This window comes from Panthera leo, chromosome A1, assembly GCF_018350215.1.
Source record: "Panthera leo isolate Ple1 chromosome A1, P.leo_Ple1_pat1.1, whole genome shotgun sequence".
NCBI lineage: Eukaryota > Metazoa > Chordata > Mammalia > Carnivora > Felidae > Panthera > Panthera leo.
In genome coordinates, this window is record NC_056679.1 from 217,172,922 (window position 1) to 217,461,279 (window position 288,358).

Here is a 288,358-nt window from a genome sequence, read left to right on the forward strand (position 1 = left end):
TAGGGGGAGAAACAACAAGTTCAGCAGAACTGTCAAAGGTTTAGAATATTTCTACTCTTTATAGGATTAATCTCTCTGGAAGCACGAGATCTGAAGCAAAGTATGAAAGAAGCAATCACATTTTAAGTGCTAATGTGACTGAAGACATTGTCATTTTACGGATAACCAGAGCATCTTTAAATATTAGATACTCAAAAAAGTTAGGGTTTTCAATTTAGTCCTCCATCAAATTCTTTCAAAACACACTTACATATTTTTAATCAAATAGGTTAAATATTAATATCTCATTTAAAAACAAACCTTATTTCACAAAATTTGCATATTTGAATACTGTAAATAAATAATGCCCAGTACAGTATATTTTTTTAGAAATTTTTGATATCCAAATTTATTTAACTTTATGATACTTTTTGTTGAATCTGACATACTTTATTTCTAAAATTCAGAATATATATAGTTCATGTTAAGGATACATAATTCAAGTTTACTGTGTAAACACTGTCCCAACAATGAACCATTTATGAAGGCTGGATCTTCCAATTTTCTAACAGACTTCCAAAAAAGGTTTTAATAGCCATAGACTTTATGTGGAACTAAAGAATCCCAATCAGTACAATTTGAAAACCCTAAATAAATGAGCATAGTGCTAGCGAAATGATACAACATACAGAGAGTAGAAGAACAAACTAAAAACCTTGGTTTTCAATTATTTAGCCATATGACTTTTAGGAAGTTAATTACTATATTTGAGTTGTAATTTCCTCATTTAATTTGTTATGAGAATTTAATGTTGTAACTGTATTAGGGATGCGATGTATTTATATGATCTAAAATAACATGTAGGAATCCTATACAAGGCTTATATCATTCTGAGTTCTTAAATATTTCCATATTTGATGTACTCATGGGAAATCTGAAGGCTCTTTGGAAAAAAAATCAATAATGTGGTTGCACTGGGAAATATACGGAAGAAATTATTTGGTAACTTGTTGCCTAAATCTATATGAACAGGTTATGATGGAGCTTTCCTATAGCACCTCTTGACCAACCAAGTTTTCAAACTTCCAGTTACAAAATCACACTACTTTATGCAAGTGAAGTTATATTTATGGATTGCACCATTACAAAGTCATTAGTGATATACCCTTGCATAACTGTTGGATGCACATATTCAAAGCAAAATAAATGAATACTCCTGATATTGATGAAGCAACTCAATCTCTCATTCTGCTCATATTAATAAGAAATAATGTAACATTCTCTCCACAGTTACCATAATGGAGAGGAAAAACTTTACTGTAGATAGGTCCACATTGGAGGTATATCATGAACAATATGTGTCATAAATCCTGGGACTTTCCCAGTAGGGACATTGGTCCTCATATTCATAGATTCTGTATTTGTGAATTTACTAACATACTAAAATGAGTTTGTAACCCAAAATCAATACCATAGCACTTTTGTGCCCATTTGCAAACATCCATAGGCAGTGAAAAACTTGAGTCATTGAATGCTCACCTTTCCAGCTGAGACTGAACAAGATGTCTCTCTGCCTTCTTGTTTCAGCCCTCATACTGTACACAAGTGTCCTTTTTGGTCTGTCTAGTACCACAGTGTAGCATTTTTGTGGTTTTTTTAATGGTGATTTCACTGTTTACAATGGTCCCAAGCTAGTCCTGAGCTACTATCTAGAGCCTAAGCTCAAGTAGACTGCAATTTGCCTTATGGAGAAAATATGTGCATCAGGCAAGGCCTCATTTAGACATGAGTTATAATACTGTTGAATGTGAGTTCAATGTTGACGAATCAACCGTGTGTGTGTGTGTATGTAGTATCTATACACAGAAACACACATAATAAAAGGTTATATATTGATTGGTTGGCACAAGTGTTATGACCAGAAGACCTAACTCTATATTTCCCCTAAGACCATTGATTCAGTATTCACTAATTCTGTGTTCTCTTAAACTTTATAGAAAACAACTGCTATGAATAATTACACTCGCCATATTTCCCTACCTTGATATTTTTTATTTATAGAAATATATTAATTTATTGCCTGGTATAAAAATTTTTCAGTTCTATCAATCATACTTGGTATTTATTTAAATGAGTTGAAAATTTACATCTGCACGAAAACCTGCACATGGAAGCTTTAGCTGTAATTGTCAAAGCTTGAAAGCAACTGAGATGTCCCTTAATACTAAATGAATAAACAAACGGTACATCCAGACAATGGAATATTATTCAACGAAATAAAGAAAGGAGCTATCAAGCCATGAAAAGACACAGAGTGACCTTAAATACATAATGGTAAATGAAAAATCTCAATCTGAAAGTGCTACATATTATATGATTCCAACTATATCTGGAAAAGATAAGACTATGAAGACAGTAAGAAATTCAGCAGTCAATTGGTTCAAAAGAAGGGAGAGAGGAATGAATAAGCAGAGCGGAGAGGACTTTTTAGAGAAGGGAAACTACTCTGCATGACACTATAATGTTGGATACATGTCATACATTTGTCAAAACTCATTGAATGTACAATACAAAGACTTAAACCTTGATGTAACCTATGAACTTGAGTTAGTGACAATGTATCAATATTGGTCTCTCAATTGTAACAAATGAACCATGCTAATTTAACATGTTAATGACCAGGCTGACTCTGGTGAGGATGGTGGGGATCAGGAGGATATGAGAACTCTATACTTTCTGCTCAAATTTTCTATAAACTTACAATTGCCCAAACAGTAGTCTATTCATTTGAAATAGAAAAAAATGGATGTTAAGTCTCTTAGATTCAAGTGAGATAAGCCCAGTTTAGCTAATTTAGCAGAAATAAAATGGGGATTTAAGAGAATTGCGAGTTCAGGAGAAATAGGCATTGAGGCACCTTAAAAATACTGGAAATTATAATACAGAATTATTGCAGCATCTGCAAGTAAAAATACTATTCATTCTGCCGCCACCGTAGCCGCTATTGGACATTGACTGCTATAAAAAACATCAGCCTTAGTGCAATCCCAGCAAACTTGAATGTGTTGCCATAGATACTCCCCACACATTGGTTTTTCTGCTGTGACTTCTTTTTGTGTCACTATCTCCTGACGGAAAGTCTGTCGCCATTTAGGCAATGCACTGAGTCTTGGTCTAGTGTTTCTATCCTAGTCGTTAAGGGAACTCTGCCTTCATCTAAGATGTTCAAGTTAAGAATTCTCCATGCATAGGAAGAAGGCTCAGATTCTGAGAAGCCATAAGGAATATTAACTGTTCACTGTAGTAACACAATGCATTAATAGAAGAGGTAATGTAAAGATATTGTCAACACAGCACGTTTATTCATTGTAAAAATTTACTTAATGAACTAGCAAGAAAGTTATGCTATTGAAAACTCAGACATCAAATCAGGATTTGATATACATTTAATTTTTTTTTTAGATGACAACCTAAGGTCTAACTGATGCTTTTGAAGCAATGCTTCCATTCTCTTTTTTATTTCTCTAATACCAATCTGGGTAATTTCTTGTTTTACTCTGTTTACAAGTTACTTCAAAGAACATTTTACCTATGCTAGACTCCATCCACTGCATTCAGTTTTCTCTTCCTATAACTTCACTGCAATTGCTCTTATGAAGTTACCAATGCCTTCTAAAAATTTTTCTATTTTAAATTTCATTTAAAATAAAATTATAGGGGTGCCTGGGTGGCTCAGTCTGTTAAGCGTCCGACTTCGGTTCAGGTCATGATCTCAGTTTGTGAGTTTGAGCCCCACGTCAGGCTCTGTGCTGACAGCTCAGGGCCTGGAGCCTACTTTGGATTCTGTGTCTCTGTCCGTCTCAGCCCCTCTCCTGCTCACATTTTGTCTATCTCTGTCTCTCCAAAATAAATAAACATTAAAAAAATTGTAATAAAATTGTAATTACATACACTGTTGAGGACTCCCACCTTGCAACACTCTACTTCTGTTCCATGAAATCACTTCTCTGTTTCTGCCTATTTCTTTGACTGTTTCTTAGCAATTTATTTAAGAACCCGTAAAACCTAGAGGGTCATGAGGCTTCCTTATAGACTCTCCCCTGGATGAACTCACCCAAGACTACTGCTTTAAGCATCACTTATATACTCTTAATTCTTCCATCTAATCTCTGTATTTCCATTTTTCTTTAATGTAGACCCAAATTTCCCCAGTGTATCTAGAAATGTCCTCTTATATCTCATGATCCTCTCCAAATTAACACATCTTATAAGACTAAAATCTATTCCTCCACCTCTAGTCCTTTCCTAAATTAAACATTACTGCCACATTGTATCTAGTATACCTAACTGTATCTAGTATATTTAATTAAACATTGCCACACAGATAGGTTAAATCTTGTACATTGTTCTAAAATTTGCATTCTGACTTGGTCATCACAGGCAACCTGTCCCATAGTCCTATACTTTCTCCCACCTAAATAGAATGACCCTTTTTCTCTTTATTTCTATTTCCAATGTGTTGGTTAAACCTTTACTTTTTCTCCCCAAAGCTATTACATTTTGTATGTTGCTAACATTTTTACATTCTCAATCTCTTCCCTCACTAGAACCTTTCATACAATGTGAATAGTGAGATTTAACATAAATAAACCTCTTTCAAATTCTTCAATGTTGTGACACAGCCTATAAAACAACATCCGTGCCTTAACTTTGCAGTCAGCCTTCACAACGTGGCTCCTACTACCTGTTCTTAACCCTGGGCTTTGTTCGTAATGTAAGCAGTGACTCGATTGTTTACATTTGCCTCTGTATGTCATCTTTGACAATTCTGTGTCAAGTTGGGAGGTAGAATGGTGTATATAAGGAGATGTGGCTAGGATTTAGATATATCTGAGGATGAATCCAGGCTCTTCACCGTACCTATGACTTGAGAAATATCATTTCCCTGGGCTTCAGTGTCCTGATTTGTAAAACGGAAATACATACCTGACAAAGTAGTGATGAGTTGTAGACAATTTAATATAGCCCAAGAGTATGGAACCCTGTACAGACCTTTTGTAATCCACCATTTTATCCGTTCAAAAAATCAATTATTGAGTAGTTACTATATGCCAGACAATACTCTGGAATGAGAGGTGTGCATATTTCTATGAACAAAACAACCATATTTCCATTGATTTCCTTTGTCCCTTTCTCTTTTTGCTTTTGACACTTCTGATCCATATATTTTTCTGATCTTACTCGTCTGATAAACGACATTTGCAGACACTGCAAAATTTCAAATGCATTTCTCCCCTCCCAACCTTGTGAAGTTTAGTGGAGCTTGTATGCACATCCATTATGGTATTTGTTACTTGATTTCAGTTTATTATTTGTTCTTACTGTCAGACAAAAACGTTTTGTACAGCAGAACTCGTATCTTATTATTTAAGTAGCTATCCATGGTAAATAGCATACAATGAATAAAAAGTCTTATTCTCAGATGTTTTAACCTAGGTGTTTACATTTCCGCAATTATATCTTTAAAGCTATAGGTCAAGCATAGTGGTAAAAAGATTGGAGATACAAAAGTATAGGAATTATTGCTAAAAGGTAATTTGAGCAGAAAACACACATCCGTGAAAAAAAAAAAAAGTTGAATTGAAACATAGTGCTCATGGTTTTTTTTGGTTTTTTTTTGTTTTTTTTTTTTTTTTGGCTAATTAGTAGTTCAGGTAATAAATTCCTTAAGAGTTCAGGGTAGAGAAACATCACTGTGGATTACTCCAGTTAAGTGAAATTTCCATGGAGAATTCAACTTTAATGAGAGGAGAGAAAAGGCAAAGACATTCCAGGTGGTAGGAATGAAGTAAGCAATGGAACAGAGCCAGGGATTTGCGGCATATTTTATGGGGAAAATATTAAATCAATTTTCTAAAGTAAAGAATTCACTTAGGGAGGTAGTGAGTGATGAATCTGGAGACACACAGACTGGCTATGAGAGATCTGAAGACCAGAGCTTTAGTGGGGCTGTATGATTTAGGTAGAGAAGAGTTACGACAGTCGATTCAGAGATGGAAGCAGAAAGCATTGTCTCAGAACATTTGGTCTGGCTGTGAGATGCTCGATGGTTGGCCTTCAGGGTGCCTTTAGATCTGGAGAGATAGTTAAAAGCCAATGCTGATTATTTTTATGTGAATTAATTACGACCACGGCTAGCATTTTTGTATACTCTTTAGTCTTCTAGTAAATTTAATTCATTCTTGATGTCAAAGTGATGGCAACACTTCTAAATTAAATATGACAAGTTCTTCTGAAATACATAGTTTCCATAATTGTTTTCAACTTTACTTATTTCCAAAAGATACCTAAAATAGGTTGTATTAAAATCATATGGATTCTGGAGTCATATATTATTTTAATAATAATTGAGATGACTAATATGTGTATTTCCTTTTTATTCATTGAAAATTTGAGTTATTATACTGTAGAGGAGAGAAAATAAGTGGAATAATTTCTGCTTTCACAATGTTTACAATCTATTATGGAGACAGTTGAATTCATCAGCATGATATAAAAAATCAGTGGTAGATATTGTAAGGGTTTATAAAAAACAAAAAGTCTCATGGAAGCACAATTCTGGCAGGCATAATTAGAGCAAATGCCACTGAAAGGCTTGCACATAAGCTCTGTTTTAAAGTATATGTGGAATTTTGAAACACAGAGATGGATGAATAAAGGCATGACTGTAAGAGTGTCAAACAAATAGACAGAGAAGAACACGTGTATGACATATTTGGAAATTGACATATTGACAGGAAATCACTGTGGTGTGAACAAAGGATAAAAAGAATAGTATCCTGAGAAATAAAGAAGGTATAATTAATTGTGGCCATGCCACTGGAGTGTGTGTGTGTGTACGTGTGTGTGCATGCATGTTCATGAATGTGTGTGTGTTGGGGAAGCAGGGCTTTAAATATAATTATATTAATTTTTAATGTTATTTTTTGATAAAGTAGAGAGCCATGGGAGAAGTAGAAGGAGGACAGAGCAAGAGACTTCAACGGATGTGTTGGGGCCATAACACAGGCATAGGAAGGAGTGTGGACTCATGTTGGCCTCAGTGAATCATTGGAGATTTGTGAGCAGAATAACAACATGGTTCCTAAGGTATCTGGTTTAGGGAAGTAGCTGTGTCAGTAATATATAAGAGTTGAGAAACGAGAGCTTGTGATAAACAAAGAGAACATTTAAAAGATTTCTGCAAAAGTTCATGTAAGATGTAAATGTGCCCTGAAATGCTGCTTTCTATCCAACACAAGCAAGTACACGTAGGGAAAAATAAACTGTATTCTAACAAGTAAAATTTAGTTATACAATCCATAACCAAATACTGTAATATATATTGAGGTAAAACTAAATTTTATAATAATAATTTTTCAGGTATAGAAAAAAACTAATTATATACACAACCAACATATTAAAAAAAGAGGTTTTCTTTATTTTGCCAAAATCATAAAAACTTCTAGAAGCCGTTATAGCAAAATGTTTCTTTTCTTTTAAAGTTATTTATTTTGAGAGGGAGAGAGAGAGAACATGCACATGTGTGCAAGACAGCACATGAGTGTGGGAGGGGCAGAGAGAGAGAAAGAGAGAGAGAGAGAGCGTGAGAATCCCAAGGAGGATCCATGGAGTCAGCACAGAGCCCAACATGGGGTTCAATCCCAGGAACCGTGAGATCAGGACCGAAGTGAAAATCAAGACTAGGGCACTTAACTGACTGAGCCACCCAGGTGCCCCTATAGCAAGGTATTTCTATTAAAAAGCTATATTCACTAATAAATCAATGCAAATGTTTGATATTTAGTATTTATAAAACATAACCTTAGAGATATTGGATATTTCAAAACCCTGAGAAGATTAAGACTTACTATCGTCAACTACACATATGGTCATTATTCTTTATAAAGATATATTCCTCTTGTCTAAATATAATCTCTTACTGGCCATGTATTGTTTCCAGTTCAACAAGAGAATATATTATAAGGAGTATATTTTGTTTTATTATACACATATAATACTTTGGAATTCTGAGCAAATTCAAAAAGCTCGAATCATCCACAAAGAACCAGCAGTTTATATATTAAAAGTGGTGATACTTTTATAAAAAATACATTCTACAAAGTGTAGGAGTGGGCTATAAAAGGCAGGGGTTACAACATACCTTACCTATCTGCTATCGTTCCTGATGACGGGATGGTCATTGTCAAATACCATGCCCTTGTCACTTAACTGATGGTAGACCAGGACCAGATCCGAGGACTTAACTGTTAGTCTAGGTTACCTTTCACCTTCCATGGAGTTCTTCTGTTGGAGAGTGCCATGATGTCACCAATATTAATATACTATAACTTTGCTTTAATTTGAAGCATTATTAACCTTAAAACAATATTTTATCCAGGCTTCCTCATTAGAAATAGTGTATGTTTTATAACTGAGTACATATTTTTAATTTATTATTAGTATGATGACATTTTAATTGGAAAGCTTTATTTTACCAGCACTTAAGAGTTTAAAAGTTTACAAAAATCATATAGCTTTCAACTTATTTTATTTGTCATAAAGTCAAATGTTGTGAAATGTTCTCTATAATCTTGATATTGTCTTCATTTAGCAAGTTAGCAAGTTACCTAATTTTAACTGACTTGTAAGATATTCCAGAGATTTCACCCTTCCATGTATTTATTTTTCTTATAATTAAGGAAGAGTTTTATTTCATAATATAGTTCACAAAATATTTTGCGTGTATGTATGTCTTTACTATACTTACAATATTTATTATGTAAAAATTAACTCCCATAGATTTCATTGCTATTCAAGAAAACTCCAACAATATTTTACATATTCCCTCCCCACCCCTGTGCAGAATATATGCAGAGACCTTTAAGCCTAGAAGTTTCCATGAATACTATAAGGACAACTATCATTTTTTTTAATTTAAATTTAGCTCTTTGATTATTTTCTAAAATGTACATTGTCTTAATAACATTAAGTTACTAGGTAACCACTGGTTTTTCACAGAAATATATGTACAATTTGATTAATAAGATAACTGGAAGAAAACTTCTTCAATCTCCTCTCTGATTTCCAAAGACTATAAATACCTTATGAATTTCAAGGTTCTAAAGGAATATGGTAGAGGTTAGAATCTCAAAAGTTGCATGAAAACTACTAATATCTTTATTTGGAGTAATGGATGTTTAAAATTGTATTTTGGTTTTCATCACCTTTTAACTGATTTTAGTGTTCTTAACTCATTTTGTGTACTTTCTCTTTTGGGAAACACAAAACTGCATTATCTCAGAGCTGACTGGAGATGAATCCAACAACTGACTTCTTTCAGAAAGGCTGTCTGTGTTATGTTTTATGTATGTATGTGTGTGTGTGTATGTTTGTGTGTGCGTATGTATGTATGTATGTATGTATGTATGTATGTATGTATTTAAATAAGCAGAGTCAGATGATTCCTTTCCTGGCTTTATTGTTGAGTTTATTCCATTTCATCTGTGTTATCCTTCCACTTTTTCTACTAGGAGCTTTTAGTTTTTAAAGAAAGTTTTGTCATAGTTGTTGTGGTTTCTCTCCCCTTCCCTTCTATACCTGTGCGATTTCAAAATTCATTTTCTTTTCTCTCTGCCATGACCCTGACACTGAAAATGAAAATTATCTAAATATAGTAAGGTATAATATTTAAGAATGTTTTATCTGCTTTCCAAATCAGAACATGTATTAGTTTGCTAAGGCTGCCCTAACAAAATATCAAAGACTGTAGGGCTTGAACAACAGAAATTTGTTTTCTCTTAGTTCTAGAAGTTGCAAATCCAAAATCAAGGGGTCAGCAGGTTGTTTTTCACCTTCTGTGACCTCTCTCCTTGGTTTGAAGATAGACCCTTTCCACGGTGTCCTCATGTGATCTTTCCTCACTGTGTGAACATCTCCAGTGTCTGTGAGTATAAATTTATGCTTCTTATTAGGATACCAATCATGTTGGATTAGGATCCACCCTAAAAGTGTCATTTTAACTTAATTACCTCTTTACAGGCCATATCTGAAAACAGGGTCACATTCTGAGGTACAAGGACTGAGGGCTTCAACATACGAATTTGGTGGGGGCAAAATTCATCCCATAACTCAACCCATTCAGAAAGTAATTTAAGGGTTAAGTCAGAGAGCATTAACCTTGAAGTCAGAAAATCTGTATTAAAGAAAGTTTCATGCCATTTAATAAGCAATTCAACATCTCTGAAACCCAGTTTGTCATTGTTTGAGAATAATAATGCCCATTTCGAGGTAATTGTTCTATGCTTGCACATATAGAAAGCCTGCCATATTGCCGTATTCATATTCATAATACATTTACTGAATATGTATATTATATCAATGTCACCACACATTTTTGTACATCCTAAGACTAAGGAGGTAATATGATAGAAATGCTGAAATTTAAATAGTGTTTTCATTTTGCCTTTGTAAGCAACACATTTTTTGTGAAGAATAAATTTGACCATAATATATTAAATGTGTCCTAAAATTATGAGAGCATTTTTGAGAAGCCAAATTGAAAGACTTTATTTCTATTTAGTCCTTCGTAATACTCTGGTTCATGCATCATTGATTTATAGACATTTGTCACAAACAAGATAGGCCCATATGTTAAAAGCACTTGCCATTTTTTTTTGTGACTGCCTTCAATCAGATTGAACAGATTAATGATTGTAATAATCAGTCATCCTGATTTTCAACTACATGGTCTTAACTATTCTACGATTTCAGGTTGTCCCTTTATCTAAATCATTAAACTCTTTAGGATTTATTAAAGCCTCTTTTTAGGCATATTGATCTGCATTCAATTTGTACCTCTTTGGAATGCCCTTTTCCAGCATGAATTTTCATAGCAAAGTATTATTGTTGATTGATGTGTTCATGTGTTGTTATATTGCTTCACCTTAAGTACCTTTTTTCCCCCCACCAAATCTCCTTGAGTCTACTATTTTAAATGCTTTAACCTCTTGTATGTCTTTGTAATGTCCTTCCATGTAAGATCAGGTACAGTGGGCTGACTGTATTTTCTAGTGCAAATTAAAAACCCATTTGTTCAGCTTGACTTCTGCTTAGTGACAGCTCTGTGTATTTTTATGCTTAGTGACAGCTCTGTGTATTCACATGCGATGTGAATACATGAAGGACACAGCACAAAATCTAACTGCATTATACTCCATCTGCATTGTGAGGTAAATGTGGAATAATTACTACTGTCTAAGTTTTTATTCATTTTTTCATTAAAGCTGTTATCATGTCAGGGACAAGGATAAATAATACCCAATACCTGGCTTTTATTAGTTTCTGTCTTTGTTAAATGTGAATGACGTGAAAGGCAATAAGTAAGGCTGTAAAAAATCATAAATAAAACATTAGCACATTTTTTTAATAGTGCAGGTGTAAATGTCACTAATGAAGTAAGAATAAATATGTTATGTTAATTACACTGGTTTGCCTTAGTGTAAAATGTGAAAGGAAATGTAGTGCTTGACAAGAATGAAAACAGGAAAACCAAATTTTTTTTACCATAGGAAATACTCATTTATTTTAATATTTGCCATACAAGAGTAGGTTATATTACAGATTTGGCCATGTGCTAGACCTGTTTTACAGAGTGATATTCCAAGCACAATAAGTCACTTATGGCTATAATAGTTTCACCGGGTGGCCTCAAACAGATACCTACTTATACAGACTGTGTCCTACAGTGTGTTTTTCTCTGTTTCTTCAGGGTCAAATAGCACATAGTACTTGCTTCTTTAATGCTTCGTATCCTTTTCTTCTGTAAATCCTCTCTTGCTATATAACAATTACTCTTTAATATGCAAAAATACAGGAAAGTCAAGTGTATTAGAATGTCATTTAACCAAGTCTAAGTAGATTAGGAATTGACACTTTAAAAGCCAACTAATAAAAGAAGTTCATGAACTATAAACAGTAATTAAAAAATTATTTGTTTTGTTTATTTTGTGTGTTCCTCTGTTTAATCTAGAAAGAGCAAGAAATGTGTTGTCAAAGTTCATGGCTCACTTTTGAAGCTCTCATTGTATCTATTAGTGTGCGTTGGGAAGATAGACTATTACTTCATCCTTAGAGTAGAGAGCCACACAAAGATCAAATTTGACTAATTCTGCTAAAGTGTCAACTCCAAATTTCATTCATTCTTTGCTTATCAAATATCATTGTATCCAGCAAATCAAAAACAAAAAACCCTAAGGGTCATTCTGCTCTATTTTACAGGCAATGATGGTAAAATTGATCAGGCTTAGCACATATATAAATAAAAGTCCCCCTTTTAGAGATGAGTTATCTTTGGATCAGAAGGGATATTAAACTCTTACAACTGCACATAGCCACCAAGTCTCAAAATCAGAATTCATATTAGAATCAACACAACATTTGCAACCAACCTGCAATGCTCATGTGTCCTAAAGGATTATCTCTAGCCCAGACCTATGTCCTGAGGATCACGTCCACTTACAAATCATAACATGGCTTCTCAACATATTCTTTTGGATGGTGCAAACACATCTTAATCCTAAATTACTAAAAGTCTGTCTTCTTCAATTTTTACTTATTTCAATGAATGATGCCACCTTGAAACCAATTTCTTAAGCCTGGAACCTAGCTTTCACTTTTCACAACTTCTCCCCTGAGAAGTTGTCACTTCTACATCCAGTATATCACTTGGCCCTGTCATCTTTGCCTGACAGATATGTCTTACATCCATTGACATTCACTCATCACCAGTGACATCACTGATTACTGCAGAACACTTTCTTCCTCTCTTACACACCTGCCCGGATACTGCAGTGGGCTCCTAACAACTATCCAGAGACATCATCTTGTCTCTCTTCAATCATTTCTTCACACTGCTGTTAAATGATTTAAAGCCCACTATACCACTGTTCCTTCATGTTATAACATTTTTATCCTTGCTGTAGTTCAACCACTCTAGATTTCTTGAAGTTTCTCAAATATACCTTACCAATGCCTGCCACAGTGCCTTTGCATATGTTGTCCTACCTGGAAAGGTGTTTGCCACCAAAAACTTACTTAGCCCTTGTCTACATCTATTCATCTTTCTTTTTTTTAATATTTATTTATTTTGGGGGAGAGAGAGAGAGAGAGAGAGCACGTTTGAGCAGGGGAGGGACAGAGAGAGAGGGAGAAAGAATCCTAAGCAGGCTCCACACTTAACAAGGAGCCTGATGTGGGGCTTGATCCCACAACTGCGAAATCATGATCTGAGCTGAAATCAAGAGTCAGAGGCTTGATTGGCTGAGCTACCCAGGTGCCCCCATCCTTCTTATTTAAGGTCAAATACAATTTGCCCAAAATATAATTAACTGAGCTTCATATTAATATGACCTCCATTTTGCATTGTTAACAATATTTTATGGCCTTTTTGTTTATAATTGAATATTTACTTGTGTGATTATTTAATGTCTTACCTACTATGTGTACTGATACACTTTCTGAAGGAAATGTACACGTCTTATTTTTCACGTTTTTATATTCTATAGGTTTAGCACAGTGCCCAGGACAAATTATACAATAATTAGAAATATGTTGAAGTACTAAAATCATGTTTCATGCTAAAGTTAATGTTATCTAATGATGTAAAAACATCACGCTAGAAATAGCATCTATTTTTCAACAGCTTATTGTGAAAGAGATCTCCTTGAATAAATTTTGAAGGCTTACGGTGGACATCAGTATAATCTTCACTACATTTCATTATTTTTTAACATTTTGCCATCCTTGCTTCATCTAGCTTTCTGTCTTTCTCCTTCTTTTCATTTTGCTTTTCTAATCACTTGAAAGAAAATTGTACACAGCATGACATGGAAACCTATTCCTAATTACGTGAACATTGTAGTTCTTAAGAACAACATTCTTATCCATATTGTACAGTACACACCATTTTCACATTCAAGATATACAAAAATGGAAGATTATAATGTCTTGAAGGTTATAATAAAATAATTCACATATATGTATATTTTATTATAAACCTGTTATATAAGATATATAATAGGCCTATCATTATATGTGTTACAATATGCTCAAAAATGAATTTGATAGGTTAGCTTTCTATAATTATTTTAAGTGTCAAAAAGAGGATTTAAACTGAGGTCTACAAAACTCCAAAGCTCATTACTATTCCACCATATTATCAAAAATCATGATCATGTTATTGACATTGTTTCCAGAATTAACTAGAAATTAGACAATATTTTGAGAGCTTAAATAGAAATGTCACATAGGAAGGCATACTATGTACATTTGAATGCCAACTGAAGAATAGGAGATATTCTCAGTTTTTAAAATATTTTCTTCTCTCGGGGCGCCTGGGTGGCTCAGTAGGTTAAGTGTCCGACACTAGCTCAGGTCACGATCTCGCGGTCCGTGAGTTCGAGTCCCGCGTCCGGCTCTGTGCTGACAGCTCAGAGCCTGGAGCCTGTTTCAGATTCTGTGTCTCCCTCTCTCTCTGACCCTCCCCCATTCATGCTCTGTCTCTCTCTGTCTCAAAAATAAATAAACGTTAAAAAAATAAAAATAAAATAAAAATTTTCTTCTTTGAAACTGGCTTTATTACTGTATGTGAATATATGATATTGTTCTGAGCCCATTATGGTATAAGAATCACTGATAGGTTCTAGAGTTGTGACTGAATTATTAAAATTTGTGAGAGTAACACTTCATTCAAGAAAAGAAGAAAGAAAGAAGAGTTAAATAAAATAGACTTTTAAAAAATAGAAAAGATCAATGAAACTAAGAGCTGATACTTTGAAAAGATAAACAAATTTGTAAACCTTTAGCCAGACTCATCAAGAAAAAAAGACAGAGGACTTTAATAAATAAAATTAGAAAATAAAGAGAAGTAACAACTGACAAAACACAAATACAAAGGATTATAAAAGACTACTATGAAAAATTAAATGTCAACAAATTGGACAACCTAGAAGAAATAGGTACATTCCTGGAAGCATACAGTCTTCCAAAACGGAATCAGGAAGAAATAGAATATCTGAACAGATGGATTACCAACAATGTTATTGAGTTGATAATCAAAAAGACACTCAACAAACAAAAGTTCAGGATCTGGTGGATTCTAGTGAATTCTACCAAACATTTAAAGAAGAGTTATTTTTCTCAAACTATTCCAAAAAAATAGAAGAGGAAGGGAAGCTTCCAAATTCATTCTATGGGCCTCGCATTATCTCTATACCAAAAGTAGACAAAGACACTACCAAAAAAGAAAACTAAAGGCCAATATCCCTGCTGAACATAGATGCAAAAATCCTGAACAAAATATTGGCAAACCAAATTCAACAATACATTAAAAAGATTAGTCACCATAATCAAGTAAGGGGGATGTATTCTAGGAATGCAAGATTGGTTCTATATCCACAATTTGAAACATCATATTAAAATTTTTTTTAAAAACCACATGATCATCTCAATACATGTAGGAAAAGCATTTGATAAAAATTCAACATCTGTTCATGATTAAAAACTCTCAACAAAGTGAGTTTAGAGGGAACATACTTCAGAATAATAAGGGTCATATATAACAAACCCTCAGATAACATCAAACAGACCAGAAACAAGACAAGAATGTCCACTTTCACCACTTTTATTCAAAATACTGGAAGTCCTAGACATAGCAATCAAACAGGAAAAAAAAAAAGACTTCCAAATTAGTAAAGATAAAGGAAAACTGTCATTATTTGCAGATGACTAGACATAGAAAACCCGACTCCACCAAGAAAAACTATTAGAACTGAGAAATTAATTCAGTAAATTTGTAAGATATAAACAATTAATATACAGAGATCTATTGCATTTCTATACACTAATAATGAAACAGAAAGAGATATTAAGAAAAAAATCCTATTTAAACTTGCAACAAAAATAATAAAATACCCATGAATCAATTTAGGCAAAGAGTTGAAAGATCTATACTCAGAATAATAAAACACGGATGAAAGAAACTGAAGACAACACGAAAACATGGAAAGATATAACATGCCTATGAATTGGAAGAATTAATATATTTTTAAAATTTATTTAAATTCAAGTTAATTAACATATGGGGAATATGGTATTAGGACTACAATTTAGTGATTCATCACTTACATATAACACCCAGTGCTCATTTCAACAAGTGCCCTCTTTAATGTCCAGTATCCATTTAACCCATCCCCCACCCAACACCTCTCCAGGAACCCTCAGTTTATTCTGTATTTAAGTCTCTTATGATTGATTCCCTCTCTGTTTTTATCTTATTTTTCCTTCCCTTCTCTCTATGTTCATCTGTTTCATTTCTTAAATCACACATATGAGTGAAATCATATGATATTTATCTTTCTCTGATTGACTCATTTCACTTAGCATTTACTGTCTAGTTCCATTCACGTTGTTGCAAATGGCAAGATTTCCATATTATCCAAAGCAATCCACAAATTCAATGTAATCTCTATAAAAATACCAATAGCATGTTTTCACAGAACTAGAAGAAATAATTCTAGAATTTTTATGAAACCACAAAATACCTCAAATAGCCAATGGAATTTTGAAAAAGAAGGAAAAAACAGGAGTCATAACAATTCCAGACTTCCAGATATAATTAAAAGCTATAATAATCAAAACAGTATGGTACTAGCACAAAAAATAGACACACTGATCAGAGGAACAAGTTAGAGAGCTGAGAACATTACCCATAGTTATGTAGTTAGTTAATCTATGTCAAAAGTGGCAGGAATATACAATAGAGAAAAGACAGTCATTTCAATAAATGGTATTGATGAAAGTGGACAGCTACATGCAAAAGAATGAAATTGGGCCACTTTCTTACACCACACACAATAAATAAACTAGAAATTGATTGAAGACCTAAATGTGAGATCTGAAATCATAAAATTCCTACAAGAAAACATAGGCAGTAAATTTTTTGACATTAGTCTTAGCAATAAGTTTATGGATATGTCTCCTCAAGCAAGGGAAACAAAAGCAAAAAATAAACTATTGGGGCTACATTGAAATAAAAAGCTTTTGCACAGAGAAGAAATCCATGAACAAAATGAAAAAGCAGCCTACTGAATGGGAGAAGATATTTGCAAATGATACCTGATAAGGAGTTAGTATCCAAAATATATTAACAACTTATACACTTCAACACTAAAAAACACAACTAATCTTTTTAAAAAATGGGCAGAGGACCTGAATAGACATTTTTTCCAAAGAACATATACAGATGGCCAGTAAACACATGAAAAGATGCTCAACATTACTAGCCATCAGGGAAATACAAATCAAAATTACAATGAGATATCACCTTACAACTGTCAGAATGGCTACTATCAAAAGACAAGAAATGACAAGTACTGGTGAGAATGGGGTAAAAAGGAAATGCTCATGCACAGTTGATGGAAATATAAATTGATTCAACCACTCTCAATAATTGTACTGAAGTATCACAAAAAAATTAAAATAGAAATACCATAGGATCCAGTAATTCTACTGCTGGGTATTTACCTCGAAAAAATAAAAATATTACTTCACAGTAATATGTGCAGTGTTATATCTATTCAAACATTATTTACAATAGCCATGATATAGAAGCAACATAAGTGTCCTCTGATAGATAAATGGGTAAAGAAAATGTGGTATCAGAGTACAATGGAATATTACTCAGTCATAAAAAAAACCCAATGAGATCCTGTCATTTGTGACAACATGGATAGCCTTAGAGGGTATTATGCTAAGTGAAAAAATGCATACAGAGAAAGACAAATACCATATGATTTCACTTGTATGTGGAATCTAAAAAACAAAACAAACAAACAAACAAACAGAGATCATAAATACAGAGAACTGATGGTTGCTGGAGGGAATGGCGGTGGGAGAGGGGCAAAATCGATGAAGAGGATTAAGAGGTACAGACTACTAGTTATAAAATAAGTAAATCATAAGGATAAAAAGTACCGCATAGGGAATACAGCCAATGATATTTTCATAATATTGTATGATGACAGATGGTGACTGTACTTATCGTGATGAGCATAGCATAATGTATAGAATTGTTCAATCACTATATTGTATGCCTGAAACAAATGGAATGTTATGTGTCTACTATACATCAATAAAAAACATGTACTTAAAACACTATTCCTTGACCACATCTGGAAGAATATTGAGCAGAGTTGACCAGAAGACTCATTCTAGCAAAAAAAGAGTACTGCCTTTCAAGTCATAGCACTTGAAAGAATTGTTGTTCCTGCCATGGGAAACTGTCAGTTCCTAAACACCTTCATAAAAGGTATGGATCTCCACCAGAAAAAATCTCTCTCCAAACCCACATGTCCCTCACAGTGAATCTCTGACTGAGGAAGAAGTTGAAAATGTAAGGGTAATTTTTACCACACCATTTTTAGCAACCAGAGAATGGTCTCTAGTCATGAAAACAAACAAACAAAAAGCAGATAAACTGAAAAAGCAGAATGGAAAGGCTACTATGGAGGAACATCATAGAATTAGACCAAGAACTCATAAAGATATATGAATACAGAACTAAAGGGTGTTTCTGGCCAAACATATGATTTTCCAAGTGTGCCAGAAATTTTGTTTTCATAAATTTGTATTATGCTTCTTGAAGAAGGGTCCCTAAATTATATAAACCTCAGGCCCAACAAAAGTTCGTATTTCTATATGAGACTTTAAGAATATTAAGAGAGGAATTGAAAGAGTTATCATTACTGAACTTTGAATCAGTACTTTGAGACACAGCTCATAAAACAGCACATTTTAAAAAATAATGGAAACCACAGGTAAAAAGCAAAAGAGAGATACAGAGTACATATTCAGGATAACTAATATAAAAACATTAAGTTTTATGAAATGTCAGTTAAAAAAACAACAGAATTAAAAGAATTATCACACTTACAATATAAGAAAGCTTTTTAACTTGTTGAAAATTTTTTCCCTATAGACAGAAAGTAGATAATGAGCACCAGCAATATTTAATTCACTAATTGAATGAAACCATATTGGGCATCTTCAATTAGTCAAGCAGAATTCTAAGCACTGGGGATTCAGCAGTAGGGAAAAGATGCCAGGCTTTTTCCTTTCACAGAGTTTAATGTAGTCAGGGGAGGCATCCATAAATGAATAAGACTATATCATCACAGAAGATCATGTCAGGGCAGTATACATCCTGAAATATGAGAACATGGTATGAAATGGTAGTGAGTTGTTGGGTGTACAACTAATTATAACATTGAAATATATAATCACTAAGTATACAGAAAATATCTCAATATTTTCCAGTAAAAAATATTTTTGTATTAAGAATTTCAATACAGAAACAGTGGGACATTAAACTATGCACAGAGTCTTTCTAAGGCAGTCTTGTGCCACTGCCCCATCCACAGGCCCATGAAGCTGGCCCCACCACTGCCTCCTAATGGCAGCGAGTTGGAAGGGAGCCTTGAAAAACGCTTTCCAGGAGTTAGCTTTACCGAAACAGAGAGGAGCAAAGTGAGGAAGGCTGCTGAGTGTGTCTGTAAGCAAACAGGCCAATGGCCAGCAAAACATTCAATGAGTAAGCAAAACTTGCGATATTGACATTGGTGTGAAATATTAAATGGGATAAAAAGTATATGAAATGTACAGTTTACTGAAAATCTGTCTTTCAAAATTAGCAGAAAAAATTGTTTTACTCACTGAGCTATACTTTAGAGAAACTTCAAATGATACATAATTTTTATTTCATTAAAATTATTTTGGATTCAATAAATTAAAAAATTAGTTTAAACACAGCATAAATTTATTAATGACATCTTACTGAGAATAGCTTAGAGTAAAAACATAACTCATTTGTATTTATGAAGCTTTCAGTAAAAGGTTGGGTTTCTCTTCATTTCTTGAGCTATTGATGCTATTTCAAAAGATCTACCATAATATATTTCAACTATATTTCATTTGAATCATGTATTTGTATGAAGACTTAATTTTTTCTTCCTCCCTGGAATGGTTCAGAATTTCTTTTATCTCTAATTCTATATCTTGTACATAAAAGCCCTTATTCTTTCTTCAAAGGCATTCTAGGATAGTATCTTAGATCACTTTAATCTAGTTGCAATATTTACTTTTTAGAGTTTTTTAATGTGCATCTGTCACATTTTAATTAAAAACAAATCTTACTTTATAACATTAATTTTTACCATAGTTGAATTAAGAACAAATCATGTTTTAGAAAGTAAGCATTTAAGGCAATACGTGCATTTACTAAGTGTTCACTAAAGTTTTAATTCATATTTATGTTAGAGAATTTGATGAACTTCCTGAAAATAAGATATAAAATTGTTACTCCACTGGCCATAATGAGCCAAGAATGGAATTGGTTTAAAAACCCTATTTGCAATAGTAACAGAAATCCATAAAATTACTTAGGTATAAAATTCACAAAAATAGATGAGTTATATATTAATAAAACTACTAAAATACTTAAAATATAATAAAATCCAGAATATAGGGAACAATTAATATTCCTGGAGATTATAATGTTGAAAGGAAATTTACTGCAAATTGCAATTTATTAATATATATTAACAAAATATAAAATGTTAGGATATGAAAATAATATTTATTTGTTAGGCTAGAATAAATTCTCAGAACTGAAGATATTCTTTGGAAATAGTAACTGAACTTGAGAAATATTTTGAATTGTGCAGTAGAATGGATTTTTATAGCGTACAGCCCAGCAATTCCATTTTGGTATAAAATGCAAATAAATTTTCACTGAAGGAACTATGAAAGAACACTTAAAACATAAGAATATATTTTTCTATAAGCAATATGTTAGAAACAAACTATGTTCATCAGCAACAAAATGAATAAATTGTGAGTATAACCATACAGTTAAATACTATGTATTGATAGATATATATATAAATTAGATTACATTGATGAACATCATAAACCTGGTATTGAATGATGAAAAGTTTCCAAAAGAATACAATCAGTATATTATTTCCATAAAGTTTAAAAACTTGATAATCAATGCCATAAAATATTTATGTATATATTTAAACATGTATAATATAAAATAAACAAAAATGTATAATAATAAGAAACACCAAATTCAAGATAAACAATGAGTGCACAGGTGTCTGAAGCTGACTTGGTAATATTTTATATATATATATATATATATATATATATAACTGGATGGTGGGTACATATAGGTTTTTGGAAATAGTTTCACAAAGTTCTAAAAGTCTTTAATGTTTTATAACATATTTTTATTTTTATTTTTTTTATTTATTATTTAAATTTTTTTTGTTTTTGAGAGAGAGAGACAGAGCATGAATGTGGGAGGGGCAGAGAGAGAGGGAGACACAGAATCTGAAACAGGCTCTAGGCTCTCTACTGTCAACACAGAGTCAGATGCACGGCTTGAACTCACTGACGATGAGATCATGACCTGAGCCGAAGTCAGTACCTTAACTGACTAAGCCACCCAGGTGCCCTTATAACATATTTTTAAAGAGCAGATATCTTACTATACATTATTACCTTACATATCTTAAATCAAAATTTAATTTTCAAGAGATTGGTAAAACATTAAAACATTTCATTTATATCCATGCTTATTACTATTGTTGTTACTGTTATTGACAAGCAATTTGTATCATGAGTGTTTTGGGTTTCTTTTTTATGTATATCTGTTTCACATTCTATAATCACATGTGTGATCAGAACACTTAATATTAGAAAGTATCAGATATAAAAATGTGCCTTCTTGAACTAGAAATATTAGCTATTACAGAACTATGGTACCAGTAGTATTACAAAATTTAATTTGTACTATGCATATCAAATAACAAACACAAAAGAGGACTAGGGTATGAGAAAGGCATTTTCCATCAGATGATAAATCTTTCTATAAACATCCAGTAATCAAAAGAGAATGGATTTGTACATAACCAAACAGATAGCTGAAAGAGAAAAGGTTGATTCCAAAAGATGAAAGTACATATGAAGCCTTAAGCAACACAAATAATACAATTAGTAGTGTTGGTATTAATGGTATTAGTATATATGGAAAGTTTACCATGCCCAGACATTAATTGTTGAATGCAAATTAAAACATCAGGGAGTTATTTGGTGCTCACCAGGAATGGTGATCTTTTGGGCAACAGGTAACCTCATGCATTCTACTGTTAATGATCATTGTTAAAACTCATTTGGAAAAAATATAGGAGAATCTATTAATATTCAAAATATACATTTTTAAAAAGTGAAGTACAATATTTTGGACTCTACTTACATAGAAATAAAAAAACCAAAGAATTTTCCTAAATGAAAAGATGCAGGTTAATTGCTACCCAGAAAAGAAGTTTGTAATTGTCAAATGTGTATAACAAATTGAATGCTCATGATAGGAGAATTAAAGAGAATAGAGAACATAAAAACATTAAAGAAAATACAGAGAGGGTATAAGATATATCTATTTTAAAAATTTATGTTGCTCACTTTTGGCAAGGATATAGGTCAAAGATAGTTAACAGAGTAAATAAGTAAACATTTAAGTATACTTCTTAAAATAAAATAAACTGTGAGTATGCACGTGACTTTATATGTGTTTATGATCACAGAGAGAAGTGTAAAGGGTACGCATAAATCTATGTTCAACGGAAATCTGAAGAGTTTGCACCGTAAGGAGAAATGAATACATAAGTGTTTCTATATATTATTACTTCCTTTGTTACTATTAGCATTTGTTATTTGTAGGAGAATATTTTAAAAAGTCAAACAGTATACAATGAAGACCCATGTTGTAATATACTTTTGTAGAAATCCTAAGTCAAGTACTTTAAAGGAAATCCATATGCTTTAGAACCAGAAGGATATAAAGTCAAATTTCTCTCCTAGTGTATTAGTATGCAATTTTTATCTCTGTAGAATATGCATATATTCCCTTTCAGAGTTATTTCTATAGGGCATACATATATTCCCAGTAGAATTTACATATATTCCTTTTTCTCTCATTTTTTATTTTGATGTTATGTGATGGTGATTAATATCTGAGAGTGGAGACTACTGAACCAGTAACTGGAAAACCAAAAGAAGCTTCCATTCCTTTGTCCAAATTAAGTCTTTTGATAATGATTGCAGACATGATGTGAAATGCTTATTGTTCATGAATTATAGTTAGCCTGAGAATATTTTGCTGCAAAAACCCTTCCTGATTCTCTTTTAATAAGCAATAGCTGTAAGAGAGTTCTGCTTGGCAAATCAGAAATCTGGAGTAGAGCAATATAACACTGGCTCTCCTGAGGCTGAACCCACTTGGTAATGTATTTAGTAAAACGAAGCCTAATGCAAAAAGTGCACAGGCTTGAATAAACAAAAAAATCTCCTTCATTTTATAAGCCTTTTAACAAAGTTGTGGATGAAAAGATAAATAATACAAGGATAGGAAATTATCCAGGTCTACAAAGGAGTAGGTTCATTGTTTGAGAACTAAAAAGGCTCTCAGTGGAAAGGCTCTCACATACTTGACACTTCCATATCACCTCATCCCATCAGTTTCCTCTTCTTGTGTCCACAATTGAAGTACATTTCCATTTCCATTTTAAGCAAAATCCTTGAAAGGGTATTTGAAGTTGTTGAGAAAGAGGGCTATGGAGGAGGTGGCAGAACCATTAAAGTTTCAAGGAATGAAAAGATGAAAATAGCTTCACAAACATAACAGGAATGATTTTAAACATCAGCATGTTTAGAAAATTGAAGAACCTGAACGAGTAATCTAAAAATAAAAACAGAGAATGAAAGCCATGAGCACTGCTTTTCTATCTCAACTAGGTGTATCTTTACATCTTCCTAGGTGATGAAATTCCTTGCTGTAGCTCAAATCTAAGGGAGAAAAATGAAAAAAATAAAATAAATATTAGAGTTTATAGATTCCTTCAGTTATTGAGATAGAATCATTGGAAAGGAGCTTACATATGATTTAGTCAAATCCCTCAGGGAAACTGGGGCACAGAGAAGTGATTTATGCACATTTATGAGAGAAAAGTCAGTCATGATTGGAACAGGGATTAACATGTAGGATTGTTAGCCCTTTTTTGGTGATTTTTTGGTATATTAAAAAAAAAAGAAATAATAAAGCACTTTATTTATCCAGTTGATAAACAAGTATTTATTGGGCACATCTTACTCATCAGGTATCTTCCCAGGACTGCGTATGGAGTTGAGAATAAGATATGTTCTTTTTTGGGACATAGTTTAAATTCTAATATGAGAGACATGTAATTAAAAAATGAAAACAAAAGATTCAACATGATAAATTCAAATGATTGTAGCATAACAAACAGAGAAAATGTGTGAATATAATTCAGGATTATTGCAAGGCACTGTTAGCCTTGAAAAGAGCAGTTTAATAGTAAAGGATGGAAGAAATGTTATATGAGATTATATATGATGCTTGTACAAATAGGAAAGAATTGAAACACCTGAAGGAAAGACATTTGAGATGGATTGTTAATAGGTTTCATCTGGTTTGTACTAACTTCATGATTTGAGAAATTTCAATGGCATTTTCAATGAGGAAAAGCTAATATAATTAACCTGAAAAATTCATCTAGGCAAAAAAGTTAACACTGGCAGAAATGAAAGTTAAATCATAACTGTTCAAGTGAAATAAATAGTCCTGCTTCACTGTATAAAATAATTGCCCCCAAAAGTGATGTACAAAGTTAGTCTGCTGGTTAGAGACAACATCACATGGTTGATTACATGATATGTAAAATTACCCAGTACTGTAGAATAATAGGTAACAGTCCTGCTTGATGTCGATTTTATTTTTCAATCCATTTTAAAAAGATATTGCTTTTCAATTTATTTTATTTTTTTGAAAGCTATCACTAGATGTTGGGACAAGCACATTTCTAAGACTTAATTCACTCCAGAAATAAAATAGACTGCAGGGTAATATTTTTTAGCCATTCCAGGTTATCCTTTAAATAAGTTACTTTCCCTGCACTAGAAGCTCCCATGGTCAGTTCTGTAGCTGATTGCATAGTTCTTTCCTGATTAAAGATAGCTTTATAATGGGTGCCTGGGCGACTCAGTTGGAGTTGGAGTTGGACTCAGTTAAGCGTCCAACTTAGGCTCAGGTCAGGATCTCACGGTCGGTGAGTCTGAGCCCCGCATCAGGCTCTATGCTGACAGCTCAGAATCTGGAGCCTGCTTCGGATTCTGTGCCTCCCTCTCTCTCTCTCTGCCCCTCTCTCACTTGCTCTCTTTTAAAAATAAATAAACATTAAAAAAAAGTTAGCTTTATTTCATTTGTTTAAGCCATCATCCTGATTTGAGAATACAAATTGCTTCATTGTATTCAGAGAGTCTAAAAGGTACCCTCAAATAGGAATAAATAGGAATTGAAATTTATTCTGCAACTAAATATTACTGTTGGCTGGGGTAGGTGAAATTGAACGACTACAAACAAATAGAAAGGGGCTATTCGTAATGATTCGAGCTTACCTTGTAATAGAACTCCAACTTATTGTAGGAGATAGTTTTAATGAATAATTTGAATTTTTGATGCAATAACACCCCCACCCCCCGCCCATGACAGACATTCAGTTTTTGCATGTTAAGGAAATAAGGTCTTGAAGGGATGCTTATTCACGGACAACATACATCCCACCCCAAAATCCCCAGCATTACATAGTGTGATGCAAACGATTCTTAGAGATATCAAATTAATTAATTTGAATTTCTGCTCTTTTTGTTCCTGTTGGGTCTGGGGAGACAATTGTGGGATAGCTCTCAAAAAATGGGAGTAAGTATCATTCTGATTTATACCCTTGCTTTGTGGTCTTGAGAAAGACACACAATGAATATACTCACTTTATCTTTAATAACGGTAGTTTGACTTCAAAACAATTGAGGGATTTTTTTCCCCTTAAAAGAAAGGCATATTTTCTAACATCCACTTTTACTGGAAGATACCCATTTTAAGATCTTCAAATGGGTTTGTTATCTGTAACAAATGCATGAGTTAGGGCGTATGATTTTAGAATAGAAACCCATAAAGTTAAAAGCAGAGAACTGAAATACTACCCACTGAAAGGTAGAATCCAACTGTTCATAATTGCTTGTGAATGCAGAAAGTGAGAAAAAGAAAAAAAAAGAGCCCTAATATTTCTGATTCATTTTCATGATCCATTGGCCAGCTGCTATGAGGAGAATCACTAATGAAGCATGGGGTTTCATGCTGTTTGGCCCCACAGCATGAGCCATGCTTCACCTTATGGTCACATTCTTTACTCGTTCCTAACACCAAAAAGGTCCATGTGTTCTGAACACATTAAAATAAGATATGTACATATTATTCAGCTTTCTTTGAAAACCACTGACAGCTACCATACCATTGGTGAGAGTGACAGTGTTCAGCAGAGCATTGTTCTGTGAAATAGAGTACAGAATCACATAGTGTGAAAGGAAAAATGTAAAATCAAAAGTTTTCCAGAAGCTATTATTTAGTATGGCTTTTGTTAAGGAGTTAATACTGTCATAGCTCACCTGTAATTTTTGTTTCTTCTTCAGAGAAAAATTGGGTTTCACAACGAATGAGATTGTAGTGTTTATTACATGTTTTTGATGTTCCCATCACTTATTAGTTTTGCGTTGCATTTCCTAGCACTGTAAAAATCTATGTGGTCTTTGACATTACAGTTTACAATTGAGTGCTGACAGCATAACGATGAGATTTTCTCATTTATTCTTACAAGTATTAAAAATAAAATTCTTAAATGGACTTTAAGTTCTGGCATGTCAAAAGTAAGCAGCATTGTTTTTTCTTAAGCCACCTTCTGTTTATAAGAGATTGTTCAATTGATTTGGTAAGTAAGTGGATATATGGAACTCTTTTTTTTTTCCCTCTGCATCTTGTCCTGGTTTTGAAATTGAGATTGATTTTCAAATGTAAACAATTTGTAGAAATCCATCTGTGAATACTAGCTGTCATTGGAAGATAAGCATGTATCTTACATTAATCTACTGAAATATGCCCTAACTCAAAATGTTTAATCTAAGTTAGAAAAGCCATTAAGTGTGCTTTCTTACATTATTTAGTTCATTATATCATGAATTTGTCCTATGAATAATACATTATGTACATAAGGAAATTAGAGAAATTATAGTAACACAGAAGGCCCCTCTATGGCACTAGCTGAGTTAAAATTACAGCCAAAGCATTCTCCTAGATATTGTGGATAAAACAGAAATTTGCTGTAGTTACGACTGTTATATAAAGCATAATGTGGGTTTTTTTAATCCTTAGAAATGTCATATTTTTGTTTTCTCTAAGAATGCCTCCTCCTGGGTTCCCCAGAAAACAGGATCTGAAGACCTGAAATCAACAGGAAGGCAACCTGTGTAGACACATTCTCAGAAAGGTCACCTGTTGACGGGAGGCAAGGATTGGACAGGGCTGGGGAACAGGATTTGGATATTGTGGCAACAGAAGACTCAACCTGGACGAAGTTCAGCTTAGGATCTAGGATGGACTTTGAGACAAAGAGACCAGGACCCTAAACTCCCGCAGAATTAGTCACTGGATATGGGCTCTGGGGAGAACAATACGTAGCCTTGGGCAAAGTGGTTCTCTTCCCCATAAGAACAACTCCCAGGGAGGGTCTCAGCTTTCACCATACTGTCAATTTGTATCTACCAACACTATTTTGCATGAACTTAGGCATGTTCAAAACTTCACCATATTATTTAAAGTTTAGCATTGTTTTCATAATTAATAATATATAATAGTGCCTCAAGGATTGGGAAGTATCAGAAAATTTTCATCCCTTTTAAATCATGAAAATGCTATTTGTTAATTTTTCTATGCTGCTGCTGATGTTGATGGCTCATAAATATGTATGTTGTTAAATCTGTGTATGATATTTGCCAAAAAAGCATCACCAAAGATATGAGTATGCCCTCATAATTTCTTGAGAAAACTTCCATATAAAATCGGTGAAATCGATTTTATCCTATCCTGTAACACGTATATGATAATGTTAGAGGAACACATAAATATCTGGTGACCTGAAGCTCCCCCCGCCCCCATATGTTGAGCTGTATAGTTACTTAAGAAATTCTACAAAAATAAACACCTAATATGTACTAAGGACAGATAAACTGTTGACCCTTACACAATGCAGGGGTTAGGAGTGCTGACTCCCCTGCAGTTGAAAATCTGTGAATAACTTTTAACTCCCCAAACACTAAACTACTAATAGCTGGAATCCTTACCAATAACATAAACAGTCGATTAACACCTGTTCTGTATGTTATAGGTATTATATACTATATTTTTACAATAAAGGAAGCTAGAGCAAAAAATATATAATTAATAAGATCATAAGAAAGAGAAAATACATTTATAATACTGCATTGTGAAAAGTCTGTGTATACGTGGATGCATGCAGTTCAAACCCATGTTGTTCAAGGGCCACTTGTATAAAGTATCTTGCACTCATGGGAGCCAACTTCTGGAAATTAGGGATTCCTTTCTTTAATTAGATTCTCTTTATCTTTAAAAAACGCACTGGTGTAAAATAACATGTTTTTTTTTTTTTGAAAGGGAGCTTTTTTCTTTTTTAAAAATCTCATAATAATTGCTAAGTTTTTATATATGCACTGTAACTTTAGGGATATCATTCAGTAAGCTGTAAAAAGTAACTATGAGTTTATAATTTAAAACATCTATTTGTGAGTGAATGCATAGTGACATTTTGTCTTTGCCTTATTGAAATCATTTTATTTCTTGGAGTCAGCTAACAATTGGCAGTGGTTATGTAGATAGTACTGTACCTCTTTCCAAAAGATACATTGTACATTCCTAGAGTGAAGTTCTTGTCTCTTAATACAAACTTAATTCTAGTGTAACTTCCAGTAGGACTTTATACAAGGCTTTCCCTCTGGCTTCTCCAAGTTTTTGAATTGAACAAGAAAAGTTACATAAAATGTTAATGTTTAGATATAAATTTCTGAATACAAAGTCATGTGAGAAAACTAGACATGATTTCTGGAACTTAATCATTGTCAAAATAGTAGAACACAGAATAAAGTTTAAATAATTTTTCAGATGTAATTTTTAGAGGGATAGGCCTAAAGTGTGAGGAAGTAAAAAAAGAAGAAATGTGTAGAATAGTATATATGTGTACAGAGAAAATTCTGTGTTTTCTAACATTTTATTTAAAATGTTCGAACATTGTGCAAAGGAGAAACGATTTACTGTGAATACCCATCACTTACCATTAATATTTTACTATAATATTTTACATTAATCTAGCTCTCTTCCACCCATGTTTCTTTTTTTGTTTTTAATGTTAGTCATGTTATGATTTTAAATTATTAATCAAGATTCTCACAATAGTTATGCAGATTACTGCAAAAATACTTTCTCATTCAATCCTGCCCTAAACTATTCTATTTAAAACTGGAATCCTCCCAACAAAAACAAACACACATGCACATATGCACGCGGGTGTATGCACACACACACACACACAAACACACACACACACGCACACACTTGGGGTCCAAATTCCCATTGCACCCATCTACATTTTTACAAAACCTTAACACTTCCCAACTTGCTATGAGAATGTAAACACCATAAAGATGCTTATTTGGTGGCAGTTTCTGTCTTTTGCTTGATAATTTATTTCAAAATTTCAGAAAAGAGCATGGTTCATAATAGGAACTCAATATATATTGTTTCTCTTTCATTGTACGTATAGGTGATGAAAAAAGATGTCTCACTGCACAGTATCCTTACATTTACACAATACTACTACAAGTTTCTATATGCAATTGTATAATTTATTTATTTATTTATTTATCTATCTATTTATTTATTTTTTATTTAAAGAAATTTATTTTAATGTTTATTTATTTTATTTTTTTCCACTTCTTTCTTTCTTTCTTTCTTTCTTTCTTTCTTTCTTTCTTTCTTTCTTTCTTTCTTTCTTTCTTTCTTTCTTTTTAATATATGAAATTTATTGTCAAATTGGTTTCCATACAACACCCAGTGCTCATCCCAAAAGGTGCCCTCCTCAATACCCATCACCCACCCTCCCCTCCCTCCCACCCCCCATCAACCCTCAGTTTGTTCTCAGTTTTTAACAGTCTCTTATGCTTTGGCTCTGCAATTGTATAATTTAAAGATACCCATATAATTACAAATTGATCCAAAAGCCCCTTCCCTATAATGTCCTCTATTAATTTATCATTTTTTTTTCATTTTTTCCCTAAAGCTCTGTTTTTATGTAGATCTGGAGATCTAACTTCCATGGCATCATTTTAATTAAGAATAACTGCAAATAACCCAATTTTATCTTTAGTGTGCCTTACCATCACCATTGTCATTTTCTATTTGCTTATTCTGCCATTACGTATGGTTAAGTTTCTACCACTTGCTTCTACTTCATTTAGTTGTTTCTAGTACTTCTATATTAGCACAGATATCAAAATTAATAAGGGAACTGAAAGCCAGGGACACATAAACGGTCTCTCTTTCCTTCCTTTCTCTGTGTCTCTCTCTCTCTCTGTGTCTCTAAAATTATGTATGGAAGACCAATAAACTTTCAAGATCAAAAGAGTAACCTTAGAATGACAAAGCAGTAGGTTGGGCTTTTAAGCGCCGCCCCCCCCCCCCCCAACCCGTCATACCCTGAAACTGACACAAAGCCAGCCTCCTAAGCTACTGGTTCTAAGCTGTGGAGCACTTTGCTGTTTTGACAATCTGTTTATTATGATGAGGTTTCAGCTTTGACTTAATCTTGACATCAGTTGGCTTTTTAGCTGAAAATCTGCAATTGAGATGGTGAAGCTGTCACTCTTGTTGACCTTTTAACAGCCTGGTGACAGAGAGTCACCTCCTTTTACTAGACTTTAGTTAACCAGAGATTCTGTGGGCCAGTTTAAACCAGAGATTTGGAAACACAAGCTAACAAACTGACAAATAGGATTAAAACATTCAATGTGTGAAAACATGGTTGTTATTCTAGCAGATGATAGAAGAATTTGGGGTTGGCTTGCATAAGCTGCTTTTCAAAGCACATGAGCCAAATTCAGCAGATAATTTTTCATTTCTCCCTTTGACTTTGCTTGCGTAGATTCCTCCTGAAAGTAAAACTATTCAATTCTAGAGAACTGAATATTTTAGACTGAAGTCTTTCCTCATAAAATTCAAGTGCAGTGTGGAAATTGGATATCACAAGTAAAAAAGAAAACTATAAAAGAGAGTGTTTACTATCTTCAATATAAAATATTTTTTATATATTGCAATGATAAATGTTTTAAAATTGTTAAAGCATAAAAAATCCATAACAGCCAATAATATTTTCAAACATATATAATAGATTGTTTATATAGTAATTTTCTAGTTACCTTAGTATAATCTAATCTTGAAATTCTGAAAATATTAAACTATTAATTAGTATTTATTCCTTAAGTTGAGGGACACAATTTTAAGAAAGAGTGTTTATGGGGGACACCTGGGTGACTCAGTCAGTTGAACGTTCAACTCTTGATTTCAGCTCAGGTCATGATCTTGGGGTTTGTGGGATGGAGCCCCGTGTGGTCAGTGTGGAGCCTGATTGGCATTTTCTCTCCCTCTCTCCCTGCCCCTCCCTCACTTGCACTCTCTGTCTTTCTCTCAAAATGAGTAAAAAAACATTAAAAACAAACAAAAAAAAAACTTAAAAAAAAAGAGTGCTTATGGTATACATTTTATTTTTGTTAAAAATCTCACTCTTAAAATTTGTATGATTATCCTATGGTATTTTTAGAAAAAGCATTTTCATGATCCATATTTGGGATCATATTTCCTCTTCTTTCCTTACAATTTCCCCTTGCAATCCTTTTCCATTACATGCCTAATTCATATTAATCCTTTAATAGTAATTCTACTTCATCATTATAATAAATCATTTTAATGAGCATTTTTAAAAACACTTCTGACATTCTTATCAAGCATTTAATAGCGCAAATTAAGTAAATGGCAAATTATGATTTCATTTGTGTTCACTGTAATGTTATTCATCAGACATTATTTTGGCATTTGTATGAATGCAGCCCTCTATTTCCATGGAAATTTATTTTTATTTTGTTCTTAATTGAGTCAACTTGACTCATTGTTCTAGATGGTTTAGTTAGTAGGCTCAGAGTACCTAAGAAATAATTCAGGTACAAATGGAAGAAAAGAATCTCTACCCTTTTAACAAGTGTTTGTTTGGCCTATAATAATTAAACTTTTGGAAAATTTACATAGCTTATAGAATTTCTGCCTTATCCTCATAAAAATGGTTTGGGGGTTGCAGGGATAAATTTTGCTTTTACAGTGTGTTCTACAGTTTAAGGGCCATTTAACTTTCATATTGTGCTTGTTGCGCTAATTTTTAGTAGCTTCTTATCTCTTGCAGATCAATGAGACTGCATTGTCTACAACACAGACTTTCTTGAAGAGTACTGGGGACATCTTATCACTTTGTCACCTGTTTAGACTGTTTTGCCACGCATCAAAATTGGTTCTAATCTCAGTCTAGGTATAGGACCTTACATAACCAATACTGTTATCGGTAGACAAGTGATTAGGTAAAGTACAATTCATTAGGGTTTTAGTAAGCCAAGAAGGAAATACTTGTAATTGAATCAACCATTTGCCTGGACTAAGCTCTTGGTCTTGATTACAGGAAGGATACTCTCCCACCAGATGGATGTTGTGGAAAGTGGATTAGCTACTTGTGATTCCCTGTGTTCATGATAATTGCTAGATCTCAGAAAAATGTTTGAATTGGGAAAATGTTATGTGTCCAGTTTGGTCACAGAAAACAAAAGTACTCTGTTTAGAAACGACTGTGTATCATGATAAAAATAATATAATAATGATGGTAAAAGTAAATTACAGTTATTGAATTGGTTTTGAAGGCATAGTCAGAAGAAAAAAATTTAAATATTCCAACTATTATAGTCATTGATGGTGACTGTTTTGTTTTGTTTTTCTTCCTTTCCACATTTCCTGACATTTTAAGAATCCAATGTGATGACATCTACATTGTGAATTATGCTTCACATTAGGAGGTAAAGTGATTACTCCTTTACGTTAGCTGTCATTGTACATTCTCTTTAGTCTTTTCAGATATGAGCGTGGGAGAGCCGGAATAGAATTAGCAGCCAGTACTGAAGCTGAAAGGAGAGAGAAGAGACTCTATTCTGGGGTAAATGGGAGGTGTCTGAACAGCCTCCATTGGAAACTGAACATGTACTGTTTTTGTGTCTATCTGAAATTCTTCTGAGAGATGGAGGACAGAATGGGCTTCCAAACTACAAATCTTGAACTGAGATTGATATGAGAGACAGTGACATAAATTTGAAGGGGCCACGTCAGAAAAGAATCCAGACATTATTGTTACTAAATCAGAGCAGAAAGAAGAACTCAAGTGATTCCTTAAAATGAAATGTAATGGATAATGGTTGTAGAGATGGATCTTTTGTTCCTTGTCTGTTTGTAGCAGGATATTTTCAGACTCATTCATAGAGAAGGCACAAGCTGTTAAGGAAACCAAGCCAGTTCAGAAAAAAGAAAGAAAAAAAGACCTGGGACAGGCCAGGGTCTAAATAGTGAACTTTTGGTCTAATTAATTATGAGGAGTCTGCTTTGGCTCTGTTGCACGAGTATAATAATATTCTTTAAATCTGTTTTCCTAGGATTTGATAAAAGAAGTATATTTTTAGATAATGACTCTTAAAGCAAAAGTACTCTTTTTGGAAATGACTGTGTATCATGATAAAAATAATATAATAATGATAGTAAAAGTAAATTGCGATTATTAAATAACTATTACGTTCAAGGCATTGTACTAAGCAGTATATGAACATATTTTCATTTACCCTCTTAAAATTTTTGTAATCACCGTATCCTAAAAACCAAATGTAATATTGGAAGCATTATGTCATTTGATCAAGGTCCCTGAGTACTACAGAAAGCTAGAATATAGGCTGAGTGTGTCTGTCTCTCATCTTTTGAGCATTGATGTCTTCTACCACTATCTACCTCACCTCTATATGTTTACTTTGAAGGTAGCTTTACTCCGTGGGTAACTTTTTGCAAGCCTTCATAGAGAAACCGGTTTATTTTTCTATAAAAAAATCATTATAAGGTCTTTTTATTTTAAGTATTCTCACTAAAATACCTTCACATGTATCAACTTAATGATTAAATTTTACATGCAGCAACTCAAGTCAAAATCAAAGACAAATAGTAATAGAAGGCTTTCAAGCATTCACAATGGAGTATTAAGAGGAATTCAATACAAGGAAAATGAGTTTTCCTTTTCATTTTAAATAATTACTTGCTGACTACCTAACTTTTGGGGGGAGGCAGATTCAGAAATTTCAGGCTCTGGATTTGGTATTTGTTCTAATTTACATAATTTAAAGCAAAGTAAGTTTTATTGTTGAAGCTTCCTATACAACAAAGGAACATTTTTAGGTTAGATGAAAATGCATGTATTCTGCTAGTCATGAAACTAGAATTATTTTCCTTCATGCTTAGTAAAATGCTTCTTAGAATATAAAATATTCTACCTTTAAGTAATAAATACTCAAATTTTTTCTTCATTCCTTTTTAAACCTTTTGTATTACTTCTAGGTATTTCTAAATAGGCTTCTATTTGGAAGTAGACATCAGTATTTCTGTATTGTGGAAAGAAAGGTGTTTTATTTAACTTTGATTCCTTTCTTATTCTCTAGCTTATATTTGACTTTGGATATGAAGATAAGAAGCATGACTATTTCAGGCCAGTAACTGCTAACACAGTTTTAACCACAAAGGAACTTAGTAGTTGGTGTCAAAGTGCCCAGGTATTTGTTAATTTGACTCTGGTAATATGACTGCATATCATGTCCTTACACTTTGGAGCAGAGATTTATAAGAAATCACATATTTGAAAAAAATGTAAAAAAGGTGATGTTTATGCAATTAAAAAAAATAGTCCTCATCCTAAAGTTGGCTCATATCATTCATTCAAATTAACCTCCTGTCAACTCAGAAAGTCCTGTGAGAATCAAATAGCCCCAGGGACACCATAGTCCAGTCAATAACATGCCAATAAAGCCAGCGGTTCTTATACACAGTAAGGGCATGACCATTAATATCTGTACTTTTTCTGGACTTCTTTTTTTTAATTTTTTTTTAACGTTTATTTATTTTTGAGACAGAGAGAGGCAGAGCATGAACAGGGGAGGGGCAGAGAGAGAGGGAGACACAGAATCTGAAACAGGCTCCAGGCTCTGAGCTGCCAGCACAGAGCCCGACGCGGGGCTCGAACTCACGGACCATGAGATCGTGACCTGAGCCGAAGTCAGCCGCTTAACCGACTGAGCCACCCAGGCGCCCCACTTTTTCTGGACTTCTAATCAGGATAGACTTAGGAACATCTCGTGTTAATTCTGCAATGCCTGGGGGGAATTTACAGTTTTGTTTTCTCAATAGACCAAACTGTTAGTACTTATCCAAGCTTATACCTCAAACTCTTAACCATGAATTTATCACCACTATTTTTTTTTTCATAAGTTGAAGTTTTTTGAGACATTATTTAAGTAGACTGGGGGCAAAACTAATATATCTGATCCTAAGAGGGTGCCTGGATAGCTCAGTTGGTACAGCATTGGGCTCTTGATTTCGCCTCAGGTCATGATCCAAGGGTCCTGGGATCGAACCCTTTGTCAGTCTCTGCACTGAGTGTGGAGCCTGCTTAAGATTCTCTCTCTGTCTCTCTCTCTGTCCCTCTCCCTTGCTTGCGTACATGTGCACACTCTCTGTCTCTCTCTGTATCTCGTAAGCAAAATAGAACTAATCTTAATATACAGTTATTCAAATGCTAAAATAGATCTAAAAGAAAAGTCAGCCCCAATATGGGGAAAATGATCTAGGTTATTCTAAATTCTCAAATTTATGCCATCATCTCTAGCTCTGAAAAATAAATCTAGTTTTCTTATCAGAATGGTGGCTGATTAGTTTTTAGCTAAATATGTCATTAAAATTAAAATATCAAAGTAAAGATTACTGCAAATAAAAATCACCAAAGAATCACTTATCTATTGTGTTAAATTTGTTAGATTAATTTCAATGAAAAAAACTAAATAAAGAACTTTCCACATAAGAATAGCAAGTATGTTTATAAGGATGGAGGAATAAAGCCATTCATATAGCTAAAATTCTACCTCAAATTAAAAATAAAATGGAAAGCTTTACAAAATGAGGCTACATTGTGAGGATGAAAGCCTTACAGTTAGAATGAAAATATGGATTTCCTTATTACATATAGGAAGTGTTGGATGTCTACATACTGAAAGTGCATAAAAAGTCTCCAAGTATAAATATTTTTGCTCAAATAAACTATTTTATCAAGTCCCATTTGCTAGTATTCCCTAAGCACTACTGAGCATTGTACATTATCATTACACACATTAAGACCTTTTATATGCTTCAGTTATTTATGAATCATTGGTAGATTTTGTAAGTCAGAAAACAATGGCGATTGTGAAAATTAATATTCAATAATCATATTAGTTTACACAAATTATTAAAGGCAGTATTACTAATCTCTCCTTAAATGTAATTGGATTCAAAATACTATACTAAAAAGTAATTTTTGATACTTTTTCTGTAACTAAGAAAAATTGTATTTTCATTAATGTTTCTACTTATAATTTTCAAATATTTAATTTAGAACAACTGAAAACAATATTTTCTAATAGGTAATAAATTATAAACTATTACACTGTATAGCCAAAACTGTATTTATGATTTAGGGATGAGTTTTAGACTTTAAGTAAATAGTGAGAGCATTTATGTAAGGAAGTAAGAAATGTTGAGTTTGTATAGCTGAATTATTAGGGGTTGACATTTTTAATACTTCCAGATTATTCTACAGGTTAAATCTTTACAAAAAATGAGAAACAGAAATCTGAACTAGAAAATTTTTTTAATTGATATTGTACTTCTATTATTTATGCACTACGAAATTGGTACTTTTCTTGGACATTTGCACATTAAATATTAAATTTAGCACTTGGTTGAGAATAAGAGGCCACACAGTTCATCTTAAATATACAACTATGAAAAAGGGCAGGGAATTTTGCATGTTTAACAGAAATGGCTTCCCTTCACATCCATTTCTACCCAAAGCACGTCTATATCTGATACTCAAATCTACAATTAAAAGGAAGCAGTCATTGTACTTGGGGGAAAAAAAAGATAATACCACATGATGTGCTGCATATAAATAAAGGTAGATTGAACATAAAATAATGAGAAAGTAAAGACATACCATACAAGTATTAATTATAAGGAACACTGTAGTAACTCTAACAATATCAGGAAAAAAAAAGTAGACTACAAGAAACAGAATATTTTCATGGATAAAGATAACACTTCATCATGATGAAAGACTTAATCAAAAGAGATTGAAGCACTCTATCTCTTCATCATTAATGAAAAAGTAAAAATCAATGAAATATATAATGGACAAGCAATATAGAAAATCAATGAAATTAAAGATGGTTGTTTGAAAACCTCAGTAAAATCAATAAATCTCTAAGAAAATATAAATGGTACAAACTACTAATACCAATAATGAAAGAAGAGAAAGAAACTCTAATTTTATAAAGCCAGAATTACTGTTACACAAATCTAACCAAACTATCATGAGAGGAAAAACTGTGATCTTTTCAAGGAATGTAGAAAACTATTTCACCAAATTCAACACCCAGAAAACTAGTAATAAAGGAAAATTTCTTCTACCCGATGAAGGACAGTATGAAAAATCAGCAGCAGTCACCATGGTTAATAGTGAGCATTCGGTGTTGTACGTAAGCGATGAGCCACGGGGATCTACCCCAAAAACCAAGAGCACACTTTACACACTGTATGTTAGCCAGTTTGACAATAAATTATATTAAAAAATAAATAAAATAAAATAAAATAAAATAAAATAAAATAAAATAAAATAAAACAGAAGCAAATCATACAGTCAAAAAACCCAAAAACAAAAACAAAAAAAAATAGTGAAAACTATAATATTTTCTCCTGATGAAACAATGATTTCCACTCATGCTCTCATTTAGTTTTTCATTGCAGGTTCCACCCAGTACATTAAGGCAAGCAAAAGGAAGAAAATGCATACAGATTATAAAATGTAAAACTCTCTTGAATCATAATAATCATATGTATTTAATATAAGTGAATATCCTAAATCTATAAAAACCTATTAGAAATAAGTAAATTAGCAAGGCCATAGGACATAAAATCAATATACAATAATTAAAAAAATTTTTAACATTTATTTATTATTAAGAGACAGAGAGAGACTGAGCATGAGCATGGGAGAGGCCAAGAGATGGGGAAACACAGAATCTGAAGCAGGCTCCAGGCTCTGAGCTGTCAGCATAGAGCCCAATGCCCGTCTCGAACACCCAGACCGAGAGATCAGGACCTGAGCCGAAGTCGGACGCTTAACCCAGACGCCACTCAATATACAACAATTAAATAAAAGACAAATATTTAGGGTTAAGTCTAAGAACCTAGAATTAAAAAAAGAAAGAAAGAAAGAAAGAAAGAAAGAAAGAAAGAAAGAAAGAAAGAAAGAAAGAAAGAACAAAGGTGGAGGGCCTAACTTAACCTGATTTCAAGATACACTATAAAGCCATAGCAATCAAGAGAACGTGACATCAATATAGACATAAACATCAACTGAACAGAACAGAAGGCCCACAAAGACATTCACACACACAATCATCTGAAACTCTATAAAGGTGCCAATATAATTCAATTGGGGAAAGATTCTTTCCCAAGAAAATAAAAAGGGTGCTGAACTTTGATATACTCGTAAGATAAAAACAGGAATCTTTATAGAATTATACACATCTTTCATATCCTGAGATACTCTTAAGCCATAAAAAAGAACAGACTACTGATCCACACAAAGCATTATGTGGAAGAGGTCAGATCCAAACATAGAACATTCTGGATTATCACATCTATGTAAAGTTCTAGAACAGTGAAAAAAAACTTTACATCAAACTGTATTCATCTGCAGGAAGAAATAAGTTTTGTTTAGGTAAATATCTCACTTTGGGTCTTTGATTTCCTGATTTTAATAAATCTTTATAAATCAATTCCTAAAAGAGAAAATCTAAGACAGAATTCTTTGACCTGTGGTTAAATTAATTACATTACTTTTGTTCACTTTATTTAACTACTGGAGTCTCAAAAATGTCTGTATGTTGTGGTAGGTGACACTTCTTATAATATTCATTTGGCTAAAAATTTTAGAACAAAAATAATGAAAAAATTGGTTGTGCTTTCAATTTGGTCAAAAACAAGCACCTCCAATTAGGAGTTTTTATCTGGGGTGACATTAAAAATATTAAAAGTATAAGTGTATAAATATTGCCAAAATGTTTCTTTCCATTCCTCTCTTCTTTTTTGGTATTGCTTCAGATTTCAGTCTGGTGTTGCACTGGACAGGGAGTTACAGATTTGAAGAAATTAAAAAACAAAATTAAGAAACAAAAAGGGTAGTAAGCTTTGTATAGCTAGTGCTTGGAGAGAAAAAAAGATAAAGGAAGAGAAAGAATTAGGACATAGTAAGTGACTGGGAAAGGGTTTGGGAAATTATGGAAAAATGAGATATGAATAACAGAACTAACCTGAATGGAACATCAATCAGGAGGAAGATTTTAAAGAGATTTTGCTATATTTCCAATGTTATTATTTGGCTTTTTTTTTTCATTCTCAAGAGAAACTTAATATAAAGCTACATTAATTTATACTTTAAAAATCAGATTTAAGATTGCTTTTATCATTCTTATGCAGAGCTTTTCTTCAAATGGCTCAATTTCATTTGTATCCTTCATATATTCAGTTAGGATATGACATTACAAAAGTTAGACATTTTGATGTCTTTAATGTTTATTCATCAGAATTCGTCCCTGTAATTCTTAGTTGTAACATTTTTTAAGTTTTGAAAATTGGGTATAGTTTCCAGTTAAATAGTTCTGTCAAAAAACACACTCATAATAGTAAATAATTAGAAACGAATCTCTTACAATAGGAAAATTGTTGATGGAATAAAGTTGGTTAAAAAAAAAAGGCCTATACACTGAACGCAAAGATTATAAAAATCGATAGCTATGATAATGTGGTTTTTACTATTTTGCAAGAAATCATTGCCCAAACCTTAAATTAAAATTCCATCAAACATGCTACAATACAAAAACTTACATTCTGTTTTATTCTTTCCCCCCTAAATTTGCAACTTTTTTTAATTCGGAAAGTAGAACAAACTCATCATAAGAAAATCAGAAAATATGGATATGACAAAAGAATATACAGAACAATCATGATCCCAATCATCCTATGTTGGGTTTGGTGTTTATCCTTCTATATTCCTTTACTTGTATATTATGATTAATAGTATTATTGCATAAGATATATTGTGCCTGCTATGCATAAATTTGCCATAATTGGTTGAACAAGTCCTCTGCATTGGGGCTGTAAGGTTTTGTGTGGTTGGTGTGAGATGAGTTAGTGACTAAGACTGAAAACAGTATTCACCAACTGGCCCTACATTCCTTTGGCCAGATTTTAGTCTCATGACTGTCGCCAGAGACATGGGCATGAAAAATGTGATCCATCAGCACTAGTGGGCTTCTAGATCTTCCCAATGGTGAGTAGAGAGCAAGATATAGAAATAATTACCTAAAATTTAACATCTGTGAGGTATATCAATCAAATTGAAACAGAATAAACTTATTTAAAATACAGATCAGTACAAATGTCTCAAACTAGTATGTTAAAAGTGAAATGAGTGAGGGTAATCATTTTGACCAATCCTAATTATAAAAGACCTATTTGGATAAAGTATAATTTAATATATTCCTTAGATTTTTTATTTATCCTATGCAGTTAAAAAAAATCAAATGTACCCACTGAATTGCTTGTCTATATAAAGAATCGGGTTTTAAGAACTTAAAAATTAAACAAAAATATCATAAAAGATTTTTTTTAACTTCCAAAGAGCTCAGAAGTGAGGGGGAAAGATCCTTCAGTTTAAGCAGTGTCATATTCTGTCTGAAAATCAGTTTCTCCTTGATATGTTTTTCCTGCAGCAAAGTATTCTGACAGAGTCAAGTGTAATTGAACAAAAAGTGAAATTATTTCCTTTTATACAAAGGATGCCACACAATATTTGAATTTATATGTAACCTTGAATTGTCATTTCCTTTTATATTCAAGGTATGCCTATTGATTAGCTTACAAATTTTGTCACAAGTGTGACCCTGTCTTCATAGTTACTGTTAAAAATACTATTGTGAAAAAAAAATAAATAAAAATACCATTGTGTCACACTTTCTATCTTGTCCTGATGGCAAATAAAATTAGAATTGGAATAGTTCAATCAGGATTGTGGCTTGGGTCAACATTAAAGTTAAAGATATGTTCACAAACCTAAGATCTATGAGGAGAAGCATTGTCATGTTCAAGGCCATATCCTTGGCACTTCTATATCCTATCACATAGTAAGCATTCAACAAATATTTGATAAGTGAGATAGTAAGGTTTTTTGTCCTCCTAGCTCTGAGATGTGTAAGCTTTTATTTGGGAAATAAATGACATATCTTTTTCTCTGGTTTTGCCATGTATAGAAGGAGGCAATGCTTATACGATGGTGATTATGGTTTATTATGAAGTTAGACTACCTGAGTTCAAATCTCTGTTCTGCCATTTATCAGTTGTGTGATCTTGGGAAGGATGTTAACTTCTGTACAATAATTTCTCAGCTAGAAAAAGGGGAGATAATAATAACTCATATCTAATATGGCTGATGTGATAATCTAATGTGTTTACATCAGCTCTTGAGAGACCAAGCACTAAAAGGACACTGCTTAGCTCACTTAATGAAATTTGTAGCTAAATTGTGTGCCTACTTATGTCCACATTACAGTATAACTTGTTTTGTTTGATGCCAAATATGTAATACAAAATTGTTAGTGTCTTGTAAATTAAGCAGTAGTTGATCTTTTAAAATGCTTTTTAAAAAATGTCTTAATAATGGTTTACATTTATAAAACATTTTGAAAATAATCAGTTACTCATGTTTTCCTCTTAGTACAAGAATTCTTCTAGGTAGCTTTCTTATGTCAATCAAATAACAGCCATAAAAATACAGATAGATAAATAGATTTTAATGTCTCAGAAACTAGTGATATCAGTTATAAAACTTTTGCCCAAACACAAGGGTAAGGATATAATTTTCAGGGGGCTACATAATGAAAATATGAAGGATATAGATTACTTTCAATATAGTAGTATATTTTTAAACTCCACTTTCTTTAGAAATTATGAATAGATTCTATTTGGGCTTGTGTCAAAGTAATTTTCCGTGGTAGGAATCTTTCTGCTAGTCATTTTCATTCATTTTATTTGTTTGGATTCACTTTTTCAGTGAAAAATTACACATTGGTTTCAGGATTTTCTCTGTTGAATGAACATAGTAGACCCAATCCCCAAGCTGCTGAAGTGAAAAGGTAACTTAATGTCATCAGAACTAGGAATGTGAAGCTGAAATTGGTGACATATAAACAGTGCTAGTAATCATTTTCCATATAGAAATATTATTCAAGGGTCTCTAAAGAGTTTCTTTAGAAAGTAATAAAATGGTTTTCCATTATATAAACTAGCCATTTGTTAAAAAGAAAATGTAGCTAGCTGGTCATTTAGAAAGTTGGAAAATTGAATTTACTCTATAGTTGAGTGAGGAGGGTAAACAGTAGAGTGTGGGGTTCGTAATAACCCTCTTGAGGTCACATTATTATCATTCTCATTCTGGTGCTCTTAGACAAAGTTGATACAAAGATTTGGGGACTTTACATGGTGCTTCAAAAGACTCCAAGAAAAGAAATCTGTCATATCTAAACTAAGAAGGCTCTTTCAATGAACGCATTCTATATAAATACATTCTTGCTGAACTGTTAGCCTTTTAGATAGAGTCTTATAAAATTAGCTCTTAATCTTTGTATTCCAAGATATCAATACAAAAATCAAACAGATTTGAGGAGATCTGCAATTCACTTTATTCCTTCTAGAATATTTACATCACACTTCATTGTGTCCACTTGAAAACACATAATTATTTGAGATCTCTAATGGATATTGTAATACTCAAACAATAACCAAATAAGCACAAGATAATAGTATATACTTAGAAATGTGTTATATGGATTACAAAAACAATCTTAAAGCAAAGAAAAAAACTGTCCAATGATTGGATAGTTAAAATAATTTCTGATAGAAAAGACTATGAATAGTGTAGTAAAGAACACAGATTTTTGAGCTACATAGATTTGGATTCCTATCTTCAGTTTTGCCTATCAACCACCAGCAAACAGGTTTTTCCAAGTAATTTAGTCCCGCTATTTGTTTCTTGATCACTAAAATTAGAATAATGATATTGGAATGATATCAAGAAATTATGAGATTTATATGAGATAATCATCTGGATTTAATGAGATTATAACTGACTAGTCCAGAGAAATCACTTTCTAATTCATAATCATGAAGATTTATCATAGAGGTATTTGCCTTTCACCTGCTTATTCTCATTTCCTGAAGTGGAGAAGATATTCTTACTTCCAGCATTGAGTTAGCTTTTAATGATAATCTAATAATTACTGAATCATCATGAAATGGGGTGATACTAAAACTTTTGTCACTGGTAAGATATTAGGCATAATCAAATAAAAACAGATGCCAGGTATGAACTGCCAGTAAGTAAGGACTAATACAAACCAAGAGAGTATCAGCCTAACAGAAAGCTAAATACAAAGAAAAAAAATACATCATATTTACAAAATGGAGATAAACATGTTAGTAGTTAATATTGACAATGTGTCCTGTGACACCATGGTTTTTTTTGTTTGTTTTTGTTAGGGGTTATACTTGGGTTTTTCTGCAAACCTAATATACTTTGTGATAGGTGATCTTGCTCAAGATGATAGCAAACAGTTTGTCAAATGAATGCACAGAAAACCATAATTTATTTTCATTTTTTACAAATATATTGGTGTTATGTTACTAATAATTCAACCAAATTTACAGAAATTTATTCTTTCCTATAGTGAAGTCATTGTTATATGGGATTTCATACAAATTCTACTACCTTTCTCCAATTAAAAAATTTTAATTATTTAAAATCCATAATTTACATTAGGGTTCACTCTGGGCATTGTACACTTTATGAGTTTTGACAAATGTGTAATGACATGTATCCTCTGTTGTAGTATCATACAGTCCTCTGTGCTCTATTTATCCCTCTCGCCCCCAGAGCCCTTGGCAACCACTGCTCTTTTCACTGTCTCCATTGTTTTTGCTTCTTCCAAACTGTCATATAGTTGGAATCATACAGTATGTATCCTTTTCAGATAGACATCTTTCACTTGGTAATAAGCATTTAAAATTCCGCCATGTCTTTTAATGTCTTGGTAACACATTTATTTTTAGCACTGAATAATATTCCACTGTCTGTACATACCAACGTTTATCCACTTTTCTATTAAAGGACATCATGTTTGCTTCCAAGTTTTGGCAATTATGGATAAGGCTGCAATAAACATACATGTGCACATTTTTTTTTATGGATATAGGTTTTCAACTCCTATGGGTAAAAATACCAAGGAGCAGAATTGCTGGATCATATGGTAACAATATGTTTAGTTTAGTAATAAAATGCCAACTGTCTACCAAAGTAGCCACACAACTTTGCATTTCCACCAACAATGAAGGAGAGTTTCTGTTGCTCCTCACCCTTGCCAGCATTGCTCATTTTTTTTTTGGATTTTCACTATCCTAATAGGTGTGCACTTATCTCATTGTTTTAATGCACAATTCCCTAATGACATATGATCTTGAGTATCTTTTCATATGCTTGTCTTCTTTCTATATAGCTCTTTGGTGAGGTGTCTGCTTGAGACTTCTGAACATTTTTAATTTTTTTTGCTTAATGTTTATTTATATCTGAGAGAAAGAGCAAGCACAAGTCAGGAAGTGGCAGAGAGAGACCAATAGAGAATCTGAAGCAGGCTCTAAGCTCTGAGCTGTCAGCACAGAGCCTGATGCGGGGCTTGAATTCACAAGCTGTGTGATCATGACCTGAGCCGAAGTCAACGCTTAACTGACTGAGCCACCCAGGAGCACAGGAGACCCATTTTTGCTCATTTTTAAATTGTTCATTTTCTTATTTCTGAGTTTTAAGAGTTAGTTATATATTTTGGTTAACAGTCTTTAATCAAGTATATTTTTTTCTGCGAATATTTTGTCTTGGTATGTGGCTTGTCTTCATTTTCTCTTAACATAATCTTTCACGTAGTAAAAGGTTTTTTTTATTATTTTAATAAAGTCCAGCTTATTATTTTTTTCTTTCATGGATTATACCTTTGGTATAGTGTCTAAAAAAGTCATCACCATAACCAAGGTCACCTAGATTTTCTCCTATGGTATTTCCTAGGAGTTTGATAGTTTTCCATTTCATCTTTAGGTCTATGATCCACTTTGAGTTAATTTTTGTGAAGGGTAGTAAGGTCTGTGTCTAGATTTATGTTTGTGCTTGTGGATGACCTGTTGTTCCAATACCTTTTGTTGAAAAGACCATCTTTTCTCCATTGTATTGTACTTTCTCCTTTGTCAAAGATAAGTTGAATGTATTTATGTGAGTCTATTTCTGATCTCTATACTGCTCCCTTGATCTACTTGTCTATTTTTTTGCCAATACCACACTGTCTGGAATACTGTAGTTTTATGTAAGTCTTGAATTTGAGCAGTTTCAGGTCTTTGATTTTGTTCCTCTTCTTTGTGTTGGAAAAAATAATTTAATAAAATCTAGACTGAGGATTATCTTGCAAGTATATCTCATATTCTAAAGAAATAATTGAGAAAATATTTTATAAAAGAGGCACTGTGTGTTATACACTTGCACACAACATCGTCTCAACTATTCAACTCTGCTGTTTCAAGTAAAACAGTCTTAAATAAAATATAAATGAATTAGAGTGGCTATGCTACAATACATCTTGATTTGCAAAAACAGATGCTGGGTCACAGGTGCTAAACCTGTTTTGTCTACTACCTTATAACTGGTATCAAACAAAGTCTCGGCAAATATCATGGATTTAGTAAGTGTATGGTGAAGAGACAAATAAAGAATATTTTTCCATTGGAAATATCTATTGATATTTTATTTTTAAGGTATTTATTTAAATTTCAGTTAGTTAACATACAGTATAATATTAGTTTTAGGTGTACAATATAGTGATTCAACACCACCCCGTGCTCCTCACAAGTGCACTTCTTAATCCCATCATCTACCCATTCCCCCCTCCCACCTCTCCTCTGGTGACCATCAGTTTGTTCTCTATAGTTAAGTGTCTGTTTCTTGGTTTGCTTCCTTCTCTCTCTCTCTTTTTTTTTTGCTCCTCTGTTTTCTTTCTTAAATTCCACATATGAGTGAAATCATATGGTATCTGTCTTTCTCTGACTGGCTTATTTCACTCAGCATAATGCTCTCTAGCTCCATTCATGTCCTTGCAAATAGCAAGATTTCATTCTTTTTTTTTTATGGCTAAGTAATATTCCGGTGTGTGTGTCTGTGTGTGTGTGTAAGTGTGTGTATGATATACATATATGACATATATGAATATATATCATATATAGATATATATATGATATCTGATATCATATATATGATATATTACATATATATAAGTGGTATACCACATCTTCTTTATCCATTCATCAGTTGATGGACATTTGGGCTCTTTTCATAATTTGGCTATATGCTGCTATAAACATTGAGTTGCTATAAACATTGAGGTGCATGTATCCCTTTGAATCAGTATTTTTGTATCCTTTAAGTAAATACCTACTTGTGCAAGTGCTGTATCATAGGGTAGTTCTATTTTCAGCTTTTTAAGGAACGACCATACTGTTTTCCACAGGGGCTGAATTTGTGTACCAGTTCTAGCAATCTTTTGGTGGAGTCTTTCAGGTTTTCTATATAGAGTATCAAGCCATCTGCAAATAGTAGAAGTTTGACATCTTTCTTGCCGATTTGGATGCCTTTTATTTCTTTTTGTTGTCTGATTGCTGAGGCTATTTACTTTGTAAATAACAGTGGTGAGAGTGGACATCTCTGTCTTGTTCCTGACCATAGAGGAAAAACGCTCAGTTTTTTACCTATAATTCAGAAGTGTATATCCTATTTTCAGCAAAGCTTAAACTCCATTAAAGGGATTCTGGTTATAAGAAGCTAATAGTTCATGTATATTCCTCACTGAGAGGAGTATTATTGCTTATTACTCTATGCATAATGTATACAATATAGTCATCCACATCTGATAATAGTTTGTACAAGTCAATAAGGAGTCTATAACACAAGAAGAAAAAATAAATAATATTCCCATTAGGTAAACTTAATGTCTGCATTTTTAATACCGAAGGCTCTGTGTATTGTAATGGAAAAAATATATTTAGCTAAAATACGTATTTATAATGCAAAAAATATATTAGCTAAAATACATATTGTAGATGCAAATTTCTCATGACTCTGAAGTAGATACTCTCATTCAAACACAAGATATAATAATAACATTTTTTTAGTAAAGTTCACTGTAGAAGTGAGACATTATTTCTGAAAACTCAGTTTATTTCATGTTTTAATTTAGCATTTCAAAATGTCTGTAAAAAGTTATTTAGAAGCATATTTATTTCTGTAAATTACAGTCTATTTTAGTAGTCAATTGTAGTATTAATATTCATATTAATTCTAGCCTGCTAATATTCCTTATTCTAATCAGAATATGCAAACCTTTGTTATTATTCACTGTTGCCATCCATTAACAAATCACATGGGAAAAATGTTCTTTAATACATTTTGCACTGAGAGTGCAATCTGAAATAAGGATTTTTTTCTTGTGGGATCCAAGAGGCATATTGGTATAGGTAATCTGAAATAGGAAATGATGTAAAATTGGAGAATCTGCTTAGCCATTTGTTGGGGTTATTACTGAGGATGATGAGATTATACACAATGCTTGGCTAACTGAAGTGTAGCTCAGAGATTTCAGGTGGGCTGCAGTTAAGCCTGGGAGGGCCTTGGGTCTCTTGGGATGCCTGTCTAACCAGCCTGATTGTGGAATGCTTGGGGGCCGGCCCTCTTAGGTGTTTCTGCAGTCCTTGGAGAACTCCGTTCTGTACCTTGTATACAAAGTTTAGCAAAACAATAGGACACAAAGACCCTTGCCATATATCTCTGATTTGATGAGTTTCTTTTGATTGTTCCCCTTGAAGTCAACCACCCTTTGCTTTTGTACCTGAAATGTTGTCCGCCCTCTGTACACAAGCCATCTGAGATTTGTGACCGGCCTGACACTGCAAGAAAAGAGAATAGGAGTGAGGTGAACGGGGTCTTCGTCTTTGAACGTTGACCTCCAAGCCTTCTCCTCTCCTTCTTGGCAAAGTGTAGAGTAATCTTTCATGCCTCGGGGCAGGGTTTGTTGGTCATTCCTGGCAGACATTGAATATCCAAGCAAGGATCTTAGTGGGTTTCATTAGTGTCAAAAGGGATCCACTATTTTAAGTAAATTCTTCAAGCACAGTGAACTAATTGGTCTAATAACAGCCATTATGTTTATTGAATTTGTTTCCATAGTAGCATATTTAGACCTATAATAAATAAAGGCTTTATTAAAAACTTATATTACTAATGAACAAAGGCAAGAGATGATAAAAGTAAAAACAAAGATTTAATATAGTCTATTAAACTATAATGTCCCTATGTTTTAACAAAAAGTTCTCATGATGCACAATCACCAGTTACAATATTCACTGCAGTGGCCCCGCTGTCCAGCTCTCTGATACTGACCTTACATATGAGTCCTAATTTCATCTCTTGAGCAATTTATAGGGCGTTTCCATTTGCATGTGCTGCCCTTGCCTCAAAGTGCATGGTTTAATACTGACATCATATTTTTCTTTATGTCTCAACATTCCTATCTCTTAATAAATAGGTCTAGAAAGGTTAAGTTTTCCTTCAGGGCAAGTCCAAACAACAATTATCAATGCTTCAAAAACTTAACCTTTCCTGTGGTCTGCACTGAAATATTGTCTGTGGGTCTAGACTCTAGCTCTTTGTAAAGAAGGCATCCAGTGAAAAGTAATAAGACTTTAACTATAATCTTCAAATTATCACTTGATTGATGTAAGAACTGAGGCTTAGAGAGCTTTGCCAGCTTGCTCAAAATTGCATTGCTGATGAGACTGCAAGAGGCTTTAAGAGAAAAAAAGCAGATATTTGGGGAGAAAAGGTAGAAGGGACTGTCTGTGAAAGAGACATGAGTACACAATTGAGAGAGTAAGGAAATGTGCCAATTGAACAATATTATCAAATACTGATGTGATTAGATATTAATACTATTAATGCTGAAGAATATAGGGTAATTTTCTTGTCATTTATTTTTTGTTTCAAAATTGACCAGTTTGAATTCACCTGATTTTCTTTGATTTAGGTAATGTAATTACTTATCTATTACATAAGAATTTGTATAATTTTTAGGATTTTGAGTGTTCTCCCTAATGTTCTCCCTAAATTGGTTTCTCATCCAGAATACAAAGAACCTTCTAAGCATGTTAAGTCTTTTTTGGTGAAAAAAAAAAAAATGCCAGTTGCAGAAGGTTCTTACTATTGTAGGGGAAATCTCAACCTACCCTGGTCCACTGGAAACATAAAAATGTTACTGAACTAATAGGCTTCTGATTTTGTAGGTTATGTTTCTCACTCTTTTTCATAAGTGCTTCCAAACAAGGTACATAAGGTATTCACTAATCCTTGGTTACCAGTGCTAATCAACATTCTTATCTAATCTTCACATTTAACCAAGTTTCTACTGCTAGCCTGAATGCTTTCTCTGAGAACAATTTGCTACATATTCAACAGACTGAAAACCCTTCTGGAATTGGCATCATTCCTTAGGAGCAGAGCTTAACCAAAGACTGAAGGAAGACAGAATATGCATACTTCAGCTCACTTGCCTTTTCGACATATGTGTTGTATTCTGTTTCCTGGAATTCGCATGTGTCATTAGGCTTCAAGTAAAACTAGTGGTAACTTGATGGATAACAACACATTTTCAATATAATATGATGAAAAGTAAATACCTATGGATTTCTTGGTTTTATAAGTCAAAACCTAAGAAAAAAAGATTTTCTTTTTAACTGAATTGGCTTAATATCTTGATAACACATATCATAGGAAAATTCATTAGTTTACTAATTATAACAGCAAACCAAGGAGATAAATAAATAAATCAAAAGTTGTTTTTTTTTAACGAAATGGCATCTACTTTTTTTCTGTTAAAATACTATGGGTGATTATAATGCATAGTCATATTTATTTCCTCCTATTAATGCTAATAAAAGCAGCCTTTTTTTAAAAATATGAAATTTATTGCCAAATTGGTTTCCATACAACACCCAGTGCTCATCCCAACAGGTGCCTCCTCAAAGCCCACCACCCACTTTCCCCTCCCTCCCACCCCCATCAACCCTCAGTTTATTCTCAGTTTTTAAGAGTCTCTTATGGTTTGTCTCCCTCCCTCTCTAACTTTTTTTTTCTTCCCCTCCCCCATGGTCTTCTGTTAAGTTTCTCAGGATCCACATAAGAGTGAAAACATATGGTATCTGTCTTTCTCTGTATGACTTATTTCACTTAGCATAACACTCTCCAGTTCCATCCACATTGCTACAAAAGGCCATATTGCATTCTTTCTCATTGCCACGTAGTATTCCATTGTGTATATAAACCACAATTTCTTTATCCATTCATCAGTTGATGGACATTTAGGCTCTTTCCATAATTTGGCTATTGTTGAAAGTGCTGCTATAAACATTGGGGTACAAGTGCCCCTATGCATCAGTACTCCTGTATCCCTTGGGTAAATTCCTAGCAGTGTTATTGCTTGGCCATAGGGTAGATCTATTTTTAATTTTTTGAGGAACCTCCACACTGTTTTCCAGAGTGGCTGCACCAGTTTGCATTCCCACCAACAGTGCAAGAGGGTTCCCATTTCTCCACATCCTTGCCAGCATCTATAGTGTCCTGATTTGTTCATTTTAGCCACTCTGGCTGGTGTGAGGTGGTATCTGGGTGTGGTTTTGATTTGTATTTCCCTGATGAGGAGTGATGTTGAGCATCTTTCCACATGCCTGTTGGCCATCTGGATGTCTTCTTTAGAGAAGTGTCTATTCATGTTGTCTGTCCATTTCTTCACTGGGTTGTTTGTCTTTCGGGTGTGGAGTTTGGTGAGCTATTTATAGATTTTGGATACTAGCCATTTGTCCAATATGTCATTTGCAAATATCTTTTCCCATTCCATTGGTTGCCTTTTTTGTTGATTGTTTCCTTTGCTGTGCAGAAGCTTTTTATCTTCATAAGGTCCCAGTAATTCACTTTTGCTTTTAATTCCCTTGCTTTGGGGATGTCAAGTAAGAAATTGTTATGTCTGAGGTCAGAGAGGTCTTTCCCTGCTTTCTCCTCTAGGGTTTTGATGGTTTCCTGTCTCACATTCAGGTCCTTTATCTATTTTGAGTTTGTTTTTGTGAATGGTGTGAGAAAGTGGTCTAGTTTCATTCTTCTGCATGTTGCTGTCCAGTTCTCCCAGCGCCATTTGTTAAATAGAATGTCTTTTTTTCCATTGGATATTCTTTCTTGCTTTGTCAAAGATTAGTTGGCCATACTTTTGTGGGTCTAATTCTGGGGTTTCTATTCTATTCCATTGGTCTATGTGTCTGTTTTTGTGCCAATGCCATGCTGTCTTGATGATTACAGCTTTGTAGTAGAGGCTAAAGTCTGGGATTGTGATGCCTCCTGCTTTGGTCTTCTTCAAAATTACTTTGGCTATCTGGGGTCTTTTGTGAGAAGCAGCCTTTTGAATCTAGTAACTACATCCTAAAATTATGGCAAGTGAGAAGTATCAAATTTTAAGACCTATCCTTCTAGCCTTTACATTATTTTAAAAATGTTTACTTTTGAGAGAGAGAGAGAGCTCCTGTGCATGAGTGGGGGGGCAGAAGGAGAGGGGGATGCAGGATCCAAAGTAGGCTCTGTACTTACAGCAGAGAGCCTGATGCAGGACTTGAAATCACGAACTGTGAAATCATGACCTGAGTCAAAGTCAGATGTTTAACCGACTGAGCCACCCAGGCAGCCCTAGCCTTTCCACTTTAAATTGCTTATAAAGATATACATGGAGTTTGGATCCTACTTTTAGGAAGCAGATCACAATTGCTCATAGATATGCACACACACACACACACACACACACACACACACACTCAAACACACACACATATGATAACTTCTAGTACCAGCAATAGTGTTGGAAAGCAATTCAGTCATGGACAGTGTGAATATAAATTGTGACAAACTTTGGAGAAAATATGTGGCAGTGCAAATTAATATCAAACATGTATATTACCTTTGACACATCAAATCAAATTTTAGAATTCTAATAGAAATGATAACACCATGCATATACCTTGTAAAACTATAGTGAGAGAACATGAGAAAAAAAATTAAATGTCCATCAGTGGGGAATGGTTGACCTTTTCTATATCCACCCAGTAAAATTGAAATATCATATATCCATGTCAAGCCATCATAATTAAGTATGAAATCTTGTTGCAAGATTAAATATATAAGAGGGGGAAGAGAAGAAAAGAGAGGAGACAGCTGAAAAAAATATCAAAGAAAAAAAAAAAAGATAGCTACCAAAGCTACCAAAGGGGCTAAGAGACTGACAGAGACTCTTTTAAAAAAATTAATACCATAATCATACTTAAAGCAAAATCTAAAAAAAAAACAAAAAAAAAAAAAACAAAAAAAAAAAAAACCAAGCAAAAAACAGGATTGTAAATAAAATACACACATGAATTTCTTAATGCAAGTATTAAGAACCTTCATTTAAATATAGAATTTGATTGGGACACCTGGGTGGCTCAGTAAGTTAAGTATCAGACTGTTGATGTCAGCTCAAGTCATGATCTCACTGTTCTTGAGTTCGAGCACCACTCAGGACTCTGTTCTGATGGCATGGAGCCTGCTTCAGATTCGCTCTCTCATCTTTCTCTGCCTCTCCCACTCTCCCTCACTTTCAGAATAAACTAAATAAATATATAATTTGATGAAGAGAAGCAAAGAAACTTCTTCCTTCCCCCCTTAACACACAATTATGTACATAGTCAACATTTAGCATGTTCAGCCTCTGAAAGTTCATCAACCATGTTTTTTGGGGGCCTTTTTATTGTCCACAGGGATTTATTATTCACCTTAATAAATTAATAAAGAATTTTAGTGATGTTTTCCTCCTGAATATCTTAGATAGACAACAATGACTTGTGCTCAAAAAAAAAGTCTTTATGAACTCAAAACATTGTGAAACCTTTTTTATAAAATATGTCTTAGCCATGAAATACAAAATCAAAACTTTCCTTTAACACTTAAATTGTTACCAAATCATTCAATACCATTGTTTAGGAAGATCATGGGGAAATTAGTGATTTCAAGAAACACAGAAGTTTATATGCAAAAGTAACCTCACATTTAAATTTCACTTTGAAAATTTACTTGATCAAAAAACATTTCTTAGATTCTTTTATTCATTTCTAATTTACAGCATTATAAAGTCAAATTTTGACTGTTGAAAACAGTTGCCACAGATGAAAATGTTTTCCAACTGAATTTTCATAGTCATTACAAAGTTAGGTTTATAATGCAATTGCTGACAGGCTTTTAGCATCTTGATGTTCAATATTCATTTCTGCTACAAGAAAACTCAAACTAAAAACTTTTTTTTTGGTAGCTGACACTGTTCAATGCTTGACTGGAAGACTATTTTAGGACAATCAAAAGGAATAATAGCATACAAAAATTGATCTGATTTAATAGACACAATTTTGGAAAGGAATAATTTAACATAATGTGGAAGAAAAATCTTGTCTGTTTACTTAAAGACCAGAAAGCCCACAGATAAGCAGATGTTCAGTACTTCCCTTTGGTATTTTGATATTTAAGGGACTAAGCAGAGTTAATACAACCTCGTCTTTTCAATTCTACTAACTTTCATTGGATTTTCATCCTTTCCCTGTACCTTTTTATTTTTATTTTTCCTATTTTTTGTAGTTTCAAGTTTTTATTTAAATTCCAGTCAGCTAAAATACAGTGTAACATTAGTTTCAGGAGTAGAATTGAGTGATTCATCACTTGCATATCATACTCTGTGTTAATCACAAGTGCCTTCCTTTTATAAAAAAAATTTTTATTAAGTGTACTTATATTTGAGATACGGGGGCAGAGAGAGAAGGGTACAGAGGATCCAAAGTGGGCTCTGTGCTAAGAGCAGACAGTCTGATGTGGGGCTCAAACTCACGAACTGGGAGATCATGACCTGAGTTGAAGTTGGACACTTAACCAACTGAGCCCCACAAGTGCCCTCCTTAATACCCATCACCCATTTAATCCATTTCCCCACCCACCTCCCCTTCAGCATCTCTCAGTTTGCTCTCTATAGTTAAGAGTCTGTATGTTGGTTTGCCTCCTTCTCTTTTTTTTCTTTACTTCTCTGTTTTGTTTCTCAAATTCCTCATATGAGTGAAATCATATGGTATTTGTCTTTCTCTGACTTAATTCACTTATCCTAATACTCTCTAGCTCCATCCATATTGTTGCGAATGACAGGATTTCATTCTTCTTCATGGCTGAGTAATATTCCACCACATACATATGTGTGTGTGTGTGTGTGTGTATATATACACACACACACACACACACACACACACACACACACATATGTATACCACTTCCTCATTATCCATTCATCAGTCAATGGACATCTGGGCTCTTTCCATAATTTGGCTCATGTTGATAATACTGGTATAAATATCAGGTTTCATGTATCCCTTTGAATGAATATTTTTGTATCCTTTGTGTAAATACCTAGTAGTGCAATTGCTGTGTCATAGGGTAGTTCTATTTTTAACTTTTGGAGGAAACTCCATACTGTTTTCCAGAGTGGCTGCACAAGTTTACATTCTCATCAACAGTATAAGAAGATTCCCCTTTCTCCATATCCTCACAAACATCTGTTGTTTCCTGCATTGTTAATTTTAGCCATTCTGACAGGTGTGAGGTGATATCTCATTGTAGTTTTGATTTGTATTTCCCTGATGATTAGTGATGTTGAGCATCTTTTCATGTGTCTCTTAGCCACCTGCATGTCTTTGAAAAATGTCTATTCATGTCTTCTGCCCATTTTTTACCTAGATTATTTGTTTTTGGGGTGCTGAGCTTGATAAGTTTTTTACACATTTTGGAAACTAACCCTTCATCAGATATGTCATTTGCAAATACCTTCTCCCACTGCTTATAGTTTTGTTTATTGTTTCTTTCACTATAGAGACAATTTTTATCTTGATGAAATCCCAATTATTTATGCTTTTGTTTCTCTTGCTTCTGGAGACATCTAAAGAGAAGTTGCTATGACCAATGTCAAAAATGTTACTGCCTGTATTCTCTGACATTTTGATGGTCTCCTGTCTCACATTTAGGTCTTTCATCCATTTGGAATTTATTTTTGTGTGTAGTGTAAGAAAGTGGTCCAGTTTCATTCTTTTGCATGTGCCTGTCAAATTTTCCCAACACCATTTGTTGAAGAGACAACAGACTCATTTGTTGAAGAATCTTTTTTCCATTGGATATTTTTTCCTCTTTGTTGAAGATTAGTTGACTATAGGTGTGGGTCCATTTCTGGATTTTCTATTCTGTTCCATTAATCTATCAGTCTGTTTTTTTTTTTTTTATGTCAATACCATACTGTATTAATCACTATAGCTTTTTAATATAACATGGATCCCAGAATTGTGATGCCTTGAAATTGCTTTTCTTTTTCAAGGTTTCCTTGGTTATTCAGGATGTTTGGGATTCCATACAAATTTTAGGATTATTTGTTTGTTCTAGCTATCTCTGTGAAGAATGCTGGTGGTATGATAGGGATTGAATTAAACGTGTAGACTGCTTTGGGTACTATCAACATTTTCACAATACTTGTTTTCCAACCCATGGACATAGAATGTTTTTCCTTTCTTTGTGTTATCTCCAGGGCCAGATGGCTTCACAGGAGAATTCTACCAAACATTTAAGGAGTTATTACCTGTTCTTCCCAAACTATTCCAAAACATACAAAGGGAAGGAAAACTTCCAAAACTCATTCTGTGAGGTGAGCATTACCTTGATTCCAAAACCAAAGATTCCACTAAAAAAGAGAATTACAAGCCAATATCCATGATGGACACGATGCAAAAACTCTCAACAAAATACTCGTAAAGTGAATCCAATAGTAGATTAAAAGAATCATTCACCACAATCAAGTGGGATTTATTCCTGGGATGCAAACGTGGTTCAATATTCACAAATCAATCATAATGATACATCACATTAATAAAAGAAAGGATAAGAACCATATGATCCTCTCAACAGATGCAGAAAAAGCATTTGATGAAGTAAAGAATTTTTCTTGATAAAAACCCTCAACAAGTAGGGATAAAGGGAACATACCTCAGCATCATAAAGGCCATATATGAAAGACCCACAGCTAACATCATCCTCAATGGGGAAAAACAGAGTTTTTCCTCTACAGACAGGAACAAGACAGGGATGCCCACTCTGTCTACTGTTATTTAACATAGTACTGGAATTCCTAGCCTCAGCAATTAGACAACAAAAAGAAATAAAAACCACCTAAATTGGCAAGGAAAAAAAATCAAACTGTCACTATTTGGAGATGACATGATACTCTATATAGAAAGACTCCACCAAAAAATTGCTAGATCTGATACACAAATACAGTAATGTCGCAGGATATAAATTAATCTGTTACAAAAAATCTGTTACATTTCTATACACTAATAATGAAGAGCAGAAAGAGAAATCAAGTAATCAATCCCATTTACAGTTGCACCCAAAACATAAGATACGTAAGAATAAAGCTAACCAAAGAGGTAAAAGATAGGTACTCTGAAAACAGTACAAACACTTATCTCTGCATCTTTTTAGAAGCTGCTTCTGTGGGATCTTATGTATACTATAGCCTCTTAGTAAGATATATAAAAAGCAAAAAAACATAAATTTTATTTATCCAGTTATACCAGCAGTTAATTATATAATCCAATTTTGTTTCATTTGTACTTTAGTATGAATATTTGTATGTCTAAAGAATTGGGAAAACCCATTTTATTTGCACATCAGAATTAAACTGTCAATATAGATGGAATGATTTCATGGTTAGTTGCTATTTGCCAATATTGTGTCCCAAACTAGAAATCACTTCCAATGAAGAAGAGAGGAAAAAAAAAGACAAAGAAAAAAGAGACAGAGAAAGGCAATGACATTTCTGCACAAAGAAGTTTGAAACTGTGTCAATTACTTGAAAAATCAATTTAATGTAAGCCCAGTCTCAGTGTGTTTGGTAGCTTGAGTTTAGATAACTATTTATAAAGTTCATTTCTGCAACTTCGGTTTAATCAGTAACATTATGTAATGGTAGGAGACAAGTCTCAGGGTGCTGAAATCTGAAACAGTTTTGGCTTCCTATGTGATTGATAAAACCTGTTTGAAACAAAAAACTTAATTCCATTGTCAAATGCAGTATCAGTGAGGAGCCTTATTTCACTTTCACGGTAGAACAATAGGAGATATATAATTCTACCTAAATTTGTCTCACTGTTCAGCTTATAATTAAACACACTGTCACATGTGCATTTTCTACTTTTATATTAGTGATTAAGAAAAGAATGGTTTCACCTAAATAGTATAAATTGCTATTTCAAATGGAATGATTCCTTTATGTGTTTATATAAATCATCCACACTTAATTTTTCTCTAAAAATTTTATTAGAATTATGTATACACATTTATAAAGATTTGTAAGACATTTGCTTGCTTATGTAGTTTATAGTTTTCTAAATGTTTAGTGGTAACAGTTAAATTAGTAACATACTTATTTCTTTAAATTATACAAACATAGTTTGCATGTGTGTCTTCAAATTCTAGGAAATTCTGAATATACCATTTACTTTTTCAGAATGACACCTTTTCCTTGAGTTTTATGATTTATATTGTAAGAAATTAATATATGGGGCAGGTGGGTGGCTCAGTCAGTTAAGCATCCAACTTCAGCTCAGGTCATGATCTCGCAGTTCATAAGTTCAAGCCCCGCATCAGGCTCTGTGCTGACAGCTCAGAGCCTGGAGCCTGCTTTGGATTCTGTCTCCCTCTCTCTCTGCTCCTCCCCTGCTCACATTCTGTCTCTGTCTCTGTCTCTGTCTCTGTCTCTCAAAAATAAATCAACATTAAAAAAAAATTAAAAAAAGAAATTAACATAGAAGTATATATTTTCTAAAAAAAATGTATATCTATCTATCTATCTATCCAAATATGATTTTATATTCAAATTTACTCACTATGATGATTCTATGCTATTCCTCTGGATTATAACATAGAGTTAAAAGCTTTCCACTTATGTTGTATTCTTAGTACATCATGTGCATAATTTGAAATAATAATTTTGCTAAAATTTCCATCCAAATGGAGAATTATATGTCAGTTGGGGTTACTGGAAAGAATATGGATTCTGGAGTCTTAGAAAAACAGTTTCCAAGTACTGGATTCAAGACTGCCTATTACAGGAACTTTCTCTCCTTCAGTTGTTTTTTTTCTTTCTTTTTCTTTTTTTGTTTTTAATCTTGCATTGAAAGGTGGTTAGGATAATTAGAGAAATTTTATTTAAGGCACTAAATATATCATACCAATATTGCTTAAGAAATCTAATGTGTTACACTCTTTATTCACATGGTCATTTATTTATTTATTTTTTACCTAACAAATATTAATTATTACCCTCTTCTATGTACCTATTATAGTGGGAGAGAAAGGAACATAAATAATAGCAGAACAAGGAGGTTTTGCTTAAAAAGCATATAGTTTAGTGTGCCACATGTTAAACAGAAACATGCCAATGTAGAATTATGCTCAATATTTTTCGGAGCATAAAGCAGGGGTCTCCTAATTCTGCTTGTGCAGTGGAGGATAGAGAGTTAAAGAGAAAGTGATATTTGATCTATGACTTGAGGGTTGCGTATAAGTTTGTTCTTCAGGTAAATTGAGTTTATGGGTAGAATAGTCAGGGAGGGAGAGATTAAAATGAACTGGAAACTTTCTAGACAGCGGGATAAGCATATGGAGGTAAAAAATAAACCGACATATACAGCTACCTGAAAATAAGAGCACATGGCTGAGATTCAGCCATGTGTGCAAGAGATGAGATTTTATACCATAAGGAGTCACATAAGCCATCTGTAAAGCAAAGAGATAACACTAGCAGATCTGAGTCACCCCTTCCCTACTTGAGGTTAATTTAATTGAGACACCAATTTTTCTCTAGGACAATAACCAATTCAGTGCTATGATAACTTGAGATAAGGAAAGCATAAAAAGTGAACTCCACATTTATCTTAGCTTTTTTTCTGGGTGTGTTTTCCAAAGGTGCACAGGAAAATGGAATACAAGCAGAAATGCCTATATTGCTGCACGAATGAAATGGAGATTGGAAACCAAGACAGCCAGCGCAACTAAATTTTGGAGACAGGATATGAGAAAGGTAGAAATTGCATATAAGGATTCTCCGAAAGCTATATAAAAAATTTCCCTGGTGTCCTTGGCTATACATATTCAAGGCAAAACTTTGGGATGCCTAAGACAGAACAGATGCTGGGAATCTAAAGAGCCAAATGGAAATGTCAGTGTTTTCACAGTGCTGAAATATTTTGGTGTATGAACCCAGCCAGAGAGAACACTGAAGATTCTGACTATTCAGCTGAGATTGTGAAAGGCACTAGGAGAAAGATCAAATAGAAAAAAATCTGCCTTAATGGGCCTATAATCCAGTTTCAATACGATCAAGGTGATCCATGAGAATTAGACTGCACAATAGAGCAAATATCAATACTCTTCAGAAGACACCATAATCCACATTCTCAGGGCATATTATCCACAATGTTCAGTATAAACGAAAAATCTCTAGACATGTTAGGAGATAAAATAGTCTAGTGATATTCAGGTGGCGACACTGTCAATATAGCATAAAGGAACGCTTGAAAATAATCCAGATATTACAGCAAGCACAGCATCAAAACAATGAGGACTAACCTGTGAAACAGGGAAAACAGTTGACAAAATCATGTCAATAAGATGAGCTAAGACCAGGCTGGTATTAGCAAACAGAAAATGGGATTAGAACAATTGGAAACCACTTATTAGAAAATATCCTATCTGAAGCATAGAGAGGAAAAAATAATGGAAAAGAGAGACAGCATAAGAGAAATGCATATGATAAACAAAAATGAACCATCATGCAACCAAGGTTATAGAAGTAGAAGAGAGTGGGAGAATGGAACAGAAGTAATTTTTTTAAAAAAATATGTTTATTTATTTTTGAGAGAGACAGAGAGACAGAGCACAAGTGGGGAAGGGGCAGAGAGAGGGAGACAGAATCTGAAGCTGGCTCCAGGCTCTGATCTGTCAGCACAAAGCCTGAGGCAGGGCTCGAACTCACGAACTGTGAGATTATGACCTGAGCCGAAATCAATGCTTAACCAACTGAGCCACCCAGGTGCCCCCAGAAGTCATTTTTAGAAGAAATATTGGGCATTAATTTTCCAAATACAAAAAGATACATCAAACCACACATTCAAAAATGTGAATAAATAAACCAGAAGAAGAAACACAGAGAAAACTACAACTTGGAAAGTCATAAGCAAATTTAGAGAATGAAATGTAAAGAGTAAATTATAAAATCAGGCAGAGAAAAAAATATTATCTTTCATAATCAATAAGAAATATATAGAAACTTTGTCTCAGCAGAAGACAAAGAAATGCTATCTATAAAGTGATGAAAGAAAATAGAACAGTTAACAAGTAATTCTATATCCAGCAAAAGTATCCTTCAAAATGAAGATGATATAAAAATAGTCTCAGCAGGGGTACCTGAATGGCTCAGTCGGTTGTATCTGAATTTGTCTCAGGTCATGATCTCACGGCTGGTGAGTTCAATCCCCAAGTTAGGGTCTGTGCTAACAGCTCGGAGCCTGGACCCTGCTTCAGATTCTGTACAATGTCTTAATGCTTTGTAAACATGTAAAATTAAAATACATAACTATGACTGCACAAAAAGTGGGCACAGGAAATAAAGTTATTCCACTATCATTATTTTTGTATTGTTTCATATGCTATAGAAATACTAATTTGTTGTCTCTCATAATAAAACATGTATTGTCGTCTCCAATACATTTTCAACTTCTAAGATAACCAGCAGAGGATAGTGATAATGACACAGCAAAAAACTAGTAGAAGACAGAAAAATGAAATAATTGACATTTACAAAATATCTAATATAAAGAATGACAAGAAAAGAAGAATAAAGGAGAAAGTAACAGGGATGTCTGGGTGGCTATGTGGGTTTAGCGTCTGACTCTTGGTTCGGCTCAGGTGGTGATCTCACAGTTGGTGAGTTCGAGGGCCACTCAGGCCCTGCACTGACAGTGCGAAGCCTGCTTGGGATTCTCTCTCTCTCCCTCTCTCTCTGCCCCGCTTCTGCTCGCTCATGATCTATCTCTCTCAACATACATAAATAAACTTAAAAAAGGGAGAAAGTAACAAAACAAAGAGCCATATGATAGATGTAAACCCAACTATGTGAGCAATCATATTATAAGTGAATTATCTAAACATGCCAATTAAAACACAAATATTATGGGGCACCTGGGTGGCTCAGTCGGTTAAGCGTCTGACTTCGGCTAAGGTCATGATCTCACAGTTCGTGAGTTCGAGCCCCACGTTGGGCTCTGTGCTGACAGCTCAGAGCCTGGAGCCTGCTTCACATTCTGTGTCTCCCTCTCTCTCTGCCTCTCCCCTACTTGTGCGCGCGCTCTCTCTCTCTCTCTCAAAAATAAATAAAATGTAAAAAAGAATAAAACACAAAACACAAATATTATGAGACAGGATTTGAAAACAGATAACTCAAAATGTTTTAAAGACATACACACATTTAATGTATTTAATTATATATGAAGCTGACAGATCCAGAGTCATTCCCTATTCTAAGCATGTGTAATATACAAAGCAGGAATCTAACACTGATGACATTACTAATGCAATTGTTTTACCACGCTTTTCTCAGCCATAAGTCAGGAGATGTGCTCTCCTGTGGCACATTGCATAGGTTCAGGACATACAATTTATATTTCCTCCTTTGTCTTTCTCTATAAACACGTTGGTAGATTCTCTTTTCTCTACATGCAAGAAAGTGATTTTTCTCCATTATCTTGTCCTTGCCACGTTTTCACATGTTAATATTCCATGACCAGGTTTTGTCAACATTAGCTGTCAGTGTTAGTCTAGTATCTCAAAGTGAAAAAAACCAAACAGACATCTGAGACTTCAGCTGTGAGTGAACAGATACAAACCAATGCTAATGTGGGCCTGGAAGTCAAACAGACACCATCAAATAAGATGATACCTGTAGGCCACTGGAACCAGAATTCCTAAAATGACCAGAGCCTTCTCCCCAGTGATGCACTTCCATGTGTTTTAAAAGCAAAAATTCCAAATTTGACACCAGCGACATAAACCTAGTTCTCTATAGCAATGTCATTGTCTCCTTTGGTCCTCACAGAGCTCCTATGACTATTGCCTCGTTTGTTGGGCGAAAACAGGCTGTGAGACATGAGTAGCTTGCTCAAATTCACACCTTTAGTACACAGAAAACTTGGAATTATTATCGAAATTATTAAAGCCATTTCTCTGAAAGATGGAAGACACAGCAAAAATCAGACAAATGTGCTCAGAACGTGTAATCTGATGTTTTCGTGTATGGCACACTAGAAATAACAAGTATCAGAAAAAAACAAATTTGGGTTCAATCACAACTGTGCCACCTGCTGGTTATGTGATTTGGCCATTATACTTGACCATTTCTGAGCCTACATGTAAGATGAGAAAACTCAGGCATGCTTTTTTATATTACTGTGGACTTGCAATGAGGTAAATTTAAGAAGTCCCTAATGGAATAACCATCATAGTTGGTCTTCAAGCTATGGCAGTTTCACTGTTAAAAAACAAGACCAATTATACTTAAAACACAAGTACAGTCTAGTACTTCTGTGTATATTTTTCATTTTAAGACCTAAAATTAATACATAGGTATTAAAATATTAATCTCAACAACACAGAATTGTTGACTAATGTTACATTTCCTTTTGTGGTGTGTTTATAATAGTTGTTAATCTACTTTTGCTTGTTAAATTATTTTGCTGTATAAAGTTAATCATACTTTACAGATAATGAAGTGATTGCAGAGGGCTCTTTCTTTTAGTAAAAAAAACAAAAAAAAAAAAAACAAAAAAAACTGAGGTCTTATATATTAACTGATTGGCTAAATTAAAAATCTGACAGCACCCTTCATGAGCCAAACCATATGCCAGGCAGGTAATGATATATGTGTTGGTGATGTCACAGTGTGTAAATAAGGAAAGTTTTTAGCCTCTAAGGAACTTACAGTCTGATGGCTGAAGGTGGACCTGTCAACAGCAAATACAAAACACAGAAATAAATATATGCCCACTAGTGATATCTGAAGAGGGGCGTACAAGAAGGAGGCCTTCACTGAAGGAAGGACACTTTCACAGAGGTGAAATTGAAAAAAAAAAAAACAAAAAAAACAGAGAACAGAAAGATTTTCTCGCAGAAGGAATAATGTATGAGAAATATGAAAAACAGGCAAACAAAACATGATATACTCAAGAAAGTATGGAAAATTCCATTTACCTTGAGTACTGCATATTGGGGTGGGAAGGACCGGAATCTAAAGTCTTATGAGATCTCTAGACGTCACGCACTTAAACCTCCTGAACATAACCAGGGGCTGAATTTGTAAGCCCATTCTCAAATCAGCTCCTGAGTCCGTGATTATTATCTGACCATTCTGCTTATTGGAATCACAAGGGGAGCTACTGAAATTGCCAGGGTTTGGGCTTTACCCTAGAACAACTGAATCAGAATCTCAGGAAGAGAAGTCTACACTCACCTGATTCTCATGCGTGACCAGGTCCAGGAACCACTGAGCTAGTTACTCCAACCAGGGTAAGATGCTAATAGATAGTACATTAGAGTCAAAAAGTCTTTCCTGTTTATTGGTTTAAGAAGAAACCGTCTCAAGGTCATTTTCAGTCTTCAGGGTTCTAAGGTATTCTTTTGGTTTCTTAGGAGAAAAAACTCAGACATTCTACTTTGGTATTTCGGTGTTTCTAGCAAAGTACTGTGTGTGTGAAGGTATTCTTTAAGTCTGCTTATTTATGAAGATGATGTTAAAGTCACTGTTTAACTCAGAGCTTTCGATCTTTTATTGGGTCTTGGCTGTGCACTTAAGATATATATATATGTCTTTTTTAAGTATATTAATTATAATTTTTGTGCAATTTGTTCAACTCATGTGTATTACAATCACATTATAATACAATGTGTTGATCTATTGTACATTATAAAACATACAATGTAACAATTTGCCGTGATGAAATAGAGAACAATTTAACAATATTTTAAAATTAAAACCTCCAAATGAAAAATAAAAGGACTGTATAAATTAGACTTTTAGATTTTAATATAAATTAGATTTTTATCTTCAAAAGACTTGGTAAAAAACAAAAGGACTATCATTAGCTGGAAGCTTTGCAAGGCATTTACATTAAGGCATGGATGGAAGTACCTTTACAAACCACCTACCAGAGGTGCCTAGGTGGCTCAGTCGGTTAAGTGTCCAACTTTGGCTCAGGTCATGATCTCACAGCTTGTGAGTTTGGGCCCCGAAGCAGGCTCTATGTTGACAGCTCAGCGTCTGGAACCTGCTTCAGATTCTGTGTCTCCCTCTCCCCCCCCCCCCCCCCTTAAAACACCCGTCTGCTCACATTCTTTCTCCCTCTCTCTCTCAAAAAATTAAAATAAAGAGTTAAAAAAAATTTATAAACCACTTACTAGAAATTGCTGTTTACTAAATCGAAGCATGGCACACACTGAGAAGTAACCATTAGCTTACTTATTGGGAAACATTTTTCTTTCTTTAATATTCCATAATTTCTGCTATTTGCATGTGCAGATTATTACAAAGCTCTTTGATTTAAGGGTCGATATTTCTAGGATTTAAATTGTAAATACCAGGCTTTTCAATATCCAAGTCTCTCAATTCATATTTTTCTTGTGAAATTTTGTGATGCAAATGGCATTACTTTTTGTTCTTCCATTTGTTAATACACTAAACCTAAACAGAGAACCTATATTACTCAGAAAACTGAACACAGATATGTTATTTCACTCCTTCCCAACTACAACAACAAAAAACCAAAACAAGCAAATAAACAAACCAAAGATATTCCACGGGAGGGAATCGCAGACAAGGAGAAGATAGTAAATCAATTTCAGAAGCTTGAAAGCAGATGAAGAAGTGTTTTACCAAGAAAAACAAATCTAAAATTTTCAATTGTAAAAGCTTATATAAACTTTATAAAAAGAAAATGTCCATAAATATGAAATAGAAAAGTGTGTTTAGTAGCCTTTGAAACAATGTTTATCAATAGATTTGTAGAAATGCCCACAATATATTATTAAGTAGAAAAGCAAGATGAAGAAACGTGAATCAAATGTGCTGTTTATTTTTAATTATAACACTAAAGGTAACATATAAACAACATAGGTCATAGGGAGAGAGCGATAAATAGAGAAAAAGACATAGATACAGAGAGACGAAGACGGATACATAGGTACAGATAATAGATTTTTAAATATGATTACATAAGGTATGAAAAATTTTACAAGAATTTGTTAATGTCAGTACCTACACTGAGAGAAGGGGTAGTCAAAGCAGAAAGCAACATGAATGGGACAAAAAAAGAGGAAAAAAAGTATTAAAATGAAAATTTTAAGGTATCCGTAATAAAAATAATACACAAGATATGATCCCGTTAATTAAAAATTAATTGTGTGAGTGATTTCAGTTGCATGCTAAGTGATAACAATAGAAATTTTATTTGTGTGTATTCAAGAGATTTTATTCTCTGGCTTTTAAGATAAACATAGTGTTTATGTACAAGTTTATAACAAAACTATTTTAACTAAAAATAAAATAAGTGACAGTGTTTTTATTAAACTTTAATTTTGTTGGAAACTTACATAGAACACATAACATACCATTTACTGGCAAACTACTCTGTGCTTTCCCATGTGCTAAAAAGATGCAAAGATGAATAAAACCCTAGGGTTTTTAAAAATACATCTTCCTTTAATGTAGGTGTCAGTGTAATTTTTGTTATAACATGTTCTTTTTAGAATAGTTATCTGACTAACATCATCTGGAAAAGCGTTTGTAAGTATTTCCAAAGATTTACCCATGAGCCAGAAAAATAATCTTTAAAGTATGTTTAATACTTATAAATCATTTATAAATTGGAATGTTTTTCCTAACCTAGTTCCTTACTAGAACTTATGCTAAATCTAGATACGTGTTTCTTACATATTATATTAAAAAATCTCTTTGGCAAGGATAAACATCTTAGATAGAATTCTATACTGTGTAGAAACTTTGAGGATGAGAAATACATCTAGAGGATACACAATATTCCAGTTAGCTTTGCCCATTAGTGCCTGAGTTGTCATGCACTGTGTGGTCAGCAGGCAATTGAAGGAGGCTGTACAATAAGTATAGTGCTTAGAAGGATGCGCATGAAACTTAAAGAGAATTGGTCTCTACTCTAGGTTCTAACAACTGCCTAGGCAAATGGATTTTGAGGAATAACTTTCCTGGCCATCAGTTTTCTTGCACTATATCAAGAAAAACCAAAATCCATCTGGTAGAGTTGTTTAAAGACATTTATAAAAAGGGTGCAGTTAATGCAAGTATACAATAAATTATAGTGTTGTTATTCCTAAAATTAGTGGTATCATTATTACTAGTGATAGCAGTAGCAGATGTAATGTTGGTCACAATAGTATTAACATAATAAGTTTAACCATAATTGGGTTTTTGAAAAAAAATGGTGGAGGACTTGTATAAGCCACCTATGTTGTGCATGGCTTATAGATATCCAAGGACAGACTTCAAGGATACTGTGAAGTTCTTAAACTTTCATCTTCTGAGTCAGGTCTGGAATATGTCAAGATTCTCTGAACTATGAAGAAAGAACAAAGAGCAACTAAAACAGTAACTCTGACTCTCAAATTCTACTTCAGCTGCATTATTTGCTGTATATGGATCACTCCATGACCCCAGAGTCTGCCCCTGGTCCATATTTTGTTGCCACAGACATAATATAAATCTTTTTCTTTATCATTTTTTCAACATTCTCTAGCAGAAGTGTTACTTTCTAGAGGCAATGCATATATAGTCATCGAGTGAGAACTGAACCAGAGGGTAAGCAATGGAGTAGTTTTGATAATTGCCCTTAGGATCAAACATGAATGGGCAGAGAAGTAAGAATCTCAGAGGAGAGACAAACATTAAAAATGATGTGGGGCTGATGGATGAGAAGTCCTGAAAGGGAGGTAGAATTTCTGGCATCAAGGCAACAGAGAGAGTGACTTGGAAGTACAAGTTTGAATACCAAAATTGGGATTTTTGAAAAAAAATATACGCATATCATTTTTGATAGTAACAAGTCTAGGTATTAAGTTTTAAGTTAGGAGCAAACACCAGGTACAAGGTAAGGTTTACCCAGGAAAAAACAATCTTACAGTGAGAAAAATCAATATAATCTTGCTATGGTCTGACTATTTGTGTTTTCCCATAATTCATATGTTGATATCCTAATGCCCAAGATAATGCTGTCAGGACGTAGGGCCTTTAGGCAGTGATTATTAGGTCATGAAGGTGGAGCCCTAATCAAAAAGAAGAGTGCCTTTGTAAAAAGAACAGAGATTGATCCCTCACCCCTTCCACCACATGAAGATATAGCAAAAAGATGCAAAGCAAGCTCTCTCCAGACACCAAATCTACTGACACCTTAGTCTTGAACTTCCAGCCTCCAGAACTGTAAGAAACAAATTTATGTTGTTTATAAACCACCGAGACAATAGTATTTTGTTGCAACAATCCAAAGCGGCTGAGACAAATCTTTTTATTGCCTTGGCTTTCTCCATCTCACAGAGAGGGTTGTTTGATTTGGGAACCCTAGGTAATCATTCAAAAGAGAATCCATGTCCCAGGAGGGGCCTGTGGGGCACCAGGTCCTTTGATTTTTCTGGTTGAGATAGGCCACATGGATGAAAAGATCATTCTCTCTCCTCTGATTTTGTCCTCTACTGACATCCATTTACCAATCATAAAAGGCAAATAGAAATCTAATAGCCTTTCATCTGGATCCAGTTTTGTTTTACTGAGTCAACTCATTGCTATTCTACCCTGAGGCACAGAATGAGAAGAGCTATCAGGGTTCCACAGGTTTTTTCTCTTCTAGATAGGGTATGATGATAAGGCTACAGCTGAAAAGGAGAGGAGGAAATAATCATTGGAAATGGAAAAATCAAGAGGAGTCAAAGTGTTGTGTAAATCAGGTAAGTGGTTGCTTAATTTAAGAATGATGAGAGGGGTTCTCAGGCAGTTAAGCGTCTGACTCTTGATATTGGCTCAGTTCATGATCCCACAGTTCTTGAGATTGCACACCACATCAGATTGTATGCTGAAAGTGCTGAACCTACTTGGGATTCTCTCTCCTTTCTCTGCTCCTCCTCCACTTGTGCTCATTCTCTTTCTCTCTCTCTCTCTCTCCCAAATAAGTAACTAAACATTAAAAAAAAAAAAGAATGATGAGAGTAGTGGCTAAAAATCAAAACAACAGCAACAACAACATAATAACGGAGGAGGAGGAAGCAAAGGAATGGTAGAAGAAGGAGAGGAAGAGGAAGAAGAAAAAGTGAGACACCTGGGTGGCCCAGTCAGTTAAGCATCTGACCTCGGCTCAAGTCATGATCTCACCATTCCTGAGTTCAAGCCCCGTGTCGGGCTCTGTGCTGACAGCGCAGAGCCTGGAGCCTGTTTCAGATTCTGTGTCTCCCTCTCTGTCTCTTCTCTCCCCCACCCATGCTCTCTTTCTCTCTCTCTCTCTCAAAAATAAATACACATGAAAAAAATTCTAAAGAAAAAGGAGAGCAGGAGAAACTAAACCAAGTAGTATACTCAGCTTCAATGAATGAGTAATAATCATCTCACTTTTAACTGATTTCAACAAGGAGAGTTAGGCATGATAAAATCTATGGCATGTATGGGTAAAGAGGTGAGGAAGAATGGTCTAGCAGTGACAAGCAAGGAGACAATTCATCAATTCATTCTAACTCTAGGTCCTATGGTACATGGACTATGGGAGAAATATCTCTCATGTGAGAAATATGAAACAGAAAAGAATCTTCAGACAATAGCTATCTTTGAGTTAGAGCTGGGAATTGAAAGGAATGTCCAAAGCAAAGGCTCAGGACACAATTTTCTGATGTTAAAACAGATTCACCAGTGGGTATAACTGGTCTGAGGGAATTTTGATGAGATGTGGGGAGATCTCAAAGCACATTGTGATGAGAATCATGAGGAAATGGCAGGGAAACTTCAACTTAGAGAGGACATGATGTAAGGAGGAACGTGAGCAGTGACCAGACTAATATTGACAGCGTGTTAGGCTAAAAGAGGGAATAATTCATAAATTTTGCTCCATCCTGATTACAGTTTAATCTCTAGATTATAGAAGCAAATTCTTGGTTTCAAGGTCTTGTGGGGGTTAGTCTTAACAGTGGCAGGCAACAGATGTTCTACAAAGATTTGAGCTGGGAAGAGGTGAGCAGTTCTCAGCTGTTGGTTTTAAATTCCAGGGTGGTCTTAAGAATGGTGTCATAGCCCAGGACACTTCTCACAGTTGTCCCAGTTCAATACCATGTCTTCATGGTCCTCTCTGAACACTGAAGGGCTAATTGTGTGCTCAACAACTCACTTTAGCATAAAATTCATTTTATTCATTAATTCATCTTGTTATTTTCCATTTCAGTGCAAGATAAACTAGCATTATGACTACTTGACTTTTTCAATATTTCTTTCTCAACAGTCTAAAATTACTAAAATTGAAAAGGAAAATATTTGGAGTTGTCTACGTGCCAGGGTAAATAGGTTCCAGTACCAATTCTAATGTGGAGGCAGGGAGATTCACCACACCAACATGTAATTCTTGGGACACCAGTTGGTTGTCCTATAATTTAACTTAATTATGACACTATCTATCTGAAAGTTGCATCATATTCCACAGGTTAAGGGTTCAGTTCCACAAGATTGCCTCGTTCCTCCCCCATTCCTTTCAGATGCAAGTAACAAATTCAGGCTCTAACCTTTGCTTCTGACCAAGCCGCTTCCTCTTGTTCAGAAATAAGGCCCCACCTTAGGTTCAAGGGCTCAGGGAACTGAGACTAACATTTTATTTTCTAGATCACCAGTTTTTTATAAAAGGATATAACTCAAGAAGAGACAGATGGAAGAGATACAGAAGGCATGGAACCCATGACCCATCCCAATGTGCCACTCTCCCAAATCTCTAGGTGTTCCCTAACCCAGAAGCTCTCTGAACCCTGCCTGTGCTTTTGGGTTTTATGGAGACTTCTTTACATAGGCAGGACTGATAAAGTCATTGCTCATTGGCGATTGATTCAACCTCTACCCCCACCCCTCTCCCAAGAAATCAAGGGTGTAGGACTAAAAGTTCTAACCTTCTAATCACATGGTTGGTTCTCCTGGCAACCAGCCCCCATCCTTTGTGGTGTTAGAAAAGTCATCTAATTAACATAACAAAAGACAACTTTATGCTCTCATCACTTTGGAAATTTCAAAGGTTTTAGGAGCTCTGCGCCAGAAATATGGATGAAGACTAAATATTTATGTTTTATAATGAATCACAATATCACAAGGATAAAGAGTTGCTTTGAACAGCATTAAATAGGTGGAGCCCTTGAGTATGGAGATGCATTACATTCAAATAAAAAGAAAATAAAAAAAATTCAAAGACATGTTTTCTTTTTTGTTTTGTTTGTTTTGTTTTCATATGGGACATTTGTTGCTGGTTGAAATGGGGAGAACCTGGGCCCTGAGGCCTTAACCCAGCCATCCCTAGGATGTCACCAGAGACTCTTGCTCTTGTCAGGAGAAAGAATTCAAGGACAGACACAACATGGGGGAGACTGACAAGGGCGGGAAAGTTTATTAAAGCAAAAGTACACTTTCCAGATGTGAAAGCACGTGAGCTTGAGAGACAGAGAGACAGAGAGAGAGCTGCATCCCAGGGATTCAGGTTTGTATCTTTTATCCACAGTTATTAACAAAGGGTGGAATCTGCCTTACTTGAGGCCGGGATTCCTTGGAAGGAGGTTTCCATACTTTTTCTTCCTTATTTGGTTAGGGGTTTCCTGTTTCCTGTCATGGCCTCGTGGGCCTGTCTGGTTTCATCCAGCCTCTTGTGGTCCTGTTTTGGACTGATGCCAGGACAGGCCTTGGACTTTCCCTGATAGCTGGCCATGCCTTGCTCTTTGCTAGCCTCATTAATTGGCTCTTCTGACACATTTACAATACCAAACGATTAAGAAAAGTTAGCTTATGCTAAAATAATCTTGGAAAGAATAATTCAAATAATATTTTACATTTACTGTTAATGATTTTGATGTGTGAGTATATCAGAAGGGAAAATATACTCCTACTATAAATAATAAGAATAATATTTTTGTGCAAACCTGTTGCTAAATATTCATAAACATTATTTTAAGAATTAAAATGTTTTATTTAATACAGATTTCTACTTCTACATGAAAATTTACAAGTAGCTATACATACGATACAAAATAATTTTCCAAAATTCCATGGTTTATTTAGGCCCTCTGTTTTCAAATGCTTCATAATCATTATGAAAAAGAAGAAAAGAGCAGAAGATTCCTGATAGCACAACCATAACCATTTTTTTAATGTGGTAAAAATGCTCCCTCCCCACTTTCTCTAGAAGTAGTAAAAATAACTTCAAATCAGGTAACAATAGAATGCTTGTTGGATTGTAGTTTCAGACAAAACAGGTTTTTTCTTACAGTTGGGTTTGAAATGAAATCTATTCAACTTTAGGGATTTAAAGCTTGTATTTGTGAATATTTATGTTAAACTATGATAAAATATTTTGTTTGGTTCTTTTTCCCACTTTACATATACTACTTTATCTCAGAATTAACAAAGAGACTTCTATAATATACACTTTTATTTAAAGTAACAAGTAGAGCTGGAAGAAATGAGTATAAGAGTGTGTGAATTTTATATTAAATATCTTTGCCTCAAGAAAACACTCTTAGCCTCCATGAAGAATTCACTAAGCTGTTCTTAACCACTTGGATCCATCTAGCCCTGGATAATATGCATAAAGCTTTATTTCTGTTTTCTGTTCTTTCATTTGTAGATGAGCAAAATGAAGTCCGTTTTTTTTTTTTTTTTTTTTTGCCCATTTCCTACACTTGAAATTCACAATTATTTAAAAACCTTGTACTCCAAGTTCAATTACCATATATTAGTAGTGCCATGTTTTATTTTGGGATATGTAAAACTGTATTTTCTAAGTATTTGTTTCCCCTTTTAAGAAATGAACTTCCATAGTGCACATGCCACAAATAGGCGGCTCTATAATCTATACTTTATAGATAAATGTCACTGTTGGGGTGGGAGGTGGCAATTTTATTTTTATTTTCTATTGTCAGTTTTCCTTTGAAGCATCAAATAGGATATTGATATTTTTTGGCACTTAAGCTATTTACTTATTGTGACTTAACGAGCCGTTATAAAGTGAGCCATATTCCCACCGTGCATTTCATACAACTATTACTAGAACTTCTTTTCAGAAGGATTTATCTACTAATCAATATCCTTCTTATTGTGCCATTTCCAGAAGTACTAAAGAGACTTCTCTTCTGAAACAGGGTTTGACTCTCTCGTGTTTTACTCTCTCTAATAATGTACAGTGTATAACAGTGAATCTAACAGGTGGACCATGTAAGTTCTTGTGATGTGTCTATGGTCACAATTAATTTTGACCTTTCTGGACAAGGTGAACCTCCCCCCCCCCCCCAATTGCATTATCAAATAAAAAGCAGGGTTGCAGAAATTTGAAATTGTATTTGAAATCATTCCCTTGCTTAAAAAGAACACATTAGGACGTCAGTTATTAGATGTTTTTAAATCGCTGTTTTTGAAAGGTTATTTTAGTTTATAAACTCAGTGACAGATAACAATTCATGATCAATGATAAATGCGATCTGGATTCTTTCTCTTCATTTTCGTAAACTTGAAATTGTGGTACTGAACTGAAATAGGTAGTCGTGAATTCTGCAGGGACTGTAGCCAAAATTTCTTTTGAGCAGAAGCATTCTCCATGGGATACATGTTTTCCATAGATGATTTACAGGTTACAGACACGCTGTGACCTCTCTCCCAATTGCAAACAGATTAAGCAGGGCTGATTAACCGAGACTAAAAACACTGGGTTATTTTCTCCGGTGGGGGTCTTTGACAAAGCCCTCCTCTCTGAACCCTCCGACTTCATTCGCTTGCAAATCGCTGTGCCTGAACAGGTCTTCCTCCCCCAGCCCCAACCCTTGAGCCCTGCAGCGCCATCAGCGGCAATATCTTCCTACGTGAGGGACGTCTCTTATTAATCAGAAACGCTGAATGGAAACCAATCAGACAGAGAGTTTCTTTGGCTTCAGCTTCCTGCCTGTCTGAGTTAAAAGTGATGCTCGGAGAGGGAGGCACACTGAGATGCATGAAGCTTCAGCTGTGAAGATACTATAAAAAGAGAAGAGTAGGAACGAGACAGAAGCAACACCGGAATTGTCAGTGCCGAGCAGGGCTAAACTCAGTTCCGCTACTAACCAAGGTAAATGCTATTTACTTTACCTGACTATACAATCTATTCAGTTTTTGCTTTCTTATACTGAAGTAGTACAAATACTGCTTTTCTCCTAGTTGCTTTATTTTGCACTCTCTCTCTCTCTCCTTCCCTCAACATTTGTTGGGAAGCAGGTAAGAATTTATTTTGTAGTATTTGAATAAGATATTAAGATGCTCAGTGAAAAAAACTAGCAATGCTTGCTTCATATTTTACTTTTACAAAACAGATACCTATCTAAGCTCTTTTCATCGTGCTAAAATTTGCACATGGAGCATTATTATAAAAATAAAACTAAACTTCACATTGCGTTTGTTGATTTGGAGGGGTGTTGAATTACTCACATTAATGTGTTTATGTATGCTATTATTATATTAATTTGAAATGGTCTCCTGGCTTTCTCATAACTTTTGGTTCCAAAATGTGAGTCAGAACTGTCAAAAATAAAGGCATCTTTATTCATCATTGAATAAATAATTTCTTTAGTTTTAATATTAAAATAAAATAATATATAAACAGTACAAATAACACACGTAGAGATGGACAGACATAGGCTGTCAGGATTAAGGTGATCACTATACCTCGCAAAGAAGATTTCTCCACATATTTATGGCTCTCACTCAAGTCAACATTCTGAATGTGCACCTCTGTTGGCTATAATTGCTCTCCATTATCACAGGCAAATGTATCTTAATAGAGTAAAGATTGGATGAAAATCACAGAAGGGAGAGCATCAAAGGCAAAATTGGCATGTTTTTTTTGAAATGATATGGAAAATGCAATGATTTGATCAAGCATTGTTTTATTTTTCTTTGCATACTCAACATAACCATTCATATCAATTAAATTCTTAAGCACATTAATTTCAAAAAAAGCGTGATGAATTTCAACTACAAGGTTGTCAGCATTCTATAGTATTGACACTTAGATACTGGTAACAGTGTGTGTTCTCAGAATCTAATTTGAAAACCAAAGGTGCACTAAAAGAAAGGTGATCACCTGTAGTAAGTAGCTAAGTTCACATTTATTTGTATGATCAACTTTTGATGAGAATGTAGTGGACTATAGATCTGAGGAGAAATTGGAGGTCTTTTCTGAAGATCTGTTGTCATTTAATATTTTATGTTATAGACCTATGAGATTACTAATAATAAAGATATTTTTCCACAAGGTTTTCCAAATCTATGTAGCACAAAAAATTAATGATTTCATGACAGGAAAAAGTGGTAACTTTTGCATGGCAGGAAGAAATCTTCATTTGGCTCTTTATCTATGGAATAAGAAGAGTTACCCATCTTCAGCCATAGCTGACTAAAAAAGAATTTGATCATTCAGTGCTCTTAACTGGAAAAGAAATGTGTTTAAAATCTACTGCATTCAGTGGAGAATAAATCCTATTTTCATTGCCTGCTTCATTGCCTAGGCGATGCTATGTCACATGTAGAACACATTTGTGTAACCATGAATCTGGCTAATCCAAGTTTGAACAGTAGATCTTTTAAAAGATAAAGAAAATGAAATAGGACGTTGTTTCAGCACATAGTAGCAAAGAACTTAGACATAACAGGAGCAGCATGCATTTGTGGTCTTGGCATCAAACACAGGAATTCAACCGAAGTTTTCACAAAGAAAGAGTACGAAATAACTATATGCCCTTAATAGATGTATCCTGAGATGTTGAAATACTGTCAACTTTGTAGTTGCTTGTTTTGAAAAATGAGAAAATGTAAGGTAAAGTGCATGGTACGAGCAAATCTAATTCTGAGAATAATGAATAGAAAAATGCTTCAGGGGAAGCAGATAGTAGTATCAATTTGAAAGTAATTCTCTAACTTTAAGTCAGATAGATTTGGTAAGACTAACAAGACAAGTCATCTAAGATAACATTATTTTCTGGGATGAAAAAATATGCCTTTCCCTTTATTACATTAGCTGATAGCTTTTAAGATAATTTTGAAATGGTCTTGCATAATTACTCACCAATGTTGTATTCATTGCATATTTGAAGTAAAAATGTATTGTACCATTGCCTATGTGTAGCAAGATCACAATATCAAAGTTGGCTTTGAAATGATCTTTTTAAATGTTGTGTTGTTTGACTTGATACATTTCATGTTGGATCAGAAGCTCTTCTGAATGTCACCTTCCATGAAGAGATTTCATTTGGTATTTTCCTACAACCCCTGTATATACAAAGTTTAGTCTCTGAAGTGTCCCTTCTATGGTGCATTCACCAACTGGGATTTAAAAAACAATAACCGGAGAAATTTTTTCCACTGGCTTACCTCTCTTTAGACATAGTGATTTGAAGTACATACGCCTTTTCTATAATATTTGCACAATGTATAGGTGGAGTTAATCAGAATGCTTTGGACAATGCTTCAAATTGTTTAACATAAAATATATGAGTAATATGGCAATATATTGTATGCAGGAAAGTATAAATTTAGATGAAAGTTAATATAAAGAATACATGTGAATATGTCATGAATAAACATTGGCTGTAATTTGTTCTCTGTGAAAGTGAACAGTCTAAATGAATAATTACTTAGCATTAATACAGATGTTTCAATGTAATGGATCATTAGATTGCTATGTTCTTTAAGACTAATTTTGTTCTCTCAAATGAAAATTTAAATCTAAAGTATAAATAAATCTAACATTCGAAAAAACAGTGTGATAACTTACAAAACGTCCAATGTGATATTTTAAATATTTATATATTTAAAGTATATATTTATACTTATGACTTTGATATCAATACTTTTGATATTATATTTATAAAGTTATAAATATAATTTATATTACCATATTATAAGTATTAAATCAATAGTAATATTAACTGTAGAGTAAGTTTGTTCTATTGTCAAAACTAGACAAAAGTCTAGTTAAGTTCTTTGATATTTACTGCTTAAATTATCTACTTAATTAAAATTAAGTTTTCTCAAGAAAGACGACAGCATGTGAAATAGAACCAAAACCGCATTGGTTTTAACTAGCTTTGTCTTTACCTGATGCTAATTTGTAATAATTTTTCATTGTAGAACATCTTTCCTAAGGTAACATAATTTTGTTCATTGTATCTTGCATATTTGTTTTAAAAAATGAGTTGTGTCTTAAAATATATCCCCCCAAAGTCTCTTAATACCCATGATATTATCCTATTTAGGTGTTTAAATAAAACTAGAACTTTAGAAAAGGGATTTTAACCACCTTCAACTCTGATATTACATGAGAAAATGGAGGTTTAAAAAGATAAGATTATGTATCCAATGTTGTCAAATTGTATATTAAAATTGGCAACATTATGTGAAAATAAATAATGTTGACTCATGAAAATCATTTGGTATACACACACACATACACACAATGTTTAGTTGACAACAGTATCTCCTGGATTGCTTTAAACATTCTGAAAAAGTTTTTTTTTCTCTTATGAGTCACTTCAAATCCTCTGCCTGGAACCACCATTATCTTTATCATTAAAATATGGTAGGAAATGCACAGTGAGGTGAGTGTCTTTATAGCACTTTTATACATTTCCATAGCAGTCCTAATATGTTAATGCTCTTATCCCTAAATTTAGCACTAGTAAGAGATGGTCTTACAGCCACATTAAGAATGCAAAGTGCCTGAATAAAAGCATGATCTCTGGAGCCTAAGCAAGACATTTTATATTAGCACTACCAAGAAACATCTCCCCAAACATAAAAGTCATGATAATGGATCTTACTGCTTAGGAAGGGAAAATGGTAACCTCATAAGGTATTGTTTTTGTTGCTGTGAGGTGTGTGTGCATGCATGAGTGTGTAGGAGAGAAAGAGACTGGGAGAGAGAGACACACAGAGAGAGAGACAGAGACAGAGAGGGAGACACACACACACACACACACACACACACACACACACACACACAAAGAGGGAAAGAGATTTATTTTCAAGAGGAAAGGTGGGGAAAAGGAGAACACCTAAATATTTTCTGAAAGTGACAGAGTTTTTATTTTCTTTTTTTCCTTTTCTGTGCTTTTGCATTACTTTGCCAAATTATAAATCAATTGCAGGAGAAATGAGTGCTCTTGTATTATTTTTCTCTTCAAGAGCAAGATAAGTCCTGGTCTTTCTAATTAATCAATGAAATACCAGAGTGTATGATTATTTCATAAGTATGAATTAAAAAGCTTGCCTTTCATATCACTTTTTGAGATTAGCTTTATAGTTGTGAAGAGCATGGATGACTTCATTAAATTTTTTACTCTCAACACTTATTCATCTTCTAATGGAAATAGCAGTGGCTAATAGTTTTTATTTGATTTTTGAGTTTAAAGTTGAATGTGTTCCTATTTAACTTTTTTTTGTTAATGTATTTAAGAAATAGATATACCTGACAGAATTTATATTAGAATATGCTAAGCTTACTATACTTTATTATTAATTAAGTATCCAATGCATGAAGAACTTTTTCCCCATTTTACTGAAACCCAATTTCAGGAAAGTCATAGTAATCTAGAAATAATATTCACAGGAAGCCAGTATAACAAGGGAGATACAACACGTGTAACAATATGTAGTCTAACAAATAAACACCAATAACCACTTCCTGTGACAAAAGACATGTGAAATATTCTGCTTTTCTAAAACTGGGACATCGAACCTGAAAGTTTTCAAGGGGAGTTTTCCCCCAGATAATCAAGTAACTTTCTCACCCTCTATTTTTTTTCCACTAAAGTAGGTTACTGCAATAATTTAATGTAATTGCCGGAAATATTTTTTAAATATTCACTTCTATGTGTTATCAATGCTTTAAAATGCAAAGAATATACCATAAATTCAAGAAATTCAAATCTTTTTCACTGTAGTGGTAATTAAATCACAGATGAAACATCCGAGAAAACTCACAGGTCAAATTACAAAGTAACCTATATATCTGTACCTTTCTGTCTTAAATATACATACCTGCATCTATATCTGTGTTCCCATTCATAATTCTGTATACTTGTATCTGTAGGTATCTCTGTGTGTATGTATGTTTATGTGTGTGTAGACTCAAAAAATATATGGAAAACACAATTATATCGATGTATACATCAACTGTAGTTCTAAATTGTTAAAATGGTATAACATTCATTATACACTAAAAAGCTCTTTTGTCAGGTGATTATAGATGTTATATTATAAATAAATAATGACATAGCAATACTATATATTTTTTTAATTTTGGAAAAAATAAACTCATAGTCCATGTGTTATGGCTGATCTGGATAAGTTTTTGAATAGGGGGAATTAGACTTTCACTTTTTAAAATCCTAACCAAAATAATTTTTCTCCACTGAATGTCCGCAACTCTTGAAAACCTCATAAAAATATAATCTCTTTACCCATTCCTACCATGGGAGGTAAAGTATCATGTAAAGTAGGAATTATAATGCTATCTCAAATCATATTGGTAAAAATTAGATTATTATTACTATCAGAAAATAAAATCCTCATTATTTTTCATTTGCTATGTATAATACAAAGAAAGCACAGTTACATGGTGGAATTTTAAAGTTATTTACTTGGTCATTTTCCCTAGCTGAGGATTAGATCAAGGCATTTTATACTTATATTACTGGGTAAATTATTTGCTTAACTGAAAAATTGTTTTGTATTAAAAATGTAATACTAAGATTAAATATCATTTCCTTATATCTAATAGGATAAACACAATACTTAATACAACAAGGATAAATATTTGTATTATTACCACTCCTTCTAGATTAATGTTATAACCTATTAGTACATTATAAATCAACTATGTGTGCATGTACTGAGCAGGAATTAGATTAACTATTAAAAGAAAGATAATATTTTTCCTTCTCCCCCAGATCTTGCCAGTTTATCTAGATGATGTGATATTTTATAGGTAGATTTAATTCTGTTATATTTAACATAAAGTTTAGATTTGTATTTCCGACAGTACTTACTCTTCGAAAGATGAAACAATTGATGTACTATTACAATAATATGTATGATTATGTATGCAAATCATATTTGTCCGATTTTTATGCTTAGCTTAGAATTGAGACCTCTGGGGGCGCCTGGGTGGCTCAGTCGGTTAAGCGGCCGACTTCAGCTCAGGTCACGATCTCGCGGTCCCTGAGTTCGAGCCCCGCGTCGGGCTCTGTGCTGACAGCTCAGAGCCTGGAGCCTGTTTCCGATTCTGTGTCTCCCTCTCTCTGCCCCTCCCCCGTTCATGCTCTGTCCCTCTCTGTCTCAAAAATAAATAAACGTTAAAAAAAAAAATTAAAAAAAAAAAGAATTGAGACCTCTGATACAATCATTAACAACGAAGAATGTTATTGTCATACCTGCAATAAATATATTTTTCTTTATGATAAAATTAACTTTGGTCACTTTAAAATAGGTAGTTCTATTAAAATACAGTGAATATCAATAATAAACATCCTTTTTAATATTGCCATGTTATTTTACGCATTAAAATGAAGAGTTTTTATCAGCACTGTATCTATATGTTTATCTCTCTATACCGACATAGATATGAAGATATGTATGATGTGTCTCAACTTCACTACTTTGGACTTGAAACCCATGTAAAATATCATTTTCAATGGCTGAATATGGAATGCTACTTAAAATAAGAAATGTCCAACTTTGGAATTTTTTTGTGATTTTAGACAAATAAGACAATTGTTCTGATATTATTTAAAAAATAAGTATATATCAGGAAGCTACTTGATATAATTACTTATACCCAAAGATGAATATTGAAACTGATGGAGACCACATGATAGAAAGGAGACTAGGAAGAGGTGGGGTTTCATGCCATGCTCAGGAGAAGAGTCACACAATTTGAATTTTCTAATGAGGCCATCGCGGATGTCTGACATCTTCCCAGACCTATGCTGTTTTTAGGCTTGCTGCTAAACAAATGAAGCACTGCCTTTGGTATCACTGCAACCCTTTATTTAAACATGAGCATGGAAGGGTGCTGGGTACCTCAGCTGGTTAAACCTGCGACTTCAGCTCAGGTCACGATCTGACACTTCATGGGTTTGAGCCCCACGTCGGGCTCTGTGCTGACAGCTCAGAGCCTGGAGCCTGCTGCGGATTCTGTGTCTCCCTCTCTTTCTGCCCCTTCCCAGCTCATGCTTTCTCTCTCTCTCTCTCTCTCTCTCTCTCGAAAATAAATAAACATTTTTAAAAAAATTAAATGAAATAAATAAAATAAATAAAATAAACATGAGCATGGAGATTCTCCTCCATTATACCCAAGAGTAAATTGTGGTCATGGAAGTCTTATGTTGACATTGAGTAAATATATTCAGGGAGGAACAAAATGTTATTTCAGAATAAAACTGTCATTTGTATATGACTTGCATTCATTTCATTCAATATATTTATAAATTGTACTCTTCTAAAATTATAAGAAAATGTAAGTAAACAGCCCACAGGAAAAGAATATGAGGAAATTCTACCTGGAATGAAAATTTGATCCAGATTATGGGTTTGGACAAACATATCCCTAACTATTTATAAACAATATTTTGTTCTATAAAATATGGATTTGGAAGCAGATTTTAATAAATAAGTAACTTTAAATTATAAAATTCTATATGTATTCAATACAATACAATGGCTTTCTACCAATAAGAGATTTCTTATAAGCTATCAGTGATATATATTTTATTAAAAATTCAGTTTTAGATAAGTTTTCTAGATGTAATGATGTTTTTATTGTTTCTTATTCTTGGAATTTCGCTTCTCTAACCTAGAACTTGTATGGAAACTGCTCTTCAATTATCTCCATTATGAAAAAAATATTTTAAAGCATTAATTAATCAATCTACTACAAGAATATTTTCCACTAATTTAGTATATAGGAAAGTAAGCATATGTTAAGTTTACAGAAGGGGTTTTAGTATTTAGGATGTGATTAAAAAGTTTTAAACAACATATATACTAATAAAATGTATCACCTGATATACTAATAACTATACATATGCATATATGATACACTAATACGTTACTATTTCTAATATGTTTGGTGACACGTTTTATGTTTTCTCTTTAAAATATATTTATAATATGTAGGAAAAGATATTACATCCATCTTTTATCCTTTCTCTTATGCTTTAATTTTAAATCATTTGGTGGCTAACACAGACTTCACTTAAACTGTGCCTTATCCACTGCCTTCTATCAAATTGAGTACAAATTTATAATGATTAATAGAAAGCTGATTGGTCTGTTCCATGCAATGAACTGTGATGATTTCTTTCTCTTGCTGTTTTTCATGAACACGTGCTATCTTACCTTTATTGCAACTTTAGCTTTGCTGCTACTTCCGTTTCCAAGTTTTACTGCTTTGCTTCTATCCCCTTCTCATTATTCCCCACCCCCACCACACCTCCACTTCAAAGACAGACTATTTAACTACCAGGGCCTGTCTTCCTTAACTTGGCTTGCATTGTGGGGAGATGATTCAGCAAACTGTAACACAAAAGTAATTTTGCCAACATGAGAAATTCCTTAGATGTGGAGCTAATAAATATTGGTCCATATATTCATGGGCGATTTTAGAAACACTTCTCCATTCCACCTTTCCCCTACTTTCACTTTCTAACTGACTGCCAATGGGTCTTAAAAGGATTAAGTATTACCAAGGTCACAATTCATTAAGAAGAGAAGAGTAGAACAGGAGACTTACTGGTACTGAAAAGAGTACCATAAGTCCTGGACCATAAGTCCAGGAATGCAGTCCTCCATAAGGATTTTGGAGAATTGGTAAGAAAAATTGGGGCTCGAAAACCTAAGGCTATCCTTACATTCTGAAGTTTCATAAGGTATGTTGTATGTGGAGACAAATTGGAAAACTGTTTTGATATTGACTGGTTGGCGTCAGGAGACCCAAAATCGATGCATACAAACTTTTCACATTAAGAAGCTGGTCTTTGTCCCATGTCCACGTAGTAGAAATGTCATCTGTCTTACAGTTTGCAGGTATAGGCAGAAGCAATGCTTCTCATAACATTAGTACATTAATGTAGTATCCACATGTGTACAGCCTATTCAGAATCCTGTATGTACCCTTTGTTCTTTTCTTTTAAATTCACCATCAGGAAAAAGACCTTCAGATACTTGGCAATAATTAATTTATTCATCCACCGGATGATTATTTCAGTTTCTTATTTGTGAACTTACTTATTATTGAGTGCCTGCTCTCGGTCCCTACGCTCTGTGCTGTGGTGAAACATGTGCTAGGGAGAACTTCTCACGGTTGTTGTTTCCAAACAACTTCAGTTGTTAGAGAGTCTCTTCTTTCCATATGCGACAAAATTTATCTGCTTGTAACTACGCTTTTTATTTCGTCTTAGCCTTGCCCATATAGTTTGGAATCATTACTCCACTGCTATCTGATAGCATTAAATTCATTCAAAGAAAACTGCGTCGATCTTATACCTAGTCATCAATATAAATATCCCTCATTATTTCACTTTTAATATAAGTAACATTTTACAGACTGCCTTACCATTCTAGCTACCCTGTGTGAGGTGAACTTTTGCTTGATGCTGTCTCTAAAATTGAAATAAAAAAATCCTAATGTGAAATATGGGGCACACAATAACTGGGACTAAAAACTCCCTTTTAAAAGCTACTTTTCAAATTAAGCTAAGACCATGTTTTTATCCCTTCTCACTGCTTCCATATGACATACACAGAAAAAGAATTCTTTATACTTGATAATTATTTCTTATAAGATGTTTCCAAATTCTGACAGATATAACCCTTGTCACATCTTACATTGGTCTCTTCCTGTCTAGTCATTGGGGTGCTTCTCCTGTAAGAATCTTAATATCTCTTTGTTGTGTTATTATAATAACCTTTTAATTGCTCACCTCACTTACAATTTCTTTAACAACTGATACATTCCACAAAGCATAATTTTGTCAATTAAGAATTTGGTCAAGTAACCCTGTCTCCTGTTACGCTCAGCCCATAATCCCGTTACATCTAGAAGTAAATCAATACTCCTCAGCTTTGAATCCAAGTCTTCAGCAGTTGGTTTATTTTATGTTTTAAGTTTTTGAGCTAAATTGGTACTCTTAGAAATATGGCCACAGCCTTAAGGAGCTCAAAGTTTAGGCTTCAAATGATCAAAACTATTCTGAAATCTTTACAGAAATATTGTATTTATGATTTAGTGTGAGTTCCCTGGAAAAAGGCCAAAGCTTTCATGATATTCATGGAATTTTCATATCACCCCAAAATAAAATATGGGCTGCTTAACTTGAATCCATAGAATTAAAATATCAATATTTAATAATACTACTTTATTGGAATAAGAGTAAAAATGCAGTATGCTGGCAATGTCAACAGACTTAGTTTCTTCCCAGCTCCATTTACTTGTTCTGTTTTGTTGGTAGGTTATCTTCACTTCTGGGTCCAAATTGTCTTACATATAATATGCAATAAATAAAAAACTTAGAAAGAGTCCTGGGGTCAGACGTCCAAAGTACATGAGTTGGAGAAAGTCTTTAATACTTCGGAGTTCTAGGAGCTTAATGTGTTAAGATATTAGCAGTATCTATATTATAATGTATTATGAGGAAACATGATTGTCCTTGGAATAACTTCTGTTATTACTATTATATTATTAAGAATATTATTGCTCAGGCTCATTATATTCAGGTAAAAACTATGGGTACTCCATATAGAAAAGCACAAGGGACCTAACTTAATTCGATTAATTTCTTTGTTCTTGAAATTAGGTAAGATAAATCTAGAAGCATTACGAATATACATATATATATATATATATATATATATATATATATATATATATATCATATGGTTCCTTAAGTTGACCCAACATACAATGAAATATTTTGTGTTGTAAATTTATTATATTAAAATTAATTTAGAATATTTGCTATCATAAATAAATAGTATAAGTTTTATTGCTTGAATTGGAATAAGTATATTACACTTGGATCTTGGAGACAAGAATGAGTTATAAAAGCCTTTTAAATATAAGTAACATTGGATAAATTTTCAATGGTAATAAAATTTCATAGTATCTCATATTATCACATATTTTTTTTTCATCACATATTTTAATGCCAGGTATTTAATTTTCCTTTTCTAGCATTTTATGGTTTCTCCCTTTTATTCATTGATTTATATTAGTGAGTATAAAGTGAATGACATTCTTGACCTTAAAATGAATAGAGCTTATCAAGGTGGTTTATTTGTATAAGAATTTTACTGCAGTTTGGGAAAAAAAAAAAGTTCAAACAAAATTAGTGGTAATGATTGCTTGTGAATAACATTGATTAAAATTACCATGGAAGTGGGGGGGCCTTCATGGCTCAGTTAGTTAAGCATCTGACTGTTGATTTCAGCACAGATCATGATCCCAGAGTTATGGGATCAAGCCCTGCATCAGGCCTCGAGTCAGGCCCCATGTTGGACCCCGTGTCAGGCCCTGCATTGGGCTCTACCTCGCACTCTGTCAGGCTCTGTATTGACAGCAGGAGCCTGCTTGGGATTCTCTCTCTCCTCTTCCTGTCTCTCTCTCTCTCTGTCTGTCCATACCTTGCTCATGCACTCTCTCTCCCTCTCAAAATAAATAAACATAAAAAAATTAATTAATTTGAAAGTTGTATTTGTGGTCAATATTAACAATTTGATAGTTTATCCATAATATGCATAAAATGGAGTTAATGTTACTTATGAAACACAGAAACCATTTTAAGTTATATTACTTCATAAATTTGTTCTATAATCAGGTATGGATGCCAAATATTTATTCAACGTTTACTATGCATGTTGCATTTTTCTGGGTGCTGAGGTTATAGCAGTAAACATGATAGAAGAGATTCTAATCACAAGAAGGTATTCTCTAGAGGAGTGATACAAATAATAAACAAAGATAAATATGGTATTGATAAATGCTAAGAAAATAGGCAGTGTGGCGGAGAGTTACCGAAGGGGTAGATAGAACAGGTTGCATGAGGGAAGTTTTATTGAGAAGGTAATATTTGAATTGATTCTGAATGGAGAGAAGGAAATACTATGAGAAACATTATTTTAGGTGGAAGAAATGGCAGACTCAAAAGCCTGCAATGTTAACAAATTTTGCTCATTTTATAATCTACTCCTAATTACAGTTAATTGTAATATATAAACACTACATTGTCATATTATGCCTATTTAGATACTTATAAATTTAGTAATAAGAACATGAGCTGAACATTTTCCAGTTTTCATAGTAATGCTATATTAATAATAACCTGCATTCTTACTTTTCTTTTGCTTCATCAAATAAGTACTTCCAATATAATATATTTATTTTTCAGGTATACAAAGTTAAACTGTCATTAAATGTTACTATTCATTACAGTAGTGGGAATTTCAGCTGCTGTATAGTATTTAAATATTAACTATGAGTGTTCAAATTATTAAGTTGTCTAGTTTCTCCTTTTATAAGTAGAAGACTCAAGCTGAGGCAAGGAAGAATATCTCATTGTGACAAAAACTAATATGCCTGTGTATAGCTCTGTATATTTCTATATTATTAGCTATAATAATAGGACTGTTAGTCTTACAAGTCTTCCCTACCACAACAACCCCCAAAAGGAAATCCATAATAGGATTGATTCTCCTTTATCCTAAATGTTGAGGGAGGTTCTATCTTTTTGAAGGCACTAGAAAGAGCAGAATCTGTCCTAGAATTTTCTCAAATGCCTTGAAATGTGGATTCCTTTCTATCTATGTGATTTTACCTTGGATATGATTTTCATACTTCTAATACAGTTTCCAAAAGAATTTAATCATGTGACTGAAATTCTCTACTTTTAAGGGTATATTTTCTGCAAGTTCTGTTTTCGTCACTTTGTTCGGTCATGCCTACCTTTATTTTCTGACACTTTCCTGGTTTCTCTTTCTTTTTTACGGATCTCCTCTGTTCAAGGATCTCTAGTTAAATTTTCGGAGATAATTATATTAAAAGAACTCTTATTTCTTTGTACCAGAACTCTAGATAATCTTTTGGTTGGCATTCAATATTTCCCTAACCTTATCTAAATTAGATGACCCCAGTCATATTCTCTTGGGTCTTGGGTAAACAATGTATTTACTGAAAAGTGACCTTTATCCTCACAAAGACTTGTTGGACACCCCTCTTTAAAAGGACCTGTGGACATAGTACTCAATGGATATTGAGAGTTCTACACCATTTGTACAAAGTAGACAATTATAATGACAACATGCTGCTCCCCAAATAACATGTAGATGATATGCTTATCACCCTACTTAATAGTGTTTACTTGGCTAAAATGTATTTAATAGTTGTAAATAAAAATGGAAATGTGGCAATTTGGAGTTTTAAGATCATATCAAAAAGTTTATTGGTTGTTTTCAATGGGGAAATACAAAAGTAAAGGTGTTTTGGGTGAATTTTGTTTTGGATGAATTATGTTTGGTAATTTTTACATTGCTTAATAATAAAACTGGTTCATATACCACATTGGAAGGTATGGTATTTATAAGTTTTTGTCTGAGACTAATTCTGTATGTACTAATTCCCTGCTTCTCCCTTTTCTAGCCAAAATCTGCCTGCCCTTCCCTTGAGCTACAGAGCAGGAACAAATCTCTACAGAGTAGGGACAGGTATTTACTTAAAGATTAACTGTAATGGTTAAGATGTCAGATTCTTGAACCAGAAACACCAGCTCCACCTCTTGCCTACAGTGTGGTCTCATTAATTTATTTCATCTTCCTAAATTTCAGTTTCCTCCTGTGAAAATGATAATTGTATTCATTAGTATTGTTGACAATGATTACGATCATGCATACATCAAAGTGCTTATCATAGTAGCCACTTAGTATATATTAATTTTGCTTACTACTATTAGTAGTAGTAGTAATATTATATTCACAATATACTCAAACTCTCAGTTCCTAGTACTGTTTTTAGAGAATTTTACCACTGTATTTGGGAAAAGTAGTTACAATATTCTGTACATGTTTGTAGGACTTTCCTTGTCTAGACTGCAAAAAGAAGTTAAAAAATAAAAAAATAATTATACCCCCAATAGTTGACGAAAAGATACTTTTGGACCATGCTAAGACTTTACTTGATTAAACAACATATTTTCTCCAAGGAAATATACACTGGCTTTTAAAAGTACCATATGATCAATCATGAATGCAGAGAGTACCAGTAACAATAAGAACAGATTGGAAAAGTTAAAGAAACGTTGTTAAAAATTATTTAAGCAATCACACTTGTAAAAGACAAGGACCACTAAAAACAAAACAAACAGGGGCGCCTGGGTGGCTCAGTCGGTTCAGCATCCCACCGCGGCTCAGGTCATGATCTCGCAGTCTGTGAGTTCGAGCCCCGCGTTGGGCTCTGTGCTGACAGCTCAGAGCCGGGAGCCTGCTTCGGATTCTGTGTCTCCCTCTCTCTCTGCCCCTCCCCCGCTCATGCTCTGTCTCTCTCTCTCTCTCAAAAATAAATAAACATTTAAAAAAATTAAACAAACAAAAACCCTCCCAACTATAGGAGTATGAAAAATATGTTTGAAAATTTTGAAAAATATGATTCTTGGAAAATATTTCTTCAATTTTCATTATAAATAAAAATAGAGCCAAGTTATCATAATGGTTTCTAATGATATTACATGCTACTTTAAATTAAAAAAAAACCGTATATTCTATAAAATGTGATCTCTCTCTTGGAAGGGAGATTTTAAATGGAAAAAGCATGATTCAATATAATTAAGGATTATTATAACAAGAAGAAACCTGACATTTTGTTTGACTGATTTTACAGATTAAGGATAACAAGCAAGACCCTGAGATGTTTGTTCAAAGTGATCCTAGAGGAGAAAAACCAAGAGTAGAATCCAGGGCTCCAGGAATAGATTATGTGATTAAGATTATTTTATCAATGTAAATCCTTATATTTTTACAAAGTTGTTTTTGATTCATAACCTTTTACATGTAAAATGTGGCATGCTGGTGAGCATGTGTAGCTAAAGGTGAAAAATAACCACAGTTTGATTCACCACTGTGGTTGGGCCTGGTTGTCTCTACAAACCTTGCTGAACGGATAGATGAACCAACCAAACTCTGTATGTAGAGAAAGAAAAAGAGATTTATGCCAAATGATATGCTAAAAGAACTAAAGTATAGTTGATTAATTATTTACCAAATTTTACATGGTGGGATTCCACTCCAAGCTGGTGTGGTAAAGAGAGCAATGAATGGGAAATAAAAAGACCAGAGAATAAGGGATGTGTATTCATTTATCAAACTGGGATTTAATTTCTTCACTCTAAAAATTATCTACTAGGAAACATCTAAGGGCATTATTAGTTCCAAAGTCAATGGATCTTTGCTTAAAATAATCATATTAAACTTTCAATTGTTTCTCAAACCAGCTTCTATCTTGGGGTGGGGGGTGGGGGGAGAGCAAACAATAGAAATAATGGAAATGCTTGGTAGTATCCAAAGGCCTGGATAACATGTTCTCATGACTGGCCCTCTTGAAGACATTTTCTTTCTTTCTTTTTAAAGCTTATTTATTAATTTTGAGAGAGAGAGAGAGAGACAGAGAGACAGAGAGACAGAGAGACAGAGAGAGACAGAGAGCATGCACACAAGCAGGGGAAGGGCAGACAAGGGAGAGAGAGGGAGAGAATCCCAAGCAGGCTCCGTGCTGTCAGGATAGAGCCCAATGCTGGGCTGGAACCCACGAACTGTGAGATCATGACCTGAGTGGAAATCAAGAGCCAGAAGCTTAACCAACTGAGCCACACAGGTGCCCTGAAGACATTTTCTGAGATGTGGATTCCTCTGTGTTAGGTCTAATTGCATCTGTTCAATTGACCTTCTCCATATTGCCTAAATGTCCTCCACTGATACCAGCATTTCCATGTATAAAAAGAATATGATATGTAATTTCATCATTGTCCACAAATATTCAGAAATGTATCCCTTGGTCATGTCTATAGCACCAGTCTCTTTCAAACATTCTGTCTGTTCACAACTATAATAATGAATTCAAATTATCAGCTGCCTAAAAGAAATTAAAGTTTCAGTCACATATTTCAAACCATTTTTGTGTTCAGATAATTCAAATAGTGTAATCTGCTCATTTGATTGAACTTATGTATATATTTACAGTTATAAAACTGTGCTATTTTTGCATTATTTACATATGCAAATTATTTCTATATTATAGCAAAGATTGCACAATATGGAACAATTTGTTAATACAACTGTTCAGTCTTTGGGAAAAAAAGAAAGTATGTCAGTTTGCCAGTTCTAAAGACAAAATTGGATTCATTTGAAGAACAAACAATTCTAATGTCAAATGAATCCCTAAAAAACATTCAATTTGTAAAAGACCAGATTTTTTGAAAAAGAAATTAAAGGTCAGTTATTTCTTCGAGACATTATATATTGGAGTATTTTAATAAATCTGTCCTTGGATACCATATCATTGATTTATGTCAACAAATAATCTGTTGGTGACTTTAGGTTTTAGACCCCTCAGTAAAACTGACAAGAAATTACTATCCTTAGCCATGTTTTATCTATAGTGTTATGAGAGTAATAAGAAAAGCATGAATGTGTAAGATAACTTCTCCCAAATCACAAAAGAGCAACACCCTCTGTTTCAACGTATTGTCTTGAGAAAACATAACAATACCAATATCTGATAGTCAATTAAACATTTTGCCTTCACAATCTATTTACATGAAAATTAATTATTTATAGGTAAATTATCTCCTCTCCTTTTAATTTCCTACTGGAGTTAGATTTCTTTCTGATGTTCTGAAGAAGGAGATTAATCTATTCATTAATTAAATTAATATCATTGTAAAATAACATTTTGTAATAAGGAAGTACAGATTCTGTTTCTCTTTGGCCCTGAACCTTTATTTATAATGTTATCTTGCCCTAGTCTATGGGGAAAATTGATAGCAGCTGTGTTAGATAAACCACACTTACAATTAGCATACAGGATCTTGTTGCCAATGGTATTGCTGAGGTTATGTAAAATATTATATATTCCTGGCATAAGTTTTATAGATGCATCATATTTTATATTACTTTTAAGTGTTTTCATGTACATGGAAACAATGTCAGTATTATTAGTCCTATTTATATAAATGTAGAGGTAAATCATGTGATTCAAGTTACCTGAGGCTTATGTGATTCCTCCACTTTCTATACTCTCTATTAAGAGATCTTGCTTCATGTACATCCCATCTTCTGTAATTTACTTTTGTAATTATATTATGGTTGAAAAAATAATTTTCTTCTAGGGGAATGTACAATCTTAGGACCATAAGCTAAGTATAGTACATAATAAGTCAATGTTAATAAGCCAACATCAGACTAAATTGATATGCAGACACAGTGTGCAACTCATATGTGAATTGGATTCAAAATCTCATAGTCATAAAATCAAGCTATTCAGCACAATACTTTAGCTCCCCCTTTTGGATGGCCCAGACTGCAATACAAAAAATATGAGAAAATGCCCTCGTCTGTCCTCTTTCCTACTGTCATTTTATATTTGAGGTAACATGTATTCCATTATTTGACTGCATAAAATTAATCATTTAAATCAGTTTTCTATTGAAAATAAGTCAAATATACTTCTGTTTTTTTTTTCTGGTTGAATGTTATGTACACTTAATTTTAAAGATGTATTTTGACACGGTGTTTTAATATATATGATTTAAAATCAATTATTGTTTACTTACTTTTACAAGGATTTTCAGTACTATTTCTCCAAATAAAATATTTGAGCTTAGTTGTGTCATAAACTGTACTAGTTATGCTTAAAATATATAATAACCAAGAAAGACTTTTCAAAGTATTGAACACCAGATAGTATAAATTTGGGGAATTCTTATTTAAAAGATTCTAACTACTTTCATTAATGACATAAACAGTAACACATCAAGATATATAAAATAAGTAATTTGTGCAAACTCTTAGTTTGCAAACATATGCAAACATATTGTGTTATGCAACTATATACACATATGTATATACACATATGTATATACACATATACACATATGTATATACACATATGTATATACACATACACATATATATATGTGCACATATAAATATATATATGGACAGTTAATCCTTGAACACAGATTTGAACTGCATGGGTCCACTATATATGGAATTTTTTCAGTAAACACCGTATTGTACTGTAAATGTATTTTCTCTTATGAGTTTCTTAATAACATTTTTTTCTCTAGCTTACTTTAGTATAAGATTACAGTATATAATACATATAACATACAAAATATGTGTTAATCGACTGTTTATGTTATTGGTAAGGTTTCTGGTCAACAATAGTGATTAGTAGTTAAGTTTTTGAGATGTCAAAACTTATACATGGATTTTCAACTGGGTGGAGGTTGGTCGCCCTTAACCCTCACACTGCCCAAGGGTCAATTTTATATAATAAATACTTAAAATAGTTAGTATTTTAAGTATTACTCATTATTCAAGCTGACCATACAAAACTATGCGCATATATAGTACATATGTCAATTTCTCAAAATATCAATATGAGCCTCTCCAAAGCTATATTGTCATCTATCACAGCATCTGTCACGTCAGGTGTGTACCTAATTGTTCCAATGTTCAAAGCTGTTCTTTCCTTTCATACCCAAATACCTAATTCTAGTTGCATGATAAAAGCAAACCTAATCCACCCTACCAATTATTTCTTTAAAATTTCTAGGAGTGTTGTAAAAGTTCTGGATTTCACCTGTTACCATCTGCTTAGGAATGTTCTTCAAGTTTCTCTGCTGATCTCAAGGCCTAACCCTAACTAGGCTCCTTCTTGCTTCCCTTAGCCCTACTAATACTAGCACAGAACAGTAATTAATAATAATAATATAATTTGACACCATTTACAGAAAGATAAAAGGAGTGAAGATAATGTTAGGGAACCGGAAAGCATCTGGAAAGAAAAACTGACATGTAGCACATAGCTGCTGAATCTAAATTCCATAGTCCAGGTGGTTTTCCAGGACTTGACGACTGGCCATCTCCATGTGATGCCATGTGACTGCAGAACATTTCTCCAGCATGTATTACCTTGGTACTAACTGTTATTTGGGAGTTCAGAATCCTCTGTCCTTCTCAGACTCTGGGAAAGGATTAAAAGATGTAAAATATGTGTGCCTGGGTGGCTCATTTGGCTAAGTATCAGACTCTTGATTTCAGCTCAGGTCATGATCTCATGGTTGGCGAGACTGGTCCTTGCACAGGGCTCTGTGCTGACAGTGGGGATTCTATGTGGGGTTCTCTTTCTCTGCCCCTTCCCTGCTCACATGCATGCACACTTTCTCTCAAATAAACATTAAAAAAAATTGAAAATAATTGAATGATAACATTATCTCAGAGATGCCGACTTTTTTTGTTTTAAATGTTTTTATTTTTGAGAGCAAGAGAGACAGAGCAAGTGGGAGAGGGGCAGAGAGAGAGGGAGACACAGAATCAGAAGCAGGCTCCAGGCTCTGAGCGGTCAGCACACAGCCTGATGCAGGGCTTGAACTCATAAACCGGGAGATCATGACCTGGGCCAAAGTCGGACGCCCAACCAGTTGAGCCACCCAGGCGCCTCTCAGAGATGGCGAACTTTTAAACTAAATTTTACATTATTAAAGAGAAAGATTAATACCCCTGTATGACATATGAGCATTTGGATTTTTCCATCACTTAATCTATAACCTACATGATTTAAAGGACTCCCTGAGAACAGAAAGAGCTTTCACAAAGACAAATCATGCCGTCTTATAGTAGAATCCAAACTAAAAAAAAGGTATTGATTTTGTCAATATTTTATCAGTAATAACTACCCATGGGTTAGATCTATTTTGTACTATTTTTTCTCTCTTAATTTTAGGTAGATATAAAAAATACTTAATTTTCTATATATTTAATATGTGGTTAAGGAAAGACAATATATGTCTGAGAAATATTCTATATATAATATGTAAAAAGTAAATTTCTTTAGTTCTTTTTTTTATGTTTTTATTTGAATTCTAGTTAGTTAACTTATAGTGTAATTTAGTTTTAGGAGTAGAATTTAGCAATTCATTACTTACATATAACACCCAGTTTTAGCTCTTCTTTAAATAAATGGAAGCCTATATCAGTTTGAATGGCTTTCTATTTGGCGGATGCCCCCTATTTATAAAACATATCATTTGCAACATAGAAATTGATCCGAATAATTTTCTGAGAAAGATAATGGGTCTTAAACTTTATTTTTTAAAACATGGATAAAAATTAGAATTAATGTCTCTCAGCCTTACTAGAACTAATGCCAGCTGCTATTATGAAAATTAAAGATAATATAATCCCTCTCTCAAACACACACAGCCCATCTTGGAAAAGAGCATATGTGTTAGGAAGCAGTGGGGCCTGAAGCTGAAAGGGTAGCGTGGGTTCAAGAATGGATCTCTGAAAAAATGAGCAGAGGGATTGAACCTGATGTAGGCAGCAGCACCAGAGGCTCCTTTAACAATGTAGATCAGAGTTTACTATCATGTGCTCTGAAATGAGATCATCTGGTTTCCTATTCCAACACTGTCATATCCTAACTCTAATGCTAGGGAGGTAATTTGATTCTTCTGAGCCCAAATTTCTTTATTTGTATAAGCAACCCGTAATAGTTTTCCCAATATGTTCATTTGTAAGGCTCAATGAAATATACTTGAAAAGTATGTGTTTATGATGATAAAGGAGATACAATGTACAAAAAGTATTTTAAGAAAAGTATTTTTAGGTATATATGTCAGATACCAGAGAAAAGCCAGATTGAGGAGAAATAGAAGATATGAAAAGTTTTGGGGTGATAGATTCGTATATTTATTAAACTTGAAGCTTGTCGTGTTGGAAAAGATAAGACAAGAAAGGAAAAGAATGATAAAAGTTGATAACAGTCTGGCACTTGGAACTCCAAGTGATCTGAATACAACTCTTTAGAAAGACTATCAGGTTATTTTAAGTGAATAACAATATGTGTTTCCTCTCTATGGATTGAGAAATAAGGTGTTCTTTGAAACTTTCAATCTGCTTCCTTAATCTTTCTCTCAATCTCACCAAAATTCCATAAATAAAGAGTTATCATATCTTAAATTTTTGATTCTTCAAAGCACTTTTAATAGTTGGTGAAAGAAAACAGAATTTCACTTGCTGGACAATTTCCACATTGGATTTAAGCTACTCTTGAATTTAAAACTACTACTTAAGCAAAAATTATGTGGCCCATCATGCTAAATTTCATCCCAAAATGGATGTAACCAAATTCTCAGATTTTTAAATCCAGCCATTGAAAAATTCAAAGTTCACATATTACTAAACTTTAAGCATTCTTATAAGATGAATAGCATATAAGTTTTTAAGTATATTGGCCAAATGAGCCTTCCTTCTGAATCAGTGGCCAACTGTAAAATTCACAGTAGTTGAAATTTTTATATATAAATCTTATAATTGTGTTCACATTGAGGCATTTTGTGACGAGTGATGTATTTTTTCATCAAATGACAGTCTCTCTCAACTTTATCCCTCTCCTCAACCTTGTACGGTCTATTGATTCCAGCACCGTGTTGCAGAATTGACTTGTGAAGGTATGGCGCAAACCCACACTTGACAGTGCATCAAAGTTCTGGGGAAAAAAACAAGATAAATTTACTAATAGTAGGTACTCATATGCTGGTACTGTCTGTCAGAGATTTATTGAGATGCTACAATATCCATTTCTGAGGATGGATGCAATTAAGGGAAAAATAAATTGCTCAAAATCTGTAAAATGTAGAAATGTTAAAGGATAGATTAGCTGACTAATAAAAATTATATAAAATGTCAGTAGATGTTGTATCTGTCTTTATACATTTCCTCTGCCTATTTACCTACATTAGTTCTGATGATGTTGATGAAAATCATGATGATGATGATGGTCTCATTAGATTAGGATGACAAAATCATGAATTAAAAATGATTGTTCGCTGAGTTATTATCTATCAGGAAATTATGACATACTGAATATCCTGAGTCACAGTGTTGTTGACAAAGGTGACTCTTAGAGGCTTAGTAAACAGAATCCTATTAGAAAAGATAAGCTGTGTCAAGTATGTGGCAGAGTATATGGTCACAGTATTATGCAATAAAAACAATAATTAAATAATTCTGTGACTCACTATTAATGTCCAAGTAACCAAAGCATACATTCTAGAATTTATATTTAGTAACAGGCTCCTTCCTAAGAGGCCATATTTGAGAATCTGATTTTGGCTTTGATGAATATACTTCATATCTCTGATGCTTAATGATGTTATTTAAGCAGCAAACATATGTTCCTTTGGCAAATATATGATGAAAAAAATAAAAATAAACTGGTCTTCTCATGTGACAGATTTAAATGAGTTTCCTACAGAGAAGGATCCATAGCAAGAGGTGTAAGGAACTTCAGCTAGGCCTAATTTTAGATTAACTTGGATGCATTTTTGCTTCTTAGTTTTCCTTTTATAGCAAAGAAAAGATGTCCTAATGAAGATTAGTAGTAAGAGTATGATTAAGGTGAGAATAATATTCTCCCTTGGGAATGCAGTGGGTTATAGAGATATTTCAGTCCTTTATTAACCTCTTTGTGCAGGATTTCTAACTAAATTTTAAGCATTTGTAACTTTACAGTCCCTAAAAAAATAGATTCAATTATGTGCAATGTGTGTAATATGTGTAAAGTGAAAGATAACATGTTCAAATTGTTGAAATAGTACCTACAGTTAGGTATTCCATTACATCCCATCTTATAGGCATAAAATAAGCACATTGAGTCATTTGAACTCTTGATCCATTATTCCTCCATCAAATCAGATCATAATTCTACACAAACCCCTGGGTACATGATAAGGGTAATTAATTTTTAATGCAAGATACTTTTGATTCACAGGTTCTTATTTATTGGAAACTCTCAGGAAAACTGGGGTAGCTGAGAGTAGAGTATGGGAATAAAAATAAAAATAAATCAATGAAATAAGAGATCCTTGTATGAACAAACAATAATTATGGCTCATAAGATGGGAGTATAATTGATGCAAGCCTCTGCATGTGAGGTTCGGGCAGGGGGATGGGAAGTAAGCCTATTCCTTAACAAAATTTCCTTATAAATTCACACACACACAGACACACACCAATAAATCCTATCAGTGCTGATTTCACTACAATGTTCCTTGACATATTGTTTTAATTCAAATCCCTTGAGTAGTTCAGTAAAAGAAAGGAAATAACCTATGTTAATTACTTTATTAATTATCAATATTCATACTGTTTTATTCAGATTACAGCACAGTGGTGTGTTATGGATACTAGAGCCAGACTCCCCTAGTATAAGTCTCAATTACCATTGGAAAAGTCCAATGTCCAAAAAATCACGAATAATACAGTTGTGTCAAACTTAGGTGTATTAACTTCCTGCAACGAGGCACACTTCCCATCATGGGGAAGTTGGAAGTAATTTGGTCAGAGAGAGTTAGGATAGGCTTATTACAGAATTTGGGAATATGCTAGGATATTTGGGAAGTGCTTATGAAAGCAGAGATCAGCACTTGATTAGGTCATATCAGGAAATCAGGGCAATTTTATAGATGTATATTATCTTCTATATAGAAAGCTGGAAAAACAGTTTGAGATTGTCTTTGAAAAAGTAACCAAGAAAGAAAGATATTTGGTCATTTTGGGGCTACCTAGTGTCTCTGCTTTTGCCTTATCCATTCACAGCTATCGAGTGAGTTCATCTGATGATGATATTCTGTTCAATTGGTGTTCAGCAGGGGAAACTATAGCATAGCTCTTAGTCAGCAGGCCAGGTACCAGCTGTCAGCTCTCAGACGTGATTTTTATTTTCTCCCTCACCACCTAATAGATGTTTACCTTGGGCAATTTATTTAAACATTGTGAACTTTCATATTTTTCATGTATAAAATCTGAACAATAGCGCCTTCATCAAATAGATTTTTGACAGTGTGATTTCAGCAATTTCTGTGATTTAAGATATATGCATCAGTTATAAAGGCCTAGGGTGTGCAAGAAGTTTCAAACAAAAATTTTCTTTTTCTCTCCCATTATATATCCATCACAGGTTGGCTTGCAGGGGTGGGGGTAAGCTCCTGTTGTCTTTATTTGGGGTCCTAGGCTGGGAAATCTTGCCATACTTGGTATGGCAGAGGAGAAAAGATCCCGCAGCAGTTCATAAACGTTCTTCCCAGATAGAGCACACATCACACCCACCCAAATTTCACTGGCTAAATAGCCCCAGGAAACTTAACGATGGAGGTGGAAAAATTCCAGTGGACTAGAAAGAGAAAGACATAGGCTGTCTCAAAACAGAATGAATGATTACCAAAGCTGTGAGGAGTGTCTGGTCCATGACATGTACTTAATAAATGCTGGATAGATCCATAATGAATGAGTGTTATATTATTATCATCTCTATTTTCCTTCCCTCCATGAGATTTAATAGTAACTATTTATTATATGTAACTTTATTTTCAGATAGATTTTCCAGATGATATAAACCCTGGATTTTTTAATGAAAGTATCTTGACAATGACTCATTAAGTAAAATTTTTTGTAACTGTGTTGTGCTTATATAGCTGATTTGCAAACGTAAACATGCTAATGGATTTAAAATACTTTTAAACTTTAGTTAGAGAATATTTGAAATTTGAAACCTAGGAATAGACCATGGTTGTTGCTTGTTTCACCTTTCTTTCTTTCTTTCTTTCTTTCTTTCTTTCTTTCTTTCTTTCTTTCTTTCTTTCTTTCTTTCCTGTTTGGCTCTTATTTGACTGGTAAAATCAAATAATCTGTAGATCCATTTTGAAGTTACCAAATGATACACTAGATCCATGTTATGCTGTGACTGTGTATCACTAATTGAAAACATAACCATGGCGATTGCTATAGTAACATTTAAATTGGCATTGGTGCCAAGATCCTTACTATCGATCTGACAGAGTTCATTTCACAGTGCATTTCAAGAAAATAAATGGAATTTTGCTGGTGTTTTTATTCATATAGGCTGAGGAAAAAGAAAAAAAAAATATGTATAAGTGTTTTAAACATAAAAATATATATTTAAAAACCACACACATTTTAGAAGTAAATATATATGTTTAAAAATAGATTATTAGAGAAATGCTTAAATATAAATGGTCACGGGGTGCCTGGGTGGCTCAGTCGGTTAAGCGTCTGACTTCAGTTCTGTCATGATCTCACAGTTTGGGGGTTCGAGCCCCGTGTCGGGCCCTGTGCTGACAGCTCAGAGCCTGGAGCCTGCTTCAGATTCTGTGTCTCCCTCTCTCTCTGCCCCTCCCCTGTTCACACTCTGTCGCAAGAATAAACAAACATTAAAACAAATTAAAAAAAAAAATATATATATATAAATATATATAAATATATATAAATATATATATAAATATATATATTTATATAAATATAAAATATAATATATATAATAAAATAAATAAATATAATAAATAAATATAAAATAAATAAATAAATATAAATATATAAATATAAAAATATAAAAATAAAAATAAAATAAATAAATAAATATAAAATAAATAAATAAATAAATATAATAAAATAAATAAAATATATAAATATATAAATAAATAAATATATATATAAATATATATAAATGTTTATATATATATTTTTATATATATAAATATATATATAAATTTATATATAAATGTTTATATATATAAATATATATATAAATTTATATATATATAAATATATATATAAATTTATATATATATATAAAACTATATATATATATAAATGGTCATGATTTATATGTGATTTCATACTTTAATATTAGAGTACTTCATATAATTTTCTTCCACATTACATTACTTTTTAAGAAGGAATTCCAAAAATAATATATGTTGGGGCGCCTGGGTGGCTCAGTTTGTTGAGTATCCAACTTTGGCTCAGGTCATGATCTCGTGGTTCACGAGTTTGAGCCCCTCATTGAGCTCTGTGCTGACAGCTCAGTCTCTCTCTCTCTCTCAAAAATAAATAAAACATTAAAAAAATAAAATATATGTAATTCAGTATACTGAACATTAAGTATTTAACTTAAATTATTTAGTCAGTAAACATATTTTTTAATCTTGTGCTCTGCATTGAGCAAGATGATTTAATATATGGATGAAAAAAACCCCTATTCCAATTTCAAATTATAGTCAAAAATCAAAAATCATAGTCAAAATAGTCATAAGTAACTTAAAAATATCTAACCTTAACTGAAAATTTTTCTAACCTTTTAAGAGAATTAGTAGCAACCAATGAGTATTATTATTATTATAACTGTTTTACAAAGTAAGTAACTGAGACATAGAGAAGGTTAGTGTCTTACCAAAAGTTATATGACAGCCTTCCAAAACAATTCTAAGTTTATGGTCTTAAAAATCCTTCATGTTAACTCTCTGTCCTTAATGTTATGGATTTAATGATGTTGAAGAACAGAAAAAAGAATCTTTTAAATTTACCTGATAAATTCAAGGAAATATTACAAATTGATAATAAACATTTATATTTAATTAGCACTGTGTTAGTTTTGTAGGGCTGCTGTAACAAAACACAACCAACTGGGTAGGTTCAAACAATTGAGATGTATTATCTTATAGCAATGGAGGCCAGACATCTAAATAAAGGTGTTGGCAGGTCTATACTCTGTCCACTGACTCTAGTGGAGAATAATTCCTTATTTCTTCCAGCCTCTGATAGCTTGGTTTATGGCAGCACAACTCCAGTCTCTACCTCCTCCTTCACATGGCCCTCTTCACTCTATATTTGTGTCTCTTCTTATAAGGACCTATTGGATTAAAGTCCACTCTAATTCAGGATGACTTCATCTTAACTTGATTACATCTTCAAAGACTGTTTCCAAATAAGTTCACATTTTTAGGTACCGTGTGTGAGGAGTTGACTATACCTTTTTGGCAGAAACAATTCAACCCAGAACAAGCATTTTCATAGGCTGTTGAAGCAATCATCAGAACTCTTGTCCAAATATTTCTGGATTTCTCTCTTCCAAACACATCATAAGATTGTTTTACTCCCTTACCTCTGAATTTAGACATAACCATGGTTATGTTTTGCTTTGCCCACTGAAATGTGGGTGCAAATGTGTCTCTTCTGCATGGGAGGCCTAAGGGCCAACATGGGATTCTCCATGTTTCCTCTGTCTTCTCTTGGCAGTCATGGAGTACAGTGATAGAAGTTCTCCTGCCTTGGGTTCCTGGTGATAAGGTTTATTACAGTCTCCCAGGACAAGAACAGTGGTCATATACTCTGAGTATGCATTTGTTTCTAAAGCTACTGCAATTTTGTAAGTTTTAAATTACTATAGCATGACAGGTACATAAATATCTACTAGAGGTGATATGTTGTCCTAAAAACAATAAGAAATCCTAAAATTTGTAGCATTAACTTAATTCCTGGCTATCCAGCCATAAAGAAAGCCTAATCAGAGGATCAAGAGGTGGAAATTCACTTCATAGAAGAGCGTAATATTTGTCGTAACTTGGAACGCAGATCCTGGACCCAGTGAACTTGTAGCCCTAAGGGAAAATGTGGGAAATCAGAGTAATTGAAGGGCATATTTGACACCATGCCTGTATTGTCAAAATGCTATTAGAAAACAGATAAATTCAGAGCATTATTGTCAGTTTGATGGCAAAATATTTGAAGAAATGCAAATGGCATAAATGGACCAACAAGTTGAGTGAAAGAGCCAACTTTTTCAATGCTCCTTGTTTAAAAGAAATAATAGTTTGGTTTGAAAATGGATGATTGAAACTTTTGTAGCAGAAAGCAAAGCAAAAGAATGACCATCATGGCTATTTTCAAACTTCTGAACAGATTATGTCAGCAAAATTAAGGACCCAGTTAAGTGTTTGGTTCTCAATACATCCTTATACCAGATAAATTGTCTCATGTTAAAGACATTGAAACTATGTTTTGTCCAGTAAAACCTAATAAGACTAAGAAACCTATAATGAAGTAGACACAGCAAGACCTGTGGAGCAGTGGTAAGGAAATAAATAAATATAGAAAAATCTAAGAAGTACGTTTAAATGGAACATATTTCTATGGAGTGACACTTGACACATGAAACTAACTGGAGCCAAAAAGAAAAAGAGGAGTTAGTTTTTAAGAACTGTCTTGCCAGGCCAGATCCAAAACTCTGGGTCTGAGTGAGGTTAAGATGATTCTGGGGCCATCAACTTGCATGGCCAGTAAGTTCGCTAAGAAATTTGCTCATCTTGCAAAGAGTGATACTATTCACTCTGCCTTCTTCAGCAGTGGTCCATGAGGTCAACAAATATGAAAGAATTCCAGAAAATGAAGAGGCACAAAGACTACTAGATAAGGGAGATCCTCTCAAGAGACAAAACTGGAGAATAAGATCTAATTATGGCTTAATACTCTACTGTCAGAATAGTAGGACAAGCAAACAGGATTTCAAAACAGCCATCATTTTCTGGAGAAAACTTGTTGCACTTATGCTGCCCCTGTGTCACATGCTATCTTTTAATCTCTGGTCATGAGAAGCCTCATGTAGATTTGATATAGAAACTACTTCATGCTATGTTTCTTCTACACTCCCTCGATTTGAACTTGATGACAAGTCTGTATGGAACTTGTGAGTGGTATCTTTGCACATTTTTCTCCAGGAGGAAGAATCAGCCTCATATTTGGTTAATGAGGGCTTGAATTGTCATAATCATCTATGTTATTTACCAGATATTTCTAACTTCTGAGTGTTTGCTAGGAAGGTATTTCACCAGTACCTTTGAAGTTAGACAAATTCAGCTGATTTGGTCAAAAGGGAGTGTAATTGAAGTGTGTAAACTGATGTGTGTGGAGATGTTAAATGACTGAATGTCACTTGCAAAGTTACTTTTTCTTGCCTTGGTAAAGGTGGAAGTAGAGAGAGAAGCATGTCTGTCTCCCTTAGCCTGAAATTCTGATAAAGATGAAGTGGAACCATCAGCAAAACTAAAAGACAGCCTACTGAATGGGAGAAGATATTTGCAAATGACATATTTGTAAAAGGTTAGTATCCAAAATATAAAGAGCCTTTACAACTCAACCAACCCCCCCAAATAATCCAATTAAAATGGGCAGAAGACCTGAATAGCCATTTCTCCCAAGAAGACATATAGATGACCAGCAGTCACATGAAAAGATGCTCAACATTACTCATCATCAGGGAAATGCAAATCAAAACCACAATGAGATACTATCTCACACCTGTCAGATGGCTAAAATAAAAAAAAAAAAAAAAAAAAAAAAAAAAAGGAAACAAGTGCTGGCGAGGATGTAGAGAAAAAGGAACCCTCGTGCGCTGTTTGTGGGAATGCAAACTGGCACAATCACTGTGGAAAACAGTATGGAGATTTCTCAAAGAATTAAAAATAGAACTACCATATGATCCAGTAATCACACTAATGGGTATTTATCCAAAGAGTGTGAAAACACTAATTTGAAAGTACATGTGTACCATTATGTTTACTGCAGACTTATTTACATTAGCCAAATTATGGAAGCAGCCCAAATGTCCATTGACAGATGAATGGGCATATAATAGTAATAATTATATATATGTGTACATATATATACATGTATACATGAATAAATTATTATTCAGCTGTAAAAAAGAGTGAAATCTTGCCACTTGCAACAACCGGATGGATCTAGACAGTATAATGCTAAGCAAAATAAACCAGTCAGAGAAAGACAAATACCATATGATTTCACTCCTATGTGGATTTTTTTAAGTTTTTTTTTATTGTTTAGAGAGACAGAGAGAGAGAGAGACAGCATTTGAGCAGGGGAGGGGCAGAGAGAGAGGAAGACACATAATCTGAAGAAGGCTCCAGGCTCTGAGCTGTCAGCACAGAGCCCAACATGGGGTTTGAACTCACAAGCTGGGAGATCATGACCTGAGCCGAAGTCACGCACTTGACCTATTGAGCCACCCAGGCGCCCCACTCATTTGTGGAATTGAAGGAAAGAAACAAAGGGGGGGGGGGAAGAGAGAGAAACCAAAAAACAGACTCTTAACTATAGAGAACAAATATTTGGTTACCAGAGGAGAGGAGGGTGGGGGACAGGGTAAAATAGGTGAAGGGGATTAAGAGTACACGTCTCTTGATGAGCACTAAGTAATATACAGAATTGTTGAATCACTGTAACGTACACCTGAAACCAATTCAACACTGTATGTTAACTATACTGGAAATAAATTAAAAATAAAAGAACTTCTGGCCTAAGTGAATTGAAAATGAGATCCTGAGGGGGGGGGAAAAAAAGATAAGGTGGAACCATCTTCACTAACTGACCTATGATAAACATGCTGTGTGTGTGAGAAACATTATTTTAATATACTGTTATCATTGCATTAAATAGTCCATTCGAAATAGAATATCCAGAAAATATATCATTTATTTTATGGGTATCAGCTAATTTAACTCAAAGCATCCTAAAAACCCACAATAATACAACATGCACAGCAAGGTAAGTGGAGAACTCATAGTAAAATAAGAAGTTCAAAGGCATCTGGTAGGACTAGGACAGCTGTGATTTGAAACCAGGCATCCAAGTTCCAAAGTTAATGCTTTCAAACAATAAGCTGTAATAGTATGAGTCTTAAAATTTGAACAGTTTCCCAGGCCAACTTCACAGAAAAGTGAAATCAAGATAGATAGAAAGATATTTGCAAATTTATTTGTCACTAACAAAGACTGTAGCATGTCCTAGGAATTACATGTTAGACCATTTGAATATTTAGAGGCCATTTGAATAATCCAGGTAAAAGAAAATATATATTTATTCGAAAACCATTGCAATATATTAATTACATAGTGAAGGTTATAGTTTCAATCTAATGGTCAATTTCCAGTCCCCATAGTTTTGATCACTTGGCTTGATGCCACTACCTCTTAATATACTTTCCTTTCTGGCATAAAAAAACCTCCTACTCTCACTCTTTCCTCTCTTCCTATACTCTCCCCTTCACTTATCTTTCTCAGACACAACTAAAACAAGCCAGGCACTCCATTGCTATAGGCTTTTACTCTGGCTGAAAATATTTCCCTTGCATATCTACTTGTATAGTTCCCCTTACTTCAAAGTTTTATTCAAATAACACCTTCCCAATGAGGCCAACCTGGAATTTCACCTCTCTTCCCTTCCCCAGACCCTATATTCAGATTCCCCTATATTGCTCTACTATTTTTCAATAGCACTGAATACTTTCTCTCTACTGTTTTCATATTTATTACATTTATTGGATAGTGTTTATCTTTTCCGGCTTGAATGTAAGTTACACAAGGGCAGAAGTCTTTGTTTGCATCTCAAGCATCTAAAGTGTGCTATGCATCTGGCAAAAGTAGGCACCAAATAAATATTTGAAAAAAAAAACTGAATGGCTCACTTCTAACAGAGTAGAAGTTCATTCAGACTATATATGTACAATCTTACGGGCTTCCCTAGATCCAGTCTGAGACTTGGATTTGGATATAGGTGATTGATTGAAAATGTGCTTCTCAGGAGATAACTGTAATAAAAGGGAATAAAGCAGGAAAAAGAAAGATCATAGAGACATATTCTCAGATTGAGTATAGCCTTGCCTGATCCACAGAGAGAAGACTCTGGAATACAGTTGACCCACCTTGAGGCAAAGGATCTATTTGCCCCTCATTGTTACTGATGATAGTGGTGAGTGGAGTAAGTCCCTAGTTTGGTGGTTCTCATCAGTCCAGAAAATTTCTCAGAAGGAGTTAGCTATAAGCAGGTAGCAGCCATACCTAACAACAGCTGGCTAGTAAGTAGACTGGCTTGGTAAACAGTATCCGTGTGGAACACACAGTGTCTACCACAGACTCCAGATTAACACTTCTAATAAACCATGGATGTGCTTATGCCTTTAAAATGGTTACTGTAATAGTTTACAATGACCTTCTCAAGTCTCATTTATAGTTTCCCAGGCAAATGCATATTGCTTTATTGCACATTAATAGAATATAATTATTTAATGAACTAATCAATAGTTTCAGGTTGAAGGAAAGGAAGACTATAATTATATATTATTAATCTACTATATTTCAGATTCTTTTTATACACATGATTTTATTTAATCATTTTATCTCTGTATAAGATAAGCTTATGATTCCCATTCCAGATATAATGAAAATAAAACCTAGTTAATAAACTTGCCTAAGCTCATTAAGAGAGTGACAAACTCAGAATTTTAATCCATATGTCCTCCCCGTAGGTTTACTGTTCATTCCAGTCTTCTGCCTAATGTTATTATAAAATTACATATTCTTCAAAATTTAAGTCTTTTTTTAAAATTTTGTAAGTAGTTCTAAGAAATCTTAACATAGAGTTTATATATTTAAACTGAAAATATATTACATCAATATTTGTACTATTCTCGAACTGAAATTTAGCATCCCTCCCAATAATGATTTTTTTTTATTTTTTTTTAAACATTTATTTATTTTTGAGACAGAGAGAGACAGAGCATGAACGGGGGAGGGACAGAGAGAAAGGGAGACACAGAATCTGAAACAGGCTCCAGGCTCTGAGCAGTCAGCACAGAGCCCGACACGGGGCTCGAACTCACATACCGCGAGATTGTGACCTGAGCCGAAGTGGGACGCTTAACTGACTGAGCCACCCAGGCGCCCCCTCCCAATTATGTTTATGGGTATTACTACACAGAAGTATTAGAGGTATCTGTGATTTTATCCTCAGTAGGAATTAAATATCATACTAAGTGCTTCGTATGTTCATTTTTTTCTTTGACACCATGGTACTAATAGATCTGCTGATGGGTTTTGTAATTTATTGCATTAATCAAGAAGCATATATATTATTTAACCAAAATCAGTTTTTAAAATGTTTTGGTAGCTGTATTTTAATAGGATTGATTTTCTTTTCTTTTTTTTTTTTTTTTCTTTTCAACGTTTTTTATTTATTTTTGGGACAGAGAGAGACAGACCATGAACGGGGGAGGGGCAGAGAGAGAGGGAGACACAGAATCGGAAACAGGGTCCAGGCTCCAAGCCATCAGCCCAGAGCCCGACGCAGGGCTCGAACCCACGGACCGCGAGATCGTGACCTGGCTGAAGTCGGAGGCTTAACCGACTGAGCCACCCAGGCGCCCTGGGATTGATTTTCTTTTTAATACTTATGTCTCATATCTTAATTAATGATTTAAAAACATTATCCTGTAATCAGATTGACAAAAAGTTTCATGAAACAAAAAGACTGAAATTCCTTTTTAAAATCCAAAATATTCTCTCGTGCTCGCCTTGGCAGTACAGATAGTACAATTCGAACGATACAGAGAAGACTGGCTTGGTTCCTGTGCAGGGAGGACACACAAATTCATTAAGCATTCAACATTCAAAAATAATAAGAATAAATAAAATGAAATCCATAATACCCGTGAATATTTGAAATATTTAAAATATTTAATTAAAAATTTTAAAACATTGAATAGTTAAAATATTAACTTATCTATGTCTCCACTGTGAAAATTATTATAAATGTCTGGACATTTACGTTATAATTTGCTCTTCCACAGCTATTTAACTTCCCTTCTTCTCCTCCAGACTGCCAAGCACATCCTACCACTACACCCTCTTGTCCCCATTTTCACCCCTCCCACTCTAAGACATAGGCAGGCCAACAGTTTTGTCTGAACTACTGGTTTCTAGACCTAACTCAAGAAACAATCTCTGTCTAATCAAATACAGTGTTAAATATGGACAATTTTTAGCACTGTTCACTCTTTCTTAAATGAGAAATACTTAGTGTAGGCTGATGGCATGTGAAACACTCATTAATTTGCATTTGACAGACTCTGATGTTCATTTCTGTCACTGGAAGCTGACGTGAAACCACAGGCAGGAAATTCACTTATACCTTCTCCACTAATTAAAAATTTGAGATATAAAAATAAGTTTCTCTTTAATTTCCCTGATAGATGACATATTATTGAAGAAATTCAAGATGTGATATCACACACACACACACACACACACACAAACACACACGTATATTCATACATAATGGAACATTACTAAGCCATAAAAAATGGAAGCTTGCCATTTGTGATGGACACACAGGGATTTTTACTAAGTGACATAAGTCGGACAGAGAAATGAAAAATGCTGTGTGATTTCACACATATGTGGAATCTAGGAAACAAAACAAACAACAACCAAAGCCCAGTAGAAACAGATTCATAGATACAGGGAACAAAGAAAACATTACTTCTAATGTCAGCAATCTCTTCGGGGTGTTTCATAAATAAACATTTTTTTTTTATGTATGTAAGACTATATTTCTGGAATGCAAACTCCTCAAGGAGTCTGTTATTCTTTTCACCTATAAAAATGCCTAGAAAAAGAGTAAGCATTTTGTATATATTTGGTAGAAGAATTAATATGTAGATTGTTCTGATGACTTCATCATGTCATTATGTTGCATGTAAGTTGCATGACTTTCTTACCCTTCCCCTTTCATAGACATTTAGTTCATTTCCAAATTTCTCCAATGTTTCTGTCAGAATGTTTACAGGCAACAGATGACATACTCATTGACTGAGACTGGTTTAATAGACAGTGAGGGCAGTGTTAAAGGCACTAACTAGGGATGGTGGCATGGCAGAATTCACAGCAGCATAAACTTGTTACCCCTCCTGGATCTACAGGAGGAAGGCGCCTGAGTAGACATTACTTCCTAGAGAGTACCGGTTATTCTAACAGAGCACCAGCTATCTGAAAGAAGCTGTGGCTCATTGTAAAGAAAAGCAACTGGCCATTAAGGGTGTGGTGTGAAGACTACCTCCATCTCCTTCTACCCATCATCTGCTGCCTATGCTTCACACCGGCTAAATGCACCCAAGGACCAGTGAGCCCACTGACACAGTTCCTACAAATTTATCTCCTGCTGCACTGAGCAAAGTAAGAACTGAGAGTGCGTCTGGAGGTGCAAACATAAAAAGGTCCAGTACATCTAATACTAAACATTGCTTTGGTAAATATGGTTATACCCAAGCCTCTCTTTCAAATGCCTAATTTCTTAAGAAACTTTCTTAGAATTTTATTCATTAAACACTGTAAACCATTCTAAGGCTTTGATCCTTATTCACAAATTACTTTCAACAAAATTTTATGCATTTTACTCTCATCATTAATAATATTCTTCTTTTTGTATACCAAGGACTATGCCCACCCTGCTATGCCTTAACAGCACTCAGTACTATCCTTGCTTTTTTCAGATTTTGGCTTTCATTGTCAAATATTAAGCCAGGTAACCTTAAACCTTAATTATAAAATTTGCATTTCCTTACCTTCCGTTGAGACTGAAACTGTATTCTTATTTTTGTACTGCATGTGTAATTTCAACCACTCTCATGGATTTAATAACCCTGGAATGCACTGGTGAAACTCAATAGTCTCAGTCAGTCCTGACAATTCCTTAAATTCCAGACTTGAATGTCCAAATGCATGTGGATTATCTCCACTTGGATATTGAATAAAGCATGTTCTAAATCAAAACCTTGATTCCCTAATTCCTCATACAACCTGAACTTCTCTAGCGCCTCTAATGGGCAAATGGCAGCTCTAATCGGATGTTCAAGCCAAAGCCTTGGATTCATTCCTACCTACTCCACTTCTGTTAATTTCATCCCAATGAGAACATTCACTTATCAGGATTATTTGGATCACCTCACCATTTTCTCTGTCTCCTTTCTTTCCTTATAAAATCTATTTTCCCATACGCCAGTCAGAGTTACCATTTAACATTAAGTTATGTCAGGATCCTCCGCAGCCACAAACCCTCCTGTGATTTCAATATTATGAAGGTTAAGACTCCTTATCATGGCTTGTAAGACTCTAGAAGTCTGTTGCCTCTTGAATCTCATAGACTAGAATTATCCCCTTGTTCACTCAGCTGTAGGTACATTTATGTCCTTTCTATGACCTGAAGGCTTCTAACATGAACATGCTTTCTTCCCCTACCCCTTCCCTGCTAAGTGTTTGCATTTTGTTAGTTCCTTTCTCTGGAACACTGTTCCCATTGAAATCCTCATCACTATCTCCCTAAGTCCCTTCAGCTTTATGCTCAAATATCACCGTAATCTAGAATCCCCTTCTTTGATCATATTATCAAAAGTAACAGAACCTCCCCCAACACACATAATTTATCCCCTCTACCTGTTAAACTCACTTTATTTTTCTTAAACTTTATTTTTAGAATAGTTTCAGATTCACAGAAAAATAAAGAACACAGAACATAATGTTCCAATACATGCTTTACCTAGTTCCATTTACTATTAATATATGATGTTAGTATAATATATAATTTTTTATAATAAATGGATCTATTTTGATATATTGCTATTATTGAAGTCCATACTTTATTAAGGTTTCCTGTGTATCTAATAATTTTTCTGTTTCAGAATTCCATCTAGGATATTACATTTCATTAGTAGTCATGTGTTCTTAGGCTTCTCTTGGCAAAGACAGTTTCTCAGACTTCTCTTGCTTTTGATGACCTAGCTGGTTTTGGGGAGAACTGGCCAGGTATTGTGTTGGGAGGCCTTCTATTGGAATTTGTCTAATGTTCTTCTGTAATTAGCCTGAGTCTGGCTTGGAGGAGAAGGCCACGGAGGTAAAGTACCATTTTCCTGATATTGTGTCAAGGGTACTTAACATCAGCTTGATTTTATATTGTTGATATTGACCTTGATACCTGGCTGAGATAATGTTTCTCAGGTTTCTACACACAAAAAATACATAAATATAATAAATAATAAATAAAATAAAATAAAATAAAAGTACTTGTTTCTTCTGGGGCACTTGGGTGGCTTAGGCGGTTAAGTGTCCTACTCTTGATTTCAGCTCAGGTTATGATCTCAGGGTTCATGGGTTCGAGCCCTGTGTCAGGTTCTGTGCTGGCAGTGCAGAGCCTGCTTGGGATACTCTCTCTCCCCTTCTCTCTCTGCCCCTCTCCCCTCAAAATAAATTAATAAAGTTAAAAAGAATAATTGTTTCTTCCAATTTTCATACTATACTCTTTGGAAGGAAGTTACTATGTACATCACGCACTTACGTAGTGGGAATGTAGAATCTTCCTGCTTGAGGGCAGAGTTTCTATATAAATATTTGGAACTCATATTAAGGGAGATTTGTCTTCTCTTCCTCGCTCATGTATTGATTAAATCATTTATTTATATCAATCTGAATGCATGGATATTTATTTTACCCATGTAATTATAATGTAATATTTTAGTTTCTTGCTCAAATTAATCCAGTTTTGGCCATTGAGACTTTTTTTTTTTTTTTTTTTTTTGTTCTGTGAGCTTTTGAAATACCTCTGTCAATGGTATGTTTTTGGTGTTTGTGTGTTTGTTAAGCACCCCTTTACTTCCAGACCTTGCAAGATGCTCCCAGCTCATCTTATATGTTTCTTGGTCTAGTCCTAGAGTCAGCTATTTCCCCCAAGGAGCTCTGGTTCACTTAATTGGAAAACTGTATTAGAAACCAAGATCTGGGTGCTAGGTTTATTGGTACTGGGTGGCAATGCGCTAGGCCATCTTGGCTGACAGAAAAACAAACAAACAAACGAACAAATATTCTATACAAACTTGTACATATGCACACTTCTATAAATATTTCAATATGTAGCCATCTGTAACTATATCAAAGTATACAACTTTTTCTTAATGCCTCCAATTCTAATCCATCACCACATGAATTTCACTGTTCTCCTCCTTTTGCTTATCTGAGAATTCCCATAACAATAGTAAGAAGACGGACTCCCAATATCTGTCATCTATTTACTTAATTGTTCAGTGTCAGTATACATGTGTAGCAGCATGAGACTTGTTAACCTATATCCTCAGGAGAAGCAATTTTATTAACTAGAATGCAGTTTGTTGAGAAAGTTATCTTTTCTCCCCTGAATTGCCTTTGCCTTGTTATCAAATATTAGTTTACTGAATTTTTGTGGATCAAATTCTGTACTCTATTCAATTGTATGTGTCTATTCTTTTGGCAAAATCATGCTGCCTTGATCAGCGTAAATTTATAGTAAGTTTTGGAATTGTCTGCCACTTTATTTGTTTGTTGTTGTTGATGACTATTTGTCCTCTGCTAACATTTCTACAAGGTAAGGTACTTTAATTCATTACTGTATCATCAGTGTCTAGAACAGTGTTTGCATGATTTTTCTTAGACAGTGAATGAATACATGCCCACAATTCATTGGCGCTTCTTTTAAAATACTTACATAAGTCCACTACTTTGTTACGAGTTCTGAAGAATATTTTCATTTCTTTAAACTTTTTTATTTTTTTAAGTTTATTTTTGAGAAGAATATTTTATTTATCAATGATACTGCCTCATTTTCTATAAAGCTTGTTGCTGTCTTTTTCCCCCTCCTTTTCTCATGTATTTAAGAAGTTCACCAGATTGTGAGATGTGTTGAGACTTAAGTGCTCTTCTGTCTCCTACAGAAATTGAACTGCTCTTTCCCACATAAAGCCCTCGCTTCATCTGACTTGCTACATTGTTCACAGACTCTCTGTTGTGCTTGGTGAGGTGTTTTTTTGTTTTGTTTTGTTTTGTTTTGTTTTGTGTTTTTCCCTCAGCCGAAAGTGTTATTGCATGTGCTCATGTGATAGGATGCTGTGGATTCCCATAGGCTTTCGTATAGCCCAATTTCATGCTGTATATTATGTCATTTCCTCATACCAACGTGGAAATGTTTAATCTAGTTTCTAGTGTTTTAAGAACATATTGACTGAAAATGTCATTTGTTTATGACACTATCAAATTCTACCTGCCCCACACACCAATAATACCTCATTAGCCAACATTTTAAACAAGTCCTGAACATGGACCTCTCTCACTTAGCTGTTCCATCTCTCACACTAAGTTGCTTATAAGGCATATCTACAAATTAAAATATATACAAAATAATACCCCCTAAATTGTCTCCTTTCCCTCCCAGCCCTGTTATATATCGAATAGATGTAATAGTATCGGAACAAACTTCAAAGGGGGTATAAAAAGATTATACATAAGTTTTGATCCTTGTGATCCCCATTCAGGGGACCAACACTGGGGGAAAAGTGCCTATTCTTTTAATTGAAAGTCAATGCATTTTTCATATATAACAGGGAGTTATCAACCATTATTTATTTTCCTAACCTAGTCTCACTAACCTTATAGATTGTGATTATCTTTCTAAAATTCTGGAAATACGGTCTTTACATCTCTTTATATTACATATATATATATATATATATATATATATATATATAATTATTTATTTTTATATATGTCTTTATATTCTATTATGTACAATGTTATAATTGTTATTTTTTAAAATAATTTATTTAGTTAGCATATAGTGCAACAATGATTTCAGGAGTAGATTCCTTAATGCCCCTTACCCATTAGCCCATCCCACCCTCCCACAACCCCTCCAGCAAACCTTAGTTTGTTTTCCATATTTAAGAGTTTCTAATGTTTTGTCCCCCTCCCTGTTTTTATATCATTTTTGCTTCCCTTCCCTTATGTTCATCTGTTTTGTATATTAAAGTCCTCAAATGAGTGAAGCCATATGGTATTTGTCTTTCTCTGACTAATTTCGCTTAGCATAATACCCTCTAGTTCCATTCACGTAGTTGCAAATGGCAAGATTTCATTCTTTTTGAGTGCTGAGTAATACTCCATTGTATATATATACACCACATCTTCTTTATCCATTCATCCATCAATGGACATTTGGACTCTTTCCATACTTTGGCTATTGTTGATAGTGCTGCTATAAACATTGGGATGCGTGTGTCCCTTCGAAACAGCATACCTGTATCCTTTGGACAAATACCTAGTAGTGCAATTGCTGGGTCATAGGGTAGCTCTATTTCTAATTTTTTGAGGAACCTCCATACTGTTTACCAGAGTGGCTGCACCAGTTTGCATTGCCACCAACAGTGCAAAAGAGATCCTCTTTCTCTGCATCCTCGCCAACATCTGTTGTTGCCTGAGTTGTTAATGTTAGCCATTCTGACAGGTGTGAGGTGGTATCTCATTGTGGTTTTGATTTGTATTATCCTGATGATGAGTGATGTTGAGCATTTTTTCATGTGTTGGTTGGCCATCTGGATGTCTTGTTTGGAGAAGCGTCTATTCTTGTCTTTTGCTCATTTCTTCACTGGATTATTTGTTTTTTGGGTGTTGAGTTTGATATGTCCTTTATAGATTTTAGATACTAACCCTTTATCTGATATGTCATTTGCAAGTATCTTCTCCCATTCCGTCAGTTGCCTTTTAGTTTTGCTGATTGTTACCTTCGCTGTGCAGAAGCTTTTTATTTTGATGAGGTCCCAGTAGTTCATTTTTGCTTTTGTTTCCCTTGCCTCCAGAGACGTGTTGAGTAAGAAGTTGCTGCAGCCAAGGTCAAAGAGGTCTGGCCTGCTTTCTCCTCTAGGATTTTGATGGCTTCCTGTCTTACATTTAGGTCTTTCATCCATTTTGAGTTTATTTTTGTGTATGGTGTAAGAAAGTGGTCCAGGTTCATTCTTCTGCATGTCGCTGTCCAGTTTTCCCAGCACGACTTGCTGAAGAGACTGCCTTTATTCCACTGGATATTCTTTCCTGCTTTGTCAAAGATTAGTTGGCCATACATTTGTTATCATTGTTATTTTGATAGGACACTGGCAAAACCTGATTCAAGAGCTTCTCTTTGATATCAGTCTATACTGCCAGTTTTCTAAAGACCTAAAACTAAATATTTAAAGCTGAGAGTTTACTTATGTTAACTATTCAGAAATCCTTATACAAACCTGGCAGCTTTTATTTCTTCCAACAATTTCTGTTTTTATTGAAATCATGTACAACATCATTCAGGTAAGTGTAAAATCTCAAATTGTAATGTGACAATAATTGAATATGAGTTTGTTGAAAAAAATCAATAAATGATTTTAGAGATCTTAAATATGTATTGAATAAATATGATAACCCAATAATCAATTATATATATTCATATGTATGCCTACATACATTTAGATAATAAATGGAAGAATCATCAATTACTGTGAAAAATAGACATGTTAAAACATATAGCCCTAAATAGTTCCTTGATTATGTAAGACTAATTTTAATGTCTATTTAAATTCATAGAATTTGTTCTTTACATTTGTGTCACTTAAATGAGTTGTCAGACTTGTCTCTCCAACTGATATATACATCGATATCTATCTATCTATCTATCTATCTATCTATCTATCTATCTATGTAAAACAAAACACAATGCTATGTTGGAAAGATCACTGGCCAAGGAATCAGATAACATGTATATGACTTTTGCCCAAACCGTAAAATAATTGTGTAATCAGAAACAGCTTTCTTCATTTCTCTTATCCTCATATATCTTACTGAAAAAATTTTAAATTATATCACCAAATCCAAATTTTCTAAAAAGATAAATGGTTAATTTATGTGGAAGTACTTTGTTGATTACAAACAGTATAATAAGATATAAGTATACAATTGTGTTATAGTTACATTTCATTTGAGAAATTACCTGAAAGACATGATTGGAATTATTAAAATACTTTATCTGAGTTTACACTATAGGGATAAGAAATAATGATATAATTTAGTTTAGATGTGGATTTTATATACTGAACATCCTACTTAATTACAATAATGCACAGTTGTTGTTTTGTTTTGGTTTTTTTTTTTTTTTGGATTCACAAATAGCCAACAGCCTTTTTTCACAAATGCAATTGAAATATAATTATGGGAACAAGGGAATAATAATAAAACAATTTTCAGTTTTTAAAGTTAACAAGATTCAAGTGAATTCCCTGATTACAAAATCAAAGTTAAAGCAAATTTAAAATATTGTACTTTATAATGCATCTGATGGTATTTACTTATCAACAAAAAATATGATTAAAATGCAGAACATTTAAGGCTGATAGAGATAATTAAGCATAGAAAATTTAGTAATCAGCTTGTTGCTATTGAATGAATAAAGGATAGGAAGAATTTTTAATAAACCCCATGAGATAAGAGCTTGCTAACTTTAAAAGAAAGTGCAATAAAAAACGTTTTATAATGTGTACTTTTGTCTAAAAGCAGAGGAATGTGCGGGTGTTAAATTGGCCACAGGAGGCATACACTATTATTCCTAAATGTGAAAGAATTATGCTAAGAATTATGAGGAAAAGAATCTACTTAGTGAAAGGGATTCAAGTTCAAACAAACAGTCTATAATTTATATGAATCATGTTTAAAGTTCATATTTAATCCCACATTATGCAAATGTTTATGCATATTGCTCTTATTTTACTGAAAAAATGGACTGTAGTCCATTTGTTGGGAAGAAAACCAACAGAGTTCTTTTAAGGGCATATTTCCTCCCAGCTGAGCTCTTTCCTTATCTCTATTAGCTTGTTTAGGCAATGGAATATTAAGTCAATCTGATTTGTGATCCCAGACTCAAATTGAGGATTATCTATTTAGGCGTGAGTCAACTAATTTTATAAATACGTATTAAGCACCTACTATATATCAGTAACTATTTTATGCAGAATACAGTGACTTACAGAGTATCTCACCACCATACAAGTTACATCATAACTAGAAAAACCCGTCAATAAATACATAATCCACTAAAGCGAAAGAGATCATTAAAATCATGGTAAATACTATATAGGAAATAAATGGATGGTATGAAAGAAATCAATAAAGACTGAAGTGGGGTAGGGTGTTTTTGAAAAAGTTGTTATAGAAGACTCCTCAAGAAAGCAGAATGTGATAGAGAAACTGAAAATAATAAAACGGAGATGGCTATGGATGAACCAAGTAAGACTGTTGCAGGTCACACTGGGAGGAAAGAAAGACCCTGAACAGGGCAAAAGCAGGTGAAGGAGGCCCCAGGTGGGCGCACGTGGAGCATCATTATCCAGCAACAGTACAATTCATACCAGGAGCACTGACATCAGTCCAACAGAATTCAAATCCTGAATGCCTTCCACCTTTCCCACAGGTGTCTACCACCTTGTGATAACAGCAGGTTACTTAAACAAGCAAGGCCTCAGTTTGCCCCTTTGTCCAATGTGACATCCCTTCCTGGTAATATTTCTGTGATGGGAGTTAAAGAAACGATGCTTGAAAAAAGACTCAGAATAGTGTCTAGAACACAGAATGTATGTTAAGATAAATGTTGGTTGCCAGCCTCACAGATGTCAGGAGGCTATTTCTGGAGCAGTGCAGCCCAAGGCAAGGGGGTACCTGGATTTAATTCTCAGTTCTCCTGGGTCTGCTTATATAAACTTGGGCAAGCCAATTAACCTCTCTGTGCCTCAGTTTCCTCATCATAATATAAGGGATTATGGAAGAACTCATTTTAAAGAGTTGTCATAAATATATACATTGAATTAGTAGGACAGCGAATCATTTTGCTTCCTACGATTAATATGTTAGTAATAGTACCAGTATAAAAGTGGCCAAAAATAAGAAAAAAACTTGATTCTTCATTTTCCTAATAGATCATCTTTCATAAGAGGTGTCCCTGCTATAAGCGACACCACAAAAATGGCACAATAATTTACTCAACACACAAACTAATAATCTAAAAGCTATACTTTATGTATCTTTTTTCACCTTCGATATTTAGAACATAAGCAGGTAGCATCTACTCTTATTGACATGTCAATACTTGGATTGCATTCATGCCTTAGGTCCATTTCTCCAGAGCTGGATCCTGAAGCAAGGATTAGCATACAATTGATTGGTTAACAAATTGCTTCCAGGTCAGAAAGTGAGAAAGAGCATGGGAAAACAGAATCCAAACAGGGTGTGATTTCAAAGTTTCAGCCTAGCATGAGTCTGTAGGGGAACTCTGGGATGTAAATAAAGTGTGAATTTCCACATTTTTGCACCTGTTAGACAATGGCTCAGGGATTTCATGGGAGATGATTGTAAACTTGTAGGAACTTTAGGCACCCTGTGTGCGTGAGCAGAGTGGTTCCAGTAGCCAAAGGAAGTCCTCCAAAGAGAGTTGCAGGTGCAGGTCATTAGAGGCAAAAGCCTGAAAAAATTTTAGTGCATGTGGTGTGTATGCATGTGTGTGTGTGTGTCCATATTAAAGAATGAAGGGAACCTGAGCACAGTGTCAGTGTCCACTGGAAACCACTTCTCCATATGCCACTGCCATCTTTTTCTTAACTTGAGAGATAGACTCTAACTGATCTCCCCCTTAACCAAATTTCTTGCTTACCCTCTAACCTACTTTCCACTCTGCAGCCAGATTGATCTTTTCTAACCATTTCATGTTAAAAATCTTCCAACTGATTTCCATTGCACTGAAAATGAATGCATTTTTTTTTTACTCTAGCTTATAAAGACCTATGGGATCCTGGCCTCTGCCTAAGTCTCTGGCTCCACCAAATACAACTTAACTTTTCTGCTTAAACGCTTATTTCCATCTAAAGTGGGCATCACAGTTAGAACAGACCACAGGAAATGAAGAATGCTCTCTAATTTCTCTTGCAAGAGTGGTCAGTAAAAATGATGGTGAAAAGAGATTTCCCACTGGGGGGAAAACAGGTGGCCAGTGTGGTCAACTAAGGAATTTGTCGTATTTTGTCAAAGTGAGACACCAGCTGTTCTTGAGATCCTTCGGCTGCTCATTTCCTACTGCACCATCACTGTTCCAACCATGCAGGGCATGTTCTGAGCTAGTGGCCACCAGATGGTACTTTTCCATTGCACTTTTTCTAAGCACTTTTTGACACTGTAGTTTTCTGATATTTATTTCAGAGTTTTACATCTGTTGTGGTTAAATTTACCAATTTTCTGTAGTTTACAGGATTACGAATAGCCACATAAAGTACTAAGAAAGACAAGTACTTGAGATTTCAGAGTCAAAAAGTAATGGATTTTAATTTCTCTCATTTTGCAGTGTGAGGATTTGTGATTATATATGTGTATTTTGTTAAGTAAGAAGTTTTTTTAAATAATAGGTATGGAAATTAGAGTACATGTGTGCTGGACAGAGCCAATAGCTGTGGACCATAACAAGCATCCGTACCATTATCTGCCAATCACCATTCCTTATCTGATATATGACTATGACTATAGTGGAAGCAACCATGGATGATGATGATGATGATGATGATGATGATGATGGCATTAACATGTTGACAATTTGTATGCTAGCACTATGCTAACTTCTTTACATATATTATCTTTTGTAAAACATTGTTTAAGGCTGTGTATCTAGTTCCAATACTTACTACTTGTGCATTTGCCAGATTACTTAAATTCTTCACATGCAGTTTTCTCATGGGTATACATTGTTGTAGAAATAAAATAAATTTTTTTGATACAAATAAGTATTACTTTGTATTCCTAAAGGTTTAAAATAAAATTAATAACAATGTTTTGTGAGTCAGGTAATAATTATTCTACCTTTCTAGGAGTAAGTAGTTGAGACCAAGTAAATATCACCAAATCTCACAGATAATAATGGAAAAGCCAAGTTAGAGGCACATGTTTGACCTTTATGCCTTGATAACAACAACTGACTCCAGAGACTTATGGTCCAGTGTTGGGCATCTGGCCTAAGCCAGGTAAATTAGAGTCCATTCCCACAATTTTTCAAACTCAAATTAGAAAACACTGTCAGTTTCTTTCTGGATTGGAAGATGTTAAATCTGAACTTTATATATTCCTATATGCCATCAGGTCGAGGAGGCTTAGTTGAAAGCAAGAGAGGAGAGAGGAGTGATTAAGAGAGAATAGTATTAAAGTACCCACGCCCCTGATTCCTGTTTTCATGAGCAGGAAAGGCCCAATTGCTTCTTTGCTCCTTTCATTTCTTCCTTTCCCCATTTAGTTTGATTTTATATTCCAGTGAATTCTTCCTTTGCCTACGTTAGTTTGAGATGGGTTTCTATCGCTCACCAATATCATTACCATCAGCAGCAGCATTATTAGGATTTCACATCTTCTGAATGTTTCCAAATGAAACCAATTTGTTTTGCTAATAAACAAAATTAATTCTGAAATACCAAATGAACTAGTGTTTTTTTCGCTTCAAGAAAATTCAACTTACCATATCAACAGAGAGACAGTGTTGCAAAATTCTCGATCAAGTTATCTCATAGCTAATACCCCCATATCGAATTTTACCACATCAATTTTGTGCACTCATTTTTCCTATTATTTTAGGAAATAAATATGTGTTGTTGTTTTTAATTATCAGGTAAAGTGTGTCCATTTAGAGCATGCTCTTTTCAGCCTCAAGTAAATTTGAGTGAGTTATTCAACTGACTGTCAGGAAAAATACAGTTATCAATTATAAAGGATCAACATAGTATGGTGTTACGAAATGCAGGACACAATCCAAAGTGTATTTGGTACAAGTTAGTTTGCCTTGAGGAAATACCTTATCATGGTACAGAAGAACAAGGAGGAAGAAGATGAAGAGGTGGAAGAGGAGAGGGAAAAGGAAAAGGTGGAGGAGAAGAAACATTGTAAAAGTTGATAGCTTGTGCACTGAAAACAGTGTTACTAAAGGTATATAAGCTCATATATATGTATATATTAATAAATACACTAGTTTTTATTAGTCTTTAAGACTCAGAACATTCAGTATGATCTTTGGTATATGGTAGAGCTTAATTTTTTTTCAAATACTTGGTATTTTAAATTACAAATATGTTCTCATTTATATGCTGCAATATAGTGATATTAAAGTCACCTGTTAAATTTCTGTTTAGTTTATTTGTGCTACACGTCTCCTCACCTCGCTATATGATATGTGAGCTATATGATGTGATATGTTTAAGGATAAGTTCACTGATGTAACATGGAAAAATAATGTATATATATTATTTATAAAATCTTAATATTTAGAAAAGTTTTATAGCTTACAGGTTATGTGAAAATGAAACACAACCTAATAAGCCATTTTTCTCTCTCTACTCCTCAGGGGAATTGGACAGTACATTGAATTTGATATCCTACTGAAGCTGCTTATAATGAGGACATACTATTGCCTATCACTATTCATCTGGACCTATATGTTTCATACAGTTGATGCTATTCCATTAGAAGAAAAAGCTAGTAGGGATTTGCCAAGCAAAAGGGTTGTGGATCTGACAAAAGATGATAGTAAAATGTTACATCGTACCAAGCGTGGCTGGATGTGGAATCAGTTCTTCTTGTTGGAAGAGTACACAGGTACAGACACACAGTATGTTGGCAAGGTAAGAATTTTTATGTGATAAATCTAGAAGCTGAAAGTGATGGCAATTTATTTACTTTTTACAGCAACTTCCCATATTATTAATGATTATTTTACAATATTTGACTAATTATGATGTGCAGAAGGCATAATATTGCAAATGTTTTCAGTAGGGTAGTATGGGTAATGTGATTTACTCAGGTAGCTAAATGTGGGTCAGTGTCCATAGCATTATTAATCAGCAATATATGATTTATATTTATATGTTTATGGATGTGCATCTAAAATGTTTTAAAAACGTTCTTTGAAATTTAATTTAAAGCATCGGATAAAGAATAACTTAGTGTGCTATGTGAGGCAAAACAAAATGCAATTATAGTATACCAAAAATTACTAAAATATATTGGTGACTACTAATAAACAATTTATCATAATTAAGAATAGTCTGCTGTGTATGAGAAGTAAATAAGTATAAATACTTCTCTCTCAGTAGTCTGTTTCTTAATATCAGTCAAACTGAACGACTTCTCGCCTGTAATCCAGACCAAAGGGCTCAAGGAGAAGGAGAAAGAAAACAGAAGTAGAAAGAAGGCAGTACCTTCGGGAAGGTTAAAACCATCCTAACAGCAATAGCGGCTCATTAGCAGTCTGGAACAAACCGCGATAGAGAATACGTAACTCTCCTTCTTGTATTCAACTTTGAGAAAATAGACTCGTAAACTTTCTCTTCCTCTTTTCTGTCTTCCTCAAAATAGATGACATGATCGTTCCAACATCCAGAATTTTCTATTTATCTAGTATCTACCAGTCTCACTCATACCATTCTACATGCAAGACAAATCCTTTGTTTATTGGATTATTCCAGATATGTGCCTAATGCTGAGATACGCTCAAATTCTAAAAATAAAACAAAATAAACAATGATGAATACTAATATTGCTCATAAATCACATACTTTTTTTTCTCGATTCTTTGCACATGATACTAGAAATGACTGTGATGGTCACAGTATTTTTTGAGTTACTAGCAACACGAGGCAGATGAGATAGAATGGGCCAAAAATAAAAACATAAAAAGCATCTGATATCACAAAAGTCATGCCTATATTGCTTTTAAACTAGAAACACATTTATTCTGTGAAATTGCCAAAATCTTGATCTAATTTTTCAGTGTGTGTGTGTGTGTGTGTGTGTGTGTGTGCGTGTGGCAGTGTATTTTTTCAACTGCAGCTTCTTTTATCAGAAGCCTATTATTTCCTCTTCTTTTGATACCTCCTCCCCTGGTTCCACAGGTCACACTCATTTTGCCCCATATAGTTCACTTGCTGATTCTTTTTTTTTTTCCCTCTTATTTCTCCTCAGGTTAGTCATAGGGCATCCCCCAGCATCCCTCACTTAACATCACTTCTCACACCATAGTTAATAACTAACATCAGGATATTTCAAGTTCAACTGACAAATGTTTGTGTCTAAGGACTTGAAATTGCCTTATGATTCTTTTTCTAAGGCAGTGTATAAAGGGCACATTCAGTTCGCAAGGTCTTACATAGAGGGTTTCATCCTTGGAGATTCACAGATGCAGAAGAATAGCTACAGATAAAAAGAGCTGCTCAATCGTAAGGCAATCAAGGCTCCACTACAAGCATTTATTTTTAGCTGTAAACAAAGATGCTTCCTTCTAAAAATTATGTGTGCATTGATTAACAGACACCATTACTGCACCGACATTTTAAAATATGCACTATGGGTTAGAACTTTTTGTACCATCCTGCTTTTTTTTAATTAGTTCTGTAATCTGTCAAAAATAGTTACTAAAATGTGTGCATAGTTTTATTTAATTAGTTTTCATAAAATATTTGATCACTTGTCTTTGGACAATAACCTGTTTTTTTTAAGCCATACACAAGTTAAGGTGTTCAATTTTTTACTGGCTATTTATCCTTGACAACCAGATTATGAGCCAAAGGTAGAAAACCGATTATAATAGTAAGAATTTTTGTCAAATGAAGATAATCAAACCAAAAGGTTATGTCAACTATTTTTATATTATATTTGGAAAGCAATATATATACGAAAGAGAAGCTTCAACAAAATAAAACACTCATTACTTTTTCGAAAAAAAATGATTTCTCTGTTTTGAAATAGGGCCTTTTCTTAGATATGCCATGCACCATATATGGAGTTCACTATAAAAGTAGGCTTCCAACTACTGTTTACTTTCATTAACTTCTTAAGGGTCTGTGAACTCCTAACCTGTTCTCTTGGCTTTCAACATTATTATTCATTTGCATATGCACAGCCTAGCTAGGACTCTACTTGGTCAAACTTGAGTCCTTCATTTAGGACTCAACTTGGTCAAACACATGAACACCAAACAGATGGTCTTTTTGACCACATTGCTCTGTTTGCCTAGTCTTCTGGGATCCACTACCGTGGCAACCTCCATGTGATGTAAAGGCCTACCATATTTACCGTGTACCGTGATTCAAAAAGAATAATGTAGCCTCTAATGCAAAGAAATTTTCGTATTTTTTCCTAGTTTTGCAGAGGCTTGGCATTGCAGACAATATTAAGGCCTATTGTAATTTATAGGTGACATAAAATTGTATAAAGTTGGAAGGATATATAATCCTTGGATAAAAAATTTAGGGTTTGATCCTGAATTTAAATGAAGAAGTTTTAAAACAAGTAAGAAAATAGTAGCAGTAAAATGTAACAAAATGTACATGCACATAAACATGCAATTTACAAGGGTCAGTCCTGGTTTTGCAATTTAGTAATCGCATACAATTTAGAAATTAACTAAACTTTCCAAACCTCAAATTCTTGTTAGGTTAAATTGTTATTAAGATCTCTTTAACTTTAAAATTCTGATGTTTTCTAGGATTGTGGATGGGACTGCATTTGTGTACAAGAAGGGATAGTAAAAATTTAACAAAATTTGCATGTGGATAAATCCAAGGAGGTGGGATTGCACATGGCATGATATGCATGTGAAACACTTGTGTGCACATGCGCACACACACACACACACACACACACACACAGAGAATAGCTTAACAGGATGAAGTTAGACTACTACTGTCAAAGGCTCAGAATTCCATGCTGAGTTGTTTTATATACAGCATGGAAGCTGAACCCTGTTGAAAGCTTTTGTACTAGTTCATTATTGGTAGAGCACAAGTCTGGGATGCTTGGTTTGCTTTCATTGTTAGGATGGACTGGAGGAGCAAAAAAAAATGAATCACAATGATATTTTTAAAAGGAAAAATAAGGGGATATTTCTGTATGTCATTTCGTATTTTTTGCAAGACAGGACAGAAAAGTGAGGAATGTTAAAATTAAGAGTAGTTTTTGTATGTTAACTATACTGGATTTAAAATTTTTAAAGAAATGAAAAATAAAAATAAAATTAAGAGTAATTTTCGTTTTCCACAATAATTCAGTCTGAAGTTTGGTTGCTCATTTTTGATGGATGCTATCAGAGATATATTAATTCTGTTTTCTGTAATGAGGGAAATTTTTGGTTCTTACTTAAGAGGATTACAAAGTTATGACAATCGCCATGTAGCTTCCCCATAATTTGAATAGAAGCATGTGGCTGAATTACTTAAGCAAAAGAGTAATACTGCTCAAGAGAAGAATTTAAATAAATTTAACAAGAAGTATAGCAAAGGCTCCTACAACTCTGTTAGAGAAACTTCATATGCACTTGCTTTCTTACACAATAGGTCGAGATCCTGAGGAATCCCTAGTTGTCATGAATTAATAATTAATAGATCACATGCCTATTATTGAGAATTTATAATTAATATCTGATTAAAACACATTTATTACTTGGAGAGATACCAAACTTAAAAGTATAGTGTTTATTCCTTCTGAAAGAAAACACTGGTATTTATAAAATAATTGAAATATCAGCTTAACCGACAATTATACTTTAATTCAAAGCATTTGCTTTGCTCACAGCAATCAATATTGTGCTATGGAAATGCCTATAACCAGTCACCATTTAAATACAACATATTTTTACCGAGTTAGCTCTACATGTTTTTATGTTTAATTCAAAACCTTTTACTATACCATAGCCAAAATTACCATGAGTATAATCAGAATCTCAAATTGGAATGGGATTTTAACATTTATCAAGCTCTTGGTTACAACTGGATACAATTTACTTCTTACTAAAACAGTGGAAAACACAGGTACCAACTGGAAAATGGATGGGAGTGTGGTTTATATCAGATTGAGTAATGAAACTGTGGGATGACTCTCCTTTACACTTACAGATATTGACATATGCACTAAATATTGATATCCCCCCAAAGCATACATAAAATAATGTACTTGGATAGGCAATTTTCTCTTAGGCTTTCAGAAAATGGCACTTTGATGTGTACAGAAACAGAAATAAAGTCTCAAAGTTCCTGAAGGATGTTTGATAAATTTTTATAGTGTATTATAGTGTTTTTCAGCATCTAAATAAATTATCTTTGTAAAGCTTTACTATGGTGCAGTACATGTAGCAGCTGTTTCAGATTTATGGGCACATTGTATCCCAAAATTCTCTTTATAGGTTAGTTGTTTAAAACTAAAAACACATGAGAAAAATATTAAGCATTAAGGCTAGGTTCTCTGGAAAGTCTACAATGGCTTATTTCACACTGAGATCTCTAAAACTCTGCTTTTGTACTAGAATGCTAGTATTTAATTCTTACTGTCAAGCCCCTCATCGCTTGCACTGCATTATCACTTCCCCGAACCACTGCATTAGCACACCTAATGAGTTTTTACTTGACTTCATTATTATTTTTTTTTAATTCCTAAAAACCCATTACACACTGTTTCTTGAATGATACCAACCTCTTGGACAAAATATCTATAGAAAAATTGACTTAAGTAGATTCAAAGTATTCGATATCATTGTACATTCCAGCCCGTATTCTATGTTCCCACAACAGTATAATATGGCTTTAGTTCTAGACAAAGTGAAACCTTTCCTCTTCCATAGGCTTCACTTCTATTTTATCATGGTCACAGACAATTTTACAGGGAGTATCTAACCTGCTTTTTCATAATTTCATCTCTTCTCCTTGCTTTAAGTCCTATCTCAACGGCATCCTCTTATATAAAGCCCATCCCCATTCTTCTTGGCTAGAATTTCCCATCAAAATTTAACCACCTTTCAAAATCTTATTCAAGGCATAATTTAAATTATTCTGGTCTAATATTTTACCATCTAGAATCTGTGGCCTTTGGGCTTTCAATCTGTGTTTGATTTCATTTTTTTCTTCCCCAAAATGTTTGACAAAATATATTTATTTACTCAAAATTAATATTCAGTTGCTATCTTTATTAAGCACTTATTACTCTGGATCCTGAGAGACTGGCACTTTGAAACATAGAAACAGCAGAGAAGGTTTAAAATAAATATATCTCAGTTTTCCTGGCACATTTTGCAAAAAGTCAATTCCTTTCCTGTATTTCCATTATCCTTGAAGCCCCTAATTGCAGCTGCAACCCTCTCATTTTGCTCTATGCCAAAACAGCACACTTTAGAATCATTTGCATTCCAACAATTTCTTTGCCCTGAATACAGGTAATTCAAACAGGCATTAAGAATTAAAAGATAAGATGAAACAAATTCTGACTGATTAAGGAAACATAACTACTTCTAGAAAAATTTACATTTAAAATTTAACTAAACTTTTTTTCCCCCTGGAATATAGTAACCGTTAAACCATTTAAAATATTAGAGTATGGTAGAAATGTTTATTAGTACGATTACCAAATATATGTGTGATTTTCCCTGACATCTTCCACCAACTTCAGTGCTTGTGAAATATTTCTAATATTTTAACAGTCTCTTCCTCTATTGCCAAACTTGCAAAAGATCCACGCTTACATATTCATCAGTGTTTAAAAAACAAACAAACAAAACAAAGAAACTTAAGAAATAGTAGAAACTCTAGGAAGGTCTAGAGGGAGGACTGTGAAAAAATATTTAAGCACAAGCATCATTTAATAATAAGCATTATTATTTTAATAAAAGTTATTAGTGTTCCTTACAAAAAACTAGGTCCATAAAATTAAAAGTTAATGTAAAAAATCTCAAAGATAACTGTAATCACACTATGAAGATAAGGTTAAAAGTTTACATATTTCTGCTTATTTCCAGTTATATATTTTAGCACTGTTGATTTCATATTACTTACATATGTTTTAATTTGTCTTTCTCAGTTAATTCTGTGTTTCTGCACATTGTTAAAATTTCAGTATTTGCCATATAATATCATACATATAATTTTTAAATTAAATTTATGTGTTTTCTGAAATTTCTATTTAGACTGGTATTACACACACACACACACACACACATTTCTGTGATGAAAATTTGGTAGCTAATAACTTTGAGTGTATTTTAAATTACACTTACTAGATTACTTTATTACTGAAAGTAGAATTCCAAGAGTAATAGATATGAATGGATTTTAAAGCTCTGGGTATGCATTAGTCAGTTGCATTTCAGAAAATTTATGATGCTTATCTTCCAAAAATATGCCAACGTAAGGCATTAGTGTGTTTATTTGTAAAGTTTTTTTACAAATTTATTTTACAAATAAAAAGAATAACAAAGTTATTTTACAAATAAAGATATTTATTTGTAAAGTTATGACTATGTTAATGTGGATCTTAACCCTGTGTATTATTATTCAATTAGTTTTAGAAACTGAACACCTACAATGCAGGACACCAAGACTGAATCCTAAACTAAGAGTAAATAAGATGTACTGGTCTCTATCTTAGAAATAGATAGAAATAATTTGTTGTAAATAAAATAGTCTCTATCTATAATAAGCAAAATGCTATTATTGCTGGCCTGTTGGAGAAATACCTGATAGAAGTTTCAATTTAGATGATGGAAAATACTTTTTTCCTTATCTACTAGACTGAATTCCTAATAGCTAAATTCTACCTAGCCTAATTTAGCACTAGAATCACCCTCCAAGTTAATAACGTATGCATGTTTGTTTCTTTGTTAATTTAGGACTGCCATATTTCCCTATTCCCATGAACGTAGACTATTTTTTTTACCAGATTTTAACAAAATATTCAAACTTTGCTTGTGCAAACTTTTTGTAATGTGTCCACAGTAAATTCTAATGACTCATACTAATAGTCTTATAGCTATTGTGGTATTGTTCATGGAAAAGGAATTAGGACAATATCCTAAAAGATGTTCAGCCTTTTTTGCACTGACTTCATAAAGTAAATGAGGCCACTCTAGATATGCCACTGAATATACATTTAGTGGAACTCCCTCAGTAAGTATTCTGTTTCACAGCCAGAATGTTTTAGGGATGCTATTACAATAAATCATCATACTCAGAACTATACGCTAACAGACAGAAACACAAAAGTGAGTTCAAGATCAATAAATAAATGTATTGGCAAATCTAAGAGGAAAAAGGCCTTTCTTTTTCCTACAATGGGAAGGGATATATTTGTATGTGGCCATTTTGTGAAAGTTTCAGCTCCTTTAATGGTTACTATAACAAAAGCTTTTCTTGAAAAATTAAAACATTGCCCCACAGTTATGTTCTATTGATCTTACTCTACAAATACAATAGGATACATCGCTATTGCATATTAATGGTTTTTAAAAATGCAATTTAAAAACTATTTTCGTAAATGTGTCTTCTATATTTAAAAGGAATTATTGCATACCTACTGGGTACAGTATTTTGCAATCTTATATAAGCTTGATGATAGTATTATTCAGTTCTCTATGGTTAAAAGTTTTGTGTCTCCTTATTCCAATTCTTACTGTGAGAAGAATATTAAAAAGTTCAATATTTTAATTTCTCTCTTTACCTCTGTCAAATATTCTTTATTTGTTTTTATGCAATTATCAGATGCATGGCCAATTATCTCTTAGGTTTCTGATTAATTGATGCTCTATTATTATGAAATATCACCCTGCATCTTTCATAATACTACTTGCTTGAAGTTTACTTTGCCTGGTACAAACTTGCCACACCAATTCATTTATGATAATATTTGTATGGTTGATCACTTACATCATTTTGCTTTCAGCCCTTCTGTACAATTTAATATAAAAAACAGCTCTTGTAAACATCTCAGAAGTGGTTTGTGCTTTTCTATCCAATCTGACAATCCTTAACATTTAATTAGTGTTAAGTCCACTCATAAACAATGTAATCATTGACATAATTGGATCTAAGTGTATCATTTTCTTGTTTTCATTTGTTCCATTTATTCTTTCTACCTTGGTTTTTGCTTTCCTACCATATTTTGGGTCAACTGAGTGTTTTCTTAAATGTCTAAATTTGGTCTCCTTAACCTACTATAATATAAATCAAATAAATATTATATATTTTTAGCATGCAATGCAATCATCTTACAACAGTATGATTTTATTTCCTCTGTAGGGTTTTAGTCTATATTTGTCAGATATTTTCTCTCTGTATATATTATAAATTGCACCCTGTGTTGCTAATACTTTATTATTTAAGCATTCCATTATTTATTAAAAATTTTAAAAAACACAATCTTAGGTTACATTATGTTACATTATGTTGTGTTATATTTACTTATGTAGTTACCATTTCCAGTCAGTGCTTTTTATTCTTTCATATTGATCTGAATTTCTGTGTACTATCATTTTCTTTCAACCTGAAGATTTCCTTTAACATTAATTGTAGTTTGTATCTGATGGAAACAAATTTTTTGTTTTTTTTTAATCTGAAAATATCATTATTTCACAAGTGATGAATGGATAAAGAAGATGTGGTAGATATATACAATGGAATATTATTCAGCCATCAAAAAGAATGAAATCTTGCCATTTGCAACAGCATGGATGGATCTAGAGTATATTGTACTAAGTGAAACAAGTCAGTCAGGGAAAGACCAATACCATATGATTTCAGTCATATGTGGAATCCAAGAAAGAAAACAGATGAACATAGGGGAAGAGAAAAAAAGAGAGGGAAACAAACTATAAGAGACTTTTAACTATAGATAACAAACTGAGGGTTGCTCAAGGGGAGGTGGGCGACATGGGTGATAGCTATTAAGGAAGGCACTTGTGATCAGCACTGGGTATTATATGTGAGTGATGAGTCACTAAATTCTCCTGAAACCAATATTACACTAGATGTTAAATAAGTAGAATTAAAAAAAAAAACGTGAAACAAACAAGAAAAAGAAAAAAAAATACTTGTTTTACTTTTTATTTTTTTAAGTTTATTTATTTTGAGAGAGAGAGAAAAAGAGAGGGCAAGCAGGGGAGGGGGAGAGAGAGAGGAAGAGAGAATCCCAAGCAGGCTCCTTACTATCAGCAAGGAGTCCAACATGGGGCTTGATCCCATGAACCTTGAGATCATGACCTGAGCTGAAATCAAAGGTAGGACACTTAACCAACTGAGCTACCCAGGCACCCCTAAAAAGAAAAATATTTTAATTGAATGTAGAAATATAGATTTACCTGTTTTTTTTTTCTTTTTGTACTTAAAATTTTTGCTACATTGCATTGTGGATTTCATTACTTTTGGTAGTAATGCATGCATGTCATGTGTATTTGTCTCTGGTTGCTTTTAAAGGTCTGTGTCCTCAGCTCTCTGACTGTCTGTTTCAACAGGGGTTGTACTTTGATACCTAGATGTGTTTTGTTTAACCTGTTTGGGACTCACTGGCCTTCTTAGACCAGTGTGTCCGTTTTCATCCAATTTTTAAATTGTATGTTTATTTGTATTTTTATGGCCTGCTCTCTCTTCTTTGGAGGAGGAGAACTCCAAATACAAGTATATTAGAGCATTGTACATTGTCCCATACATCATTGAGACTGTGTTCTATATTTTTATATCTGTGTCAATATATTTTTATATTGGTGCTTTAATATGGATCATTTATTTTTGGTGTCATCAAATATATTGTTTATTTTGTTTCTGTGTCCACACCACCATTGCACATTTTTATTACAGAAGCTATAATTTCCAGTTCTAGGTTTTCTTTTCTGTTTGATTTTGCATGTAATTTATGAAATCCCTAATATATTATGTCCATTATTTTAGTATGCCATAAACATTCTTTAATATACTTATGATAGCTATATTTAAAGTCTTTGCCTGTTAAATTTAACACCTGAGTCTTATTTTCATCTATTTCTATTGACTATTCTGTTTTGCTGTATTTTTCTGCTTGTTAAGTCTCTACAAAATTCAGATTACATACTGGGTATTAAGGGTAACATATTGTGGAGATTCTGGATTTTGTTTTCTTCCTCTGAAGATTGTTGACTTTTGTCCCAGAAGGAAGTGAAATTATGGTATTCTACTTTGATTGTATGTAGGCTTTTAGGATTTTCAAGGAAGACTATTTTGTTTATTCCCTTAGCCCTGTGGTATAACCCTAAATCCTAGCATATCTTCCTGGCTCCTAAGTTATCACTTTTCTGCTGTTTTACTGGAAATCTCAAAGTGTTCACCAAACACATTTACCTACAAGGAGCTTTAATCTTAAACTCTTCATTCCTAGTAGCTGGAATGGCTAACCTCTCTGCTTAGTTAATCTTCAGACTGTTCCTTTTCTCTGGATTCCTTGGAGTCTTAGTCTGTACATGGTCAGTTTAGAAGTCAGCTACATGTTACATGCAATGTATATTCAAGGTTTAGGGCTCTCTCTTCTGTGGCTTCCTCTATTCCTGGATTTCTTCTCTCAATTTTTAGCCATTATGATGTCCCTGAATCCTGACCTCCGATGCCTCATCATAAAGACTGCTGATTTCTGCTTGAACCCTGTCTTCTTCATGACATATGAAATGTGGTATACTTGCAAGAAAAAAAGGGGTTAATGTGGAAATCACTTTATTCCCTATTTGCTAGTAAGCCTCTGAATTTTTGCTCCTGGTTCTTATCTACTACCTTTATAAAGTGTTTTGTATTTTTAGTTTTTTGTTTTTTTTGTTGTTTTTTAACTAATTTGTAAACAGTTAATTATTTCAAGAAGAGTGTTGTTCCCACACAAATTATGTTCCATGACTAAAATCAACTTCTATGTATTATTCCCTTCTTAAAACTTGTGTTTCCTTTAAATAAATGTCTTATGATTGAATGTATGTATAAAATGAAGCCCTATGAGACAAAGTCAGTGATGAAAATATAATTCAGAGCATATAGATTAAAAATTATTTTATTCTAGGGCACTTGGGTAGCTCAGTCAGTTAAGTGTACAACTTTTGATTTCGGCTTAGGTCATGATAACATGGTTTGTGAGATCGAGTATGCATTGGGTTCTGTGACGATAGCATGCAGCCTGCTTAGGATTCTCTCTCTTTCTGCCTCTGCTTCACTCTCTCTCTCTCTCTCCCTCACTCAAAATAAATAAACATTTTAAAAAGGAAAAAACTATTTTATTTCATTTTCTTTTCTTGAATAATTTTTCTTTTCCACAGTAGAAGGAGCTGAAGAAGGGGCTGGGCATTCTTATAAAAGGCCCTAAGAATATCACATAATAAATTTTAATTTTCTGCTGTAAATAACTATTTTAATTGGAATAGTATTGTCAATATGTTAAGAATGAAGCAAATTGCTTGAAGAGAACATTAAGTCATTAGATAATATTAAGTCATTAGGTAATAGTAAGTCCTAACACTATACAGGAATAATGGCAGTGACAAGGCAGAAGTCTTTATATCCACCACTGTTCTTTATATCCACCACTTTTTCTGGGTGTGTTGTTTCTTTTCTTCTCTTTTCTTTTCTCTTATTTTCTTTTCTTTTCTCTTACACTCTTTTCTTTTCATTTTTCTTTTTTTTTTAAAAAAAAACATTTAACATGTATTTATTATTGAGAAACAGAGAGAGAAGAGCATGAGCAGAGGAGGGGCAGAGAGAGGAGGAGACACAGAATCTGAAGCAGGTTCCAGGCTCTGAGCTGTCAGCACAGAGCCTGCCACTGGGCTCAAACTCAGAAACCACGAAATCATGACCTGAGCCGAAGTTGGACACTTAACTGACTGAGCCACCCAGGTGCCCCTGGGTGTGTTGTTTCTTCATCTGTCAACCACTGTTGAAATTCAGTCACTATATTTAATAAATTAAAGGATAATAAACTTTTAGGGAAAAAAAAACAATATTTCCAGTAATTATGTTAATGTATGTTTTAAAAACACATTTTTAAGTTCTTACTTGCAACACATTTTTAAGTTCTTACTTGCTTAGAAAATCATTCTTTGTAGTTGCTGTAGTATATTTCACTTTAATAATAATTAATAAAAATGCAACATTCAATATCTTTAAAGGCCCAAAATACTAGGTTACTGACAAAAGCTTTACATTTACGAATCTCTGAATAAAAAGTTTTATTGACTTTTCTATGCTTACCTCAATAAAGCATGTCTTAAACTGTCAAAAAAAATCTTCACTTCAAGTAAGTGAAGGCATTTTTTATGTGTATATGAAAAAATAAGTGTCTTGGTCAAACCACAGACAAATAAGTATTTGTTTAAACATGTTATGAAATCAGTTTTATAATATACAACAAAAATCATAAAGTATATTCCATTTTCCCAAAATTTGTCATTAAATACATTTTTTATAAGTTTAATTTCTAATTTACAATGAGCTAAATTTAGTAAGTGTTTTTCACATAAATGAATATATATATTTTACTTCAAAATTAATGTGAACAAAACAATGGTGAACATTTATTATAAAATGGATATTAGGAACACAATGAAATATAAAATATCATAAATACAAAGTTATGTCACTACTGTTTCCCATAAATTCTCATAATAACTCCTCTAAAGTAAGTCAGGAAACTTCAGTATCTTCAAATTATATAAACCTGAGGTACTAGAAAAATTTCATTTTTCTTCTTCCTAGTTCTATTAGGCTAATATTAGCAAAGAACTTGCTTTGTTGGTGATAAATTGGAAGATTAAATTGAAAGTTAAAATCTTTGACCAAGAGACGAAAGATAGGGACAGAGATGAGAAGGGTAGACATGCCCTTAGACATTGCCTAGCCCCTATTCGACAAAGTGCCTTGTCTGGTTAGTGCTTATGGGAGGAATACACAAAAAATGCTTTAGTCAAAAAAGTTACTTACTTACTTACTTACGTACTTACCTATTTATTTTTTTGGTGTATTCCCAATAGTTTATTTTTGCTTTTGTTTCCTTTGCGTAAAGAGAAATATACATAAATATATTGCTAAGGCCAAAGGTCAAGTATTTACTGGCCCGTGCTGTTTATGGTTTCAGGTCTCACATTTAGGTCTTTAATCAATTCGAGTTTATTTTTGTGTATGGTGTAAGAAAGTGCCCCCTTTCATTCTTTTGCATGTAGCTTTTCAGTTTTCCCAACACCATTTATTGAAAAGACTTTTCTTTTTTCCCATTGTATTATTTTTGTCTCTTGTCATAGATTAGTTGACCATTTAAGCATGGATTTATTTCTGGGCTGTCTATCCTGTTCTACTGATCTATATGTCTGCTTTTGTGCCTGTACCATACTGTTGTGATTACTATAGCTTTTTAGTATATCTTGAAATCTGGGATTGTGATACCTCCAGCCTTGTCCTTTCTCAAGACTGCTTTGGCTATTTGAAGTCTTTGGTGGTTCCATACAAATTTTAGGATTATTTATTCTAGTTTTGTGAAAAATGATACTGGTATTTTGAGAGGGATTGCATTGAATCTGTAGATTGCTTTGGGTAGTATGGACATTTTAATGACATTCATTCTTCTAATTCATGAGCATGGTATATCGTATTTGTGCCATGTTCAATTTCTTTCATCAGTGTCTTAGTTTTCAGAATATAGGTTTTTCACTTCCTTGGTTAAATTTATTCTTAGGTATTTTATTCTTTTTGGTGCAGTTTTAAATGGGATCATTTTTTGAAATTCCTCTCTCTGACACTTTGTTATCAGTGTATTTAAATGCAACAGATTTCTGTATGTTAATTTTGTATCCTGCAACTTTACTGAATTCATTTATTAGTTCTAAAAGTAGCCATTGATAGATGAATGGATAGAGAAGATGTAGTCTACATATATAATGGAATATTATTCAACCATAAAAAGAATGAAATCTCGCCATTTGCAGCAACATGGATAGACCTAGATGGTATTATGCGAAGTGAAATAAATCAGAGAAAGACAAATACCATATGAATTCACCTACATGTGAAATGTAAAAAAACAAAACAAATGAGCAGGCTCTTAATACAGAAGGGAGATGGGAAGGAATGGGCAAAATAGTTGAAGGAGATTAAGAGGTACAGTTTTCTAGTTATAAAATGAAATAAGTGAGCCATGGAGGTGAAAGGTACAGCATAGGAATACAGTCAATAATATTATAATAATGTTGTATGTTGACTTACGGTGACTACTGAGTAGTGTACAGAGTTGCCAAATCACCATGTCATATACCTGAACTAATATGACATTGTATGTCAACCATACTTCAATATTTTTTTAATATACTGAAACTGTGACATTCAGAGTGCCAGTAAGTTCAAAACAACAGTGCTAGAGTGATTCTTTGACTATGAGAATTAATAACATTTAGAATTAATTTCATAGACATTATTTTTGACCATTTCTTAGAAGCTTTAGAGGAATTGAAAGAAAGTCAGTGAGGCATAAACACAAATTTAAAAATAACTCTTAGAGATGCCAGGAAATTGGTGTTACATATTTGCCCCTCAACTTTTGCCTGCTAATGTTACTCTCTTTGCCTTGGATCATTTAGCCGTTATCTCTGTGTCCTCTGATACTCTTTAAGTTCTAAGTCAAAGGCAGTAATATAAAATGTGACGATTTGGGATGAGAGTGTAAAAGTGCCATTAGAAAATTGTAAATAATTTTAAAACTAGACCATTAATAAATTGGTCTCCTTTGTGAAATGATAACACTCCTCCTCTTAAAGTGTGCAAGGAGAGGATAAATGTACACTGAGAGTGGAAAATTTATAAATGATGAACAAAGCAAAGAAGAAAATATAACCCCCAAACTCACTGATAATTATGGTTATAATGAGATAATTTTTTTGGTATTCTTTTTTGTCATAAAATTTGTATATAGTAAATATCTGAAAATTAGAAATGGTGTTCTGCCTATGTACCTAAGATTTTATATATATACATATATATATATATATATATATATATATATTTTTTTTTTTTTTTGAGAGAAAGAGAGAGAGAGAGAGAGAGAGAGAGAGAGAGAGAGAGGCAGAGACAGATGAGAGAGAGAATCCCAAGCAGGATCTACGCTGTCAGCATGGAGCCCAATGTGGGACTCAATCTCACGAACTGTGAGATCATGACCTGAGCCAAAATCAAAAGTTGGAGGCTTAACCAACTGAGCCACATAGGCACCTGGGCTGTGTACCTAAGATTAAAGTGCGAACATATTTTGATGTCCCAGAATGATTTTCCAGAAATAGTTTTCAATTGCTGTGTAACATTGTGTCAAATAAAAATAGTATTATGAAAAACCCCATTACAAGTCACAAAATAGTGACTGTAAACATAAATGATCCTGAAACAACAGAAAAACATTTTAAAGAATGCCTGTGTTTGTATGGGTATGTGTTGCCAACTTGGTTTGTTTAAGATGTACATGTGCAAACTGATGTATGCACATCTTAACTGTACAGCTCAACGAGATTTTATATTTCTATTTGCCTATGTTAATATGACCAAGATCACAATATAAAAAATGTTTGGCATCCAAGAAGACACCCTCTCATTTAGCCTTTCCTAATCAATGACCTCCCATAGGTTACCGCTTTGCTGACCCCAATCCCTACTGATAAGTTTGCAAGTAGTTGAATTTTATATGCATGGGATTACACAGTATGTCTGGATTCTGTATTTCAATTTTATACAGGATAACTTCATCCATGACATTATATGTAGAATTAATTCTTTTAATGGCTACACAGTATGCCATTGCTTAAGTATGCCACAATTTATTCTGTTGATAAATGATTGATGCACTTCTAACTGGACGTTATTATATATAAAATGTGCTATGAAGAATCTTACACATTTTATTGTCACATGTGGATTTATTTCCTTTGGGTATATTTTAAGAGTAGGATTGCTGCATCATCGAGTGGGCATAGATTTGTCTTTATTAGATACTCATAAAGCATTTTCAAAGAAATTGTACCAATGTTACACTCCCTCCAGGAATTTGTGACTGTTCCATTTACTCCATGTATTTACTAATGCTTTTAGTTCCATATATGTTACTCCATATATATTACTAATGCTATGTAACTTTACCTTGCCATGTCATAAAGGTTTTTATACATACTAGTCATTTTTAGAGAGATATTGAAATTATTTTTCCTAATTTCAGCTCACTTCTTCATTACCATCATAGTGTATTTTTTTTTTTTAATTTTTTTTTTAACGTTTATTTTTTAATTTTTGAGACAGGGAGAGACAGAGCATGAACAGGGGAGGGTCAGAGAGAGGGAGACACAGAATCTGAAACAGGCTCCAGGCCCTGAGCAGTCAGCACAGAGCCCGACGCGGGGCTCGAACTCACGGACCGCGAGATCGTGACCTGAGCTGAAGTCGGACGCTTAACCGACTGAGCCACCCAGGCGCCCCTCCATCATAGTGTATTTTAATGAAGAAAGTTTCTTACTTTTAGTTCGGTTCAGTACACCAATCTCTTCCTTTGAGGCTATTAATTTTTGTGTCCTATGATTGAATTATCATTAGGGTAATATCTTTTGCTTTTTTTCTGGATACTTCATTGTTTTCTGTACCAAGTTTAGGTTTATAAGCCAACTGAAATTCATTATGGGCCACATGTAAAGTAGAGATCAAGGAGTGAATATAGGCCTAGATTTTTTCTAGTATTAATTTTTTTGTAAAGATCATTTCTGCATCTAATTCCAATGGCCACTTTTTGCATAATTCATGTGGCTGTTTAGGTGTACACATGTTTGCTAATCTTTTCGTTTGTCCTTATGTTTATACCAAATTCTTGTCGAAGCATTATTGTCTTAGTTTTTAATATAGCCATTTAAGTCCCCCAACTGTATTCCTCTTCTTTAAAACCACTGTGGCTTCTGAGGTCTTCTGCATTTTCATAAACTTTTAAAAATTAGTTTGTCAAATTCCACTAGTCTCAGGAACTGTTTTGGATTTAAGAGACTAAAATGACATACCTATTTTAGGAAATGTGTGACTCTGGATTGAATCCTGGGTTTTGTGGCATATTATCATAAATTCTTTATTAGAACAATTGCTATATTTGAAGAGGGACTTTTGTTTTAATGTTAAATATAATTATACTATTAAATTTGTTTAATTTTATAATTATTATCATGATTATATTAGACAATTTTCTTGTTCTGAAATATTCATTTTGAAGTATAAATTGGTAAGGTGTCTACAGATTGATAAAGGCAATTTTAACATTTATTTTTTTAACATTTTCTTAACATTTATTTTTGAGAAACAGAGACAGAGCATGAGTGGGGGAGGGGCAGGAGAGAGAGAGAGAGAGAGAGGGAGACAGAATCTGATGCAGGCTTCAGGCTCTGAGCTGTCAGCACAGAGCCCGACATGGGGCTGGAACTCACATACTGCGAGATCATGACCTGAGCCAAAGTCGAATGCTTACTAACTGAACCACCCAGGTGCACCATAAAAGCAATTTTAATTCATACAGTACATGTCATAATAGATATGACAAATATCATATACCTACAGAAGTATCTAAATGAAGAAGAAAATGATGAACAGGCAAAATGATTGAACAGTTATTTCACAAAAGATGATACCCAAGTGGCCAATAAGATATATATGATAAGGTGTTCAAGTTATTAGGAAATGCAGATTTAAACCACTTAAACAACAGAATGACTAAAAGTAAAAAGAAAATCCCAAGGGGAGGTGATGGTATGAACAAACTGAAACTCTCACAGATTCAGGATAAACTATAAATGCTATAAATGCGAGCAACATTGAAGGGCACTTATCTGGAAAAATACAATATGCTTAGATGATAGAAGACTCAAAAATAATCTAAAGATTAAATGCCATCCTATTGATATCCCTGTGTATTTCAGATCTCGAGTACATGAAGCTTAGACCTCAATTTGGAGATGTTAGCAGAGACAGGGGGGCTCTACTCTCTGTGATCCTCCCTAAGATTGTGCTGTACAATTTCTAGCCACTCTGGCAAACCCAAACTCTTACCACTGTCTTCTCAGCCAAATAACACTGCTTCTCTCTGTTTGGGCTCTAAACATATCGTCACTAACTCCCTAACTGGAAAGTACCTTCAGGGGAAAAGGCTGGTAATAGCATAGGCCACAAAAGGTATAACTCAAAGGAATATACTTTGCAGCACTTCCTCTTTTGATTCGCCATCAGTTTTGTCTGTCTGCCTGCATATCTATTTGTTTTGATCATGTTTTATAATTGTTCCCAGCGGGTATATTTGTCCAGTGCAGCTAAATACCAAGATTGCTTTTGAGAAACACTTCATAATGTGAATGTAGGGTTCATGGGCCACTAAGGCTTGTGATATTGTTAAGATTTAAATATTTGTCCAATGTGCCTAATAAAAATAAGATATACTTATTATTTCTGTTTCTTGTTTTATCATATTAGGTAGAACTTTCAGAGTGTTTTTTATCATAGGTAATAGTGTGAGTCGATTCCTTACTGTGATATGTCACTCTGAAGGATAAGTTGTTGGTACTTTGGGGGTTCTCTAGCATGTTAAGAAACATGGTGCTTCACTGTTTCCTTCCTGGCAAAAAACTCAGACCTTCCAATGAACATCTGCAGTGGCCATTTGTAAACCTTTGCTATTTGTTTCTTGTCTGGACCAGCAAGTCTATTTTAGAGTTATACTCTGCTCTTCTCATCGCCACATCTCGAATGCCCTGTGGGATTGATGATTAGTGCCCCTTCTTTCCAGGGCAATTTCCAACACCTCCACTCATTCCATCAATACCTCAGTAAGAGTGTGGGGGCAAGAAGTCAGGTGTCACTAACTAGCCTTCACCTCTTGAACTATCTAATCTTTCATACTACTTTATATATAACAGAATTATGTAAAATAAAAACCAACATCACCATTATGTTTTACCGTATTTTATAAAAATACTTCCATTATATCTTTTCAGACTTGGTTATTCTTTGAAAATATAGATTTTTTTTTTATTCTACTTTAGTGCCTGGAACATATTAGCACTCAAATCAATGTTGGTTTTAATCCAGTTTTTAAAGCATGGGACAGTGATATTATCATTGTTGTTATCACTGCACTCATTAAGGACAAGGCACAGTTAAACTAAGCAAGCAGATATTTTCCAAACCCACTGAACTGTTTTAGAGGAGTTTTGCAAAGGGGAAAATTATATATCATGCTTATTTACTTATTTGTCTTTAAAAGTACAAAAATCATCATTTTACTCACTACATATGGCCTTACCATGTAGACACAATTTTAACAAAATGAACCAGAAGAGAGAATAAATTAAGTTTTAAAATATATTGGGTAAGATAATTAGATAAAATTGAGTCATATTAAATACTATAAACATTAGATATTATTTTGTTGATTTTTCAATTTTAAATTATAAAAATGCAGTATTTTGGACCTTAACATCAATAACATTATGTTAAAAATGAGATCACAATAGAAAAAGAAAGAAAATTAATTCAAAGAATAATTCATTAACAGACATTCCCTAAGTAGAGAGACAGACACTCAAATTGGTGAAACTTCTTGTTAGAATCACTTGAAAAACTTCAGTTATGAAGAAGTTGAAATTGACAGATAATATTCATGCTTGTGATCAATTTAAATTCAGTTTTTACTGGATATCAATAGTTAATGTGGCTTGCACTGCTAATCTTCAAGGAGCTTTTTTCAGTAAAAGAATAGTTGCCATAAAAGTGATCGCAAGGTAAAGAACAAAAGCAAATGATATATTTATGCAGATACTTAGCAAACATTTTATAGGTTACAGACCATGGTTGCTTAGGTTTTCCAAATTCTTAAGCCGTTAACTGAAGCCATATAGTATAGGGGTCATATATAGAACACATTCAACAATCAATTTAAAGCCCAAATCATGATCAGGTATCATTTCAAAGTTGTGTAAAAATATAAGGTACTATTCCTTTGCTGCAGTTAGCAATCCTAAAATTAAACCTCATCATTATCACTCCTTAGTTCCTTCCTGCCCTCCACCTGCAACTAAATGCAAAACCAAAAGACATTTTAAAATGTTTGACCATATGCTGTGAGTTGTGATAAAGACGCTTTTAATATTTAGTGTGACATGGCCACAGAAAAGCATCTAATATACAAAATAGGTTCAAGAAAAACGAATGCATGAGTTTATTCCTCTTCTGTGATTGATCTGGTTCCATTAATTTACCTTCCAGACTCATAAGTGTGGTGACATACTTGTTTCTGCCACAAGTAGTTTATCGGTGTCTCTTGTCAGCTTTCTTATATTAAATCTTTAACTGGCCCTATTCCCTCTGATTTTTGTTTTGTCTTTCAAATTGCCTTTATATACTCTGTGAGAGTACTTTTTCTAAATTATCTTATCCTCTTTGAACATCTTTAATTGTTCTTACCTAGGGAAAATGCTCAAATATGTTCAGACTACTGTTATTTTAAAACCTTTAAGAATAGGGCATTCGCTATTCTTCTTGGGACAATCACCCCATACTTAATTTCCATTTAATCCTGAAATCTCCATTGTTTATTTATACCTTCCATTTTATTCATTGCATATTAAATCCTGTTCAAATTTAAAAGGTCTACATTTGATATCATTCTTGAGAGCTGTTTATCCACCTGCCAGCCAGTGGTTGCTATTTTCCCTGTCCTGTAACACTATGTTTTATAGTATCTTTGTATCTTCCTATCACACAGCTGTATCTGTATATGTGTATGTGTGCACACGCATGGTGAGCATGGGTGTGTGTGCCTGCATATGTTGTGAGTGATTTTTGTGCAGGCTGTGAAAAGAAAAATTACTTAATCCCTTTACATTCCAACGTCCCAGCTCAGTGCTTGCATGCACACGCACACATGCACACACACACACACACACACACACACACACACACACACACACACTTGTTAGAGAAATAAAAACAGCTTTCTGTGTAAAGAGACTAAATTTCTGGAGCAAATATCCTAAGGAAAATCCTGTTGTCAAGTGCTTTTCAGCCATGTAGTCGATTCTGGCAACATGTACAAATAATCACTTGCATGAAAATGATTCATTCTAAATTCTTTTCTTTTTGACTTGCAGGTCTTACATTTAATAAATTTTGTGCATTGAGGGCACAATGGATAATACCATTTAAAGTTGTTCCTACTGAACAGGTACTTCTCTAAAGTTGGAATGAAATAGTGGGAGTGATAATACATTGCTGTAGTTAGCACTCCCCAGAGTATAATAATTGCCTCTTGAAAATGATGTGTTCAAGGCAATAACCTTCATTTGTATTCTATGAGATATAATATGACCAATGAGTGAATCCTAATTTTCTCTCATGTCATTTCACTCCTGGTAATAAGTGCTTCATCTTGACCATTTTCATGGTGAATAATGCTGGAATCATACAGTACACATTCTCTTTTCTGACTTTCTGGTCAAGGCTAGAAATAGAGGCTCCCATTTTAGCTTTGCATAAAGCTGAAAAGAAGCAGAGTTTGCATTTATGTCAAAAGGAACTTCATAGAATAAAAGGTAGCTGAAATGTGTGAATTGTGATAAGAATGGCCTCTTCTATGTCGGAAGCATTTCTGAGGTTTTTACTGCTAACATTCTTTTCCCCGCTATGGATCAGAAAATTTAAAGGAAATGAAAGTTTATGTTGGTATTCAATTTGAATTATATGTAAAAATCTCAGGACCATATTTATTATATTTACACTAGACATTTGAATCGCTGTAGGACCTGCAACATTTATGAGAAAAAATCATCTTACTTACATGTACACAGGTATAGAAGACAAGGTCAAATTTGCAAAATGAGGTTTTTCTCAAATAAATAAGGTCTAGTCTATGTAAATATATGGAAAGAAAATTCAGTGAAGGCAGAGAAAGGAAGGTTCTGATTACTAATGCAAAAACTTCATGATGTACTCAATTATTCTATCATACTTCTTTGGAGTTGCAATGATTTAGTTATTTCTATGTTTACTTTAGATTAATAAGCCTGGTAAATGTGATGTGCCTTGAAGAACAAAGGTTGATCATAAATATCAAAGCAATGAAATATTGTGAAAAACATTTACATGAATACAGACCATATATATCATGTGTATGTATATATTAATTTAATGAGGTTTATTTCTCATTACAGGTTACATGAGTTGTTAGAAAAAACATGAATAAATTGATAAGGATTATTTTTTGCTGTAAAAACAGTGAGCTTCATAATCATTTCTTCACTAAGCTATTTGAAAACGTTTAATTGATTAGTAAAACCTGTAATTTAAGGTCAATAGCTTTAATTTAAATTGTATGTGTTATCAAGAAAAAAGACAATGACTACTTAGTTTTGTGACATTTCCATAGAAACAAAAACCTGACATCTCTTGAATTATCAGAATTCAAAATTTACTACTATATTTTGTTTTGAAGAAATTTTGAAACTCATCAGACTTACTCTGAAAAAGGTGTATAAATATATATGTATATATGTAATTTATTTTTCAATCTATCGGTGAAATCAGCAGACTAAGAAAAATAAAAGTCTAGGGTTCTTGCTGTCAGAAAAAAAAAAAAAACAAGGAAAAGAGAATTAATAGAAATGATAAGTGTAGATACCAAGCAAAGGAAATTTTGAATCTTTAAAGCATCAAACAATCTATTTAAACTCTACAACTATATACTGGCATCTGCTAGTTTGAGGCTCTATACTAGGATATTTCAGATTACAGTGAATGTTTACAAGAACCACACAATCCAATGGCAACAGGAGTAAGAACATACATACAAAAGAAAAAGCTATTTTTTGAAATGATTATCACTCTGAAAACCCTTCTCTGGCCAATTAACATTAGAACAGATTCTCTAGCCACAAAAACAAAAATAATATCAAAACAATAGTGGAATGCAATTCTTCTTCAATGAGCCTAGTAAAAGTGAAAGAGCTTGATACTTGGCAAGGGATTTTTGAAGTCCCTTTTAGATATAAGTATCCAAAACTACCAAAAAAATAAGATAATAGTTAATAGTTGATGCAGCAATTCCCCCACTAGAAATTTGTCCAGTAGATATATTCTTAGAAATATATGAAGACATATGGACAAGAGTATTCATTATAGCACTTGATATAATAACCAATGACAACAACAAAGGATCCAAACTAAATATCCATTCATTGAAGATTACTTAAATAAGAATAAACAATTCCTTCGCTGTGGAAAAAGAGTACATGAAACTATATAAAATGATATGAGAAGCTCTCTAAGATAAATTAGTAAAAAAAAACAAAAAGCAAAAAACAAAAAAGGGAGAGATTTTAGGTTTAAGGAGGATTAAAAAAACATCAGTTAATAGTTGCATACTTATATATCTGATATATATAGACTGTGTTTCTGGTCAGTGAGGGGAGGACAGATGGGATCTTTATATTTAATTTGGTTTATATACTTAACACTTCTATCTAATTCATGTGACGTGAAAATCTGTCCAGACTTGGCCCCATCACTCTCTAAATTCTAGGCACTACTCCTGCCAAAAGTTAGAACCCTGACTATCCTGAAATGGTTACTGTGTTCAGACCATCCACCTCTTTGGGATATATATCTATTCATCTATCAAAAGTCATCTCTTATACCATCAATTCCAGAAAACATTCTCTCAAATATCCCCAGGATTCTTCTCTTTCCTGAACATACTTCTATATATACTCTAATAATATCATTTTGTATTTCCATTGTTTGAATGCCTGGCATTCTACTAAAATGTAAATCCATTAAATTAATGTTATTTTTATCTCTTACAGATACTGTATTGCATAAGCTGATGGTTCACATTGGATCTATAATTTTATCTAATGAAAAGTAAAATAAATACCATAAGAAATAAAAACCAAAGTTTTCTTTAAAAAAAATGTTTAATGTCCATTCATTTTTGAGAGACAGAGATAGGGCAAGTGGGGGAGGGGCAGAGAGAGAGGGAGACAGAATCTGAAGCAGGATCCAGGCTCTGAGCTGGTGGCACAGAGCCCGATGGGGGGCTCCAATTTGGGAACGTTGAGATCATGACCTGAGCTGAAGTCTGACGCTCAACCAACTGAGCCACCCAGGTGCCACAAAACAGAGTTTTATACGTATAGATGTCACTTAAAATAGGATGTGAATACCTCTCACTATTTCCCCCTAGTAGAATGTATGCTCCAGTTAGCAGGCATTTTCACTTGTGTTTGTTGCTGTATTCACAGTGCCTAAAACCGTGCCTGGAATATATTTTGATACTAAACAAATGAACATTAGAACAGATGTAGAACTGTAATTGCATTCATAAGTACTCTTTCTGAGGAAACTTATAATTAAAGTAATTAAATAACTTTCTTAAGGATTTGAATTTATAATACATTTAAATTTGGATAGATACAGTTTTAATTTCAAACAGAACTTGGTCTCGAATCTTATGAGCAAGGCTACTCCTTTAGAGAAACTTACAGGTAAGTATGGGGTTTGCTGATACTGACAGTAATTAAATTACTGGGGCAATACATACAGGGAAAGAAGACAAGAGAAAAGAACATAAGACAACAGAAGAGGACTCCAGGACAGAAACTAAGGAAATGCATACGTTCCAGCCCAAGGGCTAGTCATTCCAGAAAGAGTCAGAAAACCACAGATAAAGACAAGCTCTGGGAGAATTAGAAAAATTCAACATTGCAAAGCTCAAACAAGGATAATTTGCAATAATTACATGGTAAATGATGTCACAGTAATGTATTTATGTAATTGGGCTAAGAGAAATACTGGGTTTGTTAACTGTAAAAGAACATTCTAATTTTGTGGGTAGAAGCCAAATTGTGAAGAACTGTCTTGGGAATGTCAGTAGAGTAAGTGGAGAAAGTTAGTAGAGGCTCTTTCGTTTATTGTACGACAAAAGAAAGGGAGAAATAAGTGGTACCTTCACAGAAATTAAATATTTTGTTTTTTGGGTGGATAATTGGGAGAAATCAGGTGATGTGTGTTTAGAAGATCATCTGAATACGGATCGCATATTAGATTGTTTCCTACCACAGCAGATCCTGAGAGCTTGGTATGAAGCTGTAGCAGGAAACACTCTGAACCAGAGCCACAAGAAGTAAAGACTCAAGACTGGAAAGAGAAGTTGAACTGGGACATAGGGCAAAAGCCAATCCCGTGAAGAGTTTTAGATCTGGAATTGCTCTCAGAGCTACCCAACACTGAGACAAGGAACCTGGGACTTTGTACTGTGCATCAAGCGTTGGATGTGGGGAGCTTCAGGGAAGGAGTTTAACTTGGGTGAGGTGGTTCCCTTTCACTGAGCTGCAGTAACAAGAGAATTTCATCAGTGACCTGGGGAAAGTGCCCTAGTTCTGAAGAGGAGATAGGTTGATCGGAACATACATAGCACTAAATTCAGTTGGCAAAAATGGTATATAATATTATAATATTATAGTATAGTACAGTATATAGGTTTAAACCCACCAAAAAGATTTACATGGTTATTTAACATATTAAATGCTTATGGAAATATAAAATGTTTTGCTTTATTTTACATGGTCATAGAGTTAATTTAAAATCTTTAATTTTGGTGTTACTGTTACTGCTGTTCCAATGCTTTTGAATCAGCTCTACATAGAACATGAGAGAAAATGAACCAAATAATCTAGTCCTCTGGCTCATTCTATTACTATGAAGTCCACATTTCTTGGGACAAGCCCAGAAGTGTTCACATAATTAGGCTAAAATAGTGGGTTCAGTTTCTAGTTGTTCAATTACTGTTTCCTGTTCATAAAGTGCACAAGGGTATCACCAACTGCAAAAGAGAGATATTTTATTTTAATGATGCAATAGGAAAACTATTTTAATGACGTAAAAGGAAAACTAGTTAAAAGTCAATGTATCCTGGATATTTTAATTACAAGAGATTCCATTCTTTTTAAGATAGATTTGCAACTGTTCAGTTAAAAAGGAATATAATTGGTAAAAGATATTTTAATAGTCTCTAGTCATTGATTAATCTCTTCATTGTCTGACACAGGAAAATCACTGGGAGACCAACAAGAATTAGTTATTAGCTGGAAATTTTTAGCAAAGGAATAAGAGACTGGAATTTTGCTGGATCAGAAGATGTATCCTTGTATTTTACAAAATAATTACACGACTTAAATATAATGGTATTGAGAACATCTATTTGATTCATGAAGGCAAAATTATTTTATTCAATCAACACACCATTTTTCTGGGAAGAGAAAAAGATCAATGGAGAAAAATAACCATCATTTATAGTTTTATATATTTTATGACTTTGATTCCTGTGCATTCATTGAGAAAGGATAGGCCATAACTCAGTAGACCAAATTCCTAGGGAGTAGGAACAACGGTCTCCTTGTGATGCTCTTGGAAATCTAGTCTAGTCTTTCTGCAGTGAAATATAAAATTAAAAAAATATTTCTCAATCTCCACGTTCTAAAATAGGTGTGTGTGTGTGTGTGTGTGTGTGTGTGTGTGTGTGTGTGTATGAATCATCATAAAGGCTTGTTCTATATTGAACATAAGTTTTATGAAGAGAATATTTCCTTGAACAAAACAATAAAGCAGAACACAATGACAGCTCTATTATAAAGTTTATGGAAGTACTATTCACAATTTCTTGATTGCACTTAGCATGAGCACTCATACTTTTTCTTTTCCTTTTAATGGAAAACTATAATATTAGTGCTTCCATGAACCTTGAATATAATTTGGTAAAAAGCCTTCAATTTAGTGAGATGGATTCTTTTCTAAAATCATAGTAGTATTTATTCAGAAAGATTTTCAAACTTTTAATCAGTGCCATTTCTTTCTAATAATCTTTAAGTTCAAGTTAAAGGTACATTTTTCCATATTCTTATTTTGTGATTCATTTAACATTCACTGAGTTACCTAATCTCTGGGAGTAACTTCACAATGTCCATTGAAATAATGTATCATTTTATAAAGAGTGACAAAGACCTAATCACCAATCTGCACTAATGTTCATGGATACATGGTAAGAGTCAATTTGCATTTGCACTCATTATTCGAGAAAAATATATACAATAATTAAATAAACATTCCCAGGCTTCTCTAGTTTAGAAACTTTTGGGAGAATAGTAATGGCTATTTATTTATTATTTATTTGATCTACGTTTCCATATCTAATTTATTTATGTAGTGCTGATTTTATCTTGTAATGTTCTGGCTGAGCTCAAAATTCAGCAACGCACAGTTGTTGTCAGCATAAACCAGGAAACATAGAACTGGCATTCAGTGTCTTTGTGCTTACCCTTATTTTTCTATATATTTTGAGAGAGTCTAAGATATAAGTGACATATCCAAAGTGACATACTTAAAAGTCCAGCAGATAGCATCTCACAGGAGATTAGAGCCAGAAGCTGTTCCACTGCTAAACTACAAAGGAATGTAAATTACTTTGGTACTATTTTATGTTCTACATTTTCTTCTGAGCAAAGCAAACACTATTCTTGAAAAAGGACAAAATCTAAATGCTATAGATTGAAGATTATATCACTATCTGTAGTTCTAAAGCGATCAATTCTAATGTGATTTACAGAGTTCTGATCAATTGTCATGGAGTATTTTTGTCTATTAAAGTAATTGTTTTTGCAAATAATAGTAACACAGATGATTGCAAATAATTGTTTTTGCAAATAATAGTAACACAGATGATTGTTTACTTTCTTTTAAATTGTCATGACATCACTGTGCAGATTAATTTGTTCAAAGAGAAGAGATTTTTCGGGGGCGGGGTAGGAAAATGTATTGACTTAGCTGCAGGAAGATTCCTTTTATTAAGAAAATAATTTTGGTGGGGCGCCTGGGTGGTTCAGTCGGTTAAGCGTCCAACTCTGATTTTGTCTCAGGTAATGATCTCCTGGTTTGTGGGTTCCAGCCGCACGTCAGGATCTGTGCTGGTAGTGCAGAGCTTGCTTGAGATTCTCTCTCTCTCTCTCTCTCTCTCTCTCTCTCTCTCTCTCTCTTTCTCTGCCCCTCCCTGCTCTCTCTCTCTTAAAATAAATAAACTTAAATTTTTTTTAAAAGAAAATAATTTTTGTTTACAAAAAATGTGATAAACTGATTATAGAGTGAGATCTTTGGGGAGAATCTAAACCAACAAAAAAATAATTAAAAGGAGAAAGCTTGGGGTTTTTGTCTGTGGATGGGTTGTCCAACAAAAGAGGACAGAGGTCAGGGAGATTATTAGCGACAGGAAGCTACCTGTTCTGTGTGGTGAAGGATCAGTAAAAGTCAGAAAGAAAACCTTGGATTTGATAGTAAAAAGGCTTTAACACAGTGAACACATAGTGTTAGATTTCTGTGTAGTAGTCACAGTGACTGTACCTGGACCATCATAGAATAGATAAAATCTATTGTCCTCTTAGCTTTTTTAATTAGTTTTATTTTATAATACATTCTACTCTGTTATGATAAACCTGATTTTGAGCAACTATTAATGATGAAATGGTTTAGTATGCTGTATAAGTTTTCTGAAATCAAGTAATAAGAGACTTTAAAAAGAAAAGAAAGTGGGACTGCCACGTTTCTGATAAATATAGTGCTTGAGAATTAAAAACAACAACGACAAAAACCTGGGTCTGTTTGTTTATTTGCTTTAATAATATTGAAAGTTTTATTTTCATATGGCCCAAATAATTAAGTATATGAATCAAAAAAATCATTATGCCAAAACCAGAAATATTCTGCATTGAGGTACCTTTATTATCTCTTTGACATATGAGACGATACTAACCCTTGTCCCATTAGGTGTGAGATAAACAGAAAGATAAACAGAAAACACTAAAAGAAGAGGGTTGTTGCTGTAAATAAGGAGACATTTTCAGAAGACATGATGAGGAAGGTTCCGCTTCCTCATTAGGCTTTTGAGTCCACATCTATAATGAAAGTTACCTGAGGGGTTCTAGAGTCTTATGTTAGAATCAGTTAGAGGGTTAGTCTTCAGTGTGCCTTGGTACATTCTTGCACTCAGTTGTGCCTGCCTTTCTTGCTTTTGATTTAATAAACAAACAAACAAATAAGTACATAAAAATCTCCTCAAATAAAATAAAAATTGCATATGGAATTGTTAGTAGATATGTTGATTGGTTCATTGGTTAGTTTGTTTGGAAATTAAGTGAGTTAATTTTTTTCTTATTTTCTTTACTTAAACAATTGTACCTGGGATGACTTGGACAGTTTGCAAGAGAAGAGGGAAGGGAATATATACTCTTGATAATGGCTCAGTGAATGTAGAGAGCTTTGCATTATAATAGTATATAGTAAAAGGGGATTTGTGCAATTTCATCTAAATTTTCAAGTTCTGAATACACCAGGTGATATCAAGTTTATAATTGGAGCTATAATACACAATTTAAAATTAATGTCACTTAAATGACAAAATATTCAGAGGTTCAAAATCATATCAATTTCCTTCTCTCTCTTCATATCTACCATTATTAAAACGATGTTACATTTTAGTTTGTTTTCTAATTGAGCTGGCAGTACTTTACAGAGATGTGTGTTTGAAGTCACTGGTTGTCTTCTTTTATGTTGAGAAAATTTCTAAATACCATTCTCAACAAACAGCCTCTTGTATCGTAATTATATTACTAATTATATTATTCTTTGAAAGTTTAATATGATGTCTAAACTTGTCAGTTGTTTTATGAATGGCACATGGGTGGTAAGCTCTTTGTGTCCATGCATGAGTTATATTGATTTTATCCTTACATTTAATTAACGATTTTACTGAGTATGGAATTCAGTTTCAAAATAATTTGAACATGAATATACACATTCACAACAATGGTCACTCCTTTAGCTTTCAGTGTCCAAGACTGTTGATGACAAGTCTACTGTTTACATAATGCACATTCCCAAACAACTGATCTCTTCACTGGAAGTATTTAGGATGCCTTTTCTTTAGGTAGTATTGTAAAAGTTCATGATAACACAAAAGAAAGAAAATCAAAGAGTAGCCAAAGTCTTGTTTCATTACTTTTTTTTTAAGTTTATTGTTTTGTTTTGTTTTGTTTTTAGAGAGAGAGAGACAGAGCATGAGCATGGGAGGGGCAGAAAGGGGGAGAAAATAGAATTTCAAGCGGGCTCCACTCAGCACGAAGCCCAACACAGGGCTTGATCTCATGACCTTAGCCAAAATCAAGAGTCAGATGCTTAACCGACTGAGCCACTCAGGCACCCCTTTTTTAAAGTTTTTCAGAGAAGTATTACTAACATAAAATTAACCATTTTGAAGTATATAATTCAGTGTAATTTAGTACATTTTCAATGTACAACCATCAAAAACATTTTCATTACCCCAAAAAGAAAACCCATTCCCATTAAGCACTCACTCAACTTATAGTTGAGTAGTATTCCATCGTATGAATATACCACATTTTCTTTATCCCTCATCCATCAATGGGTCTTTAATTCCACATTTTTGCTATTGTGTATAGTGCTGTTATGAACATTCATGTACAGGTATGTTTTTTAATGCCTAGAATCTGTGACATTGGTACATTATGTGACAACAGAGCATTGAGGTTGGTAATCAGCTGATCCTGAGATGCTTGTGGGGGAAGAGGGGAGGGTGAGAGAGAAGAGGAAAGGAGAAGAGACTGAGCTACAACCACAAAATCTCAGAGAGCTGCCATGTGAAAATCACTTGACCTGCTATTACTGGCTTTAAAGATAAAGGAGGGGCTTATGAGCCATGGAACCAGGCAGCCTCTAGAAACTTAAAAAGATGAGGAAATAGATTTTCCCTTAGAGTTTCCAGAAGGGAATGTGACCCTGGTGATATCTCGATTTTAGCCTGGTTAGACCTGTCATATTTCTGAGTGTAAAAACTAAAGATAATAAATTGTGTTAGTTTAGGCCATTAAAATCATGGTAAATTGAGGAGTGTGGGTGGCTCTCAGTCAGGGAAGCATCCAACTCTTGATTTTGGCTCAGGTCATCATCCCATGGTTCATGAGTTCAAGCCTTGTGTCAGGCTCTGCACTGACAGTGCAAAACCTGCTTGGGCTCTCTCTTTCGCTGTCCCTCCCCCACTCTTCCTTTCTCTCAAAATAAATAAATAAACTTTTAAAAATAAGTAAATAAATAAATAAATAAGTAAATAAGTAAGATTGTAGTAAATTGTTAGAGCAGCACTTGGAAGTTAAGGGTTTCTTAATATTGTAACATCTAACCTGAACTTTTAACAGCAATCAGAAGTTAACACTGCAAAGAAGTGAGGAGATATTTCAGATGGTGAGAGCTAACGTTTGAAAAGAGAGATAGAGCCAACAGCTAAAAAGAAAAAGAACAGCTGACGAATGATAGATTAGCGATGTTTGGTTTTAGTTTACAGTGAGTATTTAACAGCTTGTTATGAAAATATTCTAACAGTCCCATATAAACTGCTATTTAGGTTGAATTTTATGAGGACACACATGACTTAATCAGCATTTGACTTTTATGAAGTTTCATCAGGATTATTATAATTTAAAAATTATCATTAATTTTTCTTTCTTATGTCACAACTTTTTATCTTCATCACAGAAGGGAGTTTTTAAGATCCAAAAAGTGGAGATATAATTTTTTGAGAATGGGAAAAATTGAGCAGTTACCAAAAAGACAAAAATGCTCTAAATTTTTCAGAAATCCAGTTAGAGAGAGAATTCATATTCATAATTGATAATCACAAATGAAGGAAGCTGTGGTGAGTGTTGTTTTTAATTGGAGTTTAGACATTTATAGAAAAGAATGAACAATGATAAGTCAGGAAATCTGTTTAAATATTTTTCCACAATAAAATTCTAACATGATCTTAAACAAGGTAATTAATTTGTCTTTCTAAATTGAAGAGTTTATTGAACTCATATAATTGAATCAGTTATATGGAAATCCATGGTGAAGAAAGAAAGCCAGTGTAGATGTAATTCAATGAGTGAGGAGAGAAGTAATGACTATATAAATTTGGAGAGGTAGAAAGAGGCAAGGTCAGGTAGGTTCTTGCAAGCCACGGTAATCTGTTGATTTTCTTTGTGGTTTTTGATTATTTGCCTGGTTTTGGTTTTTGATATGTGTGTGTAACTTAGGGCAATGAAAAAACATAGATGATGTGTTTTAAGCAGGTGATTCATATAAACTGATTGTTTTTTGAAAAGATCAGTCTGGTTGTTGTATGGAACATGGATTCTAATGGAAAATGAAATTCAAGGAGATGGAGTAAGAGGCTATTGAAGTAATTAAGGTGGTCCACAGTGCTGGCTAAGATACACTAAGTTGAACTAAGATGTTAATAAAAGAGTTTTGAGACCATGGGATTTACAGATAGACTGGATGGAGAGGTTTCAAGAAAAGAGAGAAAAGAACTTCAGTGTGATCGATCATACAAAGGGTAGCACTATTGACCATGGTGGAAACAGCAGGTGAAGAGATGAGTAATGGCTAGTTCAGAGAGAAATAAGAGAATCTTGTTTGGACATATAAAGTTTTAAACGGCTTATTTGACACATTGATGGGTATAAAAGGCAGGCATTTACATATTAGATTTGAAAAGACTGGAAAAATTATGGATGAAGATGTCATTGTGAGAGTCATTACATATAATTTGTATGTAAAGTCATTTGACTAAACTGCTTACGAAGAAAGTATAAATAGAAAACAGGGATAAGGACTCTTATTGTGTAAAAATAAATTCATTAAAGTGGTATCCATGGATATGTCTCAGAGAGAATGCTTTGTGCGTGTACTTGCAGTACACTAGTGTATAAGCTTTATTTTCAATAACATTTTTGAAGTATAATAGAGAAAAATTAATAGAATAATAATTAAAATTTCAAATTCACTCTGTCATAACTGAACCTAAATTATATAATGTCTTTATACGTCAAGTTACTGACTTATTAGGTTTTTAAATAAGAATGTTTGACATATTACTAAGTGGGAAGTTTAATCTTTTCAAACAAAAATGAGGAAATATATTGCAAAATTAAGAAAACATCTATAAACATTGAGGTTAGACAGAAGTTAATGTGGATCATCCACTACAGCCAGTATGTTCTATGCCAAGACTGCATAGAAGATCAATTCTATAGCATGCATCCTAATTACTTTCTTTACTGTTTTTTTTAAAAAAAATTTTAATCTTTCTTCACTTTTGCGAGACAGAGAGAGACAGAGTATGAGCGGGGGAGGGGCACAGAGAGAGGGGAGACACAGAATCCGAAGCAGGCTCCAGGCTCTGAGCTGTCAGCACAGAGCCGGAGGCAGGGCTCCAACCCACGAACCGTGAGATCGTGACCTGAGCCAAAGCCAGACGTTTAACCGACTGAGCCACCCAGGAGCCCCTTTCTTTACTGTTTTTAAAATTTTTTCACCATTCAACTTTGTACTCTCCTCAAACTGTGTGTTCTTTAGGGAAAGGAGAATTTTGGTTTAATACAATGAGAATTAGTCTTAGAACAACAAAATTCCTTGGGAATTTTTTTTCTCTCTTTCTTGCTTGCTTGCTTTCTTATTTCTTTTATTGAAACTATGCATTGAAGATGAAAGTTTTGAGGGGACTTTTGAAGTCCAAGGAAAAATACATCTGTGAGAACAGCAGTAGGATGCCTATGATTAAGAAATGATAAACAATTGTTCTTTCCTTCTGAGCTAATAATAAGACAAATGATAAGGAATTGTCAAATTAGACTTGCATTGATCAGACACATTACCCAATATCAAGCCTGTGATATTTCATGTATTTGAAGGATACGTGTAATCTACAGAAATATATGAAGGAGGGGTGCCTGCATGGCTCAGTCGGTTAAGTGTGCAACTTTTGATTTTGGCTCAGGTCAGGGTCTCACAGTTGATGAGATTGAGCCCAAGCTGATAGCACAGAACGTGCTTGGGATTCTCTCTCTCCCCCTCTTTCTCTGCCCCACCCCTGCTCACACTCTCTCTCTGTCTCTCTCAAAACAAATAAATAAACTTAAAAAAAATATATATATATAAAGGAATATATACAAAGTAATATATATATATTTATATTTACATATATATATATATATTATATAATATATATATAAAGGAAAGAGAGGTGGGGGAGTTCAGTACAGCTCACCAGATCCCTACAGGATGCATCTCCAGCCCATATCTAAAGAATAGGCTTCTGTGTGAAATGGATAATCACCTGCTTTAGAAAACTGGGTAAATTTTGGTCACAAATCATCTCCATTTTGTACTGAAGTAGTCACATGTGACATTTTCCAGACAGCATACCTCATTAATCATGGATTTTTTTTTATTTAATTACCAAAGGCAAACCTAAACCAGGGATAGTCCACTAACACATCTAAAAGAGAAGAATTCTTCTCCTATAAAATGCCATTATTATTTTTTTTTTTAGGACATCTATTCTTAGCATGTTTACATTGAGGTTAGGTGATGTTCACATGCCTTCTTTCAACCTAAGGAGGGTCTCTCTAGTAATGCAAAGGAAACACCTTGAAGGTAAACTAACTTCCTAGTCTGATCTCTGTCCTCAGTCAGTATCTTCATATTTCTAAGACACATTTTAATTATCTGTTTTATAGTTTGTGCTATATTTTCTACAAAGATTAATCTTACTAACACCATGACAATGAATGGGATTTGACTCATGCAATTTTAAATAGGTATTTCCTTGCAAAGCTTGTTAAACATGATGATATCCCTTTTGAGTTATTTTAATATTCTTTTGTCAGTGCAATTACTCTTATTCCCCCAGTGATGACAGTCATTTGAACTTTTTATACATTGATGCAAGCATTTATTGAATGTGTAATTTTTATAAGGCCAACCTTACTTCATTTTCTGGACAAACTGTTTTCAGAGTCCTTTCATTAAGTGATGGCTTCAGTTTAGATCATAAAATGTTTTCTCTGCCTGGAGAATTATTATTTATACAAGTCTGGCTCTAATTTAATTCTCTAAGTCATATGTTCCTCATATAGCTTTGGCAAAGAGATTAATGTAGTAATTTCTCTACATACCATACGTTCCACTGATTGAGATGGTGACCAAAGACCATTATTCTCTGAATTCTGGGTTATATTTGATTTGTAGACATAAAAATATCCCAGCTACCATAGGAAAGGGTTTAGGACACTGGCTTCCAGGTGTTAGAACTATGCACTGTGTTGCCCAGTCCATCCATACCCAGTAGAGATGACTCAACTTTGCTCCTCTATTCAAAGCCAGTGGGTTGTATCATAGCGAGGACTCCTTTCATCTGTGATATTCAGGCCATTAGAAAGCAATGATAAAAGCCATACTTCTTTGTGATGACCCACACAGTTGAACTTCCTTTGTTTGCCTTTCTACACCACAAAGCCATTGCATGATGTCTGGTAGCCTTTCCTTGTAATGAATAAGCTCTTTTCCACCATTCTTGACAGCTCTGCTAAAGTTATTATTAAATTAATCCATATAATTAGGGCTTTGTTTTCTCTCAAGACCAATTTCTGGCCATTGCCAATCTCCTGGAAAAGAGCATTTTCTGACGTCCCTATTTGGATAAGCAAGATGTTTTCAGCAAGTTGGCAACCTTCTAGGAATGTTATTTCAATCCTACTCAGAGTCTCCAGGTGGACTCCTACTGTACCTACAGAACATTTAAAACAATGGGACCAGTGCTTACAAATCAGCACACATATTTTTACGAGAGCATGATGAGCGAGAGTTCAATATTTCTTCTGTGTGAATAACAAGTCCTCAGGTTTCTTTCTCCACTCGCCAATGGTCACGTTAGATCTGAGAGGGATAACTAAAAGTATTATTCTCTTGCCCTGAGATGCTCACTTGGAAATGGCATAGTTGCATCCCTACCTGGTTTATTAATCTTTTCTTATGAATGCCTTTTCCATTTGGTATACCTCCCATTTCTGTTTATTACTTTTCCACCTAAGGTTGACTTTTAAACTTAGCAGGAATGTTATTTACCTACAGAGCTGGTAATAAAAACTGCTTTACTAACACTTTTCATCCACCCCTGCCCTCATCTCTAGGCATAATTGGGATTTGCAGGTAGAGGATATTGGACAAGACCTGCTGCTTGATAATGGAATTGCATTTGTAGGTAGCCCTAATTAGGCCACGGGGGTTGGTGTTATGACTTACTCCAAAATACCTTTAAAAATATGCACTGGTAAATTCAGTGACATTAAAATTAGGTCTTAGGCATTCTTTACATAGACAAAAATTTTAAGTAGGTGTGACATCACTGGATAAAGAAGAATGGAAGAAAAATTTTCTTAGATGGAAAGATGAAGTGTTTTGTAATTGCATTCCCCTCCTTGTCCATTCCTTCTCTAGAGGCTATAAACAATTCTAGTGAAGACCTCTCTTTACCTCCTCTCATACTCAAGAATGTGTTCCTTTAAACTATTAAGACAACCCATAGACCCTTTCCAGTCACCTGTTTTGAATAACAAGTGTTTCAATTGCCTGTTGAGTAGAGCACTTCTCTCTGTGTAACAAGTACTGTGATATGCTTACAAAATTTGTTTCCTTGATTCTATCTATAGAGTAGTAACTGTATAAAAACTTGTACTTCAGTAGAAGAAATACACCCATGCAAGCCACATGGCTGTTCTAATCCTTTAAATGTACCCTCTGATGTTATACTTGTTGTGTGATTAACAAAACTGAACTAAGAATTAGTGGCAGGCCCCCATAACACATATTTGTAACTCCTCAGGCTGCAAATAGAGGTCATGTGATATGAACTATGTCATGCCCTAGTACTTAGGAACTTTACTCACAGCCATTTTCAAGCAATTTTTTTTTCTGTTGATATTGGATGAATTTCTTGACACAATGGATATTTTGTTGGCTGCCAAGGGCATTTCTGATCTCCCAGCACATCAGTGATTGACTGAGACCCAACACATGCTTTCATTTTATAAACTCAAATAGCTAGCGCCAGAAATCTGACTAAGGCCCTGCCTTGGCATTCCATTGCCTTTATGAGCTGTCATCTGCTTTTTTTTGTTTGTTTATTCAAGGAACACCCTTTTATAGTAATTTTAAGTCATAATCTATATACAATAAAGTGTAAAGCTAATCTTAAGAGCTTGATGATGTCATATATGTTTATAGGTGCACACACACACACACACACACACATTAGTAACTACTTTTCAGATCAAGGTATAGAGACGGTCCAGCATTTCTGAAAGTGTCATTTTTAGTTTCCCAATCAATACACCAAGACTCTGACTTCTATTATCACAAATAAGTTTTGCTTGTTTTTGAACTTTATATCAATGAAATTGTATGGCTCTTTAAAATGATTGTAGTCACTGGAAAGTATTTGAGATTCATACATGTTGTGGAATGCATCAGTATTTTGTTATTTAAGGCTGAGCAGTACTGAATTTTATCGATATACATAATTTCACGTTTCTACTATTGGGTGTCAGACTATTACAAATAAAACCTATATCAACAAATTTATACAAGTGTTTGAAGTGGGCATTGGCATATGGATACGTAACAAGAAGTACATGCACTTGTTCTAAGGGAAAGTATATAAATGATTTTTTTTAATTTTTAATATTTATTTATTTTTGAGAGACAGAGACAGAGGGTGAGTGGGGGAGGAGCAGAGAGAGGGGAAGACACAGAATCTGAAGCAGGCTCCAGGTTCTGAGCTGTCAGCACAGAGCCTAATGCGGGACTCGAACTCAGGAACTCCAAGATCATGACCTGAGCTGAAGTTGGACACTTAACTGACTGAGCCACCCAGGTGCCCCTAAATGATTTTATTAGAAAATGCAAAAGAGTGTATCAGATCTGTGAAACAAGCTTCCTTCCAAATTGAACAGTGTTTTGCACAACGTATCTTTCTCAGTTTAGTTTTTAATTTCAGGTTTTCTGGTATATGTGTAGTACTCCCCACTGAGCTTTCACAGCTGAAGCGTTTTGATGAAGAGTAATGCCGTTGAGAACATTTTTATGTTTATTGACTAGTCAAGTATCAACTTTAATGAAATGTCTGTTTTCCTTTGACCCATTTTGTATTGGCTGGATTTGTCTTTTGTTTATTGACTTGTAGTATTTTCATATTTAGAGAGATGAGTCCTTTGCTACTTTATACTCTCTCTGCAGTCTGTGGCTTGATTCTCAATCTTACATGGACTTTTTTTTATAAATTTATAATTTGTGTTTTGTTTTTAATTAATAGAGTTTATTTTTTAGAGCAGTTTTGGGTTTACTGAAAAATGGACCAGAGAGTAGAGTTCCCTCTCCATTAACACCATGCAGTAGTGTGGTACATTTGTTACAACTGATGTGAATCATATTGTTACATTATAACTAAAATACATAGTTTACATTAGGGCTCATTCTTTGTGTTGTACAGTTCTATGGGTTTTGACAAATGAATTGTGTCTTGTATCCACCATTATAGTGTCATACAGAGTAGTTTGCCCTAAAAATCCCTTGTGTTGTATCTATTCATCCCTCCCTCCCTCTCCTGAATGCCTGGCAACCACTAGTAATTTGATTATCTCTAAAGTTTTGCGCTTTCCTGAACATCACATAGAATTATACAGTGTGCAGTCTTTTCAGATTAGCTTCTTTCACTTACATTTAAATGTAATATGCATTTAAAGTTCCTTCACGTCTTTGTTTTTAAACTTATAATTGATTTGTGAAGGGTAGAGAGAAAATGGAATAAATAAAATGCTCAAAAAAAAACAGAAAATGCAGAAAAAGATCAAATAAACAAAAAAGAAATAAAGAACCAGTAATTAATAGAAAATAATTATAAATATGGAGGATATTAAATCAGTTATACCAATCAAACTCTTTAAATGTGAGTCTAACACACCACTGGTAGAGAGTGGATAAAAAATATAAAAATATAAAACTCCACCATATGTTGTCTAAAATGAAACCACTTTATATTTAAAGTGGGTTAGATTAAAAGTACAGAGATGGAGAAAGACATTCCAAGGCAACAGTAATCAAAAGAAAGTTGGAGTAGTTAGATGAACTTCAGATACAGCTAATATCAGAACAAGAACATTTATCAGGGATAAATAGAAACATTACATAATGATAAAAAGGCCATTCCTCCAAAAAGACAACAATCCTTAATGTGTATGTACTTAACAGCAGAGTATCAAAAACACATTGTCTGTTGATGAGTATATTTTAATTTTCATTAAATAAAAATATTATTTGTATTTATTGTTTGGACCTATTGATTTTACAAAAGAAATATGTGCCTATTTCAATATCATGAAGTCAAGTTCATGTTTTTTCCAAGATGATCTTTTTGTTCCAGCTATCATATTTAAGTTTGTAATATATCTCAAATTAATTTTTGTGGATTATGTGAGGTATGAATGAAGTTTCTTCTGTTTTTAAATACCAATATCAATGGAGTTGCTACAGAATTTGCTGAGAATGTTTCCACAACAAAATTTCATTGGCACCTTTTTCTAAAATCAAGTGTATCCGTGAGTTTATTTCTAGATTTCCTATTTTGTTCTCATTTGTCTATTTAATACTTCACTCTCTTCATTATTGTAATTCTAGAATAAGTTTTGAACTTTAACAATATAAATTCTACTTTTTTCTTCTTCCAATTGTCCAGGCTACTCTAGGTCATTTGCATTCCCATGTTAATTTTAGTTTCGGCTTATCAATTTGTTGTAAAAAGTAACACTGAAATTTTGATAGGGATAGTATTCACTCCATATATTACATATTATACATGATATTTTATATATGTACATATATACATATATATGTGGGCAACAACAAACATAATACAGAGCCTACATCAATAGGCCATGGGCCAGATATTTTGGTCATCTCCAATGCAATTTAATACATAGCATAATCTGATGAGTCTTACATGTGTATGTGAAAAGAATGCATATTATGAAGATGCTGGGCTGTGTGCTATTGAAGTATTATTGGGATTGATTTGGCTAAGAGCACTGCCAAAATATTCTGTACCTTTACTATTATTTGCCTTTTTTTTCTCTAATTACTCAAATTAATATGTTAAAATATCCAAATATAGATATCAGAATGAACTTTATATTGATACAACTGGTGTCATCTAGGGAGGTATATACACAGACTAGTAGTCAGCCATAAATTTCATTGTTCTGTCAGCTGAAAGGTTCTAAAAGCAACAACACCTAGTAGCAGTAAACACATCTAGCATTCTGATCTCGATTTCTACTGTCATTCTCCAATAAAGAGAACTGAGTCTTCCTGAAAAAAAAGGATGATTCTAGGAATATAACAAGAAATACAGAAGATGATTGTGGTGTATCTTGTGTTGCCAGAAATTAAGGAAATGCATATAGACAAAAACACACTACAAAGATAGGAATATGGCAAAAGGACACAAGAATTGACTGTAAGGGCTCCCAGTGGGCAAAACTGAAAAAATTGGAGCAATGAAATACACTGGTATTAGTCCCCCCCCCCCCCGCAAAAAAAATCCAAGAGTCCAAACTGATATAACTAAATAACAATAGATAAGTAAAGGGGAGAGAATAAACAAGGCTCCCATGTAGAGAAATTTCAAATGATATATGAAGATAGTCTCCCTTCAAAGAGGTGTAACTCCCTACTCCTTAAATGTTGGCAGAATGTAGCGACTTCCTTTTCAAGAATATGGTAAGGGGTACCTGGGTGGCTCAGTAGGTTAAGCATCTGACTCTTGGTTTCAATTCAAGTCATGATCTCACCCCTCGTGGGTTTGAGCCCCACATCAGGCTCTGCACTGACATCACAGAGCCTGTTTGGGATTCTCTCTCTCCTTGTCTCCCTGCCTCTCACCTGCTCATGCATACACACACTCTCTCTCTCAAAATAAATAAATAAACTTAAAAAAAAATACAGTAAGACAAGGGAGAAAGACCGTAACTGTGTAGCACAGACACTGGACAAACACTAAGTCAACTAAGTTAGCGTCAACGGTGATATATCATGATTACAGAATATACCCTTGAAACGTGATGAAAAGGCCACGGCTGTGGTCTTTCTCCCCAAAACACATAATCCTAGAATAATCATGAGAAAGAACATGAGATAAAGTCCAAAAAAGGGATATATCACTAAACACATGACATACACTCTCAGAACTATGGAGATAATAAAAAACAGAAAGTCTGAGAACCTGTCGCAGTACAAAGGAGTTTAAGGAGCATGAGGACTACATGTAATGTGGAGCAGATAAACGATATGCGGTAAAAAGCAAGGGACTCTGAATAAGATACACACTTTAATAATAATTTGTCAATATTGGTCCATTATTGTAACAAATATACCACAATATGAGGTTAATAACTGAAACTAAGTGTGAGGATGTGGGAAGTGATAGAGATAGCTTTGTAATTTCTGTGTAAATAAAAATATTCTAAAAAAATTATTAATATACATGTAGAGGATTAGAAGAACATACCTATTATTTGTACATTTACTGCACATTGTACATTTGTATGTTGCTGCTTGTATAGCTGCTTGGATGATATGTGGGCAGTATTATGACTCACTGTGATCATCTGTTCTGAAATCTCATTATTTCAATTATATGTATTCAATGTATTAGTTTCTTGTAAGAATCAAAACCTAATCATTTCCATAATAAAATCCAACTGTGATTTGGATTGTCTGCTACTTCTTTAGTTTTATGACAAGTATTTCATTTAGAAATTTATTCTTAGCTCCATGAACAATAATGATTGTCATATCTTTCTGAGATAATGTCCCCTTCAGTGTTACTAAGTTTCTTCTGTATTATTTCTTAAAGTTTATTTTGTATAATTTTAATATAGCCCTACATGCTTTCTTATAATATGTATTTATGACATTTTTATTTTTTTACTTTAAATTCATTTATACTATCATGTTGAAGGCTTGGCTCTTGTAATCTACATATACTTAAGTACCTTTTTGTAGTGGATTCTAATAGTCTTACTTGAGGTTTTAAGCCCACTGATACTGATGTAATCACTAATATGTTTGTGTTTATATACTGCTGGCCTTCTTGTTTTACATTTGTTCTAATTATTCACCATTTACCTCTTGCTTCTTGCCTTTGTTTATAGAAAAATATTTCTGTCTCCTCAACTTTCTTTTTGTCTACTAATTAGCATTTCATTTTATTTCCACAGTTGCCATTTTAGCTTTATCTCCTTGTATTATTTAGCAGTTGCCCTGAGGATTATAAAAGGAATATAAGGATAAGGGTTATATCCATCCTTAACTTATTCAAGTCTAACTGGAATATGATGTCATTACTACATAGTGTTAAAACTTGGTGAAAGCAGAATTCCATCTACTTTGCTATTATTGTTATGTATGTTATGTTTACTATGCTATATAAATTTTATAATATGTTGATGTTATACAAGATTTAAACAGCCATTTTTCTTTTAAAAATACTTTAAGATAATCTCTTATGCCAGCTGTTTTGCTCTCATGAAGTCTCCTCATTTCTTTCTTTATGTCAAGGATCCAATTTAGCATTATTTCCATTCAGCCTAAAGATATCTATTTAGTATTGCTTGAAGTGAAAGTCTTATTGCAGTGAATTCTCTCAGCATTTTTTTTCTCTCTCAAAATACTATTTCTTAATTTTTGAAGGTTATTTTTACTAAACAGTTCTGGCTTCCATTATTTCTAATATGAAATCAGCTGTCTTTCTTGTTATATTTTTTTAACCTAAACTTATGTTTATTCCTTGGATGCTTTTAAGATTTTTTCTACCATTATCTCTTAAAAAATATTCTCTGTCATATTCTTTTCTCCCTTTTGCAACTGTAAGTGCATGAACATTATTCCAATTACATGTATGTCCGTTAGTAGCTCACATATTGGGATTGTCTGTGTTTCTGTTTCCATTGGAGATATATATATACACACACACACACACACACATATGTATATATACACACATGTATATGTAAACATATATATTAACTATATATTAACATATATATATATATTAAATATATATTTAAAAAACACATTTTCCTAGAACTTAATAATTGATATATACTACTATATTACTATATTCTGGGAATTGTAGATGATACAGTCTTCTTGTCAAACATTGTTTTAATAACTGTTTGAATGGGCCCATTTTAGTTTGTCTATCTTTAAAGAATTTTCATTTTTTAAGTTTTATTAAATCCTGTCGATTTTTTTAAGTAAGCTCTATACCCAATGTGGGGTTTGAGCTTACAACCCCAAGATCAAGAGTCACATGCTCTACTGACTGAGCCATCAAGGCACCCTCTGTATTTTTTTTCTTAGGATGTATTCTTCACTCATAGACACAGTTGTTTCTCCCAAGGCATGGCTTTTCTCAATTCTTAACACCCACAACATTCAGTTAAGACTGAACCATTCTGGCTGTGCCCAAACTCCTCTCTTCCCATTCTTTGTAATCAGTGAAATTCTCTATTAAAATTTTAGATCCCCAGAAATTTTCTATGCTAAGCCTCTGTGGACATGTACACTATATGATTCTACCATATTTACACAGATGCTCTGACTGGAGCACTCTGTGGCTCTCGCCCCTTTGTATCCTGTCCAGCAAATCAGTGCCACAGTAACAGCCCTGAATTCCCATCTCTGTTTTTCTCTGCCCAGCAGATTTGCCACTGTCTGTACATGCTCCACATCCCTACAGTAAAATTTTTCCCAGGCAAACTGGTAGAATGAATTTATAACTCATTTTGTTGCTTCCCTTCTGTTGTGTAATTCCTAAAAACAGCGACTTCATGTAGTTTGTCCAGATTTTTAGTTGCTTACTATGAGAGGGTATGTCCAGCTAATGCTTCTTTAGTCAAAACTGGAAATCTTTATGGCATAGCTACATTGCATATCAGTGGTGTTATATTTAATTTTCATTTACCCAAAACTGCGTATTAATATATTAGTTATAAACCCAATACTTAATACAAGTAAATTTAAAGATAATTCAATTTATCTGAAATAAAGAAGAAAAATCTGCCTTGAAGACTGCTGCACAACACACTATTTTTAATATATTGGACATATATTTTAACATTATTAAGACATCAGAAGTATTATTAATCATTATTTTTAGTAACTGTCAGCTATAGCTCTTATATCATTCCTCTTTAAAAACTGAACAGTTAGAAAATTCCACATATATATTTTTTAGGAATATGTGAAGATTGTTGATAATAAGAGTTGGACGATATACTTTTGAAATTAAAAACATGTTAAACAGGGGCTCCTGGTGGCTCAGTTGGTTCAGCACCCTACTCTTGCTCTCTGCTCAGGTCATTATCTCCTGGTTGGGAGATCGAGCCCCGCATCAGGCTCCATGCTGGGTGTGGAGTTTCTCTCTCTCCCTCTCCCCTTCTCCTTATTCTCTCTCTCTCTCTCTCTCTCTCTCCCCCCCTGTCTCTCTCTCTCTCTCTCTCTCTCTCTCTCTCTCTCTCCTTCCTCTTTTTCTCTTTTGCATGTGCGTGTGCAAAATAAAGAAATAAAAATAAACACTTTAAACAAAATTTAAAACAAGCAAGTAATCAAAAAACTCTTACATTCCTAAAAGAAAATGGATTAGGAATAAATTTGCTTGGATTTTGCAAATTTTGCCTTCAATTGTAGTCGTCTACAGGATATATATCTATATACACATATATATATGTATACATGTATATGTATACATATATATTTGTTTTATATAATATATATAGATATATATTATAAGAAATTGGTTTATATGATTATGGAGGCTGGGAAGTCCCAAGATCTGCAGTTGGTCAGCCAGAGATTCAGGAGAATCAATGACATAGTTCCACTGGGAGTCTGAAGACCTGAAAGTGTTACGTTCCGGTCTGAGTCTAAAGGCAGGAGAAGATCAACGTCCCAGCTCAAACACAGTCAGGCAGAGAAAGCAAATTCTGTTTCTCAGGTTTTCAATGGATTGGATGATTCATACCTAAAATGGGGAGAGTAACCTGCTTTACCTGGCCCATCAATTCCAATATTAATCTCATCCAGAAACACCCTCAGATACACTCAGAATAATGTTTAACCAAAGATCTGGGCACCTAATGGCACAATCTGACACATAAAATTAACCATGATAAGGCCACTTCTTCTTAACTTGGCACTCACACATATCTCCTTAAGTCATGCTAATCTCAAAGAAAGACAATAACAAGGTCATAATTCTGCCTAACAGAATACAACTATTCTGCACACAACTGGGATTACACTAACCCCTTTCCAGAAGAGGTATAGTCCTTTAGTGATGTGTATTCTTCTCCTTGGTATCTTGTAACATAAATACAATAATGTAAAATTAATAATATTTAAATACTGTGATAACAAGTTCATGTATCTTATGTTACATGATAAAGGAAAAAGATGGGGAAAAACAAAGAAATTTGTTTATAAAAAACACACTGTATTCATAACAAAATAAGGAGTAAGTACTCATGACAATGAGTCATTCTATAACTAGACACATTCTGTAACTAACAAATAACTGGTATTTGTAACTGCTTTCCTCCACTACCCATTCTGTATTCCCTTTGCCTTCAGGAAGCACCTAATCTGGTTATGGCTCTTTCTCTGGCGGGGTGATTCAGACCTTGATTCCTGAAGGGTCTGGAACACTAGTAGTCTTTTATGGACTGGGTTGCTGTAGTTTTTCATTGATCTTAATCACAGGGCATAGTAATACTAAGAGACACTCTAAGGGATCTCTTATATTCCAAGTACTGCTCCTTGCCTCCATTTCCCCATTATAGTCAGAACCAATCACCTTGGCAATACAATAACTCTATTATTTGCCTATTGATTTAGAGGCATGAGGAGTCCAACAACCTTAGCTTGCAATTCAGTGAAATTATTTTTTTGTCTCCTGGTGGAAAAATTTCCCCATCTCTCTAGAACTAAAAACTCTAGGCCAGCATAGCATAAGGTCTCAGGAACAGGGAATAAAAATTTTGCTAGTGGGTTACTAGGGGTAATAGTGAAAGATGCCTCTCCTATTTCCACTCCTTAATTCTTGGACCTGTGAATCCTGAAACAACACCATTTGTTGGATGCTGATTCAGAGCATATGTAGCCTTCAAGATAAACTCACCCCAGCTCTGCAAGGCATCAGCACCTAGCTGTCATAGTAACAGAGTCTTCTAAAGGTCATTCCATCATTGTGCCAAATCAGTTGCTTCAGGATGGTGTGGACCATGGACCATGGTAAGACCAGTGAATCCCAAGAGTATTTACTTATTGTTGCACTTGTTTCACTGTGAAGTGATTTGCTTGATCAGAACTAATACTGTATGGAATACCATTAAGACATGCTGTAAGTCTATGGATGGTAATTTTGGCAGAATCACTATGTGCAGGGAAGGCAAATACACATCCACTGTAAGTGTCTATTCCAGGAGTAATAATAGTAGTAATAATAATTAAAAACAAAAACAAAAACATTGTCCCAACGCACCTGGGTAGCTCAGTAGGTTAAATGTCCAACTCTTGGCTTTAGCTCAGGTCATGATATCACAGTCTTGTGAGTTCGAGCCCCATGTCAGGCTCTGTGTTGGCAGCGTAGAACCTGCTTGGGATTCTCTCTATTCCTGTCACTCTTTGCCCCTTTCCTGCTCATGCTCTCTGTATCTCTCGAAATAAATAAATAAGCTTAAAACAAAACAAAACAAAATAACAGCATCATACCTTTCAGGATGGAAGCATTCCCGTGTAATTGACTAGTTATCAGGAAGCTGGATGATCACCCAAGGGAATGGCACCATATTGGAGGCTCAATGTTGGTCTCTACTGCTTGCACATTGGGCATTCAACAGTAACTGTAGCCAGATGGTCCTTAGTCAGTGGATGTTCAAGTTGTTAAACCCATGTATAACTTCCACTCCTGCCACCATGGCCGCTTTGTTCATGAGCCCATTAGGAAACGACAAAACTGGCTGAGGAAAGAGACTGACTTGAATACACAGACCAAATCATCCTATCTTCTCAGGTGCTGGGCCCCACTCAAACCTAGCAGCTTTTCAGGTGTTTCAGTAAATGGATAGAAATAACATATCCAAATGAAAAATACTCTACCTCCAAAGACCACGAGGTATTGGGCTTCTGTTTTGGTTGGAGGATGGGGAAGATACAGCAATTTATCTTTTACTACAGAATGGATTTAGGATCCCACTGGGCCCACTATTAGACAGATGTCAGGCAAAACTCCATCAATCACCTGACTTCCTCATACCTCTACTCTGGTTGGCAGATCACACTGATTTGGGTTTCCTGGAGTCAATGAGAATTCAGAGATTGTGTCCAGGACTCCTCAGGTGTCTGATTACTTCCTTTTTATCCAGCACACAGTTAACTTGGTAAAAGGCATAGGCCCATTTGCGGAAGGCAAGGAGAAAGACTAATAGTATGAATGTTCAGGCATGTACTGGGGACCTTCCTCAAGAAGACTTGAGCATCCCTTTCATTCAAAGGGTCTGGGTCTGTTAACTGGCTCAAGTCTGGGGATGGACTGAGGAGTCATGACTTCCTTGTTTTTACCTTCAAGTTAGTCTTTCGTTTTTTTGATCTTGAACTCTTCTGCTTTTATAGATCAAGGGAGAACTTGGTAGACTTCTTCCTATCTATATACGCATCTATATAATTTAAATTTTTAGCTTATTTTGCATGTACATTTAAATTTTTCAAATTTCTAAAAACAACTGTAGCTGGCAAAATTATGATACTGTTGATTTTGTACAAAACATGATACTGTTGGACAATAATAGCTAGCATTTTAAAACATTATTTAGGATTTATTGTGCTATCATGGTTTTATTCAAGTTTAAAAGAGGCAAATAAGTTATTTCCAGGGAGGGAGGACTACTTGGTACATTGAGATCTGAAGAAAATAACTATATTTTGGTACTCATATTTCTTCAGGAATTTTATGTGGGCTTGGTTCTATAATAGATAAGCAATAGTCATAAGATTTCTACTTTACTTTCATTGATCCTATAAAATTGCTGAGTGTTGATTCCATATAGAAGATATTATACTTACGTTATAATAGGTTTTGCTATTGATTTCTATCAACTCTAAGTGTGTAACTGAAAATTAATAATGTACATGATGGAAAAATCCAGTATTTTAATATAGCATCTTTTGTTTTTTGTTAGATTACACCAGATAATAAATATTGTGTTTTCGTTCTTAAAATGAAATTGTAAATTAAAGACACTGCTTTAAAATATGTGCTTGATTTTATGTGACATAATTCTTTTAAAATGGTAGTTTATTTTATTTTCTTATGGCATTTTAAATTAAGAGAATAAAGAGTACACATAAAATATCATGGCAGACATTAGAACGGATAGGAATAGGATGTAAACCTAAATTATGATTTCAATATAGGGATGACTAAAATATAATTCTGTTGCAAATATTTCATTTTGTAATTAAAATTCAATATTTTCAGACCACAAACTTATTCTGAAAATTTTGTAGTTCCATTACTATTTTAATTTCTCTCTGGACACCATATTCAGTCCAAGCAGCATAATTTTAATACTGAAGTTTCCTTGAAATTTTTAAAATCAAATATAAAATCATTCACAGAAAATTGTAGTGATTATGATTACCATGTTTGTCTGAATATTTTTTCAGCCTTCAAAATACTTTAAATGAGGAGAAATGTTTGAAAAGTGAGTGGTTTCCATTGGTATTTGAATCTAAGTAAGATAAAAAGATATAACTCCTGGGGCAGCTGGGTGGCCCAGTGGGTTAAGCATCTTACTCTTGATCTCTACTTAAGTCATAATCTCACAGTTTGTGAGTTAAAGTCCCACATCAGGCTCTGCTCTGATGGTGCAGAGGCTGCTTGGGATTCTGTCTCTCCTTCTCTCTGCCTCTCCCCCGTTTGTGCTCTCGCTCTCTTTCAAAATAAATAAACATGAATATGAATATGAATATATGAATATAAATATAATATAAATATAAATATAAGTATATATCCCAATGTACCACTGGTTGCAGCCTACATAACCTGCAAAAAGAAGGAAGATCTCTCCCTGCCCCAGCAACAATACACTAATCAGCACTTGCAGCCAACGAGAAGCAGCCACAACCTCAAAATTTTGTTCTTCTCCAATGAACTTTTGTTTAAAAAACAATCTTCCTCAATTTCCTCCTAAAACCTAACAAAAGCTGACCGTCACTTTTTCTCAGATTTGCCTATAGCTTGCCACAGTTTGCTTGTCCTGAATTAGAGTTCTTCTTCTCTTCCTGAATAAACTCATTTTTCTAATAAAATACCTGGCTATTTTTTTTAGGTTGACATATTGGAATTATGTTAAATACATGGAAAACTAAAAAGGAATGATATACAAAAAAATAAAAAATACTTTGTATTCATGTGTATATATGTAAAATTTCCACTGACGTTGTTTTTCTCCAGTTTTGATTTAATTTCCAATTAGATAACATACAGTGTAATGTTAGCTTCAGGATTAGAATTTAGTGATTCAACTCTTACATACAACACCCTATTCTCAACACAGTGCCCTCCTTAATCCCTATCACCTATTTCATCCATCCCCCCCACCCACTTCCCCTCTGGTAACCATCACTTTGTTCCTTACAGTTAAGAGTCTGTTTCTTGGCTTTCCTTTCTTTCCCCCACACCTCACCCATGTTCTTTTGTTTTGTTTCTTAAATTCTACAAATGAGTGAAATCATATGGTATTTGTCTTTCTATAACTGACTTATTTTGCTCAGCATAATACTCTCTAGCTCTATCCACATTGTTGCAAATGGCAAGATTTTATTCTTTTTATGGCTGTGTAATATTTTATATATAACTATAACTATATAACTATGTGTGTGTCACACACACACACACACACACACACACACACACACACACATATATATTATATATGTCACTTCTTTATCCATTCATCAATAGACATGAACATTTGGGCTTTTTCCATAATTTGGCTATTATTGATCACGCTGCTTTAAATTTCAGAGTGCATGCATTCCCTCAAATTAGTATTTTTGTATCCTTTGGGTAAATACCTAGTAGGCAGTTGCTGGATTGTAGGATGGCTCTACTTTAGCTTTTTGAGGAAACTCCATGCTGTTTTCCAGAGTGACTGCACCAGTTTTCATTCCCACCAGCAGTGCAAGAGGGTTCCCCTTTCTCTGCATCTTCACCAACACCTGTTGTTTCCTGTGTTGTTGATTTTAGCCATTCTGATAGGTGTGAGATGATATCTCATTGTAGTTTTGATTTGTATTTCCCTGATGATCAGTGATGTTGAGCATCTTTTCATGTGTCTGTTAGTTATCTGCATGTCTTCTTTGGGAAGATGTCTATTCGTGTCTTCTGCTGATTTTAATTGGATTATTTTGGGGGGGGTGTAGAGTTTTTTATATATATTGCATATTAACCCTTTATCGCAGATGTCATTTGCAAATATCTTTTCTCCCATTCTGTAGGCTGCTTTTTAGTTTTGTTGATTGTTTCCTTCATTGTGCAGAAGCTTTTGATCTTGATAAAGCTCCACTAGTTCATGTTTGCTTTTGTTTCCCTTGCCTCTAGTGACGTATCATAGCAACTTCTATGGCCCATGTAAAGAAGTTACTGCCTGTGTTCTCCTCTAGGATTTTTATGGTTTCAGGTCTCATATTTAGGGCCTTAATCCATTTTCAATATTTTTATGTATGGTGTAAGAAAGTTGTCTAGCTTCATCCTTTTGCATTTTGCTGTCCAGTTTTCCCAACACCATTTGTTGAAGACACTGTATTTTACCCATTGGATATTCTTTCCTGCTTTGTTAAAGATTAACTGACCATATAGCTGTGGCTTCATTTCTGGGTTTTCTATTCTGTTCCATTGATTTATATGTCTATTTTTGTGCCAGTACCATAATGTTTTACTACACCTTTATAATATAACTTGAAGTCCAGAATTGTGATGCCTCCAGATTTGCTTTTCTTATTCAAGGTTGCTTTAGTTATTCAGGGTGTTTTGTGGTTCCATACAAATTTTTAGATTGTTTTTCTAGCTCTATGAAAAATGCTATTGGTATTTTGATAGAGATTGCATTAAATGTGTAGATTGTTTTGGGTAGTATAGACATTTCAATAATATTTGTTCTTCCAATCCATGAGCATGGAATGTCTTTCCATATTTTTGTCACCTTCAATGAAATCCTAGCAATTTAAAAGAATAATATCAATCGTTCTCTTTGGAATTTTACAGTTTAGTGGGCACAATAAATAATTTCACCAAATGTGGTGAATATCACGATAGGACAATGAAATATGCTTTGTAACTATAGAGCTGGCATATGTATTCTAATCTAGAGAGTAGGAAAAGTCATCCTGATTTTAAATGAGATATGATAAATGTTTAATTAGGAGACAATGCAGAGAAGAGAAAGGGTGTTAAAGGGTAAGAGGAAAATATGCAAACATCAAGAATAAAAACTGGAACAGTATTCTCTGAGAAATGAAGAAGATAGAACAAGGCAATATATAATATTATATTGTATATATATATATATATATTACATATATAATATGTATGTATGTATTACATATATATGTATATGTAATATATGTATTACATATATATAATATGTATATTACATACATATAATAATATATAACAATATAATTGGTTGGTACAGAATGGTAACGAAGTGGGTACAGGTGGCAGTGATGTATCTAGAGATGAGGATAAGATTATGGAAGATGTATAAATAAGGCGATAGAGTCCAAAAAATTAGAATAATAAAAGTAAAGATTATTTTTGTAAAGAATATTATGTCTTTTTAATAGAACAGGCTTAGATTAAACACACATGCACACATACACACACACACACACATTTGCCCAATAGAACACAAAAATTTGCATGAGTATAACCCAGGTTTGTAAGACTTTAGATTTATGTTTCTCTTGCACTGTACCTTGTGGAAGATTTTTAAGCTAAGAGGTAACATGACCAGATTTGTGACGTTGAAAATCACCTCCCTGGGGCACCTGCATGGCTCAGTTGGTTAAGTGTCCAACTTCAGCTCACATCATGATCTCAAGGTTAGTGAGTTCGAGCTCCATATCAGGCTGTCAGTACAGAGCCCACTTTGGATCCTCTGTCTCTTTCTCTCTCTGCTCCTCCCCTGATCATGCTCTCTCTCTCTCACAAAAATAAATAAACATTTTTAAAAATTATTTTAAAAAAGAAAAGAAAATCACCTTTATAATGGAAAACTCTTTGGAGTAGACTGTGAGGGGTGGCAGACATTAATTAGGAGATTGGTACAGTGGTCCAGATAAGATACGATGCAGGACAAAACCAGGGTGATAGCCATAGGATGGAGACATATAGATGGGTCGGGAAGGGGTTTCAGAGAAGACTGCATATGATTATTTTGGCATTGAGATTAAAAGTAAAGAAGAGTAAAATATGCATCCCAAGTTTCTTATTTTGGCTACCATAAAAAAACTATTTAAAAAGTCAAATAATTCAAAGATAGAATGGGACACAGAAATAGGTGGAGCCAGGAAGTAATGGGAATTTTGGGATATATGATAGAAGACAACATAGTTGTCTTCTAGGGGACAGGCTAGTTAAGACTCAAGTTTCAGAACAGTGTTAGGTTTGAAAAAATGTCAAGATTTTTTCCAATTCTAAATTTCTGTGAATACATGATCTGTTTGTCTGTTTTAAGTACTCAGTAGACTGTCTCCTACATTAAAAAGTCTATTTTTTAGTTGGTTATGTATCAGAAGGAAAATAATTTATGAAAAAATATGTATACAGCCAGTGGAAAAGCCCTGTGTTTTTTATATCAATTGAATTTTAAAGAAGTCTATAAAATATGTCAATTTCCAAACAAACAAACAAACAAAGGATATCCTGGTTGAAAGTGTACTCTCCCAAAATCATATAGAGAAGAATTTTTGAAATAAAATTCCATCCCTCTGGTTTCTCTGAAGACAGAGCCTCTGAATCTACAAATATTTTACTGATGAGAGGTAAAATCAGTTTGCAGTTATGGTATATATTCTAAACTTATCATGAAAAGTTCAAAATGTCTCACATCATCTCTTAGTTTAGTGATATTAAATGTAACCAGGAGTATGTCACTATTTTATACTCAAGCTCTAGGTTTATGGATGTTTTGTTTTTTCTTGTTAATGTGTCACAGTTTAAATCTTTGAATCATTCAACACTGTTTCAAAAGATATATTATTCATTTTTATTTCATTGTAAATTTAGTCCCCTATGATGTACAGATGTAATTATTTAACATTTTTGAGAATGATAAAACTGGAATGTTTAGTATTCTCACCTGAAAATTAAGATAACAACTGTGATCGTTGTTTTAATGACATTATGTGAAGAGTTGATATGTGCCAAAATTAATTTTTTTCTGTAATAGCAATGCATGTATTTATAGAACTTTTCTTTTCTGCCTCTCTGAAGCTTCACACTGACCAAGATAAAGGAGATGGAAATTTAAAATACATATTAACAGGAGATGGGGCTGGCAGTCTATTCGTTATAGATGAAAATACAGGAGATATTCATGCTGCAAAGAAATTAGACAGAGAAGAAAAATCCCTATACATTCTTCGTGCCAAGGCTATAGACAGAAAGACTGGGCGGCAGGTGGAGCCGGAATCTGAATTTATTATTAAAATCCATGATATCAATGACAATGAACCAAAATTCACAAAAGACTTATACACTGCCAGTGTTCCTGAAATGTCTGGAGTCGGTAGGTATATGTTAATCCATGTAAACTAACATTTTTATTTGTTTGCTAAGGTAATAATTATGGACATACAGTTACCATATATGGTTCTTTCAAGATGAGAACTAAACTGAAAACTACTATTTAGTTTTAACTGTCTCACTTCTAATTATTTTCAATTGTATATATTTCAATGATTCCTGCTATGGTGTACCTTATACCTAAAATGATATCTAAAAATATGATCTAACAATATGATTAATGAGAGCAGTTATTCCATTGCATTTCTACCAACACCTTCACCTCTCCTCAACTGCTATTCAAATAGCAGTCAAGATGAATGTATTTCTGCTTGAAATAAAAAAGGGATATCAAATAGTGTCAGCAGTTTTGGACAGTTTTGCTTGCATTATTTTGCATAACAACTAATACTCGCATTTGACAAATTTCTTTATATATCTCATTTGATCATTGAAACAACTTCATGTGGAAAGCATGGGAAATAGAACTTTAAATCCCCATTCTGTTAATTAGGAGCCAGGATTCTGAATGATTAAGCAGCTGAATTAAGATCAAATAACCTGGTAGCCTAATAACAATATTCCAAGCCTTTTAATATTATTTTAGTTGTGTTCTACTACCAAATAATAGTTTATCATGCAAACTGAAAATAATTGTTTCATTTTTTAGGGCTGCCTACAATTTAAAAAAAAAACATTTGTTATTATGTAATTTATCTGTATGTGTATGTTTAGATGTCTTAAAATAAGAGCTATTAAGTCATTACATATTTAGAAAGAAGTGATATAAACTTGCTATAGTATCCAAAATATGCACAACTGATTTTCAAAATTTGATACTATGTAGTTGGATATTATTTCAAAATCATTGTTCATTGATTAACTTTGACATTATTATAATTAGTACATGTTTCAGTCTAAAATAGTTTTTTATGAGGAAAACAAAATTATAACCACCTTTGCTGAGTGAAATGATATAAAATGTTTCTTAACTATGTGTGTCATCTAGACAGAAGAACCAGGGGTTTGCAAAGAAGTTATTTCTTTTCATCTCAAATGAAATCTCATCCATCTGAGAAAAGAGGCAGTTCTCTTATCTTTTAGGTATTCATTCCAATAATATGAAAGAGAATTATCAAATTAGACAGAAGTCCTAGGAAATCATACAGCCTAGGATGAAATATGAGTTGCTGTGTTTTCTTTAATATTTTAAAATATGTTAGCTTGGTATAGATCCGTGGAAGTACTAGACTGATCCATATAGGTCGACCAGTGGGATAATGTAGATACATATGATGATGTCTTTATGGGCTTATATTTGAGATGAAGATACATCTAAAATCATACTTTCCATTTCAACTGCCTGTTGATGAGTATTCTAAAGTAGTTTGGTTTTCTGGTAACACCCTTTAACCTTTATAACACATTATTGTTTATCCTGCATATATGTTATTTTACCAGGTATTTTGACAAATAGTACAAAAACTGTCACTTATCCTTCTGGAAATAGATTTGATATACATACAAGAATAAAAAGTATAATTTGGATGACAGATATTTGAATAAGACACATTTTGATAATAACTGATTTATAGTTGAATAACTTTTAAAGTTTTCAAAGAATTAACTCAATTAACTCATTTTAAAAACCAGAATACTTATTTATCAGAGACTATTTATATTTAAACTCAGATACCTGCATTTTCTCCCATATTATTTTGTGCTATTTAATGGAATATTATCTCTTATTCTGTATATTCCAATCATTTATCTAATTCAAACATATTCTATCTCATCTAGGTTACATTAATACTTATCAAATACGTAATAATATCAGGACTAGAGTAAGCACTTGTATATTTTATTTAAAAAAATCTTTGCTCATTCCATACCATAAAATATAGAATATATAAGTTTATACATGGAAGAAGGCTTATAGATTATTTTGTGCAAAAAGCCCTTCCTGTAAGGCAATCTATATTTATATAAACCTTAAATTACGGGCAGCACAATTTCTTATTGTTGCAGCCTTAAAAATGCGTATTTGGTGGGGTACCTGGGTGGCTCAGTTGGTTAAGCAGCTATCTTTGGCTCAGGTCATGATCTCGCAGTCTGTGAGTTCAAGCCCCACGTCGGGCTCTGTGCTGACAGATCACAGCCTGGAGCCTGCTTCAGATTCTATGTCTCCCTCACTCTCTACCCCTCCCCAGCTCTGTCTCTCTTTCTCTCTCAAAAATAAATAAACATTATTTTTTTTAAGTGAGAATTTGGGTAATTGTCAATTTTATTGCCTCTGTGCCTAGAATTCCAACAAAACAGAAAAACAACAACAACAACAACAACAACATAGAGATGTATGGCTCTGGTTGCAGCTTTTCATATTAATAAAAGAGGATTTAAAAGTTACAGATAGATCTTGATCCTATTTATGGAGGATAGTTATTATTAGTACTAAGATTGACATCACTGTATTAATTGCTTCCTGTTTGGCCCAACAATAGACTTCGTATGTATATCTAGTTTTAAATATAAATGTACATATTATACACACACATGGAAGACACTACATTTGATTTAAGCACTTATTTTAATAAATAAGTAAAAATGAGCCCAAAAGAATTAAACTGGCTTGCCCCAAAACATAATTTATTACTATACTATTGTAAACAGAAAAACAATGTTTAATAAATGCAGGGAAAGCTGGATAATTTTAATGCCTTACTATTTGTCCCCACTGTAAAATAGTTATGCTTATTATGCAAAACATAGTTTGGAACACTTCCAATTTTATTAGATTCTTAGTAATTCCTCAAAAGCAACATTTTTTAAGTTTTTATCTCTTAATTCAAATGCCCCCTCATTAAAATTAAATCCAAATAAGAGGAAAGGGAGTGAGTGCATTTTGCATTAAGATTTTAGACCTGTTAATATATAAAACATGTCTAAATAAAGTCTATAAATTTTATATTTTTAAATTATATGGTTCTTTTGTCATAAGTAATCCTGTTTTAAGGGAAAATAAATATTAACTCACTATAATTTTGTAGATGTTATTTCTATGCTTTTACTGATATAAATAATCAATTGCAGAGAAAAACTAAAGGATGATCTTAAACTAATAGTTAAAGCCCATGCATAATCAGACAACAAAAAGTGCTTCTATAAATGAAGTAATGCACAGTCATTTAATTCTAATATTATCTTCCTTATATTAGTGATTTTCACTTAAACCAGAGCTAAAAAACTACTACCATTAACTTTGGGGGTAAATAAAGTCTTCTAAAATAAAATGAAATTTCTTTATTATTATCCTACCCTTCTCCCCAATATACCCCCTAATGGTCTCCTCGATACTGTCCCTTTCTTCCTATTTATTTTTGTCCGAATTGTGTCTCCTGTTTCTCTCACACCAACTCCTCTCCTTGCTCTATCTCTCTGCCCCTACTTCCTTCTATCAAAACCATATGCCACATTCCATTGTGTTGCTCAGAATTACTTTTTAGTTAAAATTAAATGACTCTAATTAATTGTTGAAATCTTAAATGCGTTGCATCTTCTGATCAGAACACATAATCTGGACAATATTTAAGGATATATAATGAAGGCAAATGGGATGCATTGATTTTAATATTTATAGCAGAGCCCAACTTTTTTCTCATTGACTGGGTAGTTCACCATACTGGTCTCTCAAAAACTTACCCAGTTCCTCTCCAACACCATCACTTCAACAAGAAATCCTTTTGCAGTTTTCACAGTTGGCACATATAACTCATCAATGAACCCTTTACGACTTAACCCAAGCCCTTTCTTAGCAGTCACTACCTGTGGATTCAATAACGTGTCTAATCACAGCCATAATGCCAGACAAGCCACTTAGTAAAGAATTTAGAGTGCTGTTTCCTTCTTCAGATTGTCTAGGATGCATCCCATCTCTGTCACCTACCAGGTGACCATGAGCCACTTCTATATGTCTCAAGGCCTATATCTTATGCTAATCATAAGAATAAAGTAATCATACAAATTAAGGGCTGGGTATTCTGCCTCGTCTACCTTACAGTCTATAAACGTACATTCTCATTATGACTTTCTGCTGGAAACCATGCTGGGCTTCAGTTAAAATCTGAATAAGACCAGACAGGCCCCTGCCTTTGGAGAGATTACATCATACAGGACAAAGCCTGCAAATAAATTTATCATGATACGACAAATGTCATGTCATATGATACATTTGTCATTTAAGCTTCACTATAATTTTTTAATCTTTGTTTAATATAAAAGTAAAATATTTAGATTATTTGAGAGCAAATGAAAATTATAAGAATTCCAGAAAATTCAGAGGGAGATAAAAATCAAAATCTTTTAATTCATCTTTATAAACACATATTTACGAAATTGGTACAAAAAACATAAAAACCACCTTCTAATTTTATTGCTAAATAGTACTAACTGATAATAAGTCACTGCATTTATGAAAAAAAAGTACAACTCTCCATTCCCTAATGTCCAACACATTAGGTACTTCTCTTTTTTCATTCTGCTATTATAAATATCATAGTATTAAGCTGTCAGTGTTTTTCAGTGTTTATCAGCATTCCTAATCATTACCATGATTCTACAAGAACAGATCGTAGTTTATATGAGTGTTTTTAACATTTTAGTTACATTACAAAATTGATTTTTATTATTTAGATTGAATTATTTTTTTCTTTTTTAGGTCAAGTATTTTTGGATATGTTCAAAGATCACATACCTACAATAAAAAGCAAACAATAGAAAACAAATTTAACAGCAAAATACATTATTAAAAGTGTCAAAAGGTATAGAGAAGTGTTTTTACCTGTTTCCACTATGAAATTATACCCACAGTAAAAGAAAAATGAAACTGGTTAGGAAAATACCGGTCATGAAATTGATGAATTCACTACTTACATTTAGAATACTGATTATACTTAATAATTCATGTTTCAAATAATCCTCAAGTATGAAAATAATTATTATTCTCACTAATATATGTTCACATAAAATTATATTTAAGAATTCATATAAGTCAGAAAAACACTTTAGTTGAACTTATAAACATTATTGTATTCTATTGTATTATACATATTATATTATAATATAACTATTATTTTTGCCTTGGTCTGGCTAGGACATGAGTGAGTGTTCTTTAAATGACAAAGGAGTACCCCTGGGATGGACGAGTGAGTTGTACTGTGTCTTCTTACAGAACATATCAATTCTGTTGCAGCTGAGGAAACAGAGGCCTCAAGAGAAAGAACTCAAGTTTTCTATGCTAATTAATTTTGAAAAAAAAAAAAAAAACATAAAAACGAATGCTGCTAGATTCCTGTGTTAGTATTCAGATACATTGATGGGAAATGAGCTGTTAGTATAATCTTAACATACAATTAATAATTTTTAAGCATATACATGCAAATTTTGAGAAACATTCATTACAACTAAATTAGACCAGTTCTGAGTGTGTAACGTATGGGGGTTTTAAAGTAAGTGATATGGCCAATATGGAATTTGCCCTGTCCTAAAGAATTTCACAAACTAGGTAGAATCAGAGTCAAACTTCGGAAAATTCTATGTAGTATACTAGAAAATGTCATACAAACTCATTTTGCCCAAGGGATACATGGTAGGCTTTAATCAATAGTAGTTTTACAACCATGCTTTGAATCTTTATAGCGATTAGTGAGATATCAGAAAAGCCCATTAATATACTGCATTATGTTTAGCCCCTTTAAAACCTTTTAATCTTTTAAATATAAAAAATTGTGATAAAGTTAAAAGACAGTGGTTTAAGTTTCAGAAAATAAAATTAAACAGAGTAGTGTTAAATTATAGTATTGCATGTGACAAAATCTATACTTTCTTAATTTGGGGGAAATATCTACTGATTTACTTATGTGCAGCAAATAATATGTAGCATATCAATAGATATAATCATATATGACTATGTTAACTATATTTTAAAGGGAGGCCCAGATGCTTAATAATCATGTATATCTTACACACACACAAAATTACAGGTCAATTTTATGCCCTTTTTTCCCCATGAAAACAGGGTCCCTCTATTTTTTATTCTATGTATAATATACATTTAATTTATCAGAGTAAAAAGCAACCTGGATGTTACCAATACTGGTTTTATCTTTGAATATACATTTCCAGTAAGCAAGAAATGCATTAATTGAAAATTGCATGCACATTGTATTCAGAGAAAAATTGTTCCTCACAATATTTTTGGTCAACTAAAAGTGCAGTGCATTTGTCTCATTATATTCATTTTTGTGATAAAATAGGTTGCTGATTTTTTTCTCAGATAGCTCAAACAATAAAATTATGGGGTATTTAATTTTTAAAAAAATGAAAAAAGAGAAGTGTTTTGTTTTTTGTGGTTGTTGTTTTTGTGAGGCAGCATCATTTCAACACATTTCTTTGAACATGTACCATCATCTAACACACCACATGACCCACCAGCAATAATTTTTCAGAAAGACCGTTTCAAAGTTAGAAGTATTTAAGTATCTTTGTTTGGGTGGGTGGGATTCGTGTAGGTACGTCTGTCATACAAGTGACCGCAACAGATGCAGATGATGCCAACTATGGAAACAGTGCAAAAGTGGTCTACAGCATACTGCAAGGACAGCCATATTTTTCCGTGGACCCAGAATCAGGTAATAGCCTTTCATACTTGGTTTCTTTCTCATCTCATTATGTAATACATCCGGATGCACAATTATAGATTGTTCTGTATTTTAAGAGCTATTGATTCAGTATCATGCTTCCACTTATTCCCCATAGTTATTCCATGGAAATAAAAGCAAATTTCATATTATTTAAATAGATTATTTGAACTGTTATCCTTTTAGACTATTATCTACAGAGTTTAAATTTACGACACCAAATACAAAATTTGAGATTTAGCACTTTTTGTGTCCTAGGAAATACTCAAAACAGAAAGAATGTGAAAATCATCAAATTAAGTAAGCTTATTCATCTGAATATTTTTTAATGAAGTTAATTTTTTTAAATCAAAAAATATAATTAAATTGATTTAGCCAAGCTCATTCCCTGTACAATAGCCAGTGGAAGAATTCTGTCTGTTCTGTCCATTACATTAAATTGGTTATGGATTTCATACAGTTAGGTACACCAGCTTTTTGGCTGTTTGTTATGATGAACTTCTATAAAATAGATCTTGCATAGGTTAATCTTAGAACTCAGTGATTAAACTGTAAAATATTTGTCTACTTTTTCTAAAAGGCATAATAAAAACTGCACTACCAGACATGAGCAGAGAAAATAGAGAACAGTACCAAGTGGTTATACAAGCCAAAGACATGGGCGGCCAGATGGGAGGCCTTTCTGGAACCACCACCGTAAACATCACTCTGACAGATGTCAACAACAATCCTCCACGATTTCCCCAGAGTAAGGAAGGTTTTATTTCTCTCGTGTAGGAAGCCTTCTCCAACACACTACGAATAGAGGCTTAGATTTGTACCAGTGTTTTCACTATTCGGTTGTGAACAAAGACAAATCCACAACCTATCCCTCCGACAAAATATTATAATTTCCCACAAATTGACTTCCCAATATTGGCTGTGATCATCTCACTCTTTCTCTTATCTGTTTCACGGTTTAGAGCACGGACTCTTAGTTCTGACAGCCTGGTTTCAAATCCCATGTCTGTCACTCGTCAGACCTCAGTTATCTGAGATTATCTTATACACAGTTATCCTATCTGTATATAAGAATTATACTCCCTTATTTAATTGATTCTAAAACACAGACTTGATATTTTAAAGTCTCAGATATCAGATACTAGTATTACAATCAACACAAAATGGGTTCAAATGGCAGCACTTGTTTTTCTTAATGGCCTTTTGAGTTGTGGTATGCCTTCTTTCTGATGACATCTGAGACATGTTTGCTAGTATCTGTTATCTACTTGTAAAGGTCAAATCAGTCAATACCCTTTTAGTCATCACCATTTTAGGCACGTATGTTAAATCCTGAATGCTTTGCATGCCATGAATTCCCACACAAACAGATTCCAATCCTTTCCATTTTGCAGTGAATACAAATATGAAGGGCCTATTTTGAAATGTTCAGTTGAGGGAGTCTCAAATTTAAATTTATGATATTGAATCTAATACATTAGAGCATTTTTCCAAGCTAATCAAAATTAAACTATATGATGATTCAGCTTTGGATGGTTGACATATGTATCTGATAAATGTTTTAAAAAGTTTGCTAAGAACATGAACAATAAGCCTAATTAACATAAATCTAAACTTTGCATTCAGTTTCCTTAAATATAAACTGAAACAGTATGACTTGATGAATTCTCAAACGGCTTGGCACTCTATAATTCCATGATCCATTATAATCTTAGCAAAAGGTTTAGAACAATAATAGTAGTAATAACAAAAAATGTTTAAGAACTATTCACGGGCTAAACATATAAAAGACATAATTTCATGTAATTCTCATTAAAAAAAAAACTGTGAGATGATTGCTGTCATTATCACCCAATTTTATAGATGAAGAAATCAAGGGTTAGAGAATTTAACTTGCCCAGTGATGAGAATTCAAATCCAGGCAGCTGGATTTAGAAGTCCTCCTTAATCACCAAACAAATTAGAAAGAGAAGACTTTGAATCAGAGAGACTTAGTTTTGCATGCTGTTTTTCTCAATTTTATAGGATTGTTTCTTTGAGCCCTATCCCTACCTTGGTATTATGAGGACGGATATTAGAATTAAATAAATTAATATAGAGGGCCTTTGGCCTTATACAGAATGCAGCACATTTTAAATGTTTAAAAACATTTCTAACTTTCATTAACTTTTTTTTTTAACTTTTTCCTATTGATTCTTGAACAAATTGTCACAAACTAAAATCCTTTCAAGGACACCACAATGCAATATAATTGGCTGGAACTGAAGGAAACAGAAACATTCATATCCCTTAAAGGCATTAACAAGCAAAAAGGAAGGAAGGAAGGAAGGAAGGAAGGAAGGAAGGAAGGAAGGAAGGAAGGAAATTCCTGTGTATGGGTTTATTTTTCTATCTCTGACCTAGAATATAAGAATAAGTGCATGTTTTTGAAATAATTTGAAAGTTGGGAAAATAATGACAATATTGAAAGCTCCAGATAAGCGGTAAATAATTGGTTTTCTTGCCCTCTTAAGTAAAAGTTCTGGATTCTAATATCGTGCCTACCATCTGTTATCTCAATAACCTTGGAGCATCCACTTAATCTTCCTGGAACTTATATTTCTCATTTACAAAGTGAGAGTGCTCTGCCTTTATAAATTATTTTTCCAATTTAATAAATCTATAATTTTTGACAGCTTACAATTCAATATGATGAAAAACTCTCCCAGTTTAAAATTAATTTATTGAAGTAAAAAAGGCAGAGGAAAAGAAAGGTTTTTGTTATCTGAAGATGAAATGCCAAAACAGCTCTGATTGAATTTTCAGGTACGTATCAATTTAATTCTCCCGAGTCCGTACCTCTTGGAACCCATGTTGGAAGGATAAAAGCCGATGACCCTGATGTGGGGGAGAATGCTGAAATGGAATACAGCATTGCTGAAGGAGATGGAACAGACATGTTTGATGTCATCACTGACAAGGACACACAGGAAGGGATTATAACTGTCAAACAGGTTTCTTTACGCTGTCTTCATTTTTTCATTGAGTGCTTATAGTTTATTTTTGCTTTTCAGTTAAGGGAAGAAAAGCCTAGGATTTATTTTTCCCATCTTTACAGTCTTCATAGAAGGGGGTATAGTTGTGGCTTCATCTCAAGTTACGCATCTTCACCACTGACACTTAAAAAGTGATACAAAGCCTTAATTGCTTGTGCTTTTATAGCAGACACTCAAGGTAGGACCAGACAGCCTCGAAACTCCTTGTTTTATACTCTCCCTGGCTGAAAAAATAGGCATGCAGTCATAACTTTATTTCACACACTTTTCAAAATATTCCAATTTGTCTCTTCAAGTAAATGAAACTTGAAGATGTGTGTTTTATTTTGGATTTCTTGATTTTTAATGCAGTGTGGGAGAACATGATGAAACTTTATCTAGAATAATCCAGCTAAATATTGATCATGTTCTATTTTCCTGATTTTTCTGTTTCCATTCACATCTTGCTTTCCATAGTGTTCAGATGAATGAAATATGCTTTTTCTTTTTAAAATATCAGTTTTAGAAATGTTGAAACTAAGGGGGCAACTTATATGAGCAGTTTGCTAAATCTCTACTTCATTTTATATTTACTCTGATTTTAACTTTGTATAACTTTAATAATAATAGTAAATAATCTGTATATCCATTAGATAATACATCTGCCTGTGACCATCAAAATGTGAATTGCATTAATAAGTGGGATTCAGTCTTAATGTGCATACCATTATATTCAGTTACCCCCTATGAATAAGTGTAAGACAAAACAAAAAATTACTAGTTTATTTGATATACCTATGCAGCAATAACTGAGGAAGTTTTTTAACCATAATTCCTGGCACCGGTAACAGAGCTGGATATTCAAATTTAATATTGTCTTCCCTTGTCATATCTGCTATATTATACTAATTTTTCTTATTTAACTCCAGAATTTAGATTTTGAAAGCAAAATGCTGTACACTTTAAAAGTGGATGCAAGTAACACTCACCCTGATCCACGATTTCTACACCTGGGACCTTTCAAAGACACAGCTGTGGTCAAAATATCTGTAGAAGATATAGATGAGCCTCCTGTGTTTAGCAAACTTTATTACTTGATAGAAGTAGATGAAGATGTAAAGGAGGGCAGCATCATTGGACAGGTTACAGCATATGATCCAGATGCTATGAACAATTTAATAAAGTAAGTATTTTGTGATAATTTAAGTTTGCAGAAAAATAATCATCGTCCATTTACAAGCTGTTTGAAAAAAATAACATGGTACTATGTATGATCAAGTACAGTAATAAGACTAAATCCTTCCATAGCACGATTCTTAGTTGAACTAACTTCTAAGTGATCTCAATATATTATTGTATTTGACTCATCATTTTGCAAGGTAGATCCTATTATTATACCTGACTGCAGATGATAATATGAAGACACAGCATTTAAATAACTTGCCAAACAATTAGTCAGTGGCAAAGCTGGGTTTGAGAATCAGGCCATCTGGCTCTAAGAGTCTGTGATTTTAATCCTCCGCTGTAGTGATTCTTATCTCATTGCCTCTCTTGGAGAAGTCATAGTTCAAATAATAAATGACCTAAACAAATAAATTAGAAGAAAAATTTGTTCTAGGAATGCTATTAAGAGGTAATTTGAAAATGTGGAAACATCTTTTAAAAATAGTCACTAGGCATCAAAATTTTTGGAAAAAACGATATGTCAACCTTTTCTAATAACAGAGAATTAGTAAAGAAAGTAATGATACTCGCAAATATAAAACATATTAAAATTAGTATCATATTGTGTAGTATAGCGTAAATACTTTCCCAAAGTTTGAATATAGTATGGACCATTTCAAAGATTTCAAATATGCCAGAATCTTAAGTGATTGCTTTATATGGTTCTTAAGGGGAATGTAAATATAGTTGTGAAATTAATGAATGAATACAATGGGTGGCTGAAGATGAGTGTCTGATTGTGGCATTAAATTCATGACATGAGACTGTCAAACATGTTGCCTATCCCTTCTTCTGTAAAATAATGGTTACCGTTTATTGAGCACCTGGTATAAACTAGAGAGTCTGAAGACATATATATTTATTAGCTCAGCTCAGCCTCATTACAACTTTATTGGGCAGATACAACTCTTATCACCCAAATTTTATAGAAGAATAAATAGAGATGCAAAGAGTTAAGGACACAGTGTAATATAGTTAGCAGACCAAGGATTCAAACTTTAGTTGATCTGAATACATAGCCAATTCTTTAGCAGTCATACTCTGCTTTCCTAATGACCTGTTTACTAATTAGAGATAATTAATATAATGTGCTGCATTTGTAGACTAATTTGACTGACTTCAGTTATACAAGGTAGATCCCTCAGGGACAAAATTCTGCAAAAGGCAAAACATGTATTTTGCCCCTCAGAATTTGGTCTAGTTTCTCTTCATTTTCCCCATTTCCCACAGTAGGGAGTTTCATCAGCTCCAGCTACAGACATGTTAGCTTAGAAAATTACAGCCTTTTTAAAAAAATTATTTTAATGTTTATTTATGAGAGAGAGAGAGATTCCGAACAGGGGAGGGGCAGAGAGAGAGGAGACACAGAATCCGAAACAGGCTCCAGGCTCTGAGCTGTCAGCAAAGAGCCCGACACGGGGCTCGAACCCACAAGCCATGAGAACATGACCTGAGCCGGTCGGACATTTAACCAACTGAGCCACCCAGACACCCCAGAAAATTACAACCTTTTCATTCTTCTTTTTTAACACTTGTATTAAGGTATTATTGACCAACAATAAACTGCACAACTTTGTATGATTTGAGAAACTCTTGTATATTCAAACACCCATTAAAACATCATCAAATTCAAGATAATGTAGATATATCTTACCCCAAAAAGTTTCTTCATGTCTTTTTAATGCCTCCCTCCCAAACTTCCCAAAACCCACCCCTGATCCCCAGGCGAACAACGATCGGGTTTCTGTTGATATAGGTCAGAATGGATTCTGTTTTCTTGAATTTATACCAATGCAATCATACAGTGTTTATTCTCTTTCGTCTAACTTGTTTCACTTAGCATAACCATATTGAGACTTTTCCATGTTGTTATATTCCAATGTACAGAAATACCACATTTTGTTTATCTGTTCACTGATCAGTTGATAAGTACATATGCAAATATTTGCGCATTGGTATTTGTATAGTTATATGTTTTCACTTTTCTTGAAAACATACCTAGAAGAATTATGATCAGATCATCAGGTAGATATGTATTGAACGCTTAAGAAACCAGCATATTATTTAAAGTTAAACAATGGCTCTACAATTTTACATTTTAAAGTGGCTATACAGTTTAAAGTGGCTATACAATTTTACATTTTTACCAGCAATTATGATGGATTCAGTTTCTATATAGCCTCACCAATACTTGGGAGCCTCCTTAGCCATTCTAATAGGGGTATAATTGTATCTCTATGCCGATATGTTGAGCATTTTTTCATATGTTCAATATGAAATATGTTTGATTTATTTTTCATATATTGAACAAGCTCTGCATTATTGGGATAAATGCCACTTAGCCACATTATGCTATTGTTATTATATATTGTTGAATTCAATTCACTAAAGTTTAAAAATAATTTTGCACTTTTTTTTAGAAGGGGAAGGGGAGAGGGAGAGGGAGAGAGAATCTTAAGCACACTCCAGCACAGATCCCAAATCAGAGTCCGATGCAGGGCTCAATCTCAGGAACTGTCAGATCATGACCTGAGCCAAAATCAAGATTAATGCTTGACTGACTAAGCCACCCAGGCGCCCCAGGACTTATTTTCATTGGAACATTATTTTACAGTTTTGTTTTCATGTAACATCTGTTTGTATTTAGCGTCATGGTAAGACTGTCTCACAGAATGCAGTCATAAGTATAAGATCCTCTTTTAATTTTTTGGAAGAGTTTGCATAGAAATGACATTATTTTTCCCTAAATGTTTAGTACAATTTAAAAGCAAAGGATGATATTCTCTTTTTTCTATGAGTCACAACTACAAATCCTATTTCCTTACCAGTTGTAAGACTTCAGGTTATCTTAACTCTTACATGAGCCTGTTTGGCTTTGTTTTCCTTTTCCTTCATCTTTCAGGGCATTTGGTAGTTTCATCAAAGTTGAAAAAAAGTTGTTCATAATATTCCTATTGTCCTTTTGATACCTCTAATAATAATAGTCCTCTATGATACTGTTAATTTGTATCTACTTCTGTCTTTTTCCTGACCTGTGTGAGTAAATGATTTTTTCAATTGATTGTTTTCTTTTTTTCCTCCGATTATTCTTTCTTCAGCTTACATTGAGTTTCATTTGCTGTTCTTGCCTATTTCCTTGATTCAGAAGCTGAGATCATTGATTTGAGACTCATTCCTATTTTCGTATGTACATTTTAGTGCTGAATAAATTTTTTATTTATATTTATTTATTTTTATTTATTTAGGTACAGCTTTAGAGGCCAAAGATGTTTTTTTTCTACCAATACAGTAAAACTTTTGCATTGCCCTTATCTTTATTGTTCTCTTTGTAACTTGTCAGTTGTTCCTTAGGATGCTTTTAAATTGTGTCACTACTTTTAAGTAATTTGATTATGATGCTCCTGTCTATAGTATGCTTCATTCATTTTGTATTTGAAGTTTATAATGCTTCCTGAATATGTAACTTTATGCCTTTCTTCAAATTTGGAACAGTTTTCAGCTGTAATCTCTTTAATATTTTTTTGCCCTACATTCTTCTTTTTAAGGACATTTAATTATAATTATACTAGGTCTCTTGAAAACGTAACACAGTGCACTGGTGCTGTTTATTTAAACTTCTCTTTTCCCTCCTAGTCATTTTAAATAGTTCCCATTCATCTTCATCTTCAAGTTTACCAAGCTTTTTTTTCCCCCCCAATATCTAACCTGCTTTAATTCCATCTAGAATATTTTTCATTTTACAGGTTATAGTTTCTCCTCTGAAAGTGTTATTTCTCAGTGTTTTCAATTGCTAGGATTTTCTTCAATCATATTTTCTTTCAGTCATATTTTCTTGTTTTTTGCATGCCTGTAATTTTTGATTGGATATCAAACATTGTGCTTTCACTGTGGTTAGTGTTAGATAGCTTTGCATTTTCATAAATATTCTTGAGCTCCATTCAGATGTGTGAGTAAGTTACTTGAAACATCTTAATCTTTTTGGACCTAGCTTTTGTGCCCTTTTTCTAGACCTAATTTTACCCAATAAATCAAGCAAGACCTTTCAGGGGCACTTAGGTGGCTCAGTCAGTTAAGTGGCCTATTCTTGATCTCGGCCCAGGTCATAATCTCACAGTTCAAGGGTTTGAGCCCTGCATCCAGCTCTGCACTGATGGTGTGGAGCCTGCTTGGGATTCTCTCCCTCTCTCTCTGCCCCTCTTGCTCTCTCTCTCAAAATAAATAAATAAACTTAAAAAAAAAATCAAGTAAAACCTTTCTGAGTAGTCTACCAAAGCCCCCTGAGTTTGAACTTTTTCCTTTGGCTGGTGGAAACTAGAACTCTTCCCAGTGACAGGCTAGTTCACAGTTTCATTCCTTCTTATCTTTGTGATTGAATACCTCTGTTGCTTCACTCTATCTGTTCCCACGTGAGTTCTGATCAGAACTCCGCTGAAAAGTTGAGTAGCGTTCTCTTCAAATTTCAGTAGTTCCCTCTCTATGAAACTCTCTCCCCTGAATTACTCCATCTTTAAAATTCTAGGCAGTTTGGTTTCAACATGGACTATCAGCATTATCTCCTGACTGAGGGGGCTGACAGACTCCATCTGGGATCCCACTTTCTGTTTCACTGTCTGGAACCTCCCCCTGGCAGCAAACTAAGGAAGTCTTATGTATCATTTCATATCTTTCTCTTTTCTCTGAGATTATGGTCATTGTTCTCTGGTGTCTAATCCTTCAAAAATAATTGTTTCATATATTTCATTTAGTGTTAGTGGATTGTGTGTGTGTGTGTGTGTGTGTGTGTGTGTGTGTGTAGGGAGCTGGCAAATCCAACCCTTGTTATTCTATAGTTGTTACAAAGGGACATTCAAAATATCATTTTAAACATGTTTTTGATCAACATATTTAGTCATTCTTACACAGGAAATTTTGTGGCAAAGAAGACAGGTATAATTCTCTTCTCAATAGATACTTCAGTGGCATTTTATTCTATTTTTATCAAGTATTGAAACTTTCAATTTATCAATCACCTAATTTTAGTAAGTAGAGATCATTATAATATATAGAGGTGTATGTATTTTTATTAATTGCGAATATTTGATAATGCCATTAATCTACTCAATAAACTTCTATTGTATAAATAACACACTACCATGTAGGTGATACATGGTTGATGGAAATTTAGTTGCAAACAGTCTTTCAACCTGTATATATATGTATTAGACACAGATGTAAACAGACATAGATATAGATATATAATATGCTCAGTGCATATATAAATATATACTTTTCTATATCTGGAATCTCCTCAGGATACAATTTTAGCAGTAAAATTTCTAGCTCAGAGACTGATAAACTTGCAACCTTGCTTCATAGTATATAAAAGTGGCTGGTACATTTTAAGTTTATATCTGTCCCCAAAATATTTGTTTTATAGAGTACTCAAGTATAAAGAAAGAAACAATGTACAGTGGTTTCCCTATAAAATCTCAGAAATTATGACAAAGAAGAAAAGTATTGAAGAAACAAATTTATCCTCAATTGTATTTCTAAAATATTGCCAAGCCTGTTAACATATAGGCTGATTCCTGTTTGCATAAAGATATATGCAAAGAAAACATTTATGTATCAAATTACAGTGTGAAAAACTAGCAATAATTCAACAAGGAGACAACATCGTAATATGTGACTCTTTTGTTTGCTCTTATAGAATTTAGAAGGATGACTGATCCCTAGAGCAGAAAATAGGCTATGATAATCATCATGGACAAATATTTTCCAGGGAAATCTGAGGAACTATTTCTCACTCACCAGTAAATCTGTTCATCAAACATATTTTCTGAAATACATCTGCCACTTGCAACATGAAATTATGATTACAATTAGCAGCTGTTGTCAGTTCTGTTTCACCCCATTAGTAATCATGGATTTCTCAAGTTATAGGGTTGATTATAGCTTTACAGGTTCTGAAAGAACATGTTGTCTCATTTCACACCTATTTTATACTCAACATTTAAAGTTCAACAAATTTTAGAAGAAATCTTTTTTACTGCAAAGTGAGAAGTATGTACACAACAAACCTGATGGAAAAAAAATGCTTTTTTAGTGTTGCTTCAGGAAAATGTACATGATTCCACCCTAAGCTGAAATTGGTGAATAAGTGTGTATGTGTGTGTGTGTGTGTGTGTGTGTGTGTGTAACAGTTTCCTTAATAGTTGCCTGATTTTATTATAGAGTAGGATAATTATTATTATTTATTTACAAATTATGATTATTTAAAAATAATGGTGGGTACCTGGGTGGCTCAGTTGGTTGTGTCTGACTTTGGCGCAGGTCATGATCTCATGATTGGTGGGTTCAAACCCTGTGTCAGGCTCTGTGCTGACAGATCAGAGCCTGGAGCCTGCTTCAGATTCTTTGTCTCCCTCTCTCTCTGCCCTTCCCCACTTGTGCTCTGTCTCTGTCTGTCTCTCAAAACTAAAACACATTAAAAATTTTTTAAAATAAAAATAATGCCACTAATATTTGAAAAAACAACAACAAAAAGATTTGAACTATTCATTCAAGCATTATATAGCCACATTCTCATTTTGAAGGACAATGAAACTTCCATAGGTCATAGATAGAAAACACATTTCTGGAAAGCAGTGGATTGAAAGAAAAGAACAAACTTATTACCTAATTGTATTGACTTAGTCAGGGAAAGATGTACCTGGAATTCAGGAAAGGAAAGGGAATGCTATCTTTGACATATTTCTGCATAGTACTGATTTGTTCTGGTGTCTGTAATTTACTTTACATATTTTATTGTGCTAGATGAAAATGCAGGGATCTGGTACGTGTTAGATTCTTAATGGGAGAACATTAAAAATTAAAAGCAAAGTAAAACCAGAGTTCACTTCCACACCTCAGTTCTCTTGTGCTTTTTACTTATTTGCTGTTTCTGCACATCCTGTTGTTGCAGAAGGTGTTCAGTTAAAAAATTATACCAGTGGTCTTTTTTAAAAAAAAAACAAAACTTATTGCTCAAACTTAAATGTAAGGAGATCAATAAAATAGTGTTGTTTTAATAGGCCGTCTACTAGAACACAGAGATAGCTTTGTTCTGTGTTAAGTGTTTATCAGGTTCTTTCTGGTCATCTGTGGTAATCCACTGTATTTATTATTAATAGGCAAATAAAAATGCCCCATTCTGTGTTGAAAATAGAATACTGGCTGCTGGATAAAAGAAAAATATTTCTGGGTTTTGACAAATTGTGAGACATCATTTGCACTAGGGCAAATATAGACCTGGAAGTTGGCAGTATTCATGTTAAACTGAGCTATTTCTAAATTGTCAAAGTGGTTCTCCATCATGAAGTCTCAACCTGAAAAGTAGTGCCTTTCAAGATTGAATCTAAGCGTAGAACAGTCAGAAACCCAGACCTATTTTGGTCCCACATAAGTTCCAAGTGAGTCAAATCTGGACTAACATAAGGTTAGAATTGTTAGCTATTCCTCAATCATAGAAACACCCATGCTAATCTCTAGGGCAAGTAATAATAAACATAAAGGATTTTTTTTTAATTTTGATCTGCAATTCAAACAGTATGAAGAAATCCAATGTCTGTTTAGCCATAAGCAGATAATGGTTGCTATTGACTTTTCCAACAATGAAAAAAATACATATATATTCAGGCAAATATTATAAATTGAATTCCATTCAATACATAGATGTGGTTGAGTTATGTTCTTTTACTGTGCTTTCTTTGTGTTCATTTTAGGTTTGTTTTATTCATGAGCAGAATTTGGTGTAACTATTTAAGTAAAATGGAACATTTTAAAAAATGTTCTAATGACTTTCCTAGTCCACGTTAGGAACTAAGTTATAGGAGACTTGACCTCTAGAGATAGGAAACACTGTATTTTTTTTTTAGGCATGTATTAAGCAATAGTGATTAAAAAGAAAAAATTTAATATGACCGTTGTCCTCAATTTTAGTATATTAATAGTTATTTGAAAAATAAGAGTCATCTCAGATCCTTGTCTGACATTGAATTGTTGGTTAAAATCTGATAGAACTTTTGTTCCTAGGAGATATATGCATACGCCATTATGTATTTTATATATTGATTTTTATATCTTGGTTCTAGTGATCTGTTTAGGAGTTCCTACATCAAAAGTATCACTAGTATTAGGCAGTGACCATATATTATATAAGGTTTTTTCAAATCTCCCAAATTATTTTCATAACACCATGTAGAAAAATTATCATTATGATTATTGAAAAAGTGAGAAGATACTACCATTTCCATGTAGCTCTACTGCCCATTGCACAACTCTTCCAAAGGGCAAGAAGGTGACTGGACTGGTTTTATATTTTGAGACTAAGGTACAGACAAGAATCTAAAACCAACCATGCAAAGTTTTTAGCTATTCCACCTTTGAGATGAAATCCAGTACATACGTATTTTTTTTCCCACATGCTCAAATACTTACTTTGAAATAGTATCTGTCAGTTGAGACAATCATTTTATAAAATTTAGCATAAAATAAATTAGGCAAGGCCTATGATGTTAAATTATTATAATTATTTTGGAAATCTGAGTTTACTAATGGATCCTTTAAGTTCAATATAGGTCTTATAGCCATAGACTAAATCACAGGCTCTTTTTTAAAACAACCAAAGCAAACAAACAAAAAAATCATAGAAAACCTAAATGTATTTTCATCAAATATTTTTTAAATTACAAATGTTTCACAATGTTTAGAACAATAAGATAAAAGCAGTGTGGGTGGTAAACCATAAGAGACTCTTAACTACTTAACTGTAGAGAACAAACTGGGGGTTGCTGGAGGGGAGGTAGGCAGGAGGATTTGGGCTAAATGGGCAATGAGAATTAAGAAGGGCACTTGTTGAGATGAGCACTGGATGTTGTATGTAATTGATGAATCACTAAATTCTACTCTTGAAACCAATATTATACTATATGCTAACTAATTTGAATTTAAATAAAATCTTGGAAGCAAAAAAAAAAAAAAGGAACACTGGCTGCTCAATTTCTATTACTTATGTTTATGAAAGTCAATGTTTGATAGTGAATATATTACAGATTTATAATGGGAGCTGTAATTTCCAAATTCACCAGATCAAAAAGGAGTTCATTTGTTAAGTGACTTTAATAAGATATTTAGAAAAATGAGAACTACATCAGATGTTGATTAGTTTCTTTGTTGTCTGTCATTTTCTTCCTTTTTCCATCTTTATTCTGAACAGTTTATCCCATGGTATATAGCTTTACTATATTAAGTCTTGTCTAAAGTCTTACAACATGGGATTGACCTAAGATGTTTGTTAGAAATACAAAATCCCAGCTCCAACACCTGACCTACTGAATTAGAATCCGTTTTTAAAAAGATCCCAATGTAGGGGTGCCTGGGTGGCTCAGTCAGTTAAGCATCCGACTTTGGTTCAGGTCATGATTTCCTGGTTCATGGGTTCGAGCCCTGTGCTGGGCTCTGTGCTGACAGCTCAGAGCCTGGAGCCTGCTTCAGATCCTGTGTCTCCCTCTCTCTCTCTGCTCCTCCCCCACTCATGCTCTGTCACTCTCTGTCTCTCAAAAATGAATAAACATTAAAAACAAAATTTTTAAATAATTATAAATAAATAAATAAATAAATAAATAAATAAATCCCAATGTAATTAATATGAATGTTAATGTTTGAGAAACACTTATTTTCCTATATGGCTTAATTAGATACTCAGCAGCAGAAATCTCAAAGAGATGTGTTAGTACAGCCTAACATGGCCTGACCTAAGGTATTTTATTATAAGCTAGCCTTTTAAAAGATCTTTCTTATGATTACATTACAGCCTTCTATTGCTGCCATAGCAAATTACCATAAACTTAGTGCCTAAAGTAACTTAAATTTATTATCTTAAAGTTTTATGGGTTCGAGATCTGGGATGAATCTCACTGGGCTAAAGATGTTACTGTGGACAGGGCCATATTCCTGTCTGGACACGGTAGGAGAGCAATCGTTTCCTTCCTCATTTAGGTTATTAGTAGATTTCAGTTCCTTGCAGTTGCAGGACTGTAATTCTTATTTTCTTGCTGTCTTTCAGCTGAAGGTTCATTCTGAGTTTCTAGAGGTGGCCTGCATCCTTTGGCATGATACCCCTTCCTGCAATCCTCAAAGCCAGCAATAAGAGATCAATTCCTTTCCATACTTTAAATCTCTTTTTTTCCCTCCTGTCTCATTTCTCTAGAGCACATCTCTGCCTTCTTCATCCACTTTAAATGGTTTGCATGATTCATTTAGGCTTATCTAGGTAATTAAGAATAGTCTTCCTTCTCAATGACTTTAACCTTAATCACATTTGCAAAGTTACTTTTACCATGTAAAGTAACATATCCATAGGTTTCAGGGATTAAGAAGTAGGCATCCTTTGGGGGACATGAGGAGGCATTATTTTGCCAATCATAGAGTGTCCATATCCAACCCTGATGAGAAAGAGTCATGGAACTCTGTGTAATATGTCATTTCATTTTTATCTGGAATAGGTCAGAGGAATAGATTGGAGGATGACCTTTGATTCAGCTGATATGTTCCCTAAAAGAGAGCCATTCAAGAGCAAAGTATTTTACAACAGTTTCTCTATTCACTTATAGCCATAAGGACTCTGTGGACAAGTTCTTATGTTTCTTTTTAACATAATTTCAATTTATCTATGCAACTGACTCCATCAAATTTAATATGACTACTTAATATGTCTCAAGCACTGCAATAGGTCTATGATAGGATAAGTAAATCAAGTGACAATTAAAAACTCACTCAAAGGCTGCTGCAAGTATTCCTGAGTATAAATAATAACTCTAAAGTCACACAATCATAGAATAGTAATGATGGAAAAGGCCAAACATATCAAATCGTCTAAGTGACAGTTACATTAAATAAAAATTCAAGAAAGTTATCAGCATTTTACTGTCATGACTTTATGAGAACATTGTTTGAATTGCCTATAACTTTTAAGAAATAGTAGATGAACTAATAATCTTAAAATAATGCCTAGATTCATGAATCTCTTTTCTGCCAGATACTCCATTGATCGGCATACTGATATGGACCGGATTTTTAGTATTCACTCCGAAAATGGCTCTATTTTCACTTTGAAACCCCTGGACCGGGAATCATCTCCTTGGCACAACATCACCATTACAGCCACAGAAATAAGTGAGTGGGAAATACATCCATCTGAACACCAAAGTGGTAAAATAACAGCAATAAGTACACTCTATTTCTTGAGTGAAATAATTTTATCGTTAGCAGCCTGAGCATGTGTTGGATATTATATTATTTAATGATTATCAAATATCCACTTTTTAAATTTAATTTTCTCTTATAGCTTACTGTAGGATGGAAATATAATCTAACCTCATAAAAATAAGTAATCTAAGAAAATTATGTCTTATAAATAATAATACTTCATTCTCAATCATATTCTCCTCTTTTTAATCATGCTTTCCATCTGGACCATGTAAGCAAGCTGAGATATTCATCAGCAATCCAATTGAGAAAGTGAATACCACATAAATGATCTGTTGCTAAGTTACAAATGGGGAGAGTGGTGTCACCGCTTCTCTGTAAATGAGACTGAAGTCTTACACATGTTCTTGTTGCAGATAACTCAAAACAAAGTAGCCACATCCCTGTCTTCATCAGAATTCTAGATATAAATGACCATGCTCCGGAATTTGCCATGTACTATGAAACATTTGTTTGTGAAAATGCAAAGCCTGGGCAGGTAAATAAAATCATTATAAACTTAAATTTGTTTTTTCCTGTTTCCAAAGGCAGGTACCATTATATTAATTCACTTGAACAAATCTTTTTTTTTTTTTTTCATGCAAACTATTGCCATTCCTCTTTGTCACCTGTTTATCTCCCCTTACCAGAACATTCACAGTGATCTAAAAAGGTAACTTTTGAAGTGGTTTCTATTATGGAACCCATGATATATTAGAAAAAGTTGTAACATATGCTTTAATATATATACTGGTATATAATAAATATCTATACATATAGATCTATCTATCTATCTATCTATCTATCTATAAGAAATAGTTTCTACCTGGATTCATAATGATGTTGAAACTGAGTTATATTCAAGAATAGAATGGATATTTGCAAATGACATATCAGACAAAGGGCTAGTATCTAAAATCTATAAAGAGCTCACCAAACTCCACACCCAAAAAACAAATAACCCAGTGAAGAAATGGGCAGAAAACATGAATAGACACTTCTCTAAAGAAGACATCCACATGGCCAACAGGCACATGAAAAGATGCTCAACGTCGCTCCTTATCAGGGAAATACAAATCAAAACCACACTCAGATATCACCTCATGCCAGTCAGAGTGGCCAAAATGAACAAATCAGGAGACTATAAATGCGGGAGAGGATGTGGAGAAACGGGAACCCTCTTGCACTGTTGGTGGGAATGCAAATTGGTGCAGCCACTCTGGAAAACAGTGTGGAGGTTCCTCAGAAAATTAAAAATAGATCTACCCTATGACCCAGCAATAGCACTGCTAGGAATTTACCCAAGGGATACAGGAGTACTGATGCATAGGGGCACCTGTACCCCAATGTTTATAGCGGCACTCTCAACAATAGCCAAATTATGGAAAGAGCCTAAATGTCCATCAACTGATGAATGGATAAAGAAATTGTGGTTTATGTACACAATGGAGTACTACATGGTAATGAGAAAAAACGAAATATGGCTCTTTTTAGCAACGTGGATGGAACTGGAGAGTGTGATGCTAAGTGAAATAAGCCATGCAGAGAAAGACAGATACCATATGTTTTCACTCTTATGTGGATCCTGAGAAACTTAACAGAAACCATGGGGGAGGGAAAGGAAAAAAAAAAAAAAAAGAGGTTAGAGTGGGAGAGAGCCAAAGCATAAGAGACTGTTAAAAACTCAAAACAAACTGAGGGTTGATGGGGGGTGGGAGGGAGGGAAGGGTGGGTGATGGGTATTGAGGACCTTTTGGGATGAGCACTGGGTGTTGTATGGAAACCAATTTGACAATAAATTTCATATATTGAAAAAAAAAGAATAGAATGGAAATACATTACTAAATAACACATGAAGTATGAACATGAAATTGTTCTGTGTTAGTATAATGGGAATCAAAATAATTATCTTGTTGATTACATTTTCCTCTTTTAATCTCTCAGGCAAGACATTTTGGTTTGATAATTATACTTTGTGCTTTTTCAACTTTAATCTTATTGAGATAAAAAGAGACTGCTTGTACAAGAGTTACAAAGTCCTCTTGCAAAGTTCCCTCATATATAAGATATCTCTAAAGTAACTTTAAGCAACTGCAGAATATGTTCATTTTTGACACTAATATAGTATTTTACAAATGATAGTAACCGTACAAATTTCATTGAAGGAAATTTTAACAAGTTAACTTTTAAGATATTTTTTAAGGAAAAAGTGGGTGGGTGTTAAGAATCATATATAATTTCATCATGTTTTTTATTTTATTTTACTTATTTTTTTAATATTTATTTATTTTTGAAGGAGAGAGACAGGCAGAGTGTGAGCAGGGGAGGGGCAGAGAGAGAGGGAGACAGAATCTGAGCAGGCTCCAGGCTCTGAGCTGTAAGCACAGAGCCCAACTCAGGGCTTGAACTCATGATCTATGAGATCATGACCTGAGCGGAAATCGGATGCCCAACCAACTTAGACACCAGGCACCCCTCCATCATGTTTTTTTAAACACAGAAAATAAAAGTGAAATACAGTCTTTTTATGCCAATAGAGATTGCAATGGACGAAATGTTCATTTGAAACCCTAACCCCCAGTATGGAGATAGAGCTTTTAAGGAAGCAAATAAAGTTAAATGAGATCATAAGGTTAGGGCTATGATCTGAAAGGATTAGTGTCCTTTAAGGAAGAGACAACAGATAGATCACTCTCCCTCTCTCTCTTTTTGTGGGAAGAGGCATTGTAAGGACGTAGCAAGAAGGCAGCTGTCTGCAAGCCCGAAAGAAAGCTCTCACAGACCTTGATCTCAGACTTCCAGTCTCCAGAACTGTGAGAAAAATAAATTTCTGCCATTGAAGCCATCCAGGCTGCATAATTTTTACGGCAGCCCAAGCAAGTAGACTAAGACAGAGATATGTACCATATTCCACTTGCATACACAAAAGATAGAATTGGGGTATTCTTATTCTTATTCTTACTTGCCAAAAAAGCATCATTACATAGTTATCTGGATTAAAAATTGTTTTTCTTTTTTCACTTTGCAACATGTAATGGACATACTCTCAGTTCAGCAAATGATTATTTTTAAACCGATGCTGAATTTTTACAGCATAGCTATACATTCATCAGTTTATTCAACTACCCACTTAAAATGGAAATTTGGTTTACAAACAAAATATTAACTCAGCAGACAGCACTATAATGAGCCTTATAGTACATCTATATTTATATACTACCTGGTATTCTTTTCCTTTGATACAACCTTCAAAGTAGGAATAAATTTGATATGTAAATGTTCATCAATACCTCCAAATAGTTGTCTAAATATGTCATATATCTAGTGGATGACTGCCTATTTAGTGGGCAACACTAGATTTTAAAATGTCTACCGAAAAATAATATCTCATAATAATTTTAACACGGATCCTCCCAACATTATTTGAGCTGAACATTTTTCATAAATGTGTGGCCATTTTCACAACTGTATTAGTTTCCTAAGGCTACCATGAGAAATTACCACAAACTAGAAAGCTTAAAACAGAAATGTGCTCTCATACAGTTCTGGAGAATAAAGTCTGGAATCAACGTGTCAGCAGGCCATCCCCTCTCTATAAACTCTAGGAGTAGACTCTTTCTTGCCATTTCCTAGCCCCTGTGAGTGCCAGAAACCATTGGCATCCCTTGGTTTATAAGAATTACTCCAATCTCTGCATACACTGTCCCGTGACATTCTATCTGTATCCCTATTTCCCTCTTCTTATGGGAAAAATCCAGTCATTGGATTAGGGTCCACACTAATCCACCACGGTTTCATCTTAACTTGATTGCATCTACGAGAGCCTGTTTCCAAATAAGATCACATTCACAGGTACTGGAAATTAGGATTTGAACATATGTCTTGTAGAGAAAGAAGTCAATTGACAACAGTGTATAGATATTCTTTACTCATTTGTCTATTAATATGCTTTTCATGTGAGTAATTGATATGTATTACAAATTAATATTTGATAAAAATAACTGATCTGAACTAAAAATTATTTTAATAGATACTATTAGTATTAAAATTTCTGTCGTTGTTTCTATACCTGACACATAACAATTTGCTTGTTAAAAGTAACAAGGTTAAAAATGTATTTTAAGCTACGGATATGTATTCTCTGTTAAAATATGCTTAAACAATGGCTGATCTAATCACTTCAAGAACTCTGCCGTATAACTAGAGGACCTACATTGTTTATGATTTAAAATATTGCTAAATATCATGGGGCGCCTGGGTGGCTCAGTCCATTAAGCGCCAACTTCGACTCAGGTCATGATCTCGCGGTTTGTGGGTTCAAGTCCCACGTCGGGCTCTGTGCTGACAGCTCAGAGCCTGGTGCATGCTTTGGATTCTGTGTTTCCTCCTCTGTTTGCCCCTCCCATGCTCATGCTCTGTCTCTGTCTCTCAACAATAAATAAACGTTAAAAAATAAAATAAAATATTGCTAAATATTGGATATACCATTGCCAATATGGAACAGGAGGTTAAGCAAAAGTGCTGAAGTCTTAAAAGTATTTTTTTCTATGTCATGACCCAATCTTCTAAGGAGAAAATGTGCATTAAATTTCTCTTAATAATTATACACATACAGAAGAATTATATAAAGAAGCGTAAGGTTACATGCCACTCTGTCAATAAAATGAATGAAATCCTACTTAGTATTAAAACAGGAAAAAACATTGACTAGTGAGTCATCAGGTTAGTATGGCTACAGAAGGTTCACAGTAACAAAAACTGTGGATATGCCAAACTACTATGAAATTCCAACAGTTGTTCATCACAGAAGTCGGACTACTATGCCTCTAAGCGAGTGGCGCAACTGTTTTTGTGGAAAAGAAATTTGAAAGTAAGAGTAATTAAGTGGCTGTGATTTCAAGCCACACAGATGGCAGACCCAGGACTAGGAAAACAGGCACCCGATGTGTAGCTTGGTGCTTTTTCCACTGTAAAATGTTCAATAGAATTTTTTGCGTGACCTGTAATTTGCAGCTTCGTCTTCACACGAGGGCACACCTGTAACTTACAGCAAGCACAGCTAAGAGGTGTCATAATTTCTCAACGTCAACACTGATTTTATGAAACCTTAAAAGCATTTATTTGTATCTCTTTCTAAGCTTTGCAAATACCACTAAAAGAAAAAGAAATAAGTTGAATAAACTATGCAATGTGATTGTAGTTATGGTGCCCCCTAGCTTTAAAATCTTTTGCTTTCTAGTATCATGTGGCATATTACTCATTGTTTCAAAACTATATTCATAGTGTCCTTGATCTGTAAGAGTGGCTGTGCTAAGCACTTTTGTTTTTGAAAAGTGCATCTGTTATGTTCTCTGCCTTTGAGACAATCGTTATTTAGTGGAGGCAACAGATTGGTAACCAATTATTATTAAAACACACTGGGACATTCTAACAATGTTAAAAGAGGAGATGTTGGAGTGATTGAATTTTTCTTTAAGGTTGGATATTGCAGCGACTGGGAATCGGACAATAATTCATAGAGATACCTTGCATGGTAATACTTGATGGACATTTTTTTATCCTTAACTAATTGTTATATTATACAGAACCATAAAAAGCTTTGCCATAATTTCTGAAAATGGGCTCTTTTTATTTATTTAATGTCAGTGATATTTTTAAAACCCAAACACTGATTTAAAATGTCCTATAAAAACAACATGCATTGCTTTTTCTTGTGCTTTATTTCATTTATTGACTTGGTTTCAGCTGATTCAGACTGTCAGTGTCATGGACAGAGATGATCCTCCCCGAGGCCACAAATTTTTCTTTGAACCAGTGCCAGAATTTCCTCTCAATCCGAACTTCACCATTGTAGATAATAAAGGTATAGAATATTTTTAAAAGTAAAATTATAAGGCCTTATGTTCTAAAATTAAAGACTGGACTCAATTGTTTCCCCCACTTTTTTTTTTCTTTTCTTTTTTTTTTTTTTTTTTTAGATAATACAGCAGGAATCATGACTCGAAAAGACGGGTATAGCCGCAACAAAATGAGCACCTATCTACTACCGATTTTAATATTTGACAATGATTATCCAATTCAAAGCAGCACCGGCACACTCACTATCCGTGTGTGCGCTTGTGATAATCAAGGAAACATGCAGTCCTGCAATGCAGAGGCCTTGGTCCTCTCGGCCGGTCTCAGCACAGGGGCTCTGATCGCCATCCTTCTCTGCATCATCATACTCCTTGGTAAGCTCTGCCTCTGAATGTTCATTTGACTCAAATAAGTCTCTCCTGCACTGTTCAGTGATGGGGCTACTGAAAAGCACACTTCTCTAGAGTGAAAGATTGACATTTTTAACTCTTTATTGAAATTGTTCTTTCGATTTGAAAAAAAATCTAGTTGTCTCTGAGGATAGGACTAGCTTTCTAGAGATGAAAAACAGAGCTAACAGCTCATGCCTTATGCATGTATACACACACATTTTAAAATCTATTTTGTATTATACTGTTTAGTACTAGCTAATCATGGTCACTGTTCTCAGGACATTTACTTTTACAACTGATTTACTTTTTGTATCAACTCCATAAGATGGATACTCTGGTTCTTCTCAAGGAAGACTAAGTAACTTACATAAATTCAGTCATTTAGAAAGTGTTTTAAATAGCGTTCAATATATTAGTCTATTTCAGAATTCTCCTTCTAAACCATTATTCTCAAAGTCAAAGACTACCTTTACAAACAATATATCTAACAAATACCAAGTTATGTATATTAGACACCCAGTTGGCAAATGCAATTAAATTGTCAATATAAGATGAGCATTTTATTGATACAATTTGAACATAGGTGCAAATTAAAGGTTTAAGTTCATTTTTAAAAATATCAGTATGGCATTGTGGTCTACGTAGTCCTGCAGTATTTTCTAAATAAAGTCATGCTTGCTATAGCAAATGTTTGATTTGAGCATGCCCTAACAGGACAACGATTTAATTCAATTAAACAGTTGTTCCACTGTAAAACATTCCCCCCAAAATTGTTTCCATCAAATATTCATCCAAAATGCTTATCCAAAATGCTTATGCTTAGGGCATGAGAGCCAGCCAAATTTATGTTCCAATGCTCATATGTGCTGGCTCCTTTTCACCGCAAATCCTTTCAAGCAATCTGGATGAAATCCCTCTGGCCAGATATCCTTATGCGACTTCAGTGGGGGATTGATAAAAGTGAGGGGAAAACATTTGTCTCAGTTCAAATGATCCAACTATTTAGAAAAACATTTTTTCAGGGTGCTTTAGAACATACATACACCAACACCAGTCCACATCTCAGAACTGCTGCTAGAAAGTTCAGCTCTTCTGTAAAATATTTTTTGTATTCCCATGAAGTATCAATTTTGGCTTACCTTTCAGCTAAGTGCTACTGATATTATATTGTTTTATTTGGTCACATAGCTCTACTTTCCTAATTTAGGACAACATGGAAATATGCATATTTTAAATTTGACTTTTAAATTTCTATATTAAGATAATACACAAAGACACACATGCATACATGAGGAAACAAAAGCGCCCCCTAATAAGCTTACATACTATGTCTTATGACACTACATTGTTTAACAGTTTTTTCTAAGCAGAAATCCTACAAGGCTGTTTCTTTATTTTGAGAACTCGGTCACCTTCCTGCCCTATACAATATAGAAGGCACACATTTCTTGTTTTCCACCTTCCCGACCGACTGCATAAAGATGGAGGGATTTTCTATTATTTTAGTTAAAATTGTTTCTAATTCAGAAGGTTTCATTATCAAAGTTCCTAAAACATTTTTGCTGTGATTTCATCTTTTTAAAAAGTTTTTGTTTGAATTCCATTTAGTTAATGTACAATGTAGTTTTAATTTCAGGTGTACAGTATCAACACTTCCATAAACACACTGTGCTCATCACAAGTGCACTCCTTAATCCCCATCACCCATTTAACCCATCCCCCCCACACACAGTTCCCCTCCAGTAACCCTCAAGTTGTTCCCTATAGTTAACAGTCTGTTTTATGCCTCTCTCTTATTTCCCATGTTGATTCCACATATGAGTGAAATCATAGGGTATTTGTCTTTCTCTGACTTATTTCACTTAGCATAATACTCTTTAGCTCTGTCCACATTGTTGCAAATGGCAAGATTTCATTCTTTTTTATGTCTGAGTAATATTCATTGTGTGTGTGGAGATATATATATATATATATATATATATATATATATATATACACACACACACACATACGTATGTATATATACATATATACATATATATATAATATACATACGTATATATATGTATATATATATATACATACGTATGTGTGTGTGTGTATATATATATCTCCACACACATACATACATGTGTATACACACATACATATGTATACATATGTATGTGTGTATGTATATATACATACATATATGTATACATATGTATGTGTGTGTATATATATATATATATTTATTTATTTATTTATTTATTTATTTATTTATCTTCTTTATCCATTTATCCATTCATCTGTGGATGTACACTTGGGCTATTTCCATGATTTGGCTATTGTAGGTAATGAATTAGTATATTTGTATTCTTTGGGTAAATATCTGGTAGTGCAATGGCTGAATCATAGGGTACTTTTATTTTAAACTTTTTGAGAAACCTCCATGCTGTTTTCCAGAGTGGCTGCACCAGATTGCATTACCACCAACAGTGCAAGAGAGTTCCTTTTTCTCCACATCTTCACCAACACCTGTTGTTTGCACACAGTTACTAAATTTCTATAGTTAGAAGAGTTGCCTCTTTGCAAGACAGTGATATAGCATGGACAATAATATCTCAGACCTACCTTTACAGTTTGAAGAAATATAGTTATTAGAGTTTGTCTATGTTACAAGGCAAAGTCGAGGATTAAAACCTGATGCAGGACTTTTTAACTGTTTTAGTTCCTTAGACACCTTGGGAATCAAACTATGGGAACTATTTAGAATAATAAATCAATAATAATAGGATATATAAAAAAAGGAAATATGTTTATCCAAATTAAATAAGAAACAAAAGCAAAATGTGTTTAATTATTGTCATATGTGCCTTATTCTAGTGCAAGTCTAATGATTATTTAAGATATATCATAACTAAAATGCAACATAAAATATCTATGATTCCTGTTGGTTTAATAGTCACACATACTGTTACTATCACTACAGTACTTGTATATTCTGATATTCATAATAGAAATACTAAATTCCAGTAATAGATTAATAAAAATAATGACATACTTTTTTCTATTCATTATCTTTACCTTTCTAAATTCCATTCACATAACCTCAGTCTAGGGAAATGAAGCAGGTAATTGTGACCCAACAAAGGAACAGGTTCCAAGGTCCATTTGTGGGAATTAATAAATATTATATTAGCTAAGAGCCCTTAATATAATTTGACTATGTTGTTCTTATTTTATAGCCAGAGTTTATAAAAATTTTGAGGAAAGTAGATAATTTATAAATTAATTCAATATTAAATTTATAAAAAAAACCTTTTTTCTACTTCATGATTCACTAGATTGGTGGATTTCAGATCTATGCTGAGTTAATTAACTTATGTTCATCCTTTAATAGGGGAAATAGAGATATGTCTCATTTTTATTGAGTAGTTTTTTTGTTTTATTGTCTCTAAAATGATTCTGAATATAGCTCAGCACCCGGAGCCTATTCTATGGAGGTTAACTGAAGATGTTACTAATGATTTTTTTTTTTTATTCTTTCTACCAATTATTAGGAGCTAAGGAAAGTGTTTTGGCTGATAGGACAATAGCATTGGGCAGACTTTAAAGGAGTTACAAGAAACTCAAGGGCCATGGTGAAGTGTGGTTTCAATGTAAATGAGTTTGCTTTGTGTGATTTCAATACAAAAATCAAGAAAAGAAATGATAGATTTTTGAGCCAACATGTTCTTGTTTTTTAATAAAACCTAAATAGTATTAGCAAAACATTTAGCTGCCTAAATTAAGGAAAAGCTGTTTTTTATTTCTCTCATGCAATGTCTAAGTGTGTTTTGGGAAAGTTTATCTTTATTTAATTTTTAACTTTTCTTATATACAAAATTAGGAACTTGTTCCATTTTCAATGAAAAACTTATATTTTGGAAATTATTTATTTTTTCTTACTTTTAAATGTATTTGTAAATTGCAAAATGTATTTATTTTGCATACAGACATTCATTGTCACATATATGCATATGTTACATTTAGTAACATAACAAAAATAAGAAAGTATATTTCATGTGGGGAGTTCACAACTAATTTGATAACACAAGTATATAAAAAATAAAACGATACAGCAAATAGAGGGATTACAAATAACAGGTCAGCCAGAAAGTTCCAATGTACTTCTATAAGTCAAGGAAATCCTCAATAACAAGACAATTAGTCTGAACTATCTTTAATCTGAACTATCTTGTAAGATGAGTACAGGTTAAAGATAAGTAAGAATTTGGGGCGCCTGGGTGGCTCAGTCGGTTGAGCGTCCGACTTCAGCTCAGGTCATGATCTCACGGCCCGTGAGTTCGAGCCCCGCGTCGGGCTCTGGGCTAATGGCTCAGAGCCTGGAGCCTGCTTCTGATTCTGTGTCTCCCTCTCTCTCTGCCCCTCCCCCGTTCATGCTCTGTCTCTCTCTGTCCCAAAAATAAATAAACGTTAAAAAAAAAATTTAAAAAAAAAAAAAAAAAAAAAAAGATAAGTAAGAATTTGAATTCCATATCAGAGCTTATAGAGTGATGGCTCAGATTTTAGGTAGGCTTTCAAAACCAGGTCCAAAAAGGAATTTAAATAGATAAGAGCTATTAGAAGGATTAGATCAGTAGCACATATATATTTTTGTATATATTATATACACACATATATTGCACTTTTATGTATATATGCATGTATATGAGTGATGTTTTGCATATATTGAGTCATTAAGAAACTATTAAATTATTGCTCAATTTATCTTGGGCTAATAATGAGTGTAGCTTTAGAATTTTAGTATTGTTAAGCAAGTTTGCTGTTGGAAGGAATGAGATATCACATAATTAACAGCTGGCTAAATGAATTAGCCATAACTGAATAAGGATTTTTCAATGCCAGAGCTCTACAGGAGAGTGACTCTTGAAAGTAAATAAATGGACTGTAATATCTGCTCTTTTATCAATACAGGACATTTACTCATTGGCCCAAGGCACTGTGTATTTGTGTAGGATAGTCACTTTTTATCCAAACAAATCTTAGCATCTCTCATACCACACAAACTTCCCTTTCCAAAATGTGCTATATTTAATTTAAACCTGAACCATGGAATCTCACTATTTTCTCTTTGTTGTTGTTGTTGTTCCAAAGGGTGCTATATTTAATTTAAACCTGAATCATGGACTTTCACTATTTTCTCTTTGTTGTTGTTATTGTTGTTGTTATTACGAATAGTTTTAGTTGTGCTGTTTGCTGCACTGAAGAGGCAGAGAAAAAAGGAACCTCTGATAATTTCAAAAGACGATGTCCGTGACAACATTGTGACCTATAATGATGAAGGTGGTGGGGAAGAAGATACCCAAGCTTTTGACATTGGCACCTTAAGGAATCCAGAAGCAAGAGAAGACAGTAAACTTAGAAGAGATGTAATGCCTGAAACTATTTTTCAGATAAGGAGGACTGTGCCTCTGTGGGAAAATATTGATGTACAAGATTTTATCCATCGAAGATTGAAAGAAAATGACTCAGACCCAAGTGCACCACCTTATGATTCACTGGCAACATACGCCTACGAAGGCAATGATTCCATAGCCGATTCACTCAGTTCTTTGGAGTCTCTCACAGCCGATTGTAACCAAGATTATGATTACCTCAGCGACTGGGGACCTCGTTTTAAAAAGCTTGCTGATATGTATGGGGGTGATGACAGTGACCGAGATTAAGAGTATCGTATGACTTGATCCATGTTAGTGGAAGTACGCTTCTTGTTACTAGATTGAGTGGCCTGCATTCTCTTCCTTGGAGGAAATTTTTTAAAAATTGAAATTACAAACAATACGTAGGTGTTGTCTTAGTAAGGGTTTGCTTAATCAGTAAGTTTCTGTGAATGAATATGAATGATATAGATTTTAAAAAAAGTAATAATAACCAGTTCACTCTCTTTGCCTAGCAATCTCTGAACGAAAGTATATCACATCAATAATCAATACAAATTACATAAAAGGCTTTTTGTGCCTTTCCTTAAATATAAAGACTTTATAAATGTTTTCTTAACTGACTTATAGTCACCTTTACTATTAAACATTGTGCAACTGCTTTGTAAATTAATATGAAAATATATCCCTAAAGAAATAGGAATGACTATTACTGCCATATTTATTTAGTTGAAGAATGTCTTTGTGTTAATTCATTCATATTTTTATAAATGTATATTTATATTTTTGTATTTTTATGAAATAAACTAGTATTTATAAAAATAAATATCATTTTATTTACTTCCTAGAAGCAGTTCTGATCTCAATTATAACAGAAATTTTTTACATCTTTATAGACAAAACACAATTTACTCAGGGAAAAAACAGCTAAGTTACTGCATGTGATTTGGAACTAGAATGTAGCAAGACTATAAAAGAGCTTTAGTGTAAGTTATGATTTTTTGTTTCTGCCACTTGAATATGGACAAATGCTTATTCAACCACTGATATCTACCCATTAATAGGATATGAGACCTTTGAAATATAAACTATTATAAATATACTTGTGAATGATTATGGTTTTTATATAATTTTTTCTATAGAATCAGCCAGTGAATTTTATTTGAGAGTATATGAAGTATGTGTAAGAAATGTTATATGTATCAGGGGAAAAAATGTAAATCACTCTTTCTCCTTCAACAGAAGTTTTCAGAATGAAAAGGAATAGTTCTGATTTTGTTCTCCTCATCAGATAATTCATGGAATATAAGCCAGGTGACATTTAAAATGAGTATCAACAAACTAGAGGGTTTTTTTTTAATTGAAAACTTTATTGCGTAGATTCAAAGTCACTGTATTTGAGGAAATCTTGAAATAACTGGTGACATGTAGGCTGAAGATTAAAAAAAATTAGGGAATGTGTGGTTTTACTAATGATTGGGATTGTAAAAAAAATCTGTTTTTGGACAGAATTTGGACCCTTTAAGACATGAGAAAGAGGAAGAGAGTGGCAGAATTGTGCATAATAATCATTAGCAAATCTCTGAGACTGCTATGCAGAAAACCTGCCTCGGTTTAATCTGGAGAATAAAACCTAAACTAAAATATGGAAACTTCACAAGGAGATTGCATACTATTCATTTCCTGTGCCATGAATTATCTTTTGCTTTCTCTTTTATTATTCATCCTTTAAGGAGTAAATATCATACCCAGGGTCATTCTTAATGTGGAATTTATTTAGAAATTTAACACTGACTAGTCTGTTACCAAGCCTTTTTAAATAGCAAATACCAATTATAGACAAATTTGTGTATTCTGTTACTATGTTATAAAATTTTCAAAGACCATTCAAGAACTTTAGCACCAGTAGCTGACACATATTACAGATTTAATTTGATGCTGAGAAAATAAAATATACTTTGCACTTAAGAAAAATTTGAAATTTTTCTAATCATTGGAATTTTCCAGAAAACAGAAAGTTTTTAAGTTTTAGGTTTAGTTTAGAAAGTTGTTTTTTTTTTTTGTTTTTTTTTTTTTACTTTAGAAAGTAATTAAGTTTTCCCATTGCTAGAGCTATTCCAGCATGAATCAGACAAATATTTGAGGAGGATAACGTTGAGTGGCTTAAAGCAGTCGGCAAAAATGAATTAGATATCTATTAAACTTCTTATCACTTTATTCTATAATCACTAGAATAAGTGGCAAGAAGCAAACAAATTAAGAAGAGGCTATAATGACTGTACGTGTAACAGCTGTATAGAAATGAAAAAAAAATCATGTTGAGTCAGAAAAGGGGAATTGGTAGTTACATTGCATGCCTGGGTTTACCACACTTCAAATACTAAGCGCATCACAACAAACCAAGCTACCTATAAGTTGTAAACCTACAAATGCAATGAGGAAATCATATTAATACCACATAGAATAAGACACATTAAATTTTTAAGCTTGATTATGAAGAAATATTCATTTGATTACCATTTTTCAGCACTTTAATAAAACTGGTTTGAGTTCTCCCTTTCCTGGATCTGAGAATGACTGATATACCGATGTCTTTGTGAGGACAGAGCTAATAGATTTCATACTTAATAAGGATATGATTGTTTTTGCTATCAATCAAGGAGTCCTATTTGGTCAAAGAAATTACCAGTTTCATGAAATATTAATGCTTTTCATAATTTTCTAATAATCTATGAAATTCCTGTAGTAGGAAAATGCATTTAGAAGACTGATCAGCTTTTTTGTAAATAAAAAAAAAAAATTTCCTAATTGAGAAGTAAAAAAAAAAATATATATATATATATAACTTCCCCACCCATACCCACACAAAAAATAGAGATAATAATATTTACTCTATTGTATTTGGATAATTTTATTTCATTAAGATGCACACAATACATTCAATAATATTAGTTTCCATCACTTGATTCTCATGGGACTGAGACACTGGTAAAATCTGAGGAAAATTAATTCTTAAAGTGTGTTTACTTTCCAAACAAAATAAATTAGTTAGCTTTGACTGTTTAAACTTAAGATAAAATTGAAGCTAGTTGAGTAAACATTTTTTTCCAAATATAATTAAAACAATCATTGTTTTATATATTCAATAAATTCAAAATAATATATTGTCTATATTTATATCTGAAGTTTTTTTCAGAGAGAGGAACCTATCTACATTATTTGCACTTTAAGATATGGACTGGGTGGTAGTATCTTCAATCCTGCTCTTAGACACATGAAATAGATTCCAGTCACTTAAAAAAATCAATTTAGTAAAGAAAAGAAAACAGCATTACCAACACAAAGCAGTAAACAAATAAGGGGAAAAAATCCTACCATAGCCAGTGGTTGAACTGACCTCAGTTGATTATTCCTTCCACTTTGGCGTAACCACTATAGCTGGCTGCCAGGATCCTTTATTATATTGGGTATTCTTTTATTTTACTCAGCCTCCCTGACTGGCTTCTTCCGTCTAACTCTGTATTTTAGAGTAGACCAAGCCCTCTTTTTTCTTTTTTCTTTTCTTTTCTTTTCTTTTCTTTTCTTAACTTAAATTCTGGCTCTTGATGATCTATCCACTTTCCCAGTTTCTATACATTTTTACATCAATATCCATATGAACATATAGATATATCAATATAGAGATAAATTGAAAATTCTCAAACTTAGACCTCCATCTTTGGAGGTCTACAACCCCCTATCTTTGCTTCATTCCTATAATCCAAACATATTTCCAATGAACTGTTCTAAATTTCCACATGAAAGTTTAATGAAGTGGGATATGTCCAAATTTTAACCTCTAATTTTTGCCCCCAAAATCTGTTCTACTCTAAAAGTGGCCCAAGTTGATGGAAAAAAAAAAAAAAAAGACCACAACATCTTCCTACCTGTCCAGGTCAAAAATCTTGCAGTCATCCTTCATTTCTGTTATTCTATAATCCTTCATAGGCTATACTTTAGGAAATCCTATTGACTATACCCTCAAAATCTGTCTGGTATATAATAAATTTTCATCACATCCCCGGCTACAATCCTGGCATTTTGTGCACCTGGATTATCGCAGTATACTTCTAAGAGTTCTTTCTTACTCATCTTGGCTCCTACCATCTATTTGAAAAGACTGAAGAGAGAATACAGACTGGTGTGCATTTCTTTTTCTTCTTTGTTTTCTTTTCCTTCCTTCCTTCCTTCCTTCCTTCCTTCCTTCCTTCCTTCCTTCCTTCCTTTTCTTTCTTTTCTTCCTTCCTTCCCTCCGTTCAATTAGGTAAGCATGAACATCTCATTTCTCTATTCAAAACCTATCAATTGTTCTTTACAGTGAAAGTCAGTCCTCACGAAGTTATCAAGTACCCTTTATCTCTTTGATCTTACTCTCCTCTAATTCCTTAACTCATTTCACTTCAGTTATTCTGGGCTCCTTGTTCTTCCTTTAAAACACTAAGCATTTTCCCTTTGCACTGACTGATCACTATCCTTGAAATTAGTTTTCCCCAGATATTCATGAAGTTAACCATTAGAACTTCTTTCCAGTCCTGGGTCAAACGCCACTGAAAACTACAACCCCCAAAACCCATTTCTCCTTTCCCGATTTATTTTAAAATAAATATTTTCCACAGAAAATATCACTGTTGAACGCAATGCATAATGTGTTTATCACTTAATTATTTCATTTGCCAAATTCTACTAGAATGATTGTTGGTTCACAAACTGGCCTTTCCACACACAGGGCAAGGGGAGGTGGAAGAAGGAGGAAGGCCCCTCCAGACTGGCCAGCGGCAGGTTTAATAAGCAAAGGAACTTGCATACGAGGCTTGTCTTGAGCAGCAACAGGACAAGTTACATTTCTGCACCTGCCAGCCAGAATCTTAAAAGTTTGTCAAAGGATTTAACTGGATTCAGTCACCTACTCAGCCTAGATGGTCTCCACAGCTCCTTACTCTCTCAAAGGTGCAACACTGAAACAGCTCCTAGTGTGAGAATGGTGGGCAAAATGTACATTGCAAGGACAGGGGAGGGTTGTGAGGAGCTTCTGAAAACCCAGGGTCTAGTTTGGGGGTCAGCCTGAGGTCACATACTCTCAGTGACCTCTTCCAACAAGAATTCTTCCCAAATCATACCTTGTTAACGTGCAGCAAATATTTGTTAAAAGTTAAGTGACATGCTCAATATTTAGATATGATACTTTTCTTAATTTGGTAAAATATTATCAACACATAGGACTTTAAATAAAACAAATGTAAACAAAAAAGAATTATATTCAAATTCATAACAAAGTATATGCCTTCAACACAGTATTGATTACAGCCTAGAGTATTAAATCTAAGTACTGTATGCTGAATTCTGGTTGATCATGATTAGGTCACTATTTAAAAAGATCTTTCAAAATTACAGAAAGCATGACTAAATTTTTTCCAGTTTTTAAAAAAGCCTCCCTAAATTAAAATTGTATTCAATGATCCGTGCTTCTAAAAGTATACGGTAATGGGATTTTACTAGATTTCAGGCCATCAATTCTAAACGCCAGAATCAAAACACAAGCCAACACAAATAAGGAATCAAAGAAACAGCCTTCTCTGTGCAGTTTTAATTATCTTTATAATCACCTAATTATTGGATTGGTTTTAGCCCTCTTTTCTCACATTTGGATAATATTTTGTGAATAAAGGCAAGCTGAACAACCTATGAAAATGTTTTCTTACTTAAATATGTTTAATTACTTTCCAAATTTCAGTAATGATGTGTGACTATTTTTTAAAAATAAGCATTGTTTGGGGGCGCTTGGGTGGCTCAGTCGGTTAAGCATTCAACTTTGGCCTAGGTCATGATCTCACCATTAGGAGTTCAAGCCCAGCATTGGGCTCTGTCCTAACAGCTTAGAGCTTGGAGCCTGCTTTACAGTCTGTGTCTCCCTCTGTCTCTCTCCCTCTGCCCCTCCCCCACTCTTCCTGTCTCTCTCTTTCAAAAATAAATAAACATTAAAAAAATTAAAATAAATAAACATTGCTTAATAACAGTTCATATAAAAAAAAAAACACCAGCTATTTATTATGTTCAAACTAGCAATGTACAGACATTGGGCCTTATCTTACCTGCAGTTTTTGTTATTGTTGTTGTTTGATGGAATATTATTACCTAATATAGTGTTAAAAAGGACAACAAAAATCACCATAGTATTACCAGCATTTAAAGGCCAAGGTATTTCACCTATACATAATTCCCTGTGGATTTTCCTGTGGAATCTAGTAGTGAAATTAGGTAGTTTTCTGCTATATTTATGTATCATTCAGTAAATCTCACCAACTGACAGTTCATGTCTATTATTTTCTTATTGTTTCTAAACACATAATCATGTAATTTTGATAGTAGCCATTTTTCAATAACATATAAATATCTTTCACAAATATGTGGCTTGCATTTTCACTGTAATTAATTTCAGTGTAACCAAAATTATGTATACTATGAAGTTAACCATTAACTATGTCTTATGGTTTCCCTGCAATTTTTTGCTTGGTTTTCTATGTATCCTTATTACTAATTCAGCTCCAAACTCTGTCAGCTGTGTAAATTTTCTCTCTCGAGATTCAGAAGCACAAAAAAAGTGGAGAGCTAATTTCATCTCCTTGAAGAAATATTTCCTTCAGTCACTGAACTGCTCTACTGAGTGAGATTAACTTTCTTCTAAGCCAGATGCATCCTGGTACCTCCTCCCACCATCCACCTGGGCATTCCCTGAGTCTCTCCTCCAGAACTGGAATCCAGAGTCCTATGTCCCATGTCAAACACTTTCAGTCTTTTTTTATTGTTCCTTCTCCCCATTCATGTTTAGGATAATTTTGTCTACATATCTCTTAAATGATGTTACTACACATTTGTGTCTAATATTATACTTCCATTGTGTTTTACACAAACAGAAATGCTCTAGTAATCACTTGTCTTTTTGCTCTAACTATATTGGTGTCGTGAAGTTTCACTAGTTTGAAGGAAGTATTTCAACTCCTTGGTCACCAGAAATGTCTCCAAGGACATTTACACAGCAGCTTCATTAGTTTATATGATCTGCCTATTCCTCATAGGCATTAGGCATTTGAGTTTGTAACAATGTTAGTATACAACCTTGACCAGAATTCTAAAAAAAAATTATGAATGCTATTATCAATAAATCTTATTTATTTGATTTTAAGTATTATAAATTTAGTATATGATCATTACTTATACTAATATATAATAGCCTCACATATATGCATTATAAGGAAATACATTTTGGGTAGTCATATTCTTGAAAGGAATGTATAAACATTCAGATCTGGTTTTGTCTGTTTGGTTTTATTACACCAATTCAAGTCTACTTTTCAGTGTATATAATCCTGAAAAATGCATTTAAAACCCTTCACATACTTGGAAATTCAGTATGCACACATTGATTTAATAATCAAGTACAACATGATCTAGAATAATATGCACAAAATATCAACTAAAGCCAAATAAAGTATATACCTTTACATATTTATTTGAATCAAATGTTATATTCATCAGAGTATATCACATTTATAACCTCTCTGTCCTACCAGCTTTGTAAGAATGGTTCAGTTGTGTGGTCTGTTAGTTTCAAATTTATTTTTTTATAGGAAACATATTGGTGCCTTTTTCTATTAATTACAGGAATAGTATACTGAGAAAAGTAATGCTTTTAATGGAAAGTATTGATTCAAATTATAATTTACTTTTTTCAGGATGCTATAGCAACAAAGAAACTTCACTGATAAAATCTTATGTAAGTTAATGATTAACTTATTAATTTTGTAAATCCCAACTAAATGCTAGGATTATGTGAATCTAGGTGAAAAAAAAGCAAAAATAGTACAGCGCAGAACCCATTTCTTATAAGACTTCAAAATTCAATTCAATAGACAAAACATTAACATGAGTAACTAAAATATAAAGTGGTATGTGATTAAGGCTTAGAAATGGTATAAAAAAAAGGGTAAAATAGTATTTCTTGGCTTCACATGTGTTTCACAATTATATCATTTAAAAACTGGTAAACAAGAATTACTATATCCAGTAAAAATCAATCAAAGTCATCTTTGAATAAAATACGGTAAGGAGCTGTTTCTACTTAATTTAACTCAGTCAATTTTGATATTAAAATTTAAGATCACAGTATAACGAGGACACAGACACCATTTTTTGATATTTGACTACTGAGAGCTTTAAAGCCTTACCCTTCCCTCTTTTCCTTGAGCCCCAAGTCTGGACAAGCTGATAAAAGTCTGGGTGTTCCTTCTTTGGGCACAGACAGGAAATTCAATTCACATACGTCCTACCCATAGGAGCAAAGTTTCATCTAGCCCCACCCTCTAATCACAATAAAAACTTAGCCATTTTGGAATTACTTGAGAGGCTTCAGTGTTCTCCCAAGAGGTGTCAATCATATGAATAATAAAGCTTTTCATACCTTATTGGTGTGTGTGCATGGCATCTTTGGTCTCTATATTCAAGTCACACTTTGAGTGGGAGTCCATCTACCTGTGCAGAAGACCACAAGAAACAAATTACTATTAAGTTTTAGACATCTAAAAATGGTAGTTTGGCAAGGTCAAAACAGATAAAATATGATTTTATAAACATTTAAAATACTCTAAAATATTTCACAGATATTTTATAATGGTCCTCTTAATCATGAAATTACTCAAAATATCATTGTATTTATTTATTAAATGCAATAATTTAGTATAGAGCATATTTGTGGTTTTAATTATAGGGTAATGCACACTTGGTTATTGACAGACTAAGGAAGTTGGTAAATAGAAGAAGAGAATAGCTACATTAAGATGTATTTATGCTCCCATGTGCTAGGCGCTGTACTCAGCATTTTACAGGGATTACTCACGTAAGTCTCAAAAATCTTTTGAGACAAGTATTATCCTTCTCTTTATATATAACAGGGAGCTAAAATTTATTTAAGGTTAAAGGTTAGTAAAATATGAAGAAAAGCTTTAAATCTAGGCAGCCTGACTCGATATGGTAGGCTCAGCTTTTTAACCAGTATCCTATATTAGGTCATCATTTTATGAAATGGAAAGCATGGTAGTAGCATCGAGTTAGGAACTTTTAATCATATATTTGTCTCAGAAAATATCAATCATATTCAATTTGATTAAAAATATAATGAAATGGCTGGCTCAGTCAGTAGAGCATGTGACTCTTGATCTCGGGATTATAAATTCAAGCCCCGCATTGGGTGTAGAGATTACTTAAAAATAAAATCTTTAAAAAATAATAATAAAATGTCCACTAACAATTTGGGGTTTTGAAAAACTAAAGGATATAAAATATTTTTCTTGTAAATGAAAGGATCTGAAATTACACAAGCAAGTTCTAGATAAGGGTAATACCAGAATCTGAAGACATATAATATCTAATAATAAATAGCAAAAGCTAACAAAACTGCAGCACATAAAACGATGTATTAAAAATTGATACTCTGTGGGACACCTTGGTGGCTCAGTCAGTTAAGCGTCCAAATCTTGATTTGGGCTCAGTTCACGATCTCACAGTTTGTGGGACTGAGCCTGGGTAGGGCTCCTTGCTGACAGCATGGAGGCTCATTGGGATTCTCTGTCTCCCTCTCTCTGCCCCTCCCCCACTCATGTACACTGTCTCCCTCTCTCTCTCTCAAAATAAATAAACTTTAAAAAAATGCCACAATATGGACGAGATTTCTATTGATTATTTCTCCTTAGATGGGAAATCACTCTGTGATTAGGAGAAATTCCCACAAAATCTTGTATATTAAATACATTGCATTGGATAATAAGTTATATGGAGTATATGTAGAATTAGATATGTCTACTTTCCTTAAAAATTAAATATTTTGACTTTATTTTTACTCTTCGGTTAATGCTAATAATAATAGGTAAATTTGTATTCATACTTCTTTAAATTTTTTTAAATATTTACTTTTGAGAGAGAGAGACAGCGAGTGAGGGAGGGGCAGAGAGAAAGAGAGACACAGAATCCAAAGCAGGTGCCAGGCTCTGAGCTGTCAGCACAGAGTCTGATGTAGGGCTCAAACCCACAGACTACAAGATCATGACTTGAGCGGAAATCGGACGGTTAACCAACTGAGCCACCCAGGTGCCCAAATATGTATTCACACTTTGAAGCCAGGTAATAGTGGGAAGCTTGTCACATTCTCTCAGATAGGACTGGGACAGAGGAAGCAATAGAAAGCACCAGCACTAAAAACAAAGATTTGAGGTCAGAAGTGAGACCTTATATCCTGCATTTCCATATCACACTTTTAAACCTTTGAAAGACCACTTTTGAATTAATCTGCAAAGCAAGCAAATTAAAATGGTGCCTGGCAGCAATTAAGTCTAAAGTCAGGAAGGAATATTGAACATCACAGTTATCATTAGCCACATTCATTCTAAAGTGGCCAATTTGGAAATTAGGAACATCTTACTAGGATGAAAGAATAGAAGAATGGACGATGGTGACACTAGTCTGATTACTTTTTCCTCTGGCCACTGAATAAAATATATGGCTTTCTTTTCCCATGTGTATTCATTTAAAACATGACAGAAGTGAGCCAGGGAGTCATTTTGATGACTGCCCACTCTGCTCCACACATATATCCACCCATTCCCAAAGCATGACTTTTTTACTTTTAATTTTTTATATTTTGATTATTTGAATATAATTGACACACAATATTACATTATTTTCAGTTGTACAACATTGTGATTCAACGTCCCTATGTGTTATGCTATATTCACCACAATTGTAGCTACCATCTGTCACCATACAATAGCATTACACTACCATTGACTATATTCTCCACACTCTGCCTTTTATTCCATGAATTTTTCATTCCATAACTGGAAGCCTTTATCTTCTCAATGATGGAAAACTTCAGACATTGTCAAGGATAAAACTCAAATACATTTAATCTGGGTAGACAGATAGATATAATACTTATATCTATAATATATTTAAAATGTAGCATCTATATCACAATATCTCCTGAAAGTGTAGAGGGTCATTCATATATGTCATCCGAGAGTGTTTCCATACTCAGATTTTAATTTTTATAGAAAAAAATCATACTTTGAGTTACAACTCACCCAATAAGAAAGAACTAATTGTGAAGTTTACAGTATTCTAAATATTCCCCTATGTTCTGGATGAATGGTGGCTTCCTGTATTGATTGCATCATGCTAACAAATTGCCTAACTTACAAAAAATGTCGCTAACAAGTGCACACTTGTTTCAGTTTTAGGATTGTTGATGTATTTACGTAGCGAAATAAGGCATCTTATCAAGAAATAATCATGTAATATGATGTAGTTCTTACTTGAGTATTTATTTATCGAATTATGTTAACCTAATGAACTGATGGAAATGTTGATCCAGTGCTACTAGATCAGAGGACAGACATGCTCCGAATAGGAGAGTTGATTAGACTGATCTAAGCGTCAGTTAATAAAATAGTGGGGAAGTTATTTCCATTTCATGGTCTGTAAAATTAATTCCTTAACCTTCCAGCTATAATGAAAGATCGTATTTTGCATTTTTTCATTATTAATCTACTCTCATACTTATTATCATGAAATTATATTAAATATTCTCCACCTTTATTCATTAAAACTTTAATGCAATAACCATCAGTTTTACTCACTGAATAACAAATAATTTAGAAACAATGTGAAAAGATATTTAAATGCAAATCTCTGTTAAATGAGTGATCTGAATTCCTAAAAAAATTATTTAAAAATCTAATCTAATTCAGTTGAAACTAATACAGCTAAACTGCTTGCCGTTAGATCATATATGACAAATTAATTAACATGATTTGTTTTTATCTTCAGCAGCTTAACAAAATATCTTTTATTTATTCTCTAAATACTATATTCATCTTCCTTTTAAGAATAAATATACATGCTACCAGGCAGCAGAAACCTATAAATAAAATAACATTTCCCAAGAAAACTAATGTGTATTTAACAATTTTAGGCATATATTTTTGGTGAATTTCTACATATGCAGCAGAAACACCTTTGTGAATTGGGACCAAGAAAGTGAACTTAAGATTAAGAGGAAATTCTGCTCATCTTTGAGAGAAAAGCTCTTTTTATAGATTCCTATGAAAGGTCTAAGAGGAAAAGCATAAATGTAAGTGATCAAAAAGAAAAGCCCCAAGCTAAAAACTATGCTATAAATCTCAAAGGGTAGTTGCATTTTTGAGATTTTTTTAAGTAGAATTCTATTTTGAGGAAAAAAGAAGAAACTTCATCCTTATTCTTCTTCAATTTATGAGGAAAAGAAATTACACCTCATTAAAATTTAATTTAAAATTAAATCCCAAGTAGAACAAAATCAACCATAGAAATGACTGAAGCTCTAATCCACTGAGAACAAAGATGACAATGATTTAAGGAATTATATGCTCATATGAAAGTTCTTATGTGCTCCTACAACATTCATTATCTTTCATTATATAAATGTCCTTTATCAGTACAAAGCCTAGCAATGCATCTCGATAGGAGAAAAAAACGTAGCCAGAGAGACAGTAAACAAGAAAGCACACACACGTTTTCCTGGTCTATCTTACTTCTCTTATTTAAATTATAGATATATATTTTTACTATTTTCACTTTTGATATTATCAAGCATCCATAATCACTAATTTACTTAGTCCTAGTTCACTATGAAAGTATTATCTACTTGCCTTGCGGCACTGAGTCAGTTTTTGCACAGTGTCATATACTGATTTGACCAACTGCATTCATACTCACAAATCAAAGTTTTCTCTTTTTCTAGGGATCATCAGTCTCTTTAATATAAGCACATTTTCTCTGCTTTCTGTGCTCATTCACACGGTATTTCAGAAGTTCTAAGATATTCTTTGCCTTCTGCAGGTCATGGAAAATGCGAGGGAAGGATGCAGAATTGAGGAACTTGGAGATAGCTTCCATCTTTTCCATGGGTACTCTGTTATTCCATACTCTGCTCTTAGCCCACTATCATGGGCTATTTTATTATCAAGGTTTTAAGCATCTAAACAGTAATGGAAAGAGCCTCCAGAATATTGCCCAACATTCAAAATTATGAGACACATGTTGCATTTTCCCAAAAAGGCATCCTGTTCTGTTCTCTCTGTTCTGCTTTGATGACAACAATAAAGCAACTTTCCTATTCAGGAACTCAGTCGGCATCTAATTAAGACGAGAAGGGAAGCCAGATTATATTTTTGTTAATATATCTCTGATATGTTCAGGTGAATTTTGTTTGATTCTTATGGAGCAACACTTCACCTGACTCCGGGAGATAGGACTACGTATGGTACCTTAAAAAATTGGACAAAGATTGTCTACAACTTCTCCCATCAATAATTACAATTTCTTAGGGCACCTTCAGCATGCTTCATGCCTAAGTTTCTCACAGTTAAGCATTCAACTCTTGATTTCGGTTCTGGTCATGATCTCACAGTTCATCAAGCTCTGTGCTGAAGGCACAGAGCCTGCTTTGGATCCTCTGTCTCCCTTTCTCTCTGCCCCTCCACAGCTTACTCTCTCTCTTTCTCTCAAAATATATAAAAACAAACTTAAATAAAAAAGAATTATAATTTCTTTCCCCATGCCATGAATTTAGGCTGTTGGTGTTTCTACTTGCTTTATTCTAATAGAATACAGCAGAAGTGATTTGTCCAAGTTCTGAGCTTGCAGTTCTGCCCTTGCCCTGAGAAATAGTCTGCCCTCAAATGAGCAAGCCTGGCTACCCTCCTGGGGAATAAGAGAAAATATTCATGTAAAGAGAGCCTCTAGCTACTCCAGCTAATCCCCCAGAACTGTGAACAAACCCAGAAAATAATATCCAGGCCAATATGAGGACCACCAACCTGAGCCTTGACCAAATTGCCAACGCGTGGAATGATGAGTTAAGTGAAATGCTTTTGTTTTATGCCCATAAGTTTTGGGGTAGCTTGGTATATAGCAACAAATAACAGAAGCATTGGGAAAGAATAATTTCGTCCCCTGTACATTGAGGAAGGAAACCAAAATGCCAGTTTTCCACCAACAAGATCTTTTGTAACTTTTGGCACCTCGTGACTATCCCTCTGCTTCTCTGTAATTCTAGGTACATAAAATCAGGTGAATGGTATGTGTTTGGTAATTGGAAGGCAGAGATATTTCATGGGTCCATTTGTAAACCTCAAAGAAGTATTTAATGACACACTTTTGTCCTCGTCTTATATTTAATTAATCAAAAAAGAAAGATGTCAACGTGTTCAATGTGTTTAACTGAAGAAAAGGATTATCCGCAAAAGAGTGGACAGAGTTAAGAGAACCATCAAGAGAGACCGAATGAGGATGAAGACTTTTCACGCGTAGTTCAAAATGAATAAGGAGACAAGCAGTGTGACAGGAAAAAAGTTTGGAATAGGGTCCCTGTGGGTAGAGAAATCTGTCCAATGCTACACCCATGGCAAACAGAGAGGGACATCAATATTTAGAATTACAAACTCCTATATAATTTAAAATAACATTCTGACTAATCAAACATATATTTGCTAACTTATATCTATAGACGACTATTTTTTATAAAACATTCTGAAGGTCAAACTACAATTACACAATTATTCCGCATAGCAAAAAAAATAAACAAATAAACTATACTAAAAACAAAAGATCATTTTGGGTAGTATTAGACCTTATTAGCATTATGGCAATAAAATTCTAATGTTAATAAACCTGTAGATATGCAAAGGCTTCTGGATTCCTAAAGTCTGAAAGTTAATAAATTCTCATGAAATGTGATCATTTTGATGATTTAGTAGGCTTTTGTAGTTTATTAATCTTGGCACTGTTTCAGTAAAAAAATATGAGAAAGAAGGATTTTTTATGTCTAAAAGAAATGATTCCGATTTCTTGGTAACATACTGTCTTTGAAAATACAGTGACTGGAAGTAAAATAAGGAGATTCAAAGTTCAAGAGTCAACCCAAATAATATGCTGGATGAATGTATACCTTTTCATTTTTCAAAATTTAATAAATTTGATCTCTTAATACACTAGCAACATACATACAGAGACTAAATCCTACTTATCCTTAACACACAGCGTATGCCAAGACTCTGGAATTAGTAATACATAAATTTGTTGGTTACCCAAATGAAAATATTTGGGATGAATATTCTTTGCCTTCAAAGAGGAGAGCAGACTAGGAAAACCTTACCTCATAAAAGTCAGAGGGTATTCAAAAGGATTCTGTAGGAAGAAAAGCAAATGGATGACAACAGTTTTTCCAAAGGGACTGTCTCCACTAAAGACTCACTGAATAATAATGATAAGGTCAAAGCTCATTTTCTTGTCCTTTGTCAGTGAGAAAAATAACAAAAGGACAATAAGTGTCAAAGAATCTGTGAAGATCTTTCTTAGCAACAGTGCCTACAGAAACAATGAACCCCTGCCTAAGAGAAGTACTACTATTGTGTGACATGATGGCAAAAAATAATTCATTTACATGAAGAGGATGTCTGGACGAAGCCACGTTTCTGAGAGGTTACTGAGTGGCAGCCCTGTTAAACAATATCTCTTTTCAGAAAGAAAGACATGAGTAACTGATCACAGAGAAAGTGGCTTGCTTGATTTTATACCTAAAGAACACTTTCCCTAAATCACTAGGATGAATCACCAGTTGGCATTCATTGCAGTCATATACCAGTGAGAGCAGATGGAATATAAAATGGTATGAAACATGTCTACTGAGAAAACAAGCATTTCAAAAGTTAATGAAAGACAAAATAACAAGGGTATAAAGTAGGCTTAGTGAATGTTAATGTAATTACAGCATAAAGAGAACCCCTACACTTTTAATGATTATCCAAATGGGAAGTAATAATAGTAGTAAAAATAATACCAGTAATACATTTATCATTTTTCCAATCATCATCTTAAACACTTTAGTTATACCATATTACTTGATCCTTAAATAACATTTGAGAGGTATGCTTTTAGTAATCCTATTTTATTGAGAAGGCAAATGTGACTCAGAATTTAAACAAACCTTTAGGGGGTTGAAGATCCAGCATTCAAATTAGACAGATGCATCCCAATATGTTAGTTCACAAATGTTATGCTATATCAATTACATTAAACCATATTTTGAGTGTTAGATTCTTTGTATTAACAAATAAATAGATGTAAGAATATTTTGTGGAATGCCTCAGTATTTATTAACTCTAACATTTCAGTGCTTACTATTTACCAGGCCCTTTGGGCATTGGCGATAAAACAGTAAACAAATAACAAAAACCAACAATATCTTACCTTACTTTAAATTACTTAATATTTTAGTAGACAGTACTCAGTATTCCTTATTGAGCACTTACTATGGCTTTGCTACTTCTCTAGGCTCCTTAAATCTATTAATTAATATATCATTGAGGTATGATTATTATAACATACATCTCTGTATGAGTAAACAGACACAGAGCCATTAAATAGCATGCTTCATGTATGAGTTCTCACAGTTAATAAGTAATAAAGCTGAAACTATCCCTCAGGTAGCCTGCCTCTAGATTCTACAGATGTGACTATTATAAAATAATCCAGGAGTATTTTATCAGAAGGCTCTGACAGTTTCTAAACTACTCACTTTAGTCCACCTTAAAATCTGCTTCCTTAAGGATGGATTAAATAATGAACTCTAAAGATGAAAAAAGTTTCTAAAGAAGTTAAATATAATAGTCTATAATGGGAAGATAAGCTAGCTTCAGACATCAGCCAGAATTTGTGGAGCTGGAGATCATGGAGAACAGAGCCATGCTCCTGTGGAGTAGAGTTGTTCAGCTAACCCTAATACTGTCCGTGATTTACTATGTGAAAGAAAAGAAATTCCTATCCCTTTTAAGTAGCTAAATTATTGTTGTATCTCTGTTACAGCCTAACTTTACCACAACCCCAAAAAAGATGATTATTAAATAATTTAATTCAAACTTCCTCATCATAAAAGGGTATAATTAACTACCAAAGAAACCATGTATTTGAGAAAAAAAACTGAATTTAGCTTATGTATTAGCTGTCCTCCAAATTTAGGATAGGAGCAATTTTAGATTTGTGAACACTCACCAAATGTTATCCTTAGGGGAACTGGAATCCTAATACCACTTAGATGAAACGTCCCATACTTAGTAAATTCTATCTGAAAATCCAGCCAAGGCTTTAGTGTCCTATTCAGTTTGCTATTTCCCAGTCTGTATTTTTTATTTAAATATCAGAACAGAGACCAGCATTTCTACTGAATTTTTCTTAGAACATTTTTTTTCTCTTTTAATATATGCTGCATTTACGAAAATGATACATTAGTTCTGTTCTGATTTTGACCCAGACTGAGGTCATTCAGGAAATCTGCCATGCTAGAAAAGGGCTGAGTTCAAGCTGTGTACTTGCTACCCAGAGTCAGATCTTTTGTATTTTTCAGAACCATAGGTATTTTTTACCATAAATATCTCATGAACTATGTGTATGTTTTCAAAATTACATAAAATGGGACTGAAGACTCTGAAAGGCAAACATTATTGGTATTGGCTTGCCATTGCTTCTGAATTTTGAGGTCAGAAATAGAAGTAGGGGCAAAAACAGCAGATGTAGGGCACATGTATTCTAAGCTTCTCATAGCATATAGTCAAGGCTGTATTGTGGTTTTCATGAGCCACAGGAAGTTTTGCCTCTGTGGGTCCCTACTTCTATAAAAAAAAAAAATTAAATGATATTTTGCATCTTGAAATAAAGATATATTTCATAACCATAAAATTCACCCATTAAGACTGTATTACTCAACGTTTTTTAGTATTTTCACCAAATTGTGTATCCATTACTACATTTTGCATCTAGTACCACATGTCCAAGAAATTTTAGGACATTTTTATTATCTCCCTCAAAACCCCACTCCCCTTAGCCATTACCCTTCTATTTCCTGTCTATCATGTGTTGTTTAACCACTAAAATGGCATTCCTTTACTATTCCACTGCCTCTAATGTAGTAAAGGTGGAAATACATGTATGAGGGTAAATTACTAGGGACAATGATGCAAGAAATAGATGAACCAGAGCCAGTATACTAGCTCAGATCTTTATATGATAAAAAAAAGAAAACTCTATCTTGCACAAAGTTACATAGGTAATGTTTTCCTCCCAACACTAGGCAAACACTACCATACTTTCTGTCTCTATAAATCTGCCTATTCTGTACCTTCCATATAAATGGAATCATACAATATGTGGCCTCTTAACACTTGTTGATTTCATTTAGCACAATGTTTTCAAAGTTTATCCATGTTATAGCATGTTATCAGCACTCATTTCTTTTTATTGCCAAATATTATTTCATTGTTTGGATATATCAAAATATGTTCATCCATTTGCCAATTAATTCATTTCCACTTGTTGACTATTATGCATAATACTGCTATGTACATTTGCATACAAGTTTTTGTGTGTGAATATGCTTTATTTCTTGAGCATGCAAAGATTTTTGTTAGTTTTTGGTTTTTCTTTTTATTTTATTAAAGACTATTTTTAGAGCAGTTTTAGGGTCACAGCAAAATTGGAAACAACTACATGGATTGGATTTTCTCCCAACCTCTCCTTCGTGTACACACACCCAGATACACAGTGACTAGCCAAAAACAAGTTCATGGCTTATATTTATTTTATCTTTATCACTAGTGACAACTATCCTCAATACAGCTGTAACACAGAAGATTAGATGGAACATGAGGTGGAAACAAGAGATTTTTGTTTTGTTTTCATGAGTGTAATATCAGTAAAATAGTGTCAGTAGGACAATACCACTGTGAATTAAATAAGAAAAAAGATGAAGAAGGAAAAACAACACAGGTTGAAGATTCAATCAAGAAATTTGGGAAATAATTTTAGTAAAGGTCTTTTGTTGTATTTATTGAGTTGACTTTTTTTTTTAAGTTGTTTCTTAGTATCTATTAGTTTATTAAAGGCAGGTGACCTACTGGACATAATAAAAATGCAATTGCTTCTTTATAATTAATTTAGTAGAATATGGACCAGACTGCTAATTTTAATCTAATATTTATTACTGCTTTCCTTCAGAGTAGTAACATCTTTGGCCTAGCCAATGGTCATACATAATAAACACCTAATCCTAAAGCCTCTTGCTGCTAGTGTGGCCATATCATTGATATCAACTATTAGAATATGAGCAAGATTCATATGCTTCACCACTAAAACGGTACTCTTTGTCTATTCGATCACCTCTAATGAAATACATAAAGATGGAAACACATGTATAAGGGTAAATTACTAGAAAAAATGATGTAATAAATAGATGAAGCACAGCCAATATACTACTCAGACTTATATAATAAAGAGTTAAATTTCTACCTTGCACATGGATGCATAGGTAAGAAGTTTTCCAAAGGTTAGCGTTAAAAACATAATCTATATTTAGTTATAGGTTTTGGAATGTTCAGTTCCTCAAAATTATCAAACTCTCAACTTTTTTTGATATCAAATACCCTCAAACATCCAAGCCAGAGTCTTGTGGATTAATCACTTGCTATGAAGCTTAGTCCATCCTATCTCTTTGGGCATTTCCTCCCTCAACCTGGTAGCTAATATTTTTGACCTTTCTAGCTTTGAATCACAGAAGAAATAAGGAAAGGAGAGATAAGACAGTTGTTATAAAATAGCTAATATCTTTCTCTGCTCTCTGCATGGTCCACATCTCCTATAAACACACTAGTACACTTGAAACTTTGGTAGCAAGTGTTTTCTTTTTGATTTGATAGGATGTTTCTCCATTATATCTCTCTCAAAGCATCTGATCAGTGTAACTCTTGTTATCTCCAAATGTCTTAGGCAAAAATTACCTTCTAGAAGTTAATATGGAAAAAAAAAACAACCTTCATATCCTAATGGCTTAATTCAGTATAAATGAAGTTTATTTTATATTCATTCAATCGTTTGAAGTAGTTGTACTGAAGTTGATTTTCTGAACAGCCAGCCATTCAAGAACTCAACTGGGCCCTTCCATTTTGCAATTCCACTATTCTTTGCATTTGCACTTGCATCTGCTGTCTTCGCTAGACAGCAGAGAGAGACACAGAGAGGGAGAGAGACAGAAGGAGAGGAAGAGATTCGGGCGCCTGAGTGGCTCAGTCAGTTAAGTGTCCGACTTTGGCTCAGGTCATGATCTCATGGTTCCTGAGTTCGAGTCTTGCATCGGGCTCTATACTGACAGTTTGGAGCCTGCAGCCTGCTTCGGATTCTATGTCTCCCTCTCTCTCTGCCCCTCCCCTGCTCGCTCGCTCGCCCTCTCTCAAAAATAAATAAACATTAGAAAGAAAGAAAGAAAGAAAGAAAGAAAGAAAGAAAGAAAGAAAGAAAAAGAAAGAAAGAAAGAAAGAAAGAAAGAAAGAAAGAAAGAAAGAAAGAAGGAAAGAAAGAAAGAAAGAAAGAAAAAGAAAAGGAGAGAAATTAGGGCCTTTTATGAAAGGCTTGGAAGTATTGTATCTAATTCCCTTCCACACTGCAGTGGCCAGAATGGAAAACACACAGCCACATGTATGGGAAGTTGGGAACTATGACTTAGATATAGTTTCAGGAAGAAAGAGACATGATTTGGGTGAACTGGTAGTCAGAACAATAGCATACTCCTCCCCCAGACCACTGTGGCTCCCTAACTTTAGTGATACCTATTACTCCCTTCCACTGGTCCCACTGAAGTTTTTCTCTCTAGACCTGCACTGGAAAAGAGCATTTTCCATCCCTCTTCATTTGTAAGAATGATTTTGAAAAGATCTTGAATAGAGTACTCCAAATATATCTCCAGAAAAGTCCTTGCTATAAAATCTGTGTTTTTTTTTTCTTTTGTTTGTTTTTGCGATTTTATTACTTCAGGTTTCATTTGGAATCTCTGAGGGATTCTAGACTCATGCCAAAGATACTAGGGCAAGAATTTTGACAATCTGTACTTGAGACTGATATCATATAATCGTGCCTCTGGTAGAACTCCAGTTCTAAAATCCTAGGGAAGAGTAAATTCTTAGAAGAGAAGAATAAAAGTGAGCAAAATTGGAGAGGCTGAAAACATAGAAAGGAACTGAGTTGGTGGATAATTCTGAGAAAATGGAAGTCAATGAGCTCAGAGCATGGTTGGTGGTGTTTCTTTAGGTGGGAAAAGAATGAAAAAAATTGATGCATATATAAATAATTCTGCTGGATTTCTGATAGGAACTTGGGTAAGTTTCTATTTATTGGCATCTGCTTTCTACTGAATATTAGAAAGGGAGTGTTAGAAATGGGAAATTCAGAGAAAATGGAGAGGCTTTGAAATAGCTGATTGTAGACTATATCAAAGTATATTTCATGGAATATCCAACTTGCAAGGTGCACTCTAAATAAAAAATTCTGTGGTTAAATATAGAAAGCATTATTTGCATGGTCAATGAAGATTCTCACACTATGTTGGCATATGATAGGGTCCAGATTTTGGTGCTGAGAATGAACATGTCACTTAATGTTTAACCAACTGATTCATCAAAAATATTTAAAACTATAACTTTCTTTGACCACAGTTGATCCTTGAACAACATGAATTTGAAAAGAACTTATTCATTTATAGGTGGATTTTTTACAGTTCAGTATGGTAAATGCATTGCCTCTTCCTTATGACTTTCTTAATAACATTTTCTTTTCTTTGGCTTACTTTATTGTAAGAATACAGTATATAAAATATATAACAAAATGTGGGTTAATTGATTGTTTATGTTATTGGTAAGGTTTCCAGTCAATAGTAGACTACTAGTAGTTAAGTTTTGGAGGAGTAATAATCTATACAGAAATTTTTCACTGTGTGGGAGGTCAGCACTCCTAACCCATGTTGTTCAGTGGTCAACTATGTATCTATTTAAATACCACTGAATTTAATATAAACCACATGAGAAAGCATTTCATATAAACCACATGGGAAAGCAGCCTTAACATATTTTCTCAAGAACTAGCAATTATGACATTCTCAAACATTAAAAAAATTAGATTGTATGTGTCCAATTTGTTCTCTCTCTAGATACATAAACATCAAACACAAAAATTATCTCAAGCTGTAAAACTATCAAGCTGAATGGAAAAGTGGATGATTGTGGACTGACTCACTTTCAGTTTGTGAGAACATACTGGCAAGAAGAAAAAAAATACATAGAGGTTATGTTAAGTGCAAGCTTGTTTTCCAACATCTAGGAGATATATGTTTGCTTCTGAACATTTTTTCCCTAGATCTGACTGGAATAAATTCACAATTTTCCCATGTGTTTAGTTTATCAGAGGCCCTTGGTGAAATGATTGGCCCATTACATTTCAAAGTGAAAAAGAAAAAGGAGACCAAAGGTAGAACCCCTTGGGGCTTACATGATTTTATGACAATTCATTGAAGTAAAGGTTCTTAACGTATTCATTCAAGAAGACAAAAAATACTTTACAACCAGCTGAAAGAAAATGTTTCCTCAAAGGATTTAAAAGTAACTGCATAGGTCTACTTAATAGCATCATTTATAGTCACATGTACATTCAATCTTTTTGCATAAGCCCACAGATTAATTTGCATAATAATCACTTAAGGCAATTATCCCCATAAAAGGGATTGTGGGGATCTGTAATATTTCTCTGGGTAATATAATCTGAAATTCTCATTTTCTTCTAAATTCTGAGAACTATGTGCTATGTCAAATGATACTGTATAATTTATTAATTCAAGTTTACAATAAAATTCCACATTTGTCTTTCTAGATGCCAACCTGACAATTATTTAGAAATAATAGCTTACATTTTACAGAATAAACAGGAGAATTGTATATCAATCTAACTAATCAACAATTCCAAGGTTGAAAAAATGCTTCAAAAACCAAACAAAGCTGTTATTCATCATGGTTTGGGCACCAGAAAAATAGGACTATTTAAGGTAATTTTCTCAGTTTAACTCAATTCCATAGACATAACATGTGTCCCCACTTTAAGCCAACCAAAATGTGTTGTATGATCTACCCAATATAAAATGAGGGGCAACGGAATGAATTTATGATAGAATTTATAATTAAATTTATAGTCATTATATTAAATATTATATATTTTGTATAAATAAAAAATAAGGGTGTGGTCAGAAGGTACAAACTTCAGTTATAAAATAAGTTATGAGGATGTAACATAGCATAGTGCCTACAGTTAATACTGTATTGCATATCTGCAAGTTGCCAATAGATCTTAAAAGCCCACATCACAAGACCAACAAACAAACAAAACAATAAAGACACACTTATCATGGCAGTATGTTAAAAGTGTAGACATTTAATTTTGTGTCAAGCTAGATAGTTGGTAAGACTTATTTAGGCATGAATTTTATAAATTTCTTTCTAATTATTTGATCCATGTTCATTCTAATTGTCTTCTGTTTCTCCACTCTCTTTTGCCATTTTTCTGATCATCTGAAAAGGCTCTCTGCAATGCCTCTCTCTGAAATGATCCAATGTGTAAAAAGGATTACTTCCATTAAACTTCCATTGTACTCAGCAAGAAAATTTATAAGCTTTCCGTATCCTTTGCTCCCCTTTTCTTTAATGCTTTCATTTTCCTCTTTGAAGATTCTGCTTGTGTCACTTATTGGGTCTCTTTTCTCTTCCTGCACCTCAATTTCACTTCTTATAATATATCAATGCAAACTAGATATTCCATTATGTACTGTGATTCCTTTAAAACTTCACGTTTGAAGGATAGTTATTTTACCTCTTTTGCACACTAAGAACATTATATATTTTTTTCTTAAGGATTCCTTAATCATATTTGAATTTAAAAAAGGATTCTTGGCAAAATACCAGAAGGATGATCATACCCTCAGGAAACAAAATTACCCTCCTGTCAATGAAACTTCCGGTTATCTCACTCTGAAGTGTCCCAATTATAGCTTCTGAGCAAGATCAAAGAAACCATTAGAGTCAAGGAAAGTAGGAAATGGAATCAGAACACTTTCACTTTTAACATTTTATAGCCCATCACGTGTAGATTTAAATGGTACAACATAATCTCAGATCTGCATTGGCAGATGTCTCTACTGATCAGCATTCAGTAGTGTTCTTTCCAGTTTTTAGATAAATGTACTCATAAGCATTAGATAAAAGGCATTTGTACTGAATGTATGGTAATGAAATTAAAGATACAGGCTTATCCCTAGATAAATGTAGCTGAAGCCCTTTGTGATCGTGTCACTTTGAGAAACAAGACAATAGAGGCAATTTTAAAACTTCTGGAAGGCCTGGGCATCAAAAAACTTAATACATTCATTTTTGTAAGCGTCATCTTTGGTTGGCTGGTGCTGCTTTAAGCATGTGTTTAGTTTACGTGATAGTTAAGTCTGTAAATCCTAGAATAAAGGCCATGTGAAATGCCTCTGCTAAGCATACTTTAACACTATGCTCTCCAATCATAGCACTCACTTTTCTCTATAGAAAATGCATGATGATTGTTCTCCCTGGTCAATGATATTTAGTTTTCTTCATTTTATATGCCAATTACTTAATGTGATGCCAAACACATGAAAGATACTCAAAACTATTTGTTTATATCAGGAAACCCTAAATGAAATAGAGTCCTAAGGTTTTATAGATAAACCTAGAAAAATAATAATTAATTATTTATCTGGTAAAACAATAATTAGCCAGGGGGAGGAGCCAAGATGGCAGAAGAGCATGGAAGTTTTTTGTGCGTCTCGCATCCATGAAATAGAGCCAGACCAACACGAAACCATCCTACACACCTAGAAAACTGATCGGAGGATTAACACAACAATCTGCACAACCTGAACCACAGAATTCAGCACGTATGTGTCTCAGAGAGGTAAACTTGGGGAGAGAGAAGCCGTGGAGGGCAGGGAGGTGCTTTTGCATATAGAGAGAGGACGGAAACAGTGGGGAGATTACGAGAAAAGCACCCCTCACCAAAAGCAGCTGGAGAGAAAGTGGAAAATTGGAAACAGCCGCAGGGACTAAACTAAAAAGGGAGAAAGGAGAAAGGAGAGGGTTTAAATTCCATGAAGACTGTAAACAAGGGGAGCACAAAGGCTGCAACTCTGCAGCTCCATACCTGGCGGTGCTCTGGTGGGAAAGGTGAATCCCCAGGAACAGAGTGGGGTCCGGGAGGTTCTTGGGCCACACAGGGAAAAGCGGTTCCACTACTAGAAGGACATTTGGTAGAGACTGTTGAAGCCACCTGGTCCCAGCAGACCTGGGAAGGCAGCCACATTCGCTGGTTCTGGGGCAAGGTTGCTGAGGGTGAAGCCTGGTGTCAGATGTGTGTTGTGATTTTCCATGGTCCCTGAAACGCTGAGGCTACACTGTCTCGTGATCTTTTTCGGGGGCGGGCTGGCACCTGGCCACAGTCTCTGGGCACCGGCAACAGCAGGGTCTAGCGGGAGTACCTGGGTGCAGCCGACATTCGGCCATTGCTCAGTGAGACCCTCCCGCAGAGAGCTGGAGCGGGTCAAAGCCACAGTCCTTCCGAAGTAAGAGGCCGGGGAAAACAGCTGCATCTGAGACAAAACATGGGAGAGAGGTACTGCCTGGGGCCTGGTCACAGAGAGTGGACGAGAGCTGAAGTTGGAGGACCGGTGTGCGATTGCCGATCTGGGACAACAGACTGGGTGGCTGGGTGGCGCCATTTTTAACCGCTCCCATGCATGCGCACCCACAAGCACTGCAACAATCCACCCCAGTAGGCTAGCAGCGCCATCTAGTGGAGAGCGGAGCTTTTACACCAAACCCTGCCCAACCGGGCCAACTTCGCTCTTCAACAACACAAACCTCACCGCCAGCTTAATTTATGGACTATAAAGGGCTACATGGACTGACCTCTAGGGGAAAACGAAGCAATTTCAATCCTACTTCAATCTGTTAGCAGGTTCATCTATTCAATTTTTTTCCCCTCTCTTTTTCCTTTTTCTCTTTTACAATTCTTTTCTTTTTCTTGAATACAGAAAGAGAAAAAACTCATTTGTATTTTCAATTTTTATTAAAAATATCTGTCTTTAATTTTTATTACCATATTTTTTGCTTTTGTGTAAATTTTTTCAAATTCTACTTTACTTCCATCATTTTATTTTGGTCTACTTCAGTGTACTCACCTTTTCAAATTTTCAAACAATTTCTTTTTTCTTTCTTTTTTCTCTTTTTCATTTCTTTTCTTTTTCTTGAATGCAGAAAGAGAAAAACTTCATTTTTTCTTTCAATTTCTTTTTAAAAAATCTTCATTTAATTTTTATTACTATATTTTTTGCTTTTATGTAAATTTTTCAAATTCTATCTTACTCCCATCATTTTATTTCAGTCTACTACAGTGTATTCACTTTTTCAAATTTTTAAACGATTTCTTTTTTTGTCTTTTATTTTCTTTTTTCTTTTTTATCTTTTTTCTTGTTTTTGTTTCTTTTCTTTTTCCTTAAATACAGAAAATGAAATTCATATTTCTTTTTAATTTTTATTAAAAATATTTTTCTATAATTTTTTTTCTATTATATTCTCTACTTTTGTGTATTATAGTCTACTTTAGTGTATGTATTCATTTTTTCAAATTCTAAAACGATTTTCTTTTTTTTGTCTTCTCTCCCCCACTCCTTTTTGTTTTGTTTTGTTTTTGTTTCTCTAATCTGTCAAACCACTTTCTACACCCAGACCAAAACACACCTAGGATCTAGCATCCTCTATTCAATTTTTGTGTGTGTTTTTATTTTTAATTTTAATATTTTTTAATTTTAATTTTTTAAATTTTAATTTTTATACCTTATTAATTCCCCTTCTCCCTTCAAAATGACAAAATGAAGGAATTCATCCCAAAAGAATGAGCAGGAAGAAACGACAGCCAAGTTTTTACCAACACAGACACAAGCAAGATGTCTGAACCAGAATTTAGAATCACAATAATAAGAATACTAGCTGGAATCGAAAATAGATTAGAATCCCTTTCTGCAGAGATAAAAGAAGTAAAAAATAGCCAGAATGAAATTAAAAATGCTATAACTGAGCTGCAAGCACGGATGGATGCAGCAGCGGCAAGGACAGATGAAGCAGAAGAGAGAATCAGCGATATAGAGGACAAACTTATAGAGAATAACGAAGCAGAAAAAAAAGAGGGAGATTAAGCAAAAGAGCACTATTTAAAAAATCAGTGACTCATTAAAAAGGAACAACATCAGAATCATAAGGGTCCCAGAGGAGGAAGAGAGAGAAATAGGGGTAGAAGGGTTATGTGAGCAAATCATAGCAGAAAACTTTCCTAACCTGGGGAAAACACAGACATCAAAATCCAGGAAGCACAGAGGATTCCATTAGATTCAACAAAAAACTGATCATCAACAAGGCATAGCATAGTCAAATTCACAAAATACTCAGGCAAGGAGAGAATCATGAAAGCAGCAAGGGAAAAAAAAGTCCCTAACCTACAAGGGAAGACAAGATGAGGGCAGAAAAGGGGCAGAAAAGATGAAAACAAAAACAAAAACAAAAACACCAGAAACTCCAACTCTACAAGCATCATAATGGCAATAAATTCATATCGTTTGGTACTCACTCTAAACGTCAGTGGACTCAATACTCCAATCGAAAGACATAGGGTAACAGAATGGATAAGAAAACAAGACCCATCTATATGCTGTTTACAAGAGACCCACTTTAGACCTAAAGACACCTACAGGTTGAAAATAAGGGGATGGAGAACCATCTATCATGCTAATGGTCAACAAAAGAGCGCCGGACTAGCCATATTATATCAGACAATCTAGACGTTAAAATAAAGACTGTATCAAGAGATGCAGAAGGGCATTATATCATAATCAAGGGGTCTATAGACCAAGAAGACCAAACAATTGTAAACATTTATGCACCAAATGTGATAACACCCAAATATATAATCAATTGATTACAAACATAAACTCATCGATAGTAACACCATAATAGTAGGAGACTTCAACACCCCACTCACAGCAATGGACAGATCATCTAATAGAAAAATCAACAAGGAAACAATGGCTTTGAATGACACATTGGACCAGTTGGACTTAACAAATATATCCAGAACATTTCATCCTAAAGCAGCAGAATATACATTCTTATCCAGTGAACATGGAACGTTCTCCAGAATAGACCATATACTTGGACACAAATCAGCCCTAAGTAAGTACAAAAAGATCGATATCATACCGTGCATATTTTCAGACCAGAATACCATCAAACTCAAAATCAACCACAGGAAAATATTTGGAAAGGTAACAAATACTTGGAGACTGAAGAACATCCTACTAAACAATGAATGGGCTAACCAAGCAGTTAAGAAGAAATTGAAAAGCATATGGAAGTCAATAAAATGATAGCACCACAACCCAAAACCTCTGGTATGCAGCAAGGGCGGTCATAAGAAGAAAGTATATAGCAATCCAGGCCTTCCTAAACAAGGAAGAAAGATCTCAGATACACAACCTAACCTTACGCCTTAAGGAGCTGGAAAAAGGACAGCAAATAAAACCCAAAACCAGCAGAAGACAAGAAATAATAAAGATTAGAGCAGAAATTAATGCTATCAACACCCCCCCCCCAAAAAAAAAAAACAAAACAGAAGAGATCAATGAAACCAGAAGCTGGTTTTTTGAAAGAATTAACAAAATTGATAAACCATTAGCCAGTTTGATCAAGAAGAAAAAGGAAAGGACCCAAATAAGTAAAATCAAGAATGAAAGAGGAAAAATCACAACCAACATAACAGAAATAAAAACAATAATAATAGAATATTATGAGCAATTATATGCCAATAAAATGGGCAATCTGGAAGAAATGGACAAATTCCTAGAAACATATACACTACCAAAACTGAAACAGGAAGAAATAGAAAATTTGAACGGACCCATAACCAGTAAGGAAATTGAATTAGTAATAAAAAATCTGCCAAAAAACAAGAGTCCTGGGCCAGATGGCTTTCCAGGGGAATTCTACCACTTAAGGAAGAGTTAACACTTATTTTCTTGAAGCTGTTCCAAAAAAATAGAAATGGAAGGAAAACTTCCAAACTCTTTCTATGAAGCCAGCATTGCCCTGATTCCAAAACCAGACCGAGACTCCCCTAAAAAGGAGAACTATTGACCAGTTTCCCTGATGAACATTGATGCAAAAATCCTAAACAAGATATTAGCCAACCAGATCCAACAATACATTACAAAAATTATTCACCACGACCAAGTGGGATATATACCTGGGATGCAGGGCTGGTTCAATATCTGCAAAATAATTAACGTGATTCATCACATCAATAAAAGAAAGGACAAGAACCATATGATCCTCTCAATAGATGCAGAGAAAGCATTTGACAAAATGCAGCATCCTTTCTTAATAAAAACCCTTAAGAAAGTAGTGATAGAAGGATCATACCTCAAGATCATAAAAGCCATATATGAAAGACCCAAAGCTAATATCATTCTCAATGAGGAAAAACTGAGAGCTCCCCCCTAAGGTCAGGAACAAGACAGGGACGTCCACTCTCACCACTGTTACTCAACGTAGTATTGGAAGTCTTAGCCTCAGCTATCAGACAACAAAAAAGAAATAAAAGCCATCCAAATTGGCCAGGAGGAGGTCAGACTTTCACTCTTCCCAGATGACATGACACTCTACATGGAAAACCCAAAGGTTCCACCAAAAAACTGCTAGAACTGATTCATGAATTCAGCAAAGTGGCAGGATATAAAATCAATGCACAGAAATCGGTTGCATTCCCATACACCAACAATGAAGCAACAGAAGGAGAAATCAAGGAATCGATCCAATTACAATTGCACCAAAATCCATAAAATAGCTAGGAATAAATCTAACCAAAGAGGTGAAAAATCTATACACTGAAAACACAGAAAGCTTATGAAAGAAATTGAAGAAGACACACATAAAAAATGGAAACAGATTCCATGCTCCTGGATAGGAAGAACAAATATTGTTAAAATGTCAATACTACCCAAAACAATCTACATATTCAACGAATCCCTATCAAAGTAACACCAGCATTCTTCACAGAACTGGAACAAACAATCCTAAAATTTGTATGGAACCAGAAAAGACCCTGAATAGCCAAAGCAATCTTGAAAAAGAAAACCAAAGCAGGAGACATCACAATCCCAGACTTAAAGCTGTACTACAAAGCAGTAATCATCAAAAAAGTATGGTACGGCACAAGAACAGACACTCAGATCAGTGGGACAGAATAGAGAACCCAGAAATGGACCCACAAATGTATGGCCAACTAATCTTTGACAAAGTAGGAAAGAATATCCAGTGGAATAAAGACAGTCTCTTGAGCAAGTGGTGCTGGGAAAACTTGACAGTGACATGTGGAAAAATGAACCTGGACCACTTTCTTACAACATACACAATAATAAACTCAAAATGGATGAAAGAACTAAATGTAAGACAGGAAGCCATCAAAATCCTCAAGGAGAAAGCAGGCAAAAACCTCTTTGATCTTGGCCGCAGCAACTTCTTACTCAACACATCTCTGGAAGCAAGGGAAAGGAAAGCAAAAATGAACTGCTGGGACCTCATCAAAATAAGAAGCTTCTGCACAGTGAAGGAAACAAACAATAAAACTAAAGGCAACCGATGTAATGGGAGAAGATATTTGTAAACGACATATCAGATAAAGGGTTAGTATCCAAAATCTATAAAGAATTTACTAAACTCAACACCCAAAAAACAAATAATCCAGTGAAGAAATGGGCAAATGACATGAATAGACACTTCTCCAAACAAGACATCCAGATGGCCAACCGACACATGAAAAAATGCTCAACATCACTCATCATCAGGGAAATACAAATCAAAACCACAATGAGATACCACCTTACACCTGTCAGAATGGCTAAGGTTAACAACTCAGGCAACAACTGATGTTGGCGAGGATGCAGAGAAAGAGGTTCTCTTTTGCGTTGGTGGGAATGCAAGCTGGTGCAGCCACTCTGGAAAACAGTATGGAGGTTCCTCAAAAAATTAAAAATAGAACTACCCTACGACCCAGTAATTGCAGTACTAGGCATTTATCCATGAGATACAGGGATGCTGTTTTGAGGGGACACATGCATCCCAATATTTAAAGCAGCACTATCAACAACAGCCAAAGTATGGAAAGACCCCAAATGTCCATCGATGGATGAATGGATAAAGAAGATGTGGTAATATCCAGTGGAGTATTACTCATCAATCAAAAAGAATGAAATCTTGCCATTTGCAGCTACGTGGATGGAACTAGAGGGTATTATGCTAAGTAAAATTAGTCAGAGAAAGACAACTGTCATAGGACTTCACTCATATGAAGACTTTAAGACACAGAACAGATGAACATGGGGGAAGGGAAGCATAAATAATATGAAAACAGGAGGGCGACATAATATAAGAGACTCTTAAATATGGAGAACAAACTGAGGGTTACTGGAGGGGTTGTGGGAGGGAGGATGGGCTAAATGGGTAAGGAGCACTAAGGAATCTATTCCTGAAATTATTGTTGCACTATATACTGACTAATTTGGTATGTAAATTCAAAAAGTAAAACTAAAAAATGAAATAAAATAAAATGATACAAATAAAAAAACAATAATTAGCCATGTTAATTTTTCTCATACAAAAATTATAGCTATAATTGAAGTCGTATTAAAGTTGCATGTTTTTAGGCATACTTGGGTCCCTATAATATCTAAAGCCTTTCACATTATTCCTTTCATTTATTTATTCTGTCAGTCCATTGTTCTTTCAGCAAATTCTATTATGAGATTAATATTGTTAAATGCAGTCTTGTGCATCATTAATATAGTTGTAAGTAAAACAGACAACTTGACTGTAGTCATATCTTACTGATATAATTTATATTCTAGTGGAGAAAGTAGACAAGAGAAATACATAAATATAGTGTAAAGGAGGGTTGACTAGGTGCTAGGAAGAAAATAAAGCAGGTTAAGAGAGACCAAGATTCTTAAGTGGTTATATAGTATTTTATAAAAGGGTATTAGGTAAGGATTCCTTGATATGATAATATTTGAACAGACACTAGAAGGAAAATAAAGGACAAAAGTGCTTGAAAATTCTGGGAGAATACTTCCCAGGCAGAAAAAAACAACCCCCAAAACAAAACAAACAAAAAGGAACCTAAGTCACCAAGGCAGAAATTTGCCTGGCATGATTTTGGGGACAACAAAAAGCAAAATGAGAGAAAATATGAATGAGAATGAAGGAATGAGGTTAGAGATAGGTTATAAATATAAGTGGTTCAGATCACATACATCCTGGAAGACCATTCATATGGAATTCGGATTGTAGTCTGAGTGGGAGTGGAAAACCCTGGAGAATTTGAGCAATATGATGAGACATATTTTTACGGCATCAAATTTGGTATTGTGGACAACGATGGCTGAAGTGAGGTGGTGAGAATTGGTGAGACAAGGTATATTTCAGTGGAACAACCTATAGTATTGTTGGTGTATTGAGTGTGATATATTATGGGCAAAGCCCAAGGATGATTGCATAGATTTGGCTTGAGCAAGTAGAAGAATCGAGGCATCTCTTCATTAAAATTGGAGTAGTGCAGAAAGTGTAGGTTTGATAGGGGAATTATAGTTTCACCTAATACACATTAAATTTAAAATGCCTTGTAGAAACAAAGTGGAGTTCCTGGAGTTAGGAATAAGATCTTGGTAGGAGATATGAATCGCAGCTGATCTATATAGAGAACATTTAAAAAGTTAAAAGATTGTATAAGATCACTTAGTTTTGTCAAATGCTGCTGACAGTTGAGAAAGATGAAGTTTTCTAACTGTCCATTGAACTTGGCATCCAAGGTCTATTAGTTACCCTGAGAAAAGCTGTGTCAGTGGAGTCATGAGAAATGAATCATGCCGTAAGTGTTTCCAAAGGAGAAAGAAGTAAACCAGAAGATTTAAAAATGGAAAAGTTTATGTTACTTGGAAGGGCTTCAGAGTCAAAAGAGAATTTTTAATATGGTGAGATATATAAGCCAAGATAGATGTTAATGAAATGATTTAACAGAAAAAAAAAAAACATACTGTTAGAGGAAGTCGAAAGAGGGAACAATTTCTAAAGTGATGGTAAAGAAAGGAAGACATAAAAATCACAAGTGGGTATTTCTAAGAAACCCAAGGAGCATATCCACTGTGATGGAAAGAAAGACAAGAACATGGATTCAGATAGATTTGATAAATTTACTGGTAGATATATGTGGACATTCTCTTCTGATTGCTTCCATTTTCTTTGTGAAAAAAATGCTAAAGATATCTTGGATCAAGGCAGGAAAAGGAAGTCTTAAGTGATTTAGGAGAGAGGAGAAGATGTGACACAGGCATCTAAGAGAGTGCAACTTTGCCATCAACTGCACTTAAATTTAATTCTGTCTGAAGCAAGGAACACTTAGTCCTTTTCACCCCTTTAAGACTCTAACCCTCACCTATAAGTACAATGGACTACAATTTCTTTGGGTTACTACTTGACCCTGAATACTCTTCTCCTCTGATAATACACTCTAGCACTTTAGCTTTCTAGTGGTCTCACTCTGAGAGACTGTTAAGTACCACAAAGAATTCCTGGCTTATGGTTTTGGGCATTCCAAGTGATTTTTACACAATACTTTCTTACTATATATTTTGTTGAAAGAATAAATGGTAATTCATACAAGGATGAAGTCTTAGTTAAGAGATTCACTTTGAAGCCCTCATTATAAGCTTTATACACAATTACCACAGCCTCATAACTGAGGAATATTCCCAACTACACTATTTACATGGTCCCAGAAACGTAGCGTACAAGCACTAATGTCTGACAATCCACTTGAAGTAATTAAAATGTTTATCGGTGCTTCTGAAGCCTAAATCTTCACTAATAATCAGATGGCCTTGTCTTGGGTGCTGAACTTTATTTTAGCATATATTTGAATCTGTAAGCATTATAAAAAAAAATTCCATTCAGATATCACTATTTGTTTTCCTTCAATTAGGTTGTAATTCTTACTTGAAATTTCAATACGATCTTAAATAGTAATTTAAAGACCAGCATTAATTTCACAATAGAGGCGGTATTTACTCATTTGCATAACAGTCATATTTGAGAGTGGATTTTTGGATGTGATATTACACTAAATTGAGTTGGGATGAACACATATAACACACATAACAGTTTTAATAACTGTTCTATATTGTCAGCCAAAAGTACTATTTTTTTAAATAAAAGTTACTTCTATCCAGATCTGCCTCCATATACAAAACACTTTATCATAAAATACTCTCAGCTCCAGGCCTACAACCTATATACCTACTTGAATCACTCCCTGGCTGACTCAAAGACAAATTAAACTCAACAAGACCAAACTGAAGTCATGATTTTTCTACTCTCAAAAGTGATTATCTTCTAGCCTTCACTATCTTAGTAAATGAGAACTGATTCCACCCAACTATATAAGTCAGAAAACACACTATCACACTCTCCCACACTCTTCATTATCTAATCCATCAAAACATTCCAGGCCATTTTTTTTTTCCTCCTAAACACTGTTCAAACACTGTGTCTACTTGTTTTCCACCTGCAAAACTCCCTTCTTACTCCAAGATATTTCCATATAACTCCTGGAGTCAGCAACAGCCTTTTAATTTGACACCAAGTGCCTTTAGCACTTTTAAACCATTTTATTTATGCTGCACTCAGGAATATTCTCATGGAGTTAAAATTTTATTTATGTTGCTCCATATCCTTAAAAATAAAAATTAGAAACAATAATCAGGGCATTTCCATTGCTCTTAAACTATTTAACGTGACATAGATCTGTCTCCTATATGCCTCTTTAGCTTTGCCTCAAATACACTCCCCATTTTCTTTAGATATTAGCCATTTTGTCCTTCTTACATTTCTGCAAATGGGACATGCTTCTGCTCAAAGTCACTGTCAGTTGTTCCTTCAATTGCTTGGGACAATATTAACTGGACCTCACACATCCTCTCACTTTGTGAAATCATAATCTTCCTTCCAATTTCAAATTAAAGATCACAGGGGTGCCTGGGTGGCTCAGTCGGTTAAGCATCTGACTTCAGCTCAGGTCATGATCTCAGGGTTCGTGAGTTCCAGCCTCGTATCAGGTTCTGTACTGACAGGCCTGGAACCTGCTTCAGATTCTGTGTCTCCCTCTCTCTCTGCCTGCACTCTGTTTCTGTCTCTCTCTCTCTCTCTCTCAAAAATAAATAAACATTAAAAATTTTTTTTTAAATTAAAGATCACATCCTTGGAAAATATTTTTCTGGTCTATCAAATGATTAACTCTTCCTCTTACACCATGTCAAGGTTATTTATTTTATATTTATTCAAGGTTACATGCACTGTTTCATCAGAGCTATGGTAGTTTACATATATTTGTATATTTTTGTGATTATTTGCTTGATTACAATCTATTCCATTAGATTGAGACTCCACAAGGTTAAGAACCCTGTGTGCTTTGCTCACAATGATCCCACTAATGTCCACTTTGAACCGAACACATCCTCATTAAATACTAGTTGAGGGAAAAACTGAATAAAATACACAGACACTCTGATATAGAACAAGAGTGCTCAGGAGAATCATATAATAATTTTCCAAAGATAGAGCGATTAGAAGCTTACTGGAAGCATTCTGGTTTTAAACTAACTTAAGCATGGTTGTTTGTTTGTTTGTTTAGTTTAATTTGGTTTTCCTTTTTAGAAGTAAAGTGCCAGAGGCAATTCTGGAACCAATTATTCAGAAATGCATAAGCTAAAAGAGGATTCTGGAAACATCTTTGTTTCTTGGTTTGTTCAGATGGCAGTTACTCCTATAACAAATGCATGTTATATATATTTTTAAAAAAAAAGAAAAGAAAAAAGAAAAAGAAATGAACTAAAGTCAAATAACAAAAAACATATCTAGGTAGATGATATATCTACCTACAGAGAAAATGTTTATTCTTCAAATGATTGCTTATAAATTATTAGTCAAGTTTTTCATTTTCTTGGTCTAATTTGAATTGAGTTCCTTTTTCCATTGATAATAAGAAGAGGGTTTTTTTCTTTAATTTTAGAAAGATAGAGGGAGACCTGGGGAGAGGGGGAGAGGGAGAAAGAGAATCCCAAGCAGGTTCCCCATTCAGCACAGAGCCCAACACAGGGCTTGATCCCACTACCCTGGGATCCTGACCTGAGCTGAAATCAGGAGTTGGATGCTTAACCAATTGAGCCACACAGGTGCCCCAAGATGAGGAATTTCTTATATGTGATTATTCTGTTTTGTTTTACAAGAAATAAAATATAAAGGTATTATTTAATAAACCCAATTTAACACATATTAAAGTTTATTCACTAGACTTTTAAAATTAAGAATCATGCTTCTAATCAACATGAATTTGAATATTAATGGAAATTTTCACAAGGGAGTTATTCTCTAGAATCAAGTCTTTTTTAAAAAATAAATGCATGCTAGAGGGGAGGAGGGTTACAGGATGAGCAAATGGGTGAAGGGAAACAGGAGGCACAGGCTTCCAGTTATGGAATGAGTAAGTCATAGGAATAAAAGGCACAGAATAGGGGATAAAGTCACTGATACTGTGATAGTGTTCGTGACAGATAGTTGCTACGCTTGTGGTGAGCATAACGTAATGTATACAGAAGTTGATTCACTATGTTGTACACCTGAAACTAATGGAACATTATTTGTCAACTATATTCAAATGAAAAATATCAAAATAAATACCTGCTGTGTAAAAGTATCCTTAATTCATAATTTTATGGATAACTATTTCAATTTATATTTTGTGTTTGTAACAGCTTAAGTAAAATAGTCCCTGAAAAGGAAAAGGAAGATTTGTATTTCCCTGGAGGCTCTCCTCGCACTAACAACTTGGCCTTGGGCAATGCACACTGGCATTCTGGATCTTGCTCTCTCCCTGTCTCAAATGGATGTGCTAGTCTTGATTATTTCTAAGGGAACATTCAAAGCCATGATTCTGTGGTTTGATTTTTCTAATTCAAATAGAATACAGTATTAATGTAGTCATAGATTTTTATCCCTGGAGTTTCTTTAATGGGGAAATTAAAGTAGCTTAAAGAAAATCACAAAAGTATAAGTAAAAAGGATACATAGACCTGGGGATTATTTCCCAATTTGGACAATTTTGTTGCTGAGAGATTGTTTCCATGGTACAGATTCTGCCAAAATCCCTCAGAAAAGATGTCTATATTACCATTATTTGCTCTGACAATATCAGCTGTTAATAGTCTTATACTTCCTTTTCAAAACAGAGTTTGAAGCAAGGACAAAGAATGAAATGGTGTAAACTCATTACTGTGCCAAAATTTAATTCAAACTCATTATCATTTAAAAACTATAATCTTGTGCTCTCTCAAGATGAGATACTCACTCAGGGATACTGCATCATTATCTTTCCTTAGAGACCATTAAAAGAAAATTCTCTGCAGGGAAGTGAAGGCCAACAAAAATTACCATCTCATCTATTTAGAACTGGAACATATTTCATCTTTCAATGTGTTAGATTTACTTAAAAATCAAATTTTTATTTAAAAAATTAAATTAATTTTATATTGCAAGTCAGAAATAAATTACATGTTATGTGTATATATGTAGGTACACATATGTACATATGAATACATCTACATACACATTTTACAAAGTCAGAGCATGTATCATTTAGTAAAATTGTCCTCTGACATACTCTTGCCAGGCTGTAATGAATCATGGATACCCATTAAAATTTATTACTCAACATATCACTTACTCTTTTCAATAATTATTCTTTACATAACTTTTTTTCCCTTTAAAGTACACACTTGGAGCAAGTAAAATTAGGTAACATATTTTTGTATTCAACATATTTTTGTATTCAACATATTTTTGTATTCAACATATTTTTGTATTCAACATATTTTTGTATTCAACATATTTTTGTATACTACATGTAATCAAATTGCTGAGTTCTGCTGATCCACCATTTTGTTAAAACTAACCATAATAATGGAACTTGTCATGCCTTGACTATTTATAAAGCTTTTCTGAATTTGAGTTTTTCTAATATATTGTGCCATTTTACACTTGTGGTATATACCAGAATACAGAATCTGAAGCAAGAAACAGTCTGCTTTAGTATAATATATACCTTTTATACAACAGCATATTCAAAAGGTACATTGCATTATGTTAATATTGTTAATTTTATTTTTTATGTGAGATATTGAAAAGTTATAGTTAATTATTTAGATTTAAAATGTTAGGTAGGTGCTAGACATGAACAGTGGAAGGAACATCTGGAGGCCAAGTTCCAAGTCCTTGAAGGGGAATGACAGAGGCATGAGCTGGAGGCAAGGATGGTGATAAATAAACTAAACATTAGAAGCCCTGGGACAAAACATCCTGACCTTGTGGCTCCCAACACTTTGGGGCTGTCAGACCAAAGAGCCATAGGTATGACTGTGGGCTCTTCTCTCCCATCTCTGCTCCACCTTAACCCCAGACTCACTTTAATGCATTTGCATTGTGGGCACAGGCCTCCCTTGGAGAAAGGCTGCCATGACATTTTTGGTGGAAACCTTGTAGGGTCAAAAACTCCCCCTCCCAACCTGTGAGAAGAGTCCCTAAATGATTCGAAAAAGCCTCATTAGAGGCCACCTCACAGCACATCACAGCTCCTCACAGACCAGAGAGACCCAATAATATCCAATCCCAAAACAACCTAGGGTCATTTGCACCTCCTGGAACCTGATGTTCTCCCACCTTGGCACTGTACTGTCGCTTTAATAAACTGCTTTGTGTTTGCTACTTTCCTTCTGGCTGTCTTGACTTGGGCGTGGGCCTGCATGTAAACCTTCTCGTGGGGAATCCAAGGACTGAGACCTTCATTCACACAATGGGGACTCTATAACTGGCAACAAAAGTATTTTTCCATAAAACTAGTATATGATTTTAATTCATTCAACTAATTCTAAAATAAAATATTTTAATGTTCTACTCCAGATTCCTTACAATTAGTCATCTACCCACATGCAACATAGCAGTTGGTGAATAATTGCTTTTTAATAAATAAATATATAAATAAATAAGCAAACAAACAAACACCTCAGACATATGCATTTCTTTTCATTTGAACTTTGACCAAAATAACCACATCTGGGAATATTTTTTGGTTTGTTCTTGACTTGCTAGTTTCTGTTCTTATTCACTGGTTTCTATATTTCAACACTGTACTTAGTACTGGTGTTTCCTCTAATTTATCAACTTTTCTGACCTTTGTTCTGAGTGTTTTCTTGTCTTACCACTGTAGTCATAGCTTTACCTAAATGCTGATTTCGAAATCTAAATCTAGATTTGAAATCTAAATATCAAGAGAGATAGCACCTGGATTCCCCTATTTCTGAGGATGGATAGGAGCCTAACTACTGTGAGCACCCATTCCAAATTCCAAAATCATCACCTGTATCATAAAGACATAAGAAGTTTTTCTTCTCATAAAGCCAATTCGCTAACAGAGGTGGTCACCCCGCTTACAAGGTGGATCTGGCATGAACTATGTGTGAAAAGTGGTGCTGCCAACTGCTCTTACTTCAAAACTAATTACTGTTCATCTTGAGAATATATTTGCAATGTGTTGTAACTGCTCAACTATATAAAAGGCTGAGATTCCTTTCTATCTTTGCAACCTCTTCGTGGATTGCCTGTTAGAGCATCACATTCTGATTTCATGCTTATTCAATAAAAAAAATTACTTTTAATGCTTATTTATTTTTGAGAGAGAGTGCAATCAGGGGAGGGGCAGAGAGAGAGAGAGAGAGAGAGGCAGAAAACCCTAAGCAGTCTGGTGCTGTGAGCACAGAGCCCAACATGGGGCTTGAACTCCCAAACTGCAAGATCATGACCTGAGACGAAGTCAGAAGTTTAACCACCTGAGCCACCCAGGTACCTAATAATAACATTATTTTCTTTCTCTGCTACTTTTATGGAAGGTCTCTGGGATAGCATATAATTTTGTTTTTAATTATATTTCCCAAATAACTTAACAGCCCTCAGAAGAAAGGAACACTACCAATGCTTCGATTTTGTATTTCGAGCCTCTAGAATCTTAACACAGTAAATCTCGGTTATTTAAACCAACCAGTTAGTGACACTTTGTTATGGTAGCCTTAGCAAACTAATCATATGTTTAGACTAGGGTTTGAATTTAAGGACTGGAAAAAAACTAAAAACCTTAATCCCAGGTTGTTAGACTTCTATTAAAAATCTGCCTACTTTATCCTAAACACACATTTCCCTGTAATTTTTCATAGGAGTGGGAAATGTCAATAATAGGATTCTGATATGTGTGAACTTTAGGAACATAATACTTCCCGAATACACATTTTACCATTATTTAACACATATTTGATAGCATTACATGTTTCACCTATTATGTTAAAGATTAATATCTCAGGGGGCGCCTGGGTGGCTTGATTGGTTAAGCGTTCGACTTTGGCTCAGGTCATGATCCCACGGTCTGTGAGTTCAAGCCCCGCGTCGGGCTCTGTGCTGACAGCTCAGAGCCTGGAGCCTGTTTCTGATTCTGTGTCTCCCTTTCTCTCTGCCCCTCCCCGTTCATGCTCTGTCTCTCTCTGTCTCAAAAATAAATAAACGTAAAAAAAAATTTTTAAAAATAAAATAAAAAAATATCTCAGAAGCATATCATTGCCCCTTGTAAAGGAATTCTCTAAGTTTTCACAAGTCCATAGTCTGCTTGAGCTTTAAACCATTCCAGAATCTATTAAAAATTGAGCCCCAGTTTTAATATCTACCCAAATAATGTCAAGATGAAAAATAATCAGACAAAAGAGAGATTTTAGGATTTTAGATTTCATTTAGTAACCAATCAAAAACGTTGGGGTGCCTGGGTGGCTCAGTAGGTCAGGTATCAGACTCCAGCTCAGGTCATGATCTTGCAGCTTGTGAGTTTGAGCCCCGTGTCGGGCTCTGTGTGCTGACAGCTCAGAGTTGGAGCCTGCTTTGGATTCTGTGTCTCCTTCTCTCTCTGTCCCTTCCCCACTCACCCTCTGTCTCTCTCTTTTTCAAAAATAAACATTAAAAAAGTGTCTTCAGAAGCCTGTCATAATTTAAAGTAACTTTGTTCATTTTGGCCCTGTATCTAGGAATCACACTATCAGAGTGAACCACTGAACTCTCTCCAGAGTGATGGGAATCTCTTTCCTGCCAAATTAATAAATTCAGGTTTGATACAAATTATTTTGTTGTAGTAGGTTTTTTTGTAACTCTTGAATACCTCTGTTTATGGAGATCAACAGACAGACAGAGATGGCTTATGTCCCTCTCAATCCATGATAAGGTAGACCACGGTAAAAGGACATCGCAGTTTTGGCTGAGACGTTTCTACAACTTTTCACTGTTTAATGGGTCTTCATTCTGAGTGTTAACATGTAGAGGAATCCAAGCAATCTCCCACCCACCCCAGCTCTACCGGCCCAATAATTAAAAAAAAAAAAGTATCATGGATAAGGAACTGATAAAAGCAGAAAGAGCCACATCAGTGGAAATCTGTTTGAATTTCTTGTCAGAACAAACAACTGGCATTATTCTGCCCCTGTCTTTTCATCCTAACTCAAGCCACGGGGTGCTGTGAAACAAATACAAATCTAGACCTAGATGGGGAAATCCTTTACTCAGAACAAAGTTTATTATAAAGGGGAATGCCTCAATCTTAGAAACCTACCAAGTGTCTCAAAATCAAAAGGAAAAAGGCTTTTCTTTATGTGGTGGGGACAGGTAACAAATATCAGCAAAATCTTCTAAGAGAAAGTTGGACAACTAAGGGAAAATGATCATTACAGTCTGACAGGAGGTGTTTCTTGCTACAATCAGTGGATTCCTGGGATAAGCGGATAAGAGGGCATGTTCCACTTTTTTAGCTCTTGCTCAAACTTGGGAGCAGTTAGAAATCAGGGACCCTTAGGGAGGAGAGAAGACTGACAAATGGTTGGTCAGGACAAAGCAGAGGGTAAAAAATAGTCAATGATGTTGTAACAGCATAATAAGGGGACAGATGGTTGCTACACTTGTGGCCAGCATAGCTTCACATATAAACTTGCTGAATCACTATGTTGTACACCTGAAACTACTGTGGCATTGTGCATCAACTACACAAAAAACCCCACAACATTAAAGAGAGAGAGAGAGAGAGAGAGAAAGAGAGAGAGAGAGAGAGAGAATTGGGCAACTGAGAACATTTTGTCAGTGGGAATGGAAGCATTCTCTATTCTAGTAAATGTGATTTCTCTACTCAGAACTGAACCTCTGTGGACAGGGGCTACTTGGTATTTTGTGAATCAAAGTCAATTTTATGAAGAGTAACCCCTCTAGCATCCCAACCCTTTCCCTACTGGGAAAACATTCCCTTTGGAACATTTCAATGCACATCTTTGGGAAGCCACTTAAAAGCCAGTCTCCAGGGAAACACTCTGCCTTTTAAAACTCAGGTATTAAGAATCTTAAATCTATTTGTGTAAAAACAAAACAAAACAACAAAAAAACAAAAACAAATACAAAGATAAGCAAACATATATTTATTAATTAATTATTCAAATACACTATCCTTTAATGATGTTTTATTTTCCATACATCCTAATGTTATTTAAAAACTGAGTTCATTTTATAAACTGGAGCATCATAAGAAAACAAACTACAAAGCACTTTCAAAAACTTTTATTTATTATGGGTAAACATCAATGTGGAAATATGAAGCTTTATATGGTATGTTTTTTTAATATAATGTTATGAAACTTATTTATATTGGTTTTAAAGACCCATTTTAATTATTTAATATGATTACATTTACTTATATTTGAAACATAAAAGATAACATAGTATTTAATTAGATGTCCTATATAACACATAGGACAGTAGGGTACAATCCGAAAGTTTAGTAATTCAGAACATGACAATAAACCATATGAATAGAAGTATCTATATACTCCATTTGTAGGTTTCCATTTACTATGGCACCTCACTACACATGAGTATTTGGCAAGTTGCTTAAATATGACATCTCCTCATTTTTCTCTTATTTAACTAAAATATACTTGAAAATTTACAGGTGACTCTGCAAGCAAGAAAATATCTTTGATTCTTAAGTTTTTGTGAATAATGTTAAAATCATCATGCCTGTGACTTGTATTTACCACTGATTTGAACTGATGTGACGTTACCTTTAACTTAACAGTCCGTAAACTTGTTGAAAACACTTCTGTATAGAAATCTGACTGAATAAACTAACACAAATATAAAAATATAAGGCTTTCCAGTCAACATGGTGGAGAAGTAGGGGGAAACCACATGTCCCACATCTCTCAAACAAAGAAGTGTAAAAGCCAAAGGACTTTGATCACCAGAGCCTGGGAGGAAAAGAGACTGAATCTACTAGGAATAAAATGGAAAAGCTGGAAAAAAAGATAGGTGGGTAATTGCGAACAGGGGGAGATAAAAAAAAAAAAAAAAGGCCGCATGGGCATGGAGGGGAGGGATCCCTTCTGCGGAGAGACAACGGGAAGAGAAAGAGTGGCTAGGGAAGTGCAGGAATGTATCTGGACAGGAGAAAGACTGAGACTCGGACTGAGACTGAGAGGGATCTGATCTCTAACAGTGGGGCTTTCTTTGGACTGGGGCCAGCTCCCTGTTCGTGTACCTGGGGAGGGGGGGATCCAGGCCTGGGTGCAGGTGTAGGTCAGGGGCTCAGTCCACAGCTGGAGAAAGTGGTTCCCTCCCTGGAGGGCTGTGCCATAGTACAGAACCTGCCTGTGTCCGCCACCCCCGGGGTGCAGTGACTGGGCCAAGGGCACAGTCTACAGGAGGATAAGGCGGCCATTTCCCTGGAGTGCTGTGGGAAAAGACAAAGCCTGCCTGTGTCTGCCACCCTGGGGGCTCGTGGTGAGGGCAGCAACTCAGTTCGCAATAGAAGTCGGTCCTCCCTGAAGTGCTGCGACACAAAGCCGGCAGGGACCACATATCAGCGCCCTGAGAGGCGCTTCCCCAGGGCCAAAGCACACAGAGCAGGACTTTGAATCCTAGCCAAGTGCAGGGTCAGGGGAGATGGCGGAGAGAGAAGGACCACCCTGTCTGTGCCCAAGGTACAGTGAGGAAGACTCAAACAGAGTCCACCAGGTCTGGCTCTGTGGAGAAAAGACTGGGGGATCCCCATCCCCCCCCCCCCCACCACCAAGGCAGAGTCTTAGGGATCACTCCCGGGACCCATAGTGGAGGTGGGTTCAGATTATGCCGAATCACATCCCCTTGCACTGGGTAATGGCATATGCACTGGAGCGGCACAGACCCTGCGGAGGGCTACTACCTACAAGGGATGCAGCATTGCCTGGATTAACTGTAGGTCAATTCAACTCAAGAGACACATTCTCTTCCTCCCTCCCCCCCCCCCATTTCTCCTCATCTCTTTCCTCCACTAGGCTGGTTACTCTGGATATTGGTCTGTCTAAACAGACATATTTAACCATTGTCTTGATACACGTTCTACACCTCCTTCTTTACACTCCTTTCTCTCTCTCTGGAATAATCAAGCCATATAGTTTCTCTGTCTAGGTAACTTTATCTTCGTTTTATTTTCCCCGCCTCCTTCTTCATTTTCCTTTCTCTCTCTCTGGATTAAGCCTATTAGACTCTCTGCTTGTCAAGGTTTATTTTTTCTTCTCCCCGCCCTGTCATTTCTCGCTTTGTATGTGCCCTTCCATCACCACCGCCTCCACCCTCTTCTTTATGGTGGTTTTGGGTTTTTTTTATTTTTAATCTTTAGGTTTTTGTTTATTTGTTTGTGGTATTTTTGTGTTTGCGTGTTTTTGTCTCCTGTATGTCTGTTTTCGTTTAAAGGGCTACTCCAAGGAACAAATCAAAGTACATTTACTGGAGGGTCCAAACTACTACTACGAGTAGGGTAATAAAATAACCAAACTCAAAACAACAGAGAGCAAGTAACAATCCCCGAAAAAACACCTCCTGAAGGGCCAGATCCTGGACAGTGTTTAATATAGCAGTGCCCACAGGTGCAGAGCACACAAGCTTTTAAAATGTATAAGGGACAGAAAACTAGCCAAAATGACAAATCAGAAGAATTTTCCTCAAAAGAAATTCCAGGAAGTAGCGACAGCTAATGAATTGATCAAAACTGATTTAAGCAATATAATGGAACAAGAATTTAGAATAATAGTCATAAAATTAATTACCGGCTTGAAAAAAGCATAGAGGACAGCAGAGAATCTATTGCTACAGAGACCAAGGGACTAAACAATAGTCGTGATAAATTTAAAAATGCTTTAAATGAGTTGCAAAATAAAACGGAGGTGGCTACAGGACGGATTGAAGAGGCAGAGGAGAGAATAGGTGAATTAGAAGATAAAATTATGGAAAAAGAGGAAGCTGAGAAAAAGATAAAAAATCCAGGAGTATGAGGGAGAATTTGAGAACTAAGTGATGCAGTCAAACGGAACAATATCCATATCACAGGAATTCCAGAAGAAGAGATAGAGAAAGGGGCTGAATCTGTACTTGAACAAATCATAGCTGAGAATTTCCCTGATCTACGGAAGGAAACATGCGTTGAAATCCAAGAGGAACAGAGAACTCCCTTCAGACGTAACTTGAATCGATCTTCTGCACGGCATATCATTGTGAAACTGCCAAAATACAAGGATAAAGAGAGAATTCTGAAAGCAGCTAGGGATAAACAGGCTCTAACATACAAAGGTAGACATATAAGGATAGTAGCACCTATCTACTGAAACTTGGCAGGCCAGAAAGGAATGGCAGGAAATGTTTAGTGTCATGAACAGAAAAATATGCAGCAATAATCCTTTATCCAGCAAGTCTGTCATTCAGAATAGAAGGAGAGATAAAGGTATTCCCAAACAAATAAAAACTGAAGGAATTCATCACCACTAAACCAGCCCCACAAGAGATCCTAAGGGGGACTCATTGAGTGAAATGTTGCAAGGACCACAAAGTACCGGACACAGCATTATAAGCATGAAACCTACGGATTTCACAATGACTCTAAACACATATCTCTCAGTAATAACACTGAATGTAAATGGACTAAACGCTCCAACCAAAAGACATAGGGTATCAGAATGGATAAAAATACAAGACCCATCTATTTGCCGTCTACAAGAGACTTGTTTTAGACCTGAGGACACCGTCAGATTGAAAGTGAGGGGATGGAGAACTATCTATCATGCTACTGGAAGTCAAAAGAAAGCTGGAGTAAGTAGCCATACTTATATCAGACAAACTTGACTTTAAATTAAAGGCTGCAACAAGAGATGAAGAAGGGCATTATATAATAATTACAGGGTCTATCCATCAGGAAGAGCTAACAATTATAAATGTCTATGCGCCGAATACGGGAGCCCCCAAATATATAAAACAATTAATCACAAACATAACCTTATTGATAAGAATGTGGTAATTGCAGGGGACTTTAATACTCCACTTACAACAATGGATAGATCATCTAGACGCAGGATCAAGAAAGAAACAAGGGCCCTGAATGATACATTGAATCAGATGCACTTGACAGATATATTTAGAACTCTGCATTCCAAAGCAACAGAATATACTTTCTTCTCGAGTGCACATGGAACATTCTCCAGGATAGATCACATACTGGGTCACATAACAGCCCATCATAAGTATACAAGAATTGAGATCATACCATGCATACGTTCAGACCACAATGCTATGAAGCTTGAAATCAACTATAGGAAAAAGTCTGGAAAACCTCCAAAAGCATGGAGGTTAAAGAACACCCTACTAAAGAATGAATGGGTCAACCAGGCAATTAGAGAAGAAATTAAGAAATATATGGAAACAAATGAAAATGAGAAGACAATAATCCAAACGCTTTGGGATGCAGCAAAGGCCGTCCTGAGAGGAAAATACATTGCAATCCAGGCCTATCTCAAGAAACAAGAAAAATCCCAAATACAAAATCTAACAGCACACCTAAAGGAAATAGAAGCAGAACAGCAAAGACACCCCAAACCCAGCAGAAGAAGAGAAATAATAAAGATCAGAGCAGAAATAAACAATATAGAATCTAAAAAGGCTGTAGAGCAGATCAATGAAACCAAGAGTTGGTTTTGTGAAAAAATAAAAAAAATTGGCAAACCTCTAGCCAGGCTTCTCAAAAAGAAAAGGGAGATGACCCAAATAGATAAAATCATGAGTGAAAATGGAATTACTACAACCAATCCCTCAGAAATACAAGCAATTATCAGGGAATACTATGAAAAACCATATGCCAACAAACTGGACAACCTGGAAGAAATGGACAAATTCCTAAGCACCCACACACTCCCAAAACTCAAACAGGAAGAAATAGAAAACTTGAACAGACCCATAACCAGCAAAGAAATTGAATCAGTTATCAAAAATCTCCCAACAAATAAGAGTCCAGGACCAGATGGCTTCCCTGGGGAATTCTACTAGACACTTAAAGCAGAGATAATACCTATCCTTCTCAAGATGTTCCAAAAAATAGAAAGGGAAGAAAAACTTCCAGACTCATTCTATGAAGCCAGCATTACTTTGATTCCAAAATCAGACAGAGACCCAGTAAAAAAATAGAACTACAGGCCAATATCCCTGATGAATATGGATGCAAAAATTCTCAACAAGATACTAGCAAATTGAATTCAACAGCATTATTTCACAGCAATAATTCAACAGAATCATTCACCATGATCAAGTGGGATTCATTCCTGGGCTACAGGGCTGGTTCAACATTCGCAAGTCAATCAATGTGATACATCACACTAATAAAAGAAAATATAAGGAGCATATGATCCTGTCAATCAATGCAGAAAAAGCACTTGACAAAATTCAGCATCCTTTCTTAATAAAAACCTTGAGAAATTCGGGATAGAAGGAACATACTTAAACATCATAAAAATCATTTATGAAAAGCCAACAGCTAATATCATCCTCAATGGGGAAAAACTGAGAGCTTTCCCTCTGAGATCAGGAACACAACAGGGATGTCCATTCTCACCGCTGTTGTTTAACATGGTGTTGGAAGTTCTAGCATCAGCAAGCAGACAACAAAAGGAAATCAAAGGAATCAAAATTGGCAAAGATAAAGTCATGCTTTCACTTTTCACAGATGACAGACTCCAGCAACAGTCTGCTAGAACTGATAACTGATTTCAACAAAGTCGCAGGATACAAAATCAATGTACATAAATCAGTTGCATTCTTATACACTCATAATGAAGTAACAGAAAGAAAAAGAAACTGATCCAATTCACAAATGCACCAAGAATTATAAAATACCTAGGAATAAACCTAACCAAATATGTAAAAGATCTGTATGCTGAAAACTATAGAAAATTTATGAAGGAAATTGAAGAAGATATAAAGAAATGGAAAAACATTCCGTGCTCATGGATTGGAAGAATAAATATTGTTAAAATGTCAATACTACCCAAAGCAATCTACACATTCAATGCAATCCCAATCAAAATTGCACCAGCACTCTTCTCAAAGCTAGAAGAAGCATCCTCAAATTTGTATGGAACCACAAAAGACCCTGAATAGTCAAAGTAATATTGAAGAAGAAAACCAAAGCGGGAGGCATCACAGTCCCAGACTTTAGCCCTTACTACAAAGCTGTATTCATGAAGACAGCATGGTATTGGCACAAAAACAGACACATAGACCAATGGAATAGAATAGAGACTCCAAAATTGGACCCACGATTATATGGCCAACAAATCTTTGACAAAGCAAGAAAGAATATCCAACGGAAAAAAAAAAGATAGTCTCTTTAACAAATGATGCTGGGAGAACTGTACAGTAACATGCAGAAGAATGAAACTAGACCACTTTCTTACACCATTCACAAAGATAAACTCAAAATTGATGAAGGACCTGAATGTGAGACAGGAAACCATCAAAACCCTAGAGGAGAAAGCAGGAAAAGACCTCTCTGACTTCAGCCGTAGCAATTTCTTACTTGACACATCCAAAGGCAAGGGAATTAAAAGCAAAAATGAACTATTGGGACCTCATCAAGATAAAAAGCTCTGCACTGCAAAGGAAACAATCAACAAAAAAGGCAACCAATGGAATGGGAAAAGATATTTGCAAATGACATATCGGACAAAGGGCTAGTATCCAAAATCTAAGAAGAACTCATCAAACTCCACACCCGAAAAACAAATAATCCAGTGAAGAAATGGGCAGAAGACATGAATAGACACTTCTCTAAAGAAGACATCCAGATGGCCAACAGGCACATGAAAAGATGCTCAACGTAACTTCTCATCAGGGAAATACAAATCAAAACCACACTGAGATATGACCTCACATTGGTCAGAGTGGGTAAAATGACCAAATCAGGAGACTATAGATGCTGGAGAGGGTGTGGAGAAATGGGAACCTTCTCGCACTGTTAGTGGGAATGCAAACTAGTGCAGCCGCTCTGGAAAACAGTGTGGAGGCTCCTCAAAAAATTAAAAATAGACCTACCCTATGACCCAGCAATAGTACTGCTAGGAATTTACCCAAGGGATACAGGAGTGCTGATGCATAGGGGCACTTGTACCCCAATGTTTATAGCAGCACTTTCAACAATAGCCAAATTATGGAAAGAGCCTAAATGTCCATCAACTGATGAATGGATAAAGAAGTTGTGGTTTATATATACAATGGAATACTACTTGGCAATGAGAAAGAATGAAATCTGGCCTTTTGTAGCAATGTGGATGGAACTGGAGAGCGTTATGCAAAGTGAGATAAGTCAGGCAAAGAAAGACTGACACCATATGTTTTCACTCATATGTGGATCCTGAGAAACTCAACAGAAGACCAGCAGGGAGGGGAATGGGGAAAAAAGTTACAGAGAGGGAAGGAGGCAAACCATAAAAGACTCTTAAAAACTGAGAACAAACTCAGTTTGAGGGTTGATGGGGGTAAGGGGGAGGTGAAAGTGGGTGATGGGCATTGAGGAGGGCACCTGTTGGGATGAACACTGGGTGCTGTATGGAAACCAATTTGACAGTAAATTTCATTTTTAAAATAAGACCATTAATAACTCGTCAACTAATCAATACATACATTGTTTAATTTTTAATTTTTTTAATGTTAATTTATTTTTGAGACAGAGAGAGAGAGAGAGAGAGAGAGTGTGTGTGTGTGTGTGTGTGTGTGTGTGAGCAGGGTAGGAGCATAGAAAGAGGGAGACACAGAATCCAAAGTAGGCTCCAGTATTTGAGATTTTGAGATGCCAGCACAGAGCCTGATGTGGGGTTTGAACTGAAGAATCATGAGATCATGACCTGAGTCGAAATCAAGAGTCAGACGCTAAACCGACTGAGCCACCCAGGTGCCTATATATATATATATATATATATATATATATATATATATATATATAAAGCATATAAATTAATCTTATATAAAGTGTAAAGAGTAGCATTGTGAAATCATGTAGCATTGAATTGCCTAGATGCACGAATCAGATTTGGGGTTCATGCTGCTCTTCTGTAAATGCCAATAATGGAGTCACATTTTTAAAAATGTATCTCTTCCATGGGCTTTGTCATGTTGCTACATTATAGACAACTGAAAGCTGCTGATAAAATATTGATGTTTTCAGAAGCCATTGTCACCTGTAAACATCTCAGCTTGAATTCATTTCTGAGATTAAGAATCCTGTGTGTAGGCAGAATACCACAGGGATGAAAGGTGACAGAGATGAAAGCGATAAAATGATCACTGAGGAAAGTGCTGAGCTATGCTTCAGTAGTGACCTAGTGATAGGACAGTAGGCAAACTGTTTCATCTTTTAATTTCTCACCTTCCATATTTGCAAAGGGTTAATACCTGCACTCATATTGCATTTTAAGATGTAGATCATTTCTTTTCAAAATAGGGTATTATTAACCTAGCTCTCACCCTGACCTCTACATTGGAGATAATTAACCGGGAGAAATTCACAAGTCGTAATTATACTTGCAAATAAAACAAAGGAGTACTGTGAAATCTAGCTGGTTCTGGTCCACAGTGCACAATTAGAAACCCATAAGGCCAAATATGACTTATAATAAGAAATTTCAAATTTCAAAAATCTAAGTTGATGCATATACTGGATATTGATTATTATACAAACATTATTCTGCATGCTTAAACAAGAGATTTGAAGAGAAACCAATATTACTTATTTTGAATAAAATATGGGGATATTTTTCTAAATATACAGTTATGACCTGATAATCTAAAAGACAGAGCACTTAATCTTTAACCTTTAGTGTCACTGAAAGGTACATTCTCTTGATTTATGAAATAAAATTTGACCTTAACCCATATATCATATATATCACATACATCACACCTTCAAGGTTCCGGGAAATTGACTGCAAGTATTCATCATTATTCAGTGTGACTAAAAGGTAATAACGCTGACATCTGTAAAGCTCACAGCCAGAATCATGTCCACCTTGTACGACTGCCCATTTTCTTATGACTCCATTTAAGAAAAACTTAACAACCCTTTGTAATCTCTCCCTTTGTCTTTGTTTATTCCTTGTGTGCTTATAATATGCTTACGTTGTTTTGTTTACCATGAACGTCATTTGCTAGTTAATAACCTCATGAAAATTAACCACTTGTCTTTCTCTAGTGGCCTCATTCTCTGTGACTCACTGTCAAGTCAATGGCAGACTCCTTCAGTTACCTAAACGTCAACAATTCCCAACTGAGTCTTCCTTGTAGCAGTGCCTAACCCATTCCTCTGCAGCTAGAGAAGGCCAGTGACTAAATTCCTCTCTTCTATTGTAATCTAGTGTCAGACATCAAGGCTGATTCTTGCTTATTGAATCTAAATGAAATATGCTGGGAGCTTCTGCAAGTTCTGATAAACTAAGAGATGAGAGAAATAAAGACACTAGGTATACTCCTCCTGCCATAGGGCATTATTTTGGGAGTACTAGAGGTTGAAAGTCACTCTCATCATCAAAAAGAAGGGTCAGAAAACAATACAGAAGGTGGCTCTGAAAGATGTCACCATTATTAAGTAATTAAGATAACCCTGGAATCCATTACTTTTAGATTTCTTGGCAAATACAACTTTTTAATGAAGCATAGTATATTTCAGCCAAACGACCTTAATGGATTAAAGGCCTTAAACTAATCACTTATCATGATAATTTGGGGTTGTGCATTTATGGCCCTACCCCTGTCATTTGAGTTAAAACACAAGGGACATTTTTCACAGTTATTTAGGAGTGAGTTTTATATGAATGCTAAGAACACAGTTAATATATAGGCAAACAATCATAGAGAGTCATGGTGAAGATTTAAATATGAGAACACATTAAATCTGGTTTGGATGACACTATTTTATCCATTCTAATATCACTTCTTTTATATGTTGATCATTAATAAATCTTAAAGCAATGTTTAGGTTTGTTTAAAGCAATCTTAAATATCTCTATTTTTCTAGGACCAACTTTCTACCTGTTATAAAATGCTGTGACTCTGTTTATGTTAATATAGTTTATACGCACAGATATTTTGGTATATTTTTGTCAGCACTAAAACTAAAGCTAAAACTCCCTCTTAGTAATTCCATGAAACCAAAGAAAATTGTCTTATTCATCCTAGTGTTAATGCATTTCCTAACTGGAGTTGATTTCTTAAGTAGCTTTCCAAGATTTCCAAAAGAATGATATTCATAGCATCACAGCTTCATTTCACCATAAGCTTGAATTTAGTTTTCTTTGTCTTAATTTTTTAGAGAACCCTGCTGTGTTTAGAACAAATCACAGAATCAAATGACTCACTAAACTATGGGTAGCCAGCTGTTTCAACCATTTTGTATAAAGGAAGGAGAGGAAAAAAAACTTCTTTGATTCTTTGACTAGAATTTGAGAAAACATGAAATTATTTAAGGCTTTACCACATGATAATACACTAGTTGTCAACACATGATTTCTTGATATTAGTATTGAAAGACTTCTCAGTCATTGAAGGGCATTTATCTTCAAGGTGGTTTGGAATTATTATGGTGACACAAACAAAAACCCTTCAGTTTTATATAATGAATACCTTTGGGAAAGTGCTGGAGAATGGACTTCCTAACTAACCTTACCGTCTTTTGTACTCTGGAGAGATTCCAGTCAACGTTCAAATATCACACACAAATCATCCTATACTTCGACATCTATTAGGCAACAGCTCCAACTTTCAGTGTGAAAGGGTTTTATTAATAGAATAAAGATGATTTAGAAAGAATCTCTCACTGGTGACCTATCATCATCTTATTAGATAATATCTTTAAAAATGCTAATATTAATGTGTGCACTTATATTAACTTTAATACCGCTTTATTTTTTTTTCTCCAAAATCCTATAAAATTCCTATCTTCTTTTCTTTATTGATATATAGTTGACATCCAATGTTACATTAGTTTCAGGTGTACAATGTAGGGATTCATAAATTCTTTATATTACACTATGCTCACCACCATAAGTGTAGTCACTGTCTGTCACCGTAAAACAGTATTACAATGTTTTGTTTTGTCTTGTTTTTGGTTTACATTTCCTCTAATTTATCCTTTTTAAAATTTTTTTATTTCATTTTATTTATTTTTTTAAAAAATTTAATGTTTATTTTTGAGAGAGAGAGAGAGATGGACAGAGCACGAGCAGGGGAGGAGCAGAGAGAGAGAGGATGACACAGAATCTGAAGCAGGCCCGAAGCTCTGAGCTGTCAGCACAGAGCCCAACAGGGGGCTCAAACCCACAGATTACAAGATCATGACCTGGCCAGTCAGATGCTTAATGAACTGAGTCACCCAGGTGCCCCTAATTTAGCATTTTTTTTTTAAATCCAAGGTCATTATCATATAGTGTACCAATGATTTCAGAAGTAGAATTTAGTGATTCATCACTTACATGTAACACCCAGGGCTCATCCCAACAAGTGCCGTCCTGAATGTTCATCATCCATTTGCCCCATTCCCCCAGCCAACAACCCCTCCAGCAACCCTCAGTTTGTTCTTTGTATTTAAGAGTCTCTTATGGTTTGCCTCCCTGTCTTTATTTTAATTTTCCTTCCCTTCCCCTATGTTCATCTGTTAGTAGCACTTTAGCAGAACTATTAAAAACATTAGTACTATTATTTGTTTTCAGTTCTAATGACTCATTAGGTGTTACAGTATTATTTTTCATTATTTTGCATTCTCAAAACAGCAATTTATTGCTTAATAGACCAGTATAACTTGTAAATGATTTATTTATAAGAAACATCCCAAAAAGTATTTTATAGTATTCGAATGAAAAATATTCTTTTTAAATGTCTAATTACCTATATACAGATCTACATTTAGATATATAGGAAAAATAGTGATTAGATGCATTAAGTAAATTGTCTAAGCTATAATGTTAGAACAAGAATTTAAATACAATTTTTTTACCACAAGGTGCTATATGTTATTGTGTCTAAGCAATATTCCCTGTGTCTCTGACAGGTTAGATAAAAAGCCAGAACATTAATAGGAATTAGGAAAAAAGTTGGAAATTACATTTGAGCCAAGAAAACACCATCATGCTCTGTATCCACAAATTACTTTTTTCACCATGGTCAGAAATTCCACAGATAACTCTTATTAATCATGAAGGGATTCTGGTCGAAACCATGTGTATATCAGTGCATGACCATATTTACAGTGTTTTCTAATTAATAAATGATTAATAGATATTGAATTGATATTGTTAGTAATTTATAGAAATTTAAAAAAAAAAGGAAAGAGAAAAAGAGAGGAAATGCGCATTTACACATAAGATTTCAGATTGACTGAAAGGAAGAATACTAAAATTAAGCACAGAAAAAGCTCAATTCCTGGCACAAAGTTAAGATGTTAATAATTGATAACAAATATATGTTTTTAATAAAATGGATAAAAGATGAAAACAAACACATAAAAACCATCCAAAAATAAGCATGAACCTCAGGAATTTATTTGTTTCCTATTGCAGCTGCAACAAATTACCACCCATTTAGTGGCTTAAAACAACACAAATTTGAGGCGCCTGGGTGGCTTGGTCGGTTAAGCATCCGATTTCGGCTCAGGTCATGATCTCACGGTCCGTGAGTTTGAGCCCCGCGTTGGGCTCTGTGCTGACCGCTCAGAGCCTGGAGCCTGTTTCAGATTCTGTGTCTCCCTCTCTCTCTGAGCCTCCCCTGTTCATGCTCTGTCTCTCTCTGTCTCAAAAATAAACAAACATTAAAAAAAATAAAAAAACAACACAAATTTATTATCTCATAATTTTGGAGGTCAGAAGTCCAAAATCAGTCTCATGGGGCTAAGAGTATCGTGTCAGTGGGCCTAGTACCTTCTAGAGTCTCTACAGGACAATCTATTTTCTTTTTTTCCCAGATTCTTTGTCATTCTCCTTTCTCCACCTTCAAAACCACCAGCATTGTGTCTTCAAAATCTCTCTCTGCTTCCATAGTCACATTGACTTCTCTAGCTCTGACTTTTTTGTCTCTTTTTTAGGAGTCTTGTGATTACATTGTACCCGCCTAGATAATCTCTGCATCTCAATATCATCAACTTAATCTCATCTGCAAAATCCCTTTTTCCTTTTAAAGTTACACATTCACATGTTCTGGAGATTAGAAGATTAATACCTTTGGAGAGAGCTATTATTCTAACAAACTGACGAAAAACATATATAGGCAAGTTATATCAGTGGTTAATTCATATGCCAAGACTTTTAGGAAGACCAGTTTTCCCACTTTCTCCATTTGCCTAGAACTCTTATCAGTTTTATTACCAAAGTCCCATCACATGCTATACCATTTTGTTTTGGACAAAGAGAGATAGCTACCTTACCTGGGCCCCTAGCAACTCTAGTTTTCCTTCATCCCTCATACACCAAAAAATGACAGCTGTGTCTTGGGCAATGCTAGGTTTCATTTACACAGTACTTTCTTGGAAAAGGGATATAGTGGTAACCATGGTTAAAGGGTTAGGTTTGGAGAAGACTAAAAAGGTTGTAAGGTATGTGAAATCCACAGGGACATTGGTATATTATACAGTCTTCATGGTATTTTTTGGCTATTGTTATGCATTTTTTATTGACAAATGTATAATTAAAGCTAACTTGATTCATCTTTAAAATGTGTCAACCAGAGACAGAGATGCAAGCATTCCCCAGGGAAGATTTAGTTAGAATCATAAAATTTGAGGGAGGAGTTTTCGGAATTATATATATATATATATATATATATTTTTACATGTGCTGGAAATGCTATAATTTTAGGACTGATTTTTATCATGTCAAAGTTATCATCCATGAAACCCACAGACATATATATGTATATATAAACAAATTAAGTGGGAGTTTATACCTTATTTGTTTTATTTTATTTTATTTATTTTTATTCATCATGATGAGTGTACTCTTTAATCCCCATCACCTATTTCAGCCATTTTCCCCCACCCCCCACCTCTAATAACCATCATATACTTTATTTCTATATTTTGCCCAGTTTAGTATTTTATATTTATTGCTAAGAAAAAATATTTTTTTTAATTTTTTTTTCAACGTTTATTTATTTTTGAGACAGAGAGAGGCAGAGCATGAACAGGGGAGGGTCAGAGAGAGGGAGACACAGAATCCGAAACAGGCTCCAGGCCCCGAGCTGTCAGCACAGAGCCGGACGCGGGCCCGAACTCACGGACCGCGAGATCATGACCTGAGCCGAAGTCGGCGGCTTAACCGACTGAGCCACCCAGGCGCCCCTAAGAAAAAATATTTTAACTAAAATTCACCGAGTAACATTTTGGATGCATGGTTTGCAATATCATTATTACTTAGGAACCACAGAATGCTTTCAACTATTGGTGATAATTCTAAGATCCATATTAATTATTCATAAATATTATTTTAGTTAAATTCAACATGTTTTCATTTCAGGAAAACACTCCTACAATTAAAATATGTGATATATTCTGGTAATATTTTTCTGTTCATTTTATCTTAATGGGAAACTTGTCCTAATTATGTGATAAATAAACTGTCAAAACTGAAATGTCAGTGCTTAGTGTAAAAGTCAAAGAAAAAAGTCAGTAGCTATATATAAAATTATATATCAGATACTGTTATTCCTATTTTAAGATAAACATTTTGAGTCTCTAAAACAAAAAATGAATCAAGTCATAGCTTAAAACAGAAAATAGAAAGAATAGCCGCTAACAGAATAAAAGATAGCCTGTTCAGTTAAAGTATATTTATCCCGGGTCCAATTATATATATACAACTATTTTTTTTCCTATTTCTATTTTTTTTCTATTGAAACCCAATTATAATTGCAAAAGAAAAGTTACCTCATGAAAAGTTTGAAATGTGGGTGTTCTACTGAGCTTATCATATTTAAATGCAAGGATTACGTGATATAAGTATTATGATCCAGATCAATGATGGTGAGAAAACATATTATCTGGGATGATTAGGATTAAAAGAAGCAAAGTAAAGACGAAAAATCAAAGAAAGATAAGGAAAGAGGGTTCTTAGTTACCTGTTGCTACATAATACATCACCTCACAATTTAGTGGCTTAACACAATAATTGTATTATGTGTATTATGTGTATTATTATGTGTATTATGTGTGTTATGTGTACATGTGTATTATGTAATCATGGTTTCCGTGGGTCAGAGAATCAGGTGCATCCAAGCTGGAATCTCCTGGTTCAGGGTCTTTCATGCAGTTATAGTTAAGAGGTTGGGAAGGACTGCAGTGGCAGTCATCTGAGGGCTTAGCTCTGATTGGAGGATTCATTTCCAATATGGTTCCTTACATGTCTGGTAAGTCGGTCCTGGCTAATGATACCAGGCCGCAGCTCTTGACCATGTGGACATCCCCATAAGGATACTTGAGTGTCATCAGGACATACCAGTAGACTTTTGGAGCAAAATGCTAAAGAAAAAAAAATAATGTGGAACCAAAATTTGTTTTATAATTGAGCCTTTCTTGAATGCCTCATGCTGTTATTTCCACATCATATTGATTATACAGGTCATAGGAGACTGCATAAGGATATAAAATCAGGAGGTAAAGTTCATTAGGTGTCTTCTTAAAGTCCCTCCTAATCACAAGAAGAAACAAAGATATCCACTTTTGAAAAAAAAATCATATGATCATAAAAATGAATCAAACACACATAAAATTGTTTTAGTGTTAACGGTCTAACAGAATATACGCTGAAGGAGCAAAGGGATCTCGCAATATATCGGGCTAATGATTTATAGACAGTGAATTTGTCTCATTTCTTGATTTCATCCAAAATAAGTATATGTGCTGGAGCCTTCTGCAGGTACACTCCTACACATAGGATTCCTCAAATCCTATGGGTTTGCTCCTAGGGAAGGTTACTCCAGCTTTTTGAAAATGCTTGAGGATTAGTGTATCTTTTTTAGCATCTAACAAAATGTTACATTTGGAGCGAGGTTAGAGTACACAAAGGCTGGATGAGTGAGCTCTTGCCATGCATGAAGAAACTCTCCCGTGATGCTGAATTCAGAGTTGGCTGTTCCAACCACAAGCAAGTTTTATGCTTTCTGGATTTTTAGGTTCTTAATATAATGAAATCCCTGAAGATTGGTTGAGAGTTTCTTCCAACACACAGACATCTTATGTTAAAGATGAAGACTTTATTTAAGTTTAACAGACAAACTTTCATCTAATTATCAGGATCAGTTTTCCTTAGAAGGGAGTAAGAATTATTATTCTTTGATTATTCATTTTCTTCAACATATATAAGTTGTTTCCGTCTTTCCTCACCTTCCTCTTCTTTGAAAGTCAGTAACTAGAATACCATTAAGAAGTGTAATAGCATTTTTTGTCCTCACAGATTAGTCTGATTACTATCATCACCATAGAATGTCTGCTATGTAGCTATACCTCCTCCTTATGCCCAAGTTTATTGTCTCAAGCCTGTCTTTATGGATTACATTACTGTTCAACGACTTAATGCCTTGTATAAATGTTAATACTGATATTATTAAATTTACTCCAGATGCTCTGAAATTACACCCTCTCTGATGGGACTAGTAGAAACATTTTTTTTAATGTACTTTGAGAACATACAGTAGTTCCAAAAAGTATAAGTAAAAGAATTCAAATCAAAGCAAACAAAAGCTAACAGAGCAAGATCTCATTTCAATTCCTTTAAATCCTGGAAATCTTTCTTATTCATATATCCTTGCCCATCCTTACACACACACACTACCCACATCCACACTGAACACAACAGAAAATGCCAAACTCTGCTGGCTCAGGCAGATACGAATAGTTTATGTGGCCAATGAATAACATTTAGCTCATCTATCCAAAGCTCATTTTTACAAACAAGTTGACTTCACCATTTTTCCAAAGAATAGTGGACAGTGAGTGTGGGTATGGTGAGTCCTAGAGCCCACCTAATCTATTTTGGATTCTGGACATCAAAACCTTTAAGATAATAAATTTGTGTTGTTTTATTATACTAAATTTGTAGTGTTTTTTTAAAGCAGCAAGAGGAAACTAATTTAAATAGCTTAAAATGTCTAATTTAGGTAAGTACTAATTTGAAAGGTGGATATAGGGGAAGATATAAAACAGCATAAGTTAGTATAAATATCAGTAAGGAAGGCAAAGATCTGTAGCATTGCCAGAGAGAGAGAAGATTATCAGGCATTTTGTACATTTTTTTCTTAGGATATTCTTAAAGAATCTTGGAAGAGGTTAAACTTAGATTGAGGCATAAAAATCAGAAGGAGTCAGACATTTCAAGGCAAAATGGGGAGTTGGCCAGAGATTATCTGATTATCAGTGAATAGTATGAATAAAGGCACCAAGGAAGAAAACTGCTTTTCATGCTTACAAGTTAAGAGAGCACAGATGTGCAAGAACATTGGAAATTAGGTTGGGGAGTATTACATATAATGAAGGAGACTAGAGTTCTTTAAAAATGGGATTGATCTATTACTGAGGAATAATTTGATACACTGAATTAGCGGGATAGAGGAAAGAGTGAAACCTTAATGGGGAGCAAGAATTCATCTATGATGTCTTTACTACTGAAGTGTGGTCCAAAGACCAGTAGCACCAGTTAACATAGGCGAGATTGTTAGAAATATACAATCTTGGGGCGCCTGGGTGGCTCAGTCAGTTGAGCGTATGACTTCAGCTCAGGTCATGATCTCACAGTTCGTGGGTTCAAGCCCCATGTTGGGCTCAGCTGACAGCTGAGAGCCTGGAGCCTGCTTCAGATTCTGTGTCTTCCTCTCTCTCTGCCCCTCCCCTGCTAATGCTCTGTCTCTCTCCCTCTCTCTCTCAAAAATAAAATAAAATAAAAACATAAAAAGAAAAGAAATATACAATCTTAAGGCCAGTCCTGACCTACTGAAACAGAATCTGATTCATTTTAACAAGATTCCCAGGTAATTCATAGGCACGTGAGAAAAATGCAATAAGTGGAATTTCCTGGAAGAAAGAAAGAAAAACTAAAGACCCAATAATCATATGAGAAAAGAGCAGCCAGAAAGGGAAACAAACAAAAGAAAAAAACCCAAAACATTAGTAAGAAATGAGTACAACAGGAATTTTTGAAGTGAAACACTTTATTCAGTGGAGTAGGCAATGTGACCTTTCTTATAACCCCACATACCCTGAATAAAATTATAGAAAACAAATTATGCCAATGTGATTAGTTGTCTTCTAGAAGCCAGTTAAGGGGATGAGTTTATGGGTTGTCTCAGGCCAAAAGGACAGCCATCTATCTGGATTACCTTCCATAATTCAGTGGATTTTTTTTCCTCCTTTAGATATCAAAAGCAGAGAGGAAAATAAATTACATGCTTCACTCTATATTTTGGGTAGTGTGCATAATTTTGAATGTTTTTATTTGCTTTAAGTTGTTTTTCCTTTAAAATCTTTCTGTTAGTATTAGTGTCACTTATCAATTTAAAGAGACATGTTCTGTGTAAATGTAATGGTACCAATGATATCAATGAGAAGTATCAGATAATATTTATTAAGGGAATCATGCACAAGATAGAACACCAAACATTCTAGAACACTGATTAAAATACACAATGTTTTTACTGTAACTAGCTAACTACCTTCATTGTACATGGATATATGCTCCCCACAAACTGCTCTATTTTTCATGACATCAGGGATAGATGTGATAATTTTCTAAAAAGATATAAAATTTATGTGTACTCACATGCAAACATATACATATTTTAAAAAGTGTTTAGAAAAGAATTGATATTAGACAGGAAGGTGGGTGTTATCATGATCCATTTTTTGTTCATGAGGAAATCAATGTATAGTGTGATTATTGATATTGATATTGATATTGACATTTTGTACCCATCCTCTTTCATTTGGCAAATACCCTTTTGTTCTCCGTATTCATAAATCTGTTTCAGCTAGGTTTTTTTGTTGTTGCTGTTTAGATTTGTAAATGAAATCATATGGCATTTGTCTTTCTGTCTGACTTATTTTCTTAACATAATACCCTCTAGGTCCATCCATGTTGTCACAAATGGCAAGAACTCATTCTTTTTTATGGCTGAGTAATATTCCTATGTGTGTCTATGTGTTTCACACCATTTTACTTTGAAAGTTAATACACAGTGTAATTTGCTTCTTTTTCCTTTTTCCCCCTTGTTATTTATTTATTTATTCACGTTTGTTTGTTTGTTTACTTACTAATTTATTCATTAATTAAGTTTTTATTTATATTCCAGTCAGTTAACATACAGTGCAATATTAATTTCAGGTGTAGAATTTAGTGATTCATTACTTACATACAACACCCAGCGCTCATCATAAGTGCCCTCCTTAATACCCATAACACTTCTAACCCATCCCCTGCTCCCCTCCCCTCCAGCAACCCTCAGTTTGTTCTCTATAGTTATGAGTTGTTTTATGATTGGCCTCTGTTTTCCCCCCTTATGTTCATCTGTTTTCTTTCTAAAATTCCACTATGAGTGAAGTCATAGGATATTTGTCTTTTTCTTACTGACTCATTTTGCTTAGCATAATACTCTCTAGTCCACCCATGTTGTTGTAAATGGTAAGATTTCACTCGTTTTCATGGCTGGGTATTATTCCATTGTGTATGTATGTATACACACATACACACACATACAACCTTTTTATCCATTCATCAGTTGATGGGACATTTGGGCCCTTTCCATAGTATCGCTATTGTTGACAATGCTGCTATAAACATTGGGGTGCATGTAGCCCTTCCTACCAGCATTTTTGTATCTTCTGGGTAAATATCTAGTAGTGCAACTGCTGGATCATAGGGTAGTTAGTTCTATCTTTAACTTTTTGAGGAACCTCCATACTGTTTTCTAGAGTGGCTGTACCAGTTTGCAATCTCTGTATCCTTGCCAACCCCTGTTGTTTCCTGTGTTCTTAGTTGTAGCCATTGTGACAAGTGTGAGGTGATATCTCATTGTAGTTTTGATCTGTATTTCCATGACCATGAGTGATGATGAACATCTTTTCATTTGTCTGTTAGCCATCTGTATGTCTTGGGAAAATGTCTATTCATGTCTCCCTCCCATTTTTAAACTGGATTATTTGTGTTTTGGGTGTGGGGTTTTCTATGTTCTTTATATATTTTGGATACTAATCCTTTACCAGATATGTCATTTGCAAATATCTTCTCTCATTCTGAAGGTTGTTTTTTAATTTTATGGATTATTCCCTTCACTGTGCAGAAGTTTTTATCTTGACAAAGCCCCAATAGTTCATTTTTGTCTTTGTTTCCATTGTCTCAGAAGACATATCTAGTAAAAAGTTGCTATGGCTGATGTCAAAGAGGTCAGTACCTGTGTTCTCCTCTAGGATTCTGATGGTTTCCTATCTCACATTTAGGTCTTTCATCCATTTTGAATTTAGTTTTTGTATAGTGTAAGAAAGTGGTCCAGTTTCATTCTTTTACATGCTGCTGTCCAGTTTTCTCTTTGCTATTAGATATCTTTCCTGTGTTGTCAAAGATTAGTTGACCATATAATTGTGGGTCCATTTTTGTGTTTTCTGTTCTGTTCCATTGAACTCTGTGATCTCTGTGTATGTTTCTGTGCCAATACCATAGTGTCTTGATGCCTACAGCTTTGAGGAATATAACTTGAAATCCAGAATTGTAATGCCTCCACCTTTGCTTTTCTTTTTCAAGATTGCATTGGCTATTTGTGGTCTTTAGTGGTTTCATACAAATTTTAGGATTGTTTGTTCTAGCTCTGTGAAAAATGCTGGTGGTATTTTGATAGGAATTACATTAAAAGTATAGATGGCTTTGGGTAGCACAGACATTTTAATAATTTTTGTTCTTCAAGTCCATGAGCATGGAATGTTTTTATATTTCTTTGGGTCCTTTTCAATTTCTTTCATAAGTGTGTTGTAGTTTTCAGAGTACAGATTTTACCTCTTTGGTTAGATTTATTCCTAGTATCTTACAGTTTTTGCTGAAATTGTAAATGGGATCAATTCCTGGATTTCTCTTCCTGATGTTTCATTATTGGTGTATAGAAATTCAACAGACTTCTGTATGTTGATTTTGTATCCTGTGGCTTTAGGGAATATGTATATCAGATCTAGCGATTTTTTGGTGGAGTCTTTTGGGTTGTCTATATAGAGTATCATGTCATCTACAAATAGTGAAAATTTGACTTCTTCCTTGCTTATTTGGATGTCTTTTATTTCCTTTTGTTGTCTAATTACTTAGGCTAGGATTTCCAGTACTATGTTAAATAACCGTGGTGAGAGTGGACATCTCTGTCTTGTTCCTGAGGGTAGAGAAAAAGCGCTCAGTTGTTTCCTATTAGTTGTAAGTTTTTTATATATGGCTTTTATGATGTTGAGGTATGTTCCCTCTATCCCTACTTTTTTAAGGGCTTTTATCATGAACAGATGTTGTACTTTGTCGATCGCTTTTTCTGAATCTATTGAGAGGATCATATGGTTCTTATTCTTTCATTAATGTGGTGTATCACATTTGCAAATTTGCAAATATTGAACCACCCTAGCAACCCAAGAATGAATCCCACTTGATTGTGGTGAATAATTCTTTTAATGTACCGTTGGATTCAATTTGCTTATTCTGGATTCTAAATAAATAGATTATTGAAAAGTTAACCAATGCCATTTCCCTCTTTGTTTTCCATTATTTGTTTCAATTGATATTTACTTAGTACTTCCTCAAATCCAGGCATATTATCTACTAGTGGGCTAATATTCTAGTATAGGCACCATCGTTATACAAAGGAAATTATGTATGCATGTATATATTTATGTATATTTACAGCTATACGTGTGTGTGTGTGTATACATGTTAAAGATGAATATATTTCCATAATACTCTTGTCATAGGACTTAGTTCATTTCTAGAGAGGTTTTTTAATACTCTTTTAAGAAAGCATTAAAGAGAGAATTTCAAGTTGGGTTCTCAAAATAGAAATAATGATTGAAATTTTGACCATTTTCAACAGCCTATAATTTGAGAATATTAGGAGAAAGAAATGGAATGTTTTACATACAAGGAAGATCAGCTAATATGAAAGTTCAGGGAAATTTTCTGAAATTCATGCAGAATGTTCAGTTGGAAGTTCTTGGTATCTCTGTCGTGCCTTAGCTAATTTTTCAGCAGTGCTTAACTGTCAGTAGTATCCGATGTTCGGTAATTGACTAGTACGGACAGTTGGATGACCTTTGAAAATGCCAACCTCTGATCAAGACCTGATGTAAAAGTCTTTAGGAAACCACAGATCTATGTATGGGCTGTTGCTGCTCCAGTAGCTATCATTCTTTTACTGTTAATGCCAAATTAGTATCAACTTTAAGTTGACACATAAGGGTGATGACTACTGTTCTCATTATAATACATTCTGAATTAAAAAAAAAAAAACATAGAATCATCAGAAAATAAAAAAAAAGATGAGATAAAATAAATAAATCTGAAGTACTGTTAAGCATATTTCTTTGCTTTTTATGCAGCTTAATACTAAAATAATTAAAATTAAACTTATATGTTGGAAAATATGTCACAAGGTTTTGTTAAGCTTTATGTTTCATAGTTTAGAATAAAAGGAGTTCCATGATCATTCTTCTTTTTTCCTCAATGCAAGAAGTAGATCATTGTATGGGTACAAACAGCATCACTGTGTAAATTAAAAACAGTAATAATTATAATGGTAAACTCTTCTTAATATTATTTCAGGTACCTTGGACAACTCATTTAACATAAATGACATCCAGAGTAAGATTAAATACCTCTGATAATAGTGGAAATTTATAAGATATGGTCAAAATAATAAAACATGAAAACACAACTTGCTATTTCTTTAGTTATATTTGATACTTAGACTAGTAAAATAATATTTTCAGATAGAAACAGAAAATCATAAAATATACAAGAAGAACACTACATTTTATTGGCCTTCTAAATATTCTATGTACCAGTTTTTCTTGCGATATGAAGTCATATTTTGAGTATTACATAAAAAAAGGTTATATGACTTTTAATATGGGACTTACTTTGGAGATCTTGGTATCATTCCTTTCTGTATATTTTTAAATTAGATTTTATAAGGGAAATTTTATTCCCAACTCCCAATGTCATGGGACAACTTGTTTGTCCAGTTTTATTTTTATCCTCTAGATATTGTGATTATTTTAACTGATTCCTATTTATCTTTTCTTTGCCTTATAGAACTTCTTATAGCTGCCTTTGTAAAACAAGTCTACTAATTACATATGGCCTAATAACATGCATTCCATGTGCTAACTTTTCCTTAATAACTATTTTAATTTCTACTTTTACTTCTCATTCAATAGTCCCTTCAATTATTCTCAAAGGCACTATAATTTATAAATTAACTACATTATGAACAAACAAATGAAAGAATGAATACACAATATAGTACTAAGAGAAAATTTATTAGTAGTGGTTTTAACTGGGGAACTATTGATATTTTATTACTTTTCTCAATGTCATGTAGCTATAAAACTGCATATATTGTATCTTCAGTATAAAAAAATTATAAAAACTATTAGAAACTATATAAAAACAAATATAATAAAGTTTTATTAGAATTTTTAATGGGATGAATTATTTTAGAATGATTTGTTTAATAAATTTTATTTTAGAAGAGTATTTTTAGAATAAATTATTGACACAAAGTAAAGAACCTACTTTATTACAGATATTGATCTAACATAGGATTTTCTAATCTATTTGCTGGACCATTTTGCTATTCAATCAACAGTGGGAGGCATCACCTAGCAGTTTGTGATCAATGAGAACACTGTGATATCTATAGCCTCACCATAAAACTACTGAATTGGGATTTGAACTTTAACAAAGTCTTAGGTTATTATTTGCATGATTAAGTTTTAGAATAATGGCTGGAAACTGCATCAAACAAAATATCTCACGTAAAAGAAGAATTCTATAGTTTAAAATTTTAGTATCATATATTTGTGTTATCTTCTGCATCTGTATGGTACATCTTAATTTTTTTTCAAACATCTGAGGTCACAAACAATATATTTTATTTTTTAAAGAATTTTTAAGTGTATTTATTTATTTATTTGGGAGGGAGGGGTAGAGACAGAGGGAGAAAGAGAATCCCAAGCAGGCTCCATGCTGCCAGCCTGAGCTGAAGTCAGACGCTTAACCAACTGAGCCACGTAGGTGTCCCACAAATAATATATGTGAAAAACCAAACCCTAAATATTGCAAATACATTTGACAAAGATGACTCTTTTCAAGTAAAGATTATTTAGCATATTAAAGAATAAGTGTTCCATTATAATGCACTTTAAAATTATTGGTTTAAGCCAAGAGCAAAATAAACAAATAAAAGAAAATCATTTTAGGTGCAGAGAGATAGAGAAGGACTAAGAAGTAAGATTATGTCTATAAAGGAATATTTTTCTTCTATTTTCTATGCTAAGAATTTGCTTATATAGAGGAGAATATATATCTTCACAACTCATTCTGTTGCTTATTTATCAGGTAGATAATTAAGTATCTATTCATCCAGATATTGGATACTAGTACATATAAGAATATATTGTAAGTGAAGTAGCCATTCATAAAAATATTTTATGTATGGTATTATCATTTGAAAAACATTAATTTTAACAAATTTTCCTTATCATACTATCCAGAGATAAATATGGTTAACATTTTTCTTTTTATCTTTACATCATTATCCTTGATATTGGAAGTGTACTTTCTAATATGTTTTATGAATATATTTTCTATACAGTGTACATTTTTAAACAACTTTCAGTGTATATTGTATCAGAGTTTATACATCACTAGTTCATAGAATATGACAAGACTGCCTGCCGAGTCTCACACATTCCGAGAAACTTCAGTCTTTAAACAGTGTAATACGTTTTCTATGAGTTGGTGAATAAAACTATAATTTATATACTTGTATAACACATCAGTCTTAATGAAATCAAATCCTGTCAGTAATGCTTAGCGGAAAGATCTAGAAAAGAATAACTGTTTACTACTTTGAGCTAGTCCTTATGCAAAACTTGCATCAAATCCTAAGGACAAAGAAACACCAAAGGTAGAGAGGAGAAGGTGACCAAATTTCTTTAAAAATCTATTGATTTTATATTTCTGGCAATATTTTCCAAACATAAATCTATGCTGAAATAAATAAAACCCACAACCAGCAGAAGACAGGAAATAATAAAGATTAGACCATAAATTAATGCTATCAAAACCAAAAAAAAACAGTAGAACAGATCAATGAAACCAGAAGCTGGTTCTTTGAAAAAATTAACAAAATTGATAAGCCACTAGCCAGTTTGATCAAAAAGAAAAAGGAAAGGACCCAATTAAATAAACTCAAGAATGAAAGAGGAGAGATTACAACCAACACAGCAGAAATAAAAACAATGATAAGAGAATATTATGAGCAATTATACACCAATAAAATGGGCAACCTGGAAAAAAATGGACAAATCCTAGAAACATATACACTACCAAAACTGAAAAATAAAGAAATAGAAACTTTGAACAGACCCATAACCAGTAAAGAAATCAATTTAGTAATCAAAAATCTCCCCCCAAAACAAGAGTCCAGGGCCAAATGTCTTTCCCAGGGAGTCTAACAATATTTAAGGAAGAGTTAACACCCATTCTCTTGAAGCTGTTCCAAAAAATAGAAATGGAAGGAAAACTTCCAAACTCTTTCTATGAAGCCAGCATTACCTTGATTCCAAAGCCAGAGACCCCACTAAAAAGGAGAACTATCGACCAATTTCCCTGATGAACATGGATGCAAAAATCCTCAACAAGATATTAGCCAACTGGATCCAACAATACATTACAAAAATTGTTCACCACAACTAAGTGGGATTTATACCTGGGATGCAGGCCTGGTTCAATATCCACAAAACAATCAATGTGATTCATCACATCAATAAAAGAAAGGACAAGAACCAAATGACCATCTCAATAGATGCAGAGAAAGCATTTGACAAAATACAGCATCCTCTCTTGATAAAAACCCTCAAGAAAGCAAGGATAGAAGGATCATACCACAAGATCATAAAAGCCATATATGAAAGACCCAAAGCTAATATCATTCTCAATGGGGAAAAACTGAGAACTCTCCCCCTAAGGTCAGGAACAAGACAGGGATGTCCACTCTCACCACTTTTATTCAACATAGTATTGGAAGTCTTAGCCTCAGCAATCAGACAACAAAAAAGAAATAAAAGGCATCCAAATCGGCCAGGAGGAGGTCAGACTTTCACTCTTCCCAGATGACATGGCACTCTACATGGAAAACCCAAAGGTTCCACCAAAAAACTGCTAGAACTGATTCATGAATTCAGCAAAGTGGCAGGATATAAAATCAATGCACAGAAATCGGTTGCGTTCCTATACGCAAATAATGAAACAACAGAAACAGAAATCAAGGAATCGATCCCATTTACAATGGCACCAAAAACCATAAAATAGCTAGGAATAAATCTAACCAAAGAAGTGAAACATCTATTCACTGAAAACTATAAAAAGCTTATGAAAGAAATTGAAGAAGACACAAAAAAATGGAAACAGATTCCATGCTCCTGGATAGGAAGAACAAATATTGTTAAAATGTCAATACTACCCAAAACAATCTACATAATCAATGCAATCTCTATCAAATAACACCAGCATTTTTCGCATAATTGGAACAAACAATCCTAAAGTTTGTATGGAACCGGAAAATATCCTGATAGCCAAGCAATCTTGAAAAAGAAAACCAAAGCCACAGGCATCACAATTCCGGACTTCAAGCTGTACTACAAAGTGTTAATCATCAAGACAGTACGGTACTGGCACAAAAACAGACACTCAGATCAATGGACTAGAATGGAAAACACATAAATAGACCCACAAACGTATGGCTAACTAATCTGTGACAAAGCAGGAATAAAGGCAGTCTCTTCAGCAAGTGGTGCTGGAAAAATTGGACAGCGACATGCAGAAAAATGAACTTGGACCACTTTCTTACAACATACACAATAATAAACTCAAAATGGATGAAAGACCTCAATGTAAGACAGGAAGCCATCAAATCCTCGAGGAGAAAGCAGGAAAAAACCTCTTTGATCTTCACTGCTGCAACTTCTTACCCAACACATCTCCAGAGGCAAGGGAAACAAAAGCAAACATTAATTATTGGGACCTCCTAAAAATAAAAAGCTTCTGCACAGCGAAGGAAACAATCAGTAACACTAAAAAGCAACGGACGGAATGGGAGAAGATATTTGCAAACGACAAATCAGATAAAGAGTTAGTATCCAAAAGCTATAAAGAACTTATCAAACTCAACACCCAAAAAACAAATAATCCAATGAAGAAGAAATGGGCAAAAGACATGAATAGACATTTCTCCAAAGAAGACATCCATATGGCCATCCAACACATGAAAAAGTATTCAACATCACTCATCATCAGGGAAATACAAATCAAAACCACAATGAGATACCACCTCACACCTGTCAGAATGCCTAAGATTAACAACTCAGGCAATAACAGATGTTGGTGAAGATGCAGACAAATAGGATCTCTTTTGCACTGCTGGTGGGAATGCAAGCTAGTGCAGCCACTCTGGAAAACAGTATGGGGGTTCCTCAAAAAATTACAAATAGAACTAGCCTACGACCCAGAAATTGCACCACTAGGTATTTATCCAAAGGATACAGGTATGCTGTTTTGAAGGGGCACATGCACACCAATGATTGTAGCAGCACTATCAACAATAGCCAAAGATAAAGAAAAATATCATATGACTTCACTCATATGAGGACTTTAAGACACAGAACAGATGAACATAAGGGAAGGGAAGCAAAAATAACACAAAAACAGGGAGGGGGACAAAACATAAGGGACTCTTTAAATATGGAGAACAAACAGAGGCTTACTGAAGGAGGGGTTATGGGAGGGGAGAAGGGCTAAATGGTTAAGGGGCATTAAGGAATCTACTCCTGAAATCATTGTTGCACTATATGCTAACTAACTTGGATATAAATTTTAAATAAATGAATAAAAAATAAAAAACAATTTTTTTATTTGCTATGTATGTAAGTTTTTTAAGTCTAAAGGCACATTAAGTATATTTCAGAATTTTTATTGTAGTGTATGATTTCTCAATATATTCTTGCTAATTTTATCTATTTTTAATGGAAGTACATTTACCTACTTTGATAAAAAGGCTATGTAGCTGGAAGATCCAAAAATACAAATTTGGGCTATGAATTTGATATCAAGAGTTAGCAGATCAGGAAAACAGCAATATTTTTTGAATACTGTCCCAATAAGTTTTTCTACTGGTGTATTTCACACTCTACCTATGTACCATAGTAAATCTTTGTATTATTAAAATAAGTGTTATTTCCTCTTTCTTTAAATTCCACACTGTATCATTAAATCTTCATATTATTTTTTCATGCTCATAGTATTACATATATTCAGATTATTCCACTTTCTATTATTGTAGTGAGATTTAAAATATGAAGATACTAAACTATTCATAATATTACCTGGCAAATAGTAAGTGTGCACTTAAGGGATATTATTATTATTATTATTATATCAATGGGTATTAATGGTAAAAACTGTAAAAAGTTAATGATGAAGAAATAGTTACTTCTCAACTTATTACTAGTAAATATCTTCATAGTAAATTATAGAATCTCAAATTATTTGCTGAAATCATGTGTGCTTTACAAATTATTAGATATAGAAAAACTCTAAATATAGCTGTGGCACCTACTCCCAGTCATACATGTTTAAAACAGTAATATTTTGAAACGAATTCATCTAAAAATCATTCTTCTCAAACTATTCAAAATACAAGAGGATGGAAAACTTACAAATTCATTCTGAGATGAGTATCACCCTGATACCAAAACTAGATAAAGACATCCCAAAAAAAGAGAACTATAGGACAATGCTTCTCATGAATAAGGATGCAAAAATCCTCAACAAAATAATTAGTAAACTGAATCCAACAATATATTTTTAAAAATCATACATCACAGTCAAGTGGGATTTATTCCCAAGATGCAAGGGTGGTTCAAAATTTGCAAAACAACTTTCTCAATAAAAGAAAGTATTAAAACCATACAGTCCTTTTAATAGATGCAGAAAAAGCATTTGACAAAGTGCAACATCCATTCATGATAAAAGCCCTCTGTAAAGTAGGTCTAGAGGGAACATATCTCAACATAATAAAGGCCTTATCTTATATGAAAAGCCAATAGGGAACATCATACTCAATGGTGAAAAACAGAGGTTTTCCCCTAAGATAGGGAATAAGACAAGGATGTTCACTGGGCATCACTTTTATTTAACATAGTACTGGAATTCCTAGCTGCAGCAATTAAACAACATAAAAAATAAAAGGCATTCAAATTGGTAAGGAAGCATTAAAACTCTCACTATTTGCAGATGATATGATACTATAAATAAAAACAAAACAAAACAAAACAAAAAAACATCCTAATGACTCCACCAAAACACTACGAGAACAGATAAAGTTTCAGGATACAAAATCAATGTACAGAAATCTGTTAACATTCCTAAACAGTAATAATGAATTAGCAGAAAGTGAAATTAAGAAAGCAATCCTCCCATTTACAATTGCACCAAACACAATAAAATATCTAGGAATAAAGTTAACCAAAAAGGTGAAAGACCAGTATTCTGAAAACTAAAACACTGATAAACAAAATTCGAGATGACACAAAGAAATTCCATGGTAATGGGTGGGAAGAACAAATATTGTTAAAATGTCTACAGTACCCAAAGCAATCTGTAGATTTAATGTAATCCTTATCAAAATACCAATAGCATTTTCCCACAGAACTAGAACAAACAATCTGAAAATTTGTATGGAACAACACAAGATCTCAAATAGCCAAAGCAATCTTGAAAAAGGAAAAACAAAACAGGAGGTATCACAATTCAGATTTTAAGTTATATCACAAAATGGTAGTAATAAAACAGTAGGATACTGGCATAAAAACAGACATGTAGATCAATGGAATAGAACAGAAAACCCAGAATTTCATGGCCAGTTATCTTCAACAAAGGAGGAATGAATATACAATGGGAAAAAGACAATCTCTTCAACACATGGTGTTGGGAAAACTGGACAGCCACATGCAAAAGAATAAAATTGGACCACTTTCTTTCACCATCTGCAAGAATAAACTCAAAATGAATTTAAGACCTGCACATGAGACCTGAAACCATAAACATTTCTGAAGAGAGGACAGGTAGTAATCTCTCTGATAATGGCTGTATCAACATTTTTTGAAATAGGTATCCTGAGACAAGGGAAACATAAGCAAGAATAAGCTATTGGGACTACATCAAAATAAAACGCTCCTGCACAGTGAAGGAAATAATCAACTAAACTAAAAGTCAACCTACTGAATGGGAGAAGATATTTGCAAAGGACAGATACGATAACAGGTTAGTATCCAAAATATACAAGGAACTGATAAAACTCAATATCCCCAAACCAAATAATCCAATTAAAAAATGGGCAGAAGACATGAGCAGACATTTCTCCAAAGAAGACACACAGATGGCCAAGAGAGACATGAAAGTTGCTCAGTATCCCCCATCATCAGGGAAATGCAAATCAAAACTACAATGAGATATCACCCCTCACCTGTCAGAATGGCTAAAATCAAAAACACAAGAAATCTGGTGAGGATGTAAAGAAAAAGGAACGTCTTGCACTGTTGGGGGAATGCAAAGTGGTGCAGCCACCGTGGAAAACAGTATGGAGGTTCCTCAAAGAACTAAAAATAAAATGAGTCTATGACCCAGGAATTGCACTATCCGGTAAAAATACAAAATACAAAATAAAAAAAAAAAAAACAACTAATACAAAGGGATACATGCACCCCTATGATTACTGCAGCATTATTTACAGTAGCCAAACTAAGCAGCTGAGGTCTCTCTCTCTCTCTCTCTCTCTCTCTCTCTCTCTCTCTCTCTATATATATATATATATATATATATATATTCTGCTATTGTTGAGATAATTTATTTCATAAAAATGAAACAAAGGGTGTAGATGTCTGTATTTTAATATATAAAATATGAACCAGTATTTATAACTGAAGGTTGCAGAAGGGGAGGTGGGCAGGGGATGGGTTAAATGGGTGATGGGCATTAAGGAAGGGACTTGTTGGAATGAGCACTAGTTATTGTATGTAAGGGATAAATCACTAAATTCTACACCTGAAATCAATGTCACACTATATTTTAACTAAAATTTATTTAAAAAACTTTTTGATGTTTATTTATTTTTGAGAGAGAGAGCCAGAGTGAAAGCAGGGGAGGAACAGAGAGAGAGAGGGAGACACAGAACCGGAAGCAGACTCTAGGCTCCAGTTGTCAGCACAGAGCCTAATGCGGGGCTGGAACTCAGGAGCTGTGAGAGATCATGACCTGAGCTGAAGTTGGATGCTTAATCGACTGAGCCACCTAGGGATCCCATAAACTAACAACAGTTTCAATAAAAATTTGAAACCACAAAAAAAGAACCATTCTTTATCTAGTAAAATATTATATTTTAAAAAGTTAAGGATGAGCTGTTATGGGTTTTTGTAGGGGGGGTGGGGCTTGTTTGTTTGTTTTACAAACAGACATAGTTCTACATTTTCTTACCATTTCTCTGCTCACATATTGGTGGAAATACACTTCCTCTGACTAATAAACACTTCCTGACTAGTAACTGAAAAATAACTTTATATTTTTATAAACTTTCTTCTAGAATAGTTGTAGATTTTTTTTAAATAGGTAGTATAGAAAGCAAACAGACACCCTTCACCCAGCTTCCACCAATAATAGTGTCTTATAATGATATTGTCCGAACTAAGAAAGTAAACTCAGTACAATACCATTAACTAAATAACAAACGCTGCTTGCATTTCAACAGTTTTTTTTTTCACTAATGTCTTATTTACGTTCCAGATTTTGTTTGGTATATAATTTTTTTTACCTTGTTTTCACTGGCTTATATATTTATATTTAAATTGGGATATTTTTCCATTGGATATATAATTTCCATTGGATATATAATTTTATATATATATGTATACATATATATATGTATATGTATATATATATGTATACATATATATATATGTATATATATATATCGTTGACACACAATGTTGCATTGTTTTCAGGTGCACAAAGTAGTGATTTGACAAACGCATATTACGCTATGCTCACCAAAGTGTGTCTACCATGTGTCACCACACAGTGCCATTACAGTGTCATTGGCTATATTTCTTATGCTGTGCCTTTTGTTCCTGTAACACACCTGATCCATAACTGAAAGTCTGTGGCTCCCACTCCTTTTCTCATTTGCAGAGGAGTTGCCTTCTCTTCTGGCAACCATCAGTTTGTTCTCAGCATTTACAGGTCTGATTCTGTTTGTTTGTTTGCTTGTTTGTTTGTTTTTGGTTGTTGTTGATGGGATTTTTTTAAAGGCAGGATATATCTTGGTTATGTTCGTTAGAAATAATCAATTTAATAATCTTTATTTTAGCAATTGTGTTTGGACCATTCTTATTTAAACTGATTATAAATATATTTGGATTAAAATCTGTCATCTTTCTAGAAGTGTTCTCTTTTTTTTAAGTTTATTTATTTTTAAGAGAGAGAAAGAGAGAGAGAGCGAGCAAGAGCAGGGGAGGGGCAGAGAGAGAGGGAGGCACAGAATCTGAAGCAGGCTCCAGGCTCTGAGCTGTCAGCACGGAGCCCAGCACGGGGCTCGAACTCACGAATTGTGAGATACTGACCTGAGCCAAAGTTGGACGCTTAAAGGACTGAGCCACCCAGGTGCCCCTCTAGCAGTATTCTATTTGTTTCTTTTGCTCTTTTTTTTTTTTCCAGCTTTTCATTCTTCTCTGGTTTTAATTCAGCATTTTATGACTTTATGGTTTTTGCCTCTCCTTTATTTTCAGCGATTTATTTATCTTTTGTTGTTTGACTTTTCCAGTGATTCCCCTAGAGTTTACAATACACATTTGTAAATAATATAAACTTATATTAATACTCAATTAAAACTTATATTAATACTCAATTACAGCACTGACATGTAATGTATGCTTTTATATTCTTGTATCTTCTTCCCATTCCATATTCTATTATCACACATTTTTCTTTTAAAAGTGTGTATTGTACATATATATTACCATTTTTGCTTTAATGAGTAAACTGTCATTTATTTCAAAGGTGATTCTCTTCATTTCTCTGTGTAGATCCAAGTTTCTGACTATATAATATTTTGTCTTTTTTTAATATTTATTTATTTTGAGAGAGAGAGAGAGAATGTGCCAGTTGAGGGGAAGAGGCAGGGAGAAATGAGAGAACGAATCCCAAGCATGAGATGAAAGAGAATCCCATGCTGAAAGCACAGAGCCTGACTTGGGGCTCAAGCTCAGGAACCGTGAGATCATGACCTGAGCCGAAATCAAGAATTGCTTGCTTAACCAACTGAGCCACACTGACGCCCCCAGATTTTGTCTTCTTGAAGAAATTCCTTTAACATTTTCCGTAAAGGAGTTTGTTAAGCATGAATTCCTTCAGGTTTGGTTTGCCTTAGTAAGTCTTTTTTATTTCTTGTGATTTGGAAGAGGATTTTCACTGGTATTGAATTTGGGGTTGAAAAACTTTTCTTTTACTACACTTTCACTCTTGCCTTTTTGTTTGCATTGTGTTTGATGATTAGTGTGCTGTATTTTTTACCATTGTTTCTTGAAATGTGACATGCCTTTTCTTCAGGACATGTTCGAGGTTTTCTTTTAGTCTTTGCTCTTCAGCAGTCTGACTATAAGATGCCTAGGTGTGTGGGTGAGTGCTGTGTGCACACATGCGTGTGTGAGCAAGCACGTGCTTCTGGTGTTGATCTAGTTTGTGCTACCTGACCTTCTTAGAACAATGATTTTCTGTCTGTCGTATTATTTTTGGAATCACATCAACCATTATTTCTGCAAACATTTCTGCTTCAGGGATCCCAATTATACATATATTCCAGCACCTGACACTGGGCCGCCGATCTTGGATGTTTGGTTCTGTTTTGTCGATTACTCTTTTTTCTCTCTGCGCTTCTTTTTGTGTAATTTAATCACCCTATATTCAAGATGACCAATTCTTTCCTCAGCTGCACTAAGTCTACGGGTGAGCTCATTAATGGCGTTCTTCATCTCCACGCACGGGCTTGAATCTATCATTTCCATGTGATTCCTTTTTAAGATTTCCATTTCACTGCTGAAATTATCTATCTGTTCTTTACTGTCATCTACCTTTTCACTAGAGGTTTTCTCATATTATTTATAGTTATTTTAAGTACTCTGTCCAATCTATATCATGATATGTCTGAACTTAGTTCTCCTGAATGTTTTTTGTTGTCTTTTTGTATGTCTCATAATTTTTTTGGTTGTTGTTCAATGTTGTAAGGACACTCTGATAGGCGATAAATACCTCCATGCTTATCCCAAATATTTTTATAAGTTTTTCTTTGTTAAGTTCTAAATATATCACAATTTTCTTAATGATTTATTGGTTTATATGCACACATTTCTGAAGTATGTTTTGTTTCCAAATTATATAATTTTAGCTATCTACTGTTATTAAGATATTTGGTTTTTGTAGTATGGCTAAAAAAGAGACATGTATGTTTTTATTCTTTAGCATTTCCTGAGACTTCTTTTGGTCGAAGAGAACATGGGCAACTTTCATTCCTTGTGTGCTTGAAAGGAATGATTATTTTCCAGAGTAAGCTTATAGATGCCGTTATTTTTTGTATGTCAGAAAGAAGCTTCATACTGTTTATTAACTCTCTGCCATATCCGAATCTCTAAATATTTGTGTGTACACACACACACACACACACACACACACTAGGTTAGTAACTTTAGTACACATAATCCATACGTGCACATTTTTAAAATACCCCATTAACACATATAAATACATATAAATTTTCCCTCAAATGCAATGTACATAACAACTAGTCAAAGATGTCTACTGAAATAACTGGTGTGTGCGTGTGTGTGTCTGCATGTGTATGTGAGTATGTGTGCATATGCACATGTGTATATGTATCCGCAGAGGACACCTAGAGACATTATGATTAGTTTAGCAGTTTTGCAAACAAGGAGGTCAGGAGGTGAAACAACGGTACTACTTTGAGGATCCTCTCATCTTCACAGAGCAAGAGTAGAGCTATACTATTTTAGAATTCCTCTTCAGTTTTTTTAACGTTAATTAATTCTGTAATCAGAAGACAAAGAATAGAGCATATATATGAGCAGTATCATACAGTATCTTCTTAATAGGGTGTGGGGTTTGGGGGAAAAAGATACATTGTTTAGGTTTTATACCTTAACATAAATATGCAAAAATAGGAAAATTATTTATTTGATTTCATTTATTCCTAATTAAATCACTTCCTTCCTTCCTTCCTTCCTTCCTTCCTTCCTTCCTTCCTTCCTTCGCCAGACCATTCTGATTTATTACATTGTATTCTATTGCACTAGCTTTTCAGTTAAAATGATTTCTTCAGGTATGGTACTGTTTGCAAATTCACATCACTTATCGCTTTTACCCTTCATATCCTAAATCTTTAGTGCCTGATCCCATCTTAATCCAATCTTCACTTTTGCTTCCTTCTTGGATCAGATAACATAAATAGATTTCTTAGAATCCCCTTTACATTTTATAAGCCTTGCTTTCTAAGATGGCAGTAATCACAGGGTGGAATGAAGAACAAAATCAGT

The 288,358-nt window shown here is 34.0% G+C and overlaps 1 protein-coding gene and 1 non-coding gene across 2 annotated transcripts; both read left to right on the top strand.

The window, feature by feature from the left end:
- Positions 1–40,789: 40,789 nt before the first annotated feature.
- CDH9 (cadherin 9) lies at positions 40,790–210,037 on the top strand. The gene is made up of 13 exons (XM_042952802.1): positions 40,790–40,874; positions 59,850–59,964; positions 121,525–121,801; positions 175,590–175,884; positions 182,447–182,566; positions 183,156–183,323; positions 185,381–185,568; positions 186,519–186,772; positions 197,870–198,042; positions 198,456–198,577; positions 203,824–203,941; positions 204,057–204,308; positions 209,550–210,037. Exons 3-13 carry the CDS (start codon positions 121,574–121,576, stop codon positions 210,035–210,037), a joined length of 2,406 nt encoding a protein of 801 aa, XP_042808736.1. The 5' UTR covers positions 40,790–40,874; positions 59,850–59,964; positions 121,525–121,573.
- LOC122202726 lies at positions 107,796–107,902 on the top strand. Its single transcript, XR_006194847.1, has one exon. It is a non-coding gene; the product is annotated as a U6 spliceosomal RNA (small nuclear RNA).
- Positions 210,038–288,358: the final 78,321 nt, after the last annotated feature.

Bases quoted from the DNA above. Each gene is read 5' to 3' on its own strand.
- CDH9 (XM_042952802.1), top strand. From the start codon at position 121,574: ATGAGGACATACTATTGCCTATCACTATTCATCTGGACCTATATGTTT. The intron at 175,885-182,446 runs GTAGGTATATGT...GGATTCGTGTAG, and splicing joins TCCTGAAATGTCTGGAGTCG to GTACGTCTGTCATACAAGTG. The intron at 183,324-185,380 runs GTAAGGAAGGTT...TTGAATTTTCAG, and splicing joins TCCTCCACGATTTCCCCAGA to GTACGTATCAATTTAATTCT.